Raw genomic sequence first — 288,358 nt, forward strand, 5'->3', positions numbered from 1 at the left:
TTTTAGAAAGGTTGTGGGTTGGGGTACAGATGTCCTAATTCCCTTTATTATTATTTCCCTTAGGTCTTGCATATTTTCCTGGTGAGCTGGGTTATTATTGCCCCACCAGGGCTCTCGGCCGGGAAACTTTTGATCCGCGGTAGGAACATCTTGACCGGGAGCTTGTTCATGCTCTCAGATTGCCATAGCAGCCCCATGGATCATCCCTCTCTCTTCCCCAGAGAAGAGAATGCCCAGAATGGACACTAACTCGACCCAGGTGTATAACTGAAGTCCCAGGAATTGATTAACTTGATCTGCTACCCCATAAGGGTCATATAATAATGGCTTGAGTTCCTTCCTTAAATGCTGGACTTCTGAACTAGTTAAGGGAGCACTTACAAAGTCAATGGCCCCCACTCCCTGTGGTACTTCTTTCAAGGGGAAGAGAGTCAGAGCTGCCTCCTTAGATGTGCAGGGAAATGGGAAATTTTGGATATCTCTTTTACATTGTTCTACTTCATGTTGGAGTCCCTTTAGGGAGGGGCACTTAGGCTGAGAGCGAACAGGTTCATGGGTGATGATTCCCAGGAATCAGGATTGTAAGGAGGAGAAATAACGTGGACAGGGGAAGAATCTGGGGCAGGATCTGGGGCGGCAGCTGCCCAAGGGGAAGTATTGAGGGCACTGAGTGGGGGAAGGCGGTATAGGGGATCTCATGCACTGGAGTCCTTTGGCATGGGAACTAGCTTTTCTGAGTCTTCATTGTGGGGTGCTAGATTGGGTGTTTCCCTAGTTTTTTTAAGGGATAGAGGAGGACAGGTCCCTCTCTCCAACAAAGAGCATAGTCTAGTTTCTCTTGAGACACTGGACTTTTTTCATTTACATGTCAAATTAGGAGTTGACACATCACAACCTCATTCGACCCAAAATTTGGCCAGAAGATTGAGGGTTTAAGGAGGGAACTCTGGGTCCAAACAAAACAGCAATATTTTATCATTTGTTGTTTGTTCTTATGTTTAGTTCTCTTGTTTTTCCAATATTTTAACATGAGACCTAGGGGACAATTTGGGGAAATATCTTTATTGCTCTTTTATCCTTTTTACTTCCCATTGTGCTTGGAGTATTTCCCATGTTGGGTCCTAGTTAGGCTCAGTTTTTCGTATTAGAAATCTCTTGCCTGTCCTTCCCTGGAGGCTTATTAAGGCTCATTTCCCTTGTACGAGGAATTCCTTGTCTATCCTTCCATGGAGGCTTATTAAGGCTCAATTCCTTTGCATGAGGTATCTCTTGCCTATCCTTTAGCCCCACCTGCTGGAAGTTCCTGGCACCTTTCTTTTGCTTCGTCTGCTCTGGCCGCTTCCCTTGCAGGAATATTTCAGGTCCCTCTTAGCATTGATGGCAGGTCAGTATAAACCCCTGATGGGACCTCCCAAGGGCCGCCCTAAGCCATATGAGGTGACCACAGAACTGCAGATTGGACTCACTCACTCCGCACAACAGTAGTGCTTGCTACCATTCACACACTTTTAACCTCCAGAATCCGGAACACCAAGGAAGTACTTTGTCGCCCCTGAGACTTTTCTTAACTTGGTCTTTGCAGAGTTTACCTAGTCGCTGCGGTACTTGAGCCCGCGTTTCCCAAGCTGCCAGTTTGTTTTTTTTCTGCTTTGCTGAGAGTCTGAGTTTATTCGTCAAACTGGGTGGGTCTCGATTCCTCACCTTGAGGCCACCGCAACAAGGTGACGGGGCGCGCCTCCCCACGGTAAAGTACTGGAGACCCCTCCCCAGAGGAGAATGGGCTCCCTGTATGGGCCACCAAAATTGTTACAAATGAATTTCCGTTGCCGCAAAAGAAATAGCACTCAAACATAAATTTAGTTTCCTCAGCAAGGCAATTTACTTTTGCAAAAGGATGCTGCTCGTGTCAATTAAGATAGCAAGTGCACAACAAACAAAGGAGACCAGGGAGTTTTTATATCCTTAAAGCGATCCCCATGTCTGTGTCCTTCCCCATGGGCTGGGGTCAGACCACACAATCTGAGCTGACCCAATTGGCTACTTGTAAGTATATTTCTACATATGGAAGGGAGGGGGATGTGAGGTACAGTGGTGGAGTGCGTGAGACGTGCAGTTTCAGGGGAAAAATGGGTTCAGGTAAACAAGGGAACAGATGTGAGTTACTGATTAGAACTCAGGGGAGGTTGCGGCCCACATCATGCACACAGTTACTGTTTACAGTAACTAGGGGCAAGGAGAAACAAGAAAGTTGAGTTTGAGAACAAAGGGTAAGGAAGTTAACAGTCTAAACCTTTTGAAGAGAAACTCAGAAAGATTCATTGTATTTTACATGTATTTGAGTACCTGCTTTCAATTCTTGTGAGAGTATACTTGAGGTTATATGGTATTTTTATGTCTAACTTTTTGAAGAATAGCCACACTTTCCACAGTGGCTAAACCATTTTTCAATCCTAACAGCAATATATGAGGATTCCAATCTTGGCAGTATTTGTTTCTTCTTTTCTTTCTTTAATATAGCCATTCAAGTAGATGTGAAGTGATATCTAACTGTAGTTTTGATTTGCATTTCCCCAGTGACTATGATATTGAGTGTGTTCTCATGTGCTTATTTGGTAGTTTGTATATCTTTGGAAAATTACCTGTTAAAGTCTTTGGACACTTTTTAATTGGGTTCTTTTTTTGCTGTTCAGTGATAAGACTTAGTTATATATCCTGGATTCTAGATCCCTTATGTATATATAAATAATATATATTTTATTAATATCTAAATATGGTATTATCTTCCATTCTATAGGTATTATTTCACTTTCCTGATAATGTCCTTCAATACACAAATATCCATGAAAACAGGATATTTATTTAGTTTTTCTTAAATTCATTGAGCAACATTTTATAGTTTTCAGTGTACATAAAAATCACTTACTCCTTGGTAAAATTTATTCTTTCTTCCAATCCTGATGGCTTTTTTTTTTTTTTTTTTCATTTTGCTCTGGCTGGAACTTTCAGTATAATGTTAAATAGCAGTAGTAAAAGTGAGCATTTGTTCCTCGATCAAAATTGTGAACACCAAGTATCTGAGACAGGTCTCAATCAATTTAGTCATATATCTTGAGTGTGTGGAGCTTAGCACTTGCATACAGCTTCCCAACCTCAAAGGAACAATAATGAAGGATAAAGTAAGAGATTTCTAGATAAACAAAAACTGGGAAAGTGTTTTATTACCATTGCCCTGCCAAAGATACTTTGGAAATCTTTCCAAATAAAGGAAAGGACACTAGACAGTAATTCAAAGCTGTATGTAGAAATATAGAACACTGGTAAAATTAATTACATAAATAGATACAGAGGATGACATTATTTTTAATTTTTGGTTTATAACTTCTCTTTTTCTTTACTACCTGATTTAAAAGACAAATGTATAAAATAATTACAAATCTATGTTGTTAAGCACATAATGCTTAAAATGTAATTTGCAACAATAACCAAAACACAAGGATGGGAGGTAGTTAGAGCTATGTAGGAACAGAGTTTTTAAATACTGTAGGGGCTAAGTTGGTTCTAATTCAAAATAGATTATTGTATATTTTAGATTGTGAATTATAATCCTCAGGGTAATTACTAAGAAGATAACAAACTGTGCCATATAAAGAAACGTACACAAACAGAAAAAAGAAGGCAAAGTAATACCCTAGAAATTCAAACACAACAGAACACAGCAATAAAAGAAATACTAAAACAAATACTAAATAGTAAATAATAATAAATACTAAAAAAAATTATTGTAGATTTATATAGAAAGGCAGGAGTCCTTTTTTAACAGTAACTATTTTAAATGAAAATGGATTCAACTCTTCAATTTAAAGGAAGAGATTAGCAGAAGGATAAAATAACAAACAAACAAAATGACCAAATTATTTATTGTTTAAAAGAAACCCATTTTAGATCTAAAGACACAAACAGGTAAAAAGTGAAAAGATGTAAAGATATTCCATGAACATAGGAATCAAAAGAGAGCTCTGGTGACTATCAGACAAAAGAGACTTTAAGTAAAAATTGTTACTAGTGACAAGTGCAGTTTACATGGATGAAATAGTTTTCTCATCTAGAAGATATAATAATTATAAACAAATACTACCTAACAACAGAACCTAAAAGTACATAAAATGAAATCTAAAGGGAAAAATATACAGTTCTACAATAATAGTGGACAATTTCAATACCTGACCTTCAATAACGAATAGAACAATGAGACAAATTACCAATAAGAAAATAGAGGACTTGACAACACTATACCCTAACTGAATCTAATAACACATACAGAACACTGCACTCAACAATAGCAGAGTGTCAATTCTTCTAAAGTACACTTGGGACATTCTCCAGCATAGACCATATGTTTGGTTGCAAAACAAGTCTCAATAAATTTAAAAATATAGAAATTATACAAAATATTTTCTCTGACCACAACAGAATAAAAACTAAAAATCAAGAAGAGAAGGAAAACAACAACTCACAATATGTGGAAAGTAAACATCACTCTTACCTAAAATGCCAAAGAAGAAATCCCAGGGGAAACTGGAAAATACTTAGAGATAAATATAAATGAAAATGCAATTACCAAAACTTATGAGATGCAGCGAAAGCAGTGCTCAGACAGAAATTCATGGCTGTAAATGCCTAGATTAAAAAGGGTAAAGATCTCTGATAAATCACCTAAATTTACACCTTCAGGATCTGAAAAAAGAAGAACAAAATAAATTCAAGACTAGCAAGAGAAAGGCACTAGAGGTTAGTATAAAGGTTAGAGCAGAGATAAATGAGATAGAGAACAGAGAAACAATAGAGAGTATCAAAGGTTGGTTATTTGAAAATATATTTGAAAAATATCGATTAACCAAGGGAAAAGAAAAAGAAATCTTGAATTACTTACACCAGTGATAAGGACAAGACAGAACATTTTTGCACTTAAGGCCTGATTGGTTATGTTTAAATGTAACCTCTACATGAGAGGACCAAAAGAACACCTTATTTAGCAATTTAAAAAAGCAGAATAAAAACACATACAATGATCTGGAAACAGTAAAGAATGCCCACTTTAATAATAATAATAATAATTTTTTATTAATTTTACATTTGCAAAATATATTTATGTCACTTTTCTTCCTCTTTGGTTCATTTTATACAACTCAGATGGCTCTGCTTTTGTTCATCAAGTGTCACACTAAAGTAAATAAATATGTTAAATTATGTAGGTTTTCTGTAATAAACCCAAACCAGTAGAGCTAGATTTAGTTGCTCCAGCAGTCTTATTTGCAACTCATTCCAATGGTTGAAACAATTATTTATTTTTATAATTTTTAAAAACTTTAGCCAGATAAGCTATTGTGTGTGTGTGTGTGTGTGTGTGTGTGTGTGTGTGTGTGTATACATAGAAGTTTGCTAGAGCAGTGTGAGAGACTGAGTACCACCTCCCAGAGAGAGGTGAGACAAACAAGCTTACATAATGGTCCAGCCAACCCTTAAAAGACTTAAGCGGTCAAAGACTCAGTTACCCCCAAAATAAACCAGAGGCTGAGCAATGGGGGAATTAGGGGATCTATCACCACAATGAAGGGTCAGTGACTGACAAACGTTTAGAAAGCAAAGACTAAACGCATTCCCGTTACACTGGAGGACACAGAGCAACAGGAGCCACTTTTCAGGCAGAGATCAGGGAATGCAATCCATCTTGCATCTGCAGCTGAGGGTCCCTGGCACCTCCTCAGAGGACACTGGTAGCATGTCAGTGGTCCTCCACTTCACCGAGTGACAATGTCTTAAGGGTCCCAGAGTGTGAACCTGGGCATCCCTCTTACTGGTCCCAAGGGTTCCTCCCAAAACGGATACTATTCCTTCCGGAGGCTTGGCCAAATCTATTACTAGCCTTCCACATTCAACTCAGCCCCAGAAAGGGAGTCTCTTTTTGTCCCGTGGGGTCTCTGAGTTTGAGGTAATGCCAATGTACTGGAGGTTGTAGAAAATAACCTATGTAGTGGGGCAGTCACTTTAAAACTTAAGCAATCTACATGCAATATTAGCTAGTGTTTTAATCTCAGTAACACTTTTTACCAAAATAGTTTCTCCACACAACTTATAATGTATAGGGCAAATTTTAAAATACTGCTGGAAATGGCTGGGCACGGTGGCTCACACCTGTAATGCTAGTACTTTGGAAAGCTGAGGCAGGTGGATCACTTGAGGTCAGGAGGTCCAAACCACCATGGTGAAACCCCGTCTCTACTAAAAATGCAAAAAATATTAGCTGGGTGTGGTGGCGGATGCCTGTAATCTCAGCCACTTGGGAGGCTGAGGCAGGAGAATTGCTTGAACGGGGAAGATGGAGGTTGCAGTAAGCTGAGATCACCTACTACACTCCAGTCTGGGAGACAGAGCGAAACTCTCTCAAAAAATAAAAATAAAAATAGATAAATAAATTGCTGGAATATAATATGTTTTAAATTTCAGTGTTGAAATTCCTATGGGAAATAAAAGGTGACACACTGCTTTTCCACTTTCTATTTCATGTCTGTGGCTTCAAGTGCAAAAAAAGTTCTCTCTTGCTGCTTGTCACTGGTATAATGATTATTTTGTTTTCCTGGCTTTGCTCTTAGGAACATGAACCTTTTTGTGGCTTTATGGTAATGGAATATTTCTAGTTGTTTAATCTCAAGAAAATATTTTTACACTGTGTAAGTGATGATTGTTTTCAGTTTAAATGATTGGTATTAGTGTATATAAAGTAAAATTATCTCAAAATTTATTATTTTTCCTGTTATTTTTAAACACTGAAAAATAAATGGAAATCTATAAACCTTTAGTCATACTCAGCCAGTTAAGAGTTTTTCTTTCAGATTTTATCATCAAGAGTTGCTTATAAATATTTATGACATCAAACTCTTCCAAGATTAGTCATCTTAAAAAAATGGGACATGAGTCACAAACTGGTTTGGTTTTTCGATAATTCTTGATGTGAATTCCACCTTCACTTGACCATGTATTCACATGAACATACTCTCTCTCTTATTCCTTGTTACCAAACTAATCTGAGAGAACGTGGACTCGTCACATCATCATTATCATGCTTAAAATACTTAAAATACTTTAAATGATTCCTTTGCTCAACAGACTTTGTTTTGGTACAGTGGAGTCATAACTGGTAAGATGGGTAGGTTTTAAAGACTGTGCCTAAAGACAAAATTGAGCATGCTCAAAATGATCCTTGAACATCTCCTAAATTACCAATAAAGTTCCCTTTACTGCAGTAAAAAAATAAAGATCAACCTGGTGGTCTTCCTGCCTGCTCTGTGTCGTAAAATTTGGTGCCTTATTACATTATCAAAGGGAAGGCAAGACTGGGTTGTCTAGTCCACAGGAAGACCTGCACCACTGCTGCCTTCACAGGGGTTAACTCAGGAGACAAAGGAGCTTTGGTTAAGCTGGCAGAAGCTATCACGACAGATATGATGAGCTCTGCCGTCAGTAGGGAGGCAATGTCCTGGGTCCCAAGTCTGTGGCTCACATTGCCAAGCTCAAAAAGGCAAAGGCTAAAGAACTTGCCAGTAAACTGGGTTAAATGTACACTGTTGAGTTTTCTGTACATAAAAACAATTAAAATAATACAAATTTTCCTTCCAAAAAAAAAAAAAGGAATCTAGAAAGAGAACCACAAAATAACCTCAAAAAGTACAGGAAAGTAAATAACAAACTGAAAACAGAAATGAATGAATAAAAAAATAAAATATACAAGAGAACATTTTTAAAAGCTGGAATTACAGGCATGCACCCCCACGCCCAGCTAAATTTTGTATTTTTAGTAGAGATGGGATTTTCACTATGTTCACCATGCTGATCTTGAACTCCTAGCCTCAAGTGATCTACCCACCTTTAGCTTCCCAAAGTACTGGGATTATAGGCGTGAGCTACCGCTCCTGGCCGCAGTTAAGTACTTCTAATTCTGCTGAAGCATCAGACAAATCAGCTTTTACTGTTGTGGCTGAGGTAATGGTCCTTGTTATAGGGTAAAGTAAGGCTGTCCTGACATGCTGAAACAAGAGTTAATAACATCGAAAACTAAGCCATTACAACAATTAGACTACACTAACTACACCTGAATTAAGACTATTTGAGAAAACATGAGCTGGATTATTCCACCAGAAAACGAAAATGATCCTTCACTAGCTGAGGTTCTGGATGGCATGAAAGAAACAAAACAAAATGTATAGCAGAAACAGTGTCTCTGTCAGCTCAGACTGCTTTTTAAAAATATATCATAGACTGGGTGACTTAAAAAACAGAATTATTTTCTCTTGCAATTCTAGAGATGATTTGGTTCTTGGTGAAAGCTCTCTTCCCGGCTTGCAAGTGACCTCTTTCTTGGCGCATCTTGGCATGGTAGAAAGAGGAAGGTCTGGTGTCTCTTACTTTCCTTAAAAGGGCGCTGATCCCATCACCAGAGTTCAACCTGCATGACCTAGTCACTGCCCGAGGGCCCTACTTCCAGACACTTTCACTTTGGGAGTCGGGGTTTTAACACATGAACTTTAAAAAGACACAAACATTCAGCCCATAACAAAAGAGGAAGCTAAAAACATCAACTGTTGCCTAGTTACCCATTTCAGAAAAGACTTTTAACAGCTATGTGTAAGTCTCCTCTTATTTCCTTTCTCATTATACATGAAGATTGACATTTGTCAAACTTACGGTTCATTCTTTAATTAGAGAACATGCAGGCCAGTTAACTCCCAGAGATGAGGGCAGTGACTGAGGAAGCTTTGTGTGTCCCTTTCTGAGAAGATGAATGTGTCCTCATTTGCATGAGCAATGATGCCTTTTAGGAAGTCAGTTACGTGTAAACAGTATGTTGCATGAAAGTTTAAACACAGCCGGGTGTGGTGGCTCACGCCTGTAATCCCAGCACTTTGAGAGGCCAAGGTGGGCTGATTGCCTGAGGTCAGAAGTTTGACACCAACCTGGCCAACATGGCAAAACCCCATTTCTACTAAAAATACAAAAATTAGGGTGTTATGCCCAGACCGTTTATTCCCCGAAGAAGACCACCAGAGTCTAGAGTCAAAGCTAAGCAGCAAGGATCTTTATTACAGGTTCGAACCTGGAACTCTCCCTCGCTCGTGAAACGAGACGGGCAGGAGAGCTCCCCCACTCAGCTCCGAACAATGTTATATAGTCTAAGAAAAGTGGGCATAGAGTTATTATACAAATCAGATATATGATTGGCTAGTGTTTGAACAAGGCGATTTGGCTAACTATGATTGGTTCCTGCCATTTCTGATATTTTGGTTCAAACTTTGAGGCGGGAGAGCAGGTTTATGGCAGCAAGAGTTTATCTTACTTAAACACGTCTTGTGACCTTGCCTCAGAACTTACAAAATCTCTGGTATGTGCAAAACAAAATCTCTGGTACGTGCAGAAAACCAGGTACTCACAGAACTTATGAAATCTCTGGTATGTGCAAAGATTAGAGAGCAGAACAAGGGTGTAGCGGGTGGGGGGCGGGTACACATCTATCTTTGTGTCCTTTCAAGGGCCGGGAGCGGTGGCTCATGCCTGTAATCCCAGCACTTTGGGAGGCTGAGGCAGGCGGATCACCTGAGGTCGGGAGCTGGAGAACAGCCTGATCAACATGGAGAAACCCCATCTCTACTAAAAGTACAAAATTAGCTGGGCATGGTGGTGCACCTGTAATCCCAGCTACTCAGGAGGCTGAGGCAAGAGAATCACTTGAACCCAGGAGGCGGAAGTTGCGGTGAGCCGAGATCGCGCCACTGCACTCCAGCCTGGGCGACAGAGCGAGACTCCGTCTCAAAAAAAAAAAAAAAAAAAAAAAAAAAAATATATATATATATATATATATTAGCTGGGCGTGGTGGCACACGCCGGTAATCCCAGCTACTCAGGAGACTAGATCAGAGAATCACTTGAACCTGGCAGCTGGAGGTTGCAGTTAGCTGAGATTGCACCACTGCACTCCAGCCTGGGTGACATAGCAAGACTCATCTCAATAACAGCAACAACAACAACAACAAAAATGTAAACACAAATAAAAGGGTATGTTTATGATTATTTGCCAAAAAAGAGAATGCACCAAATAGTATCTGTCATATCTCAGCTTCAGTTTCCTATCGAAACCCTGCTTGTCCTCACGGCTGTATTCCCCAAAATCCTTTGCCAGTTCACTTTTTTTTTTGTGGGGATGGGTGGGGGGGTTCTGCCAATGGGAAACAATCACAGGAAATATGATAATGGCAAGAGGAAAAAAAATTTTTTCTAATATTTGACAGTGGCAGATACAGTGGTAAAAGGAGAGGCAGTGAAATGGAAGGAATGACGAGAGTGAGCAGAGAGCGTAGACTCAGGATACATAGTGTGGTTCTGACTGCAATGGCATCTTGTGAAGCAGTTGCAAGCTCTGAATAATATTCTTACTTTTGTTCTATTTCTGGGGACCGTAGTAGCTTCCTGCAGTTGTCACTGATTATGTAATTTTTATTTTCCTCCAGAGCCTCCAAAACTCTATATAACCAATAATTTATAAAATTCTGGAAGATCTATCAAGAAAGTTTTAAAGTGTAACCTAAAGCTTACAAAACTCACTGCCTCACCCCCGACTCCTCCCTCTCACAGTTTTTAGGCACAGATGACTTCGACTATGTATATACTAAAAATCAAAGGAAAAGATATTTGAACCTTAAACAAATCCTTCAAGACATTAGAAAAGCAGGAGGTGGTCCATAAATACCTTTTATAAGTCAGCATAACCTTTATATTAAACCTGACAAGACATTTAGGGAAAGGAAAAAGTACAGGTTAACATTATTCACAGAGTAGGCCGGGCACAGTGGCTCACGCCTGTAATCCCAGCACTTTGTGGGGCTGAGGTGGGAGGATCATCTGAGGTCAGGAGTTCAAGAGCAGCCTGGCCAACATGGCGAAACCCTGTCTCTACTAAATACACAAAAATTAGCTGGGCTTAATGGTGGACACCTGTAATCCCAACTACTTGGGAAGCTGAGACAGGAGAATTGCTTGAACCCGGGAGGTGGAGATCGCAGTGAGCTGAGATTGCGCCACTGAACTCCAGCCTGGGAGTCAGAGAAAGACTCCTTTTCAAAAACAAACAAACAAACAAACAAACAACATTATTCACAGAGAAACTATAATCTTAAGAAAATCTTAGCACCCAGGATTTAGTGTTATTTAAATAATATAATGTATCATTAATAAGTTGGATTTTCTCAGTAATTCAAAACTGGCTTAACATTTAAAAATAAATAAATGTGACTTCCAGCTTCTACTTTGGGATGTTGAGAAATAAAAGAAGTGTCACTCTCAGTCTTACCATACAAAAAGGGCCAGATCAATTTTAAATTTATGACTTTTTGGAACTCATCGGAGGGCTGGTATCATGGAGAAATTAAAACTGTTCCAAAATCTAAGGAGAGGCAGTGTCTGTTTTCAGACACAAACAAGTTGTCACATTAGGCAGGCAGAACTAAACACGCTTAAACTTTTTTAAACTTAACACTTTTCAACATTTCTAAGCTAAAATAGCTGAACAATTGCTGATGACTGAGTGAGGGCTGGAAAATAGTTTGAAACACCTGGGACATGTAGAAAGTGAAGGAATCTGTATTTCCTTTTGGTGTCTGTCCTTATGAACAGTGCGGGCTCTAACAGCAAAATGTGCAAAGAGCTCTAAGAAGTATTTATTGTGATACAGATGAGGAGGAGGAGCCCAGCAGCCATGAAAAAGGAGCAAGAGATCGTTCTCTTTTACATCCACTATAAAACAAGTCGGGCCAGACTTAGTGCATTAATGAACACTAATTACGGCTGGGGGGAAAATGGTGGCAAAAAGAAAAAAAAAAAAAAATCCTATTCTTGAAAAAGAGCCAGGATTAAACACTTAGCACAAGAACCATATTCAGAGAGATGCAAGAGAATGGAGAAGGCCACATCCCCAAGACTCAGGAACAAAATGCATGCTCCAGACCGACAATGAAAACAAGAGACCCCACCACTCCAACCACCAAACTAAGTTAGCTTTAAATAACAAGTGACATCCATCTCTAAAATAGACATATTAGAAAAAAAAATTCAAAATAACATGTGACAACAGAATACTTCTGAGAGACAGGCAGGAAAGTGTTAACCTAAAGAAATAAACTGAGGCAAAAATTAATAGACAATTAATTTGGGCCACGGTTGAAGGCAGCTACCCAGGACACACTTCCTGTTTGCCTTGAGGAATGCTCTGCTCAGCCTTTGTTATAGCAGGGTCTTAAGGCAAAAGGGAACAAGGAGTGGACTGACACAAAGCTGCTTGATAGGAATTCCCATTGGTTTACAGAAATAATACTGATTAGTAGCTGGCTATATACTGTTGATCTCTAGAGTATCAGTTATGGCGTTCAGCAGATGTAATTTTATGGCTACTTCACATCTGTATGTCTAGATCCCACACAAGAAGTGGCTTCAAGAGGTAATTATTTAGTTCAAGGAGGTAGCAGAACATAACTGCTGTCACACACTGTCACATTTCAGTGCCTCTGTGGGCCTGATAATTAAAGGAGCTCATGTTCCTCAGATAAATTTCTTTTCTTTCTTAAAAGGAATAGAGGATAGAAAGAGACCCTCTCTGATACACAGCACAAAAAGAAAAACTAAAACTCAGAATCAGACATGGATTTGCTTAACTAATGCCCCACCCAAGGTATAAGCAAGCTCTAGAGGAATTTGAAGCCCGTGGTGCACTGAAAATAACCATGTGACGACAACCAAGTGACTCCTAAAAAGATTAGCAGGATGGGTACAGTGGCTCACACCTGTAATCCTGAGGTCAGGAGTTTGAAACCAGCCTGGCCAACATGCTGAGACCGCATCTCTACTAAAAATACAAAAAAAAAAAATTTAGCTGGGAGCGGTGGCATTCACCTATAATCCCAGCTACTCGGGAGGCTAAGGCAGGAGAATGGCATGAGGATTAAGAGATTAAAGTAAAAGACAGGCATAAGAAATGATAAAAGTATTATTTGGGAACTGATGAATGTCCATATTTGGTGTACATTTAATAAAATGACATACATAAGCACATACAAATCATTTTACATAATCTGCTGTGAAATACATTGACTCCTTTTCCACCTTACCTCTGAAGTGTTTCCTCTTCCTTCCTCCCTATCACTTTCATCATCTTCTGTCTCTGCTGCTGCATTATTTTTAGGGCTACCTCCTCCAAGCAGCAAGTTAATTGTTTTGTTCCAAACATTTGTGCTAGTTGATGTTCCTCCTCCTCCTCCTCCACCTCCTCCTCTTCTTTTTGTTCTTCTTTTCTTCGTCCTCCCTCCTCCTCTCCCCTCTTCCTTCTCCTCCCGCTCCTCCCCCCCTTCTCCTTCTCCTTCTCCTTCTCCTTCTCCTTCTCCTTCTTCTTCTTTCTTCTTCTGGGTCCAGATGTTCCATGAGAAGTTTGAATTCTAGATACTCTTTTACTATACTCCCATGCTGGATAGTTTGTAAAGAAAGAGGTTTATCTCAGGGTTCTGCAGGCCGTAAAAGAAGCATGGCTCTGGCATCTGTGTATGGTGAGGGCTTCAAACTGCTTCCACTCATGGCAGAAGGTGAAGGGGAGGTGATGGGGAGCTAGTGTGCTGGGCTTTTTAAACAATCAACTCCCATGGGAACTAATAAAGGGAGGCCTCACTCATTACCGTGAGGACAGCACCAAACCATTCATGAAGGATCTGCTCTTATGAACCAAACACCTCCCATTAGGATCAAAATTCAACATGAAATTTGGAGGAGACAGATATCTAAACGATGTCATTTGTGTAAAAATACAAAATAAAATTAAAAACCTGGCAAATCAAACCAGGAAAAGCCATGAAGGGAGGGTTCTCATGCATGAATCCCTGATAACACAAATGGCCAGGCACAGTGGTTCATGACTGTAATCCCAGCACTTTGGGAGAATGAGGTGGGCAGATCACTTGAGGTCAGGAGTTCGAGACCAGCCTGGCCAACAAGGTGAAACCCCCATCTCTACTGAAAATACCAAAAAAATTAGTCAGGCATGATGGCACACACCTGTAGTCCCAGCTAATGGGGAGGCTGAGGCATAAGGATTGCTTAAGCCTAAGAGGCAGAGGTTGCAATGAGCCAAGATTATACCACTGCACTCCACCTGGGTGACAGAGTGAGACTTCATCTCAAAAAAAAAAAAAAAAAAAAAAAACTATCACAAAACACTCTACATAAACCACAACCTTGCATGAAGTCATCTTATACAAGGCTTGGCAGTTCCCTGTTAGAATACACCCCCTAGATCAACAGCGAAATATTATAGCTACATTTGAGCCTTTTTCTTTTAAAATACTCACAGAATTTAAACAAGTTATTAATCAGTATGGACCAGGTTCTCCTTTTGTAAGGAAACTGTTAAAGAATACTGCTGTTTCCAGTCAGATGATTCCTGTTGACTGGGATGCTCTTACTTGAGCTTGTCTAACTCCTGCTCAGTTTTTACAATTTAAAAATTAGTGGACAGATGAAACTTCCATTCAGGCTGCTTGCAATGCCCAGGCCCAACTTCAAATTAATATAACTGCAGAGGAACTTTTGGGGGTCGGTGGCTGAAGTGGTTTAGATGTACAAGTGGTCATGCAGGATGATGCCATAGAACAGCTTACAGGAGTGTGCATTAGAGCTTGGGAAAAAATCACTTCAGGTGCAGAACAATACCCTTGCTTTAGTGTTGTAAAACAGGTACCAAAAGAACCATACGTGGATTTTATAGCTTGATTACAGGAGTCTCTTAAAAAGTTGATTACAGATTCGGCTCCATAGGATATAGTGTTGTGGTTATTAGCTTTCGACAATACTAATCCTGATTGCCAGGTTGCTCTGCAAGCTATTAGAGGAAAAGCACATTTAATTGATTATATCAAGGCCTGTGACGGTATCGGAGATAATCTGCATAACGCTACTTTTTTGGCATAGGCAATGGCAGGACTGAGAGTGGATAAAGGAAATACTCTGTTTCCTGGAGCTTGTTTTAACTGTGGGAAGCATGGTCATACTAAAAAAGAATGTAGAAAAAATCAGCAAGTCAGGCTGCCATATAGGGAAAAAAGAAAACTGTTGAGTCTGAAATACGTCCAAAATGTAAAAAAGGAAAACATTAGGCTAATCAGTGTCACTACAAGTTTGATAAAGATGGGAATGCGATTTCTGGAAATGCCATGAGGTGCCTGTCCCAGGCCCCATTCCCAACTGGGGCATTTCCAGCTCAGGCCATTCCCTCACCCCTGTACAATGTCTGTCCCCCGCCACAGCCGATAGTGCCCCAGTAGATTTATGCTGCACAAAAGCTGTGAGCCTTCTGCCTGGGGAACCCCTGCAAAAGGTCCCAACAGGAGTCTGTGGACCGTTGCCAGCGGGGATGATAGGATTACTTCTAGGCAGGTGTAGTTTAAATTTAAAAGGGGTACAAATACGTACAGGAGTCATTGATTCAGATTACAATGGGGAAAGTGAAATTGTTATACCTACTTCTGTTCCCTAGAAAGCAGAGCCAGGAGAGTGTATAGCACAGCTCCTGATTGTGCCATATGTGGAAATGAGGAAAAGTGAAATTAAATGAACAGGAGGATTTGGAAGCACAAGTAAACAAGGCAAAGCAGCTTATTGGGTGAATCAAATTACTGATAAATGTCCTACCTGTGAAATAACTATTCAAGGAAAGACATGTAAAGGTTTGGTAGATACAGGAGGACATTTCAATCATTTCTCTACAACACCGGCCATCCGTGTGGCCAATTCAACCTGCTCAATTTAACATAGTTGGGGTTGGTAAAGCCCCTGAAGTATATCAAAATAGTTATATTTTGCATTGTGAATGGCCTGATGGACAACCTAGGACTATTCAATCAATTATAACTTCTGTACCTATAAATTTTTGCAGGAGAGATTTGTTACTACAATGGGGAGAACAAGTTCTAATTCCAGAACAATTATATAACCCTCAAAGTCAACATATGATGCATGAAATGGGGTATGTCCCTGGTATGGGAACTAGGAAAAAAATTGCGAGGTTTAAAGGAACTTCTTCAAGGGGAAAGACAAAGTTCCCGCCAAGGTTTAGGATATCATTTTTGACTGTGCCATTTTTAAGCCTCCAGAACCTATACCTTTAAAATGGTTAATGGATAAGCCAATTTGGATAGAACAAAGGCTGCTGAGTAAAGAGAAACTGGAGGCTTTAGAGGACTTAACATTGGCCTTTAATAGTCTTAGATTTAAAAGACTGTTTCTTTACTATCCCCTTAGCTGAGCAAGACTGTGAATGGTTTGCATTTACAATTCCTTTGGTAAGCAACCTGCAGCCTGCTAAGCATTTTCATTGTTTTACAGATAGGTCTAGTAATGGTATAGCTTCTTATTCTGGCTCAAAAAGTAAAGTTTTCCAGACACCCTATACTTCAGTTCAAAAAGTGAAACGTGTAGCTTTAATTGAGGTATTGACTGCTTTTAACATGACTATTAATGTTATTTCTGATCCTTCATATGTGGTTCATTCGACATATGTTCCTTCATATGTGGTTCATTCAGTTAATTGAAAATGCTCAGTTATGATTTCGTACAGAAAAACAACTGATGATAAAAACAAAAAAGGGGGAGAAACAGGGATTATGGGACAGCTCATACACAATTGAATCTAGCATTATTAACTTTAAATTTTTTGAGCTTGCCCAAAGGCCAGATGTTATCAGCAGGTGAACAGCATCTACAGAAACCAGCTGCAAAGACAGAAGCAAAGCAATTGATTTGGTGGAGAGATCAGATAACAAAAATTTGGGAAATAGGTAAAATAATAACTTGAAGTAGAGGTTATGCTTGTGTTTCTCCAGGCCAAAATCAACAGCCAATTTGGATACCATCAAGACACCTGAAACCTTATCATGAGCCAGATGCTGAGGAAGAGATTTTGGGAGGATCCCGAGGACCCCCTGGTTGCAGGCATGTCAAGGCTGACAGTGAGGAGGACCCTAACTGTCATATGCAACACCCATCAAACACAGCCATCCACCTGGTGACAGATCAAGAAACTGTCACAGATGGCAGAAGAAAACCTGAGGAAAGCAGGACAACCAGTCACAATGAGTAATTTAATGGTAGCTATGATAGCAGATATCCACCACTGCCATGAGTATTCCTTCAATAAGGGCTGACACAGAGAACAATTATACTTATTGGGCATATTTATCAATCTTGGCTGGCAATAATGCCTGGATGTAATCACTCTATGACACAGTTACACATGCTTGCTGGTCTCAGTATTTACCATAATAAATCTGCTCCTATAATTGAGGCATTCTGCCCTCAAAAACCTATTTGTAAACAAAATAGAACCTGGCCAGAAATAATGAACGTACCTGTTTAGGAAGATTGCATTGCAGAATAGGCAGAGGTGCTGAGCAACAATTCCTATGGAATCATCATTGATTGGTCTCCTAAGGGGATGTTTAGCTTAAATTGCACCTCTCAGTCTGCGTGTCATGGCCACACTATGTTCAACTGGTCTGAACAAAATGGCCAGATGGTAGAAATGCAAGAAGTACAGCAAGAATTCTATTATCTGGAACCATGGTGGTATAGTGGCACCTCAACCTCAAATGATATGGCCAGCTCTAGGAGCTTAACATAAGGATTGGTGGAAGCTATTAATAGCTCTTAATAAGATCAACATTTGGGAAAGAATAAAAAAGCATGTAGAAGGACACTCTACAAACTTGTCTTTGGATATTACAAAATTAAAGAACAAATATTTAAAACATCCCAGGCACACCTGACCCTAATGCCAGGAACTGGAGTGCTTAAAGGAGCTGCAGACAGATTAGCAGCTAGTAATCCATTAAAATGGATAAAACCACTTGGAAGCTCTGTGATTTCAATATTGATTGTGCCTTTAATCTGTGTGGTTTCTCTTTGTATAGTCTGCAGATGCGGATCCTGACTCCTGCAAGAAGTAGCTCACTGTGACAAAGCTGCCTTTGCTTTTATCACTTTGCAAATCAAAGAAGGGGGACATGTTGGGAGCAGGCCCTCAAAAATCTGGCCATAAACTGGCCCCAAAACTGGCAATAAACAAAATCTCTGCAGCACTGTGACATGTTCGTGATGGCCATAAGGTCCACATGGGAAGGTTGTGGGTTTACTGGAATAAGGGCAAGGAACACCTGGCCCAACCAGGGCGGAAAACCACTTACAGGTGTTCTTAAACCACAAACAATAGCATGAGTGATCTGTACCTTAAGGACTTGCTCCTGCTGCAGATAACCAGCCAAACCCATCCCTTTATTTCAGTCATCCCTTTGTTTCCCATAAGGAATACTTTTAGTTTGTCTATAATCTATAGAAACAATGCTTATCACTGGCTTGCTGTCAATAAATACATGGGTAAATCTCTGTTCAAGGCACTCAGCTCTGAAGGCTGTGAGACCCCTGATTTCCCACTCCACAGCTCTGTATTTCTGTATGTGTGTCTTTAATTCCTCTAGCACCACTGGGTTAGGGTCTCCCTGACTGAGCTGGTTTCGGCATATTACAGCTCTTAACAGTGGCGCATCTGGAGTTGTTTGTTCCTCCCAGTGGGTTTGAAGCCACAGTCCTTCTCAGTGAGTGTTACAGCTCTTAAACGTGGCATGTCTGGAGTTGTTTGTTCCTCCTGGTTGGTTTGTGCTCTCGCTGACTTCAGGAGTGAAGCCACAGACCTTCGCAGTGAGTATTACAGCTCATAATGGTATTGTGAACCCAAAGAGTGAGGAGCAGCAAGATTTATTGTGAAGAGTGAAAGAACAAAGCTTCCACAGCATGGGAGGGGACCCGAGAGGGTTGCCACTGCTGGTTTGGGTGGCCAGCTTTTATTCCCTTATTTGGCCCCACCCATGTCCTGCTGATTGGTCCATTTTACAGAGTGCTGATTGGTGCTTTTACAAACCTTTAGCTAGACACAGAGGGCTTATTGGTGTGTTTTTACAGACTGCCTATTGGTGCATTTACAAACATTTAGCTAGACACAGAGCACTGATTGGTGTTTTTGCAATCCTTTAGCTAGACAGAAAAGTTCTCCAAGTCCCCACCCAACCCAGAAGCCCAGCCAGTTTCACCTCTCAATCCCCCCTCTAAACAGGACACCCCAACTGCTGTTGGGAATTGGACGATGACCACTCTAGCTACTTCCTGCTGGATGGGGGCAAAGAAGGGGCCCTGCAGTTGTAGTGTCCTCCAGAGGGGAACTCTTTAGGCCAGTGAAAGGGCCAGTGGGTCACTCCAGGAGTCCTTGGTAGAAGTTGTTAGTTGAGCTCATTTGGGCTTCCATTTGTCAGACCATCTGTAGCTTGATGACATCGATCCTAGAGAAAACAAATTTGACAAAGAAGTTAAAAATACAGGGCCCAAAGGTGAGTAATAGCAAGATGGCTGCCACAGGACCTAGAAAGGGGAGAAGCCATGTTGCCAACTCCAGAGGTTGGTATAAGAGTTTGAAAGGCGTTGTCTGATTTCAGAAGCCTTTTCCTGTAAATGCCAGGTGACATCTCTTACTATCCCTGACTGGTTAGTGTAAAAACAACACTCTTCACCTAAGAAGGTGCAGAGTCCTCCTTTCTCAGCAGTAAGGAGGTCTAGGCCTAGGTGGTTCTGGAGAGTCACTGCTGCCAAAGAGTCTATTTGGGATTGTAGAGTAAGAATAGATTTCGTTATTTCTTGCAAACTGTCTGAGAAATCCTTTGAGAGTGTGTGGTAGTAGGATAATGAAGTAGATAAACTGGCTATTCTGGTTCCTGTAGCAGTAGCCATTCCTAACCCTATAAATAGGGGTATTAGTTGTATGGCTCTGTGCTGATGGACTTGAGCTTTGAGGGGTACTGATAGGGTCTGATTTCCTGGGGCAATGTTAATGTTGAGACTTAGAAAGACTAAGGTGCAGGTGCCTGTCCAGTTAGTGGAGAGGCAGGTATAGGTTGATGTTCCACATAAGAAGAATATACCTTGGCTGGGTAGACAGAACTTGTTGTGTATGTTAAAAAGATGTGTAAGTTTGTTGTTTTCATTTTCCCATACTCCTAGAGTACTTGCCAAGGTAGCTCCAGTGAGCAGCTGGAAAGGGGTGTTGGGAGCAAACTGAGTGGCTCCCTGTGTTCTATTTTCCCATTGGATAAAAAAATGTTTTGTATCTACTAGGAACCATTCAAGAGAGTGATTGAAAGGGGATGAGAAGGCATTCACTAGTGGTGGGGGGCGCTGCTGCAGGGGGTCCAGGAGTGAATGGTCATGCAGGGAGTATGTTTGCCATTACAAAACCCGGACTCTTTGTTAAGCAGGGAGGAGACGATGATTTTTGGGGGCCCTGAGAAGCAGACAAGCCATCTGAATGGAGCTGTTTGGGTGACTCGGGAGTTACTATGATCAGTTGGGGCTTGAAGTTGTAGGGTGTAATTACACTGATGGGTAGTAGGTGCCCCAGGGGCAGGCCTGATAACAGGTTGCATTGGATGCATAAAGGGGCTTGGAAAGTTAAGATGGTATTCATAGTTACAGGGCCGTGTATGGGCTTTTAATTTCTTGTGTAATAGGTGACGTTGGAAATGTAAGAATGTAAAAGTTGGATTACACATCCTGTTAGGGTATTCTCAGTCCTATCAGAGATGGGGAAGTTGGCTAATGATTGTATATTTAGAAGTCAGAAATGATCTTTTCCTTCATAATGAGGGTGGTAGGTTAAGTTGGTAAAGACCCATTTTTTTGCAGGAATGGGAGTGGCAAGGTAAGCAGGGGTTGATAGAGAGATACAAAGCCAACAATCGTTTGCCAGGGAAGGATTGGACTGGTTTAACAGAGAGTGGGTTAAGTTGAGAGTCTTGTAGAGGCAATTAGGAGCTAGTGGAAGGGGAGGGGTGGCTGTATGAGGTATCCAAGGAAGCAGGAGGGATAGGTAGGCAAAAAGTAAATAGGAAGGTAAAGAGGGTGCTCTGGAAGACGAGATCATTTTATCCAGGCTGAGTTAAAGGTAAGAGTAAATTGCTGTCAGAAGGAAGGAAGATAGAAATAAGGTTGATGTGATTAAGATTTTCCTCCCAGCAGGAACTACAGTATATAGCCCTATCGCAAAGAGTATGGTTAGTATGCTGCTTAATAATATGATGAAATAGTAAAAGGATTCCATTAAAGGGGTAAGGAAGCGTGTTAAAGAGAAAGATTATGTAGGTTTTCACTTATCTTTTTTAAGGAGGATGGGGTTTTTCTTCAGGATCACTGGTAGGAGCCTCTTTAGTCTGGGATGTTTCCTTCCAAAATAGGAGATGCAAGTCCTCCAATGGTTCACAGGTGTATCGAGGCTGGTCTGACTGATCTTGGGACTCCTGAGCTGATGGTCCTGCAGGTTTCTCAGGGGGTGTCCAAAATTTAACTCGGATGTGGTGAATCCAAAATTCCACTCCTGCCACCTTAACTGCAGTGGGGGTAGAGAGGATTACCAAGTATGGTCCTTCCCACAAAGAATCCATAGATGGGGAGGTAGAGGGGAGAGATTTGACCAACACTAGATCTCCTGGTTGAAACAACTCTGTTCTCTTTCCTCTGTGACATCCTTTGGGTAGGTTTTTAAGGTTTTGTTGACACTTTGCCAAAGAAGTTACATCTTTGACCAAGTTGGCCATTTTCTGATCAAGTAGGAGGTCATTTGTGAGAAAAGGTCCATACAGCATTTCATATGGACTGAGCCCCATTTTGTGAGGAGAATTTCAGATTCTCAACAAGGCCATGGGCAAAACAGTAGGCCATGGGAGATGAGTGTCTTGTGTTAGTTTCCTTAAGTGCCTCTCGAGTGTTTCATTTGCCTTCTCAGCCTTCCCTGAGGATTGTGGCCTCCAACTGCAGTGAAGATGATACTGTATTCCTTGCGCCCTGGAAATTTCCTGAGTTATTGTGGCTTTAAAATCCAGACCACTGTTGCTCTGTAAGCTTTGGGGAAGCCAAAATTTAGGAATTGTTTCATGAATTAGGACTTTAATCACTTCCTGAGCCTTCACTGTCTTGCAGGGGAAAGCGCCTATCCAATTTGTAAAGGTATCAACACAGATCAACATGTATTGAAATCCCTTTGACTTAGGCATATGGATGAAGTCTAACTGCCAGTCCTCTCCAGGATAGTGACCTATTCTTTGCTCCCCAAAAGGGGCCTTATGATGGACCAAGGGATTATCCTTTTGGGACACCTCACAGGCTTTGACTACCTGTCAGATGGTCCAGAGGAGATTTGGCTCTGTAAATAGGGATTTGGCTATTTGATGAGTGTTTTCAATACCCATATGAAAAGTTTGGTGGAGGGTTTTAAGTATTTTCCACTGGCTGTCTTCGGGCATAAGCACCTTTCCTTCTTCTGTCATTAACCACCCGAGGGGAGAAAACTATGCCCCATGAAAATCCCCATTTTGTTTCAGTCGGGGAATACGGGGGCTTAATCTCTTGGAGGGGGTTGTTCCATACCAAAGGTCCTTCCGTAGGTATTTCTAATGGGAGGTTCTGCCTGGTGGCAAATTTGGCCTCAGCATCTGCCTGACAGTTTCCTTCTGCCTTTTCTCCTTCACCTTTCTGATAGCTTTGGCAGTGTAAGACTGCCACCTCCTTGGGTTTTTGCACTGCATGCAATAACTCCATAATTTCCTTGTGGTATTTAATAGGGGTTCCCCCAGAGGTTAGGAACTCCCTTTCTTTCCATATTGCAGCATGGGCATGTAGGATTAGATAAGCATACTTTCTATCTGTATATACATTTATTCTTTTTCCCTTTCCCAGTTCTAAGGCTCGGGTAAGTGCCACTACTTCTGCTAACTCGGCACTGGTCCCTGGGGAAAGAGGCTTACTTTCAAGTACAGTTACATCACTAACTATGGCATAACCTGCCCTTCATATCCCATCCTTCACAAATGAACTTCCATCGCTATATAGGTTAAGATCAGGTTAGCTAAGGGGACTTCTAAAATATCATCTTGGGCTGCATAAATCTGAACTATAATTTGTTGGCAGTCATGCTCGATTTGTTCCCCATCCTCCGGGAGGAAAGTGGCAGGGTTGAGGGCCTCACAAGTACATATTTGAAGCACTGGTCCCTCAAAGAGTAGTGCCTGGTATCTAAGTAGGTGGTTGTCTGATAGTCGTACACTTCCTTTGGCACCTAGGAAGCCTCTGACGCTAAGACGGTCGCCGCCACAACTACCCATAAACAGTGAGGCCAGCCTTTTGCTACTGCATCAATTTCCTTACTTAGGTATGCCACTGGTCATGGGGTTCCCCCATGAGTCTGAGTGAGGACTCCATGAGCTATCCCTGCTCTCTCTGTGACATATAAAGAGAAGTTTTGTCCTGCTGGAAGGCTTAAAGCTGGAGCTTGTACTAGGGCCTGCTTTAAAGTTTTGAAGGCTGCTTCTGCCCCTGGTTCCTATGCAACTAGATGAGTATTTGCCCTCTGGGTCTCCTTGATTAGAGTATAGAGGGGCCTGGCTATCTCACTGTATCCGGGGATCCATAGTCGGCAAAAGCCCAGTGATTCCAAGGAACCCCCACAGCTGTTTTAATATATTGGGATGAGGATAAGCCAGCATAGGCTGTATTCATTCCTTGCTGAGGGCCCTGGTCCCTCTGGCCAAGATTAGGCCTAGATATTTGACTTACTGTAGGCAAAGCTGGGCCTTCTACCTAGATGCCTTGTACCCTTGATTAGCTAGAAAGTTCAAGAGATCTAGAGTAGCCTGCTGGTACGAGCCTTCCAAACTGGTAGCCAAAAGTAAATCATCCACATACTGAAAGACCAGAGTGCCTGGACTTGAGAAGTGGCCTAGATCTTGGGCCAGTGCCTGACCAAGCAGATGAGGGCTATTCCTAAACCCGTGGGGCAAGACCATCCACGTAAGTTGGGACGTGTGGCCTGTGGGATCCTCAAAGGCAAAGAGAAACAGGGAGTCAGAGTGCAGGGGAATACAAAAGAAGGCATCCTTGAGGTCCAGAACAGTGAACCATTTTGCTTCCTCTGGTATTTGAGAGAGCAGGGATAAGGGTTGGGTACAACTGGATATAGAGGAATTACTGCCTCATTGATGAGTCTAAGATCTTGCACTAGTCTCCACTGACTGTTCAGTTTTTGTACTCTAGAATTGGGGTGTTGCAGGGACTGCTGCATTTCCTTACGAAGACTTGAGCTTTTAAATGTTTAACAATATCCTGTAATCCTTTAAGGGCTTCAGGCCTTAAGGGATATTGCATTTGATAAGGAAAAGTGGTGGGGTCTTTTAGCTTGATTTGGACTGGGCGGGCATTTTTTGCCTTTCCAAATTGCCCTTCCAATGCCCAGACCTCAGGGTTGATTCCCTTCTGAAGTAGAGACAACAAATGAGTAACTTTTTCCCCATATTCATGTAGAGAACAGCTCCAGCCTTGGCTAATATATCCCTCCCTAATAAGGGTGTGGGACTTTCAGGCATGACAAGAAAGGCATATGAAAAGAGCAAAGTTTCCCAATTACAACTGAGGAGGTGGGAGAAATACTTGGTTACAGGCTGTCCCAGGATTCCTCGGATAGTAACGGACCTTGAGGACAGTTGTCCAGGACAGGAGATTAACACTGAGAAGGCCGTGCCAGTATCCAGGAGGAAGTCAATTTCCTGGCCCTCAATGGTTAAATGTACCCGGGGCTCAATGAGGGTGAAGATATGAGCTGGCACTTGCCCTGGGCACCCTCAGTCCTGTTGTTGGATCATCTTGTTGGGGGATTCTGGCCCAGAGAACCTTTGTCCTCTGGGGCAGTGTGCCTTCAAGTGATTGCCTTGGCATACTGGACATGGGCGAGGGGGTAGCTTGTTTCTCTTTGAACAATCATTTTTAAGGTGTCTTTGTAAACCATACTCAGAACAAGCCCTCCTGGGTGATTGGCCTGCTCCATTTTCTGTCCCTTCTGAACCACCAAGGTTTGTTTGTCTGAGGGCTGTCACTAAGGTTGCAGCCTTTTTCTGATCTTGCTTTTCCTTTTGGGCCTGTTGCTGTTGGTCCCTATTATAGAACACCAAGGTTGTCTGGTTTAATAATGCCTCCAGATTTTGTTCAGGGCCCTGGGCTTGCTTTTGGAGCCTTCTTCTGATATCTGCAGGTGATTGGGCAATAAACTTATCTTTTAGAAGCAACTGACCCTCGAGTGAGTTGGGTGACGGGGAGTATATTTTCTTAAGGCCTCCTGTAGCTGCTCAAGGAAGGTAGAAGGATTTTCTTCCTTTCCCTGAGTTATGGTGGACATGATTGAATAATTCACGGGCTTTTTCCTAATTCTCCTTAGTCCTTCTAGACCACAGGTCAACAGACGTTTGCGACTCCAGTCCCCATGGTCTGAGTTGAGGTCCCAATGGCGATGCATACTGGGGATGGCTTGCTGACTGGTAGGGAATTTGTCCTTTTCTTTGGCTGTCATTCTATCATTTACTTGACTAAGATACCAGGTATCTCCAAACTCTCGGACTGCATCTAAAGCCACATTCTTTTCATTAAAGGCCAGAGTTTGACCTAAGAATAGCATGACATCTCTCCAAATGAGATCAAAGGTTTGCCCTAGACCCTGTAAGACATCTATATACCTATCAGGATCATCTGAAAACTTCCCCAGGTCTGCCTTGATCTGCTTTAAATCAGAGAGGGAGAAGGGGACATATACCCAGGTTGGGTGAAATTTCCCTCCCCCTACAGCTTGAAGGGGACGTAACTGATAACCCAGGGGTTTTTGTGGTCCTTTGGAGATTTATTTGCTTACTTCCTTCTGGGTAGGGAAGATTAGAGGAGGCTTATCATTAATAGGAAGGGGAGCTATAGGGAGGCTAGGATATGGGGGTAAGCTGAGAGGTCCTCCTGCGGGATGTAGATTGCAAGTTTTTCATAGTTGTGTTCAAATTATAATTTCTCCAAGTCCCCACCCAACCCAGAAGCCCAGCCAGCTTCACCTCTCATCATTAAATATCATTAAATAGGAGGCATTATGTAGAATCCTTGGAAAAGTCTTACCAGACCAATCATAGAACCTGAAACCACCTTAGTGAACTTAAAAGTAAGTCTTGAAAAAAATAGAAGTTAGCCATTAGGAGCTTAACTTCATGCAGGAAAAACAGTCCAACACCTTTCAAAGGAATACGTTAATATTCAGCAGTCAACAACATAAATTTGCAACATCCAGCATTCAATGTAATGCTACATCTAACAGAGAAGCAAAAAAGTATGACTCATACACAAAAAATAGAATATTTTCATAAATGACAAAAATGGTAGAATTGATAGATGAAGACTTCCAAATAACTATCATAAATATTATACATATGCTCAATATTTTAAAAATATGAACATGGACCAGGCACACCTGTAATCCCAGCACTTTGAGAGGCCAAGGCAGGTGGATCACCTGAGGTTGGGAGTTCAAGACCAGCCTGACCAACATGGAGAAGACCTATCTCTATTAAAAATACAAAATTAGCCAGGTGTGGTGATGCTTGTCTGTATTCCCAGCTACTTAGGAGGCTGAGGCAGGAGAATTCCTTGGACCTGGGAGGTGGAGGTTGCATGAGCCGAGATCATGCCATTGTACACCAGCCTGGGCAAGAAGAGCAAAACTCCATCTCAAAAAAATAAAAAATAAAATAAAAATAAAAAAAACTATACATACATATATATGAACACGATCATGAGATAAATGGAAAAAAATCCATCAAATTGAACTTCTAGTGATTAGAAAATAAAACACTTAAAATAACTAAGGAAGATTAACAACAGATTAGAAACTGTAGGAAAAAATATGTGGGAACTTGAAGACATGGCCATAAAAGTGACCCAAATGAAACACACAAAGAGGAAAAGAAACAGCAAAAGAATGACCTAATGTTGTGTCTTAGTCTGTTTTGTGCTACAACAGAATACTAATCACTGGTAATTTATGAAGGAAAAAAAGTATTTTTCACAATTTTGGAGGCTGGGAAGTCCAAGATGGTGGTACCTGCATCTTGCTAGGGCCGTCATGCTGTCATAACATGGTGTAAAGCATCTCATGGCAAGAGAAAGAGCAAGAGAGAGCCAAACTTACTTATATTACAAAACCACTCTCACAATAACAAACCCACTCACATGAGACAATGCTATTAATTTATTCGTGAGGGCAGATCCCTCATGACCTAATTACCTATTAAACTCAACACTGTTGCATAAGTTTTCAACATGTGAACTTTGGGGAACAAGTTCAAATCATCGCAGTCATTAACCTCTAGGATAATATCAAGTAATCAAACGTGAGTAATTGGAGTCCTTGAGGCAGAGGAGGGGAAACAGGAAACATATTTGGTGCAATACTGGTTGAAAATTTCCCCATATTTGAACTGCAAACTCCACATTCAAGAACCTCAGTGAATTCCAAGAAGAATAACCACAGAGAAAAATTTTCACCACAGCCTAGCATAATCCAATTGCTGAAAACAAGTGATAGGAAAATGTTAAAATAAGTCAAAAACGAAAATTCACCTTGCCTCCAAAATTGCAAATATAAGAATGACAGCAAATTTCTGTTTAGAAACCATGAATGCCAGAGATGGGAAAAGACAACTATATGAAATCTTAATGACTAAAAGGAAAATGACTGCCAATCTAAAATTTCATGTTGCAGCCAAAGGTATTTCTTTTAAAAAGTGCACCAAAACATTTACTTTTAGGCTTATGGGCCATATAATCTCTATTGCAACTATTCAACTCTTTCATCATAATTTTTAAAAAGCCACAGACAATACAGAAATAAATACCTGTGGCTGTGTTAAAAGAAAAATACAAATAGCAGCCAAGATTTGGTTGGTGAGATGCAGTTCCCAAACTTTTCAATTATAAAACAGATATTATCAAATTGAATTAAGAAAAGCAAGACAAAATTGCATGTTGTCTGCAAAAAAAAAAAAAAAAAAAAAAAAAAAACACACACACACACACACAAAAAACAACCCTTATTTTAAATATAAAGACAGAGAAAGAGTAAAAGTAAAAAGATGGAAAAATTACACCATGCAAACAAGAATAATGAGCAGCGGTGGCTATATTCATGGCACACTGAGTGAACTTAAAGACAAGAATATTTCAAGAAATACTTCCATAATAATTAAGGGATAAATTAATCAACTGGCCTAATAATGCAAAATGTGTATGCAACTAATAACAAAGCTCCAACATGCATGAAATGAAAACAAACAGAACTGAAAAGAGAAATAGACAAATTCACAATTATACTTAGATATTAATTCCCACATTCTCTCCCAGGAATTAATAGAAAAAATAGAAAAAAAAAAACCCCAAATATGTAGAACATTTGAAAAACATTATCGGCCAGGTAGAGTGGCTCATGCCTGTAAGCCCAGCATTTTGGGAGGCTAAGGTGGGTGGATCACTTGAGGTCAGGAGTTTGAGACTAGCCTGGCCAACATGGTGAAACCCTGTCTTCACTAAAAATACAAAAATTAGCCAGGCGTGGTGGCAGGGGTCTATAATCCCAGCTACTCAGGAGGTTGAGGTAGGAGGATCGCTTGAACCTGGGAGGCAGAGGTGGCAGTGAGCCAAGATCACACCACTGCACCCCTGCCTGGGTGACAGAGCAAGATTCCGTCTCAAAGAAAAAGGAAAACATTACCAACCAACTTAAACTAAGTGGCATGGAATGAATTAACAATAAGACATTGCATGAATTTAAAAATAAACTTATTTCTTAGTGAATAACAGAATGTATACCATGAAAGACCATATTATGAGCCATAAAGAATGATTCAATATGTTTAAAAGGATTCAAATCATATTAAGTATGTTTTCTGACTGCACTATATGAAAAAAAACTCAAAATATTTTAAAGAAAATCACACAATTCTAAATAAACTGCAGCTCAAAATAGAAATCACCAGGAAATCTGGCAAGCATTTTAACTGAATAAGACTGAATATACAAGATAGCAAAATTTGAGGCATTTAGGTAAAATAGTCCTTGAAAGAAATTTAGTTTTAAATATTTGCATTAGGAAAAAAAATGCCTCAAATAAATGATCAAGATGTAATCTTAAAAATATAGAAAAAGAAGAGCAAAATAAATTGAAGTGAGCAGAAGAAAGAAAATAGTGATTAATACAAATTAATAAACTACAATGTGCTCAACAGAAAACAATTAGTGAAACCAAAAGGTGGTTCTTCATCATGGACTTGGTAAATGTTTAGCCAAATTCATTGGGGAAAAAAAACAAGAAGATACAGATTGCCAATATCAGAAAATGGAGAAGTGACATTATTTCATATCTTATAGATAGTAAAAAAAAATAAATATCATAAAATGTTATGCTAATAAATGTGACAATGTAAATGTGACACCAAAAGCCACAAACTAACAAAGCCAATTCAGAAGAAAAAGATTATTTGAATAGCCACTTGCTTAATAAATGAATTAAAATCAATTCAAAATTCCAGATAGAAAACTCCAGACCCAGCTGGCTTTATGGATGAATTCCAACATTTATGGAAGAGATAATACCAATTCTACAAAAAATCCCACCAGAAAATTATGTTAAATGGAAAATAATGGTGTGTTTTTTGTTCACTTTGACAAATTTTGAATAATGTAAATGATGTTGAGGTTAAGGTATGACTATTTCTGGTCCATGTGAAACTTAGCGAGAATAGGAAAAGGCACCCACTGCAAAGAACAACCATATATGACTTCAGAATAAACAACCTTGGAGAAAGCTTTTTTTTTTTTTTTTGAAACAGACTCTCTATGGCCCAGACTGGAGTGCAGTGGTGCAATCAGCTCACTGCAACCTCCGCCTCCCCAGTTCAAGAGATTCTCCTGCCTCAGCCTTCTGAGTAGCCAGGATTACAGGTGCCTGCCACCATGCCCAGCTAATTTTTTGTAATTTTAGTAGAGATGATGTTTCACATTAGCCAGGCTGGTCTGGAAATCCTGACTTCAGGTGATCCACCCACCTAGGCCTTCCAAAGTGCTGGGATTGCAGGCGTGAGCCACTGCGTCTGGCCAAAAGCATTTTTTAAATGGATAATTTGTTCTATGAACTTTCCACAAATTCCATGTTCACACTATTGGTAGGAACAAGGTTATTTTTATTGAATGTTGCAGTGAAGCTTCTCACAAATTCTTTCTGAGACTCTGTACAAAGTTCTAACAGTACTGTACAGTTGTACAGTTGTAAAGTTGCAACAGAGTTGTGCAGTCCTATAGTGTTTTAAAGTCTGTACAGGAAGCTCCAACAGATGTAGCACTAGCATTTTCTCTGAAACTTATGATAATATGTTATCTGCACTTTTAAAAAATTTTTTGTAACAATTTTTTTGTAATAGGTTATTCCATAATTTCATAATTTAGCCAGTATTCATCAAATGATGTGTCAAGATCAACTACAGAACTCAAAAATCAGAAAGAAGTGTTTGAAGCATCAGTACAATGGAACGAAATAGAAAACCTTAATAACGTATGTAAACTAAGGTTTACAATCACCACAGTGGTAAAGCAAATGTTAAACATTTTTGTCTATGAACATCAACTTTTCCATGCTGGGTCAAAATCTTGGGATCATTTTCAATTTGTCTTCTGGTAAGGTGCTCATCATATGATTTTGAAATACAGACAAGTAATGCTAATCCCTGAATCTCATGAGTTAAGAATTGTTATTAATTTTTGTCAGTAATTCATACTTTCAAAATTCTTGCCATAACTTCTTTTGAGACATTCATTGAATTGCTGGGTAGATTCAAATCATACATAGTATAAAATTTTGTGGTTTCAGAATCTCCATTACAAAACAAAACTGCCCGTCATCTTTTAAGAGGTCCTTACTACCCATCCTCTTTTAAAAGAGGTCCTTACAGACTGCATAATGAAAACATTTACATTTGTATACTTGCTGAAAATAAGTTAAAACACTGTCCATAATATATCATTTCTTTTTAGTAAGCTTCTCACTATCAGTGTTTGCTCTTAAACATGCTTTCGTTTATTTATTTTTATTTTATTTTATGTTATTTTTTGAGACAGAATCTCAGGGTCGCCCAGGCTGGAGGGCAGTGGCACGCTGTTGGCTCACTGCAACTTCTGCCTCCCAGGTTCAAGTGATTCTCCTGCCTCAGCCTCCCCAGTAGCTGGGATTATAGGTGCCCACCACCACAGCTGGCTAATTTTTGTATTTTTAGTAGAAATGGGGTTTCCTCTAGTTGGCCAGGCTGGTGTCGAACTCCTGACCACAAATGATCCACCCACCTTGACCTCCCAACATGCTGGGATTACAGGTGTGAGTCACCGTGCCCAGCCTTAAAAATGCTTTCGAACTGCATGAGTGGTTAAGCACTCGTCTTACCATGCTCTAAGAGATACAGTAAAGATACACTGATTTGGTGACTAAATCCAAAGTAGGCCAGCCATGGTAGCAGGCACCTGTAATCCCAGCTACTTGGGAGACTGAAGCAGGAGAATCACTTGAACCCAGGAGGCAGAGTTTTCAGTGAGCAGAGATCATGCCATTGCACTCCAGCCTGGGCAACAAGAGCAAAACTCCATCTCAAAAAAAACAAATCTCACCGTTAACAAATAAAATCTACTGGGGTGTGGGAGCCTGTAATCTTAACACTTTGGGAGGCCAAGGTGGGAGGATAGCTTGAGGCCAGGAATTCAAGATCAGCCTGTTCAACGTGGTAAGACCCTATCTTTAAAACTAAACAAGCCGGGTGCGGTGGCTCATGCCTGTAATCCCAGCACTTTGGGAGGCCAAGGCGGGTGGATCACCTGAGGTCAGGAGTTCGAGAGCAGCCTGACCAACATGGAGAAACCCTGTCTCTATTCAAAATACAAAATTAGCCAGACATGGAGGTGCAGGACTGTTATCCCAGTTACCGGGGAGGCTGAGGCAGTGTTGGGAACAGGTCCCCCAAAATGTGTCCATGAACTGGCCCCAAAACTGGCCATAAACAAAATCTCTGCAGCACTGTGACATGTTCATGATGGCCTTAACGTCCACACTGGAAGGTTGTGGGTTTACCGGAATGAGGACAAGGAACACCTGGCCCACCCAGGGTGGAAGATGGCTTAAAGGCATTCTTAAACCACAAACAATAGCATGAGCGATCTGTGCCTTAAGGACATGCTCCTGCTGCAGATACCTAGTCCAACCCATCCCTTTATTTCGGCCCATCCCTTCGTTTCCCATAAGGGATACTTTTAGTTAATCTAATATCTATAGAAACAATGCTAATGACTGGCTTGCCATTAATACGTTCGTGGGTAAATCTCCGTTCAAGGCTCTCAGCTCTGAAGGCTGTGAGATCCCTGATTTCCACTTCACACCTCTATATTTCTGTGTGTGTGTCAGGCCTCTGAGCCCAAGCTAACCCATCATATCCCCTGTGACCCACACGTATACATCCAGATGGCCTGAAACAACTGAAGATGCACAAAAGAAGTGAAAATAGCCTTAACTGATGACATTCCACCATTGTGATTTGTTTCTGCTGCACCCTAACTGATCAATGTACTTTGTAATCTCCCCCACCCTTGAGAAGGTTCTTTGTAATTCTCCCCACCCTTTAGAATGTACTTTGTGAGATCCACCCCCTGCCCACCAAATGTTGCTCCTACCTCCACCGTCTATTCCAAAACTTATTAAGAACTAATGATAACCCACCACCCTTTCCTGACTCCTGTTTCGGACTCAGCCCACCTGGACCCAGGTGAAATAAACAGCTTTGTTGTTCACACAAAGCCTGTTTGGTGGTCTCTTCACATGGACACGTGAGACAGTGTGTGTCTTTAATTCCTCTAGCACTACTGGGTTAGGGTCTCCCCAACCAAGCTGGTCTCAGCAAAGAAGGAGAATTGCTTGAACCCGGGAGGTGGAGCTTGCAGTGAGCCGAGATCACACCACTGCACTCCAACCTGGGTGACAGAGCGAGACTCCGTCTCAAAAAATAAAATAAAATAAAATAAAATAAAAAACAAATAAGCACAGATAACTATACAATGTTCATATTTGTAGTACCAAAATAAGAATACTCATGCATAACCATGAAAACATTTGGGTTCATTGCTCTGTTACAAATTGTTCCCCCACTCAATGGGTGTGGCTACAATAAAATAATACCACGCTGTATTCCTCAAACAAAACTACTTTGCTGAATCTTTTTCTGAATGGTAAAATCCCATGACCTCTGAAGATCAAATCCAGCCAGACATCAGGTATAATGGGGTTTTATTCTGCTCTAAGAAAAAAATGCGGCTACTAAGGAGCATGTAAGCATCAATATAGTCAGAATCCACAAGATGGCGCTTGCGTCTAAAGAACAGGTCTTAGTGTCCTTGTGTCCTTCAAACCAGGCCTCCAAAAATCTTTCCTACTGGCACAGTGCATTTTTAGCAATTCATCACTATTAAGCTCTATTTATCTCAATTAAATTAGAAAAAAAAATCTGGATATTTTGCAGCATCTATCTTGGGATAGATTCCCACCAAATTTATGAGAGATTTTTAGGTTTATAAAGAAAAAAAAAAAAACCATGATGATATTCATCATCAGGGATTTTGGAAATGCTTAACATAAGTCCTTACTCTTTCATGATACACCTTCCTATCAGTACTTTTGTTCCTCAACTCTTAAATCAGCTCATTCCAAACCTTAAAGGATCCTTCACTGTTCTCAGAGTTCTCACCCAAAGAACTGCTTTCAAGTATTTTTGCCACTGTAGATACGTGCTTCAGAGTGACCAAAACTACTCATTGTACATTAGGAAGACTGGGGTGATCAGGGTAGTTCTGTGATACATTTTCCAAGGAAGGAAGGGAGGAGCAGGCATGGGTTTCTTTTACAGGGTCTCAGGGGTCAGAGACAGTGATCAGGTAGCAGTAGATCTTCAAAAACATTGAGGATGGTGGCTACATTAACCATTTCTGGAAGCTCTACTTAATTAACCACGGGGTTCACTTGACACCATTATGTTGAATATTATCCTCCCTATCATAAAGGATATTACAGTCTGACTTCACTTTGAGTCTATAAGCAGCTAAATGTTTTTACCTCAAGCCTTAAGGAGCCTGACGATTTCAATCTGTAGTCTTTTATTGGCTTTCTATGTATTGCTATCACAACTGCAATTTAAAAGATATATTTTTTACATATATTTATAGATATGGCTAAGGATATAGGCATAGATATATGTATAATAAATAAATTCATATGATCCACTTCAAATTTGAAACCATCTAATTTTCCTTCTGATCAAGGCTCATTCAGACAAGTGGGACAAGATGCATTTGCCATTGGCAGCTATGTTTCTGTGACCCATTTCACCAGGTAAGGTTTGTGTCTGTAAGCCACTCCATGTTATGTGCTCTCTCAAATTCACAGAGAGGATTTGGGAGCATTATCGGGTTCTTAGAATTTTTAGTTTTTTGAAAAGGAAAGATTTAAGGGGCAAGTTTTATTTGGTCTGTGGTTTCCATCAAGACTTGGATTGTCCAAGCTCATGCAAAATCTCTTTAGCTGATAAAATTCTTTAGCCTCAGGATCAAACTATTTTCCTAACAAGTCCTGGGTAAAATTGTTTTACTCTCCTCTGAACTGATAACTGGTAAGGGATTATGACATGTTAGTGAGGTTACCGAGTGCCCCAACACTTAATGGTCACTGGTATAACAAATATTCTACAAAAAATAAATAGGGTTTTGTTTTGAAACTCACTCCTCTAAATTAATAGGAATGATAGACTAGGTAAGATTTCCATGCTTTCCTACTTCCTGGTGGTTCAAAAACTGCTGAATTAGTCATGTGGCAAAACTAAAGATTATTATGCCCTACTTGCCATCTGGCATGTTAAACTTACATAAGTTCTCTAAGTTATTAATATTTATAAAAATATTTTGCATAATTTGACCTGATAAACAATAGGAGACTCTTCCCCAGACAATACCAGCAATAATGTATTCCCTCATTTAGAAAAGTGTATATATGCAAATGACTGTGGCTATTATTAATTGTCATTTAACAAGGTTTGTACAGGTAAGTTACTTATTTGCACAGCTAATTATTTTCATAGTTACTTATTGACACAAGTAACTTACCTATTTGCACAGGTAAGTTTATAAAAATGAATTGAGATCTACATTATACTAGGTGTACTTTTCTGTATGCATATTTTACTCTAAGAAAAAAACATAGAGTGGAGATGTGGAAATGTTTAAAAAATGTTGGGGAGAATCATTGTATATAATCAATTTGAAAGGTGATTCTGAAACATCTGGAATAGCTTAAGGTATTCACACCAAAACCCAGGAATTCCCCTTTTTTGGAAGTAAACCATAGGAGTTTTATTCAAACATTTTGACCACAGCCATCATAAGTAAAAATATTTTACGTGAGCCCCAATACATGCCCATAGCCATTTGCACATTAGTAGAACAAAAGCTCTATTAAATTATAATTACCTTTGTATATCTGGTCCACCTTGAAATTTTATATTGTATTCTATTCCATTTAGCTCTTTAAGAAAATGTTTGTCTCAATATACTGTAGGAATTTTTATTATTTATTAAGGGGTCTCAACCATCTGTAATCACCCAGTGGGTTCACCTTGTCCACTGCCTAGACACAGCAGATTTCTCAAGACAGTGGAATTACAATAGACAAAGAGTAATTCATGCAGAGCCGGCAGTGCAGGAGACCAGAATTTTGTTACTACTCAAATCAGCCTCCCAGAGCATTCTGGGAGCAGAGGTTTTAAGGACAACTTGGTGGGTGAGGGAAAGCCAAGAAGACAGGAGTGCTGATTGGTCAGGGATGAAATCATAGGGCATGGGCGCTGTCTTCTTGCCCTGATTCAGTTCCTGGGAGAGGGCCCCAAGATCTGGGTGGTGACAGCTGATCCATCAAGTGCAGGGTCTGCAAAATATCTCAAGCACTGATCTTAGGAGCAGTTTATGGAGGGTCAGAATCTTGTAGCCTCCAGTTGCAGGACTCCTAAACCATAATTTCTAATCTTATGGCTAATGTTAGCCCTACAAAGGCAATCTAGTTCTCAAGCAAGCAGGAGGTCTGCCTTAGGAAAGAGCCTTTATCGTCTTTGCATTTATTGCGTTTTTGTTTTTGCTTTTTTGCTTTTTATTTTGTTTTGTTTGTTTATTTGTTTTGAGACGGAGTCGCACTCTGTCACCCAGGCTGGAGTGCAGTGGTGCAATCTTGGCTCACTGCAATCTCCGCCTCCCAGGTTCAAGTGATTCTCCTATCTCAGCTTCCTGAGTAGCTGAGATTACAGGTATGCACCACCATGCCTGGCTAATTTTTGTATTTTTAGTAGAGACAGGGTTTCACTATATTGGCAGGCTGGCCTCAAATTCCTGACCTCAAGTGATCCACCCCCCTTGGCCTCCCAAAGCGCTGAGATTACAGGCGTGAGCAACCACACCTGGCCTCGTCTTTGTTTTAAACTATAAAGTATAAACTAAATTTCTCCCAAAGTTAGTTCATCCTACTCCCAGGAATGAACAAGGACAACTTGGAGGTTAGAAGCAAGATGGAGTCAGTTAAGTTAGATGTCTTTCACTGTGTCAGTCATAATTTTGCAAAGGTGGTTCACCTCTAGTTGGACAAAATTCATAGTTTAGAAAACATTGCTGTAAACATGTATATATTTACTGCAGCATTATTAATAGGAACAAAAAAGTAGAACCACATAAATGTTTGACTATAGATACAAATTATAATATATTCATGCAATGAAATAAATTCAAAAATAAAAATGAATGCTTTGGAGTTACATTCATTAACTTGTATTATTATTTGAAACATAATACTGAGTGAAAAATATATCCAGAGAATATATATTTGAAATCTGTGAAACAATACTGTATAGTTTTTATAGATTCATATCTGCAGTAGCAAGAGGATAAAATTATGTTCAGGAATAAGACATGGAAATCACAATAATGCTTTTATGGAGCAAGGGAGATGCATGGGGCTTCAGTTGTGATTGTAATGATTTGTATCTAATAGGTCTGCAGTGTTCTGAAAGCGTGTAATGTTTCATGTCTTAAAAATATATCTGAAACCATATGACATTCTATTTTTGCTATTCTATATTGTTCTTTCGTCTAATTTGAAACTATTCATAATTTGGAAAAGAATAATAAAATGTGGCCAGGCACAGTGGCTCACGCCTGTAATCCCAGCACTTGGGGAGGCCAAGGTGGGTGGATTGCTTGAGCCCAGGAGTTGGAGACCACTCTGGGCAACATGGCGAAGGCCCATCTCTACAAGAAATAGAAAAATTAGTCAGGCGTGGTGGCGCGTGCCTGTAGTCCCAGCTACTGGGGAGGCTGAGGCAGAAAGAATAGCTTGAGCCCAGGAGGCCGAGGTGGCAGTGAGCTGAGATTGCACCACTGTACTTCAGCCTGGGCTACAGGAGTGAAACCCTCTCTGAAAATAAAATAAAATATTAAAATGTCCTGATTAAATGGGTACCAGAAATATCAAGAGCATTAAGAATTACCATAAAGCTTCAGAACTTGGTTCTAGACAAGTTTTGTTTGTTTGTTTTGACACAGAGTCTCCCTCTGTTGCCCAGGCTGGAGTGCAGTGGTGCGATCTCGGCTCACCGCAAGTTCGGCCTGCTGGGTTCAAGTGATTCTCCTGCTTCAGCCTCCCGAGTACCTAGGATTACAGGCACTCACCACCACATCCCACTAATTTTGTTTTTTTATTAGAGACTGGGTTTCTCCATGTTGATCAGGCTGGTCTCAAACTCCCAACCTCAGGTGATCTGCCCGCTTCGGCCTCCCAACATTCTGGGATTACAGGCGTGAGCCACTGCGCCAAGCTGAAAACAACATTTTGTTGGTTTGGTAATATCCATCCTATCTGCTGTCGGCCCATTCCAGGAGGGATTTATTTGTTCTCATTTGTGGGAATTAGTGCAAGCATGGACTCATACAGTAAAAAGTGCTAAGGAATCATAACCCACAACCATGACTCTCACTCAGCTTGTTCTTCAAAGAGGCAACGATCAAGAAGAGAAGGGAATTTGCCAGCATTCGTGGGATGAGAATGGGGAGGAATTATTTGTTCTAGCAACACGGTCTCATTTGGCCTTACTTAAGTTTTATCTCAAGAAGTTTCTTATTACTAGATCCTCTTTTACACGTAAGGATAAAAGGATTATAATGTCTCAGTCCCAGGAAAATGTAAGGGAAAAAACATTTGGAACTTTTAACTTGGCTGGGTGTGGTGGCTCATGCCTGTAATCCCAGCACTTTGGGAGGCTGAGGCAGGTGGATCACCCGAGGTCAGGAGTTCGAGATCAGCCTAGTCAACATGGTGAAACCCCTTTATTACTAAGAATACAAAAATTAGCCAGGTGTGGTGTGGGGGCCCTACTAAAAATAAAAATAAATTAGATGGGTGTGGTGGTGGGCACCTGTAATCCCAGCTACTCGGGAGGCTGAGGCAGGAAAATTGCTTGAACCGGGTAGGCAGAGGTTGCAGTGAGTGGAGATCATGCCATTGCACTCAGCCTGGGCAACAAGAGCGAAACTTTGTCTCAAAAAAAAAAAAAAAAGTTCTAGCCGGCCACGGTGGCTCAAGCCTGTAATCCCAGCACTTTGGGAGGCCGAGACGGGCGGATCACGAGGTCAGGGGATCGAGACCATCCTGGTTAATACGGTGAAACCCCGTCTCCACTAAAAAATACAAAAAAAAAAACACTAGCCGGGCGAGGTGGCGGGCGCCTGTAGTTCCAGCTACTCGGGAGGCTGAGGCAGGAGAATGACATAAACCCGGGAGGCGGAGCTTGCAGGGAGCTGAGATCGCGCCACTGCACTCCAGCCTGGGTGACAGAACGAGACTCCGTTTCAAAAAAAAAAAAAGTTTTAACTTTATTAACACTGCTGGTGGAGAAACCCTGGTAAACACTTTCTTAATTAAAATAGATAGATAGATAGATAGATAGATAGATAGATAGATAGATAGATAATATTTGTACATATTTGTGGGGCACCTGTGATATTTCGATACAAGCATATAATGTGTAATGATCACAACTGGCTAATCGGGATATCTGTCACCTCAAACATTGATCATTTCTGAGTTTTCAGAGTGAACATCACAAATCTCCTCTTCCAGTTATTTTGAAATACATAATAAATTATTGTTAACTATAATTGTCCTACTGTGCTACCAAACCCTAGATCTCATTTCTTATCTTTTCTTTTTTTCTTTTTTTTTTGAGACAGAGTCTTACTCTGTCACCCAGGCTGGAGTGCAGTGGTGCGATCTTGGCTCTCTATAACCTCTGTCTCCTGGGTTCAAGTGATTCTCCTGTCTCAGCCTCCTGAGTAGCTGGGACTACAGGGGTCTGCCACCATGCCCCCCTAATATTTTTGTATTTTTAGTAGAGGCAGGACTTTACCATGTTGGCCAGACTAGCCTCGAACTCTAAATCTTGTTTCTTATATCTAATTGTATTTTGGGGCCCATTAACCATCCCCTTTGTCCCCAATGCCCACTATCCTTCCCAGCTTCTGGGAATCATTATTCTATTCACTACCTCCATCATAGAAATTTTTCTCAGTCCCATATATGAGTGAGAACAGGTGACATTTGTCTTTTTTTTTTTCTGGGCTTATTTCACTCAACATTATGCCATCCAGTTACATCCACGTTGTTACCAAAGACAAGATTTTATTCTTCTTATGAGGGAATAATAGTCCGTTGTGTATATACACATTTTCTTTTTTAATTTTTCTTTACACCACATTTTCTTTATCCACTCATCTATTGATGGATACTTAGATTGATTCCATATCTTAGCTATTGTAAACAGTTGCTGCAATCAATATAAAAGTGCAGATGTTTCTTCAATACGCTGATGTTTTTTCTTTTGAATATATATCCAGTAGTGGAATTGCTAGATCATACAGTAGTTCTAATGTTAGTATCTTGAGGAACCCCCATATTGCTTTGCACAGTTGCTGTACTAATTTACATCCGCACCAACAGCGCAGGAACACTCCCGTCTCCACATTCTCTCCAGTATTTATTATTTCCTATCTTTTTTATAATAGCCATTTTAACTGTGGTGAGATAGCTCACTGTGGTTTTGATTTGTATTTTCCTGATGATTAGTGATACTGAACATTTTTTCATTTACCTGTTGGCTCTGTGTATATCTTCTTTCGTGGTGTGTCTATTCTGATCTTTTGCCCATTTTCAATGATTGTTTGCTTTTTACTATTGTCTTGTTTGAGCTCCTTATACATTCTAGTTATTAATCCCTTGTCAAGTTTGTATAGTTTGCAAGTATTTTCTCCCATTCTGTAAGTTGTCTCTTCACTTTATTGATTGTTTCCTTTGCTGTGTAGAAGTGGTGATTTTTTTTTGACACCCAGGCTGGAGTGCAGTGTTATGATCTTGGCTCACTGCAACCTCTGTCTCCCGGGTTCAAGCAAGTCTCCTGCATCAGTGTAACTGGGATTACAGGGGTATGCTATCATGCCTGGCTAATTTTTGTATTTTTAGTAGAGACGGGGTTTCAGCATGTCGGCCAGACTGGTCTCAAACTCCTGGCCTCAGGTGATCCGCTCGTCTCGGCCTCCCAAAGTGCTGGGATTACAGGCATGAGCCACCACACCCAGCCTTGATTTTCCTTTTAAAATTAATTTTTCTCTTTAATGTTAGATTGGATAATTTCTACTGATTTGTATTCAAGTATACTGTCTCCTCTGTCATCTTCATTCTGATACTAAGCCAATGAAGTACATTTTCAATTTCAAGTATTTACTTTGTACTCTATATTGCAATTTTGCATTTGGTTTAATTTCTTTGATGTTAATGTCTTTTATTACTTTTAAAGCATATTCCCATTTACCTAATGGAAGATGGTTATAACATGTATAATATTCTCACGACTGATGCCTATTGACTGCATTTTTCCTTGAATTTAGGTCAGATTTTCATTGTTCTCTAAATGCCATGTTAATATTGGATTACATCTTTAGGGTTTTTTTTATTTTTTATTATTTTTTATTTTTGAGGCAGAGTTTCACTCTTGTTGCCCAGGCTAGAGTGCAATGGTGCGACCTCAGCTCACCGCAACCCCCGCCTCCCGGGTTCAAGTGATTCTCTAGCCTCAGCCTCCCGAGCAGCTAGGATTACAGCCATGAGCCACCACGTCCAGCTAATTTTATATTTTTAGTAGAGATGAGGTTTCTCCATATTGGTCAGACCTGTCTTGAGTTCCCGACCTCAGGTGATCCACCTGCCTTGGCCTCACAAAGTGCTGGGATTACAGGCGTGAGCCACGGCACCGAGCCTATCTTTAGCATTTTTTTTTTTTTGAGACGGAGTCTTGCTCTGTCGCCCAGGCTGGAGTGCAGTGGCCGGATCTCAGCTCACTGCAAGCTCTGACGCCCGGGTTTATGCCATTCTCCTGCCTCAGCCTCCCGAGTAGCTGGGACTACAGGCGCCTGCCACCTCGCCCGGCTAGTTTTTTGTATTTTTTAGTAGAGACGGGGTTTCACCATATTAGCCAGGATGGTCTCGATCTCCTGACCTGGTGATCCGCCCGTCTCGGCCTCCCAAAGTGCTGGGATTACAGGCTTGAGCCACCGCGCCCGGCCTCTTTAGCATTTAGAATACTACTGTCCTTCTAAAATTTTCTGGTGAATGCTGATTTTTAGAATTTGTTTTAGCAGGCAATCAGGCTATTTAGGTTCAGACCACAGTTATTAGCCAAAAGCCTGAGAAGCAATCAGACCACAGTTCTGTCTCGTCCTCTATGGACAGTAATTTACAGCGAGTTCAGCTTTCAAAGCTTTTTCTGTGCTATTTGGGCCACGGACCAGGTAGACCCAAATAGCACAGAAGCACTCAAGGTTTAGTCTGAGACTTGAGCAGTCATTTATGTCATAGTTCAGTTCTTGAAATATAGACTACTCTTCTTTGAGTCTGTTCTGTTTACACACAATTTAGAATAAAGCCCAGAACTTATATTAGTTCATAGTAGAGTTATGGGATGCCATGTTTTAGTGCTCTCCTGTTTTATTATTTCTCCCACATGCTCGAATGCCCTGGGGCCCTTTTTCCAGTTTCTTTGTTCACAAAGTTGTGATAATTCAGAGCTTTAGCCTTCTGTACTGATGTGCGATCATGCACAACCGGAGTCAGCTTTCAAGTGAAGCGTTGATAGAAGACAGAGGGAAATAGTGGGCATCCTTCCCACATTCTTCAGACATTTGTCCTAGTTTCTTCTCCTAGTCCCTCCAGTCAAGAGTCCTTCTTTCGGGGCCTTACGGACCTGTACCCCCACCTGTGTGGCAGAGCAGTGCTACAGCTATGAACTGGCTTCAGACTGGAGCCAGGAGAGAAAGGAGGGGAAAAAGAAAAATAGAGATCTCCTCCCATTTCTAATGTGCAAGAATAACTTTTTCCAGTCGTTTGACTAGAAAGAAGCGTTTTTACTTAGTGACTATTGTACTCTTCTAAGATTTAGACCAGTTTGTGGTCATCATCAGGAAAGAAGGGAGAAAAAAAAATTGCAAACCTCAACCTCCTATGTGTCACTATTCAAATTTTGACTTTAATCCTTAAATCCACCTGATATTGTTTACTTTAAGATTTACCAGTAGTTTATCTCTGTATTTTGTCCAGAGGATCTAAGTGTGATCAATGGGAAAATAGACTACAGTCAGTTAACTCCATCTTTGCTGCAACATGCAAATATTAAATAAAAAATAAATGAAAAGCAAAAAGCAAAGAATTGCCAATGTATTGTGGAAGTCATTTTTTAAAGTCATATGAACTACTCTGTTTTAGAATAGTCTCTTACAAAGATCTGTACAGAAGTGTTGAGCCTGAGAAATCAATTCCCCAAACTATAGCACCCTCATATGATGACTATTTTATTTTATTTTAGTGAGACAGAGTTTTGTTCTTGTCTCCCAGGCTGGAGTGCAGTGGTGCGATCTTGGCTCACTGCAACCTCTGCCTCCCGGGTTCAAGCAATTCTCCTGCCTCAGCCTCTTTAGTAGCTGGGTTACAGGTGCGCACCACCACACCTGGCTAATTTTTGTATTTTTAGTAGAGACAGGGTTTCAGCATGTTGGCCAGGCTGGTCTCAAACTCCTGGCCTCAGGTGATTTGCTCGTCTCGGCCTCCCAAAGTGCGGGGATTACAGGCATGAGCCACCACACCCAGCCTTGATTTTCCTTTTAAAATTAATTTTTCTCTTCAGTATTAGATTGGATAATTTCTACTGATTTGTATTCAAGTATACTGTCTCGTCTGTCATCTTTATTCTGATACTGAGCCAATGAAGTACATTTTCAATTTCAAGTATTTACTTTGTACTCTATATTGCAATTTTGCATTTGGTTTAATTTCTTTGATGTTAATGTCTTTTATTACTTTTAAAGCATATTCCCATTTACCTAATGGAAGATGGTTATAACATGTATAATATTCTCACGACTGATGCTTATTGACTGCATTTTTCCTTGAATTTAGGTCAGATTTTCATTGTTCTCTAAATGCCATGTTAATATTGGATTACATCTTTAGGGTTTTTTTTATTTTTTATTATTTTTTATTTTTGAGGCAGAGTTTCACTCTTGTTGCCCAGGCTGGAGTGCAATGGTGCAACCTCAGCTCACCGCAACCCCCGCCTCCCGGGTTCAAGTGATTCTCTAGCCTCAGCCTCCCGAGCAGCTAGGATTACAGCCATGAGCCACCACGTCCAGCTAATTTTATATTTTTAGTAGAGATGAGGTTTCTCCATATTGGTCAGACCTGTCTTGAGTTCCCGACCTCAGGTGATCCGCCTGCCTTGGCCTCACAAAGTGCTGGGATTACAGGCGTGAGCCACGGCACCGAGCCTATCTTTAGCATTTAGAATACTACTGTCCTTCTAAAATTTTCTGGTGAATGCTGATTTTTAGAATTTGTTTTAGCAGGCAATCAGGCTATTTAGGTTCAGACCACAGTTATTAGCCAAAAGCCTGAGAAGCAATCAGACCACAGTTCTGTCTCGTCCTCTATGGACAGTAATTTACAGCGAGTTCAGCTTTCAAAGCTTTTTCTGTGCTATTTGGGCCACGGACCAGGTAGACCCAAATAGCACAGAAGCACTCAAGGTTTAGTCTGAGACTTGAGCAGTCATTTATGTCATAGTTCAGTTCTTGAAATATAGACTACTCTTCTTTGAGTCTGTTCTGTTTACACACAATTTAGAATAAAGCCCAAAACTTATATTAGTTCATAGTAGAGTTATGGGATGCCATGTTTTAGTGCTCTCCTGTTTTATTATTTCTCCCACATGCTCGAATGCCCTGGGGCCCTTTTTCCAGTTTCTTTGTTCACAAAGTTGTGATAATTCAGAGCTTTAGCCTTCTGTACTGATGTGCGATCATGCACAACCCGAGTCAGCTTTCAAGTGAAGTGTTGATAGAAGACAGAGGAAAATAGTGGGCATCCTTCCCACATTCTTCAGACATTTGTCCTAGTTTCTTCTCCTAGTCCCTCCGGCCAAGAGTCCTTCTTTCGGGGCCTTAGGGACCTGTACCCCCACCTGTGTGGCAGAGCAGTGCTACAGCTATGAACTGGCTTCAGACTGGAGCCAGGAGAGAAAGGAGGGGAAAAAGAAAAATAGAGATCTCCTCCCATTTCTAATGTGCAAGAATAACTTTTTCTAGTCGTTTGACTAGAAAGAAGACGTTTTTACTTAGGGACTATTGCACTCTTCTAGGATTTAGACCAGTTTGTGGTCATCATCAGGAAAGAAGGGATAAAAAAAGTTGTAAACCTCAACCTCCTATGTGTCACTATTCAAATTTTGACTTTAATCCTTAAATCCACCTGATATTGTTTACTTTAAGATTTACCAGTAGTTTATCTTTGTATTTTGTCCAGAGGATCTAAGTGTGATCAATGGGAAAATAGACTACAGTCAGTTAACTCCATCTTTGCTGCAACATGCAAATATTAAATAAAAAATAAATGAAAAGCAAAAAGCAAAGAATTGCCAATCCATTGTGGAAGTCATTTTTTAAAAAGTCATATGAACTACTCTGTTTTAGAATAATCTCTTACAAAGATCTGTACAGAAGTGTTGAGCCTGAGAAATCAATTCCCCAAACTATAGTACCCTCATATGATGACTATTTTATTTTATTTTAGTGAGACAGAGTTTTGTTCTTGTCTCCCAGGCTGGAGTGCAGTGGTGCGATCTTGGCTCACTGCAACCTCTGCCTCCCGGGTTCAGGTTCAAGTGTTTCTCCTGCCTCAGCCTCCTGAGTAGCTAGGATTACAAGTGCGCACCACCACACCTGGCTAATTTTTGTATTTTTAGTAGAGACAGGGTTTCACCATGTTGGCTAGGCTGGTCTCGAACTCCTGACCTCAGGTGATCCACCTACTGCAACCTCCTCCTCCCTGGTTCAAGTGATTCTCCTGCCTCAGCTTCCTGAGTAGCTAAGATTACAGGCGCCCGCCACCATGTCAGGCTAACTTTTGTAGTTTAAGTAGAGACAAGAGTTTTGTCATGTTGGCCAGGCCGATCTCAAACTGCTGACCCAGGTGATCCACCCGCCTCAGCCTTCCAAAGTGCTGGGATTACAGGCGTGAGCCACCATGCCCGGCTGTACTTTGTTTTATTTTTTACAAAGACTTTTCCCTTTTGGCTCTTCTTTCTACCCTGTGTTGGTTTTTGTTTTGGTTTGGTTTGGTTTGGTTTTTTTGTTTGTTTGTTTTTGTTTTTCCAGTCAACTGAAGCTCTTTTTAAAAATTACACATTTAGTCCTTCTTTTTGCTTCGTTTCTTATTAGAATTATTATTATTATTATTTTTTGAGACTGAGTCTTGCTCTGTCGCCCAGGCTGGAGTGCAGTGGCCGGATCTCAGCTCACTGCAAGCTCTGACTCCCAGGTTTACGCCATTCTCCTGCCTCAGCCTCCCGAGTAGCTGGGACCACAGGCGCCCGCCACTTCACCCAGCAAGTTTTTTGTATTTTTTAGTAGAGATGGGGTTTCACCGTGTTAGCCAGGATGGTCTCGATCTCCTGACCTCGTGATCCACCCGTCTCGGCCTCCCAAAGTGCTGGGATTACAGGCTTGAGCCACCGCGCCCGGCCTAGAATTATTTTTACTAAGAGAAAAAAGTAAAATTTCATTGATCTTTTTGGGAAAGCTTAAAATATTCCCAATGGGCTTCTCTAAGAGTTGTTTTTCCATTTACTTCTACTTCACCTTTCTTTTGCCACCTTTAATATTACATTAAGGGATCTAACCAGGACTTTGACTCTCACAAGGGTACCCTGTGACTCTTTGAAGAACACAAAAAAGGTGCCACTGGCCTCTTGTGGGGGGCGGGCGAGGTGTTCCCTATCTCCATTACAGAGCCCCAAGAGGTATGGGCATGTTCCTCTCAGGTCTAAAGCTTTGCTCTCTGCTGTGTTAAGCCCCCGACGTCTGGCTTTTGGATGCATACCCATGCGTTCTGTATTTTATGTCTACATACATTTATATTTATATACATATGCTTGTATATTGTCTAATGGTAACACATTGACTTGAAAATAAAAACACATATAAATTAAGTAAATAGGTTCAATGCTTTTCAAATTCATATGACCTTAAGAATCTTTGCTAAATAAAACTGTTTAAAAATTATTGATAAAATAAAATAAAAATGTCTTCAGAATTTAATTTATACATTTTTGCCTGGGGCTACAGGTCAGGCAGGTTTGGGCTGTCTCTGCTAAATGTAGTAAGTTCATAAAACTATCTCTTCTATGATATTTTTGGTACTTCTTTGATTTGTCTGTGAGCTAAAGCTACTACAGCTGGTGGCTGGGCTCCCCCAAAGCCTTGCACACATCTTACTGTGAGTCTATGTTTTTGGTTTTGAGTTTCTAGGTCTTGGGGCCTAGAAAGATTGCCATGATGAAACCTGAGGATATACATGTGTCCACAGCACCTGGGCTACCAGCTGCAGGGCAGAGTCAAGCTCAGCAGGGCCCTATCCTCCCAGATCCAACTCTTCCTCTTGGTCATGCTGGGAGGGGTCAGATCCTCCAGACATCATCTTCGTAGTTCTATCCTCTGTCCCTTGCTTTACACTTGGTGTGTAAATCCAGGACCCCGATGGACCCTCCTTTTCATAACCATTCTGGGTGCCCATGGGCATTTGGATCCAGGACAACCTGGGGGATACAGTATTGGGGAGGATACCTGTGCCCAATATCTTAAAGGCCTTGCTGAAGATGAAATTGGCTGATTTAGGGTTGACCTGGTTTTGCTGAAAAAAACAAAAACAAAAAAATACGCCAGGCGCGGTGGCTCACGCTTATAATCCCAGCACTTTGGGAGGTCAAGGTGGGTGGATCACAAGGTCAGGAGTTCGAGACCAGCCTGGCCAATATGATGAAACCCTGTCTCTACTAAAAATACAAAAATTAGCTAGGCACAGTGGCAGGTACCTGTAGTCCCAGCTACTCGGGAGGCTGAGGCAGGAGAATGGTGTGAACCCAGGAGGCGGAGCTTGCAATGAGCCAAGACAGCGCCACTGCACTCCAGCCTGGGCGACAGAGCAAGACTCCATCTTAAAAAAAAAAAAAAAAAAAAAAAAAAAAACCCAAACAAACCAAAAGCTTCAGCTTAAATGACTACTATTGTTTTTCATGAACAATTCAGACATAATTGTTAAAAATTAGTAAATTAGGTAAGTACAAATGGAGTAAAGGTTTACTAAAAAATTTATTATAGTTTCAAAAATTTTTTTGGTAATTGTCACTCTTAAAGTCTTAAAGTCATATTATGTTAAATTAAGTAATAGTTAATCATGAAATATCTGAGTTATTTCTAAGTTAAAATACTGACACATCAATTATTAAGCATAAGTTTAAGTTTGAATACTCTGATACCTTATTTTGATGTGATATAGAAAAGATAAATATATTTGAATCTCTTGATAAACGTGAAAAATTGAGGAAATATTTTTAAGAATTATAAAATAGTTTTCATTTACAAATACTGATATGAAAGAGTTCCTTCCTAGATTTTCACTAAAAATTAAGATACTAAGAGTTAAATTATAATTAATATATGTAATTAAAACCACTAAAAATAAGGTAAACCATTTTGTATGAAAAGTGTATACAAAAAAAGGCAACATACGTTTTCGGTGAGAACATTTACAAGGAAGCCATGAGCATGTGGTTTGTCAAAGGAAAAGTAATTTTGTCTAGTTTAGAAGTTACTTAAAAGTTGTTTCAGACCAAGCACAATGGCTCATATCTATAATTCCAAAACTTCGAGAGGCCGAAGTGGGAGGATTTCTTGAGGCCAGCCTGGGCAACAGAGAGAGACCCTGTCTCTACAAAAAAAAAAACCCATTTTTTTTTTTAATTAGCTAGGGTGGTGGTACACACCTGTGGTCTCAGCTACTGTGGAGGCTGAGGGCTGAGATCGGAGGATCACTTGAGCCTGGGAGGTCAAGGCTGCTGTGAGCCACGATCAGGCCATTGCACTCCAGCCTGAGTAACAAGACCCTGTCTCCAAAAAAATAAAAATAAATAAAGGTTGTTTCAGACTAAGTGAATGGAGAAAAAAATGATATAGGTAAAACTAAATGGATATAAAGAATTTTTAAGAAGTAGAAGAGTAGGAAAAAATTATAATAGGTTATAGAAGGTTTATGAAAATTTTATCTTGTGTGCAAAGCTGACTGATATCAGAGAAATTTGTTTATACGTTTTCATTAAAACTAGCTTTAGTATTTAAAGTACACAAAGATAAAGCTAGTGGTTGATTTTCTCTTTTAAATAATATTTTTGCATAGGATTAATAAAAAGAAAAGATTTTTGTACATGTTCCGAGAAAATGCAAAAAAAAAAAAAAAAAAGCAAGAGAGAGAAACAGATTTTGTGGGCCTCATGTCTTGTCATGCTTCTTCAGAAGGTGTTTTGATTATTTGATTATTTGGAAAACTGAGTCTCCTGTCAATCAAACAGCAAAGGTTTTTGCTTGTTGAAATCTTCTAATTATCACTTTGGCTAAATGAATGACTATTATCTTTTCATCGGACCTATGATCCTATTTTGATCGAGTATTTGAAACCTTTAACATATTTGAGAGGCTTCTCACAATTATATTTCAACATCTAAAATTAAGTATTTTTGACCTCAAACTAACTTTGAGATATTCCAAAAAGCTGCTGAAGCTTCCAAAAGAAATAATAAACCAGCTTATTTGATATGTTCAATTATGTATAAAGATTTTCAAATAAGAAATAACATTTAACCTTTTCTAAATTATATATGTATTGTCATGTTATTAGTATTTGCTCCAAAATTATATGAGATTCCTAAAAATTGTGTTTGTCTTGTTATATATTATTAGTCATAATTATGAGTATTATGTTAAATTGTTGTAGGACATAAAAAATGACGTAGTTTTCTTGTTAATTCCATCTTTAACCATGGCCATTTTTAGTCTTGCTCACAATTAATTTTTTTATGCTGATCCTTTTACTCTGAAAGCTCTTCGCAAATCCTAAAGTGTTGTGTCTTCAAGAAAGTTCGCGGAAAGGACTGCAACAAGTACTCTTGGCTGGACACCGTGGCTCATGTCTGTAATCCCAGCACTTTGGGAGGCAGAGGTGGATGGATTACCTGAGGTCAGGTGTTCGAGACCAGCCTGGCCAACATGGTGAAACCCTGTCTCTGCTAAAATAAAAAAAATTAGCTGGGCATGGTGGCATGCACATGTAATCTCAGCTACTTGGGAGGCTGAGGCAGGAGAATCACTTCAACCCAGGAGGTGGAGGTTGCAGTGAGCCGAGATCGTGCCATTGCACTCCAGCCTGGCCAAGAGCAAAATTCCGTGTCAAAAACAAACAAAAAAACCAAAAGCAAACAGAACAAAAACACAAGTACTCTTGAACGCAAATTTCTTAGAATTTTAAGATTGTATTATAGGACTGAGTAAACAATTTCGGAACTCTTAATTTTTAAAAAGTCATAAAATTGTTAATATCAAGCAAAACAAGAATTAATTACATTGGACTAATGTAATTTTAATAATTTTTTTGTTTAAAATATTGCTGATTCTTTTTATGTTCTGCTTTACAGAGTTAAGGAAAATGTTTGCTCTCTTAAGCTTTACAGAAATAGGTAAGTATACTTTTTTGAACAAAATTGAAACATTCACTTTTTTCTCTATCTGCTCAATCCTGAATTTGGAAACTATTTATGAGTATTTCTATTTTATGGCAAAATAGTTATTTGAATAAGTTCAATAAGAATCTGTTCCCTTTTGCCACAGAACACAGCTGGAGATTCTTGTTATTTTACCAAGGCTTTGACTGAAATGCCATATTTTCAGATATGACCAGACAGCTTTGAGAAACTGAGGTTGATATTATGAAGCCCATAGGAGCTTTTGGAAAAACTGATCTAATATCTTAAATACACGGTTCACACGGTGGGCTTGTGGTAAGTAAGCATGTCACTTTCTGACATCCCAGGAACCTCAAATTATTTTGGGGACCTTGAGAAAAGAGAAATTCACTAATGTGTACAGGTATTACTGACACAGTCTAAGAGCAAATCCAATCCTCAGCTTGGCTTCCTAGCCTGAAGAGGTTTCTAAAAGTTTAATCTGAGATTCCTTATGAAAACTTCCAGCAAAGTAAACTTAAAAAGAGCCTGTGTTACAAATCGATATGCTTACTGCACTTTATGCAAATAATTAGGCCAAGTACAATAAGACTAAAACTTAATATGCAAATAAAATGGCTTTACTTTTATTTATCCTTGGTAGAAATGGGGGACTGAAGAGAGAAAAATCATGTTTCAGGAAAGAAAAAAACAAAAAAAAACTATAATTAGATTCCAGTTTACTGTTTGTTCTTTCTCAGTTTTTTTATTTGCCTGTAATCTAAACTAAATCCTAAATTGTTAGTCCTATCAAAATCTGTCTTTGAACCTCCATACAAGCATTTTCAATTTTCCTCCTACATTTCTGACTTGGAATCACTAAATGTTAAAATTCCCTTTTTCCTAAGACTCTGCAAGCTGATACTAGCCAACTTGGCTTTGAAGAAAAATCACTGCAATGTTTTATAAATGGACAAACTTTACACACAAGCTACAATCCAGGAAAATCTGTCAGATTGCTACTGATATTCTCAGCTGTCCTCCAGACTTTAGAAGAAACTAGTTTGTGAACTACTCCAAGCATTAACCTTTGTTTTTCTTCCAATTCTGTAACAATGGCTCTTACTATAGATCTTTTTGTCTGCATCATATATAGAGTACTAGCTTTAAGATCCCATCTACAAAGCCATCTCCTGAAATAAAACAAAACTGGTCTTTTCCCAGAAGTGAGCAGACTAATTAGACTGGCCTTTTCCCAGAAGTGAGAAGACTGGTTTAATGAGATCCTTTGCCATTCAGCTACTAACTCAGTTTTTCTCTCCACAACTACCAACTCAACTTTTTGTGTATGAAACATTAGGAAAGTTTCAAACAGGGATACTGGGGCTCAGAAACGGACACCCAAAAATATGGCAATTGGATATGCCGGTTACTTCAAATTAAAGGCTCCTGGAGGCCAGTAGACACTGGAAGAAGTCCTTCCCTCAAGTTCTCTTCCCTGCCTTAAGTCCAGATCTGCCAAAGAAGAAAACAATTACCTCGGTTCCCTTTTCTGTGTTTTCATTAACTTAACTCATGTTATGGAAAGAATGACTAAAGTCTGTCAACACACCTGGACAGACTTTTGTCACAAATCATTGTCTTCTATTTCAGTCCAATTCAGTTTTATTTTATTATTTTATTTTTGAGACGGAGTTGCGCTCTGTCGCTCAGGCTGGAGTGCAGTGGCACAATCTCGGCTCACTGCAACCTCCACCTCCCCGGTTCAAGTGATCCTCCTGCCTCAGCCTCCCGGGTAGCTGTGATTACAGGAGCATGCCACCATGCCCAGCTAATTTGTTTGTATTTTTAGTAGAGACGGAGTTTCACCTTGGCCACACTGGTCTCAGGCTTCTGACCTCAGGCAGTCCACCCGCCTCAGCGTCCCAAAATGCTAGGATTACAGGCGTGAGCCACTGCGCCCAGCGCCTGGTTATTTTTTAGGGATTTTTAGATATCTATAAAAACAATATCAGTACTTTGAGGCCTAAGATGATGTTTTCTTCCTTAAGGGAGTACTTAATTTTGTTTTGTTCCGGCAACTAAGGGCCTTAATTAGCAAAACCTGAATCACCTTAATTCCCTTTCAGAGATATCATGAAAGTTTCCTCATAAGCCGATTATAAAAGTAAAATTAGTTACAACAAGCAAAGTTTTTAGAAAATCCCTGACTCTAGTAAGTGCCCAGAAAAATTTGAATGTAATTGATTTGCATGAAAAAATGCTGTAAAACATAATCACATAAATGTTAATGGTGAATTCTGTGATATTGGTATTTCCATGAGTTTTTTCGTTCTCCTTGCAGGCTGTAAATTATTTTTTAAATGAAAATTCTTTTATTAAAAACAGCTACATTTTATAAATTAGTATAACATAATGGTAAAGAGAAATGTGAATGTATTAGAAAAGATGCTCTATTGAGAGGAGACACATTTGGGTTTCTCATGGCCTTGAATGAAGGTCCCTCTGCCGATCCTATCGTAATAGTCCTCGTGTCAGTGAAGTCCCCTGTGAAACTGGATAACAGGATTTTAAGGTAGAGATGTTCATCAGCAGATGGAAATGAAGTCTATAGCTGTGAAGATAAGTCAGGCAATGCAATAATTATAGAGAAAAAATAATGTAAGCTATCAAAGAAAGATGTATACAAGGGAGACAGAGTCACATGAAGTCTCAGATGTAAGAGACCATAGAGCAAAAGGCTGAGTTCTGGCTTTCAGGAGTTTTCTAACATAAGTACCTGATCACCAGTTAAAAGCTAAGGAGGAATATGAAGAATTAGTATGAGATCATAAAATTAACATGCTTTTCTAAAAATATGTGAAATGAGATTTTTAGGGAGGTATAGTTATGGCTGAAGAAAATCAAGGTGAATGAAGACAAGATCGATTGAGAATGTAGTGTCAGAAATAGCAAAGAAGCCAAAGTTTGAGGAAGTTAAGTGGCTAGGGATAAAATTGAAGCACGAACGCATTATTGGTTCTGCAGTCAAGGATAAGACAGATTTTTTTTTTTTTTTTTTTTTTTTTTTTGAGACAGAGTCTCACTTTGTTGCCCACGCTGGAGTGCAATGGCACAATCTTGGCTCACTGCAACCTCCGCCTCTCGGGCTCAAGCAATTCTCCTGCCTCAGCCTCCCTGGTAGCTGGGATTACAGGCACATGCCACCATGTCCAGCTAATTTTTGTATTTTCAGTAGAGACTGGGTTTCACCATGTTGCCCAGGCTGGTCTTCAACTCCTGACCTCAAGCGATCCGCCCTCCTCAGCTTTCCAAAGTGCTGGGATTACAGGTGTCAGCCACCGTGCCTGGCCCAAGGGTGGGATAGATTTAGTGAGATGACTGGATAAACAGAATCAAGAAAAAGCTTTATCAAAAACTTATGCTTCTTAAAAACTTAATCCCGGGACAGAATCATCTAAAACTTTGTTCCACGTCTTCACTTTGACTCACCCATAAAAACTTCAAGAACGAAGAATGAAAAATCTTAGGAATAACCACATATTTTCTAATGCTCAATATTTTATTTGTATTGTTGTCTTCTAAACAGATATGATAGGTCTTCATGATTTTTTGTTTTCCTTAAACTGATTCCCAAAGTATTAGTCTCATGAATCATGCATTCAAAAGAAACACAATCATTGTATTCTCTTTGCTGTATAATTTTGGTTTCAGTTTTGCTTACATTTCCTATTCAAGGAACATTTTCCTCCAAAACGACATTTGAAAAAAACAGCCAAAATGTAGTAGAGAATAGCGCGAGAGCTATTCTAGACTGTAACGAAAGCCATCTGCTATCACAATTTAATTTATTTCAAGTACTAATAAGCTGATGACAAAACAGCATTGTCTTTTAGTTTACTCACGCGAACTATTTCTCTTTTCTCCTTTTGATCATCTGGAGGAACAGGCGACCTTGGTTTCTGCTTTAGCTTCCTTGTTCTCATTAGATCGAACAATGCCTCTAAAGTGACCACAGATTTGCATTCAAACTGAAAACCTTTACCAAATGCAGTCTTGATTTGTACTTTGAAAAAAACATTTGCAAGGTATTTTATCCTTTTCTCCAACTTTTGACATATTACAAAGTACCCAAATGTGCCAGACTGTTGCCTCATCAGCCCCTGGCAGTCAGGTACAGTTAGATGCAAGGCAATCTTCCTAAAAGTTACTTATTAGAAATGTGAGAAGGGCAAATGCTATCATTGGAAAAACTGACAAAATTCTCAATAGGAAAATTAAGGAAGTGGAGAGTTACTATGTTTCTAATTTTTCATGTGCTTCTGTTTTTTTCCTACTTCAGAGCCATTGACTAATAGTTCAGTGTATCACAGGATGTGTTTTGGTCTGCTGAAACATGACACATATTTTCAAAGAACCATGGAAGTCTAAAAGAAAACCAATGAGAAATAACTAAATGAGAGTTTAGGACTGTAGCTTTCATTTTCATTCAAAGATTTAAAAGTCTCCATAAAGTAAAACGTTCTTCTCCGGCCACTTGTTTTCATAGTTCTGTGTTTTCCTTCAGGCCTTTCCGGCTTCCCATACGGCAGTAAGAAAATGATGTGCTTAATGATTACAAATTTGATATAGAATACGAACTTTCAGTTTCTGCATATGATGCACAGAGATGCTTTTGTGGTTTTATTGTTTTTCATATTACAGATAAAGAAACTAGAAAATGAAACCATTCCAAAAGTGGAAGTAATTTCTCACTGCCCCTGTGATAAACTCTGGTCATTGGCTGTGGCAGCAACTAGTATAAGATGCTCTGAAAACTCTTCAAACACTGAGGGGCACCAGAGGAGCAGACTACAAGAATGGCACATGCTATGGAAAACTCCTGGACAATCAGTGAAGAGTACCATATTGATGAAGAAGTGGGCTTCGCTCTGCCAAATCCACAGGTAAGAGAAGGCACTAAAATGTGGGAAAATGCATATTCTTCTCATTTCTTACCTGGCCAAGTTAACTTATATTTAACAACTGTGGTTCAGTAACTTCTAGTAAACAAACATATAAAGCAGTGTAAAAATTAGAGAGAGACCTGTGATAACTGCATCTCACTTAATTTGTCTTAAATTTTCTCCCTAGAAATGGAGTCATCTATGTATTTCTTACTTACCTAACATGGATATGGAGAATGGTGGGAAAGGAAACTATAGAAAGTATATCAGCTTTACATAAGAATTATACAGTAAAATACAAACAAAGAGGTTATTACAGTTGTATTTTGAGAAGGTGTTTTGAAAAAGCCAGAGTTTTAAATGAGCCATGAGTCAAAGAGAAATCCCTTTCTCTTAGGGATATACCTTAAATTATAAAAAACATGTGTTTCTAATTTGATGGGGTTTATGAGATTGCACATCAAGCACCTTCCATGTTATATGACCATTGCTTGCTATTTACTGAGCATAAGATTCAAGCGAGAGTCTGAACTACCTTTTCCTTGTTTGCAAGTTTTACCTATAAAGTGCAAGCTATGTGGAAAAAACGTTTGCCTTAAAAACTGTATTTGCTAATGTGTCTTCTAATGAATACTATGTAAACCAATTTATCATCAATATTTTAATTATCAAATACAGCATTTTTCTAAGCAATTTACAAATTAACCCTTTCCATTCTCATAGCCATCCCAAAAGGTATGTATGTTATTTATTTATTTTTATTATTTATTATTATTATTGTTTTAGATGGAGTCTTGCTCTATCACCTGGGCTGGAGTGCAGTGGCACAATCTCAGCTCACTGTAACCTCTGCCTCCCAGATTCAAGCAATTCTCCTGCCTCAGCCTCCCAAGTAGCTGGGATTATAGGCACCTGCCACCACACCCGGCTAATTTTTGTATTTTTAGTAGAGACGGGGTTTCACCATGTTGGCCAGGCTGGTCTCGAACTCCTGACCTCAGGTTATCCACCAGCCTTGACCTCCCAAAGTGCGGGATTACAGGCGCGAGCCACTGCACCCGGCTAGGTATGTATGTCATTATCCTCATGTTCCTAATGAGAAGTATAAGGCATGAAGAATGTAATTATAAAACTATGTAGCTAGCAAGTGCCAGGGGTCAGTTTGAGCCTAAGCAGCCTGTCTCCAGAGTCTATGATCTTAAAACCATTATTCCACACTGCCTCTCTTAAGAAGGGACAATAAGACATTGCTTTTCTCCTTTCTTTCAATCTTCGGTTTAACAAGGTACATGGGATTCCAGGAGAAGATTTCTATGAACATATTATGATAATTCTGTAGATGAGTATATTTTTGTTTGTAGCTCAAACAGTTACAGTCCGCATACTGGAGAGCACCTTTAAACACAGCAAATGTTTAGTCAGAGATTCCAACCTAACTGTGCTTAGAAATGAAATCCTGCAAACACTTTGGTGATACCGGGAAATTTAAAGCATCTACCTCCTTCCAGTCTAATTTTCCTCTTTGGATTGTTAATTAAAGAAAATGAAGAGTGTGCTTTAATTTTATTGCCAAAAGCACTAGTTTGCTTTATTCATGCAAATCAGTAATACTCAAACTTGCTATTTGCCTGCATACCCACAAAAATGCCAGGACTGGATGGTTTCAAAGATGTACTTATCAATGGTACAATAAAACCATCTTTTTCAGAAACTACTAAACTTTATATCATGGGTGTTTTTTTCTCAGAGGTTCGGTTCTACTTAAAAATGCAACAATTTTGATAATTATGAATACCTGTAGAACAGATTCCAAGGGGTAAAGCAAAACCACAAAAGAAAGCAAACAAAACTCTTCCTTGGCTACTTAAAAAAAAGATTCTCGGCCGGGGGCGGGTGACTCACGCCTGTAATCCCAGCATTTTGGGAGACCTAGGTGGGCGGATCATGAGGTCAGGAGTTCGAGACCAGCCTGGCCAACATGATGAAACCCCGTCTCTACTAAAAAAATACAAAAATTCGCCAGGCATGATGGCATACACATGTAATCCTCACTACTCAGGAGTCTGAGGCAGGAGAATTGCTTGAACCTGGGAGTCGGAGGCTGCAGTGAGCTGAGATCGTGCCACTGCACTCTAGCCTGGGCGACAGAGAGAGACTATCTCCAAAAAAAAATAATAATAATAATAATAATAGTAATAGTAATTCTGACAAGGTGTGGTGGCTTACACCTGTAATCCCAGCAGTTTGGGAGGCTAAGGTGGGTGGATCCCTTGAGGTCAGGAGTTTGAGACCAGCCTGGCCAAAATGGTGAAACCCCATCTCTACTAAAAATGCAAAAAAAAAAAAAAAAAAAAAAAAAAAATTACCCAGCGTGTTGGCGTGCCCGTAGTCCCAGCTACTTGAGAGGCTGAGGCAGGAGAATTGTTTGAACCTGGGAGGTGAAGGTTACAGTGAACTGAGATCACGCCAATGCACTCCAGCCTGGGTGACAGAGTGAGGCCCTACCTGAGAACAATAATAATAATAGTAATTCTGCTAGCTGAGATGCTGAAGAAGCTAGATTTACTGTACCAGAAACATGAAAAAAAACTATTGATTACTTTTATTTCTTCACTGAAGATCTTTCCTAGAAATTATGAACCAAAAAATATTCTTATTTTATCTCTCGTAATCTATCTGCTTCTTAGTCCAAAGGAAAATAATATGTTTTCTGATTCCATATAGACACAATGCACAATCTCTAATCTAGCAGAATTTGAATGATCCTCAGTATGATTCATTATTAACTTATATTATACCATTTAGGGATCCTCTGAACCAGAGCATATTACTTATTAAATTTTATACTTGCTGAAAATGCTATCAAATAAAATGCTAATCACGGTACAGAACAAAAAAGTATGTCTGTTATTTGGGGAAAAATCACAACAACCAAAAAAGTAAGATGTGCTAGACTGTGAAATACAGAATAAAAACAACAAAAATACATTTGTTACATTTCTTTCTTTTTTTTTTTTTTTTTTTTTGAGACGGAGTTTCAATCTCATTGCCCAGGCTAGAGTGCAATGGCATGATCTCCACTCACCGCAATCTCAGCCTCCCGAGTTCAAGTGATTCTCCTGTCTCAGCGTCAGTAGCTGGGATTCCAGGTATGCGCCATCACACCAAGTTAATTTTGCTTTTTTAGTAGAGACAGGGTTTCTCCATGTTGGTCAGGCTGGTCTTGAACCTCCGACCTCAGGTGATCCACCTGCCTCGGCCTCCCAAAGTGCTGGGATTATAGGCATGAGCCACCTGGCCTGGCCTACATTTACTTCTAAAAGTACTACAGCACAGTTGGGGTGAAAAGTTCAGAGCAAGAAGGGTGGCTAAGTAGTGAAGTACACTGCCTAGATTTTCATTGCTAAAAATCTGCCCCAATTGATTAAGGCTGGACAATTACATGCAGATGTTGAAAATGTTAGGATTTTATATTATATTTATCTTTTTGTTTCATAGCTTACTTATAATATTAACTTTATTTTGAAGCTCAAAACTTCACCCATGTTGATTTCAGTTAATCTTTCCATTTGCACTTAATCCCCATGGTTCAGCATTGATTACCTTAAGGGTGTACCTTGAAACTACCTGGTGGAGTAGGCATAGAAACAGGGTATGGGGGAGTTGCTCAGGGATCTGTATCTCATTTTAGGAAGGTTCCTATGTCTTTTTATTTGTGTACTTCCGCTTGAGATGAGATTACAAATATGACAAGCTCCAAAGAGAAACTTTTATTTGAGTTTCATTTCTACTTAATGGGCAAAAACAAGCCGATAGTGGAACCAAAGTAGGTAATCAACATGAATACATACAGCACCCGCTATATGCCCAGCACTATGCCAGGGCTTATAACAGATATAAATTAAATGCACAATACAAACCTTGCCATCATGTAGCAAGGTATAAAAAGAGAATGTATGTAAACTGTATAAGCCTGGGTTTCCTTATTTATGATAGAGATAACTTCTTGGGCCGTTACAATAATTAAATATATATACTATATCTATATGAAATTATTGAACAGAGTGCCTAGTCCACTACTGACATTTAACACATCTCATTTTTCTTCCATTCAAAGAACTTAAAATCTAGCCAAAATAAGCCAAAGTAGGCCAGGCACAGTGGCTCATGCCTGTAATCCCAGCACTTTGGGAGGCCGAGGCAGGCAGATCACCTGAGGACAGGAGGTCGAGACCAACTTGGCCAACATGGCAAAACCCAATCTCTACTAAAAATACAAAAATTAGCCGGGCACGGTGGCTCATGCCTGTAATCCCAGCTACTTGGGAGGCTGAAGCAGGAGAATTGCTTGAACCCAGGAGGCGGAGATTGTAGCGAGCCAAGATCGCGCCACTGCACTCCAGCCGAAGCAACAGAGCGAGACTCCAATTCAAAAAAGAAAAGAAAAGAAAAAAAAAAAAAAAAAAAAAACGAAAGTAGCAGATAATAATTGTTTAACAATATGAAAAGGCATAATCCGTAGAGTTTACAATGGAGATTAGTTTCAAATAGAGTAGTCAGGAGGATTTTAGTGAAACCTTTGAGGTGAACTTTGAAAAGCTGCAAATGGCAGTGTTTGAAGAGAGAGGAAGAGGTGGAACACAGAAAGGGCCTTCAGCCCCATGTGTGCAGAAGACAAGACAGAGGCTGGTGTTTCCAGACAGGTAAGCCATGTGCCAGGGCAACACTGCACAAAATGGATGTGGGGGCAAGGCATCCTATCAGTGGGAAGCCAAAGCTACAGTAACTGCTACTAGTAAATAAAGATCTTTTTTTGTTTCTTTTTTCAAGGAAAATCTACCTGATTTTTATAATGACTGGATGTTCATTGCCAAACATCTGCCTGATCTCATAGAGTCTGGCCAACTTCGAGAAAGAGTTGAGAAGGTTTGACATATGTATTACATTTTTCTTCTTGTATAGCCTCTTAACATTGTTAACTTGGTTTTGAAGCATAAAACATCACCGAGATTGATTTGAGTCAATTGCTCCATTTGTTTTCAGTTAGACATGCTCAGCATTGATCATCTCACAGACCACAAGTCACAGCGCCTTGCACATCTAGTTCTGGGATGCATCACCATGGCATATGTGTGGGATAAAGGTCATGGAGACGTCCGTAAGGTTTGGAGATTTTCTCAGATTTCTTATGCTATGTGACAGATTTTCATCTAATTTACATTTAACTTTCCAAAAATTTTCTGAAAGCGTTTTAACTGCATTGGTCAAAGTTTCGATAACAGGACAAAATGAAAAAGAAAATATGCCCTGGCTTGACATGTCAACTGTTATCATTATTATATTTTTAAGTCTTTTACTTTATTTTTCATCCTGTATTTTATCTGGCAACCCTAATTACATAAAACTAATACAGACTGCAATATCTAACCTTTAAAACACATATGGGCCTCCCGGCACTTTGGGAGGCCATGGCGGGAGGATCACCTGAGTTCAAGAGTTCAAGACCAACCTGGCTAACATGGCGAAACCCCATCTCTACGAAAAATACAAAAAAATAGCCAGGCATGGTGGCAGGTGCCTGTAATCCCATCTACTCGGGAGGCTGAGGTGGGAGAATCACTTGAACCTAGGGGGCGGAGGTTGCAGTGAGCCGCGATCCTGCCACTGCACTCCAGCCTGGGCGACAGGAGCGAGACTCTATCTCAAAAAATCAAAACAAAACAAAAAACAAACCTAACTACTGTATTTTAATCAGGTCTTGCCAAGAAATATTGCTGTTCCTTACTGCCAACTCTCCAAGAAACTGGGCCTGCCTCCTATTCTGGTTTATGCAGACTGTGTCTTGGCAAACTGGAAGAAAAAGGATCCTAATAAGTATGTAAAGAGTGAGAACAACAGGAATTTTTGGAGTGTGTGCCAATTAAATAAAACAGGAGTTGTTCATTGGCTTAATTTTGGGCAGCACAGTTTTCCTCTCAGTTGGATATGGTCCCTCTCAGTTCTTCAGTTGGGTACGGTTTCTTGGACTGCTGTGTCTACCACTACAAATGTACACACATGTGACAGGTGTATAGTTAACACAGTAAAATGCACAGATCTTAAGTGTTCAGCTTGAATTTAACTATTACATAATTACATACACCCACCATTCTCAGTAAGATACAGAATATTTTTATCACCTCAGAAAATTTCTTTGTGCTTCTTTCAATTCCCTTTCCTGCGACAGACAAATATATTCTTATTTGCCTTGTCAAAAAGTAGATGATTTTTGGGGCCGGGCGCGGTGGCTCAAGCCTGTAATTCCAGCACTTTGGGAGGCCGAGACGGGCGGATCACGAGGTCAGGAGATCGAGACCATCCTGGCTAATATGGTGAAACCCCGTCTCTACTAAAAATACAAAAAACTAGCCGGGCGAGGTGGTGGGCGCCTGTAGTCCCAGCTACTTGGGAGGCTGAGGCAGGAGAATGGCGTAAACCCGGGAGGCGGAGCTTGCAGTGAGCTGAGATCCGGCCACTGCACTCCAGCCTGGGCGACAGAGCGAGACTCCGTCTCAAAAAAAAAAAAAAAAAAAAAGGAGATGATTTTTGTTATTGGGTTTCACATCAATGAAACCACAAAGTATAGACTCTTGTGTCTGGCTTCTTTTGATTAGCATGTTTTTGAGATTCTATTAATTTAATTTTTTAGCAGCCAATTGTAGTTAAGAGTCAACACATCTTTAATTACACGCAGCAATGACTGGTTTTTCAGAGCAGTCTGCTCAGGATGTAGGTGATTTTTACCCTTCAGGCACGAGATCTGCTACAATAAAGGAAAGGGAGAACCAAAGCACATGTCTCTGGGTGTGTGCCTGTAGAAGAATACCCTGCAAATGGGAATACCACAAAATGAAAGGATTTGATCTAGAAAGTTTCTTCTTATTGAAAATTAGTCTTTTTAAAAAAAATTAACCGGGAATGGTGGCATATGTCTGTGGTCTCAGCTACACAGGGGGTTAAGGCAGAAAGATCACTTGAGCCCTGGAAGTTGAGGCTGCAGCGAGCTATGTTCGTGCCACTGCACACCAGCCTGGGCGACAGAGTGAGACGCTGTCTCAAAAAAAAAATAAAATAAAATAAAATAAAACAATTAGTTTTGACTGTCCATGTGTGTTCCTTGCATATTTGAGCATTTAATTCATTTGTGAGTTATTAAGTTAAATGTTTGTAATGCCTACTGAAGAAATATTTTTAAAACTTTTTCTTTTACCTGACTATGTCTTACCTCTGATAGTAGTATTCAATCAAATAGCAACAACTCATCATTATTTGCTGTTAAATTGATTTTCTTTCTCTCTTCCAATTGGCCCATTGCTTCATGGCTGCGTTCATAAGGCCCCTGACTTATGAGTAAGTATCTGATTCTTGTTTTAGTCTAAGAATTTGCTATTTATAGTCGAATGTAGGTTTATCGATAGACTCCAAATGCATTTTTAAATAATTAAATTCAGCCAAAAAAATAATTTCAGTGATTATTTAGAGAACAAATAATCTCTGTCTTTAACTGTATCTATGATTGTGTTACAACTATGTCTATTTGATATTATAGCTATAGATATACACAAGAATACTACTCAGATACGTCTATAGGAAATTAATATGCAAACATACAAAATGCACATACATCTGTGTATCTATGACTTAATAACTCCTATGTCCATAACTAGTTACCATTGTCAATAAGTAACCTTATACCAACTTGTTCTTTTTGACCCAATCCTTACTACTTTTGACCTATAATATATACTAAACATAGGCTAAGAGGTGGAAAAACTGGGCTGGGTGCGTGGCTCACACCTGTAATCCCTGTACTTTGGGAGGTCAAGGCAGGTGGGTCACCTGAGGTCAGGAGTTCAAGACCAGCCTGGCCAACATGGTGAAACCTCATCTCTACTAAATATACAAAAAAATTAGCCGGGCATGGTGGCAGGTGCCTGTAATCTCAGCTACTCAGGAGGCTGAGGCAGGAGAATCAGTTGAACCCAGGAGGTGGAGGTTGCAGTGAGTGGAGATCACCCCACTGCATTCCAGCCTGGGTGACAGAGCAAGACTCCATCTCAAAAAAAAAAAAAAGAGAGATGGAAAAACTAAGGTAAGTATCATTAATATAAACCCACCTTGGTGAAGCTAGACTAACGAAGAGGAAAGGCAGTATATGAAAATTATGCAAACTGCCATATGATTAAGAGAAGGCTTAAGAAGATAAAGTATTGGGATCCCTAACCAAATAAAAGGAGTGATGCGGGAGCCCTTGAAGCAAGTTATTTGAGCAATTAGCTAGAGGAAAAAGGTAAGAGTATTCATAGCAGAAGAAACAGCAAAAGTGAGGCCTTGAAGTGACAAATATCTTGGTGCATTATCAAAACTGAATGATGGCTAATATGACTGATAGTAAATGATAAAAATAACAGTGTGAGAAAAAGATTATTATTATTTTTTTTAAAGATGGCTGGGCAAAGCAGGTGGATCACCTGAAGTCAGGCATTCGAGACCAGTCTGGCCAACATAGCGAAAACCCTCCTCTTCTAAAAATACAAAAATTAGTGGGGCGTGGTGGCACATGCCTGTAATCTCAGCTACTCAGGAGACTGAAGCAGGAGAATAGCTTGAACCCAGGAGGCAGATGTGGCAGTGAGACAAGATTGTGCCATTGCACTCCAGCCTGGGTGACACATCTCAAATAATAATAATAATAATAAAAGATTATGTAGGATATTTTTAGTTATGATAAGGAGTTAAAACAGTATCTTAAGGGAGAAACTGGAAGGTTTTTAAAAAGGAGGATGACATCAACAGTCAGTCCCACTTTACAGATGAGAACACCAAGGCAGACGATGTCATATCTTGCTCTAGGTCACACAGCAAGTAAGTTACAGAGATGGTCTGGCTTCAGACACCATGAATTTAACCACCACAAAACTCGTAGATACATAGATAGACTATGTTTGCACCAGTGCCCAAACTTCAATTAAAAAGAAAAACAGGGTCTAATCAGTTATTTGAATTCCGCAGTCAATTCCTTTGTAAAGCAGATAAACCACTGAGAAATTGAATTAGGCTCACAAATTAAAATATGAATAGGAATATAATTATTTAAACAAAAGACTACCTTTTAAAACTCTACCTCACAGATACCTCTGTAAACATTGAGTATATACGTATGGTAATATAAATGCCTGTGACAAGTCAATGGGATAATAGAAACAGAACTAGTTGAGGAATTTCTAGTTCTGTTTTTTTTTGTTGTTGTTTTGTTTTGTTTTGTTTATTTGTTTTCTGAGACGAGACTTGCTCTTGTCACCCAGGCTGGAGTGCAATGGAGCAATCTTGGCTCACTGCAAGCTCCGCCTCCTGTGTTCAAGTGATTCTCCTGCCTTAGCCTCCTGAGTAGCTGGGATTACAGGCGCCGACCACCACACCCACCTAATTTTTGTATTCTTAGTAGAGACGGGGTTTCACCACATTGGCCAGGCTGGTCTCGAACTCCTGACCTCAGGTGACCAACCCGCCTTGGCCTCCTAAAGTGCTGGGATTACATGTATGAGCCACCATGCCCGGCCCTAGTTTTGAGTTTCAACATGAAACTTTAGGTCTCAATTTAGTCTACTTACTGTTAATTATGTGATCTTAGACAACGGGCCTAACAACTGAGTCTTAATATTCCCAACTACATAATGGAGATAGTAAGGCCTGCCACACCTCTCTCATAAAATTATGTTGAAACTAAAATAGGATAAATAAAAAAGTCAAAAAAATCCCATAATTTTTGCTAAACTTCTTGCCTTCCTTATCCAATTTCCTCAGGAACATGGACGTTTTGTTCTCCTTTCGTGATGGAGACTGCAGTAAAGGATTCTTCCTGGTTTCTCTATTGGTGGAAATAGCAGCTGCTTCTGCTATCAAAGTATGTCTATCCTCACTTCAAAATTTGTATGTCGATTTACGTAAGCAGAGCAATCATTTCGGAGCCTAAACTATACTAAGCATGAGTTAACTTTATCCTTAACAAATACAACATGGGATCATTTAATTGGGAGTAAAGGATCAATTATTTATTTTTGTGTATTACCTAAAATATAAAATCTCAGAGCCATATACTTAAAATCCAACTTGAAACCTCTGTAGGAAATAAAATTTTTCAATAAAATGTGGCTTTGGAACTATGATACAGTGTCATAAATTCAATAGTTTTGATTATCAAAAATAGAAATGAAACATATATGACTATATAAATATCTCTAAATTAAATGCTATGTGAATAAAAACAAATCCAAGCTTCTATAAATATAAAGAAATTAGTCAAATAGGGTGTCCAGCCCAGGAAAGAATTGTAAAAATCCCAAATTTAATTTATGGATTAAGACGGGGGAATTTGTCCAGGCACAGTGGCTCACGCCTGTAATCCCAGCACTTTGGGAGGCTTAAGTGGGCAGATCACTTGAAGTCAGGAGTTTGGGACCAGCCTGGCCCCCATGGCGAAACCCCATCTCTACTAAAAATATAAAAATTAGCCGGGCGCTGTGGTGGGTGCCTGTAGTCCCAGCTACTCAGGAGGCTGAGGCAGGAGAATGCTGTGAACCATTGAGGTGGAGCTTGCAGTGAGCCGAGATCGCGCCACTGTACTCCAGCCTGGGCAACAGAGCGAGACTCCGTCTCAAAAAAAAAAAAGAAAAAAAAGAAAGAAAACCTTAAATGTTTGGTTTTTTTGTTTTGTTTTGTTTTAGGAAATTCCTACTGTATTCAGGGCAATGCAATTGCAAGAACGGGACACTCTGCTAAAGGCACTGTTGGAAATAGCTTCTTGCCTGGAGAAAGCCCGTCAAGTGTTTCAGCAAATGCACGGCAAGTATTGTGTGCAGCGCAATAGTCTAGGCTGACAAGTCAAATGTTCCAGATGTAGAATGGTTGAAAAAAGGGAAGCAAAAAGCAACTACCACTTAGTATGTTTTCACTTTAGGTATTTTATCTTACTAAACCATTACACTTTCTATGTGGTAGGTTTCATTATCTCCATTTTACAAGTAAGGTCATCTAAATTCAGAAAGACAGGGTAAATGACTTCAGATTCCACAGGCAGTAAATAGTGAAGCCAGAGTTCCAAGCTGGCTCTATTTAATGCTAAGGAACTTCCTTGCCTCCTACTAAAAACCTTTGAGAAACTTTCTACATGGGAGGGTGGTTTTAAGTTCTGGAAAAAAAAAAAAATAACTTCTGCTTAATAAGAACTCTTTCCTAATTCTGTTTTTTCACAAATTAAGAAATAACACAGAAACGTCATTGAGCTCAAAGGTTGTTGCGAAATTAACAGTTAAAAAACTACCCCCAAAAAAACACACAAAAAGGTATATAAGCAGTAACTTGCAATAGGAAATCTGCCCTACTGAACAGAGTCAACAAATACCTAATTGTTTATCTCTGGGTTTTGAGTTATTGCTATTTAGTCCTTGGCAAGAAGTTACATTTTCAAATCAAGTAGGGTAGGAGGCTGAGTGCGGTGGCTCATACGTGTAGTTTCCAGCTACCTGGGAGGCTGAGGTGGGAAGATTGCTTGAACCCAGGAGTTGAGGCTGCAGTGACCTATGATCACTACATTCCAGCCTGAGCGATGAAGTGAGACCCTGTCACCAAACGATTTTTTAAAATTTTGAAAATAGAGAGGGAGATCTAGTTTCTGGGCTTTTGGTTTGTTTTGTTTTTGTCTTTGGTTTGTTTCTTTATGTAAACAGTTTATCTGTTACGTCAGTAAGCACTAAGTTTACAGTTTAACGGGCCTCCTGGAAGAGGGCAGGAGAGTGAACGTTTATAACCACAGGGGCTTTGTTTAGCACAGACTGACCTAATGCCTTTTCCTGCAGCCTGTGCCGAAATCTGTTATCAGTTGTACACGACACCTTGATTTCCCTGTATACCTCTGATGCTGCTTAATTAAACACATTCCATCTTTTTACAGATCACGTAAACCCAAATGCCTTTTACAGTGTTCTTCGCATATATTTGGCTGGGTATGTAGTCTTATGTTTGAATTTGTTTGCTCTCACTTAACAAAGAACACCAACAAATTCTCTTGGATGGTCCCTAATATCCATTGGGTTTGACTAACAATTTATATCCAAAAATTCATATGGTAGAAAAAGACTAGACGGTTCTGTTATCACTTGGCCAGCAATGTATTGGAGGGTGAGACAGGAAAGCTAGTTATTTTAAAAAGAGTGGTCTGTGCTAGTGCAAAGGTAAAATTTCATTCCTAGAATATTTATGCCAAATCTGCGCAGGATTATATTAATTATTCTCATGCATGAAAATGAGTAGGGGCAAGGGGGCATGAAAGAAGGATCATGAAATACATCTCTTGTCACCTTCTATTCACTACTAGTGCAAGATTTGATACCTGAAAATTAGCAATTAATCTAAAGAATGATTTTTCTTTTTTTCTTTCTTTCCTCCGATAGCTGGAAAGGCAACCCCCAGCTATCAGACGGTCTGGTGTATGAGGGGTTCTGGGAAGGCCCAAAGAAGTTTGCAGGGGGCAGTGCAGCACAAAGCAGCATCTTTCAGTGCTTTGACGTCCTGCTGGGCATCCAACAGAATGCTGGTGGAGGTGAGTGGAAAATAGCAAGAAATAATCATCTCTTATGTGAACACAATAGTATTTGGATATCTAGAAAGCACCTTCCCATCAGCAGCTCATCTGAGCTTATCTGATGGTTTTAGTAGAATCAGGCAAGTAGGGATTTGGTTGCCATGATCCCACTTTAAAAATGAAGATGCAGAAACTTAATAAGAGTCAGTGACTGGTTCCTCTGCTAGAAAGTGGCAGAGCTGGCCGGGTGCGGTGGCTCAAGCCTGTAATCCTAGCACTTTGGGAGACCTAGGCAGGTGGATCACCTGAGGTCAGGAGTTCGAGACCAGCCTGACCAACATGGTGAAACCCCATCTCTACTAAAAATACAAAAACTAGCCGAGCATGATGGTGGGTGCCTCTAATCCCAGCTACTCAGGAGGCTCAGGCAGGAGAATTGCTTGAACTCGGCGGGCAGAGGTTGCAGTGAGCCAAGATTGCACCACTGTACTCCAGCCTGGGCAAAAGGGTGAAACTCCGTGTCAAAATAAAAATAAAAAATAAAAGGCCAGGCGCGGTGGCTCATGCCTGTAATCCCAGCACTTTGGGAGGCCGAGGCGAGCGGATCACAGGATCAGGAGATGGAGACTATCCTGGCTAACACGGTGAAACCCCGTCTTTACTAAAAATACAAAAAATTAACTGGGTGTGGTGGTGGGTACCTGTAATCCCAGCTACTTGGGAGGCTTAGGCAGGAGAATGGCGTGAACCCGGGAGGTGGAGCTTGCAGTGAACTGAGATGGCGCCACTGCACTCCAGCCTGGGCAAGAGTGTGAGACTCCATCTCAAAATAAATAAATAAATAAAAATAAAATAAAATAAAATAAATAACATAAAAGTGGCAGAGCTTTCCTCACACCCAAGTTCCATCTTGAAATCTGAACATGTCTATAAAGAGTGGTTGACTCTAGTGAAGTCATGTTCTGAAAATGTATGATCAGACTTAGAAAGAGACAGTCACCTGCAAATGAAGCAGGGCTGTTAGTGGGGAGATAAAGACCTCAGTGACAAGCAGAGTCTGGGTCCTGGTCTTGTTCAGCTGTCCCGTGGCCCCAGCCACCCAGAGCAATGCCTGCACCAAAGTTTAAAGATGAGCCACATTCATTGTATGCCTTCTAGGGGCTGAGCTGGAGGAGAGGAATAAGCTCCAAGAAGAATTTTTTAATTTTCTCTGTTTCGTTAAACTTCTGTTTAATAGTCAAAGGGGAAAGCATCGGGCTGGGTAAAAACATGAGTTTTTCTTAATTTGAGCACTTATTTTTTAAATTTTTTAATCATATTTAATTTTTTTATTTTAGATTCAGGGGATACATGTGCAGGCTTATTACACAGGTATACTGAGTGATGCTGATGTTTGGGCTTCTAATGATCCCCTCACCCAAGTATAGAACATAGTGCCCAATAGGTAGTTTTTCAGCCTTTGCTTTCCTCCCTCCCTCCCTCCCCTCTTTGAAATGCTCCCTGTCTATTGTTCCCATCTTTGTGTCCATGTGTACTCAATATTTAGCTCCCACTTATTGGTGAGAACATGTGGTATTTGGTTTTCTGTTTCTGCATTAATTCACTTAGGCTAACTTAAGCTAATGGCCTCCAGCTGCTGCCTCCTTGTTGCTGTGAAGCACTTGATTTCATTCTTTTTCGTGGCTGTGTAGTATTCCATTGGTGTACATGTGCCACATTTTCTTTGTCCCATCCATCATTGATGGGTACCTGGGTTCATTCCATGTCTTTGCTATTGTCGAACACTCATTTAAACACACTCTTAAACTCTCTTAAGAATCAGTCATAATCTGTCAAATGCAGATTATATATGCCCTTGTCTATACCATCAGCTTCTTACAGTAGAAAAGAGAGAAAGAAAGTGCAAAAAAAGGCCAGGCGCGGTGGCTCAGGCCTGTAATCCCAGCACTTTGGGAGGCTGAGGAAAGTGGATCATCTGAGGTCAGGAATTTGAGACCAGCCTGACCAACATGGAGAAACCCTGTCTCTACTAAAAATACAAAATTAGCCAGGCATGGTGGCACGTGCCTGTAATCCCAGCTACTCAGGAGACTGAGGCAGGAGAATTGTTTGAGCCTGAGAGGCAGAGGTTGCAGGGAGCTGAGATTGTGCCACTCTACTCCAGCCTGGCCGACAGAGTGAGACTCTGTCTCAAAAACAAAAAAAAGAAAAGAAAAAAAAGTGCAAACAAAAATACTTATTGTGAGAAAATGAGTTTAGCTCATTCAGTTTTCAAAATTAATAGTATTTTACAATAATAACAATTGCTAGTAGCAAGACTAATAGCCAAACATTAGCCTTCAAATAGAATGACCTTGACTTCACTGAATGCTATATTGGTGATCTCCTGCCCACTCTGCCCTCACTCTGCCTTTCTCTCCTGGATTGGGGAATGCTGTGACCTCCGTGTTTCCTCTTTCTCTTGTTCCTGTAGGACATGCTGCTCAGTTCCTCCAGGACATGAGAACATATATGCCACCAGCTCACAGGAACTTCCTGTACTCATTAGAGTCAAGTCCCTCAGTCCGTGAGTTTGTCCTTTCAAAAGGTGATGCTGGCCTGCGGGAAGCTTATGATGCCTGTGTGAAAGCTCTGGTCTCCCTGAGGAGCTACCATCTGCAAATCGTGACTAAGTACATCCTGATTCCTGCAAGCCAGCAGCCAAAGGAAAACAAGACCTCTGAAGACCCTTCAAAACTGGATGCCAAAGGAACTGGAGGCACTGATTTAATGGAATTCCTAAAGACTGTGAGAAGTACAACCGAGAAATACCGTTTGAAGGAAGGTTAACGTAACCCAACAAGAGCACATTTTATCATAGCAGAGACATCTGCATATATTCCTGTCATTACCCATTGTAACAGAGCCACAAACTAATACTATGCAGTGCTTTGCCAATAATGCAATACAAAAGACCTCAAAATACCTGTGCATTTCTTGTAGGAAAACAACAAAAGGTAATTATGCGTAATTATAGTAGAAGTTTTATAATCTGTATCTTAATGATTAAATCAAATAAATAAAAATGCATAAGATATAAATATTCTTTCATAATAAATAAAAATGCATAAGATATAACAAATCTTGCTTCATTTATAACTATAATCAAGTATTTCTTTAGATGAGACCTACTCTAAACTGCTTTCAGCAGGGCTAATAGACTCCTATACTTTCCCTTTGTTAATGCGAGACTTTTTCATAATTACCTGTTTACTTGTCTATATTCTCATTACATGATAAGCTTCTTGATGCAAGGGACACTCTGTATTGTTTACCAGATTTACGCATCGCAGTTTTTTTTTTTTTTTTTTTTTTTTTGAGACAGGGTCTCACTCTGTCACCCAGGTTGGAGTGCAGTGGCATGATCTCAGCTCACAGCAGCCCTGACCTCCCAGACCTAAGTGATCCTCCTACCTCAGCCCCCTAAGTAGCTGAGACTACAGTTGTGCGCCAACATGCTCAGCCAATTTTTATATTTTTTGTAGAGACAGGGTCTTGCTATGTTGCCCAGGCTGGTCTTGAACTCCTGAGCTCAAGTTATGTCTGTATCTTATCTTTGGAATACATGATAATCCCAGCACTTTGGAAAGCCAAAGTGCTGGCATGAATATATTTAATAATAGAATCCTAAGAAGCTAGAGCCTGAGAGGAACTTAAGAATTATCAAAGCCAAGCTCTTCATTTTAAAGATGGCAACACTGAGGCACAGAAGGGTGAAATCACTTAACGATGATCACACAATTAGTTGGTTAACAATGGGAGAAAAAATTTTTGATGACTCATCTTTGTTCTTTTTGCTCTACTTGGAGTAGACTAGGTGGGAGGAAAAAATAATTTTGGAAGGAAAAGGGGAGGAAATGAAATGACTGGGGAGGAACTCGTGATATTGTAAACGGTCAGCCAGCAATCAAGTACGTTATAGAAGATGAGAGGAAGGGTCTGGGCGTGGTGGCTAACTCCTGTAATCCCAGCACTTTGGGAGACCAAGGTGGGTGGATCATGAGGTCAGCATATCGATACCATCCTTGCTAACACAGTGAAACCCCGTCTCTACTTAAAATACAAAAAAATTAGCCAGGCGTGGTGGCGGGCGCTTGTGGTCCCAGCTACTCGGGAGGCTGAGGCAGGAGAATGGAGTGAACCCAGGAGGTGGAGCTTGCAGTGAGCTGAGATCACTGAGTAGCTGAGACTACAGGCGCCCACCACCACGGCCAGCTAATTTTTTGTATTTTTAGTAGAGACGGGGTTTCACCATGTTGGCCAGGCTGGTCTCGATCTCCTGACCTCAGGTGATCCACCCACCTCGGCCTCCCGAAGTGCTGTGATTACAGGAGTGGGACACCGTGCCTGGCCTGCTAAGGATCTTGTATTGGCTCCAGGTCAAGATGCTCTCTATCTTGTGTCCCACCTGCAGCACTGATGGCCCACAACCCTGGAAAGGCTACACTTCAGGCACATCAGGCATTTCTCTCTTCCAGAGTTGGTTTCACCTAATTAGTACTGACATGCAGAGAGTCTCTGGTTGCTAAAGAAAGACCCTGCAGTCATGCCTTCTCCTTTAGAACATCACCTTTATTCTGATAATAAGGGAGAGAGGGAAAGAGGGAAAGTGAGGGGCATCATCATAGAAATTGCACCCACTGCTGCCTTGTAGGTGAGAGAGGGACTGACACTGGACTCCATGTGCTCCTACAGAGGGTGTGAACGCTAGCTCCAGAGTCCCTTCTGTATTTCCACATAATAGAAACCAAGGGACTGGTACAGCGGCTCACACCTGTAATCGCAGCACTATGAGAGTCTGAAGTGGGTGGATCATGAGGTCAGGAGTTCAAGAACAGCCTGACAAATATGGTGAAACCCCGTCTCCACTAAAATACAAAATTTAGCCATCCATGGTGGCATGTGCCCATAATCCCAGCTACTTGGGAGGCTAAGGGAGGAGAATGATTTGAACTTGGGAGGCAGAGGTTACAGTGAGCCAAGATCACGCCACTGCACTCCAGCCTAGGTGACAGAGACTCTGTCTCAAAAAAAAAAAAAAAGAGAAACCAAGATTCCTGAATTACTGTAATTAAATCATCTCTGGAGTGGGAAAGGCACCACAAAATGCTTGGTATGTTTCATGAGAAGCCCTGCTGCTTTGTCCGCCCCTGCCCCGCCCCCATCCCATGCATTTTCTACATATTGCAGTGAGTGCTCCTCCAGGGGTAGGATGAGATCACCAGATGGTGAAGGTGGTAACCTATCACAGTACATGGTTTTAACGAGATGTAATATGTTTTAAGTAACATGGTTCCTATGTGAGTGAAATTAAAGATAATTCTATCCCAATCTGTGTCATGAGAAAACCAGAAATTCATAGCGGTAGTGGGGCATGCTGGCTCATGCCTATAATCCCTGCACTTTGGGAGGCCGGGTGGGGGGCAGATAACTTGAGGTCAGGAGTTCAAGACCAGTCTGGCAGGGCCGGGCGCGGTGGCTCAAGCCTGTTCCCAGCACTTTGGGAGGCCGAGACGGGTGGATCACAAGGTCAGGAGATCGAGACCATCCTGGCTAACACAGTGAAACCCCGTCTCTACTAAAAAATACAAAAAACTAGCCGGGCGAGCTGGCGGGCGCCTGTGGTCCCAGCTACTCGGGAGGCTGAGGCAGGAGAATGGCGTGAACCCGGGAGGCGGAGCTTGCAGTGAGCTGAGATCAGGCCACTGCACTCCAGCCTGGGCGACAGAGCGAGACTCCGTCTCAAAAAAAAAAAAAAAAAAAAAGACCAGTCTGGCCAACATGGTGAAACCCTGTCTCTACCAAAAATACAAAAAGTAGCAGGGAATGGTGGCAGGTGCCTGTAATCCCAGCTACTCAGGAGGCTGGGGCAGGAGAATCGCTTGAATCCAGGAGGCGGAGGTTGCAGTGAGTCGAGATCATACCACTGCACTCCAGCCTGGGAGACAGAGCGAGCCTCCTTCTCAAAAAAAAAAAAAAAAAAAAAAAAAGGAATGAAAGAAAGAAATTCATAGTTGTGACTTCCGTCCAGACCGGAACCCAAGATGGCTGCGCTCTTGCTGAGACATGTTGGTCGTCATTGCCTCCGAGCCCACTTTAGCCCTCAGCTCTGTATCAGAAATGCTGTTCCTTTGGGAACCACAGCCAAAGAAGAGATGGAGCGGTTCTGGAATAAGAATATAAGTTCAAACCGTCCTGTATCTCCCCACATCACTATCTACAGTTGGTCTCTTCCCATGGCGATGTCCATCTGCCACCGTGGCACTGGTATTGCTTTGAGTGCAGGGGTCTCTCTTTTTGGCATGTCGGCCCTGTTACTCCCTGGGAACTTTGAGTCTTATTTGGAACTCGTGAAGTCCCTGTGTCTGGGGCCAGCACTGATCCACACAGCTAAGTTTGCACTCGTCTTCCCTCTCATGTATCATACCTGGAATGGGATCCGACACTTGATGTGGGACCTAGGAAAAGGCCTGAAGATTCCCCAGCTATACCAGTCTGGAGTGGTTGTCCTGGTTCTTACTGTGTTGTCCTCTATGGGGCTGGCAGCCATGTGAAGAACGGAGGTTCCCAGCATCATCTTCCTACACCTTATTACATTCATCCATCTTTCTGTTTTTCATTCTTATCTCCAGCCCGGGAAAAGTTCTCCTTATTTGTTTAGGTCCTTTTGTACTTTCAGATCCCGTTGGAGCAGTAGAGTACCTTGTAGACCATAATAGTGGAAAAGGGTCTAGTTTTCCCCTTGTTTCTAAAGATGGGGTGGCTGCAAAAACTCCCCTTTTTTGCCCACAGCTTGCCAACTCTAGAAGCAGTTATTCTGTCTGCATATTGGGCTTTGATTTGTGCTGAGGGTCAGCTTTTGGCTCCTTCTTCCTGAGACAGTGGAAACAATGCCAGCTCTGTGGCTTCTGCCCTGGGGACTGGGGGTGAGGCTTTGGGTGCCACTGCCTGTGGGTTGCTGGCTTAAAGGACAATTCTGTTCATTGGTGAGAGCCCAGGCCATTAACACCTACGCAGTGTTATTGAAAGAAGAGAGGTGGGGGTGGAGGGGAATTAGTCTGTCCCAGTTAGAGGGAGATAAAGAGGGCTAGTTAGTTCTTGGAGCAGCTGCTTTTGAGGAGAAAATATATAGCTTTTGACACAAGAAGATCCAGAAAATTGTTGAACATATTAATGGTTATTTCTTTTTCTTTTTCTTGGATTTCCAGAAAAGCCTCTTAGTTTTATGCTTTCTCATCAAAGTCATGTACCCTTTTTTTCTGAAACTGAATTAAAATACTCATTTAAAAAAAAAAAAGAAGAAAGAAATTCATAGTTGTGTATTTCTTCAAGGTTGTTTTCCATAAGTAAGGGTAATTTAGCTTAAAATATGTATCATTTTCATAACAAGGTTCAACAAAGTATTCTTTAGCCCTTATCTTGTATAATTCAGCTTTGCATATTAAATGTTGAAATTATTTATGTATTATTTAGTCCTATTTTTCACTCTACTATATTAAATATAATCTCACAAGGAAATAAGAAATATTTTTCTCAGTTCACACCACTCTGAACTTCTCATGCCCTTTAAACAAGAGCTAGTGCAGTCAAGCAGTTGTAATGGTCAGCCATGAAATGGAAATTAAAATTTGCTCATTTCCACATAATTGTTTTATGTCAATAAACAATAAACAATTAAAAGGTCAGAAGTTCACACAAGTCAAAAATTTTTCATATAAGCATACACTTAATGGTTTCTAAGATTCTTGCCAAATATGAGACAAAATGACCCACACAGGCAGAAATTCCATCTCCAGACCCTCTGGGAAATAGCAAACTTGTATTTAGAACTCACACCATCTGCTCCTAATGGTCTTTATATATAGTTATTTAATCTTTAAAGCAATTCTATATATTATTACTCTCCTGATTTTACATATGAGGAAATTGAGATGCCAGAGGCCAAGAAATTTGTTCAAGAATATAACAAGGAACAGACAATGCTAGAGTATAAATTTGCATAGTCAGGCTCTAAAGATGAGCTCTTAATTACTATAATGTATAGGAGTCAATGTATCCAGCTTCTGGGGGAATACCTCTAGAGAAGGGGATGTCAATAACACATATACGACTCAACTCACTTTTGCACAGACACTCTTTTAGTTGCTTGACATTTAAATATCAATAAAGCACTTTTTCTAATCTCAATTGGCTTACAGAGACAAGACATCATATTGTGTTTCTTTGCGGGTGATTACCTCTGTAATCGTTAGACTAACAAGAAAATAGTGTGTGATAGAGGCACAAAATAGAAAATGATTCTTTCTGTTTGAAAAGTTGAGGAATGTTGTTTACAGGAGGTAAGTTTGATACTTAACTTTAAAGTTGAATTGATTGGTGTACCTTTATTGAAAATTTTCTCCTGAATGCCCAGCATTAAATAAACAAGCAAACATTTAACTTTGCTTGTTGACCTAGCCTCATATATAATGCAAGAAGTAAACATAAAAATATCAGTGTTGTAAATGAGCATCAGAATCATCTAATATATGGAATCTTCTGGGAGAGCTACTTTTTTAAACTATAAACTAATAATGATAGCTAACAATGACTTAATTCTTTCATATGCCTCTTACTGTCCTAAAATATACACTAATCACTTGATCAAAACAATGAATCTAGAGACAGGTACTATTACTAGTACTCCTTTTTCCTATATGGGAATTGATACTCAATGTAGTTCAGTAGTTTTCAAGAGCCACACGGCTATGACAAAGTAAAAGATTGAACCCAGGCAATCTGACTACAGAATATTTCAAACCACTACACAGTACAATCTCCTCTCTAGGAAAATTTTCTTTTACAAGGGAGCTAGATTTCTTTTGAACTTTGCTATCACAGTATAGGATAATTGACTGCACAAGTCTCTCCTCAAATTCCCAACTCATGCATGACTTTTTATTATGTTGTAGCAATAAGAGAGCAGTGGAGGTAGAGTGGAAGAAGACTTATTTTTGTCCTCATTACTGCTATGTGGAGCAAGGGCCCAAGTTTTTGAAAACAAGAGCTCAGAGGCATAGCCCTGGCCTTGGAAGATGCCCTGGAGACGCTGAGGTGGTTGCACTTTTGCCATAGGAGTGGCAGCCAGAGAGCTGAGCCCAATGAATGTAGAGGCTGGTGCCTGGAAATATTGTGACTTGCACAGAAAGAAGATGGAAAATTTTAAAGTTGGAAATCTGCCTGGTAAGGGATCATTTGCTGGTGTCTGCAAAACTAAGTCCATACACACTAGTTTGGAAATTTCGGTCCAGATGATAGTTAAGAAAGCAATGAGAATACAGAGAGTCCACAATGAGATGAAAATGCACTGCCAGTTGAAACATCTCCTACACTGGAGCTTTATAAATATTTTAAAGACAAGGATTGGATTAGACTTGATATTAGAAATGTACCATAATACAGAAGGCAACACACACGTAAAGAACAGAATGAAAACCTTCTTAGGGAATGAAGCTTAATACTTCACCCACCAGGTCATCGCAAGAATGTTGCATTTTCATTATTATGGTAAGTACACTGGTAACTTCTTTTCTAACCTTGTATGCATAATGTAACATCAAGACTGACAATTTGGGGCTGGCAACTCAATTGGAAAATCACTGTTCTCTATTGTAAAATTCCTAATTATGTTTCCCTAGAAATTGCAAAGTGCACATGTACTTGCTTTTAATGTTTGGTCCATGGACTGAACGCTTTGTGCATTACTTTTTTTTTTTTTTAAGACAGAGTCTCACTCTGTTGCCCAGGCTGGAGTGCAGTGGCATGATCTTGGCTCACTGCAACCTCTGCCTCCCAGGTTCAAGCGATTCTTCTGCTACAGCCTCCCAAGTAACTGGGATTACAGTTGCTCACCACCACACCCAGTTAATTTTTGTACTTTTAGTAGAGACGGGGTTTCACCATGTTGGCCGGGCTGGCCTCAAACTCCTGACTTCAAGTGATCCACCTGCTTTGGCCTCCCAAAATGCTGGGATTACAGGAGTAAGCCACCGTGCCCAGCCTGTGCATTACTTTTGAGGCCACATTTGACAATGGCACAGTCAAGAACACTAAATGAAGTAGTATTGGAAGATTATGAAATGGCAATTGTTTTGGAAGACAGCAAACCTCAAGTATGAAACCACCATCAAGTTTTCAGACATGTACATTATGAAGTATTGTACCTTCTTTAACTATGTGCAAGTTAAAATCAGTCATAACTGAAAATCAAAAGGGCGATAGTGAACATACTTCATTCAGAAGAAGTATCCACAAAACTTCTAAAAGAGGTCTTAGTATATCCAGGGATGAAGATATGATTACAATGTATTATCCACATGATGGAAGTTTTCTCTTGCTGATAGAATGCATCCAGCTACTAACATCAGTAAGTACAAGTTTAACAGTATACCAGAAACATACTGGAGGAAATATGAATATGCTTCCAGATTTATTCTACCTATAGGATCTGTCTCTATTTTATAAGGCCATCTATTTTACAAGGTACTGTAAATGCATTTTGATGAAAAAAATTACCCTGCTATTGATTTTGAGGTCTGGTATTATGATAGAGCAAATACTATCCAAAAGAGATTTAATTCAAGTCGTTGCAAAATCTTGGAAAATTTGTGAGAAATCTTACACATTGAAAGGAGGAAGAAAAGTTGGTAGCTTGAAAATGTGTTCCACTGTGAACAATTCTCTGCAAATCTACCCCCAAAAGTCAAGGATGCTGACAGGCTGAAGAAAGAGGCTAGCAAATCTAGTTTCTCAGAAAAAGAAAAATTAATAGGGACTTATGAACTGAAGCCGTTTGAGATGAGATGCCCTGAGATGAGTTGGTGGATCCTCACACTATTATCCCCAGACCCAGGGCTTATATACCATAGGGAAAGACAATTGCAGTAATTTGTTTAACCGCAGGATTTACAGCAAGTACATGCTCTTAAGAGTAGATTAAGTAATAACCTTAGAGGCATTCCTAGAACTGGAGTTAATCAGAAGTCAACATGGTGGATTAGCATCCAAGATGGAGTTGCTTTAGCCTCCACAAAGAGAAAATGAAAATATATTTGGTCAATGCTAATTAGGCGTGTTCCATTTGTTTGAAACTGAAATCTATAATTTCCAAAGAAGAAAATAAAAGTGGGCCGGGCGCGGTGGCTCAAGCCTGTAATCCCAGCACTTTGGGAGGCCGAGACGGGCGGATCACGAGGTCAGGAGATCGAGACCATCCTGGCGAACACGGTGAAACCCTGTCTCTACTAAAAAATACAAAAAACTAGCCGGGCGAGGTGGCGGGCGCCTGTAGTCCCAGCTACTCGGGAGGCTGAGGCAGGAGAATGGCGTAAACCCGGGAGGCGGAGCTTGCAGTGAGCTGAGATCCTGCCACTGCACTCCAGCCTGGGCGACAGAGCCAGACTCCATCTCAAAAAAAAAAAAAAAGAAAGAAAAGTGGAAGTCGTCCTTCCTTTTTGGTATTCATAGACAATCTGGCAGTGTTAGGCCCCTAAGGGCTTATCACCTTCTCCTTCTGTGGGTCAAACTTTGCAGTGAGAGGAATGACATCTTTTAAAAGAATAATCATGACTAGTTTAATCATGACTAGTTCATCTTCTCTGCAATAGATACTCATATTTAACATATCTATTGGCATATTACAAAGAATATGATTTCACAGCTACAACTTTGGGACAAACTCCTTTTCTGGCACTCTCAATGATCGCCTTCCAAAATCATAACAGCTTTTGAATTCTATTTTGTGGAAAATGTTGTTTGAGCGACACAGTAAACTCTGTGGATCTCTGTAGATACAGTTGAATGATGGCTCCCAATTTATCACGCAGGCAGGATTATATTCCAACAGTTATATTTCACAGAAAGGCAAAATAACTAAGTATAGAGAAAATGAAAAATTTCCATTTTTCATTTTTACATCAAACAGAAATTACAGTGTCTTTCATCTCTTTAAAGTTTTCTTATCAAAATACTAGTTTTCATCAATTAAAACTTTATTTAGGTAGATATATTTCATAAATAACCTTTTATTGGCTTAAAGGGAATGATTTTTCTGTAATATAACTTTCTATTTCAGGAAGCTTTTCTATGAGAACTTAAAACTATACCAAATTATCTTTTTCTTTTGTTTTTGAGACAAACTGTCACTTTGTCACTCAGACTGGAGTACTGTGGTGTGTTCCTAGCTCACTGTAGCCTTGAATTCCTGGGCTCAACTGATCCTGCTACCTCAGGCTCCCATGGAGCTAGGACTACAGGCATGCACCACTACATCTGGCTAATTTTTTATATTTTTGTAGAGACATGGTCTGGCTACGTTGCCCAGGCTGGTCCCAAACTCCTGGCCTCAGGGAATCTCCTGCATCAACCTCCCAAAGTGTTGGGATTACAGGTGTGAGCAACCATGTCATCTCAAAACATGTGTATTTTAATGAGACAACAAAGATCAAGGGAACTTTAGTCCTTACAATGTAATGATCAAAAAGTGAAATAGATAATCAACATAACATTGCTTATAGACCATGCAAACAAACTTACTGCATTTGTATATTTGTAATGAACTGTTTTATAAAAACAAAATGTAAAATGTGTGTATTTTACTTGCGCTTTTATTGTTTCCCTACTTCTTAGACATGTTAAGAACTATGGAAAAAAGATATGGGAGTTTGTGAAAATTTAAATAATTTGTATTTATATTACAAGAAACAGATATTAGAATATGTTTGTTTTATATTTCTTTTGTAGCAGAATTTTCTAGCCAGGCATGGTGGCTTACACCTGTAATTCCAGCACTTTGGGAGGCTGAGGTGGGACAATCACTTGAGCCCAAGAGTTTGAAATCAGTGAGGGCAACATAGTGAAACTCTTATCTCTACAAAAACTTCTCTGTCTGTATCTATATCTATATAAAGGAATTTTGTGAGGAAAACTATATATTTTTTATATATATGAATTTTCTCGGGAAATATATCTGCAAATGAATTTTATAAAATATAACATCACTTTATCTTTGATTTATTTCATTTAACAATTATTTTAAAGTAACATACTAATAAACTCATTTTAAAAACTGCTATGACCATAAAACTATTAGAGATAACATAAGAGAAAATCTAGGTAACCTTGGGTTTGTAGATAACATTTTATATACAACACCAAAGGCACAATCAAAGAAAAAAAATGACAAGCGCTGTATCACACATCAACATTAAAATGTGATCTGGGAAAGACATCATTAAGAGAACAAAAAGACAAGCCACAGACTGGGAGAAAATATTTGCAAAAGACATGTGTGATAAAAGACAATTATCAAAATATACAAATAATTCTTAAAACTCAAAAATAAGAAAATGAACAACTCAGTTAAATAATGGACAAAAGATCTGAACAGAAACCGCATCAAAGAAGAAATAAAAGTGGCAAGCATATGAAAATATGATCTACATCATATGCCATTAGGAAATTGCAAATTAAAACAATGAGATACCACTACATTTCTACTACATTAGTGAAAATCCCCAACACTGACAGAACTCAGTGCTGGTGAGGATATGACGCAGTAGAAATCCACACTCATGCCAGTCACAGTGGCTCACGCCTGTAATCCCAGCACTTTGGGAGGCTGAGGGGGCGGATCACGAGGTCAGGAGTTTGAGATCAGCCTGACCAACATGGTGAAACCCTGGTTCTACTAAAAATGCAAAAATTAGCCGGGCGTGGTGGCACACGCCTGCTACTTGGGAGGATGAGGCGGGAGAATTGCTTGAACCCGGGAGGTGGAGGTTGCAGTGAGCCGACAGTGCGCCACTGCGCTCCAGCCTGGGTGACAGAGCAAGACTCCAACTCAAAAAAAAAAAAAAAGAGGCTGGGAATGGTGTCTCACACCTGTAATCTCAGCACTTTGGGAGGCCAAGGTAGGGCGGATCACTTGAGGTCAGGAGTTGGAGACCAGCCTTTCCAGCACGACAAAACCCTGTCTCTACTAAAAATACAAAAATTAGCCAGGAGTATTGGCGCATGACTGTAGTCCCAGTTACTCGGGAGGCTGAGACAGGAGAATTCCTTGAACCCGGGAGGTGGAGGCTGCAGTGAGGGGAGATCGCACCACTGCACTCCAGTCTGAATGACAGGGCGAGACTGTCTCAGAAAAAAAAAAAAAAAAAAGAAAGAAAGAAAGAAAGAAAGAAAGGAAGAAAAAAAGAGAAAATTCCATGATGCAGTCTTTAGGTATGTATGTATGTATTTATTTATTTATTATTAAGTATAGTAAAATAAGGAGGGATAGATGTCATGGAAAATGTCAAGAAAGTAAAAGGATTTAAAAAAAAAAAGTAGGCTGCAATGTCAGATGTTTGAAAAGTTAATCAAGGAAAGGACTTAAATGTCCCCATTGAATTTAGGAAGAAAGAAGTAATTAATGAACTGGACAAAAACACTCAGTGTACCAGTGTTATCGATTTAGAAACTGAAACTAAGTATATCTGATATTGCTTTTAGGAAACAAGTAAATGATGCCCTAAAAAGTTCAACTGTGACCATATATTTTTTTTCTTTTTCTAATTTCTCCTTGGCCCATTTCCAAAAACCCTAATACCCCGACTGATAGAAATGGATCCCTTGCTGTGCACTGGTACTACCGTGACTCATGGAAAGCTGATCACGGAACACAAGACACCAAAATTCCCAGCCTTACTGTTAGGAAAGAAAGTTTCTGAGCACAATTGTGTCTAGTCAACTTCCTCTTAGTAAGAAAGAGGCCAGGCAGGGCTTCATGTAGGGTATGGCCCTGTGTTCCTTACTGGAGGGTAAGTTTCTGGGGCTGGGAGTAAAGCAGTGTGACCGAAAGCAGTACAAAGTTCTACCTGACAGGCAGACCCCGGTCCTACAAATATGAGGTCCATAATGAGACTGAGAGATCATCTATCCAACAAATATTTATTGAGCGCCAGATATTGGGCTCGTGGCTAAAGGAAAATACAAAGTTGGGTTGGATATGGGTTCTGTTTTCAAGGAGCTTATAATCTAATAGGAAAGATGAGGTTACTACATTAGTAACAATCAGACCGGATAGAACTGGAAGTGTGATGCAAATGAGGTACAGATTGACTGTAGAATTTTGCAGAAAGAAAACAATTTTGAAGAAGTGTTCATGGAAGTATTAGCTTTTGAGATGTGTCTTAAAAGATAAGTGGGGTTTCTGTTGAAAACATTCAAAACTCTCTCTTCTAGCTATTTTAAAATATACAATATATTATTAACTATAGTCACCCTACTGTGCTATAAAACACTAGAACTTATTCCTGCTACCTAACTATAATTTTGTACCCACTAACCAACCTCTCCCTGTCCCTCCTTCCCCTATTCATCCCACCCTCTGGTAATCACTGTTCTACTCTCCCCTTCCCAAAACAAAGAAACGATCACTGTTTAGGTGATGGAGATGTCAATTACCCTGATTTGATCATTACACATTGCATACATGTATAGAAATATCACATGCAACTCTTAAGTATATACCATTCTTATGTACCAAATACAAATAAAATTGAAAAAAAAACTTTGGCTGGGTGCAGTAGCTCATGCCAGCACTTTGGGAGGCTGAGGCAGGCGGATCACCTGAGGTCAAGAGTTCCAGACCAGCCTGACCAACCCGGTGAAACCCTATGTCTTCTAAAAATACAAAAATAAGCCTGGTGTGATGACAGGGGCCTGTAATCCCAGCTACTCAGGAGGCTGAGGCAGGAGAATTGCTTGAACCTGGAAGGCAGAGGCTACAGTGAGCTGAGATCGCTTCACTGCACTTCAGCCTGAGTGACAAAGCAAGACTCCATCTCAAAAAAAAAAAAAAGAAAAAACTTTAAAAGAGAGAAGTAGAAGTAGAGATTCGTTGTGGTGACTGTCAAGAAAGTATTTTGCAAAGACAGTGTGAATAGCTAGACCAAAGAACAAAATACTAGTTATTTCAGGAGCAGTAAATCATTTTTGAGGGCTTGAGCAAAGGTCTTCCTAGAAAGGTGCTTAGAGGTCAAATTTTGGACATAATGCCAGGCAAGGTGGCTCATGCCTATAATCCCAGCACTTTGGGAGGCCAAGGCGGGTGGGTCTCCTGAGGTCAGGAGTTCGAGACCAGCCTGGTCAACATGGTGAAACCCCATCTCTACTAAAAATACAAAAAATTGGCGTGGCGGTGGGTGCCTGTAATCCCAATTACTTGGGAGACTGAGGCAGGATAATCGCTTGAACCTGTTGAACCTGGGAGGCAGAGGTTGCATTGAGCAGAGATCACATCACTGCACTCAAGTCTGAGAAACAGGAGCAAAACTCTAGGACTAGAGCCGAGGTATGCAAAAAAAAAAAAAAAAAAAAAAAAGTCGAGTATTTAGTTAAATAATTTGTTCATGCTGTAAAAAGTAAAGTAGAGGTTCCTCTTCAAAGACTTTCCTCCCCGTCTCATTAGGAGTAAATAGTAACTTCTCTTAGAAACAAAATTTATTCAAAGACCTGTGCTAACATTCTTAAATATCTGCTAGCCGTAATAAGGAAATCAATGTATACTATGTTCTTAGCTCCCATAATTTAGCCTAAATATTTGCCCTGGCATGGTTATACTGGTCCAAGCAAGCATTAGGTCATAGCCTGTTCGTCTTCCTTATTTAAAAGTGTTTTTATCTTTCTCAGCATTCCACAAGTTACTTCCTCCTTCCTTTGTTCTCCTCTACCTTTGCCTCTCTTAAAAAGTTCTAAATTGCTAAGCAATTGGGACAAATACAGAATGTGAGGTCCTGTTTCAGCCAATGGAAACCAGACATAGCAGTAGGGTGGACATATCAGGTTATAAATGGCCCTGTCTCCTTTGTTCGGTGTACTCTTGTGGCAAAATTGCTGGTGAGTGTACCTTTTCTGCAGGAAGTAAAAATGGCCTTACTAAATAAATGTATGTTCAAGTGCTATTTCTTTACGTCACGGAGGAACAAACATTTCAAACAATGCTATTATCAAGTTTGTTAGTATTTATTATCTCATTTGCTAAACTCAAAAAAAAAAATCTGTCTTTAACATGTTCAAATATTTCAAAAAGTTACTGTGCTGTTTCTTAAAATAAATCCATTGTAATCCTAGACTATCTTGCTCAAACTACATACAACACCCTCTGAGCTTCTGGCAGGCCCTTCCTCCCCTCCCTGCTCACCAGAGATCACTGAAATAATTGTCTGCATGTAACTTCTAATTTTGATAGTTTACTCCACTTGGAGTAACTCTGACCCATTTGTCAAAGTTCGCAATGGAGCAGGTTCCTGTTAGGGGACAGGTTTGATGAACCACGACCACAGGTCTATTTCATTTCTCCTTTTCCAATGGGGAACAAATTTGTCTCTGGGATTAAAACCACTTTTCTCATGTTGGTCTGTGAGAGAAAATGAGGGAATTTCTTTGAGTTTGTTTGATTTGTCTGTTTGTTTAATCAGCATTTTTAAAATTATTTACTCAGCCCTGTCTCAGAGATAGTCCATGACGATCTGGAATTCAACCTCAGGGCAAAGTTCTCCCCTGTGCTTGAGACACTGCGCAACTAACTGGAACCAAAGGTGTTTAATATATTAGGCACAGTAGATTCTTCAGTGACATTTTCCATGCAGATACTTCAAGCAAAATAATGGAGCCCCGAAGACTGAATGTGAAGACAGCAGTTCCATTGTCTTTGGAAAGATATCACATATCTGAAGAGTATGGCTTTCTTCTTCCAGATTCTCTGGTAAGGATAGAGCCTTGGTAAGAATAGGTCAGAATATGTTTCTTGAGATGTTGGTTGGTTTGTTTTTAAAAAATGTATGTGATTATTAAGAGACGTGCAATATAAATATCAAGTTGTTTAGCTGAGAAAGAGGCTACAAAGAGCATAGATGATCATTACCATCAAAAGAGAAGTGACAGATGCCATAGAGAACAGGTCAAATGGAATATTTTTTGTTTCAATTTCTTTTGACTAGATTGTCAGGCAAGAGAAATTGTAAGCAAACCTGTAGTTATCAAGAAAAAGAATGAACTTAAATAGAGATAAATTATAAGAACAAATATAGAGCCTCAGCACCTGGGATATGGCACTTCCAAGTACATGAGCTAAGGTCACAGCAAGACTCAAGCCCCTTCAACAGAATACCTGGAATTTCTCTGTTAAATATTTTCTCCTTTGCATGACTACTTGTTTATAATGCAGATCCCTCCAGGAGCATTTACTTATAAACTGTCCTGGATCACTACCATGATATTTTGATGTAAATTAGTTTATCTTGACTTGCTAGTGGGAGAAAAAAGATAACATGAGGAAACTTGGGTGCTTTCAGGGTTGATAGGAAGGATTAAATCTTTGCAACAATTTCTGAGAAGGGGAAGGAAACCTTGCTAACAAACAATACCTCTTTCTTAATTGGGCAACAAGAGTGAAACTCCATCTCAACAAAACAAAACTAAACTAAACTAAACAAAACAGCTCTCTACTCACGGAAGCAGCAGAATTCTTTTCTTTATTTATATCACTCCGGTAACACTCAGAAGTAGACAAGCCTCAGTGTAGGTATTCAGTAAAAGCCCATTGAATTCTACACTATTCTTTAATCATAGTTAAATGGCAAATTGGGCTGGAGGGTGGAAGTGGAACTTCTAAATTACTGCAATGACTGCAACATCGAACCGCTCTCTCTCTCTCTCTCTCTCTCTCTCTCTCTCTCTCTCTCTCTCTCTATATATATATATATATATATATATATTTTTTTTTTTTTTCCCGAGATGGAATCTCTTTCTGTTGCCCAGGCTGGAGTGCAGTGGCACTGTGGGAAATGGGAAAGTTCTTCTTCAAAGATTATAAAAAGTCACTATTTCTTACTATAACATTGCTAGCCACTATTAGTGGCTGTCCAAATCAGCTGTCGTAGCTTGCTCTGACATGCCTGGACAGAACTAGAAAAGCCCCAGCCCACAGTGCATGTCATTCCTTATTTGAGATGCTTCCTTAACTATCCCTGGGCAACTTGCTTTTCTTTCTTTGCTCTGTTCCTTTACCCAATTAAAAACGTTTTAAACTAATAGCCAATTGGGTAAAGTGTAAAATGTGAGGTCCTATTCCAGCCAATGGAAGCTGGACACAGCAGTAGGGTGATGTGTCAGGTTATAAATAACTCTGCCTCCTTTGTTTGGTGTGCTCTCGTGGCTGGACAGCTATTGAGTAGCACCCTTTCTGCAGAAAGTAAAGCTCCCGTTGCTGAGAGATCATTTGTTCCCACGTTCATTCTTTTACTGTGACACCAAAAACTTCATTCCTAACAGCATGATCTCCGCTCATTGCAACCTCCACTTCCTGGGTTCAAGGATTCTCCTGCCTCAGCCTCCCAAATAGCTGGAACTACAGGCATGCACCACCATGCCCGGTTAATTTTTGTATTTTTAGTAGAGAGGGGGTTTCACCATGTTGACCAACCCAGTCTCGAACTCCTGACCCTCAAGTGATCTGCCTCCCTTGGCCTCCCAAAGTGCTGGGATTATAGGCATGAGCCACCGCACTTGGCCTGGACCCCAAAGTTTTTAACTGAGTGGTCTTGGCCCTCACTTAGGATGTAATAACAATAATAATAATAATAATAATTAAAAGTCAAGAGTTATAAGCAGAACCAGTTCTGCTTTTGCTACTCATGACTTTGAGGAAGTCATTTCCTCTGGATTTCAGCTAGCTCAAATGTAGAAAGAGGAGGTTGACACCTGATGGTCTGTAAAAACTTTGATAGTTTTAATGCTCTAGGCTTTGGACCACAACAGATGAGAAAAACAGTGTTGATAAGGGCTAAATGATGAAACGGATTTGCATTACAATTTGAGTCCTAAGTAGAATTAAGAAAGAGGTATTGTTTGTTAGTAAGATTTCCTTCCCCTTCTTAGAAATTTCTAATGGCAGAGTCTCTGCTCACCACAACCTCCACCTCCCGGGTTCAAGAGATTCGCCTGCCTCAGCCTTGGCAAGTAGCTGGGAGTTACAGGCCTGTGGCACCACGCCCAGCTAATTTTGTATTTTTAGTAAGATACAGAGTTTCTCTATGTTGGTCAGGCTGGTCTCCAACTCCCGACCTCAGGTGATCCACCTGCCTTGGCCTCCCAAAGTGCTGGGATTACAGGCATGAGCCACCGCTCCCGGCCCAGCTGTTAGTTTTGAAATCAAATTATAAATCTCCAAGTAACTCCAGCATCAGTAGTAATGACAGCGGGGATGCTGATGAAAGGCTCCGTTTTCTGGGGTATATATCCTGGTTCTTTGTCTCCACCGAGAAAAGAATTCACGACACGGATACACACGAGTGGATTTAGGAGCTGAAAGTTTAATAGACATAAAAGAAGAGAGAGAGAAAACGCTTCTTTATGCTGAGAAAGTGGGTCGCCCAAGAGGGTCTGCTTTGCGGTGGAAGGCAATGGATTTTGTACAAAGGCTTGACGAGGCGGTGATTGATTTACATAGGGCCCAGGGGATTGGTTTGATCAGGTACGTCATTTACATAGCCGGGGAAAAGACTGGCCCTCCCACCCTAGTCTTTTATTATGCAAATACAGCCTCCACCTGGCGGCCGCGGGGATACCTTTACACGTGGTTTTACCTGGAGGCTGTCATGATGCCGACACACCTGGTGACAAGGAAAAGAGTGAGGGCCGGGCGCAGTGGTTCATGCCTGTAATCTCAGCACTTTGGGAGGCCAAGGGGGACGGATCACCTGAGGCCAGGAGTTCGAGACCTGCCGGTCCAACATGGTGAAACCCCGTCTCTACAGGGGGTTTACGATACGAAAATTAGCTGGGTGTGGTGGTGAGCACCTGTAATCCCAGCTACTCAGGAGGCTGAGGCAGGAGAATCGCTTGAACCCAAGAGGTGGAGGTTGCAGTCAGCGGAGATCATACCACTGCACTCCTGACTGGGTGATGGAGTGAGATTTTGTCTCAAAAAAAGAAAAACAGAAGAGAGCATAATCTCCATATTGAATGTTCCTGGCTTCCAGGTACAGCTGCTGTCGTTTACATATGAAAGCTCCTAGTTTACAATCTATCAGGCTGCTTTCAGTTAGAGAAGAAGTGGTTTCAGGCTGCTTTTTATTAAAGGAAAAATCCAGTGAGACCTCTTTCACCCTTTCTAGCTGCCTACAAATAATTTCTTAATAACTCCTGTATTACTATGCACAGTTGGGTTGTGGTCCAGAGGACCAGACTGTTTCCTCTGACACTGCCACTAGGTTGACCAAGTGTCCCTATTTGTTAGGTACCGGATGGACTCCTGACATGCAAGACTCTCAGTACTAAACCAGGAAAGTGCTGGGACAATTTGGGTGAGTTAGTCACCCTAAGTTGCACTTAGTAGCTCTTGTGACTTTGAGTGAATCACAAACATCCCCTAACCCTCAATTTTCACATTTACTGAATGGAGATCTGATGCCACCTCCACCAGATTCCTATGGAGAATGAATGTGAAAACACTTTCATAAATCCAGTGTAAGGACCAGAAGCCAGTCTTCTGACCTTGAGCCAGTGCTTGTTAAAACTCCACTCTATACGTCTAACCCAATTCAGGAATATCCTGCCTAGTTCCAAAGGAAGAAAAGACCAAGTTGCTCTTATTGGGATTAAAAGTGTACACTGAGCTGAGGAAAAATAATATTACAAATGAGCTAAACGTGACGTAGATCCACAGTTGTAGAGTTCCTTTCTTTGTTCTTTCCTCTTTGTAACTACGGAAACAGGAGAAACAGATGAGAATCAAGTTCTCGTGACACTCCCTGCCTGATATACTATGGTTTCGTTGATGGAATTTCCATTCCTGAGATTATGTGGAAAAAAAGTCCCTTGAGAAACTGGTTTTACTCCGTTATGATCATTTTCCCCAGATTTCTCAAAATGTACTTCCCTGTTTCAGTTTTGATTTTCTTTCATTGGTTTGACCTTTTTCAACAACTCCCTTTCTGGGAAGAGGTAGCAGAAGGACATTTTCATCAAAATCTGCCCCAGGTTGCTTCACAGATGAGGAGGGACCCAGTCACTAAAATCACCAGGCAGAGTTTTGCAAGAGCAGATGGAGAATCACAATTGGCTGTCCTGCTCAAGGGGACACCAGATCTTACTTTCCTTTAGTTGAAAGGCAAGCGTCAGAGTCAGGAGGCTGTACTTTCATGTCCACTATAGATAGTTCTCACTATAGATAGTTGCTTGAACGTGTGTGAAGAAAACATGGTCAAGACAGTGACTTAAAAAAATTCTGTTTTTGGGGAAGGAGTCTGACTTGGTTTCAAATATTGTATCCCATTGTTTCTGTCAACGTTCAAACCTTTCCAAGTTCCAACATTTATTGTGGAAAATGTGTGCCTCACCAACTCATACAAATAAATGGTTCATGTGCCCTACATGTGTACGGGGGCATGGATGTGTGTTTCTGGAGGGAGGGCTAATTTCTCTTTAGACATGGAGAATACAAAGAAATTAGCTTGGCATCAAGAAGGTTAGAGCAGGCGACAAGAGTGAGGAGAACTGAGAGAGCTTAGATGTGAGGCTCCGGAGTTCAGATTTTTTTTTTTTTTTTTTTTTTTTTGAGATGGCGTCTTGTACCCCAGGTTGGAGGGCAATGGCGAGATCTCAGCTCACTGCAACCTCTGCCTCTGGTGTTCAAGCGATTCTCCTACCTCAGCCTCCTGAGTGGCTGGGATTACAGGCATGAGCCACCACGCCTGTCTAATTTTGTAGTTTTAATAGAGATGGGGTTTCTCCATGTTGGTCAGGCTGGTCTCGAACTCCCGACCTCAGGTGATCCACCCTCCTTGGCCTCCCAAAATTCTAGGATGACAGCCATGAACCACTGTGCCCGGCCTACTTTTTGTATTTTTAGTAGAGACAGGGTTTCACCATGTTGGTCAGGCTGGTCTTGAACTCCTGACTTCGTGATCTGCCCACCTCAGCCTCACAAAGTGCTGGGATTACAGGCGTGAGCCACCGGGCCCAGCCTGGAGTTCAGACTTAACACATCCTATAAATGACATGATGCATCTGATATTTGAAGAGTTTTCCTCAAAGAATGTTACATGCAAGGTGGTTTAGAGTTGTTGTTCCTGGCTGTATAGCAAAATACTTGTGGAGTTTTAAAAAATACTGATGCCGAAGCTCCACCTAGAATAGTTCATTCAGAATCTCTAGCATAACTAACCTCAGTACTTGAAATATGATTATTATAAATGTTAGTCAACTGCTTTTTTAGGCTCTATGACTGATAGGAATCTTTCACTTTTATATCATCTCCAGTTAATGAGTTCCATAAATTGAAAGTCTAGTGTTTAAATTTTTACCTCACTTTATTTTTACTGATTGTATTATTATTATTATTATTATTATTATTATTATTTTCGAGATAGAGTCTCACTTTGTCACCCAGGCTGGAGTGCAGTGACGCCATCTCAGCTCCCTGCAACTTCTGCCTCCTGGGTTCAAAGGATTCTCCTGCCTCAGCCTTCCGAGTAGCTGGGATTACAGGAGCCCACCACCACACCCAGCTAATTTTTGTATTTTTAGTAGACGGAGTTTCACCATATTGGCCAGGCTGATCTCGAACCCCTGACCTCAAGTGATCCACCCGCCTCAGCCCTCCATCTCAAAACAAAAACAAAAATAATAACAAAACTTTTGTCTTCTACCTGAGATGTTTAAATTTAAATCACACCATTTCTACAAAAATTCCCTATCTTGTCCTTAAAAATAATTTGCAATCACTAGCTAGTTTTGAGAACAATTGCCATCTTAACTGAATACCATTTGTTCTGTCTCTCTAGTTTCAACTTAATAACCCTTTCTGAATTTTCTATTCGTTCAAAATTTTTCTGGCCATTTTATTGTTTTCATTTAGTGAAAACTTATTCACCAGTTTCTATGCCTAAGCGCATTTAGGAAGTTGCTTAGGATACAGACGTGATAAAAAGACCAGTGTGAAAACTCTCCACTCCTACACATTACATTCTAGTCCTCATCTCCTGGCATTTAAGTCCTCAGTGATTCCATGCACTTTTGCTTTTGGTTTGGGCAGATGCTCTGAGTTCAATGTTTCTTTGAGATGAGGACCCCTTATTCAACTCACAAATCCCATAAGGAGGCATCTGTGCCTTTGCTGGTGCCCCAGACAGGGTGCTGATCCTTACTTACCTTCAAGATTGTGAAGTCAGATTTAATAGTATAGTGGTTTATGAGAGCTACTGTAACAGCAGTCACAAACAGTTGGGCTTAAAATATCACAAACGGGGGCTTAAATCACAGAAATTGATTTTCTCACAGTTGTTGAGGCAGGAAGTCCAAGATCAAGGTGTCGTGGAGTTGGTTTCTTCTGAGGTCTCGCTCCTTGGCTTTTAGGCGACCTCCTTATTATTGTGTCCTCACATGGTCTTTTCTCTGCCATGCACAAATTCTCCATGTCCCCATGTCTCTCTCTCTCTTTTTTTTTTTTTTTCAAAACAGGGTTGCACTCTGTCACCCAGGTTGGAGTGCAGTGGTGCAATCTCAGCTCACTGCAACCTCTGCCTCCTGGGTTCAAACGATTCTCCTGCCTCAGCCTCCTGAGTAGCTTGGATTACAGGTGCACTCCACAAAGCCCAGCTAATTTTTTGTATTTTTAGTAGAGATGGGGCTTCGCTATGTTGGTCAGGTTGGTCTCGAACTCCTGACCTCAAGTGATCTGCTCACCTTGGCCTCCCAGAGTGAGGATTACAGGCGTGAGCTACTGTACCCGCTCTCCCCCGTCTCTTTGTGTCCAAATTTCCTCTTCTTTATGGACACCAATCAGATTAAATTGGACCCACCCTAAAGGCCTCATTTCAATGTACCTTCTTCAAGGGCCTATCTCCAAATACAGTTATATTTTTAGGTACTAGGGCTAGGGCTTCAGCATAGGAATTTGGGGGAGACACAATTTAACACATACCAGAAAGTATAAGGCCAGGAAAAAATATTCTGGCATGCTAGATGGACTCATTAACCAATATTAACCAATATTAACCAATTAACAAATATTTCTTTAATATTTGCCTGACTTTTTTTTTTTTTTTTTTTGAGACAGTTTCACTCTTGTTGCCCAGGCTGGAATGCAGTGGCACAATCTTGACTCACTGCAACCTCTGCTTCCTGGGTTCAAGTGATTCTCCTGCCTCAGCCTCCCAAGTAGCTGAGATTACAGGCGCATGCCACCACACCCAGCTTAATTTTTGTATTTTTAGTAGAGTTGGGGTTTCTCTGTGTTGGTCAGGCTGGTCTCAAACTCCTGACCTCAGGTGATCCACCAGCCTCGCCTCTGAAAATGCTGGGATTACAGGTTGCCTGGTGATTTGTGAGAGGAATGACTGAGCTCTCATGCCGGGTCAGGGGAGGGAACAGAGAAAGTTGAATACTCTGACAATAGCCATGATTCAAAGCTCTTAAGCTTAGGCTCAAATCTACCCACGCCTCAAGGAAGAAAACAAATAAATAAAAAAGAAGAAAAGAAATGTCCCAATGTCAGGTCCCACACTTTTTAGAAATAATTTCAGCAAAACTTTGTTGCTATTTTGGCATGTCCTCTACTGTAGTAGTTTATCAAAATACTGTCCCCAGACTTTTTCTATATTTCTAGATTTTACTGTTTAATGTATAATAATAATGTTCTAACATTAAAACATAACCATAGCAATGCTCAGATTCACTTTATCTTTAAATATATTGTTGAACTCAATTTTATAACATCTTCAGGATTGTCTTTTTGTATTCATAAATAGCAACAGTGGATAGTGGCCTTGGTTAGTGTTATTTCAAGGATTAATCTTTAGGTTACATTTTCTTCATAAGATGCATTAGATGCCTTTTTTTTTTTTTTTTTTTTGAGACAGAGTCTCGCTCTGTTGTTCAGGCTGGAGTGCAGTGGCACAGTCTCGGCTCACTCCAATCACCACCTCCTGGGTTCAAGAGGTTCTCTTGACTCAGCCTTCTGAGTAACTGGGATTACAGTCACGCACCACCATGCCCGGCTAATTTTTGTATCCTTTATAGTAAACATGGGATTTCCCTATATTGGCCTGGCTGATCTCCAACTCCTGACCTTAAGTGATCTGTCTGGCTTGGCCTCCCAAAGTGCTGGGATTACAGGCATGAGCCACCACACTCAGCAAATTAGATGCCTTCTCATGCTTTTCTGCGTTCTGAAACAGATCATCTATCTGTTGATATAGCATAGCTCTTCAGACTACAGACATTTTAAGCTGTACGTTTTGAATTACATTTTCTATTCCCTTTATGCTTATTGTTCTAGTTAGGTTTTTTATTTCTAAATAAAAATTTGAATTTTTGCAATTTCACAAATGGTAACTCAGTTGAAATTTTCAAGTGTATTAGCAAAATTTATTCATAGCAGCCTGTTACATTTCATTAAGAATTGATTTTTTTCTTATTCCCTGTTGAAGTTTGTTTATAAACTATAGTAATAGTAACTATACAGAAAGTGTTCACTTTGTAGTAGGCCCTGTGTTAACTTTAACTACACTTTTAAAATCTAAACCTCACAGTAGTCTTGGCTGGGCACGGTGACTCACTCCTGTTATCCCAGCACTTTGGGAGGCTGACGTGGGTGGATCACAATGTCAGGAGTTCGAGACTAGCCTGGCCAACATGGTGACACTGTCTCTACTAAAAAGACAAAAATCAGCCGGGTATGGTGGTGCATGCCTGTAGTGCCAGCTCTTCGGGAGGCTGAGGCAGGAGAATTGCCTGAACCCAGGTAGCGGAGGTTGCAATGAACCGAGATTGCACAAGTGCACTCTAGCCTGGATGACAGAGTGAGACTCCGTCTCAAAAAAAAATAATAATAATAAATAGATCAATGAATAAAATAAAGAAATAATCCTCACAATAGTCTTCACCATTTGCAAATGATCCATTTGACAATAAATGAATTCAGGGCTCTCTCTGAAATATACTTCCAAGGTGACCAGTTTTCTCCATTTCCACCCCAGTTTAATCCACCTTCATGTAGCCCCAGGACTATTGTCTCCTCCCCTTGTTTCCTTATTTCCATTCTTGTTCAGCTGTAACACATTCTGTGCATAGCAGTCAAGTGATGCTTAAAAATGAGAATCAGGCTAGAGGTGGTAGTTCACACCTATAATCCCAGCACTTCGGGAGGCTGACACAGGAGGATCACATGAGGCCAGGGGTTTGAGATCAGCCTGGGCAAGATAGCGAGACCCCATCTCTACAAAAATAAAAAAGAATTAACTGTGCATGATCCTACGTGCCTGTATTCCCAGCTACTTGGGAGGCTGAGGTGGGAGGACTGCTTGACCCAGGGAGTTTGAGGCTGCAATAAGCTATATTTGTACCACTACACTCCAGTGTGGGTGACAGAGTGAGATCCTGTCTCCAAAAACCGTAAAATGAAAACAAAACCTTGATAATCTGCTCTTTAAAGCTCTTCCTACAGGGCCCCTGTGATGCTCGCCTATCTCTAGAAGGGCATGTAATAGCTCTTTCTCCTTCACTTTATTTGATGCAATGTCAGAACAGCTTCTTTCCATCAAAACTTAAACCTTTTATTTCATTTAAAATAATCTGCTTCAAAATCTAATCTTTCCAATAGTTTAAGTTCTAATTTTTCTGATGTTAATATTGTCACCCAAGTTTCCTGCTCATGTTTACCTGGTTTATTTTATTTTATTTTAAAATTTATATATTTATTTATTTATTTAAGGTGGAGTCTCCCTCTGTCGCCCAGGCTGGAGTGCAGTGGTGCGATCTCAGCTCACTGCAAGCTCTGCCTGCCGGGTTCACGCCATTCTCCTGCCTCAGCCTTCTGAGTAGCTGGGACTACAGGTGCCCACCATCACTTCTGGCTAATTTTTTGTATTTTTTTTTAGGAGAGATGGGGTTTCACCGTGTTAGCCAGGATGGTCTCGATCTCCTGACCTTGTGATGCGCCCGCGTCTGCCTCCCAAAGTGCTGGGATTACTGGCGTGAGCCACCACGTCCAGCCTTTATTTTATTTTTTGCGACGGAGTCTTGCTCTCTTCCCCAGGCTGGAGTGCAGTGGCTTGATCTTGGCTCACTGCAACCTCTGCCTCCCAGATTGAGGCGATTCTCCTGCCTCAGCCTCCTGAACAGCTGGGATTATAGGCACCTGCTACCACGCCCAGCTAATTTTTTCTTTTTTTGGAAACAGAGTCTCACTAGGTCGCCCAGGCTGGAGTGCAGTCGCATGATCTCAGCTTACTGCAACCTCCTCCCCCTGGGTTCAAGCGATTCTCCTGCCTCAACCTCCTAAGTAGCTGGGATTACAGACGTCTGCCACCACACCCAACTAATTTTTGTATTTTTAGTAGCTGAGTAGCTGGGATTATAGGCGCGTGTCACCACGCCTGGCTAATTTTTGTATTTTTAGTAGAGACAGGGTTTCACCATGTTGGCCAGGCTCCTCTCAAACTCCTGATCTCAAGTGATTCGCCCATCTCAGCCTCCCAAAGTGCTGAGATTACAGGTGTGAGCCACCGGGCTCGGCACCTGGTTTATTTTTGTGCATGCTTTTATTTTTAATTTTCCTATGCTACTTTCTTAGCCAAAATTTATACTTAATCTAATCAAGCATTAAGCTAACGAAGAGTTTAGTGTTCATATAAAAAATACAGTTTTACAAATCTATTTTTCTTTAAATTATAAATGTGTTAAGAATATCATCCAATGAAATGATCCAGAAGCAAAAGGATGGCTGTGTATCTTTTCAATATCATCCTGGAGCATTGTCTCAACCATCTCACTTTATGGTGATTTAATCATCTAGAGGTTTTCCCTTTGTTTTCTGTGTTACTTAGTATTGATTAATACTGTTGCACTACTTCAGTCTGAAATTACACGGTAATTTGTAGATTTTTTTTTTTTTTTTGAGACAGAATCTGGCTTTGTTGCCCAGGCTGGAGTGCAGTGGTGCGATCTTGGCTCACTACAAGCTCTGCCTCCCGAGTTCAGGCCATTATCCTGCCTCAGCCTCCCGAGTAGCTGGGACGACAGGTGCCCACCACCATGCCCAGCTAAATTTTTGTATTTTTTTTAGGAGAGACGGGGTTTCACCCTGTTAGCCAGGATGGTCTCAGTCTCCTGACCTCGTGATCCACCTGCCTCGGCCTCCCAAAGTGCTGGGATTGCAGGCGTGAGCCACCGTGCCTGGCCGTTAATTTGTAGATTTTTATACAGAAGAGCAGCAAAATATTTCTGTTGAGTAGAAAATATAACTCCAATGCTTATGACTGCACTCTCTATAGGACACTAACTCATGGTGCGTCTAACCCAGCAATTTTACGTCAACACTCTTTTCTCAAACCTCTATAAACTTTGGCTGGACACAGTGGCTCACACCTGTAATCCCAACACTTTGAGAGGCTGAGGCAGGTGGATCACCTTAGGTCAGGAGTTCGAGACAAGGCTGGTCAACATGGCAAAATCCCATCTCTACTAAAAATACAAAAAATTAGCCAGGCATGGTGACACACACCTGTAATCCCAGCTACTCAGGAGGCTGAGGCAGGAGAATCTCTTGAACGCAGGAGGTGGAGCCAAGATCGCGCCACTGCACTTCAGCCTGAGCGATAGAATGAAACTGTGTCTCAAAATAAATAAATAAAATAAATAAATCAGAGATTGTGAATAGGATGTTGGATGTACCCAAGTTATGAATTAATTAAGAGCTTGAACCCAGGAGGCAGAGGTTGCAGTGAGCCGAGATCACACCACTGCACTTTAGCCTGAGCGATAGAATGAAACTGTGTCTCAATCAATCAATCAATCAATCAATCAGAGACTGTGAATAGGATGTTGGATGTACCTAACTTATGAATTAATTGGGAGCTTGAACCCAGGTTTGTCTCAGATCCTCAGGGACCGAAGACTTCCAAGTGATTTGTGGGTAATGTATAGGTCTATACTACTCCAAATGCACAGTTTTCAGACTTCCCTGGGTTCTCACGGACCTTCCATGTCATTTGTATGTTTAGGTTGAGGTCCCTGGTCTTTTCCCCTCTGTAATTAATTTCACACCCACCCCTATCTCAACTCACACAACTTGATTTTCACTCTCATCTTCTGAGAAATTGAGTCCATAAAAAGTGAACTCCTTTAAACTCCAGATCTTCTCCTACTGCTGCTGCAAGGACAGACATTCCATTCTTGTTCTCTCTCTCCTCCTTCACTTCTAGTCCTTTGCTCCTTCTGCATTCGATTACTCTCCTCTCTCCTCTGTCTTCAATCTCTCCTTCTTGCAATAGCCAACTATAAATTGCTCAAGCTTCTCATTCTTAAAAGATCACTCTTAAATGCAAATTCCCTGCTGCCTTATGGCTCTCCTTCAAAAGTAATCTACATTTTCTCTATTTTCTACTTCCTCAACACACTAACATTTGAATCCTGCTTCTATGACCCTGACCTAAATTTCTATTAAATGTACATAGATAAACTAATACGTATTTGCGACTTCTTAATATTGTTTTGATTTTTAAAGAGGTCAATTTTACTTTAACTCTGTAATGATGCGTTCGACCTTCTGATGATTCTCTACTTCTGTGAAATTCTCTACTGTCTTGACTTCTACAGGGTCATTCTATTCAAGCTCATTGAACGTCTGTCACTATGTTTTTGATCTGTATTGCAATTAGTTCCTCTATCTGCCTTGTGAATGTTCTGCATTGTGTTAATCTAGGGTTTCTTCTCCTTTCGCTTTTCATATTACCTCAAATGGTTTTATATACTCTTGTGGTTTTAACCACAATGTAGGGTTTTTGCTGTAGTTATGCTTTCAAATTGCATACTTCTTTTTCTTTTCTTTCTTTCTTTCTTTTTTTTTTTTTTTTGAAATGGCGTCTTGCTCTGTTACTCCAGTCTGGAGTGCAGTGGTACGATCTTGGCTCACTGCAACTTCCGCCTCCCAGGTTCAAGTGATTCTCCTATATCAGCCTCCCGAGAAGCTGGGATTACAGGCATGTGCCACTATGCCTGCTTAATTTTTTATTTTTAGTAGAGACAGGATTTCACCATGTTGGTCAGGCTGATCACAAACTCCTGACCTCAGGTGATCCGCCCTCCTCGGTCTCCCCAAGTGCTGAAATTACAGGCATGAGCCACCATGCCTAGCCTCAATTGTATATTTCTAATATGACTTTTCTCCTGAACTTTAAACTGTGTATCCAACTTTTCACCATAGTCATATCTTTTGATTGCACAGGTAATTTAATGTCAATATATTTAAAAATGAATTTACCACGTTTATCCCCACTCTTTGACTTTCACTTACATTTCTGTCTCAATTCCTGTTTCCATCCATTCATTTGCTCACCTAATTCTTAAACATGGAAATCATCCTCACTTCCTCTTCTTAACCCAAAAATTCAGTTGTACAGGTTATACACTGAGAAAGGAGCCTCAGATCAGTGTGATAAATCAGAGATTAGTGAACTTTTTCTGAAGGGCCAAATACTAAGTGCTTTAAACTTGCCTACCATATGGTTTCTGTTGTAACTACCAATTCTACTGCTATAATGTAAAAGCAACCATAGATAGTACATAAACAAATGAGACAGGCTGGGTGCCAATGAAAATTCACAAAAATTAATGTAGTTTATTGTCCCTTGGGTGAGAGTTGGGGGTCACTGAAATTCAGACTATATCTTACTTGGCTAAACCATGGGCCTAGAGTGGGCATATAAATGGAGCTATTGGGCTAGTGATTTTCTTACCTTAAGCCCCCAGACCCAAATTTAATCATCATATCCTTTCAATTTCATTTTCCGGATATATCTTGAATATATGGCTTCTCCTTTCCAAATTCATTGTCATTGCCTAAGTTTAGTCTTTGAACAATATTTTAAAGACTTCCTTATCTGACTTTACATCTTAAAGTCCTACAAATTTATCTTCCTAAAATTCAAATCAAACCATGTCACCAACTTACATAAAGGGAAAATTCATATATTCTACACACAGCACATTTCATGTAACTTTCTAGGCTCGTCTTTCATCATCCTTTTGATGCGGGATTTTTGGCTCCTTAGTTCAGCAGAATTCAGGATCTCATCTCATGACCAGGAAGAATTAGGCAGGTAGACATAATGAAGGGTGAGGATGATGCAATTTATTACGCGAAAGGGGAGCTCTCTGCAAAGAGAGGGTTTTCTCCAGCAGGCTCCCACCTCACAATGGAGTACCAGGACTTTCACAGGCACGCTGAAAAGGCCAGGCTCCTCCCTAGCATAAGGCACGAATTCCTGGTGGTTCCACCAGTTTTCCTAGTATGCATGTGGGCGTGCCCAAGCAAACCAGAGGTAGCATCAGAAAAGGCAACATTTGATTACTTAAAAGGCATTATTCAGAAAGAATCAATTGGGAAAGGGTGGGCCACCAGGGAAAGTTTTCCCTCTGTGTCACAGGTTTCATCTGGGATCAGGAGTCCGGTCTTTCAGCCTTTGGACTGTTTTGGGCTTGAAGGTGGGGTTTCACAGGGACCCTTCCCTATCTGCCTCGGCATCTGTCTGCCTCTTGCCTCTATCACTTTCTCTTGAGTTTTATATTTTAGCAACACTGAGTCATCTGTGTCCCAGGAAGCACCCATATCTGTTTATCTGCTGTCCCCTCTACCTTTACTACCTTCCCTTCTTCACATTTCAACCCAAAAAAGTCACTTCCCCTCCAAAAATTGGATCAACTGTCATATTTTTATGAATATTTCCCTTTAATTCCTCACAACAGCTGACAGAATTAACTACTTCCTCTTCTTTGCAAGTTCTTTGGCTTACACAGATATCACTAATTAAACATATTTACCGCATTGGCATATATCTGACTAGTGTGTTTTTCTCCTGTACTAGAGCATATGCTCCTTAGTCATCTGTGTATCTGAGGTAAGCACAGGGCCTACGTAGCATATGGTGCATTCTCAATGTTCGTTCAACACGCAGAGAAAAGTAATCTACATTTTCTCTATTTTCTACTTCCTCAACACACTAACATTTGAATCCTGCTTCTATGACCCTGACCTAAATTTCTATTAAATGTACATAGATAAACTAATAGGTATTTGCGACTTCCTAATATTTTTTTGATTTTTAAAGAGGTCAATCTTACTTTAACTCTGTAGTGATGCATTCGACCTTCTGATGATTCTCTACTTCTGTGAAATCTTCTACTGTCTTGACTTCTATAGGGTCATTCTATTCAAGCTCATTGAACGTCTGTCACTATGTTTTTGATCTGTATTGCTGCAATTAGTTCCTCTATCTGCCTTGTGAATATTCTCCATTGTGCTAATCTAGGCTTTCTTCTCCTTTCACTTTTCTTTTTTTTTTGGAGACGGAGTCTCGCTCTGTCACCCACGCTGGAGTGCAGTGGCCGGATCTCAGCTCACTGCAAGCTCCGCCTCCCGGGTTCACGCCATTCTCCTGCCTCAGCCTCCCGAGTAGCTGGGACTACAGGCGCCTGCCACCTTGCCCGGCTAAGTTTTTGTATTTTTAGTAGAGACGGGGTTTCACTGTGTTACCCAGGATGGTCTCGATCTCCTGACCTCGTGATCCGCCCGTCTCGGCCTCCCAAAGTGCTGGGATTACAGGCTTGAGCCACCGCGCCCGGCCCTCCTTTCACTTTTCATGTTACCTCATTGACTTGAATTCCCCTGAAGACTGAAATGTGAAAATAGCTATTCCCGGAAGCCCCTTTCCAGAGAGTTCTAAAATATTTACATGTTTCTATTTTAAATGCAGAAAGAACTTCCAGATCATTATAGGCCTTGGATGGAAATTGCCAACAAACTTCCTCAATTGATTGATGCTCACCAGCTTCGAGCTCATGTGGACAAGGTATTCTTCACTTCACCCCCTTATCACATTCTGTTTCATCATCACACCACTTTTATTAGCCTTGCGGAAGTGTGTCAATTGATCATTACCATTGAACTTATCAGCTAAGCTATCTCTACCTTCCCGGAAAACAGAATGACCCCCTCTGATACATGTGTTTTTCTAAGGTTTCCGGAGTCAGCACAAAACAATGCCTGTCACATACCAATCACTCACCAAATGTTTGTTTAAAGAAGAATCTGGGTGAGAATGATAAACTAATGGATAAGCTATGGCCTAGGAAGGCCAGCTTGGAAATTCTTAGGTTCCTCATTCCATGTACGTGTTCAGGGCTCTGTTGTTGCTGAGGGGGTCTACCTTGATTTTGTCCTGGGTGTTACAGAATAGTTAAATGGAGGGAATTTCTGAATTATAAAATTGGCCATGGGTTCTACAGAAACATCCAATAAGCCTGTAAATTCCACAAAAGTTTTTATTAGGCTGGTACAAAAGTAATTGCAGTTTTTGCCATTACTTTTAATGACAAAAACCACAAATGCTTTTGTACCAACCTAATAGCTATGTAACCCTGAAAAAGTTACTGAACACTGTAATCCCATTTCCTTATTTATAAAATGCGAGAAACTCTGGTCTCACAGTATTGTTATGGGAACTAAATCACTTTCAAAGTGGCCCCTTTGTAGTTCTTGTCCTATTATAGCATTCAGTGTACATTCATTACTTCCCTGTAGTCTCTTCTCCATCTGTCTTAATCTTACCAATTTGGAGTACCACATAATTGCAGAAGTCCACGAAAAGTTTTCTACTCTCCAAAATTCCCCTTTGCTGATGGATAATATTTAATGTCTAGAATTACAAATTCTTTTTAAAATACTCATTGAATGCCTGCTCTGTGCAAAGCACTAGAACCCTGTAGAAGATGAATAAGGGACTGGCTTCAACGTCTATAAAGATAGCAAGCTAAGCAGAGTAATTTCTTTGCCTGATAGATAAAAGGTTGTGTTGACAAGACCAAAGAAATCCAAAAATAAGAAAAAAATTAAGAAAATAATTGTAAGCACAGAAAAATAGAGAAAAGTTCCAATGATGGAATAAAAAAGGATTTTTTTTGACCGTATTAAGCAAATCATGTATAAAATCCAGAAATAAGTTTACAGGACCCATGTCAAGTATTTAACCAAAGCAGAGGGAGATCCCCATGAGTCTCCCTTTCCCATCTCAGAATAGCAGAGAAGAGAAGCAAGGGAAGCCTGGAACAGTTGACAGGAGGGCAGGTTAGAATTCAGTTTGTGAACTATGAGGTCCTCTGCCGCAGGCATTCACCAGGCTTTATTTGATTAAACTGCCATAAAAGAAGAAAAGGACTTGTCAAATTGGGGCTCCTCCTAGCACAGCATTGAAACCAGTCCCTATTACTTCTTGGCCTTTTGGCTAAAATCGAGTGTGAAATCCATCACCTAACATTTGTACTGGGTTTAGGCTGGGTGCAGTGGCTCACGCCTATAATCCTAGCACTTTGGGAGGCCAAGGCTGGCGGATTGCCTGAGCTCAGGAGTTCGAGACCAGCCTGAGCAACATGGTGAAAACCATGCCTCTACTAAAAATACAAAAAATTAGGCTGGTGTGGTGGCACATGCCTGTAGTCCCAGCTATTTGGGAGGCTGAAGCAAAAGAATCGCTTGAACCTGGGAGACAGAGGTTGTAGTTAGCTGACATCACACCACTGAACTGCCTCTGGGCCACAGAGTGAGACTCTGTCTCAAAAAACAAAACAAAACAAACAAGCTATATATATAAATTTTTCCTGGGTTTAGTAGTGTCTTCCTAGAAGTCATGTTCATGTATAATCTGTGAAAGTGGTCTTATTTGGAAATAGGATGTGTACAGATATATTCAAGTTAAGGTGAGGTGATACTGGATTAAATTCTATATGATGAGTGTCCTTACAAGAAGAGGAAAAGTCAAACACAGGGACACAGACACAAGGGAAAACATCACGTAAAGATGGAGGTAGAATTGGAATGATGCATTGACAAGCCAAGATGTGCCAAGGATTGCTGGCAACCACCAAGAGTTAGGAGAGAGGCATGGAACAGAATGGAACAAATTCTCCCTCAGAGGCTCCAGAAGAAACCAACCCTACTGATACCTTAATTTGGGACTTCTATCTTCCATAACTGTGGCAGAGTACATTTCTGCTGTTTTAAGTCATGCCGTTTGTGGTCATTAGTTATGGCAGCCCATAAAACTAACACAACACTCTTGGTCTCTATCACTCCTTTTTTTTTTTTTTTTTTTTTTTTTTTTTTTTTTTTGAGACAGAGTCTCACTGTGTCTCCCAGGCTGGAGTGCAGTGGTACGATCTTGGCTCACTGCAACCTCCACCTCCCAGGTTCAAGCAATTTTCCTGCCTCAGCCTCCTGAGTAGCTGGGACTACAGGCACCAGCCACCACGCCCATCTAATTTTTGTATTTGTAGTAGAGACGGGGTTTCACCATATTGGCCAGGCTGGTCTCGAACTCCTAACCTTGTGATCCACCAGCCTTAGCCTCCCAAAGTGCTGGGATTACAGGCGTGAGCCACTCTGCATAGCCTCTATCTCTACTTTTAATTGCCTAGAAAATATCGAACAAATTAAGGCCAGTTTTTAGATTTTACCACCAAAGGCTGAGACTGAAACAGGAATTGTTTGTGAGAAGCAAATACAATAGTTTCCAGAGACTGAATCAGGAATTTTCTGTGAGAGGCAAATATGATAGTTTCCAGAACCACAGGTGGAGCTATAGACAAAAACATGTTTTCTGGATCCTTTACTTGCTACAGACAACAGAATAAGTGAATTTACAGCATTGATGTTACAGTGAATCTAAGACAACCACCTTGTCTTAGAATGTCTCAACATACCTATCCGTATCTTGAAACAAAATATATTAATTGGCTTAGACCCATCCACTCACATTTCCCAGGAAGACATGATCAGAAGGAGCTATGCAAAAAGAAATCCAGCGGAATTCTGGAAATACAATAAGAAAATCCATATTAGACACTAATCTTAATAAAACTAACCTTTGTTCATGAATTTGAATACACAGAATTGTCAAATAATATGGAAAAAATGGGCAACTCAAAAAGAAGAGGGTAGCCCACTCGGCATTGCGGACCAATGGCCTCCAATAAATAATTAAGAGGATATTGTGCTTTAAATATTCTATTTTGTGTATCCAGTATATTGCCTTCATAAATTAAGTGAAAGCTGATATATAAAAAGAACTATTAGAAATAAAAAACCACACACATCCAAAAACTCCTCAATATAAACTCAACAAATTCAGTGAAACATTGATTGTAAAAAATATATATAGTGATTTAGGTACTTCTTTGAGAAATTTCATAAAGCATAAAGCAAAAATCAAAGAGTGCAAACTATCAGAAAAATAAAAATATATAAAAAAGAGAAATACAGGCGATCCAAATTCATCATCATGGATTCCTATAAGCAGATGGGTGGAGGAAAAGTAAAACTTCCAACATATAAGCACAAATTTTTTAGACCTTAAGAAATATTTGAGTTTTTTATATCAGAAAGAAATGGGGTGAGGGTTGGGGGGCACATGTAGATACTCAGATGAAATTGTGAATTTTCTAGCATAAAGAAATCTGAATGTTCATAGAAAACAAAAATGAAAAACAGTTTATTTACAGAGTAAATACATAGGACTGTTTACCTGTAACACTAAATATTAAAAGACAGTTTCTTTTCTTTTTTTTTGAGACAGAGTTTCACTCATCGCCCAGGTTGGAGTGCAATGGTGCGATCTGGGCTCACTGCAACCTCTGCCTCTGGGTTCAAGCAATTCTCCTGCCTCAGCTTCCCAAGTAGTTGGGATTACAGGCGCGTACCACCACGCCCAGCTAATTTTTGTATTTCTAGTAGAGACGGTGTTTCACCATGTTGGCCAGGCTGGGCTCAAACTCCCGACTTCAGGTAATCCACCCGCCTCGGCCTCCCAGAGTGCTGGGATTACAGGCATGAGCCACCATGCCAGCCTAAAAGACAATTTCATACCTATTTGGATGGCTAAATTTCTTTTTTTAATCTGATCATATCAAATGCTGAAGAGGATGTATAGCAATAGAGACTTTCATTCATTGCTAGTTGAAATGCAAAATGGTACAGCCAATTTGAAAACTAGCTTGGCAGATTCTTATAAAATGAAACATAGATTTACCACACAACTCAGCAATAGCATTCCTAAGTATTTATCCAAGTAAGTGGGAAATTTATGTTCCCAGAAAAGAAAATCCATATGTGAATGTTTATAACACCTTTATTCATAATCACCAAAAAAAAAAAAAAAAAAAAGAACCTTGAAGAAAACAGGATATCCCTCAACAGGGGAATGAATAAACCAAGTTATAGTAATTGTAAATTGTGGAATAGATAGTGGAATAGTATTCAGTGATACAAATGATTGAGCAATTAATTTGTGCAATGACAGGGATGAACCTTAAATACATTTACCTAAATGAAAGATGTCAGGCCTATATTTTATGATTCTTTTCAAATGACTTTCCAGAAAAGGCAAAACTAGAAGGATTAAATATACCTTTATGGTTACCAGAGACAGGCAAGGAGTGGGTAGCTGACTGCAAAGGTAATATAGAGGCGAATGTTTAGCATGATCGAACTGTTTTATATGGCACTCAGGTGATAGATATATGGCTCTAGGCACTGAAAAACCCATAGAATTGTATGTCACAAAGAATGGACTTTCATGTATGCAAATTTTAAAAAATAAACCAGAATATTGGGAGAATACTAGGATGGAATGCAGATGTGACAATAAAACTAACTGGACTCTCAGCAAACTAACACAGGAGCAGAACCAAACACCGCATGCTCTTACTTATATGTGGGAGTTGAACAATGAAAACACAGGACACAGGGAGGGGAACATCACACACTGGGGCCTGTTGGGGGTTGGGGGGCTAGGGGAGGGAGAGCATTAGGACAAATACCTAATGCATGTGGGGCTTAAAACCTAGATGATGGGTTGAAAGGTGCAGCAAACCACCATGGCACATGTGTACCTATGTAACAAACCTGCACAGTCTGCACATGTATCCCAGAACTTAAAGTAAAATTTTTAAAAAGTGAAAAAAAAAAAAAAACAAAACCTAACTGGACCACAAATGCACTATATAACCTCGATGAGGAGAGTGCGGATCAGGGAAAGGAACAGACTTAAATTACTCCAGAAAATACTGTTGTGCTGTGACTAGAATCTATAAGGCTTATGGTAAATGAAACTTTATGTGATCACTATACTCTAATTGGTAAATCAGTTTTTCACGGGGTGCAGGTGAACAGCAGTTTGCTTTACATGTAGTCATAACTGCGTTTTGCAGATATTTCAATTTTTACAAATTGAAGATTCGTGGCAACTTTGCATCAGGCAAGTCTGTCAACCCCATTTTTCCAATAGTGTGTGCGCATTTGGTGTCTGTGTGTCATATTTTAATAATTCTCACAATATTTAAAACTTTTTCTTTACTATTACATCTGTTACAGTGATCTGTGATCAATGATCTTTAATGTTACTATCATAATTGTTTTGAAGGTGCCATAAACTGTGCCACTATAAGTACTGAAACTTAATTGGTAAATGTATGTGTTCTGACTGCTCCACTGACCAGTCATTACCCCATCTCTCTCCCCCTCCTCAGGCCTCCTGGTTTCCTGAGACATAATAATATTGAAATTAGGCCAATTAGTAATCCTACACTGGCCTCTAAGTGTTCAAGTGAAAGGAGTTGCATGTCTCTCACTTTAAAAAATCTAAAACTAGAGCCTGGTCATGCTGGCTCACGCCTGTAATCCCAGCACTTTGGGAAGCCAATGCGGGGGGATCACTTGAGGTCAGGAGTTCGAGACCAGCCTGGCCAACATGGCGAAACCCCGTCTCTACTAAAAATACAAAAATTAGCCAGGGGTGGTGGTGCACACCTGTAATCCCAGCTACTCAGGAGGCTGAGGCAAAAGAATCATTTGAACCCGGGAGATGGAGGTTGCAGTGAGCCGAGATCACGCGATTGCACTCCAGCCTGGGAAACAAGAGTAAAACTCCGTCTCAGGGGGAAAAAAAAAAAAAAAATCTAAAGCTAGAAATGGTTAAGCTTGGTGAGAAAGTCATGTCAAAACCAGATAGGCTTAAAGCTGGGCCTCTTTTGCCAAACAGCCAAGCTGGGAGTGCAAAGGAAAAGTTTTTGAGGAAAACTAAAAGTGCTACTCCAGTGAACACAGGAATGACAAGAAAACAAAAGAGCCTTATTGCTGATATAGAGAAAGTTTGAGTGTTTTGGATAGAAGATCAAACCAGCCACAACTTCCCTTAAACCAAAGCCTAATTCAAAGAAAGGCCCTAACTCTCTTCAATTTTACGAAGTCTGAGAGGGGTGAAGAAGCTGCAGAAAAAAAAGTTTTAAGGTAGCAGAGTTTGGTTCATGAAGTATGAGGCAAAAAGCCATCTCCACGACATAAAAGCGCAAGGTGAAGCAGCAAGTGCTGATGGAGAAGCTGCAGCAAATTATCCAGAAGATCCAGCTGAAATCATTGATAAAGGTGGCTACATTTATTTTTTATTTTTATTATTCATTAATTTATTTATTTTGAGACAAAATCTTGTTCTGTCCCCCAGACTGGAGTGCAGTAGCGTGATGTTGGCTCACTGCAACCTCCACCTCCCAGGTTCAAGCAATTCTCCTGCCTCAGCCTCCCCAGTAGCTGGGATTACAGGCATCTGCCACAACACCTGACTAATTTTTGTATTTTTAGTAGAGACAGGGTTTCATCACATTGGCCAGGCTGGTCTTGAACTCCTGACCTGAGGTGATCCACCCACCTTGGCCTCCCAAAGTGCTGGGATTACAGGCATGAGCCACCAGGCCCGACCGGTGGCTACATTTAAAAATAGGTGTTCAGTGTAGACAAAACCATCTTTTAGTGGAAGAAGATTCCATCCAGGATTTACTTTTTTTTTTTTTTCTTTTGAGACAGAGTCTCACTCTGTTGCCAGACTGGAGTGCAGTGGCGCGATCTCAGCTCACTACCACCTCTGCCTCCCGGGTTCAAGTGATTCTCCTGCCTCAACCTCCCAAGTAGCTGGGACTACAGGCGTGTGTCTCCATGCCCAGCTAATTTTTGCAGTTTTAGCAGAGACAGTGTTTCACCACGTTGGCCAGGATGGTCTCTATCTCTGACCTCGTGATCCACCCACCTTGGCCTCCCAAAGTGCTGGGATTACTGGCGTAAGCCACTACGCCTGGCCCAGGACTTTCATAGTTAGAAAACAGTCAATGCCTGGCTTGAAAGGACAGGCGGACTATCTTGTTAGGGGCTAGTGCAGCTGTTGATTTTAAGTTGAAGCCAATGCCCATTTACCATTCCCAAAATCTTAGGGCCCTTACCAGTCATGCTAAATCTACTCTGCCTGTGCTCTATAAATGGACAGTAAAGCCTGGCATATCTATTTACAGCATGCTTTCCTGAATATTTTAAGTTCACTGTTGTGACCTACTGTTCAGAAAAAAAAAATTCCTTTCAAAATATTACTGCTTTTGAACAATGGCTCTGGTCACCCACGAGCTCTAATGGAGATGTACAAGGAAATAAATGTTGTTTTCATGCCTGCTAACACATTTGTTCTGCAACCTATGGATCAAGGAGTCATTTTGGCTTTCAAGTCTTATTATTTAAGAATTATATTTTGTGGCCAGGTGTGGTGGCTCACGCCTGTAATCCCAGCACTTTGGGAGGCTGAGGCAGGCAGATCACGAGGTCAGGAGATCGAGACCATTCTGGCTAACATGGTGAAACCCGGTCTCTACTAAAAATACAAAAAATTAGCCAGGCGTGGTGGCGGGTGTCTGTAGTCGAAGCTGCTGGGGAGGCTGAGGCAGGAGAGTGGCGTGAACCCGGGAGGCGGAGGTTGCAGTGAGCCGAGATCGCGCCAGTGCACTCCAGCCTGGGCGACAGAACAAGTCCATCTCAAATAAATAAATAAATAATAAAAAAATAAAAACTGTACTTTGTAAGGCTATTCCTGACACAGATAGTGATTTCTCCCAAGAATCTGGGCAAAGCCAAATGGAAACCGGGAAAGGATTCACTATTCTAAATACTATTAAAAGCATTCATGATTTATGGAGGATGTCAAAATAAAACATTAATAGGAGTCTGCAAGAAGTCAACCCTCATGGATGACTTTGAGGGGTTCAAGACTTGAGCAGAGGAACTCACTGCAGATGTGGCAGAAATAGTATGAGAACTAAAATTAGAAGTGGAATCTGATTTTGTAACTGAGTTGCTGCAATCTCATGATTGAACTTTCCTTTTCTTTCTTTCTTTTTTTTTTTTTTTTGAGACAGTTTCGTTCTGGTTGTCCAGACTGGAGTGCAGTGGTGCAGTCTTGGCTCACTGCAGGCTCTGCCTCCCGGGTTCAAGCAATTCTCCTGCCTCAGCCCCCTGAGTACCTAGGATTATAGGCACCTGCCACCATGCCCAGCTAATTTTTTGTATTTTTAGTAGAGATGGGGTTTTGCCATGTTTGGCAAGGCTGGTCTCAAACTCCTGGCCTCAGGTGATCCCCCCACCTCTGCCTCCCAAAGTGCTGGGATTACAGGAGTGAGCCAACATGCCGGCCACATGATTGCACTTTAAGAGATAAGTTGCTTCTTGTGGAGCAAAGAAAGTAGTTGCACAACACAGAATTTACTCGTGGTGAAAATATTGTGATTGAACTGCTGTTCAAATGTTGTTGAACGTTGTTGAAATGATTAAAAAAGAAAAATTAGAATGTTCCATAAACATAGTTGATAAAGCATTGGCAGGGTTTGAGAGGATTAACTGCAATTTTAAAAGAAATTCTACTGGGGGCTGAGTGCAGTGGCTCATGACAGCACTTTGGGAGGCCAAGGCAGGCGGATCACTTGAGGTTGAGTTTGAGACCAGCCTGGCCAACATGATGAAACACCACTACCTCTACTAAAAATACAAAAATTAGCTGGGCATGGTGGCAGGTTCCTGTGATCCCAGCTACTTGGGAGGCTGAAGCAGGAGAATGCTTGAACCCGGGAGGCAGAGGTTGCAGTGAATCAAGATCTCGCCACTGCATTCCAGCCTGGGTAACACAGCAAGACTCCATCTCAAAAAAAAAAAAAAAAAAAAAAAAAAAAAAAAAAAAAAAAAGTTCTACTGGGGAAAAAATGCTAACAAACAGATTGCATGCGTGCAACGGAGAAATCTTTTGTGAAAGGAAGAGTCAATTGATGTGGCAAACTGCCTTGTTATCGTAAGCCACCCCAACCTTCAACAACCAACATCCTGAACAGTAAGTAGCCATCAGCATCGAAGCAGGGCTCTCCACCAGCAAAGAGATTATGACTCCCTGAAGGCTCAGATGATCATTAGCATATTTTAGCAATAAAGTACTTTATAATTAAGGCACAAAGTACTTTATAATGTACATTGTTTTTCTAGACATAATGCTATTGCACACTTTATGTTGTGAACATAACTTTTACATGCACTGGGAAGCCAAGAAATGTATGTGATTTGTTTTATTGGGATAGTCACTTTATTGTGGTGGTCTGGAATTGAGCCCTGAATATCTCCAAGGCATGCCTGTATATACTTGGGTTGAACAATAAGTAAATAGATGGTGGATGATGTTTCACTGTGAGTGAGGGAAGTTACAGATTAGCAAGGGGTAGGAGGGAAAGCTAGAATTAATAGGTGTTACTGCATTAGAGTTGGAGACATCAGTATTGTGTCCAGAATTGATGAGTTCTTGGTCTCGCTGACTTCAAGCATGAAGCCACTGACCCTCGCGGTGAGTGTTACAATTCTTAAAGATGGTGTGTCCAGAGTTTGTTCCTTCAGATGTTCAGATGTGTCTGCAGTTTCTTCCTTCTGGTGGGTTCGTGGTCTCGCTGACTTCAGCAGTGAAGCTGCAGACTCTGGCGGTGAGTGTTACAGCTCTTAAAGGCCGCGTCTGGAGCTGTGGGTTCTTCCCGGTGGGTTCCTGGTCTCGCTGGCTTCAGGAGTGAAGTTGCAGACCTTCGCAGTGAGTTTTACAGCTCATAAAGGCGGCGTGGACCCAAAGAGTGAGCAGCAGCAAGATTTATTGTAAAGAGCGAAAAAACAAAGCTTTCACAGTGTGGATGGGGACCCAGGCAGGTTGGCGCTGCTGGGCAGCCTGCTTTTATTCCCTTACCTGGCCCCACCTACATCCTGCTGATTGGTCCATTTTACAGAAAGCTGATTGGTCCGTTTGACAGAGTCCTGACTGTTGCCTTTACAATCCTTTAGCTAGACACAGAGTGCTAAACTGTAACTCTCAAGGCGACCGTCCACAGCTTCATTCTTGAAGTCAGCGAAACCAAAACCCACCAATTCCGGACACAGTATGAAGTCATGTTTTGTTTAATATTTATAAATATATATGAATGTATAATACTACTTACATATGCCTATATAATGAGTTATATGTATGTATAAACACACACACACGTTTCCTAGATCTATCCACTGCAAGGATCTGGAATTAGTGACATCCTAGTAGCAATGAGTAAACCAACTGCCCAGATAAATACCCTTTTCCAATAACAGTAGCCTGGTCTTCTTGAAGAAATAGCTGATAATAGACGATGCATGGTGGCTCTTGCCTGTAATCCCAGCACTATGGGAGGCCAAGGCGGGTGGATCCCGAGGTCACGAGTTCAAGACCAGCATGGCTAAGATGGTGAAGCCCCATCTCTACTAAAAATACAAAAATTAGCCGGGCGTGGTGGTAGGTGCCTGTGATCCCAGCTACTTGGGAGGCTGAGGCAGGGAATTGCTTGAACCCAGGAGGTGGAGGTTGCAGTGGCTGAGATCGTGCCACTGCACTCCAGCCTGGGTAACAGAGTGAGACTCTATCTCAAAAAAAAAGAAAAAAAAGAAAAGAAAAGAAAAGAAAAAAAAAAAAGAAAAGAAATAGCTGATAATAAACCTCAGGTAGGGAAAATACAAAATGACCCCAGAACATCTTGTCCCACTAGAAAGTGGGGGAGTGCTCAGGAAGGTTGAGTAGATGTCACATGGAACACAGCAGCCAGCTGAAAGAGTTATCAATGGCCAGGCTGGAGCAATATGAGCAAGAAAATACATCAAGTAGCACTGGAGTGTGATTGAAAGTAAAAATTTAATATACACCTGTTCATAATGTTATTTTATTTAAAAAGACAATTTAGAAATATTTGTAAAGTTTTAGCAAAAAAAAAAAAAAAAAAAATTAAGAACCCAGAATTGTATTGTTCATCTGTGAGTACAAAAAGACATGATATCCATCAAACCAAGAAGTAAGAAAATATAACATTCAAGCATTTTGTCTCAGTTGCTCAGGAATTATTCCAATAAAGTGAATACAATTTAGAATCAAGGACTCAGGAAAGGAAAATATGAGTATGTAAGAAACACGGTGAAACAATGAAACCAGTAAATTTTATGGTCATTATAATAATTGATAATGTGACTGTGAAATAAGAAAATAATTTCTAAAATAATTTGTGAGTGCATTGTGTGTAGGTGCATATTCTTGTGACCAAGTCATGATAGAATGATATAGTTAAACTCCTTATTTCTCTTTAACAAAACTTGGGATATAGTGGAATGACAGTTGTAAAACTAAAATCATGGATTTTCTTTTTTTTTTAATTTCCTGAGATGGAGTCTTGCTGTGTCTCCCAGGCTGGAGTGTAGTGGGACAATCTTGACTCACTGCAACCTCTGCCTCCCGGGTTCAAGCTATTCTCCTGCCTCAGCCTCGTGAGTAGTTGGGATTACAGGCTCCTGCCACCACATCCAGCTAATTTTTTACATTTTTGGTAGAGACTGGGTTTCACCAAAATCCTACTGGTCTTGAACTCCTGACCTCAAGTGATCCACCTGCCTTGGCCTCTCAAAGTGCTGGGATTACAGGCGTGAGCCACTGCGCCCAGCCAAAATAATGTTTGTATTGGTGTGCTATGCTGGATTATAAAAGAAATGAACCAGAAAAATATTACATAGTTAACAGCGAAGTAAGATTTGTGCTATCAGTTATCACGACATGTTATAAAACCATAGAAATTCTGACCAATAACCAAGGGAACCAAAACTTAATAGAGGACCTACATACAGACCCATGTGTGTATGGAATACACACTAAACACGGGACAGGGGTGAAATGTTGGGAACACGATGGTAATAACATGACTGGTAATCCATACATAGAGTTTGCACATAGCAAAATGATTAACTGGCTCTGCTCTTTTGACCACAAACAAAAATAAATTCATTCAAGATGGATACAAACTTAAATGTCAAAATCAAAAATATTTCATCTGTTGGAAGAATATGTTGGAGAGTATCTTTATGTATTGGCATGAAGGAAGAATTTTCTAGGGTTGGGCACAGTGGCTCACGCCTGTAATCCCAGCACTTTGGGAGGCCGAGATGGGTGGATCACCTGAGGTCAGGAGTTTGAGACCATCCTGGCCAACATGGTGAAACCCCATCTCTACTGAAAAGACACAAAATTGACTGGGCGCCGTGGCTCACTCCTGTAATCCCAGTACTTTGGGAGGCACAGGTGGGTGGATCACAAAGTCAAGAGATTGAGACCATCCTGGCCAATATGGTGAAAACTCATCTCTACTAAAAATACAAAAATTAGCTGGGCGTGGTGGTGCGCACCTGTAGTCCCATCTACTTGGGAGGCTGAGGCAGGAGAATAGCTTGAACCCAGGAGGAAGAGGTTGCAGTGAACCGAGATTGCACGACTGCACACCAGCCTGGCGAAAGAGCGAGACTCCGTCTAAAAAAAAAAAAAAAAATACACAAAATTAGCTGGGTGTAGTGGCATGCACCTGTAATCTCAGCTATTTGGGAGACTGAGGCAGGAGAATCACTTGAACCCAGGAGGCGGAGGTTGCAGTGAGCCAAGATTGTGCCATCGTGCCACTGCACTCTAGCCTGGGCAACAGTGAGAGACTCTATCTCAAAAAAAAAAAAAAAAAAAAAAAAAAAGATTTTTCTAATAAGGCATAACATTGGAGTATTTTTTTTTCTTTTTTCTTCTTCTTTTTTTTTTTTTTTTTGAGACGGATTCTCGCTCTGTTGCCCAGGCTGGAGTGCATTGGCGCGATCTTGGCTCATTGCAAACTCCGCCTCCTGGGTTCACGCCATTCAGCATTGGAGTATTTTTCTGATATACTTGATATCCTTAAAACAGGACCTCTATTCATCAAAATAGGCTGAAAGACAACGAAAGCCAAGCCACAAACTGAGAGAAGATATTGTCATACATACACATGAAAAGAAGATTTGTATCCTGAATATATAAAATCCTGTAAATTGGTCAGAAAAACAACCAAATAGAAAACAATGTTCAACAGACATTTTGTGGAATAGAAAACATAAGTTCCCAATATATCATCTGAAAAATGCAAACTACCATTAATAGTCAAGAAAATGAAAGTCAAAACCATAATGGGATAACATTTTATAACCATACAACTGAAAAATGCTTAAAGTTTGGCATGAACAGGTATTGGCAGGAATATAAAACACCTGAATCTTTTATTCACTGTGAGTGGGTACAATCTCTCTCAAAAACTGCTTGTGATTATCTGGCAATGTTGAAGATATACATCCTATTAATGAAGAACTCCCTTTTTGTGTATATAAATACCTTAGAGCTTCCTAGGGCTGCGTACTGATAACTGCGTACTCTGAAAGGTATGAAAGTATTGTTTATCATAGCAAAAATACATGAAATAACTGTGAAAATAAATAAACTGCAGATGCATCCAGTAATGATGAATGTCAAAGCCATAACATTGATGAGAAAAGAAAATCATAGAATATCCTGTATTCAGTATAATTCTATTATGTTAAGTTCAAAAGCATTCAAACTAAATAATCAATATATTTTGAGATGGAGTCTCGCTTTGTCCCCCAGGATAGAGTGCAGTGGGAACATCCTGGCTCACTGCAACCTCCACCTCCCAGGTTCAGGTTATTTCCCAACCTTAGCCTCTCAAGTAGCTGGGACTACAGGTGAGCACCACCACGCCTGGCTAATTTTTGTATTTTTGTAGAGATGAGGTTTCACCATGTTGGTCAGGCTGGTCTCTCAAGTGATCTGCCTGTCTCAGCCTCCCAAAATGCTGGGATTACAGGTGTGAGTCACTGTGCCTGGCCAATAATATATTGTTCAGTGACGTACATATATGAATTTTGAAGGATATATAAATAGCGAGGAAATAACAAATACAAAATTCAACAAATAGATACTCTTGAGGAGCAAGCAGAATATTACAATCAATACAAGGCACACAGAGGGTTACAAAAATTTTGGTCAAGTTCTATTTCTTAAGCTGAGTGATGAGTGAATATGTGTTTGCTTATGTCTACTCTTTTGGTTGTAAATAGATATTGCATGTGTTTCATTTGTATTCATGGTATATAAATTCGTGAAATGCTTCTAATAAATAGGAAGTTATAAGATGCATTTCAAAATGTTCAGCAGAAAATAGTGCGAACATGTTGTCCTGAATCATGTTGGAGATTCTAAAGAAATGTTCACAATGGTTCCGAGAAGCTCCTCAAACTTCATTTTTGCTTTTAGAGGGAAAATCACATATTTAGCCCTCCCAAACTGAGGCCAGAGACTGTCAAAATGTTAGTTGAGTAGCATTAAGAAAAGCATTGAAGGTAGAATACCTTTCCATTGTGATGGAAACCCACAAATTAGTATTTCTGTTTTTAGTCCAATATTATTTCTACTAATTAACAGATTTTTAATACACTTGTCATCACGGACAAATAATTTTGTGCTCATGTCCTCAAAGTCATTTACAATTCAGAACAAATTGACTTAGAAATAAAATGTGATTAATATTTTTTATTTATTTTTGAGAAAAGTATTAATAATTTTCTAATGGTATATCTTTCAAATGTGTCTAGCCATAATAAAAATAATTATATAACACTCAAAATAAATTAGGCATGGAGGGCGGAGGTGGAGGGGGTGTGAAAAGCCCCAGGCAGCGTCAGGGTTGTGTTTCTGCTCCTGTTAGATAGAGAGAGGAACACCCACCGCACGGGGCTGTTGCAGGGTCAGCCATAGCAAGCGGGCCACAGTGTTTGGATAAGACAGGCTTGTAAAAGTTGCCATGCAAGACCCCTAGGAAATAAGCCCGCTCAGTCCTTGGAGTTAAGTATCCTACAACATTCCAGCCAAGCAGTGACTTTGGGGATGGAGACGGGAGGCTGCCACAGCCATGGGGACCAACTGTGGGCTCGGGTGGGCAGTTAGGTTCTTCCTGTGCAAAGTCGTGTGGACCACCTCCCATACTGCAGGGTCCTGGGTCTGGAGATAAATGGGTGTGTGTGCGGGCTCTTTGTTCCTTCATTAAAATACAACCCATTGCCTTGCACTCAAAGGTCCCTTCACATCCCAGGTCCCCAGGCCCCGTTCCCTCCCCTGTCCCCATTCCCATCCCTCCTCTGACAGTATTTGGATTTTCATGAACAGATGCCCTTGCTGAGCTGCCAGTTCCTGAAAGGTCACCGAGAGCAGCGCCTGGCCCACCTGGTCCTGAGCTTCCTCACCATGGGTTATGTCTGGCAGGAAGGAGAGGCGCAGCCAGCAGAGGTGAGGGCCAGAAAGTTGCTTCTCCTGTTACCGGCGGGTTGACTGCGCCTGGAGTAATGTGCTCCCTGCTTGGTGCTACGCTGTTTTCCGGGAAAATGGGTGCTTTCTTCTTCTCAATGGGCATTAGTTTAAGCAAGGATGAAGGGTTCATTTATTATTATTTATTATTTATTTTATTTTGAGACAGTCTTACTCTGTCACTCAGGCTGGAGAGCAGTGGGATGATCTTGGTTCACTGCAACCTCCCCTTCCAGGTTCAAGTAATTCTCCTGCCTCAGCCTTTTGAGTGGCTGGGACTACAGGCACCCACCACCACGCCTGGCTAATTTTTGTATTTTTAGTAGAGATGGGTTTCACCATTTTTAGTAGAGATGGGTTTCACCATGGTGCCCAGGCTGGTCTCAAACTCTCGACCTCAGGTAATCTGCCTGCCTCGGCCTCCCAGAGTGCTGGGATTATAGGCGTGAGTCACTGCGCCCAACCTGAAGGGCCATTTAAATGAAGGAATTTTTTATTTTTTTTTCTGACTAAGAAGCTAATTTGTTTTTTAAACTGATAGCTATTTCTTCCTTTTATAAGCTTTTGAATTTGTTTTTGTTTGTTTGTTTTTTGGCACCCTTTTCCAAGAATGTTTGAAGAGCTGCATGTGAAGGCAGATTGCTTTTTTGCTTTTAAACAGGGTCGCACTATGTTGCCCAGGCTGGAGTGCAATGGTGCAATCATAGCTCACTGCAGCCTCAACTCCTCCTGGGCTCAAGCGACCCTCACACCTCAGCCTCCCGAGAAGCTGGGGCTAGCAGCACATACCACCACACCCAGCTAATCGTTAAAAATTTTTTGTAGAGATGAGGGTCTTGCTCTTTTGCCCAGGTTGCTCTTAAACTCCTGGCCTCAAGTGATCCTCCTGCCTTTGCCTCCCGTCCTGGGATTATAGGCGTGAGCCACAATGCTGGACCTGAAGACAGACTCTGAGAATTCATAAAAACCTCACAGCATTTTGTACTCTTACGTATATAAATTATCCAGGTTGCTCTTCATAATCCTGTAAAGTAACGAGAGCCATACCAGGCCCATTTTACAACTGAAAAGCACAGACACTTATTTCCTAAATCAAGGTCAGACAGCATGTTAGTGGAAAAGCCAAGGCCAGAACCCAGATCTTTTGATTTTACTAGTGCGGCCTTCTTTCTCCAGGGGACATATTGACATTTACAGCGCTCATCTTCTTAATTTTTTTTTTAATACTGCTTTCTATCCAGTCAATTATTAGTCTGTCTTTTAATACTTCATCCAAATCTCTTCTGAATCATTGTATAACTTTGTACAGTTTCCATCCACGGTGTCAGTTACTATTCCTTGTCAGTTTTAAAAGTGTGCCTTTCCCAGAAATCAGGGAATTACCCATGTCCTAGAACTCCACGGAGAAGAGAACAGCCTGTGCCCACTGTGTTTGCCTGATTGATCTTACCTCTTCTCTCTCAGAGAAACAAAGGAGACTCAAGGAAGAGGAACAGTGTAGAGCCACGTCAGCCTTGTTATTTGTCAGTGCATATCTTCTTTTTTTTGATACAGAGTTTCACTCTTGTCCCCCAGGCTAGACTGCAGTGGCATGATCTCGGCTCACTGCAACCTTGGCTTCTGGGTCCAAGGGATTCTCCGGCCTCAGCCTCCTGAGTAGCTGGGATTACAGGCACCTGCCATCATGGCCAGCTATTTTTTTTTTTTTTTGTATTTTTAGTAGAGACAGGGTTTCACCATGTTGGCCAGGCTGATCTCGAACTCCTGACCTCAGGTGATCCACCCACCTGGGTCTCCCAGAGTGCTGCGATTACAGGCATGGGCCCCAGCACCCAGCCAGTGCATTACATTTTCAAAACTGTGTGTCTGATGCTGAAAAGTTTGAAGTCTAGGCACGTCCCAGTGGGTCCTCTTTAGACCATCCCCTCTGCAAATCATTATCCTAAATTGGGGTTTGGGGGAGAGAAGAGCGATATGGGAAGGAAGTCTTCTCCTCCCAGCTGTGCCCTGGTAGTTCCAGGGAACCAGGAGGCTCCCCATACCCACCATCTCGCCTCAGATCACCTTTCACTTTCTTTGTTTCTCCTCCCTTGACTTTTCAGCTCAGAAAGTACCTAGCTTTCCAGTGCATTCTGAGGAAAGTGTACCCGAGGTTCACACTGCAAAACCTTTTAAAGCTCTTCATTGTTTTCCACCCAAGAAAAAATTCAAGGGAAAAATGAAGGCAAAAGCAGGGCATTCTTAATGGATATTTTATCTTACGGAGAAATGAAAATGGAAAAGGAAGAGGGGGCACAAGGATGGGGTTTGAATCTAGACTCGTTCAGCCTTTACCTCCGATAGAGAACCCCATGCAGCTTTTCTGGACTTGTGACTGAGAAAGCGCTGTGGAGGGCTCCTTGGATAAAAAAGGGTAAAGGGATCTGTCCTGCGGTGGCTTACTTGAAGGTGTTACTGGGTTTGACTAATGAATGAGAGACAGAGTCAGTTTCCCCACAGGCTGAGGTGGTCTATCCTCATGCTTTTCTAGGGCGCTGGGGTCTCCCTGGCTCATACCCTGGTGCACACACAAGTTTCTGCATCTAGCTGTATATCTCTATCAGTCAATCAGTCAATAAATCTATCATCTATCTATCGCTCTATCATCATCTTTCTATCATCTATGTATCTGTCATCCCTCTCTCTCTCTCTCTCTCTATATATATATATATATTTCTATCCATCTACCTACTTACCCATCTATCAAAACTTTTTTCTATTGGTAATCTCCTCGGGCCCCAGTTTATGTTTAATTGTTTTGGTAGTGCCTTTCTTTGCACAGTCAGTTTGCAGAGGTTATTTTATATTCTATATGTACGTGTATGGTCCAATGTTGTAATTTTCACGTATATTGTACCGTGTACTCATAAGCAGTATTTCCACTGGGTCATTAACAGAAAGATATGTGTGAGGCATATGAATATGCATCACTCAGGTAATTCAAACTTGGTTCCCAGGTCATTTGTGTACCACAGGATTGCTGGAATAAAAGGCAACCATGATTATTTCCTCTGCTGCAAGCTTTCTAGAATACGCTATTTGTCTTGATTTATTTCTGAAAGGTACTGCCAAGGAATCTTGCCCTTCCATTTGTCGAAGTCTCCAGGAACTTGGGGCTCCCTCCTATCCTGGTCCACTCAGACTTGGTGCTGACAAACTGGACCAAAAAAGATCCAGACGGGTAAGGAAGGAAGAGAATGTTTTGAATTTCCACAGACTGAAACTCTGCCAGAGGCAGTCTTGTGACTTTTTTCCCACAGGAAATGCCCAGGCTTTTTTTATAATTAGGGATGGTCATATTTATGGTCTGCTTTATGGTTCCAAAGAAAGGGTGAGCTTGACCAAAAATTCAAAAATCACAGGCCCCAGAAGTTTCCTCTCAGTCCGCTCTGAACACAATGGCTCAGGCCATTTTGTCTTGTTTGTTTCCACATCATGTGTGAATTTTTCAACCTGACCATCAAGCTCCTGCAAAATCAGCTTTTATTTGTTCTTTCTCTTCAAACTGTTTATTCCCTAAGATGCTCTCCATTCATATCAGGTTAGAACCAGTTGGCTTTGATAAGTAATCATTATATAGTGATCAGAAGAGAATGATTATGGATGAATTCAGAGCAGATGCTCCAGGTGGGTTGGATTGAGAATTTGATTAATAATTCCATCTATTCCACCAAAGTCACATCATTCCTTTGACAGTTGGGCTGCGAATAAGGACATTTGTCTATAGAAGGAATAGCATGAGTTTTTAACAAACAAGAAATTCAACAAATAGAATTGGACGCATCATCTAAAATGTTAAATTTTCCTTTCACCTTAATTTTCGCAGCCAAATTTATTTCAGCTCCAGATAAAAGAGACAGCAGTTTCTTTTGTGGCTAATTACAACAGCTGAAGATTCACCGAAGTTTGATGTGAGGAAGAACTTCCTCAGCCATGAGATTGCCAGAGGCAATGATGGGAATCTACTTAAAAGGGTTATGTATTTAGTAGACAGCTTAGATTTTAAGACTAATTTATGTGCCCCGACCGGGCGCGGTGGTTCATGCCTGTAATCCCAGCACTTTGGGAGGCTGAGGCAAGTGGATCACCTGAGGTCAGGAGTTCAAGACCAGCCTGTCCAACATGGTGAAACCCTGTCTCTACTAAAAATACAAAAAAATTAGCCGGGCATGGTGGCGCATGCCTGTAATGCCAGCTACTTGGGAGGCTGAGGCAGGAGAATCGCTTGAACCAAGGAAGTGGAGGTTGCAGTGAGCAAGATCATGCCATTGCACTCCAGCCTGGGTGACAAACTCTGCCTCAAAAAAAAAAAAAAAAAAATTATGTGTCCCATTGGAAGAAGTGAGATTGGGCCATCTCATGTCTCTCAGGAGCTCTGAGCCCTGGAGGTTTATGTTTTCTGCAATTATGAATTGTGATCCTTGATTAATTATGCTTTAATAATAAAATGGGTGACTACTGAAAACTGCTGAATCTGGGTAAGAATTTGGATAAAAAATAATAAATATATATGCATAATTTATTCTGTTCAAGGTACTGAATAGTGAATTAGCTGGATTTGTTACTCAAAGAGAAAGATAGAATAAGAGAAGGTTGAAGGGAAAAATGACTGTACTAGAATGGTAGTCAAAAATGCAACAACAGACAGGTACAGAGGCTCACACCTGTAATCCCAGCACTTTGGGAGGCCCAGGTGGGCAGGTCACCTGAGGTCAGGAGTTCTAGACCAGCCTGGCCAACATGGTGAAACCCTGTCGCTACTAAAAATACAAAAATTAGCCAGGTGTGGCAGTGGGTGCCTGCAATTCCAGCTACTCGGGAGGCTGAGGCAGGAGAATCACTTGAACCCAGGAGGCAGAGGTTGCAGTGAGCCAAGATTCCACCACTGCACTCCAGCCTGGGCGACAGAGTGAGATCCTGTCTCAAAAACAAACACTATAAAACAACAACAAAAAAGCTATTAATAGTTTCTTAGGAAGGAAGAGTGAAGGGCTAGTTTAATTCCAGAGATGTGGACACAGTCCTGGGTCTCACCAGTTATTCTGTTTGGTAATTATCTTTTGAAACCTTTTAATATGCCTAGCACAGAGCTAAGTGCTATGAAGAAATGAAAGAAATAGAAGCAAAGTACTCCCCATGTGGTTAAATAACAAGACACTATATGACAAATGTCAAAGAGTGACTCAAACAATATGTCCTTTAGAATTTCAGAGAAATGGCATCAATGCAGGCTTTACAAATCAGCAAAAATCTTGGTGAGGGGGCAGAACTTGATGTAAGGCAAAGTCTAAAAGTTGAGTAGGAATCAACTAGCTAGAACAAAATGTGGGGTTGTGGTAAATACAAAAATGTAAGAGGAGTGAAATAACTCATTTATTTATTTATTTATTTATTTTCAGAGACAGAGTCTCACTCTGTCTCCCAGGCTGGAGTGCAGTGGCATGTATCTCGGCTTATTGCAACCTCTGCCTCCTGGGTTCAAGCACTTCTCCTGCTTCAGCCTCCTGAGTAGCTGGGATTGCAGGCACCCATTACCACACCCAACTAATTTTTTTTATTGCTTTTTCTTGAGGCAGAGTCTCACTCTGTTGCCCAGGCTGGAGTGCAGTGGCGCCATCTCAGCTCACTGCAAGCTCTGCTTCCTGGGTTCACGCCATTCTCCTGCCTCAGCCTCCCGAGTAGCTGGGACTACAGGTGCCCACCACCATGCCCAGCTAATTTTTTGTATTTTTAGTAGAGATGGGGTTTCACCATGTTAGCCAGGATGGTCTTGATCTCCTGACCTCGTGATCCGCACACTTCGGCCTCCCAAAGTGCTGGGATTACAGGCGTGAGCCACCGAGCCTTGCCTAATTTTTGCATTTTTAGTAGAGACAGGGTTTCCCCACATTGGCCAGGCTGGTCTCAAACTCCTGACCTCATGATCCGCCCGCCTTGGCCTCCCAAAGTGCTAGGATAACAGGCATGAGCCACTGTGCGCAGCCTAATAATTTATTAAGATGGCCATAGGCCAAATATTCTGGGGCTGGAACGTGAGTGGAGATGTCACTCACCCTTTATCACACAGCATTCCATGGTTCAGCCACAACCTGCCGAATTCAAAGCAAGTGTGGATGTGTGTGTGTCTGCAGTGCCTTGCAAACAAGTGGGCATGCCTGTGGACATGTGACCCTAGAAGTTATTAATACATCTGGTTTACAAACTTAATTGTTCTTTTCTTTTATTTTTTTCTCTTGGTGGTCATCAATAACTGAAATTGGGCTAGATTCCTGGAAATTGGGTAAGTTCTCAGAAATCATTTATGCACTTTAGAATCTATGCCAAATTTAAAATCTTACAATAAAACAAAGAACAAAGCATGCTAAATTAGATGTATAGTATAATATCAACCATATAAAATGCATAAAAAGTATACTAGAAGGAAATGTGCCTGAAGTTCACAATCTAAAAATTAACAATGATTGCCTCTTCCTTGTATAGATTAGGGAATTTTTTTTATTGTATTTTCCAGTCTGTACATAATAAAACAAGTAACATGCAATGCAAAGAAAACAAAATTAAACTTTACCAAATTTCAGTAACTCTTTGAAGTTTTTTTGTTTGTTTGTTTGTTTGTTTTTTGAGACTTAGTCTTATTCTGTTGCAGTGGCATGATCTCGGCTCACTGCAACCCCTGCCTCTGGGTTCAAGGGATTCTCCTGCCTCAGCCTCCTGAGTACCTGAGATTACAGGCACCCCCCACCACACCTGGCTAATTTTTGTATTTTTAGTAGAGACAGGGTTTCACTATGTTGGCCAGGCTGGTCTTGAACTCCTGACCTCAGGTGATCCACTCACCTCGCCTCCCAAAGTGCTGGGATTGCAGGCGTGAGCCACCGCGCCCAGCTGAAGTTTAACGGTTTGAAAAAAAATATTTCTCATCTCACTCTATCTTCTATGGGAGGCCAGATTGCAGATTGGCTACAGAAAAATCCCTTCAAAAGACGCTGTTATTACGTAGACTGGAGGTCACGGGGCAGGTCTGATCCACACATCCTTAGGCTCTGCTTCTCCTGGAAAACAAAAATAGCCTCTGATCCAGTGTTGCTTCTCCCATCACCAAACCTCAGCTTCTATTGCCAAACCCATCAAATAAGAGTGTCCAGTAGAAAAACTGGGCAGATGGGGGCACAGAAGGTGAAGACACCATTTCCCAAGCTAATGTTGCTGCTGGAACAATGTAAGTCTTGACTTTGACTTGGTTTGGTTTGGTTTGACATTGGTTTTGTTTTTCATCTTTGTCTCATGCTTAAAATGTGAAGGGCAAATATGATCCATAGAGTTAAGGTTTTAGGTTTTGTAGATGTTTTACTCTGTTTAAATGACAGCAGGTCATTTCGAAATGATCCCTCTGTAACAGCCTTCCAGATCCCATTTGATTGCACAGCATTGAGATAGATAGATTAGATAGATAGATAGATAGGATAGATAGATAGATAGATAGATAGATAGACAGACAGATAGATAGATAGTTAGATAGATAGAGTTTGGCTCTGTGTTTCCACCCATATCTCATGTCAAACTGTCATCCCCACATGTCAGGAGAGGGACCCAGTGGGAGGTGACAGGATCATGGGGGTGGATTTGCCCAGTGCTATTCTCATGATAGTGAGTGAGTTCTCACAAGATCTCATTATTATTATTATTATTATTGCAACAGAGTCTCACTCTGTCACCCCAGCTGGAGTGCAGTGGCATGATCTCGGCTCATTGCAACCTCTGCCTCCCAGGTTCAAGCGATTCTCTTGCCTCAGCCTCCTGCGTAGCTTGGATTACAGGCATGTCCCACCACGCCCGGCTAATTTTTGTATTTTTAGTAGAGACAGGGTTTCACCGTGTTGGCCAGGCTGATCTCGCACTCCTGACCTCAGGTAATCCGCCTACCTTGGTCTCCCAAAGTGCTGGAATTATAGGATTGAGCCACTGTGCCCAGCCAGTTCTCACAAGATCTGATAGTTTAAAAGTGTGGCACTTCCCCCCACCTCCTGCCACCATGTAAGATGCATGCTTCCCCTTCCACCATGATTGAAAAGTTTCGTGAGGCCTCGTAGCCACACTTGCTGGTAAGCCTAAGGATCTCTGAGTCAATTACACCTCGTTTCTTTATAAATTACCCAGTCTCAGGTAGTTCTTTATAGCAGTGTGAGAACAAACTAATACACGTATAAATGGATTAGAGGCAGCACTGGCCTGAGTTGTGAAACTCTTCCCAGCCTGGTCCTGTGATTAGCTGGCTATATGACCTTGGACAAGCTGCTTTGCTTCTGTGGGCCATGGCTTCATATCTGTAGAAAAAAGAGCATGGACTTAGCTGTTGCCTGGGTCTCTCTAGCTCCAAGACTCTGGCTTTTGTTAGGAATGATGTTGATGGGCCATAGAACTGGTCCTGTGGAGAATCAGCTACATCTCTTACTAGGAACTTCTCATTCAGCCAGTTATTCCACTGCGGAGATAGTCCAGGACCATCAGGGCCATGCTAGACATTGGGAGGCTGCCTGTCAGGTGAACATGAGATTAAACTTATCTGTTCTCTTTCCTCCCTGAACATTGCTGAAGGTATATGCCCATCTTCAGGACTGTCTTGTGGAGAGGAAAAAGTTGTGCAGTGATTCCACCCTGCAGTTACCTAACTTGGCAGGGATCTCTGGGCAGTGAGTACTCACAGTACAGTCTCCACATCCCTAACCATGTGGTCCTCTCCTTCCCAAGGAACCTGGAGACCATCATCTCATTTCCTGGGGGAGAGAGCCTGCATGGCTTTATACTGGTGACTGCTTTGGTGGAGAAAGCAGCAGTGCCCGGGATAAAGGTACCTTCTCACCTTATAGCACCTTTTCTTTTTAAATGAGCTTGAGCTTCCCATTCTGCCTTTCCTGCAGTGGATTTCTCAATACGAATGAACATAGACCTTGTCCTGCTTAGTTCAAGTCTGAGAGAAGAGATCTAAGCTCTAGGCCACCGTATTTGCTCCCTTTTCTCAATTCCCATAAAATTTGGAAAGGACCTTTTCTCCATTCAACAAACAGGCATTGTTTTGGGCAATGGGAAATTGGATCTAACAAGACAGACATTTTCCCAGCCCTGACAGAAGCTCATGATGGATACAGTGGTTGAAGATGGATTAACGTGGATTACGGGTGTGAGCCACTGCACTGGGCCTCAAACTGGAAATTCTTCAGGAGTCAGACAGGTACCAGGAAGGCTGGATAGAAGACAAAAGACAGTGATGCAGCCTGTGATCAGCTACAGCGTTAATGCCTTGCCTAAAAATATTTCAGTTAGATTTTTGCCTTCCCTCGCTACCTCCCCCAACTGCTTTTTTTGTTTGTTTGTTTTTTGAGATGGAGTCTTGCTCTGTCCTCAGGCCAGAGTGCAATGGCATGGTCTCAGCTCACTGCAACCTCCGCCTGCCAGGTTCAAGCGAATCTCCTCCCTCAGCCTCCTAAGTAGGGCATGCCACCACGCCTGGCTAATTTTTGTATTTTTAATAGAGACAGGGTTTCACCATGTTGATCAGGCTGGCCTCAAACTCCTGACCTTGTGATCCACTTGCCTCGACCTCCCAAAGTACTGGGATTACAGGTGTGAGCCACCGTGCCCAGCCAACACTACCTCCCTTGATAAGCATATGTTGAGCACCTACTGTGTCCTCAATGGGGTGACCCATTGCTGGTATATTATAGCACTTTCTTTCTCTCTCAATAGTTAAACTCCATGGTTACTTTAGTTTTCATCCATGTGTTTAGTGCATTGGAAGACACAGAATCAAATATCGGCCTTCTAAGTATAGTTCAGATGAAGTAGAGACTCAAGGAAGACAAGGAAGTCTTCCCAGCAGAGGGGGTTCTAGAGCTGGGGGCTCTGTAGAATCTGTCTGTGTATTAGTCCATTTTCACGCTGCTATAAACATACTACCTGAGACTGGGTAATTTATAAAGGAAAGAGGTTTAATTCACTCATAGTTCTGCATGGATGGGGAGGCCTCAGGAAACTTACAACCGTGGAGGAAAGTGAAGGGGAAGCAAGAACTTCTTTACAAGGCAGCAGGAGAGAGAGAGAGCAAAGGGGGGAGCTGCCAAACACTTTTTTACCATCAGATTTTGGGAAAACTCTCCCTCGTATCATGAAAAGAGTATGGGAGAACCCGCCCCCATAATTCAATCACCTCCCACCAGGTCCCTCCATTAGCATGTGGGGATTACAATCCAAGATGAGATTTGGGTGGGGACACAGAGTCAAACCATTTAAATCTGACTTTATATGAGACTTTTTCGGAGCAAGGATGCCCCAGTTGGAAATGCAGAAGTAGAACTGATCATAATATGTGACAAATCTGAGAGACGAAAGGAGTAAAATAATAGTACTCAGGCCCTTGGGAGGTGCAAGAAGTAACTGTCAGCTGAAATTCCTGAAACACAAAACTAGGGGTCTGTCTGGGAGGTCCCCAGGGAGCTTCTGGCTGTCAGGCTGACACCACAGTGGATCTAGCTTAGGATGTTCCCAGGAAGTTCTGACAAACTGTCCAGTCCTCCTCTGGGTTCCCACAGTATGAAGCTTACTCTGCCCGCATGGACTTTAAGGAAGTGCTAATAAGTTGTATACATGAATCTCATTCCCAGGCTCTTGTTCAGGCCGTGAATGCTATCTTGCAGCCCAACCAGGAGGCCCTGCTCCAAGCCCTGCAGCGACTGAGACTGTCTATTCAGGACATCACCAAAACCTTAGGACAGATGCACAGTAAGATGCCTCCCATGCTCCTGCACAATCCCCCAGGGGTCCTGGGCTCTGCTTGGGGAAAGGGGACCTGGAGACCAGGCATGTCCTGAAGGGGTGACGATACATTCATCCACCAGATGACGCTGATGGACGATCTTTCTTTTAGGTTAAGCGCATGTTATCTTGGAGAGCTATTGTCACAGCTTTGTATTCTCCCTCTCCTTTATATTCTCCCGTGATTAAGATGGTTTCCCTTCTGCAGTGGCCAGACATTTCTTAGGCATGTTGAGGTCTTGCCTGAAGCTTGAGAGGAGGGGATGGGATGCACAGCAATGTTGGTTGCGCATGCCCCATCCCGCAGTGTTAGGTACGGCAGAGAATTTGTCTACACTCTCTAATGCCCCTTTTATTCTAACCTCCTCTGTTGGTTCCTGAGATGTCTGACCTTGGTTTTAAGCCTTGTCTAATGGAAGGCCTGTGCTCCCTTTCTGTAGCTAGGGCAGGCTGAGTTGTCAAAAGTAAGAAAGTTGTCAGAATCAAAATGGAGTCACTTGTGTTGAAGAAAAAATTTTAAACCTTGACAAATAGAGCTGGGGAAGGCTATAAAGAGAGAGCTCCCATGCGTAAATGCTTGATAACAAAATCTTTTCCAAAGGACTGAAAAAGTCACCACCTTGCACAAAGGCCATCACACCTTACACACACCCAAAAATACTTACACAATGGCATCTGCCCAGCAACTGCCTTTCCAACGTTGGCCTTGTGCCACCCTTTTATTGATGCCCATAGCCAAGGATAATGATCTCAAAACATTTATGTAATTGTCCTCATTTTTCCTTTAAAAACATGTGTCTTCCTTTATCTCTCTGAATACCCACATGGTTTATTGCGGCACACGTATTCCCATTGTAATGCCCTACACCAGAATAAATATCCTGTTCCATTAGGGAGCCTCTCCCTGTTACTCTGGTTAACACAGGCATGGTCAGTTACGGGGCCCAAACTTCCTGGACCGGTTGCAAATCTTATTCTGGTTATTGCATTCAGTTTCCAAAATCTGGGAGGCTCTTCAAATTCTTCTCTCAGAGCAATCTGAAGAACGTATTAGGAGGGTGTGAGAGAGGAGTGCGATTTCCTAACAAGAGAAAACCAGAGTCTAAGTATCCTTTTCCCTGAATCCTGCTGAAATCCCTGAAAGAAAGATTCTGGGAAAAGAGAGTGTTTATAGGAAGCAGGACAGCAGGGAGGAAGAAAGACGCTAGGTGGTGCCGAGTTTTATTATCCTGTATTTAAAAAGTAAATATAATTTGTCATCCCAGCCTCTCAGTACTAGCAGAAATCTATGTGAAGTCATAGGATTAGGTATTATTTCCATTCCACTTCCTGGTTTTATATTTTATATTTTTATTTTCTCTATTTCCTTGAATTTTAATTTTAAAGCCCTCATGATCACATCAGTAGGCCTTCCGCCAAACCAGTCCCCTAAGTTGTATGGTGGCTTTGCCAAGCTGAAATGAGATGAGATGTGTTTTAGCTTTGCCAAGAAAGCCTAATATCCATCACTCAGGATATCAAGGCTATTAGGGAGATAGTGCAGGTGTCTTCAGATCACGTGGATGAGCACAAGGAAGTAATTTTGGAAGATTATGAGAAACCTTCCACCAGGTCCCAGTACATGTAGCAGTAAGACGGTGCACTCAGTGTCTGACTGTCACAGGCTTTCCTAGGGCTCACTTTCAGACTCACTTTTGTGTGTATATGTGTGTGAGATGGAGTCTCACTCAGTCACCCAGGCTGGAGTGCAGTGGCGCAATCTCGGCTCACTGCAACCTCTACCTCCTGGGTTCAAGCGATTCTCTTGCCTCAGTCTCCCTAGTAGCTGGGATTATAGGCAGGCACCACCATGCCCAGCTAATTTTTGTATTTTTAGTAAAGATGGGGTTTCGCCATGTTGGCCAGGCTGGTCTGGAACTCCTAACCTGAGGTGATCTGCCCACCTCGGCCTCCCAAAGTGCTGGGATTACAGCTGTGAGCCACTGTGCCCAGCCCAGACTCACTTCTTAGGCCCAGGCCAACCCGCTGTGCTCTCCTGCTCAGCCTCTGCAGGAGGTCTCATTGTCTGAGGAGGTCCCAGGGCTACTGCCCTTGTTTTCCCAAAAGGCACATTTTCCCAAGCAGATGTAATTTCGTTTCAATGTTTTACTCCTAGTCACATTCATCTATATGGAGAAACAGCTGAATGGATTGGACTGCATTTTCTAAGGATGGCCCCATGCCATCCTGCACACTCCTCCACAGTGTGGCCTGGGCATTCCTTTCATCCAGGGGTGGACTCTGTGCTCCTGCTTGTGATATGCGTGTCGCCAATATAATGTAGTAGAGGGAATAGCACCGACTTCTGAGGCAAGACTAGAAAAGGTGATGCAGGTTCTACCTTGTGTCCTGAGCCGCTAGGTAAAAAGTCCACCTACCCTGACACCACTATGCTGTGCAAATGACACAGGCAAACCACATCAAAGAGCCATGTGTGGGTTCTCCAGTTGGCTTCAGCCCAGGAGTCAAGGTGCCTTCAGATGGTTCTAGGCTCCCACCCCAACTTATGTCCCATCTTGAAGTCTTCCCAACTGAGGCACCAGCCCTGTGGAGCAGAGACAAGCCATTGCCAACTTGTCTGGTCCAGACTCCCCATCAGCAGAACACAGTGGTTGCTTCACGCCCCTATGTTTGGAGTGGTTTCTTTTTTTTTTTGAGACAGAGTCTCGCTCTGTCCCCCAGGCTGGAGTGCAGTGGCCGGATCTCAGCTCACTGCAAGCTCCACCTCCCGGGTTCACGCCATTCTCCTGCCTCAGCCTCCCGAGTAGCTGGGACTACAGGCGCCCGCCACCGCTCCCGGCTAATTTTTGTATTTTTTTAGTAGAGATGGGGTTTCACGTGTTAGCCAGGATGATCTCGATCTCCTGAACTCGTGATCCGCCCGTCTTGGCCTCCCAAAGTGCTGGGATTACAGGCTTGAGCCACCGCGCCTGGCGTTTGGAGTGGTTTCTATGCAGCAATAGTAACCGCAAGAAATGAAGTTATAAAAATAGTAACAAACACTAGAAATTGCAAGATTTAAGGAATCACATGAATGCTCCAGGCATTGCCTCTGGTTTGTAATTATTAACTTTCTTCTGCATGATAAATAGAGCTTGGCTAGACTTTTTCCCTCTGCTTCCATTCCCCAAAATGGAGCATACCAAACAATAGCTTCTTTTCGAGCCCAACTTTAGCAAGAGTCATGAGCTCGAATCCCTTCATCCATAACTACTTCCGTCCAGGCATGTAGACCCCTTCACACTCAGGGCTGAGTAGAAAACGCCTGTTGCAGACTGCAGTGGCATTTTGGAGAGCCACCCTCCCGGTACCTGAATCCCAAGTCCTTTTCCAGCTTTTCTCAGTTTTGTACCGTGCTCACTTCTGAGTGGAAGACAGAACCAGCCCGGTCTATTTTCATAAACTGCCCCCATAAGGCAGAAGTCCATACGGTACTAGAAACAACCAAATCTATGTCAGCCTGCCACCACCTGCTGCCTGTCAACCGTGTGTGTCTGCAGGAGCTGCGTCCAGTCCTTCTTTGGAACTGGTTTCCAGGGACTCAGCCAGTTCTGAGTTTTCTGACTCATTGGAAGATTAAACTATTTTCAGACTTTCAAGTGCTCAGATTATTAAGAGATGTGGTTTTTTTTATTTGTTTGTTTGTTTTTTCTTTTTCTTTTTTTTTTTTTTTTTGGCATGCTTACTGATAGACCCTGTTCTCTAGAAAGTAATGTTCTTCTCGGAAAAGGTGAAGGATACTTTTCTCCCCCAAAAGTCATGGAAATGTTTGCCTTTATTTACTTCCAAATTAACAGAATCTCCAGCTTTTGCTTGACCCATTGGCACATTGGCAGTGTTAAGAATTTTTTCTTTTAGCAGTAATGAGGAGTTGAGGGTTTCTTTCTAACAATTTAGTGTATGCATTTAAATCAGATTTCTTATTGAGTAAATTGGGGCTAAAGTTTAGTGTGAAATTCTGCTACTGTTCCCTTCTCATTAGTTCACTTGATATCATGGAAAGATTTTCCATCTTAGTCTGGGAACTTATTTTGTCTAAACTCAATTGGAAAGTAATCAACACTGAGATTCTTCTTTAATACATTCTATATGATAATAAAATCATACAAACATTTCTTTCTTTTTCTTTTTGACCTAGAAAAGATGTTCACAGCCCAGACATGGTGGCTCAAGCCTGTAATCCCAGCACACTGAGAGGCCAAGGTGGGTGGATCACATGAGGTCAGGAGTTCGAGGGCAGGGTAACCAACATGGTGAGACCCCATCTCTAGTAAAAACATAAAAATTAGCTAGGCATGGTGGCGCATGCCTGTAATCCCAGCTACTCAGGAGGCTGAGGCAGGAGAATCACTTGAACCTGGGAGGTGGAGGTTGCAGTGAGCCGTGATCCTGCCACTGCACTCCAGCCTGGGCGACAGAGTGAGACTCTGTCTCAAAATAAATAAATAAATAAGAGATGTTCACAATATATTGTTAAGTGAAAAAAGCAGGTTACAGAACTTGCATAATATGAGCACATTTTGATAAAAATATACATATTTAGCAAAAAAGGATAAATGATGTTTATTAAAATATTTACATTGATTATTTCAACACAGAGGATGGTAGTTGATTTTACTTAACTTCTTCCCTCCTTTTTTTCAATTTGAACTTTCTATAATGAAGATTGTTTCTTTTTTTGTTTTTCTGGGATGGAGTTTTGCTCTTGTTGCCCAGGCTGGGGTGCAGTGGCGGGATCTTGGCTCACTGCAACCTCCGCCTCCCTGGTTTAAGTGATTCTTCTGCCTCAGCCTCCCGAGTAGCTGGGAATACAGGCATGCGCCACCACACCCAGCTAATTTTTTGTATTTTTAGTAGAGACAGGGTTTCTCCATGTTGGTCAGGCTGGTCCTGAACTCCTGACTTTAGGTAATCTGCCTGCCTCAGCCTCCCAAAGTGCTGGGATTACAGGCGTGAGCCACCATGCCTGGCCTGATTATTTTTTAAATAGGGTTAGAAAGTGAGGAAGTTATTAAACTCCAATTAGCCCAAATATGCCCCAGAGGGTCCTTCTGGCAGAGTAAATGTCTCTGTTCAGCCTGAATCTGGGAAATTGTTCCTACCTTACAAACTGGAGTATCCTTCAGAAATGTCATTCACTCAAACTTCCTTTTAGGCAGACTGCATAATAGCAGTTTTTGATATTAACTATTTAAAAAAAAGTTCAGATTAATTAACACCAAAAGAATAATTGAGAAAATACAAATCCTCACTTTAAAAAAGAAACAACAAAAGTAAATACTAAAAAATTATACCATGTTATATTATCTAAGCTTAGTTTACTGCAAAGATCAAGAACACACTAGTAGTTGACGGCTTCTACTCACACTGTTCATAGCCACTGTTCCAGCCATTCCCTCACCCATGCAAAAGGTCTGTACACACAATGATGCCTGATGGTACACTAGGAACCTTCATATTTCAATTAAAAGATAAAATGAGAAGATTTACCATCAGCCTATAAAATTCTTTTTCTTCTTCTTCTTCTTCTTCTTCTTCTTCTTCTTCTTCTTCTTCTTCTTCTTCTTCTTCTTCTTCTTCTTTTTTTTTTTTGAGATGGAGTCTCGCTCTGTTGCCCAGGCTGAAGTGCAGTGGCGTGATCTTGGCTCACTGCAACGTCTGCCTCCCAGGTTCAAGTGATTCTCCTGCCTCAGCCTCCCAAGTAACTGGGATTACAGTTGCGCACCATCACACCTGGCTAATTTTTTGTATTTTTACTAGGGACAGGGTTTCACCATGTTGGCCAGGCTGGTCTCGAACTCCTGACCTCAAGTGATCCATCTGCCTCGGCCTCTCAAAGTACTGGGAATTACAGGCATGAGCCACTGCATCCAGCCTAAAATTCTTCTGAAGGGTAATAGTACTTGAAGATATGGTTTGAAGAAAAAGTTATATACTTACCGAGAGGGCACCATTTTACAAGCACTAGAACTACATTAAACTTAAATGAATTCCAACACTCTTAATAATGTAACTCAATAACAAGTCTAGAGTTAACAAAAGCTCCAATAACTAAAACTACATTAACAGGCACAATGAACATTGTAAACACCGTTAATCGGCAATAAGTTTAATAGGCCAGACAATATTTGCTTCTGCATTCACACTTACTCAGTTATACTGTTGAAAAATGGTGCTGCTCGAGCTATGAATGCTTTACAAAGGAAATCATTTTAATAAATACAGTATATGCTAAAACTCTAACTAAACTATCGTGCAAGATATATAACCAGGACAAATACAAATTCGCAATACAAACAACTTGTATTCAAAATGAACCCTACCTTTATATTTTATTAAAAGGGCAGACTTTATGAATTAACCCAGCTGCTTCCTGAATTACAAAAGTGGCACGACTCAATATGAAAGTAAGAGACTGTCTACAAATTTCTGACGTAATAAATTGTAATACACAATGCATGCAGGAGTCTTATAGAAGAATAAACTCTCCTAGGAAATAAAAATATTTTATACTTTTAAAATCCAAAGTTAAAAAAAAAAATCATTGCCAGATGCGTTGACTCACGCCTGTAATCCTAGCACTTTGGGAGGCCGAGGCAGGATCACTTGAGCCCAGGAGTTTGAGACCTGCCTGGGCAACATAGCAAACCCCATCTCTACAAAAAAATACAAAAATTAGATGGGAATGGTGGTGAGTGCCTGTGGTTCCAGCTACTCAGGAGGCTGAGGTGGGAGGATGCACCTCAAGGCTGCAATGAGCCAAAGTCACACCATTGCACTGAAGCCTGGGGACAGAGTGAGACCTTGTCTCAATCAATCAATAAATAAATATCATTTATGAAAAAGATTCTCTAGTCAGAATTAACACCTCAACTAGTCAAGCATCAGGAAGTTACATTACAGCTACTTAATATACAAAGGGATACCTTTTTCACCAGTCATTGTCTTCTGGTATTTCTATTCCAGAATCACACACTCTCACTTCCCTAAATTCCTCACCCCATCATTTCTTCAGAGCCTGGAAACAGAATTTGTCGAACACCAGAAATCTCTTGCTATGGTGGTATATAAACCATAACATTTGTTGTTGCCCAGCGGCAGGTATGAAGCCGGCTGGTGACTGGCTAGCAAATGCCTATTCTGTAAGCTCCTCACTTAGCCCATCTGTAGCTCTGACTTCTCTACCAATTCCCTTCTCTCTTTTCATAGCCTCTCTGAGTTTCTGAAGGGATAATTTCAGAGGTTCCACATAACTGTCGAAGCCTACGGCAGACACGGCAAAGAGAAGATCCTCTCCACTGGTCATTTCCGTTTCTCTTGGGGGCGTCTTTCGGTTACCTCAGGTGTTATAAAGCTGATGAACGCACGTACACATTCTTGAACACTTTCTTGGGCATTTCCCATTTGAGATATGGCATGTTTCATTATCCCAGTGACATGTGCAATCAAAAAATGTATATTTTGTTCTCTGCAACTTTCTTTTGAACCATTTGTATCTTCATGACCATTCATGCTGTCCTCACTGTCATCATGAGGCTGTATAACATAATGACTCCTCCAGTGCAGTCTTCGGAAATTCCCGGTGCAGAAGCACATGTCATACAGCGGTCCCCATTCATCTCCAGTGCAGCTCTGGCTGGCTCCCATGTCTGATCAGCTGTTCGGTTGGACAGAAAATGACTGCAAGGGAACCAGTTCCAGTGTGGAGCTCTGCTTCCAGGACTCAGACTCCCCTCCCTCCCATGTTAATGCTTTTTTACTTCTTCTTCTTAATTTTTTTTTTTTTTTTTTTTTTTTGACAGAGTCTTGTTCTGTCACCCAGGCAGGGCAATGGTATGATCTCAGCTCACTGCAACCTCTGCCTCCTGGGTTCAAGCATTTCTTGTGCCTCAACCTCCCGAGTAGCTGAGATTACAGGTGTGCACCACCACACCCAGCTAAGTTTTTTTGTATTTTTAGTAGAGATGGAGTTTTGCCATGTTGCCAAGACTGGTCTCAAACTCCTGAGCTCAGGAAATCTGCCTGCCTCAGCCTCCCAAAGTGCTAGGATTACAGGCGGGAGCCACCATGCCCAGCCCCATGTTAATGCTTCTAAAGTTTGTCCTCACTCCTTTAGAAATTCCTTCAGTACATCCTTTAAGACTTCCTCTAGTGAGTGTCTGCTGTTGGTAAACTCTCCCCTCTAAAAGTTGCCTTATTTCTCCTCAATTCCTGAAGGATATTTTTGCTAGCAGCTATATTCTTTTAAATGTTGAATATATCAGTACAATAGCTTCTGGTTTCCATGGTTGCTATTGAGATGTTAACTGTCAGTTTATCTTTCTCCCCTGACTACATGTACAAGTTTCTCTGTATCTGTCTACTTTTTGAGTTGTTCAATTTGTTGGCCTTAGGCTTCGTTCTCCTTCTTCTTCTTCTTAATTTTTTCTTCTTCTTCTTAATTTTTTGAGATGGAGTCTTGCTGTGTTGCCCAGGCTGGAGTACACTGGTGCGATCTTGGCTCGATGCAACCTCTGCCTCTTTGTTCAAGTGATTCTCCTGCCTCAGCCTACCGAGTAGCTGGGATTACCAGCACCCGCCAACACGCCAGGCTAATTTTTGTATTTTTAGTAGAAACAGGATTTCACCATGTTAGCCAGGTTGGTCTCAAACTCTTGACCTCAGGTGATACACCGCCTTGGTCTCCCAAAGTGCTAGGATTACAGGCGTGAGCCACCACACACGGCCAAAATTGTTAAACTTTTTATTTTCTTCCTCAAGAGGATGAGAAGAAAGGTCAATTGTAAGCTTTAGAAGTGTTGCCCAATAGCCAATCTGAGAATATTCTCCATAAACATTCACTAGAAGCAGCCAGTGACCAAGGGTTGCTTTTGGTAAGAAGAATTGATTGTTGGGGTCAGGAATGGGAGGAAAGCATACTTCTCCTTAGATACTTTGTTGAACTTTGTAAATTGTGTGCCAAATGCACGTCGTATCTAGACTTCATAAATTAATTTCTTTAAAAATAATCAAAGATAATTTTTTAAAGACTTATTTAATTTAAGGTGATTATAAAACATCCAGTAGAAATATGAGGCTTTAAAGTAGGAACTGGCCAGGTGTGGTGGCTCATGCCTGTAGTCCCAACACTTTGAGAGTCTGAGGCAGGAAGATTGCTTGAGCCTAGCTGTTTGAGACCAGCCAGGACAATATGGCGAGACACTATATCTACCAAAAAAAATAAAAGGCTGGGGATGGTGATTCATGCCTGTAATCCCAGCACTTTGGGAGGCCGAGGTGGGTAGATCACCTGAGGCCAGGAGTTTGAGACCAGCCTAATCAATATGGTGAAACCCCGTCTCTACTAAAATTACAAAAATTAGCTGGGCTAAGTAGTCCCAGGTACTTTGGATACTGGGGCAGGAGAATCACTCAAACCTGGGAGGTGGAGGTTGCCGTGAGTCAAGATTGCACCACTGCACTCCAGCCTGGGGGACAGAGCCAGACTCCGTCTCAAACAATGACAACAACAATAACAAAAAAGAGAAAGAAAAAGAAAAATTAGCTGGGTGTGGTGGTGCATGTGCCTGTAGTCCCAGCTACTTGTGTAGCTCATGTGCGAAGATCACTTGAACAAAGGAGGTTGAGGCTGCAGTGAGGAATGATGGCGCTACTGCACTCCAGCCTGGGTGACAGAGCCTGTCTCAAAATCAGTCAATTAATAAAAGTGAGAATGGCACAAAAGAGATACCGTTTGGTGGTCATGACCATGGCTTGTCTAGTTCAATCTGCTGGAGTGGGTTGTGCATCTGCAATGCCTTGCCCTGTGTGTCAGTAATGAAGCATTGGCCACGTGACTTTTTGAGTGGGTTGGTAGTTAGTGAACGTTAAGAATGTCATGTAAAAAGACTGGAGTCATTCTGAGTGTGAGGTTTTACAGCACTGACTCAAAGCAATGATTTTCTGAGTTTTGCATTGTTTAAAAGCTACTTCCCAGTGTAAAACCTAAATTTCTGCTCCTGAAAAGTTTAAAAAGCAAGTTTCCTGCAGTTTCCTCAATAAAATAATAATAATACTAATGGCACAAAATTTTTAGGAGATGAAGGTAAATTAATCAAGAGCAGACATTATATTTTCCTTGAGATTCATGTGGGTTTAAAAGGGAAAGCTACCTGACCAATATGTTTTGTGTTTTGCTGGACAATGAGAACAGGGACATTGGAAGACATCTGGCCAGGCACTAAATGGAGCTGCCATTTGGGCAGAAGTTTAATCCTTGGTATCATTTTTCTACTTCACTAGAAAGTCCCATGGAAGGAAAAGCCACATGGGGAGGCTTCATCACGTTTATGTGTAGATCTTCTGGGTTCCCTGCAGGATAATGTCATTGGCTTTTAGGAACCACCCTTCTTAGCCAAAATGCACACATTACATGTGAAAGCAAGGGTTCTCCTCCTTCACCAGCTCCGTGCTGGTAGAGGAGGAAGTTCTCTACTTCATATTCTCTCAACAGTCTTCAGCGTCAGCTCTCACAATACACTGATATTCTTCAAGATAAATCAGCTGGGAGTATGAGAAGAATATCAGATTCAGAAGCAGAATATCTAGCTCTAACTCCATTAATAGCTGTATAACCATTATAACTATGCTGTATGCTATTCTGGGTCCTATTTTCTTGTGTGTTGTTGTTGTTGTTGTTGTTTGTTTGTTTTTTATTTGTTGTTTTGTTTTTGAGACAAGGTCTTGCTTTGTTGCCCAGCCTGGAGTACAGTGGCACAATCATGATCATAGCTCATTGCAGCCGCAGCTTCCAGTTCCTGGGCTCCCACAATCTTTCCACCTCAACCTCCCAAAGTGCTGGGATTACAGGGAGGAGCCACCATGCCCAACTTCTATTCTTTTTAAAAATCAAATATTTAATTATATAGAATATGGAATATATAAGTTGAATATATAGAATAATTGGAAAATAAACACCCTCATATCCAACTTTTACCTTAAGAAACAGATTATTACCAAAAACTGTTGCAACCTTTTGTGTTGTTTTGAACTTCATTCTCCCAAAACATTTCTTCCAGGTGTCATCATCTTGATTATTATATTAATCATCCTCCTTCACTTTTGTATGCTTTTGCTATTACAATAGTATTCCTAAACAGCATATTTTCATATTATTTTGTTTTGTATGGTTTTGAAGCTTGTCTAAAAAAATTAAAATGTATGAGTTTCTTCCTACAATTCTCCTATTTCACTAAGGGTCATCCACATTAGTCGAATAGACATAGCACATTTTCACCACTATACAGCATCATTTTGTACAAGTAGACTACAGTTTACTTATTCTCCATTTATTTCTGTTTGTTTGTTTGTTTTGCTATGAAAAGCGATATCGTTACATATACTCATGCCCATAGCTACAAGTTTACATATTCAGGTTTTCTGTAGAGTGGACACCGGGGAGTAGAATTGTTTGGCAGGACTGTATGTGCATCTTTAATTTTACTGGCCAACACCAAATTGTTCTTCACAATGTTTGAACTAAGTTGAAATTCCACCTCCCCATCACATTTAGTGTTGTCAACTTCATTTCTTCATTCACTAATTCATTAATTCAGTCTTTTATTTATTTGTTTATTGCTAGTCTGGTAGGTGTATAATGGTGCTTCATCATGGTTTTACTTTGCATTTCTCTGATTTTCCTTTTAAATTTTTTAAAAATTATTTTTATATAGAAACAGGGTCTCACTATATTGCCCAGGCTGGTCTTGAACTCCTGGCTTCAAATGATCCTCCCACCTTGGTCTTTCAAAGTACCCAGATTGATTATAGGCGTGTGCCACTGTGTCCAGGTGATCCGCCTGCCTCGGCCTCCCAAAGTGCTGGGGTTACAGGCGTGAGCCACCGTGGCTGGACGTCTTTCCTCATTTGTATGTTAAATAGGCTTTTATCTTACCTGTTGGTTTTAGTAAGACTTTTGGACACTCTGGAGGCCGATTTTTGTTAATTATATGTGTTGCAAATGTTATGGTTCGTCTTATGCCTTTTGAAAGTAAAAGTTCTTAATTTAAATATAGTCAACCTATCAATCATTTGTAAAAGTTTGTGGTTTAAGAGGTCTTGCATAAGGTATTATTCCATCATCATCAGTCAGAAATACATTTTTTTTTTTTTTTTTGAGACAGAGTCTCACTCTGTTGCCCAGGCTGGAGTGCAGTGGCTCAATCTGGGCTCACTGCAACCTCTGCCTCCTGGGTCCAATGATTCTCCTGCCTCAGTCTCCCAAGTAGCTGGGATTATAAGCATGCGCCACCACACCTGGCTAATTTTTGTATTTTTAGTAGAGACCGGGTTTCACCATTTTGCCCAGGCTGGTCTTGAACTCCTAAACTCAAGTGATCCACCCACCTCAGCCTCCTAAAGTGCTGGGATTATAGGTGTGAACCACCAGGCCTGGCTCATAAATACATGTTTATGTATTTTCTTCTAAAGTTGTTTTGTCTTTCATTTTTAAGTTTTTAATTCACATATAATTACCACTTACTACTTATAATTATCTGTAAGTAGTATAAGAAATAAATTATAATTCCCTCCTAGGAATAAGCACAAACCTGCAATATTAGCACAGTCTTATGTCATTTTTTCTAAAATGAATGGATGTATTTTCTAGGCTCTCTGTTCTGTTTCATTGTCTGTCTTTCCCTGCAACAATATCATCTGCCTTAAACACTCTAGTTTTATGGTATTCCTCGTTTTCAAGTAGAGCAAACCGTCACCTGGCTTTTCTCCTCCAGCATCGCTTGTGCTATCCTGGACTAGGACCTTCATAGAGACTGTTAGAATCATCTAGCCAAGTTCCAGTTTAAAAATCTATGTCGGAGCTGGATGCAGTGGCTCACACCTGTAATCCCAGCACTTTGGGAGGCCAAGGCGGGTGGATCACTTGAGGTCAAGAGTTTGAGACCGGCCTGGCAAACATGACAAAATCCCTTCTCTACTAAAAATACAAAAATTAGCTGGGTGTTAGGCGCCTGAATTCCAGCTACTTGAGAGGCTGAGGCAGGAGAATTGCTTGAACCCTACAGGTGGAGGTTGCTGTAGCCGAGATTGTGCCACTGCACTCCAGTCTGGGTGACAGAGTGAGACTCCATTTCAAACTAAACTAAACTAAACTAAAATAAAAATCTATTTCGGAAATTTTGCTCAAATTTTATTAAATGTCTACATTAATTTAGAGAAAAATGACATGATTTTGATATTCTATTTAATATTTCTGTATTATGAATAAGGCAAATAGAGAGGCAGAGAATAGCATAAAATAGTAACTAAAATTCCTGGGTGAACCACCTCAAATCATTTCTTCATATTGCTGAATATTCTTCTTTTGTCCCATGCCCTGAAATATATCCAGACAGAGAACTCTTCTCTTCAATACATTTCTTCTTTTAGATATTCGTATTGAGTTTTCCTGCCCATGAATATGGTATAAGAGAATATATACCTTTGGGAGGCCGAGGTGGATGGATCACCTGAGGTCAGGAGTTTGAGACCAGCCTGGCCAACATGGCAAAATCCCATCTCTACTAAAAACACAATAATTAGCCAGGCGTGGTGACATATGCCTGTAGTCCCAGCTACTCAGGAGGCTGAGGCAGGAGAATTGCTTGAACCTAGGAGGCGGAGGTTGCAGTGAACTGAGATCATCATGCCACTGCATTGCAGCCTGGGCGACAGAGCGAGACTCCGTCTCAAAAAAAAATTAAAAAAAGAAAATATATCCTTTCATTTACTAGTTTTTTCTTCAATTTCTTTCAAGCTAAGGGGCTTACCTATCTTCTGCTTTATTCATAGTTACTTGATATTTTTATTTCTAATAAATATGGTATCTTTCGATTTTACTGCCTCTTACCTGTTCATTGCCAGTTTCAAAAATGATATTGATATTTGAATATTAACCTTAAATCTAGCACCTTGGTAAATACTATTATTCATTCTAATAATTATTAGTAGATCCTATGTATTTTCTATTTATAAATTATATTGTTTGAGTGGAATGCTTTGCTTCTTCATTTATAAAATTTACAACTTTTATCTCTTTTTAGTATTTTTTTCTTATTCTCCTGGCTAGGACCTCTAACACAGTATTGAGTGGAAGTGCTGCTCTTTGTTTAGTTTCACATTTAAAGAAAAGGTTGTTTTTAATATCTCACTGTTAAGCATAATATGCACTGTAGGCTTTCTGTGGATTCCTTTTATCCATTTAAGAACATCTCCTCTTATTCCTAATTAGCTGAAGTTTTCTGCGTGTTTGTTTTAATCGTAAATGGATTTCTTACATCTACTGAAACCATTTTACATAAAAGATATTTCACACCTATTGAAATGGTCATTTCGTTTTTCCTCCTTTAATATGTTAAGTTGGACAAAATATTAAAGTATTGCCCGTCATTCTGCTTCAGCAAAAAGTAGTAGTGTTTTTAGCAGTTTTGGTGAAAAGAGAGCATCAAATAAGAAAGACATAGAAGTAGGACCCAGTAAAAACCTAGCGCACGGGGCATTGCCATATGTGAGCAGACAGAATGTGGTACCACCAAGGAGCATCTGGAGGGCTGGAGGCTGAAGGAAGATGAGTCACCCAGGCTCGTGGACACTTCAGAGAAATTAGGGAGCAGGAAGAAGAAATAGGATCAAAGACTATGTATGATGGTTGGAAAAGGAAGTTGATGGTATGGAGATGTTATCATTTGGGTCTCACATAAAGATGTAGATAGATAGATGATAGATAGATAGATAGATAGATAGATAGATAATAAGTAGATGTTATTATTTAGTCCTCACATAACAGATGTAGATAGATAGATTAGATAGATGATAGATAGATAGATAGATAGATTAGATAGATGATAGATTGATAGATAGATAGATAGATAGATTAGATAGATAGATAGATAGATGATTAGATAGATAGATATCTCAGAAACAAAGACACAGACAGAGATCTCAGTAAGATAGGCATATGCCAGGTGACAGAATTCAGAGGTGTCCCGCTACGTGAAAACAATAGAACCACCTTCAAAAGTTGATGAAAAGAAATTTAGTACAAATACGAGGGCAGGCTTCCTTACATACAAGTTAATAAACTGGAAGAATCAGTGATCCCCAAACACTGGAATAGATCAGAAACAGTTGTTTATATTAATGAAGGCAGCTAAACATGAAGCTGAGCAAACCTGTCTCTGACCTAGTGTGGCAATCCCTGGGCAAAGGACACTTGCTCCGCTCCTGTGTCCTTTGCTGAATATTCAGACCTTCAGTTCAGCATCGGTGAATTTAGTTTTCATCTCTTGTGAAAGCCTTGAGAGTGGTGATTCTCTCTGCTTTTCTTCTCCTCCCTTCCCTCATTTTCTCAAACATCGCCTTTTTAAAATATGAAATTTTAAAAGATGGCCTTGATCTCTTTTTTGTTGTTATTAAGTACAGAGAAAGGAAGAACCACAAATAGAAAAGGGCAGCATGTGGAATAGTTTGGAAGTTCTGGGAGCACCCATGAGGGCAACTGCAGAAGAGAACATTCTATCCCCCATTGTTGCAGCTGTCATTCCAGGTCTCTGTGCATATCAGATAGGGAAGGAGCTCCTGGAGAGCAGCAGGGTCCATGCACATGTAACCAACTGCTTTATTTGCCTGTAGCAAAGTTCACATTTTGATTGCTTTTCCAGATCATGTAGATCCAGACATATTTTATTCAGTCATCCGGATCTTTCTCTCTGGGTAAGTATAGTTCACTTGTTTTCCTGTGTGACGTCTCTGTAGCATTGACTGAATGTGTAAGGGGAGAAAGAGACAGAAGCTTCCTAGCATAAGAAACATACCAAGTGACCCTTGCTAGGGATCCACTCTCAGGTAAAAGAAGTGGGATACTATCTGCACGACAAATAACACTGAGGGCTAAATAGTTCCGTTCAAACTTTTTGCTCCTAGGCAATCTAGATCCATTTATATTCACTTTTCTTAGAATTATAGCTCAATGACAGAAGGAGAAGAAAAACACAGTATGTCACTCACACAGTTCTATCACTTACATCTACTTTTTCCTCTTGTTATTAAGGCAGGTAGAGGGGTGGGGAGTGTAGTATAGGGCTGGATAGCATTGAAGCTTTCTTCTAAAGTTCCTGGAAGAGCTACGCTATGGTTTGAATGAATGTGTCCCTCCAAAATTAATATGTTAAAAACTAATTATGATGATGAGGTATTCGAAGGTGCGGCCTCTGGGAGGTGATTATGTCTCCTCTGAGAGGAGAAAACAATCCCCATGCGTGGAACTAACACCCTTATAAAGGGGCTGGATGGAGCTTATTTGGCCCTTTTTGCTCCTTTTTTTTTTTTCAATTCCCTGTCCCTTCCACTATGTGAGGACACAGGACTTGAGGCATTACCTTGGAAGTGGAGACCAGGCCCTCACCAGACACTGAACTTGCCGGCACCTTGGTCTTGGACTTCCCAGCCTCCAGAACTGTGAGAAATACATTTCTGTTATGGGTAGTCTCCAACTCAATATGGTTTGACTTACCATTTTTTGACTTTATGTTGGTGCAAAAGCATACATATTCCGTAGAAACTACTTTGAGTACCCATATGACCATTCTGTTTTTCACATTCGGTACAGTATTTAATAAATTCCATAACATATTCAACATGTTGACATACATAAGCTTTGTGTTAGGTGACTTTACCCAACTGTGGGCTAATGTAAGTGTTCTGAGTGCATTTAAAGGCAGCTAAGGTGTTTGGTTGGTCAGATGTATTAAACGCATTTTTGCCTTATGATATTTTCAACTTACAATGGGTTTATCAGGATGTAACCTACTGTGAGTTAAGGAACATCTATATTTACAAATTACCCAGTCTAATGTATTTTGTTGTAGCAACAGGAACAGACTAAGACACTACCCCAAACCATTTGTTTCATATTTTCTGAGTACTCTTCTTTTGTCACATGGCTTAAGATTTCTCCACAGAGAGAACTCTACTATTATTTTATTTTATTTTATTTTATTTTATTTTTGAGACAGAGTCTTGCTCTTTTCACCCAGGCTGGAGTGCAGTGGCACCATCTTGGCTCGTGGCAACCTCTGCCTCCTGGGTTCAAACAACTCTCCTGCCTCAGCCTCCCAAGTAGCTGGGATTACAGGTGGCTGTCACCAAGCCTGGCTAATTTTTGTATTTTTAGTAGAGATGGGGTTTTGTCATGTTAGTCAGGCTGGTCTCGAACTCCTGACCTCAGGTGATCTGCTTGCCTTGGCCTCCCAAAGTGTTGGGATTACAGGCGTAAGCCACCACGCCTGGTTGATAACTCTACTTTTAGATACTTGCTTTGCTTAAACAAATTAGCCATTCCTTCCTTGACATGTTTTAATCAGATTGCTTTCCTATTAACTTTGGAAATTAAGAGTTTTGGTTTGTTTTTGTTTAATTTTTAAACAGTGAAAAATGAAAGGTGGAGGCAATCGCTGGATGAGGTGAATATGTCAAATAGATATCATCTAGTGGGCCATCTTATTAACTAGGAGATACCTGAAATGCTATCAATGGAAATAATCTGAAGCTGTGTCTGGATATAGCAAGAGACATGCAAATGCTAAAAATCTACTGTATTACATTGGTGAAAGGACAGAGTAGCAACACATACTAAGTATTTTCTCCAGATTGGATGGGTCTGACGTGTGAAGCACTTCAAACAGAGTCCAGCCTGAGAGAGAGTGGGGGTGGAATCCTCCTTGTAGAGGGTACAGAGTGGAAGCAAAAAGATTTCCAAGATTGAGAGTAATGGGTGCATGGTTTATGGGGAAAAGGGAAAACAAAAAGAAGGGTGCAGAAATGGAGCTGAGAGTGTACTTAGTATTTGGACTTTTTCTGTATACCTTTGAAGGATTAGAAAAAGAAAAATGGACCATTTTTAAAAATTTCCTGCTACCACATAGTGGCCTTATACTATAGATGCAGAAACAGACTGGCACTTAGGGAGCACCTAATTCTGGAAAATCCCTTTGTGCTTCACATTGCTCTCTAAATCTATATGTTTTTCCTTGTTACATGACAATTTACCACAAAGTTAGTAGCTTAAAACAATACGCCTTCATCGTTCCACAATTCTGTAAGTCAGAATCACAGGCAAGCTCAACTGACTTTTCCATTTAGGGTCTCAAAAGGCCAAAGTCAATTTATCTGTTGGGCTGGGCTCTTAACTGAAGATCAGGGGAAGAATTCCCTTCAAAACTCATTTAGGTTGTTTTCAGAATTCAGTGTTTTATGGTTCCAGAACTGAGATCTGTTTCTTTGCTGGCTGTCAGACAGGAGCTGCTCTCAGCTTCTTGAGGCATCCAGTATTCCTTGTCATGTGGTTTCTTCCATCTCTGTATTGGCACTTTTTTTTTTTTTTTTGAAGACAGAGTCGTGCAGTGGCATGATCTCGGCTCACCACAACTCCGCCTCCCGGGTTCAAGTGATTCTCCTGCCTCAGCCTCCCGAGTAGCTGGGATTACAGACACCCACCACCAGCCCGGCTGTATTTTTTGTAGAGACGGGGTCTCACCATGTAGGCTAGGCTAGTCTCAAACTCCTGACCTCAGGTGATCTGCCCACCTTGGCCTCCCAAAGTGCTGGGATTACAGGCATGAGCCACCAGACCCGGCCTTTTTGCTTGCCTTTTAAAAAACATTTTTATTTAGGAGAATGGAGATATTTCATGTGTAGATGACACATATTCATTCCTTTTAGTTTTAGTTTCCACTCACATTAAATTTCTCGAGGAAGTTATTAGCCCTTGCAAAAAAACCATCTCATTTTTTTCCTACCAAAACTTCCCGTTTTCTTGGGGTTGCTACAAGAAAGGTTAAAAATAATCATGCCTACAGATATTTGAAAGGAAAATAGTTCCTCTTTTTTCACAGTAGCAGCTTGTACCTGAGAATGTATGGGAGCAATATTTGGATTGCTCAAAGAAACACCCTTTCCCTTCCTCAGACTAGAATTGTAAGCTAGAGAACATGAGTTTTGAAAGTAGATGTGCTTCTTTTATCTTTTTGGACTTTCATGCTGATATTTGCTCTGTCACCTTCAATGTGACATCTCTTCAGGGCAAGGCACTGAAAACAGATTGATTAATGTCCCTTGACCATTTGAGACACTGGATGGCTCTTTTAAGCTGGCCATGTTCTTTCAAGAACTATGCTTGGGTCTACATATTCTGGCTATATAATACATACTTATAGGATGCTATTTTTAAATCATTCATTTATCACATATTTAGTGAGTGCCTACCCCATGTCAGTTCTAGGTGCTGGGAATAAAGCAGTAAAACCAACCCTCAACTTGGCCCCTCTGGAGCTTACATTTCCATGGTGAGGGATGGACAATTAATACACAAGTAAATCTAATAGGAGCATCATACAATATACATTACAACGATAAGCACAATGAAGAAATGGAAAGCAGGATAGAGTGTATTAGGGACTGTTGAATACAGTGGCCAAATTTTCTTGTTTATTGTGGTCCAAGAGTGCCACAACCCTCTATGACATTTGAGCAGATACCTGGAGGAAGTGAGGGAGTGAGTCGCAAGAAGGAATGGCAAGTGCAATGTCCCTGAGGTGGGAGCGTGTTGGTCATGGTGGAAGAGCTGCAGGAAGCCAGCAGGACTGCAAAACTCAGGGGAGAATGAGAAAGAGTGAGGTGACAGTAGAGACCAGATCGTGTAGAGCTTTGTCAGCTTCTCTTCAACATTGACATGTTTTGAAAAGAATAACAACGTGATCTGCCTTCAGTTGCAAATCATCTCTGTATTGACTGAGTAGGAAACAGACTCCAAGAATTAAGATAGAAACAGGGAAAATACTTAAGAAGCTATCACTACAATCCAGGGTGGTGGCTTGTACTAGGGTACAAGGGCTAAAAGTGTTGAGAAATGATCAGATCGTGGATATGTACTGAAATCAAAGTTAATGGAAAGATGTGAGTCAAAGATAATTTGCAGGTTTTGGGGGCCTGGTTCACTGAAAGAACAGAGACATCATTTACTCCCATGAGGAAGACTATAGGAGAAGCAGGTTTAGCAAAGAAGAAAGGAAATCAGGAGATCAGTTTAGGGACACATTCATATAAAGTAGGCAGTTGGATATATGGGTCCGGAATATAGGGGAGAGGTCCAGCTATAGGTGTAAATAGCTTTTTACATTTCTAAATAGTCAGGATATAGGCTTTGTTTTTTCTTTTTTTAAGACAGAGTCTCGCTCTGTCACCCAGGCTGGAGTGCAGTGGCACAATCTTGGCTCACTGCAACCTCTGCCTCTAGGTTCGAGCGATTCTCCTGCTTCAGCCTCCCAAGTAGCTGGGACTACAGGTGTGCACCACCATGCCAGGCTAATTTTTATATTTTTAATGGAAATGCGGTTTCACCATGTTGACCAGTCTGGTGTCAAACTCCTGACCTCGAGTGATCTCCCCACCTGGGTCTCCCAAAGTGCTGGGATTACAGGCGTGAGCCACCCCATCCAGCTGGGATATAGTTGTTTTCTAAATCTATGAGGCTAGATAAAACCATTTGGAAATTGAGAGTAGTGAGCAGTCCATGGACTAACCCTTTGAGAGTGCAACATTTAGCAGTACTCAAGATGGGAAGGAGCTAGTGAAAGAGCCCCGAATAACTACATAAGACCATCAACTGGATTACAAAGAAAAACCCGAACAAGTGTGCCCATATATCACCCAATAGCAGTTATGTCTTTCATATTTCTTCCCCATAAAATGTTCATCAACTTTATTGGACCAGGGTCTTAACGGACAAGTCACAAAACCTCTCTGGAGCCTATTTTGTTTTTCAACAGCTGTAGGAAGCAAATATAAATTGGGAAAACAAAGGCTCAGAAAGATTTGTACAAAGTTAAACAGTAATGAAAAGGGAGCCGGGATTCCCATTCACTCTAAAAATTATGATAAAATAGCTAGTATTCATTGAATGCTTAACATGTTCCAGGCCCTGGGCAGGTATTATTTTAATTAGTTCTCACAATAATCCAATAAGGTAGATACTAATTTTCTCAGATGAGAAAGCTGAGGCTCAGAGAGGTTAATTAACTAAGCCAAGGCTCACTATTAATAAATAGCAAAGCTAAAATTAAATTCCATATCTGATAGAGGTAGAGGCCTTACTCCTAATAGCTGCAGCCTGTCAGGACCTGGCAGTGGTAACCTCTCCTTTCCTCTTCCCGCCATTCCCCTGCACTCTTTCTGTACCACATCTCTTTTCAGACTGATGGTGCCCGAGTTACGAAGGCCACTGTGCTATTTACCCAGTGAAAGCCGTAGCACAGCCAACCCAAGGAGCCCCCAGTGACAACAACCTGGCTCCCTACAGCACTTCCAGCCTCAGAGCAGTATTTGGAAAATATCACGAACAGCACACATGGCAGTCTGTCTGTGGCTTTTGTATGTGTATATGGTGTGTGCGTGTGTCCCTTCTCTTGAGCAAAATGACGTTCAGAATTACAGAAAAATGGTGCCACATCAATGTAAATCTGTTATTTAAACTCGTAACAAAGAAAGTAACTTGTTTCTGGCTATAGGAGGAAAAGACGATATTCCTTAGTAAAAATGGAAATCCACATATGAGGTTCTTGTAGAAAAGAAGATGGAAAATTGCAAGTTTGGGGATCAAGTTCTGTTTCTATCATCCTTTAACAGTATGATCCTGGAACCTTAATTGCTTTAAGTCTTTGTTAGTTATCTATGAAATGAAGTATTAAAAAAAAACCCCCAAAACCTGTCCTGATCTACACACAAGAAGTCAAATGAGAAAATGAATGCGAAGATGCTTTATAAACTATACAGCATGGTAGGTGCAAATGTGACATGAGCTTGTTCTTGTTTTGGACTCATTATAAAGTCATGCCCACACACTCTGTGATTGTTCAAGACTATGCAAAGTCAGACACAGGAAAATGAGTAAAACAGATGGAGGCATAAAGAGGGGGAACTCAGAGAAAACAGTGAAGAAGAGGAATCAGAGAGACAAAGAAGGAGAGGAAAGGTGGGGAGGAGAAGAGAGGGAAGGGAAGGGAGGAGAGAACAGCTGCTTCGTGGAGCATGGCCGGCAGCCCAGTCCCAGCCTTTCTGCGTGTCCCTGACTTCAGCCTCTGGTAAGGCACAGGCTTGCTCTGTGCTTCCTGCTGTTACTCTTCTCATCCATCCTTATTATCAATACCTGTGGTCAATAAAGTATTTGATAAAGGCATCCTCAAAGTCAGGTAACATCTGTACATTACAGATTACAAAGTTAGGTAATATCCAGCATTGATAGTTTATTGTGATGACTTGTTAACAATTATCACTGTTTCAGGGAAGGGCAAAGGGGTGTGTGTGTGTGTGTGTGTGTGTTTTCATTTGTGTGTATCCGTGTATGCAATTGTGGGTTTTTGTGTATATTTGTGAGGCTCTTTACTTGGCAGAGTTATAAGTATCTGGTCATCAAGGTTGAGATTAGCGAAGGAAGTGAAGAAGATTTTTCCAGAGCCCCTGAAATGTTCCTGTTGAGCAGCACTGAGGACATCTTTATAACCGAGTATTTGCAATAAATATGTCATGGGACCAGTGCTACAAACTCCTCTCTAAATAGCCTTTACTTCTCTGGAATAACCCTTTAGATGAGGAAGAACAGGGCTATGAATTTATAGCTTGTTATGAAGCTGGAGTGAAGATGATGCTTTAGTACTTATCCTACAAAGATACCCCCAATCCCTCACCCTAAAATTACCGTTGAAATCATTTTCCCTTTCTCCTTCACTCTCAGTTTCCATGTCAGAAAATGTACCATTACCTCCCTGCACCCTTTTCTTCTCTCTCACTTTTACTCTTGCTTAGATGGAAAGATAACCCAGCAATGCCTGCAGGGCTGATGTATGAAGGAGTTTCCAAAGAGCCCCTGAAATACTCGGGCGGGAGTGCAGCTCAGAGCACAGTGCTTCATGCCTTTGATGAGTTCTTAGGCATTCGTCATAGCAAGGAAAGTGGTAAGTCAGACATTTTGTTTTCCCTTAAGAGGAGAGGGGGGAAGAGAAGAGGGATTTTTGTTTTTTTTTTTTAACCAATTGATAAAACCAAATATAAATTAAAATGTCATGAAGTTTATACTTCTCTAAGTCAGCCAAGAAACCACATGACTGCCAATGTTTTTGTGTCAAGTCAATTAATATTGGAATATCAGATCTCAGCTTGATCTTGGGTTTTACTTCCAAATCTTAAAATGTTGCTCTGTTTCCAACTGTTCACTATCACTTTGGTTTGGATCTTTAGAAACTAGCTTCCTTTTTCTGAAATGGGGGAGAGATGTAGAGTTTGAAGGCTATGAGCCTGGGCCAGCTGGAAACAGGTCTGGGCTCTTCCGAGAAAGTCCTTCCCCACAAAATGGTGCAACCTCTAGCCAAATCTACTTATACTAGCAGAGGGATCTATCACCCTGGAAGCTTGAAATTGCTCATTTTCTTTTTTTTTTTTTTTTTTTTTTTTGAGACGGAGTCTCGCTCTGTCGCCCAGGCTGGAGTGCAGTGGCGCTATCTCGGCTCACTGCAAGCTCCGCCTCGCGGGTTTACGCCATTCTCCTGCCTCAGCCTCCCGAGTAGCTGGGACTACAGGCGCCCGCCACCTCGCCTGGCTAATTTTTTTGTATTTTTAGTAGAGACGGGGTTTCATTGTGTTAGCCAGGATGGTCTCGATCTCCTGACCTCGTGATCCGCCCGTCTCGGCCTCCCAAAGTGCTGGGATTACAGGCTTGAGCCACCGCACCTGGCCGAAATTGCTCATTTTCTTACCTGCCAGGATCAAGTTAAGTTTTTAACAGTTGCAAACAAGACACTTCATACTATGGAGTTTTCAAGTTGGATTAGAAGAAAAAGAATCACCAGAACTTAGTGTCATAGATTCAAGTTGGTTCTTTAGAACTGTGATAATTTTTCATGGATTTTGGCATTTGGTGATGTCAGTGGTTGATTTACTTACCATGCATACTATTAAACCCATAATGAATTTCCTATAAATATCTATTGATTTGATTTTTAAACCATTTGGCGTCAAGAGGCTGTTACTAAAACAGTGACTCATTCTTTATCTTTTTTGCCTTCACAGTTCTCTATAACTTTCTCCTTTTCTTATGCTCCCTCCAAAACAAAGCACTGAGGAAAACAAAATTCACCAGAGTATTCAGCTAGTCAGTTCAAGGGTTTGTGTCCTACATTTGAAGATACTCCTCATAGCAGCTACCAACTGGATACTTCATTTACATTTGTTATGTAGTAAATATTTATACATTGGCAAATAAATCTAGTGCCAACTCTGTCATCTGAGATGTGCTTACTTTGTTTCCTCTTCTCCATCTCCTGTCAACAGTTAGAAATATGCATTTGAGTATGTGAAGTCTGCAAACGAAAGGGCCAAGGTAGATTTGAATTAGAACACCAGCAACAGTTTCTGGTGCATTCCTGTCTGAAAAAGCAGACAAGATTGGGTACCAGCGTGGCTCACACCTGTAATCCCAACACTTTGGAAGCCTGAGGTGGGGGGATCGCTTGCACCCAGGAATTCAAGACAAGCCTGGGCAACATAGCAAGGGCCCATCTTTACTAAAACAAATACAAAAAATATTAACTGGGTGTGGTGGCGCACACCTGTAGTTTCAGCTACTCAGAAGACTGAGGTGGGAGGATCACTTGAACTCAGGGGCAGAGGTGGCAGTAAGCTGAGATCACACCACTGCACTCCAGTCTGGGTGACAGAGCAAGACCCTATCTTGAGAAAAAAAAAAAAAAGCAGCAGCAGCAGATGAGCTCTGCTATATTTCCATGTGGAGCTATGACATTATGTTGTATTGTTTCTTTCAGCTGACTTTCTGTACCGAATGAGGGATTACATGCCTCCTTCCCATAAGGCCTTCATAGAAGACATCCACTCGGCACCTTCCCTGAGGGACTACGTCCTGTCCTCTGGACAGGACCACTTGCTGACAGCCTATAACCAGTGTGTGCAGGCCCTGGTAGACCTGCGGAGCTATCACATCACCATGGTCACCAGATACCTCATCACAGCTGCGGCCAAGGCAAAGCGTGGGAAGCCAAACCATCTCCCAGGGCCTCCTCAGGCTTTAGAAGACAGGGGCACAGGTGGAACTGCAGTTATGAGCTTCCTTAAGAGTGTCAGGGATAAGACCTTGGAGTCAATCCTTCACCCACGTGGTTAGGAGAATGCGCTCTCCCCAGCAATGCAGAGCCCCCATGGAGGGCAGGTGGGCCTGGAGAATGAGGGTCAGGGTTCTGCCTGGGATCATCCAGGAAGGATCTCAGCCCTATTCATGTTCCTGCTCTACAGAGCACCATAATCTCCTTGTCGAGAACTGTTGACCTCACAAAGGGGAGTTGATGTGGCCAAGACTTTCCTTCTCTACCTGATCACTGCTTAACAGCAAGTATCATGGATACTTCCTCATGCAGAACCCCCCAAGAGGAGTGACTGTACCCCATTCTCTTCGCCAAGTAATAGAAAACCAATCTGAATTTCAAAAATCAGATAAAATTGCCCGGGGATACATTACCTGCTGATTTTCTTAAAAAACAAATTCACAAGCCTGTAATCCCAGCACTTTGGGAGGCCGAGACGGGCGGATCACGAGGTCAGGAGATCGAGACCATCCTGGCTAACATGGTGAAACCCCGTCTCTGCTAAAAAATACAAAAAACTAGCCGGGCGAGGTGGCGGGCGCCTGTAGTCCCAGCTACTCGGGAGGCTGAGGCAGGAGAATGGCGTAAACCCGGGAGGCGGAGCTTGCAGTGAGCTGAGATCCGGCCACTGCACTCCAGCCTGGGCGACAGAGCGAGACTCCGTCTCAAAAAACAAACAAACAAACAAAAAAAACCAAATTCACTTAACAATTCATTAAGTTCCTACTGAGCACTGCCTCCAAGATTAGAACAAGGATTTCTGTGGTCCCAGACCAGCCCTCTTCTCCCTGAATGTGTTGAGTTTGGTGGTAGGAGGTTGGTAATGCTCCAGTGGAGATGTGGAAGAAAGAGGATGCTGACAATAAGGACTTGGATGTCACCAGTGTGAAAATGAGCAGTTAATGATACAGGAACATTGAGAACGGATGAGACTTTCCACGTGGTACCTAGATTTGCAAATTGTATTGTAATGCCATTCTTTATTTTTAGAAGAATTATTCTCTCTTCTTACTCTGAAAATCTGTATTTGTAAAATGAAAGAATGGATCTTATATAAGTAAATAAGAAAACTGGGAATAAGTAGTAAATCGATGTGGTTAGTGTGCAAATAAATGTAAATGCTTTTATTGACTTGGTTTCTATCTCAAGAGCTCATTCCACCTGGCAGTAGAAAATGAGAAAATTTTAATCAGGCCAATTTATTTATTTATTTATTTTTGAGACGGAGTCTCGCTCTATCATCCAGGCTGAAGTGCAGTGGCGTGACCTCTGTTCACTGCAACCTCTGCCTCCTGGGTTCAAGTGATTCTCCAGCCTCAGTCTCCTGAGTAGCTGGGATTACAGGTGCCCACCACCGTGCCTAAGTAAAGTTTTTGGGTTTTTTTGTCTTTTTAGTAGAGACGGGTTTCACTATGTTGGCCAGGCTGATCTTGAACTCCCAACCTCAAGTGATCCACCTACCATGGTCTCCCAAAGTGCTGGGATTACAGGCCTGAGCCATTACACCCAGTCAATCAGACCAATTTAGAATAAAATAAATTCTGTTAATTGAAGGTTGCCCCTCACCCTCCATGCTGTGCACACATATATACCTGGAATAGCTTCTGAATTCCAGGGAGCCTATCTAGTATCTTGATCACTGAGCAGCCTCTGCCAAGTTCATATATGCTAAGAAGTCCCTCTCCTCACGTGGACACTGGTCAAGTGCAACCTGTGGCCTGTGTCATCATGTCTCAAAGCCCTTCACATTCTCCAGCCCTCAAGGTCCTATCACAATACCTGGAAAAATATCTGACTACTTCCCACCTGCCCTAGGAATATTTGGAGACTGTTATAACCACAGCAACCATCTCCTCTTTCCAGTGTCATGAGGGAAAGATAATTTTGCAGGCTTGTGAACTCTCGGGGCCCTTGGTAGGACGCCATGAACCAGTGTCTTCCACCTGGGGCATGGGGAGGGCCCTTCCTGTCCTATCTCCACAGGGCTTGGTCTGGCAAAGATGAGGTGGACAGGAAAGACCAAGAGCTTCTTCTCAGAGACACTTTCAGATGCTCTTCCCTGCTGCTGACATTGCCCTCTCTTCTCTAACCCATAAGGAATAATCCTTTTCTAGTCTGGATGGGCCAAGGAAAATGCCTGGCTCTGACGGTATCCTCTCTGCCTGTTGTTCAGGTCAGAGTCTCAGCTCAAAGACTTAGGCTACCATGACTCAGAACGCCTTTTCTCTATGCATGCTGTTCTTGTGTTTGAAAAGTCTATTTTGAACCTCAAAAAGTGAGCATGAATATATTTGTTGTTCTTTGATTTGCTCTGGGATCAGTAAACTCAGCCAGTCTTAACTACCTGGGCTGAGCGTGTGCCGTGGTCCAAGGATGTGGACAGGTGGCAGAAGAGGACAGAAGCACATTGGTGAATAATCCAAACCATTATTCCTCCCCACTGTCACTCTCAGGTATAAAGCTCATGACCTTTAGAATAAGATTTGTTTGATTTCTGACTTTCCTGTTTTTAAAACAATGTTTTTTGACCAATTTCAGAAAGTCACTAATTCTCAGATTCCTATTTCTTATAAAATCGAGATGATCAGATGGGTCTCAAGGTAGATACAAATAACAGAAGTGATAGTGCCTGGCACAAAGGGAAAATGTCAACAAAAGTTTATTTGGTTATGAGGTGGGGCTCAGAGCATAGATTGCATATATATAGTCAAAACAGAACATTATATTCCTCCAGCTTCTTGAATCCAAAGCAATAAAATGATCGTTTCTTATTTGGATATGCGGGGAGGTAGAAACTGACAAAACTATGGGCTTCAAGAGCTGAAAAACCAGGCCAGGAGTGGTGGCTCACACCTGTTATTCCAGCATTTTGGGAGGCCGAAGTGGGTGGATCATCTAAGGTTGGGAGTTCGAGACCAGCCTGACCGACATGGAGAAACCCCATGTCTACTAAAAATACAAAATTAGCCAGGCACACCTCTAATCCCAGCCACCCAGGAGGCTGAGGCAGGAGAATCGCTTGAACCTGGGAGGTGGAGGTGGAGGTGAGCCAAGATCGCGCCATTACACTCCAGCCTGGGCAACAAGAGTGAAACTCGTCTCAAGAAAAAAAAAAAAAAAAAAGCTGAAAAATCTGGGTTTGTATTCCAGCTTTGTCACTGACAGACATGTTGTCTAAACTTTCATAGCCACAGTTTGCTTATTTATAAAAGAGGTGATTTCATAATTACTGTATGGAGCTAAATGGTGGTTATCACATTACCATTCTCCCTGTTTGGTCTTTGAACCGGAGAGAATCATGTCTAGGGGTTCCTAAGAACCAGAACACAGCTTGGAACTGCTGTCTACCTCCTTGTAGTTGGTGAATAAAAGGGATATGACACCCAATCAAGCAAGAAAAGTGAGATAGAATCTGGATTTGTCTTGAAATCATGTAGACATGTAGTGAGTGATGCAAGGACCTTTGAGTATTGAAGAAAGGATGCCACAGTCGCTTCAGCTTTTAAACCTAGACCTGTACTAAATGGGGACCTATTTTGTGACTTAGTGTTACAGGCTTAACAAGTAATCATCTTAATTGGTTTACTTTTAAAGGATTCAAGTGCATTCAAAAAGGCCACAAAACTTGACACAGAATTTTCAATAAATATTGAATAAATGGAAAACTGGATAAATTAAATGAGGTAGGAAGAGAAGTGTACAAAATTTTATCTTTCAAAGCCTTCAGAATATGTTGTGTTTGCTTGTTGTCATTAAGCCTTATACACGAGGATGAAATAAAAGCAAATGTTTTTATTTTGTTTGCTAATGAGCAACAATGAACCAATTAACCTAGTTCATCTGTCGGGTATGATTTTCTGGAGCAAGGAATTCCATTTTCAGCTTGATGTATAATGGTCAAGGTAAAGCTTCCACTACAGAACAGAACAAGGTTTTCTCAAGTATCCTAGGGATGAAGGGTATGCACACCAGTGAAAAAATGGCTATCTAATGTAGAAATATTATTAGGACAGTGTAGGGGTGTGACTGTTGAGCTTGAAGAAATGGCAGAGCTGGTGTTCAAACCTGAGTGTCTAATGTAGACATTTACTTATAACACAAGATGTACAAGCGGTTTACCTTGCTTAACTTTTTCTTTTTCTTTTTTTTTTTTTTTTGAGACAGAGTTGCTCTTGTTGCCCAGGCTGGAGTACAATGGCGCAGTCTCAGTTCACCGGAACCTCCACCTCCCGGGTTCAAGCGATTCTCCTGCCTCAGCCTCCACAGTAGCTGGGACTACAGGCATGAGCCACCATGCCTGGCTAATTTTGTATTTTTAGTAAAGATGGGGTTTCTCCATGTTGGTCAGGCTGGTCTGGGACCCCCAATCTCAGGTGATCCACCTGCCTCAGTCTCCCAAAGTGCTGGGATTACCGTGAGCCAATGTGCCTGGCCTGCTTAACATTTTTGAGTCATAATAGTCACATTTTACATGAAGATAATAGCTACTTTGCAGTGTTTTTGCGAAAAGTCAAGCTCATATATATTGTTAGATAATTGGCACTGAGTGAATGGTTGTACTGTGATGATGCTGCTTATTCCCTGAAGATCCTCATGGTCTGGATAAGAAGAAATGTCTAGGGAAGAAAAAGCATTAGGAGTAGGAAGTGTGTGCTCTCTCACGCTGTGAGTTCTGAGGCAAGTGGAGAAGAGGGAGGAAGACATGCAGTCGAGAAATGCTGCAGAGGCTGAGCACGGTGGCTCACACCTGTAAACCCAGCTGCTTGGGAGGCTGAGGAATGAGAATCACTTGAACCGGTGAGGTGGAGGTTTGCAATGAGTCGAGATCGTGGCACTACACTCCAGCCTGGGTGACAGAGTGAGACTCTGTCTCAAAAAAACAAAACAAAAAAAAAAAAAGAAAGAAAAAGAAAAGAAGAGGAATAAGTGTTGCAGAAACCCTTGGAGCATGTGTGGAGTCATGTGTGTATGTGCATGGAGGGAAGAGCAGAATTATGACTGAGGATAAACAGACTGAAAAACTGGCCCAGATTCAGATCCCAGGATAGACACACTCTGGTCTGGGACTTATGTTTTTTGGTTTTTTGTTTATGTTGTGTTTTGTTTGAGATGGAGTTTCACTCTTGTTGCCCGGGCTGGAGTGCAGTGGTGCATTTTTGGCTCATTGCAACCTCCGCCCCTCAGGTTCAAGTGATTCTTCTGCCTCAGCCTCCGGAGTAGCTGGAATTACAGGCATGCACCACTACACCTGGCACCCAGCTAATGTTTTTGTGTCTTTAGTAGAGATGGAGTTTCAGCATGTTGGCCAGGCTGGTCTCGAACTCCTGACCTCAAGTAATCTGCCCGCCTCGACCATCCAAAGTGCTGGAATTACAGGCGTAAGCCATCATGCCCGGCCTGTAAGTTTTGTTTCACAATAAGAACAAGAAGGTGCCATGAGATTATACTTTAGGTTCACCCAGATAAAATCAAAATGAATGGTAGTGTCTAACACACCATGGTTTCTCAACAATTGCAGAATAAATCCATACCCAGATTGAATGGAGGGGAGGTCTACAAGCTCTTGCCCTCAAAGATGGTTTTCTTCAGGATACTCACCCTTATTGCCAGGGGCCCAGTGGAGGTCAGGAAAATGCTTGTTTTCTTTCTATCTTAAGGAGGCTGCATCTTCAATTATTGTAAGTCAGTCCTGCAAATGGATGGAGTAGGTACCATTCATGTGTTCAGTGGGAAGCTTCACCAAATTTATGCTGACATATAGATCTCTCCTTTCAGTAACTTGATAAATATTTGAGATTCCTTAATTAAAACCTTACATCAGGCTTCTCCAGAGAAACAGAACACTATTTTTTATATATGTATATATATGTGTGTGTTTTTGTGTGTGTGTGTGTGTGTGTGTGTGTGTGTGTGTGTGGTCCTTTGGTATCAGTAGAAGATTGGTTCCAGGACCCCTGCAGATACCAAAATCAGGGGATGATCAAGTCCTTTATATATAAAATTGTAATATTTGCATGTAACCTATACACATCCTTCTGCATACTTTAAATCACCTCCAGATTCCTAATAATACCTATGTAAGTAGTTACTAATAATCCCATGTAAATAGTTAAGGTGTGTTTTTCAATTTGTATCATTTCTATTGTCATATTATTATTTTTTACTGTTTCATTTTTCTGAAAAGTGTTCATCTGTGGTTGGTTAAATCTACAGATGTCAGACATGAAACCTACAGATATTTGGGGGTCCAACTCTGTGTGTGTGTGTGTGTGTGCGTGTGTGTATGTAGATAGAGAGAGAGAGTGAGAGAGATAATGGAGGCTAGAAATTCCAAAAGCTACAGGATTGGCTAACAATCTGGAGACCCAGGGAATAGCTTTGTTGCCGGTTATGTCTGAAGACCATCTGTAAGCACAATTCATAATTCTTTGTCTTAATTTTTTATTTTTAATTTTTGTGGGCACATAGTAGGTATATATATTTAGGAGGTACATGAAATGTTTTGATACAGGCATGAGATGTGAAAATAGCACATAATGGAGAATAGGGTAGCCATCTCCTCAAGCATTGATCCTTTGAGTTACGAACAATCCAATTACACTCTTTATTTTAAAATTTAAAATTTACAGGCCAAGCGCGGTGGTTCACGCCTGTCATCTCAGCACTTTGGGAGGCTGAGGCGGGCAGATCACGAGGTCAGGAGATTGAGAAAATCCTGGCCAACATGGTGAAACCCCGTCTCTACTAAAATACAAAAAATTAGTTGGGCGTGGTGGCATGCTTGTGTAGTCCCAGCTATTTGGGAGGCAGGGGAATCGCTTGAACCCAGGAGGCGCAGGTTGCAGTGAGCAAAGACCATACCACTGCACTCCAGCCTGGTGACAGAGCAAGACTCCATATCAAAAAAAAAAAAAAAAATACAATTAAATTATTATCGACTGTAGTCACCCTGTTGTGCTATCAAATAGTAGATGTTATTCATTCTTTCTATTTTTTTGTGCCCATTAACCATCTCCACCTGCCCCCAGCCCGCAACCACCCTTCCTAGCCTCTGGTAACCATCATCCTACTCTCTGTGTCATGAGTTTAATTTTTAGATCTCACAAATAAGTGAGAACATGCAGTGTTTGTCTTTCTCTGCCTGGCTTATTTCACTTAACATAATGATCTCCAGTTCCATCCAAGTTGTTGCAAATGACAAGATCTCATTCTTTTTATGACTGAATAGTACTCCATTCTAGATATATAACACATTTTCATTATCCATTCATATGCTAATGGAAACTTAGGTTGCTCCCAAATCTTAGCTTTCATAACCAGTGCCGCAAGAAACATAGAAGTGCAGAAATTTCTTTGATAGACTAATTTTCTTTCTTTCTTTCTTTTGGGTGTATACCCAGCAGTGGGATTGCTGAATAATATGGTAACTTAATTTTTAGTTTTAGATTTTTAAGGAATCTCCAAACTGTTCGCCACAGTGGTTTTGGACTAGTATACATTCCCATCAAGAGTGTAGAAGTGTTCCCTTTTTTCCACATCCTTGCTAGCATTTGTTGTTGCCTATCTTTTGAATAAAAGCCATTTTAACTGGGATGCAGTGATATCTCATTGTAGTTTTGATTAACATTTCTCTGATGATCAATGATGTTGAGCACCTTTTCATGTGCCTGTTTGCCATCTGTGTATCTTCTTTTGAAAAATCTCTATTCAGGGCCGGGCGCGGTGGCTCAAGCCTGTAGTCCCAGCACTTTGGGAGGCCGAGACGGGCGGATCGCGAGGTCAGGAGATCGAGACCATCCTGGCGAACACGGTGAAACCCCGTCTCTACTAAAAAAATACAAAAAACTAGCCGGGCGAGGCGGCGGGCGCCTGTAGTCCCAGCTAGTCGGGAGGCTGAGGCAGGAGAATGGCGTAAACCCGGGGGGCGGAGCTTGCAGTGAGCTGAGATCCGGCCACTGCACTCCAGCCCGGGCGACAGAGCCAGACTCCGTCTCAAAAAAAAAAAAAAAAGAAAAAAAGAAAAATCTCTATTCAGATCTTTTACCCATTTACCCGGATTCAATTATTTTTTCCTGTTGAGTTGTCTGAGCTCCTTATATATTCTGGTTATTCATCTTCTGTGAATGGGTAGTTTCCAAATATTATCTCCCATTCTGTGGGTTGTTTCTTCACTTTGTTGATTGTTTTCTTTGCTGTGCAGAAGCTTTTAAACTTGATGGGATCCCATTTATCTATTTTCGCTTTGGTTGCCTATGCTTGTAGGATATTACTCAAAAAGATTTTGCCCAGACTAATGTTCTGAAGATTTTCCCCCAATGTTTTCTTGTAGTAGTTTCATCATTTGAGGTCTTAGATTTAAGTATGTAATTCATTTTGATTTGATTTTTGTATTTGTTGATAGATAGGAGTGTAGTTTCATTTTTCTGCATATGGATATTCAGTTTTCTCAGCAGCATTTATTGAAGAGTTTGTGTTTTCCTCAGTGTACCTTTGGCACCTTTGTCAAAAATGAGTTCACAGTAGGTGTGTGGATTTGTTTTCAGGTTCTTTATTCTGTTCCATTGATCTGTGTGTCTGTTTTTATGCCAATACCATGCTGTTTTGGTTACTGTAGCTCTGTAGTATAACATTTATGGTATAATTTGAAGCCAGGTAATGTGATTCCTCCAGTTTTGTTCTTTTTGTGCAGCATTTATTTGGCCATTCGGGGTCTCTTGTGGTTCCATATACATTTTGTGATTGTTTTTCTATTTCTGTGAAGACTGTCATTGGTATTTTGATAGGGATTGCATTGAATCTGTAGGTTACTTTGGGTAATAGGGACATCTTAACCATATTGATTATTCCAATCCATGACCATGAAATATTTTTCCATTTTTTGGTGTCTTCATAATTTCTTTCATCAGTGTCTTATAACTTTTATTATAGAGATCTTTTACTTCTTTGCTTAAGTTGATTCCTAAGTATTTTTAGGTATGGCTATTGTAAATGGGATTACTTTTTAAAATTTCTTTTTCACATTATTCACTGTTGGCATATAGAAAACAATTGCTAATTCCTTCTTGCTCAGGGGAGGCCAGTTGTTGGTCTATCAGGCCTTCAACTGATTAGAAGAGGTCCATCCACATTATGGAGAGCTATTTGCTTTACTCAAAGTCCATCAGTTTAAAAGTTAATCTCCTTTAAGAAAAATATCCCCACAGCAACATCCTGAATAATGTTTGACCAAATACCTGGGCACCGTGACTCAGCCAAGTTGACACAAAATTAATCATCCCTGGGGTCCTTAAAAAGAACCTGAATTAGGATAAGCTATGGTATCTGACACACACTCTCCCTACAGCCTCTCCCAAAGAAAGAGTCCTCCTTTCACAATGATGGAGAGGAGGTAAAAAATGGCGAAGAGTGTAGCCGTCCCCTAAGAGATGTCCAGAAGGTAGGCAGCAATGGATTGGATAGAAGCTTCTGAGAGAGAAGTGGGGAACTCCACCCTGACAAACCTTACTTAGTTTACAACTAAATACTTTCTAAGCTGGGTAATCCCTGTGGAACAAAACCATTGCCTCTCGTAATAAAAACTAAAACTCAGGTCAAGCACAGTGGCTCATGCCTGTAATCCCAGCACTTTGGGAGGCCAAGTCGGGTGGATCACAAGGTCCAGAGTTCAAGACCAGCCTGGACAATATGGTGAAACCCCATTTCTACTAAAAATACAAAAATTAGCAGGGCATGGGGCAGGTGCCTGTAATCCCAGCTACTCAGGAGGCTGAGGGAGGTAAGTGCTTGAACTCGGAAGGCAGAGGTTGCAGTGAGCCGAGATCGCACCACTACACTTCAGCCTAGGCAACAGAGCGAGATTCCGTCTCAAAAAAATAACCACCAGCACTCTGGGAGGCTGAGGTGGGTGGATCATGAGGTCAAGAGATTGAGACCATCCTGACCTACATGGTGAAACCCTGTCTCTACTAAAAATACAAAAATTAGCAGGATGTAGTGGCATGTGCCTGTAGTCTCAGCTACTCGGGAGGCTGAGGCAGGAGAACTGCTTGAACCCAGGAGGCGGAGGTTGCAATGAGCCAAGATTGTGCGGCTGCACTCCAGCCTGGGTGACTGAGCAAGACTCCATTTCAAAAAAAAAAAAAAAAAAAGAAAACTAAAACTCAATGCTCTGAGGTACGGAATGTAGGGTGACTCTCTACCCGGGAAGAAGTGACCAGGCCTTATATTCCTAAAGCTAGTACACAAGACACCTTCACCTTGGCTGCTGCCACCACTCACCACTGCTGGGGACAAGAGGACAAGGGGACAATGATTCTCTTTAATGTTATGCCTGAGTCCAGCTAGGATCCCTATAGAAATTTTTTTTTTTTTTTTTTTTTTTTTTTGAGACCGAGTCTTGCTCTGTTGTCCAGGCTGGAGTGCAGTGGCACAATCTCAGTTCACTGCAACCTCTGTCTCCCGGGTTCAAGTAATTCTCCTGCCTCAGCCTCCCGAGTAGCTGGGATTACAGGCATGTGCCACCACGGCTGGCTAATTTTTGTATTTTTAGTAGAGACAGGATTTCACCATGTTGGACAGGCTGGTCTCAAACTCTTGAGCTCAAGTGATCTGCCCGCCTTGGCCTCTCAAAGTGCTGGGAAGACAAGGATGAGCCAACATGCTGGGCTGATTTCTGTAGTAATTCTAAGGAGAATTTAATAAAAAATCAGGGTGATTTTAAAGGCAAGCAAACAAAAAACACTACAGAAGTAACAGCTTGATAACATGTAATGCTCACTCTGTGGTGCTCTCAGGCCCGATACTGTCTGATCCCTGGGCTGACTTTAGGTGATGGGACCTCTCAAACTGGAACCCAAAGATCTCACAGCTTTCAGAGCAGAAAGTCAGGACAGTGAGGCTCATAGACCGAGTTCTTCTTCCCTTACTGTTACTTTGAAATTCATTCTTTGTTTTTGCATTTTGTTGTCTCTAAAACAGGGTTAATTGAAATAAAATTAATCAAAAAGGATAAAGGAAGGAGGAAAATGGAAGAGAGAGGAAGGAAGAAAGGAAAGAAAGGAGGAAGGAAGGAAGAAAAGAAGGAAGGGGAGGGAGGCAGGGAGGAAAAGGAGAAGGAAAGATGAAAGAAAGAGAAAGAAAGAAAAAAAGGAAAAATAAAAAAAGAAATAAAAGGAAGGAAGTAGAAGTACAAAGAATAAAAAAGAGAAGGAAAGAAATTCTTAAAAACGGTGAGATCCTATTCAATTTAAAATCTGGAATACAAAACTTTTTGTACCTACAAGTCATTCATTGCTTCCACAGCAGTGAATTTCACCCACCAAATTTTGTCTGGTGCACAGATGTCCTATTTGCTTTGCTAATGGAAGAAATACTCTTCTCTTTCTTTGTTCACTTAACAGTAAACTTAATAAAGGAGTTGGATATTATTGCTTTCTAAAATGCAATTGCTAGTTAATTTTTGCAGTTTAGCAACTGCTTCACAGTAACATTAAAAAACTGAGTTCTTGAGTGTAAGCATCATCAAAAATAAATGCTTTTGTTTTGCAAAGTAATTTCCTTTGTAAACTCACAAATCTTTTGGACCACATGCTTCTGCAACAGCTGTACAGGTATCAGACCAGACTCTATTACACATTTGCCTTTAATTGTCCGTAAGCAGCTTTCTTCCTTCCTAACAGCATCATTAAGAGATTTTATCTATATTGTGTGTCAGAAATCATTTGCAGTGGGCCGTGGGACCCTGTTCTGGCCATTCAAAGGCCGTATCTCTCTTCACAGAGCGAAGAGTCCTGGGGCTAACGGGACTTGCCCTTAGAATGACCAGGCTTTTCAAGAACGAGCTGAGCACACAGCCATGCCAGACAAATGACAATAATATAATAATACAATAATTATGCACATGTTCATGTACTTTATATGTGTGTGTGTGTTTATATATATATATATTTTTTTTTTTTTTTTGAGATGGAGTCTCGCTCTGTCTCCCAGACTGGAGTGCAGTGGCGCGACCTCAGCTTACTGCAAGCTCTGCCTCCCGGGTTCACGCCATTCTCCTGCCTCAGCCTCCTGAGTAGCTGGGACTACAGGTGCCTGTCACTACACCCGGCTAATTTTGTTTTCGTATTTTTTGAGATGGAGTCTCATTCTGTTGCCTAGGCTGGAGTGCAGTGGTGCAATTTTGGCTCACTGCAGCCTCTACCTCCCGGGTTCAAGTGATTCTCCCACCTCTGCCTCCCGAGTATCTGGAATTACAGCCACACGCCCAGGTAATTTTTGTAACTTAGTAGAGACGGGGGTTTCACCATGTTGGCCAGGCTGGTCTCAAACTTCTGACCTCAAGTGATTCACCCACCTCGGCCTCCCAAAATGCTGTTGATTACAGGTGTGAGTCACTGTGCCCAGCCATATTATTAAAATACAAATATAACTATACATTTGAAATTATACTCTGCAGTACTTAATTTCTGTTATATAAATGGTTTTATTTAAAAATAGCAGCCGAGGTGGGAGGATCACTTGAGGCCAGGAGTTCAGAACCAACTTGAACAACATAGTAAGAACCCATCTCTACAAAAAATTAACAAATCAAACATTTAACCTATGGGCATGTGTCTGTAGTCCTAGCTACTTGGGAGGCTGAGGCAGGAGGATCGCTTGAGCCCAGGAGTTCCAGGCTGCAGCGAGCTCAGTGGATTTGCTCTTGACTGTGCTGTCGGTATTCCTTCGCCAGTGAGTGTGTGGGGAGGAGGGGGCTCTTTGGAGGTGTGGAGATGGATCTCGGCCAGGTGGACTGGGATGTCTACATGCAGGATGGAGCGGCCCCTGGACGTGTGAAACAGACCGGGCTTGGGAAGAGTAAAGCTGGACCTGAGACCCACTAGCTCCATGTCTTCTTGTTTGACATGGAATTCCAAGGAGTCTGCGAATTTTAATCTGAATATGGGCTTCCAGGTCATTATGAAGGTAAGATGATATGGCATCTTTTTTTAAATAATTTGCTAAATTGATTTATAATCTTTGAATATGTGTAAAGATGCTATGCTGATGTCCATTTTACCCCAGACCCTGGCAAACATTACGGCTGGGGAATGGATGGTTACGAGTCTTTTGAAAAGTTTAATCTTTGCTTGTAGATCCAGTCATTTACCACGAGGGGGCAATAGCAACCCGCACAATGAATGCCAAGCTCCAAGCAAGGTGTGGATTCTCCACTGATTTCCCGGGCCAAAGAATTTTCGTTTTAGAAATATTGTGATGAAGTTTCATTTTTATGTGATGAAAATGTTTTAAAATTGATTGTCATGATGGTTGCACAACTCTGTGAATGTACTAGGAGCCATTTGATTGTACAATTTAAATAGAGAATTGTATAATATGTAAATTTTATCTCAATAAAGCTGTTTTATATATATAAATATATATACATCTGTGTGTGTGTGCATATAGTTATTTCACCCAAAATCCTGCCTCCAGAAAGACCCACATTAAATAGATCATGATGGATCCCTCTTGTTTCAAAAATAAATGGTATTTTGTTTATTTCTAAAAGTTAATACAAGTACTGTAAATGGTAGAACTATGGATATTTTTCTTTTTATATATATTTTTTATTTAAAAAGAGAAATGCTCATAAATGTTACTTTCTTTTAAAGTTGGAGAAGAATTCTTTATCCTACTCTGTGATCAGGGTTATCTGAGGATCTTTGCTGTCAGAGAAACTGAAATGGAGTCAAATTGTGAAAAGAAGATTAGTGACAGGACTAAGAACTGCAAAGGAAGATCACATAAATACTCAAACAGGAAAAGCCAAATCACTGCCTTGGGCTTTGAAAGAGATTCGTTGGGTTTTTGTCTACAAGAAAAGATAAATATTGTTGGAATTAAATCTCTCTCTCCTCACTGCCCCCAACCCACTCCCACTGCACCACACTTGGCCACGTGTGACTCCTGAGGAATACCTGCAATTGTAAGACCAGGAGTATATCAGGTTCTTGCCAATAGACAGTCCACTGGAACATGTCCTAGTTAGGCAATCACTGAAATTATATTGCAACTCTGGAGGGGAAATATGGATGGAACTGAGGTGCCACAATATGATAACTACGTAATCTGCTCATCTTCACCTTGTCCGACCTTTTAAAATGCAAATCAAGCATAAAAGAAATTAAACTTCAACAGTTATTTATCATTTCTCTTATCCATTCATATCCAATGATTAATAGGGATGCTGAAGCTGGGTGTGGTGGCTCACACCTGTAATCCCAGCACTTTGGGAGGCCGAGGCCAGTGGATCACCTGAGGTCAGGAGTTGGAGACCAGCCTGACCAACATGGTGAAACCCTGTCTCTACTAATAATACAAAAAAAAAAATAATAATAATAAAACTCATGGTAGAGCACGCCTGTAATCTCAGCTACTCAGGAGGCTGAGGCAGGAGAATCGCTTGCACTTGGGAGGCGCAGGTTGCAGTGAGCCGAGATGGTGCCATTGCACTCCAGCCTGTGCTACAAGAGCTAAACTCTGTCTCCCCAAAAAAAAATAAAATAAATAAAATAAATTAAATAATAAAAAATAAGGATGCTGATCAGAGCATTAAAAGTTCTCATTTGAAACAAATGAAAACAATAAATCTAGACTATACATTGCTCAATCCCCTATAGACCTCATAATAAACATGCATTTGGATTAGTGATTGAAGTACAGAATATTTTCCACACAAATCTGCTCACAACAGCCTTCCTTTCCATGACACTTGCTGGGTACAAATTCCAGTTCCTCCAATAGACACATTTGTAATATCTCTGTGTGTACATTTTAGTGTAATAACAATATCCACACAATAGGGTATGAATATGAGTTGATGAATGTAAAGCATTTAGAATAGTGTCTGTATATAAAGCAAAAATGTAACAGGTTGCTGCCATTGTTGTTGCTATGATTAATTGCTAGGAATTGTTAGACACACTGTCAAACAGTGTGGAAGAAAACTTGCTTTCTTAAATCCAAGATACAGAGTCATTGAAACATTCACTCATTTTTATCCTCTCAGGCTTCACCTGGAAGGGAAGTTTATGATCCAAGAACCTCAAAGGAAGGCCTTTGGAAAAAGTAAGAAATGGTATTGCATCTTATCTTTTCAAGGAAACATTCTTCTTTTCTTTTCTTTTCCTTTCTTTTTTTCTTTTTTGAGACCGAGTTTCACTCTTGTCACCCAGGCTGGATTGCAATGGTATAATCTCTGTTCACTGCAACCTCCACCTCCTTGGTTCAAGTGATTCTCCTGTCTCAGCCTCTCCAGTAGTTGGGATTATAGGCGCCGGCCACCACGCCCAGCTAATTTTTGTATTTTTTGTAGAGATAGGGTTTACCATGTTGGCCAGATTGGTCTCAAACTCCTGATCTCAGATGATCTGACTGCTTCAGCCTCCCAAAGTGCTGGGGTTACAGGCATGAGCCAATGTGCCAGGCCTCAAGGAAGTGTTTTTCTACCATTGTTTAATTACTATCATGTTCCCTACAGAAGAGCTTTTCCAATCCCACTCCTAAATTCCAAATGATATAAAATATCTGTTTTTCAAATAAAGCTAAAATGAATTCTGCTTTGTTGTGGGACATTGCAACACTGATTGAGAGAACTGGAGATACTACAGAATTTGGACAAATTAGAACTGAAATTTACAGAGCTAAAAGTTCATGAGACTCTTGGCAGGGTGGAGCTGGTTTTCTGGGTGAGGAAATGTGATACCCCACCACCTGATGGGATTGGCTAACCTGTAAAGTACAAGGAGTTTGGCTCTCAGACTTCTAAACTCCTCTTGCTGTGTTGCCAACTCCACAACTTGGCTACGTCTCTTCTATTAAAGCAATGTTGTATTTTATAGAATCAAAATGTTACAAATCCCAAAGATAGAAGTTTGTTTCTCTCCAGTGTTTTAAAATATCTGTGAGTGAGCTTGGGTGTGTTGGCTCATGCCTGTAATCCCAGCATTTTGGGAGGCTGAGGCGGGTGGATCACCTGAGGTCAGGAGTTCGAGACTAGCCTGGTCAATATGGTTTAATCACCTCTCTACTAAAAATACACAAATTGGCCGGGGGGACGTGGCTCACGCCTGTAATCCTAGCACTTTGGGAGGCCAAGGCAGGTGAATTCCCTTAGCTCAGGAGTTCGAGACCAGCCTGGGCAACACGATGAAACCCCATCTCTCCTAAAGTACAAAAAATTAGCCAGGTATGGTGACATGTGCCTGTAGTCCCAGCTATTCAGGAGGCTGAGGCAGGAGAATCGCTTGAACCCAGGAAGTGGAGGTTGCAGTGAGCTGAGATCGCACCACTGCACTCCAGCCTGGGTGACAGAGTGAGGTTCCATCTCTAAAAACAAACAAACAAAAACAAAAAAATTTAGCTGAGTGTGGTGGCACACGCCTGTAATCCCAGTTACTCAGGAGGCCAAGGCAGGATAATCACTTGAACCTGGGAGGCAGAGGTTGCAGTGAGTCGAGATCCTGCTACTGCACTTCAGCCTGGGTGACAGAGCGAGACTCTGTCCCAAACAACAACAACAACCACCACAACAACAATAAATATCCAGGAGTGGAATCGTGGCTCCATAGTGTCATTAATGACTCAAGTTGCTGTCTCTTTGCTCTGATATCCTCAGGAGGGTTCTTCTATCCCATGGCTTAACATGGCTACTGAAGCTCCAGCCTTTACATCTGCCTTCCAGGTCACGGGAAAGAATAGGGGAAAGAAAGCAACCTTCTCCCTTTGAAGAGACTTCCAGGAAGCCCCCTGAATATTGTTTTCTTTCAGTTGGCTGTAACTTAGTCTCATAGTCTTTCTAGCTACAATGGATACTGGCAAATTCAGTTCCTTAACAGTATAGTCAGGAACCCAGCAAAAATTGGGATTTTGTTCAAAAGAGTAGAGAAGGGGATGAATGCATGTTGAAGTAGGCAGTACAATCCATTCATCTTTCTTAAATAGTCCAGTTTTCTCAGTGCCCTTCCTGTTCCTCAACACTTTTTCTCAGAAAGGAATCTAAAACTCACTCCATTGTGTAAGAGATTGATAAAGGATAAAAGTATTAGCACTACCTAAGGAATTTGCATCTTAATGGGCTTAAAGACTGAATACAGTTATTGCATTTTACTAGTAAAATTTCAAGGGAGAGTAAAGGAAGTGAAGGGAGTAAAGGTAGCATTTGATAGGAACAGTATAAAATCGCAGCACAGACACAACTCGGCTTTTGCCATAGGCCAGTCAGTTTGCATTAAAAGTTGTAATGCTACCTTCAACTTCAGCTCCACTGATACAAAGAGAGTCCTGCTTATGTGAAATAGCTGCTCTCAGATTGGAAGAAATTCTATGTGTTCTCAGAGTCACGAGTCAATTCTCTAAACGGATTGCGGTCTCTAAGTTTACAGCAGTGGCTCTCAAACTTTCGTCGTACATCAGAATTGCCTGGACAACTGGATAAAACACAGACTGAGAGTTTCTTATGCTGTAAATTTTGAGTTCAACCTAAGAATTTGCTTTTCTAACAAGTTCCCAGGTGATGTCATTACAAGCTCAAGTTTGAGAACCACTGGTTTATGATACGTTCATCTTTTCCTTGTTAATAAGGGCACCATGAGTCATTACCCATCATTCATCTCACATTTAATGAAAGAGAATTTTACCTTCTGAAAAGAAAAAGCTTAAGTTCTTTATAACCATCTGAATATGAAACATCACGTGCCTAGCGTGTTCTGATGGCCCACATACCTGTCTCCCTCCAAAAACATATAGAAAAGTGTTATAAATGCATATATTATATTGAAATGTTCCATTTTGATCATTCTCTTGCACCATTACATTTCAATATTATATTTCAGACACAGAGAACAAATTGGAATTTCGAGAAACTGCCAGTAAATGAAGGGCATAGTAAAAATTCAAGACAGCTTGGGTCAGATGATACAGGAGAGAAGATGAATGACTTTCTCAAAATGGAAACATCCTGCCTCCACTGCTGAATCACTATGATCTTATCATAAGGAAGAATGATCCTGGGACCTAAATCGAAAGTAGTTTGGTGTATTTATGAAGTGATGCTAAAATTAATGGATACAATATCCCCTTCAAAACCGAGTGAGAATAGAGCTGGAAAATGCTTAATACAAATCTGGATTCTTCTGCAAATAAATACAAATTGTATGGTTAAATGACTGTATTACTCCTCCCTGCCTATCCATCTTAGGCACGCTGCCCCACCTCAGTGAGCCTCAGTCTTTTCATCTGTGAAATGAGTGTTCTCAACTGGACAAGCTCTAATGACTGTCCCTTTTCTAACATTTGTTGCTTCACTAAAGAGTGTGCAAGGGACGTTCTTGTGTGAGTGCACAGGGGGCTTATTCTATTTGTAACATCAACCGGCGGCGCTTCTAAGTCCTAGTCAGTTCACTGCCATTTAGGGTTAACGATGCCTTTTTCTTTGAAACACGGAGAGTGTTCAGGACAAATAGAATGATAAAAATAGAACAATTAATCATGTTTTAACAGAAATTTACACAAGAAACATGCCTCTCTTACTTGAAACCTTCATCCCACGACCACCAGCTCCACTGAACAAGCCCTCATTGTAGATGATCTTCTGCCTTTTCCAAACAATATCACAGAATATTTGAAGTGGCAATTGTTATTTGTAATCATGTTATAATAATTTCTTTCTTCTTTTTTTTTTGAGACCGAGTCTCGCTCTGTTGCCCAGGCTGGAGTGCAGTGGTGCCATGTTGGCTCACTGCAACCTCTGCGTCCTGGGTTCTAGCGATTCTCCTGCTTCAGCCTCTGAAGTAACTGGGACTACAGGCGCCCGCCACCACACACCCGGCTAATTGTTGTATTTTTATTAGAGACGGGGTTTCACCATGTTGTCCAGGCTGGTCTCAAACTCCTGATCTCGAGTGCGCTATAATTTCTTACAATTTGTGATAATTAACTAAATCAATCCATTACATATGGGGAGAGTCCGAAATGCCCTCGGCACTCTTTCTTCTGTTGTTTCTTGGTGAGCTCCTCCAAATCCCGGAAGACTCAACTCAGCCGTCAGCTCTGGGAAACCCTCTCCACTGCCACCCCCGGCCACCCCAGCCTATGTGTTGCCTAACCCTTGGGCTGGCCTCTGTCGCTGTATTTAGCTTACAGAATTATAATAATCTGTTTATATAACTGCTTCCTCCACTTAACTGTAAGTTCCGCGAAGTCGCCTTGAAATCTCCTATATCTCACACAGGCCACACTTACTAAGTATTCTTGGAACAACGGGAGGAATGAATAAGCTGAGAGGAGTAAGCGTGGAGATTGTCCCTTCGAGGCAGAGCATAAGAGTGTAAACACAGTTAAAACTTCTACTGTGGGGAAAAGAACCGCTTTATCAGGAAACAGGAGTCTACTTAGCTCTAAAGAATCTGCATCCTGGGCCAAATGACTTTGTAGGTCTTTCCATCAACACATTTTGATACTAGCAAAATGTTATTATATTTATATCAAGAAAAGTTTTGGACACTGAGACCTAGATCACAAGCATCAGGAATGGCTTAAAGGTGTTCAGAGTATATAATAATAAGAGCAAGGGTAGATAATGAATGAAACGTGTTCGCATATCATTGTTTTATCATTTTTACCCCAGCCTGGTAACATGGGTGTTACTATGTCAGTTTGGCTGGTGGAGAAAGGGCAGCTCAAGGAATGTAGGGGACCTGCCCAAGCTCAGGTGCACAGTAAGTGGTGGACTAGAAGTCTACTTGGATTTTTTTGTTCCAGATGCAATGTTCTCTATTCTTTCAGACATAATTTTCAAAGGAGAAGTAGCTTCAAAAACTGGACGCATATCTGGTGGGAAAAGAGAGGGAGTATGTTGCATGTCAGCCTTTCTCAGTCCTTCCAAGTGGCTTCATAGAGAACTTGGTTCTACAACCCCACGTCATGGTTTCTTTACTCCTGTCCCCATATTTCATCTCTGAGTTTCTGTGTGGCTCTGGGAGCAAGAACCCAGAGACACAGGATCCTAAACTGATGTCCCTAACTGCCAACTCTACACTAATGGCTTTGGACAGAGACTTCTCTATGGTGAATCACCCTCCAATTGCCAGTGAGTCAAACCACTAAACTCTAATCTTTAATTCATATTTTATAAACAGTTTCATTCACTCAGACGTCTTTAATTTAAAAGCCAGGGGGCAATGGCCACAGCACCTGCAAGAAGTTCCCTCACAGAGAGAAAGGAGAATGGAAAAACAAAGCTTATGTCCCTTTTCCTTCTCCTTCTCAGGAAAAATCACTATGAATGTACCACCCTCTCCTCCTTCCCTGCCCAGGCTGTCACCTCTAGGGCTCCTCAAAGACTAGAGGTGGGTACCGCAAAGGGCATTTGCAATCTGTCCTGTTATCTCTTAGATTAGCCTGGAGACAGGACTTATCATAAACCTTTATTATAGCAGTGGTAAAGAAATTCCACAGGTATGGAACTGGAAAGATCCTGCCTGGCTTTCAACAGGACCTCCCTGGGTAGAGAAGGAAGAAAAGGATTTGATTTTATGCTTCTTCAGAGCCCATGTCTGAGACCCTAACGAAACTTTCTATTGATACATCTGGATTGTTCTTTTGTCTAAAGAGGGAGAAGGGCTTGATTTACTGTCCAAGGCACAGAGGAACAGAAGAGCAGCGTGGTCTGTATTTCCTGCTCTGACCTTTGGTGTAACTATCCTTATTTGCTCTCTGTATGTCAAAATTGTTCCTGGTGGGGCCTCCCTGCACACAGCTTTTATGACAACATGCTGAAATGGGGTTGTCTATAGCACTCCCCACCTTGTGTTTCCTTTTATCACTTCTCTCAAACATTCTCGTGTGTTTACACTCAACTTCCAACTGTCCACCTGCCGGGGTCTGTCTCATCTGCGAAAGCAACCTCCACTCCTGTCTGCACGCTAAAATCAATGTGAGAATGGCTTTGTTCCATTTTACGTATGACCAGTGAGACCAGTTCCGATTCTCCTGCTCTCAGATGTGGACATCTGACCTTATCACCTTTGAACACCCATGCCACAGTGAGCTTTGCAGCGCTAGCGTGTGACTTGAGCAGGGCCAGCGTGTGACCTGAACAAGGCCATTATACTCTTCTCTGATTTTGCATATCTGGGTGCTGAAAGAGGTTCAGGAAAATGTAGATTTGAAACTGATTATAGAAAGAACATGTGATTGAAGCCAGCTCTATTCAACTGGGCATTTCAGCTGCCTAAACCAATAGATTAAATTTTATATATATATATATATATACACACACATATATATATGTGTGTGTATATATATATATATATATATGTGTGTATATATAAATATATATATGTGTGTGTGTATATATATATTTTTTTAAAGAATAACCTAGACACAATGAACCACTATCCACAATGATTTGCCTTCGGTATGTACCTCTCTTGCATCGTCCTTATTTAACTCTGCCAGATGTGACCTCAAAGTTATTTACAGACTTCCATGCTCATAGATTCCTGGATGAGGTTTTATATTCCCCCTAGTTTTAAGTAGTTTTCTCATGTTGCTCATCCCTCTGGTTCTGCTTTTGCTTTATAAATATGTTAGAGAGGCCGGGCACAGTGGGTCCCGCCTGTAATCCCAGCACTTTGGAAGGCTGAGGTGGGGGGATCTCCTGAGCCCAGGAGTTTGAGACAGCCTGGGCAACATAGTGAAACCCTGTCTCTACCAAGAAATGCAAAAATTAGCAGATGTGGTGGCACATGTCTATAGTCCCAACTACATGGGAGACTGAGGCAGGAGGATTACTTCAGCCCAGGAGGAGGAGGCTGATGTGAGCTATGATGGCACCATTGCATTCCAGCCTGGGTGACAGAGTGAAACCCCATCTCAGAAACAAAAGCAAACAAACCAACAACAACAACAAAATCTCACAAAACAAAGCAAAAAGCAAATATGTTTGAAAGCCCCGCTTCTGATTTTCCAGTTATTCCAGGCCATTGAAGCCCACCACCCTATTTTCATTCTGTCACATCCAACTCCTGGTTTTCTTTCTTTTTTTGAGACAGAGTTTCGTTCTTGTCACCTAGGCTAGACTGCAATGGCGTGATCTCGGCTCACTGCAACTTCTGCCTTCTGGGTTCAAGTGTTTCTTCTGCCTCAGCCTCCTGTGTAGCTGGGATTATAGGCACTTGCCACCATGTCCAGTTAATTTTTTGTATTTTTAGTAGAGATGGGGTTTAACTATGTTGGCCAGGCTGGTCTCAAACTCCTGACCTCAGGCGATCCACGTGCCTCAGCCTCCCAAAGTGCTGAGATTACAGGCACGAGCCACACGTGCCCAGCCAAACTCCTGGTTTTCTTTGCTGGTCCCCACTTGGCCTGAAAGCACACAGCAACTCTACCTACATACACAGCTGAGATCGAATACCCATTCACAATAGAAAGTAGCTCTTGAAAAGAAAATACCTTCACCGAAGGAGTATATCCTTTTTAGTACTTCAGCTTTTTCTCTGCATTTTGAAACTAAAGACATGTTAACTGACAGGAATACAGATGATATTTCAAGCAGTGTGATGGGTCATAGGGCTTGGAAGCCTTCTTAGCATTTTTAAAGCAAGGCCACATCGATCATTTCCTGCCCTGCTCACATTCCTTTCTAAGAAAATCTGCTCTATCTATAGTCTCGCTGCCGAATGGGCCATGTTTTGAACTGCATGACCCAGTCCTCTTGGGATACAGGGTCAACCAGATGAAAGCAGAAAAGACAGACAGAAGCACCTGCATTGTTCAATATTTGACTCACACTGAAGGAGGAACAAGACAAGACTACAAAGAAAGTCCATGAATAACCACATGGAAGATTTTGAAGATTTGAAATTTTTGAAGATTTGATTTTGAATATCCATGCAAAGCCCACGTCCTAAAGCAATCTAACATCAAAGAAATAAAGTATTTCCCAACTCTGATCCCAGTGTTTGACCTAGCTAAGTGGCTCTCTGACTCTGACAACCAACCAAATAGAATCACCTGGTATGTGACATTTGGAGATTGGCTTTTGTTACTCAGCATAATGCCCTTGAGATTCATCAAAGCTATTGAAGTATTGATAGTAAATTTGTTTTGATTGCTGAGTATATTCCATGATCTTGATGTAGCACAATTTGTTTAATAGCCCAGCTATTGTGGGGCATGTTACCTGTTCCCAGTTTTGGGCTATTACAGATAAAGCCGCTAGGAAAAGTCATAGGCAGGTAAGAAGCAAAAGGGGTGAATTCTGCCATTCTCTACCTTTTGCTTCATTCAAGACCTCAGTGGACTGAATGACGTCCACCCACATCAGGGAAGACCAATCTACTTTATGAAATCTACCAATTCAAATGCTAACCTTGCCCCGAAACACCCACATGGGCATACCCAGAAATAAGGTTAAATCCAGGCACCTCCTGGCCAGTCAAGTTGATGCATGAATTTAACCATCACAACCTTTCACCATTAGATATAATGTTTGATATAGGTTTTGTCAATATTTTTTATAAAGTCGAGAATTTTCCTATTATTCCTGCCTTTCTGAGAGCTGTAATGATGAACAGGTGTTGAATTTTGTCAAATCTTCCTGTGCAACAAATTACATAGCTTTGTAATTTTTCGTCTTTCACCTATTAATATGGTGAATTACATAGATTTTCAAATATTGAACCAACCTTGCATCACTGTGTGGTCAAGGTATATAATTCTTTCTATATATTGATAATTTCTTTTTGTTAATATTTTGTTAAGGATTTTTGCATCTATATCTATAAAGGATATTGGTCTGTAGTTTTGGGGCTTTGTATTTGTTCTCTTTTTTGGTACTGTCTTGTCTGCTTTTGGTTTCAGATTAATATAAGGTTTATAAAATAATTAAGTAATTGAGTAATGTTTTCTCTTCTATTTTCTGGAACAGGTTGTATAGAATTTGGGTTAATTATTCTGTAAATATTTGGTAGAACATTTTAGTAATACCATCTGAGCCTAGGGATTTCTATTTGGGAGGTTTTTCTTTTTTTGTATAACTTTTAGGGCTCAGAAAATAGCACCCCAAAATATGGCAGCTGGACATGATGAACTGTGGGAAAAGCCTCAAGGTTTTGGTGACCTTTCCCCCGACCTCCTATCTTTCAATCCTCTGTCTTCCTGCAAGCACAGGATGAGGCTGTTCTTTAAAGTTCCCTTATCTTCCTAGGAACTGGGCCTGCCAGAGAGAAATAAACTGCGTTGAGTCCATTTCCTGAAATTTTCTTAACCAGAGAAGATGAAAACTCAAATTACAGAGAAAGAAACTGAAAATTAAACACCATACTTAGAGCTCCGATCAACTTGGTCACACATTATCATCTGTTCTTAAGTCCCATTCAGTTTTCAAAGACAATTGTTTACTAACCACTGTCTGAACATTGGGCCTATTTATTCCCCCTGAAAATATAATCTACTAACCTCTCAAGATGGCCACATTTCTCCCATGTCTCCTTCCCCTGTCAAGATGGATATATAAGTATCTGTACCTCATTGGGTTATTGGATAATTGTTCTGAAATTCTGCAGTGCTTATGTACATTAAATATATTTGTATGCCTTTTTCTATTAATCTTCCTTATTATAGGTTCATTTCTAGTAAATCTTTAGAGAAGAGAGGAAAGATTCCCCTTGGCCCCTAGATAACAATTCAATTTCCTAAATAGTTATAAGAATATTCAGCTATCTTTTTAATATTAAGTGAGTTGTGGTAGTTTATGCTTTTCAAGAAATGGTTCCATTTCAGCCGGGCACAGTGGCTTACACCTGTAATCCCAACACTTGGGGGCCGAGGCAGGCACCTGAGGTCAGAAGTTCAAGACCAGCCTGGCCAATATGGTGAAACCCTGTCTCTACTAAAAATACAAAAATTAGCCGGACACGGTGGTGGGCAACTGTAATCCCAACTACTTGGGTGACTGAGGCAGGAGAATTACTTGAGCCCAGGAGGCAGAGGTTGCAGTGAGCAGAGATTATGCCACTGCACTCCAGCCTGGGTGGCAGAGAGAGACACCATCTCTTAAAAAAAAAAAAAAAAAAGTCTAAGATGGCGTTTCATTCTTATCTCCCAGGCTGGAGTGCAATGGCATGATCTTGGCTCACTGCAAACTCTGCCTCCTGGGTTCAAGCAATTCTCACGGATGAGTAGAATCAACATTGTGCAAATGATTATACTGCCAGAAGTAATCTACAAATTCAATGCAATCCCCATCAAAATACATACTACCATCATTCTTCACAGAATTAGAGAAAACAATTCTAAAATTCATATGAAACCATAAAAGAGCCTGCATAGCCAAAGCAAGACTAAGCAAAAAGAACAAATCTAGAAGCATCACACTATAGTATACTATACTATAAAGCTATAGTCACCAAAACAGCATGGTACTATTATAAAAATAGACACATAGACCAATGGAACAGAATAGAGAACTCAGAAATAAACCTAAATACTTATAGCCAACTAATCTTTGACAAAGCAAACAAAAACATAAAGTGGGGAAAGGACACCATTTCAATAAATGCTGCTGACATAATTGGCTAACCACATGTATGGGAATGAAACTGGATTCTCATCTCTCACCTTACACAAAAATCAACTCAAGATGGATTAAGGACTTCAACCTAAGACCTGAAACTATAAAAATTCTAGAAGATAACATTGGAAAAACATTGGCTTAGGCAAGGATTTCATGGCCAAGAAGCCAGAAGAAAATGCAACAAAAACAAAGATAAATAGCTGGGACCTAATTAAACTAAAGAGCTTTTGCATAGCAAAAGGAGCAGTCAGCAGAGTAAACAGACAGCCCCACAGAGTGGGAGAAAATCTTCACAATCTGTGCATCTGACAAAGGACTAATATCCAGAATCTACCAGGTACTCAATCAAATCAGTAAGAAAAAAACAATCCCATCAATAAGTGGACTAAGGACATGAACAATTTTCAAAAGAAGATATACAAATGGTCAACAAACATGAAAAAATGCTCAACATCATTAATTATTAGCAAAATGCAAATCAAAACCATGATTCAACACCACCTTACTCCTGCAAGAATGGCCATAATAAAAAAGTAAAAAAACAGTAGATGTTGGTGTGCATGTGGTGAACAGAGAACATGTCTACACTGCTGGTAGGAATGCAAACTAGTATAGGCACTATGGAAAACAGTGTGGAGATTCCTTAAAGAACTGAAAGTTGAACTGCCATTTGATCCAGCAATCCCACTACTGGGTATCCACCCAGAGGAAAAGAAGTCATTATTTGAAAAAGATACAATTCACAATTGGAAAATCATGGAAATAACCCAAGCACCCATCAATCAATGAGTGGATAAAGAAACTGTAGTATACATATATCTGATGGAATACTATGCAGCCATGAAAAGGAATGAATTAACAGCATTTGCAGTGATCTGGGTGAGACTGGAGACTATTATTCTAAGTGAAGTTACTCAGAAATGGAAAAACAAACATCGTATGTTCTCACTGATGTAGGATCTAAGCTATGAGAACACAAAGACATAAGAATGATACTACGGACTTCGGGGACTTAGGTCAAGAGTAGGAGCAAGGAGGGGGAAAAAAGTCCACAAATACGGTGCAGTGTATACTGCTCAGGTGATGGGTGCACCAAAATCTCACAAATCACCACTAAAGAACTTATTCATGTAACCAAATACCACTTGTTCCCCAATAACCTATAGAAAAAAAACAACAAATGTCTGATTCTATATAGCGAATCCTAGTTTGATTAATATTTTCATGGTGCATCTTTTGTATCCTTTCACTTTTAGCCTATTTATATTGTTATATTTGAAGTGTGTTTCTTGAAGAGACGATATAGTTAGGTCATGTTTGCTTTTCTCTTTTTTTGAGATGGAGTTTCGCTCTTGTTGACCAGGCTGGAGTGCAATGTCGTCATCTCAGCTCACTTCAACTTCCGCCTCCTGGGTTCAAATGATTCTCTTGCCTCAGTCTCTCAAGTAGCCAGAATTATAGGCATGCTCCACCATGCCCGGCTAATTTTTACACATTTAGAGATGGGGTCTCACCGTGTTGGTCAGTCTGGTCTTGAATTTCTGAATTCTAAGCAATCCACCTGTTCAGTCTCCCAAAGTGCTGGGATTACAAGGCATGAGCCACTGCGCCAAGCCTCATGTTTGGTCTTCTAATCAACTTTGTTCATTTCTGTTTTTTTAATTTTTATATTTAGAACATTTAGGTTCAACGTAATTATTGATAGGTTGGGGTTAATGTCTGTATTTAATTTTTGTTTCCTCTCTTTTTTTTCTCTGTTTCTGTTTGTTTGGGTTTTGTTGTTGTTGTTGTTGTTTTGAGACAGCGTCTTACTCTGTCATCCAGACTGAAATGCAGTGGCACTATCACAGCTCACCACAGCCTCAACTTCCAGGGCTCAAGTGATCCTCCCACCTCAGCCTCCCAAGTAGCTGGGCTGGGACTATGGGCACATGTCACCACACCTAGCTAATTTTTATGATTTTTGTAGAGATACGGTTTCACCACGTTGCCCAAACTGGTCTCAAACTCCTGGGCTCAAGCCATCTGCCACCTTAGCCTCCAAAAATGCTGGTATTCAGGCATATATCACAGCACCCGGCCTTCTTCTCCATTTTATTTTTCTGTCTCTCTGTGGGTTATGTGAACATTTTTATTTATACATAGTGTTTGTAAGTGTACATCTTTCTATAATATTTTCATTGGTTTCTCTTAGTGCCATATTCTATATATGCAGCTTTGCACGGACTACTGGCACACATATTCTATCAGTTCAAGTGAAGTGTGGAAACCTTACCTTATTTTACATGCCTTAAACTTCCTGCATTTACAATATAATTTTTAAACTATTTCTTCTACATATTTTGAGAACCACATCTGACAGTGTTAACATTTTTGTTACAAATGTCACACACAATTTGGAAAACTCAAGAGTAGTTGGAAAGTCTCTTGTATTTACTTACATTTTGCTGCATACCTCAATATACATTTTTCAAGGCTCTTTCTCTCTTCCTGGTTGATGTAGTTTGTATATTTGTCCCCATCCAAATCTCATGTTGAATTGTAATCCCCAGTATTGGGGGTGTGGCGTGGTGGGAGGTGATTAGATCATGGGAGAAGATCCCTCTTGAGTGACTTGGGCCATCCCCTTAGTGATAAGTGGGCACTCACTCTGAGTTCAAAGGAAATCTGGACATTTAAAAGTGTGTGGCACCTCCCACTCTGCACTCCCTTGCTCCAGCTTTTGCCTTGTGAAGTGCCGGCTCTGCTTTACCTTCTGCCATGAGTAAAAGCTCCCTGAGGCCTCCCCCAAAGCAGACCCTGGCCACTATGATTCCTGTGAAACCTGCAGAACTGTGAGCTAGTTAAACATTTTTCTAATAAATTAGCCAGTCTTAGGCATTTCTTTATAGCAATACAAGAATGGCCTAACACACTGATGTTCCAAGATCTAATTTTATCTTTTCTCTTTTGTTTAATAAATTTTCATTAGCCATTCTTGTAGTGTCAGTCAGCTGCTGATAAATTTTCTTAGCTTTCCTTCATCTCAGAAGGTCTTAATTTCCTTTCCATTTCTGAAGAATGTTTGATGTTTCCTTTTTTTCAGCATTTGAAAAATGGTGTGCCACTTCCTTCTGGCCTTTGTAGATTCTATTAATAAATCTGCTGTCTTTATTTATTTTTTATCTTTTTCTTTTTGAGACAAAGTCTTGCTCTGTTGCCCAGGTTGGAGTGCATTGGCATGATCCCAGCTCACGGCGACTTCTGCCTCCCATGTTCAAGAAATTCTTGTGCCTCAGCTTCCTGAGTAGGTGAGATTACAGGCGCCCACCACCATGCCTGGCTGATTTTTGTATTTTTTGTGGAGAAGGGGTTTCACCATACTGGCCAGGCGGGTCTCGAACTCCTGACCTCAAGTGATCTGCCTTCTTTGGTCTCGAAAAGTACCGGGATTACAGGTGTGAGCCACTGCGCCTGGCCATAAAGCTGCCATCTTTAAAACTGTTTTTCTCTTACGTGTAAATGTCAATTTTTGCTGTGTACAATAATTTTCTCTGTCTTTAACTTTCAGGATTTTGATTATGATTTGCCTTGATGTGGACTTTTGTATCCTGGTTGGGGATGGCTCAGTTTATTGAATGTGTAAATTTTTGTCTTTGCACAAATTTGGAACATTTTCAGCCATTATTTCTTTGAGTACCTTCTCTGCCTCAAACTTTTTCTCCTCTCTGTCCATAATGCTAATAATACAAATATTAAATTTTTTTTAAAACATCTCACAGATCTCTAAAGTTCTGTTTCTTTATTTTTTTTTCAGTCTATTTCCTCTCTGTTTTATTGAAATGGGGAAATTTCTATTATCCTGTCATCAATTCCACTTAGTTTTTTTCTCTTTCCTGCTAATGAGGCTATCAATTGAGTTCTTTTATTTGGTTCTTTTAGTGTTCTTTTCTATTTTTCAAGTTTAAACTTTCTAATTGGTTCTTCTTTACATTTTCTATTTCTTTATTGACACTTTTTAATTTTATTTGTTTCAAGTGTGTTTATACTTTATGTTAAAGCTTTTTTTTTTTTTTTTTTTTTGACAGAGTCTTACTCTGTCACCCAGGCTGGAATGCAGTGGCACCATCTCTGTTCACTGCAAGCTCTGCCTCCTGGGTTCACACCATTCTCCTGCCTCAGCCTCCTGAGTAGCGGGGACTACAGGTGCCCACCACCACGCCCGGCTAATTTTTTGTATTTTTAATAGAGACGAGGTTTCCCCGTGTTAGCGAGGATGGTCTCAATCTCCTGACCTTGTGATCCGTCTGCCTCGGCCTCCCAAAGTGCTGGGATTATAGGCGTGAGCCACCGCGCCCGGCCTAAAGCATCCTTTTTATGAAGACTGCTTTAAAATCTTTGTCAGATAATTCTAGTATATTTGTCATCTTCTTGTTTGTGTCTGTTGATTACCGTTCAGTATTCAAATTGTGGTTTTTTTTGGTTCTCATATGACAAGTAAATTGAGATTGAAACTTGGACCTTTTGAATATCATAGTAAGATATTCCAGATTTCATTTAAAGCTTCTAGTGTAGCAGGACTTCCTTGACACCATGTCAGCAAGAGAAGAGCAGTATCTCCTCATTCCTGCCAGGTGGGCTAGAAGTCCAAGATCCCTATCAGGCCTTGGCTGAGATCCAAGAGGGGTGGTGTTACTCTTTATTACTGGGATGGTAGTTTAGTATCAATAGTAGACCGCTGCTGATGCTGTCCTTGTTGAGAGGAGCATGGTGAGGGGGCCTCATCACTACAGAGTGATACTATAGATCTAATTTCTATAACTGATCACAAGACCATCACCTTTTTTTTTCTCTTATCTTTCTTTTTTTTTGTTTTTTGTTTTTTTGAGACAGAGTCTCACTCTGTTGCACAGGCTGCCGTGCAGTGGTATGATCCCAGCTCACTGCAACCTCTGCCCCATGGGCTTGCAAACAATTCTCCTGCCTCAGCCTACCAAGTAGCTGGGATTACAGGCATCCGCCACCACACCTGGATAATTTCTGTATTTTTAGTAGAAATGGGGTTTCACCATGTTGTTCAGGCTGGTCTTGAACTCCTGACCTCGCGACCCACCCTCCTCGGCCTCCCAAAGAGCTGGGATTACAGGCATGAATCGCGGCGCCCGGCCCACTAATCTTTTTTCTGCCTTCCTTCCCACGTGCTCTGTTTCTCTTGACATCTTCCAACAACCAGTTTGTCAAAGGATTCTTAATATGGTGACAAAAACCTTTGCCATCCTCACAGATCTGAGACCTTAGCAGTTTTTCTACTAAGGACTTCCATTAACATTTACTACCATGCCTAGTTTTACAAAGAAACCATAAAGGAATAAGTTAGGTTTTATTCATATATCTCCTGCTCTAATGTATACGAATAATCCAACTTCTCCCATAGTTAAAATCATAACATCTTTTTTGACCTATTCATCTAATAGAATAGGAAACCCCAAGTTCCCCAGTAAATTAGTATTAAAATTCTCAGCTCTCCAAGACGTGAGAAGAACTGGCAACAGATGGCAAGCAGGTGTGTAACCTAGCAAAGCACCAAATCGATTACCATCTTCCAACTCTGTGAACCACAGATTTTAGCTGTGAGTAAAACACCATCATATGTTGGATCAGTACTTCATAACACTCACTGTACTCCTTATGGTGGCTGCACAAGCTAGCAAGGCTTTGTTTCCAGCTGTGGCACAGTTGTTGCTTCAGAATAACGGGCTACAGAATCAGACCAGTGAATGCCCTCAGCATAGCATCATAGCCGTACTCCCTTGACAGTGAGGGAGAGTCCCTGATCATGAGTGTGAGATGTCATGACGGTGTGTATGGAGTTCTAGAAGCTCGTGGATTATAGTTCTGCCGAAACCAAGACAGACAGAAAAAGAAAATACAAATCTGGAAAAAGTATCTCTGCCAGTAAAGTCAAATCTGTGCCCTCATCATAATAGGAGTGGCCTAATGTGGGGGAAAAAAAAAAAGACACTGTTATCATCACTACTATTATCACTATCATTATTATTAAATATAAGAAATGTTGACCCAAGATATATTATTTTTATAAATATGTTTATACATTTTTATAAAAATGTTATACATTCCAGAAATATTCAATATGATATGAGAGTAAAAAAACAAAATACCTCAAATCTACAATATTATTTTAAAATGAAGAAAGGAAACTTCTTCATTTTAAGGTATTTGATATGTCACTCTGAAACAGCTTTAAATGGACAAAGATAACAATGAATGATTGTATCTATTACTCTGTTACGGCTTTATTGAACGTATGGCATGCCCACAGTGTACTATAGATAATACAGCTAGTACCTCCCCTTAGGGACTAGTTACCTACACTTAAGACCGCAGGCAGATTCTTACTCATTTAAGGGATCTATCTGGAAATAACTTATAGCACTGATCCTTCCCCACTGTCTAGCCCTGCCTAAATGCCTCAAAAACAACAACATCAACAACAACAACAAAAACGAATACAAAACAGGATGTGAAGAAAGGGCATATGCAGAAATGGAAAGCCCATCTAAAATGATTTCTTACCAATCTCAGCAGTGCCGACTATCACAAGAATCAGTTATATGAGACTCTAATCAGTCAGGGGGTATGTCACACAATTCCACCAATGACAAAGTGGGGGCACACCTACAGTTCTTCCTAGTGATTGTTCCTCCGCAAACCCCGTTCAGGCACATTATTGATCCATTAATTCATATTTACTGGGCACCCGCTATGCACAGAGCTAATTACTCAGGTAATATATTTATAGCATAAATCTCAACCCTTCAAGCTGGGAAGAATTATGCATACATTCATTAATTCATTCACGCATGCATCCAAGGATTTAACAAATATTTAATGAACATCTGCTAAGTGCCAGACACTCTACTTACGAATGGGATGTGAAAATAAATAAGACAGAATTCACGGAGGTGTCTAGAGTTTGATCCTACTGCCAACACAACACATTCACTCCTCCGCACCTGTGAGTCCTTCCTGGTAGGGTGGCGCATGTGATGGAGCAGGCAGCAGGTCAAAGTAGTTGGGGGTGAAAGAAACAGTACCTTGGTGCTCAGGTGGTGCCCATAAGATGGTGGCCCTTGTCCCCAGGGAGAGGTGAAAGGAGGACACAGGTTAGAAGGTCGCTCTTTGCGGTACAGGTGGCACAGACATCAGTCAATGAAATTGACCTTTGGATTTTAGAGACTTACTCCTTGAATAAACAAACACTTCATCAACTCTGGGAAAACTGGTTTCAGAAGCCTGTTGAGCAACAGTTAACAAAGGGCATCCGGCGTGCTGCTCCTTTGCATTTTGCTGCATGGATACAGTTTCTGCCTTGCTACCCCCACCCTTCTTGTGGACTGTCTGAAACTAAATGTGCATGTCTGGAAGTTAATGCCTTATTGTGCTGCTGGCTCTGTCTGCCTCAGCTAATGGAGTGTAGACAGCTATGGTTGTTTGCAACTTCTGTCCTCCCTTTAGGGCTTCCAGTCAGTAATTCCAGCCAGTTCTGATAAACAAAGGACAAAAAGAACTGGCACAGAGGTTGGAAATTGCCTGCTCGGTGCCAGTTCCAGCCTGCCACAGGCCAGTGCCCAGAGAGTGACAGTGCAGCTGTAGGTAGACCACGTTGGGGTGAGCCGTCATCGTCAAGCATGGCGTTAGATGAACAAGTGTACCCTGGAGTAGAATGAGGGACTCTCAGAGAGGAAAGGGGCCTCAAGAAGTCACCTGGTGAGGAGCTGGATGAGCCACATGGCTGAGAGTGTTCTCCAAGGACACTTATCAGCTGTGGGGAGGAAACTCCGTTCTTTGCTTCTGTCCTTCTTACTTATTACGGATTGGTTAGTTTGTTTATTTTCTAAAACAAGACCTCAGGATAAGGCTTGCATGCAGGTAGTTTATTTGTGAAACAGTCCCTGAAAGCATAAATAAGACAGTGATGGCAACAATTCAGGGAAGGAGAAAAGCCATGAAAAGGAATATGACTGTGTGAGTTGAGCTTTGCAGGCCCCTGGGTTTCAATCCCAGTGTAGACTCCCAGGAAACCTGAAGGAAGAAGCACACCTCTGAATTGTCCCACCAGATGGTGTGGAGGCTGCTTTATTTAACCTAGCGACTCTCATCCCCATTAGTTGGGGATTTCTCCCAAGGGCATTAGTGCCCTCCCTATACACTTTTGGGCTGTACCATCAGGTAGAAAGCGAGTTCCTGAAGAAAATGGTACCAAAGAAAACCTCAGACAGAGGGGGAAAAGAAATGTAGGTGCTTGGGGTGAGAAGTTCTCAACCTTCTGGAAACTGCCTACACAGTCACAGGTGAACGTGGAGGTGGGCTGTGGAATATGGAGGTGGGGTGCCAATAGGGTCTACCACTGCCCACAGAAGAAAACTGTAGCACACACACAATTTTCACTTAGAGAGTGAAATAGGAGCTTTAAGATCTATTCAATCTCCCTCACAGAGTTTTCAAAAGGACAAGTGAGAAAATGCTGCATAGATATTTGCAAAAAACTAAAAATTCTTATACACTGATTTATTTATTCAACCCATATTACTGAATGCCTGCGTACTGTGTGTGAGGCATTGTCCTAAGAGGACAGTCACTGAGAACAACAAAGTCCTTGTTCTCACTGAGCTTGTAGTCTTTTGCGGGATATAGACAAACAAACAAACAGATAGCACACAAACAGGCAAGTTTAATAAACTGTAATAAGTGCTAGAATGAAGGAAATACATGGTACTTAGGAACATGAATAGGAACACAGTATCTAGATGAGCAGGAGCTTGAGAATAGCTTCCTGGAGGGGACCTTGTCTAAGGTGAGATATAAAGGATTCACTTAAGAAAAAAAAAGAAAAGTGTCGTAAAATGCATGTAACATACAGTTGACCTTGATCTTTTTTTTTGAGACGGAGTTTTGCTCTTGTTGTCCAAGCTGGAGTGCAATGGCGCAGTCTCGGCTCACTGCAACCTCCACCTTCCAGGTTCAAGCAATTCTCCTGCCGCAGTCTCCCAAATAGCTGGGATCACAGGCATGCACCACCATGCCCAGTGAATTTTATATCTTCAGTAGAGATGGGGTTTCCCCGTGTTGGTCAGGCTGTTCTCAAACTCCTGACCTCAGGTGATCCTCCCACCTAGTCCTCCCAAAGTACTGGGATTAAAGGCGCGAGTCACTGTGCCTGGCCGACCTTGATCGTTTTAAAGTAGACAGTTCTGTTGTATTGAGTACACTTACACTGTCATGCAACCATCACCACCACCCAGCCATAGAACTTTTCTCATTTTGCAAACGTGAAATTCTGTACCCATTGAACTCTAATTCCCATTCCCCCACCTCCCATTCCTTGGAAACCACCTGTCTTCTTTCTATCCCTACAATATTTGACTACATTAGTTATCTCATATAAGTAGAATAATACAGTACTTAGTCTTTTGTGATTGTTAGATTCCAATTCTAACACTTCTATTTATTAACTGTGTAAAATGAAGCAAGTCATTTTACCACTTTAAAGCTCAACTCACTCTTTTCTAAAATGGGATGAATAGAACTCACCTTGCAGATGATTATGCACAGTAAATCCTTCTATAATGTGTTGCGTAACCAAAGTGTTGAACTCAAAATGTAAAAAGTTATCTTTAAAAAATGGTGAGTGTGGGCCAGGTGTAGTGGCTCACACTTGTAATCCCAGCACTTTGGGAGGCCGAGGCAGGTGGATCACCTGAAGTCAGGAGTTTGAGATCAGCCTGGCCAACACGGTGAAATCCCATCTCTACTGACAATACAGAATTAGCTGGGCATCACAGGGCACACCTGTAATCCCAGCTACTTGGGAGGCTGAGGCAGGAGAATCACTTGAACCCAGGAGGCGGAGGTTGCAGTGAGCCGAGATCGCACCATTGCACTCCAACCTGAGTGAAAAGAGCGAAACTCCATTTCACAAAAAAAAAAAAAAAAGGTGAGTGTGAACCTTACAGGCCATTACTAAGCACTCTGAATTCACAATTGTATGAGCAAGTGAGGGCATAAATGGAGTTGCTGGAAGAAGCAGCCAGTTGAAGGCATCTCGACTGCTGTGTTCCCTGGACCCAAGGGAGAGAAAACACTGCTGGATGCCATCTCCCACCCACTGTGCTGCAGCCTCACCCCAGGATGGCTCAGGATGCCATCGTGCCTTTCCACACGGGCCACCAGAATCTTCATTAGATCTGGGCATAGAACTGGGGCAGAGAGAAAGAGTTACAAAAGGTAAAGCTTTCCCATTGTCCCGACACAGGCAGCAGAACCTGGGGAGGGTGTTTCCCCTGTCTGGAGTTGTCTTGCTTCTGTTCAGTCCAGGTTTTTCTCAGCCAAGACATGGGCCCTACCCCCATCATGCACCAGCTGTTTTCTAAAGCCCCCCACAGTCTCCAGCTTATATTCCAATCAAACATTTTTCTTACAATTCAAGCTGCCTCAAGTCTTGTGCAGAATAAGGCACAAAATAAACACTAGAACTTACCATCAGATGCACTTGGCAAAATATAAAATATATTATGTGACTGGAGAAGTGCACCCTGCAAACCCAGTGCTACTATGAACAACTGGTAGGTGATGAAATTTCTTGTGAAGCTATCAACCCTCAGTCTCTAAGGCAACGAACAAGTTGAGGGGTGTCATGGCACCACTCATCAGAAATCACTTCACAGGACAGAAACATTTTGACCACGTTATCACTTAGATTTTCACATTAAGGAAGAAATCAGAATCACTGATTCTGGTATGTGGTACCAGTGATTCTGGTACGTGGAATCACTGATTCTGATTTCTCCAGAAGTGAGTCTACCAGGAACTGTAACAGGTCATTAGAGAGTGTTTAGTCCCGGGCGTATTTTTTTCAAAGTTTCTGCGGCAAACAGTCTCCAAAACAAACACCAACGGATCCTGCGTCTAAAGGCACTTGTCTACCAAACACTTCCTTTTAGAAAGTACTAATCAGTGACTCAGCCTGGTGACTCCTCACCCTGAAGTCCCTTTGGCTTCAGGAAGGGCCAGTTCTATGACATCTGTTCAGAGACTTGTCATTTTTATTCCCAGACATCAGTACAGGCACTTAAAAGGAGAAAATAAATATCAGGTATTTTCCTCAGTACTTCCAGATAGACAAACGTCCATTCTGTCGAGATTCCCTTTTTTGAGAACACATCAGTGTGTTGCTTTAAGAGGTGTAGCTGCAGTAAAGTAATGTATTTTCAGCTGAGAAAGGGAAAAGTGAAGAAGAGTAAAGGATGTTAGATTATCCTTCCCTCCCCACAATTCCAGATGGTACTGCTTTTGGCAGCAGATGTGGCAAATCACGTGACATGGAGCTCATTCCTTCTTTTTCTGCATTAGCCTTTGTAAGCTACTCTGTGTGTGTGCATTGTGTGGAGATGTGGGCTTCGAGAGCAGGGCTGGGAAACAGAACAGCAAAGAACGCCCTAAGGTCAAGAGTTATGAGTTTTTGAGACAGATTACTCTGGGTTTAGATCTCACCATGCTTTAATACTCAGTTATCTTATCTAGAGACAGAATATGATTCTACTAACTTTTCAGATATTGACATTGAGAACAATATATATCTACTATAGTGCTTAACTCATAGAGAAAATAAATGAAACAAAATGAAAGAAATGATATGTAAAATGACTAACATATAGCATGTAATCAATACATGAAAACACCACTACTATTATTGTTATTATCTCGATCAGTTGATCAGTAGCATAGTAGTGGCAGCACAGCTTATGTGGAGTGGCTGAGCCAAAGTATGGTTCAGGAGATGGCTCTAGATGGGCCATCTAGATGCAGGCAGCGTGTGCCTTCTCCATGAAAAGAAACCACAGTAATAAGTAGATACTGACATTTCTAACAGATCATGTAAGTGCTCCCTAAGAGCAAGCATTAAGGCTCATCAGCCAAGTGACAAGAAGCACCAAAAGTAAGTAAGGAGAGGGTTCGAGGCAGCGTGCCCAGCTGGGGATTGGTTGGGAGCTGGAGAGGCTCCTGGACAGGGAAAGAAAGACAGAGACTCATAAAGGAGTCCGTGCTACAAAATGAGATTTTACCATCCTGGCTACTGGAGAACCCCTTGACCCATGTGGGCCTTGGGCCTAACATAGGGAGTTGCCCAGAGATAGCACAAAGATTTTGCTTCAGAAAGGGAACCCACAGAATCTCACAGACTCTGAGCCTAGAGCAGCTTCAACTTGGCGCCATTCTGAGAGCCTAGTTACTGGGGATCTGCAGGCACGCCGACTGCTGCTGCACTCGTCCAGGGAGGGAAAGGGGAGACCACCTGCTCCTACGCCCCCCTGTGGAGGTCCCCACCCATCGCCCTACTACAGGCCAGTGTGAGACTGAGATGTGGGTGGGCCACACTCCCCATCGATTCTTGCCCATGCTGCTCACCTGAGAGGGGCTCCACCCTTTCTGGGCACAAGCCCAGGGCCAGCACCATTTTGAGAGTTTATCAGTGGGTTGCACCCTGCTCTTGGACTGAATTCATGCTGATGCTACTGTAGCTGTGGCTCAGCTGAGGAGGGAGAGGAATGCCAGGCTCTCCCACACACACACATAGGACAATGCCCACCGTCCTGCTATGGGCCGCTGTGAGAGTTGTGAGTGGACCATGCTCCGCACAGCTTCTTTCCCAGACAGCTCACCTGAGAGGGACCTCGCGTGCTCTGGTCATGGGCACAGCCAGTGCCATTCTGAGAAGTGAACACTGGACTATACCCTGCCCTTGGGCTGAGCTCAGACTGACGTTACTGCAAACACAGCCCAGCCCAGGAGGGAGGGAGAGGCCGGATACTCCTTCACACCCTGGGACAATTCCTCCTGCCCTGCTGCAGGTTGCTGAGAGACCAAAACTCAAGCAGACCACACTCCCCACAGCGTTTGGTCCAAGCTGGTTGCTGGAGAGGTGCCCCACCCTCTCTGGTTGTGGGCCCACAGCTGGTGCTGTTTCGAGGGCAATGCTAGGCTATACCCCACCCTCAGGCCAGGCATGGGCTAACATTGCTGCAACTGTCTCCATGCTATGGAGGGAGAATGTAGATCAGGCACTCCATGTACCCTTAAGACAATTCCCATCACGCTGCTATCCCTGCCACGGGACTGAGGCATGAGCAGTCTGCACTTCTCACAGCTTCATACCCATACTGCTCCATCTGAGAGGGTCCCACCCTCCCGGTGGCAGGCCCACAGCACAGCCACCACAGCTCACACCTGAGCATTCTGCTACTGGCCTGCGGACCACTCTGCCTCTACCTGTCATAGCCAGCACCTGAAAGCCCTACCAGGAGGCCTGAAGACAAGTCTTCTGACCCACAACCATTTACCCAGTACTTGTGCACGTCACCCAGGGCCCAGAAAATCCCCAGCCCAGTCCACCACTGTTGGCACCTGATCACCCCTGCCAGGGCTGAAGTTGTGCTGACTTAATCTACCGACACCACCGCAGTTGACACCCGCCCAACCCATTGCAGCATGGACTGCGTGGGGTGCAACTCCACAGCTACTGCCATCTTTCACCCCAGACCAGCTGAGAACCCGGGATGCATGCCAGCCCACCACTCCCACAACCAGCATCTTAACAATCCACCTGGAGGCCCAAGAATTGGCCTCCTAAGACCTGCCAACACTGGTGCCAGGGTAAGCTGCCATGAGACCTAAGAACAGGCACATTCAGTTTACTGCTGCCACTACCAGGGCCTGAAGACCAGCTTACCTGGCATCCTAGTCCCCAGCAAAACTGCACCACAGCCTCAACTAATAACTCTACCCTAAGCCACCAAAAACATCATACATATCACTGACCCTGGGTACTGCCAAAGAAATCATACAGGGATTACACTACAACAGGCACTCAAAATCAAAGCCAAAGCATCCTACTGAACCTACAACATGCATATATAGGCCGAGGCAGGCACCTGAGATCAGTAGTTCAAGACCAGCCTCGCCAACATGGTGAAAGCTCCTCTTTACTAAAAATACAAGAATTAGCTGGGCATGGTGGCATGTGATTGTATTCCCAGATACTCGGGAGGCTGAGAATCGCTTGAACTCAGGAGGCAGAGGTTGCAGTAAGCTGAGATCGCACCACAGCACTCCAGCCTGGGCAACACAGAGTGAGACTGTCTCAAAACAAAACAAAACAAAATTGAAAGAAGTAACTGCTACACCATATGCACATATATCCATGGACGGACACAGAAAACGTGGAAAAGCAAGGAAATGTGACACTGCCAGAGGATCACAACAACCATGCAGCAACAGATCCTAATCAAAAGGAGTTCCTCAAGATGCCAAAGAATTCAAAATACTGATTTTAAACAAGTTTAATGAGATGCAAGAGAAATCTGAAAACCAATACAAATAAGTCAGAGAATTAATTCAGGATATGAATGAGAAATTTACCAAAGATATAAATATCTTTTAAAAACCCAGAAATTCTAAACTGAAAATTTGATTGACAGACATATAAAATACATTCAAAACTTAAGAAATACAAAATACATTCAAAGCTTTAATAACAGAGTAAACCAAGCAAAAGAAAGAATCTAGTAACTTGAAGACAGGTCTTTTGAAATAATCCAGTCAGATAAAAACAAAAAAGAATAAAAGAGAATGAATAACGACTTCAAGGGCGAGCATGGTGGCTCACGCCTGTAATCCCAGCACTTTGAGAGACCGAGGCAGGCAGATCAATTGAGATCAGGAGTTGGAGACCAGCCTGGCCAATATGTTGAAACACCATCTCTACTAAAAATACAAAAAATTAGCCAGATGTGGTGTTGCAGCCTGTAGTCCCAGCTACTTGGGAGGCTGAGGTGGGAGAATTCGCTTGAATCCAGGAGGCAGAGGTTGCAGTGAGCCTAGATCGTGCCACAGCACTCCAGCCTGGGCAACAGCAAGACTCTGTCTCAAAAAAAAAAAAAAAAAAAGACTTCAAGATATTTAGGTCTACATAAAGTGACCAAACTTATGAATTATAATATTCCTGAAGGGAAAGAGAAGTCAAAAACTTTAGAAAACTTATTTAAGGAAATAATCAGTGAAAATCTCTCAAATCTTGAAGGAAGTTGGATGTTCAGATACAGAGGGCACAGGACTCCCTAGGTAAATATGCTTTGCAAAAAGGACTTCACCATAGCATAATTGGAACAGCTAAAGTTAAAGTGAAAAAAAAAGAATTTTAAAATTAGCAAGAGAAATTTCTTATTTTTTTTTTTTTTTTTTGTGAGACAGGTTCTCACTCTGTCACCTAGGCTGGACTACAGTGGCACAATCTCAGCTTACTGCTACCTCCGCCTCCCGGGTTCAGGGGATTTTCCTGCCTCAGCCTCCTGAGTAGCTGGGACTACAGGCATACACCACTACATCTGGCTAGTTTTTTTTTTGTATTTTTAGTAGAGACGGGATTTCACCGTGTCGGCCAAGTGGATCTCGAACTCCTGGTCTCAAGTGATTCGCCCGCCTCAGCCTCCCAAAGTGCTAGGGCCCTGCCACAAGAGAAAAACATCTGATATTGTTTGGCTGTGTGTTCCCACCCAAATCTCACGGGAATTGTAATCTCCATGTGTTGAAGAAGGGGCCTGGTGAAAGGTGATTGAATCATGATGACTGGGGACTTCCCCCTTACTGTTCTCATGCTAGAGTTCTCACAAGATCTGGCTGTTTTGAAAGTGTGTGGCGCTTTCCCCTTCTTTCTCTCTCTCCTGCTCTACCATGGTGGGATGTGTTTGCTTCCCCTTCACCTTCTGCCATGATTATAAGTTTCTGAGGCTTCCCAGTCATGCTTCCTGTATAGCCTGTGGAACCGTGAGTCAATTAAACTTCTTTTCTTCATAAATTACTCAGTCTCAGGCAGTTCTTTACAACAGTGTGAGAACACAGTAATATAGCATCTAATCATCTATAAAGGAAACCCCGTCAGAATAACAGTAGACTTCTCAGCAGAAATCTTATGGGCAAGAAGAGAATGTAATAGTATTTTCAAAGTGCTTAAGGAAAAAAAAAACTGTCAGTCAAGTTTTTTTATTATTCTTATACTTTAAGTTCTGGGATACATAGCAGAAAGTTCAGGTTTCTTACATAGGTGTACATGTGCCATGGTGGTTTGCTGCACCCATCAACCCGTCACCTACATTAGGTATTTCTCCTAATGTTATCCCTCCCCTTGTCCCCACCCCCCAACAGGCCCCGGTGTGTGATGTTCCCCTCCCTGGGCCCATATGTTCTCATTGTTCAACTCCCACTTATGAGTAAGAACATGCAGTGTTTCATTTCCTGTTCCTGTGTTAGTTTGCTGAGAATGATAGATTCCAGCTTCATCCATGTCCCTGCAAAGGACATGAACTCATTCTTTTTTATGGCTGCATAGTATTCCATGGTGTATATGTGTCACATTTTCTTTATCCAGTCTAACATTGGTGGGCATTTGGGTTGGTTCCAAGTCTTTGCTATCGTGAATAGTGCTGCAATAAACATATGTGTGCATGTGTCCTTATAGTAGAATGATTTATAATCCTTTGAGTATATACCCAGTAATGAGATTTCTGGGTCAAATGGTATTTCCAGTTCTAGATCCTTGAGGAATCGCCACACTGTCTTCCACAATAGTTGAATTAATTTACACCCCCACCAAGTGTAAAAACATTCCTATTTCTCCACATCCTCTCCAGCATCTGTTGTTTCCTGACTTTTTAATGATCCCCATTCTAACTGGCGTGAGATGGTATCTCATTGTGGTTTTGATTTGCATTTCTCTAATGACCAGTGATGATGGCTTTCTTTTCATATGTTTGTTGGCTGCATAAATGTCTTCTTTTGGAAAGTGTCTGTTCATATCCTTCACTCACATTTCGATGGGGTTGTTTGTTTGTATCTTGTAAATTTGTTAAAGTTTCTTGTAGATTCTGGATATTAGCCCTTTATCAGATGGATAGATTGCAAGAATTTTCTCCCATTCTGTGGGTTGCCTCTTCACTCTGATGATAGTTTCTTTCGCTGTGCAGAAGCTCTTTAGTTTAATTAGATCCCATTGGTGAAGTTTGACTTTTGTTAACATTGCTTTTGGTGTTTTAGTCATGAAGTCTTTGCCCATGCCTATATCCTGAATGGTATTGCCTAGGTTTTCTTCTAGGGTTTTTATGGTTTTAGGTCTTATGTTTAAATCTTTAATCCATTTTAAGTTAACTTTTGTGTAAGGTGTAAAGAAGGGGTCCAGTTTTAGTTTTCTGCATATGGCTAGCCAGTTTTCCCAACATCATTTATCAAATAGGGAATCCTTTCCCCATTGCTTGTTTTTGTCTGGTTTGTCAAAGATCAGATGGTTGCAGATTTGTGGCGTTACTTCTGAGGCCTCTGTTCTGTTCCATTGGTCTATATATCTGTTTTGATAGCAGTACCATGCTCTTTCGGTTACTGCAGCCTTGTAGTATAGTTTGATGTCAGGTAGCATGATGCCTCCAGCTTTGTTCTTTTTGCTTAGGATTGTCTTGGCTATACAGGCTCTTTTTTGGTTCCATATGAAATTTAAAGTAGTTTTTTTTTCTAATTATATGAAGAAAGCCAATGGTAGCTTGATGGGAATAGCATTGAATCTACAAATTACTTTGGGCAGTATGGCCATTTTCACAATATTGATTCTTCCTATCCATGACCATGGAATATTTTTCCATTTGTTTGTGTCCTCTCTTATCTCCTTGAGCAGTGCTTTGTAGTTCTCCTTGAAGAGCTTCATCACATCCCTTGTAAGTTGGATTCCTAGGTATTTTATTCTCTTTATAACAACTGTGAATGGGAGTTCACTCATGATTTGGCTCTCTGTTTGTCTGTTATTGGTGTATAGGAAAGCTTGTGATTTTTGCACATTGATTTTGTATGCTGAGACTTTGCTGAAGTTGCTTATCAGCTTAAGGAGATTTTGGACTGAGACAATGGGGTTTTCTAAATATACAATCATGTCATCCACAAATAGAGACAATTTGACTTCCTCTTTTCCTAATTGAATACACTTTATTTCTTTCTCTTGCCTGCTTGCCCTGGCCAGAACTTCCAATTCTATGTTGAGTAGGAGTGGTGAGAGAGGGCATCCTTGTCTTGCGCCAGTTTCAAAGGGAATGATTCCAGCTTTTGCTGGAAGTATGATATCAGTGGTGGGTTTGTCATAAATAGCTCTTATTATTTTGAGATATGTTCCATCAATACCTAGTTTATTGAGTGTTTTTAGCATGCAGGGGTGTTGAATTTTATCGAAGGCTTTTTCTGCATCTGTTGAGATAATCATATGGTTTTTGTCATTGGTGCTGTTTCTGTCATGGATGATGTTTATTGATTTGTGTATATTGAACCAGCCTTGCATCTCAGGGATGAAGCCGACTTGATCTTGGTGGATAAGCTTTTTAATGTGCTACTGGATTCAGTTTGCCAATATTTTATTGAGGATTTTTGCGTTGATGTTCATCAGTGATATTGGCCTGAAATTTTCTTTTTTTGTTGTGTCTCTGCCAGGTTTTGGTATCAGCATGATGGTGGCCTCATAAAATGAGTTAGGGAGGACTCCCTCTTTTTCTATTGTTTGGAATAGTTTCAGAAGGAATGGTATCAGCTCCTCCTTGTACCTCTGGTAGAATTCGGCTGTGAATTCATCTGGTCCTGGGATTTTTTTTGGTTGGTAAGCTATTCATTACTGCCTCAATTTCAGAACTTGTTATTGCTCTTATTCAGAGATTCAACTTCTTCCTGGTTTAGTCTTGGGAGGGTGTATGTGTCCAGAAATTTATCCATTTCTTCTAGATTTTCTAGGTTATTTGTATAGAGGTGTTTATGGTATTTTCTGATGGTAGTTTGTATTTCTGTGGGATCAGTGGTGATCTCCCCTTTACCATTTTTTATTGCGTCTATTTGATTCTTCTCCCTTTTCTTCTTTAGTAGTCTGGCTAGCAGTCTGTGTATTTTGTTAATCTTTTCATAAAATCAGCTCCTGGATTCATTGATTTTTTGAAGGGTTTTTCATGTCTCTATCTCCTTCAGTTCTGCTCTGATCGTAATTATTTCTGTCTTCTGCTAGCTTTCAAATTTGTTTGCTTTTGCTTCTTCAGTTCTTTTAATTGTGATGTTAGGGTGTCAATTTCAGATCTTTCTCACTTTCTCCTGTGGGCATTCAGTGCTATAAATTTCCCTCTAAACACTGCTTTAGCTGTGTCCCAGAGATTCTGGTATGTTGTGTCTTTGCTCTCGACACCCTAGCATTGCAATTAAAAGAACTAGAGAAGCAAGAGCAAACACATTCAAAAGCTAGCAGAAGGCAAGAAATAACTAAGATCAGAGCAGAACTGAAGGAGATAGAGACACAAAAAACCCTCCAAAAAATCAATGAATCCAGGAGCTGGTTTTTTGAAAAGATCAACAAAATTGATAGACTGCTAGCAAGACTAATAAAGAAGAAAAGAGAGAAGAATCAAATAGACGCAATAAAAAATGATAAAGGGGATATCACCACCGACCCCACAGAAATACAAACTACCATCAGAGAATACTATAAACACCTCTATGCAGATAAACTAGAAAACCTAGAGGAAATGGATAATTTCCTGGACACTTACACTCTTCCAAGACTAAACCAGGAAGAAGTTGAATCCCTGAATAGACCAATAGCAGGCTCTGAAATTGAGGCAATAATTAATAGCCAACCAACCAAAAAAGTCCAGGACCAGATGGATTCACAGCCGAATTCTACCAGAGGTACAAGGAGGAGTTGGTACCATTCCTTCTGAAACTATTCCAATCAATAGAAAAAGAGGGAATCCTCCCTAATTCATTTTATGAGGCCAGCATCATCCTGATACCAAAGCCTGACAGAGATGTAACAAAAAAAGAAAATTTTAGCCCAATATCCCTGATGAACATCGATGCAAAAATCCTCAATAAAATACAGGCAAACCGAATCCAGCAGCACAACAAAAAGCTTATCCACCATGATCAAGGGGGCTTCATCCCTGGGAAGCAAGGCTGGTTCAACATACACAAACCAATAAATGTAATCCAGCATATAAACAGAACCAAAGACAAAAACCACATGATTATCTCAATAGATGCAGAAAAGGCCTTTGACAAAATTCAACAGCCTTCATGCTAAAAACTCTCAATAAATTCGGTATTGATGGAACATATCTCCAAATAATAAGAGCTATTTAAGACAAATCCACAGCCAATATCATACTGAATGGGCAAAAACTGGAAGCATTCCCTTTGAAAACTGGCACAAGACAGGGATGCCCTCTCTCACCACTCCTATTCAACATAGTGTTGGAAGTTCTGGCTAGGGTAATTGGGCAAGAGAAAGAAATCAAGGGTATTCAGTTAGGAAAAGAAGAAGTCAAATTGTCCCTGTTTGCAGATGACATGATTGTACATTTAGAAAACCCCATCATCTCAGCCCAAAATCTCCTTAAGCTGATAAGAAACTTCAGCAAAGTCTCAGGATACAAAATCAGTGTGCAAAAATCACAAGCGTTCTTATACACCAGTAAGAGACAAACAGAGAGCCAAATCATGAATGAACTCCCATTCAAAATAGCTTCAAAGAGAATAAAATACCTAGGAATCCAACTTACAAGGGATGTAAAGGACCTCTTCAAGGAGAACTACAAACCACTGCTCAGTGAAATAAAAGAGGACACAAACAAATGGAAGAACATACCATGCTCATGGATAGGAAGAATCAATATTGTGAAAATGGCCATACTGCCCAAGGTAATTTATAGATTCAATGCCATCCCCATTAAGCTACTAATGAGTTTCTTCACAGAATTGGAAAAAACTGCTTTAAAGTTCATATGGAACCAAAAAAGAGCCTGTGTAGCCAAGACAATCCTAAACCAAAAGAAAGAAGCTGGAGGCATCATGCTACCTGACTTCAAACTATACTACAAGGCTACAGTAACCAAAACAGCATGGTACTGGTACCAAAACAGAGATATAGACCAATGGAACAGAACAGAGTCCTCAGAAATAATACCACACATCTACAGCCATCTGATCTTTGACAAACCTGACAAAAACAAGAAATGGAGAAAGGATTCCCTATTAAATAAATGGTGCTAAGAAAATTGGCTAGCCATAAGTAGAAAGCTGAAACTGGATCCTTTCCTTACTCCTTATACAAAAATTAATTCAAGATGGATTAGAGACTTAAATGTTAGACCTAAAACCATAAAAACCCTAGAAGAAAACCTAGGCAATACCATTAAGGACATAGGCATGGGCAAGGACTTCATGTCTAAAACACCAAAAGCAATGGCAACAAGCCAAAACTGACAAATGGCGTCTAATTAAGCTAAAGTGCTTCTGCACAGCAAAAGAAACTACCATCAGAGTGAACAGGCAACCTACAGAATGGGAGAAAATTCTTGCAATCTACTCATCTGACAAAGGGCTAATATCCAGAACCTATAAAGAACTCAATCAAATTTACAAGAAAAAAACAAACAACCCCACCAAAAAGTGGGCAAAGGATATGAACAAACACTTCTCAAAAGAAGACATTCATACAGCTAACAGACACATGAAAAAATGTTCATCATCACTCGCCATCAGAGAAATTAAAATCAAAACCACAATGAGATAACATCTCACACCAGTTAGAATGGTAATCATGAAAAAATCAGGAAACAACAGGTGCTGGAGAGGAGAAATAGGAACACTTTTACACTGTTGGTGGGACTGTAAACTAATTCAACCATTGTGGAAAACAGTGTGGCGATTCTTCAAAGATCTAGAACTAGAAATACCATTTGACCCAGTCATCCCATTACTGGGGATATACCCAAAGGATTATAAATCATGCTGCTATAAAGACACATGCACATGTATGTTTATTGCAGCACTATTCACAATAGCAAAGACTTGGAATCAACCCAAATGTCCATCAGTGACAGACTGGATTAAGAAAATGTGGCACATATACACCATGGAATACTATGCAGCCATAAAAAAGGATGAGTTCGTGTCCTTTGTACGGACATGGATGCAGCTGGAAACCATCATTCTCAGCAAACTATTGCAAGAACAGAAAACCAAATGCCGCATGTTCTCACTCATAGGTAAGAATTGAACAATGAGACCAGTTGGACACAGGAAGGGGAACATCACACACTGGGTCCTATTGTGGGGAGGGGGTGGGGGGAGAGATAGCATTAGGAGATATACCTAATGTAAATGATGAGTTACTGGGTGCAGCACACCAACATGGCACAAGTATACATATGTAACAAACCTGCACGTTGTGCACATGTACCCTAGAACTTAAAGTATATAAAAAAAGAAACCTCAACAAACTTAAGCAGAGAAGAAATATACCTCAAAATAATAAATACTAAATCTATTATTATTTATTGTAAAGATAAATATGATAAAAGCCATATATGACAAACTCACAGCACCATCATACTGAAGAGTTTTCTCTGGGTTTTCTTCTAGAGAAAAGGGAAAAGTAGAAAGTATTTCCCTTAAGAACTGGAACAAAACAAGGATGACCAGTTTCACTGCTTCTCTTCATCATAATACTGGAAGTCCTAGCCAGAGCAATAAGCAAGAGAAAGAAATAAAAGGCATACAAAAAACAGGAAGTCAACTTATCTCTATGAGCTGATGATGTGATCTTATACCTGGAAAACTCTAAACACACCTAGATTTAATAAATGGTTTCAGTAAAGTTTCAAAATACAAATCAACATACAAAAATTGACAGCATTTTTATACACCAATAATAATCAAGAGGAAAACAAAACTAAGAACACAATCACATTTACAATAGCCATGCACACAAAATAAAACACCTAAGAATACATCTAACCAAGGGTATTAAAGATCTCTGCATGAAGAGCTACAATACACTGATGAAAGAAATCATAGTTGACACAAACAAATAAAACATCCCATGCTCAAAGATTCGAGGAATCAATGTCATTGAAATGACCACATTGTCCAAACAAACCGTTCAACCAGCACTCCCATTACTGGATATCTACTCAGAGGAAAATAAATGATTGCATCAAAAGAAACCTGCACTCTTATGTTTATCACAGCGCTATTCATGATAGCAAAGATATGAAATCAACTTAAGTTTATATCTGCAGCTAATTAGGAAAAAAATGTTATGTATATAATGGAATACTATTCACCCGTAAATAAGAGTAAAATCATGTCTTTTGCAGCAACATGGATTTAACTGGAGGCCATCATCTTAAGTGAAATAACTCAGAACCAGAAATTCAATACTACATGTTCTCACTTAAAAGTGGGAGCTAAATAATGTGTACACATGGACAAACAGACCGGAATAATAGACACTGGAGACCCCAAAAAGTGGAAGACTGGGAGGAGCTTGAGGGATAAGAAATTCCTTAATGAATACAATGTGTATTATTTGGGTGATTGTTGCACTAAAGGTTTAGACATTATGCAATATATCTATGTAATATAATATATATCATTAAAATATATTATATATATATGTAAAATATAATATATCATTTTCCTTCCCCTTCTCCTCTTCCTTTTCTTTCCCTTTCTGTTCTTCATTTTCCTTCCCCTTCTTTTCTCCTTCCTTTTCTTTCCCCTTCTCTTCTCCCTCCTTTAGGTTTTTCCCGTTCCCTTCCGCACCCCTTTCCTTCCAGTTAGTTTCCTTCTCTTTCTTTTATTTATATCCCTCCCCTTTTTAGTCTTTCACATCAATTTTCTTCCCTTCTGGAACAATTAAAAAATCCACAAGTTATTAGGTGGGTCAAACAAGGTAAGTGTCTGAGCCAGAGTGGAAAGGCCCTGGTAGTTCAGAGCATTGTGTTAGAGCCCCCACTGGGTAAAGACAGTGTGCATGACAAGAAAATGGGACTGGAAGAACAAAAGGTTTGCATCCCAAGGGGAGTAAGGAGGGCCTCCATGCAGGAAGTCAGCCTGGCTTGAGAGGTCAAAGACAAGCAGGGTAAAGAAGGGGTGCACATCAGTTGGTCTTGGCACCCAACTTGAAGGGGGTTCCATTGGCCAAATCATGGATTGGGCCTCAAAAGAAATAATGATAGTAACAGATTATAAACCACTGACTAAAACTGAAAGCCATGAGTTTAATCATGATATAAATAAATAAGTTGAATGTTTGATTTGAAATGGGATATTTACATAATATCAAAGTAACTCAAACACTTATCTACTTCAAACAGGAGAAGTGTAAATTCATGACGGAAAAGGGTAAATTCATGGTGGAAAATGCTGGCAGACACCACCACAAATGTGTATTTATATTCATAGTCTCAGCTTTCTCTATTTCCTTTTTCTTTTGAAATTACTCAATATATATTCTCATCTTCACCATTAACTTTGAAACCATTGTAATCAAGGTCAACAATGACTTCTACATGATCAAGCCTAATAGTCAATTCTCTTACCTGCCTTTTTAAGAGTTTATTTCACCAATGACCTCCTACACATTCCTAAGAGATGTTATTTTTACATGACTTCCATACACTTCTGGCTCTCCTTCTCCCACACTGACTTTCTTTTCCTTTTCATTTGCTGTGTTTCTTTCTTTTCCCAATAAATACGTGTTGGAATGTCCCAAGGCTCTTCCATGGAATTCCTTTTCTTCTGAATATTTACTCACTCCTTAGGTAAGCTCAAGTGGTACAATGTTGGTTCCCAAATTCACGTCAATTAACTGTTTCTTCCTGCTACAGACTCTTCTGTTTTTCAACTTGCTACTCAACATTCAACATCTTCACTTAGATGCCTAATAGAAATCACAAATTCACTAAGTCAAAAGCTGAATTCTTGATTCCATCCTCTCCACCAAAACCCACACTTCTCCCAGTGTTTCTCACCTCGTTAAATTGTGCTATTGTAGCAAAGACTTGGAACCAACCCAAATGTTCATCAATGATAGACTGGGTTAAGAAAATGTGGCACATATACATCATGGACTACTATGCAGCCATAAAAAAGGATGCATTCATGTCCTTTGCAGGGACATAGATGAAGCTGGAAACCATCATTCTCAGCAAACTATCACAAGAACAGAAAACCAAACACCACATGTTCTCATTCATAGGTGGGAATTGAACAATGAGATCACATGGACACAGGGTGGGGAACATCACACACCAGGGCCTGTCGGGGACTGGGGCGCTGGGAAAGGGATAGCATTAGGATAAATACCTGATGTAAATGACAAGTTGATGGGAGCAGCAAACCAATATGGCACATGTATACCTATGTATCAAACCTGCACGTTGTGCACATGTACCCTAGAACTTAAAGTATAATAAAAAAATTGTGCTATTGTGTTGGTCCTCTTGCCTGAACTAAAATCATTAAGATCACCCTCAATTCCTTTCCCATGCCACACTCACCAATAATGCTTAACCCTGAGATAGTACTTACTGAGTGCTAGGCAGAGTTGCAAGTGCTTTGCGTAACTTGCTTAATATTTACAAAATATGAATGAACTAGGTGATCTTTGCCTTCATTTCACTAATAAGGAGGTGAAAGTACAGAGGTTGTCATTTTCGTAGTATCATAGAGATAGCATGTACCCAAGAAGTGATCTCAAACTTTAGAAGCCTGGTTCTAGAAGCTATGATTGTAACCAGCACTCTACACTGCCTAGATTGCCCTAAGAATCTCCTAATTTAGTCTCTTGCATTTATTCTTTTCCCTCTACAGGAAATTTTCTATCAAAAAGATATGAGACAACAAATATTGGTGAGACTGTGGAGAGAAGGGAACCTCAACCCTTGTACACTGTTGCTGGGAATATAAATTGGTACAGCTATCATGAAACACAGTATGAAGGTTCATCAAAAAAATAAAAATAGAACTACCATATGATCCAGCGACCCTACTCTGGGAATATATCCAAAAGAAATGAAATTAGTATTTCAATAAGATATCTATATCTTCATGTTCATTGCAGTATTTTTCATAATGGTTAACATATGAAATCAACCTAAGCACCCATCTGCAGATGAATGGTTAAAGAAATTGTGGTACATATACAAAAGGAATATTACTCAGTCATAGAATAGAATAAAATTCTGCCATTTGCAACAACATGGATAAACCTGGAGAACGTTATGCTAAGCGAAATAAGCCATACATACAAAGACAAACCCTATATGGTTGCACTTATGTAGAACCTGAAAATGCCAAACTCTTAGAAGCTGAGAGTAAAGTAAAATGGTGATTGCTAGAGGCTGGTGAATAGGGGAAATGGGAAGGTGCTGGTCAAAGGGTATGAACTATGAGTTATAAGCTGAACGAACTCTTGGGATCTAACATAAAGCATGGGTGGTGATGAATGTGTTAATTAATTTGACTGTGATAATCATTGAACAACATGTACATATATCTAGCCATCATGTCATGCATCTTGGATGTATCCAATCTTTATTCAATAATTAGATATTTCAAAGTAAAAAGAAGGTCCACACAATGTTGGGAATCATTCCTTTAAATTCAAATTCAGCTGACATCACTCTTCAACTTTAACATGCTCTAATGGTTTCTTACCACATAAATATGAAAACAAACCTGTGCTACCATGACTACAAGGTCCTGTGGCTCTAACTCATGAAGTCTCCTGCCTCTAATATTTGTAGGGCCCAGGCCAAGAGTATAAAAGGAGGCCCATGTGCCATATGCCTAAATATTAAAGTTTATAAATGCAAATTACTTAAATAAAATTGAAAATGTAATGCTTTCTTTCAAATGCAAGTAAACCTATTAAATAATTTTGTGAAATTAAAATTATTCGGAATTCTAGCATTTGCTATTCATCTCATTGCAAGGGTAAATAATGGGTATCACTCTTCATGCATTTTACATCCAACATGTATTTAAATTCAAGAGTAAAATGAATTGTTTAGCATTCAGAATGTTCCTCAGACACTATTTGGAGTTCTTGCTAGTATCCTATTTCTTGTTAGTTTGTACAAATCTCCAGAACCACAACTGAAATGAAAGAAAATCCAACAACTGAGCACTAGACATTTCTGAGAAATATAAACATCTATTTTATTCGTGTGAAGAGGTAGGATTTGACAGGTTATAATGCTTCTTTCCTCTTAGCTAAGCACTTAGTCCACTCAAACCCACCCTGCAATTCAACACAGTGATGTCAGCAGTGGCACAGCTTTCAAATCTTTATGGACTCTGAATAGAATTGCCTTTCCTTTCTAAAGTATCTGGCAAGACACGCCGAAGTGTTTCCTTCAGTGGCATTCATCAAAGAGCAGATGTCAGCAATTTCAAGTGCTGTTATGGGGCTGTACTGAGCGTGAGATCCCAGAGAGGTGTCCAGAGAGAGGTGTTAACAAATGTAGCATTGTTGCTATTACCACTGGTGTTGGATTTGTGTTATGGGGGGTACTCTGAAGCATGAGTTTCAGGGTAGAAATCTTTCCTGCTCAGGTCTAAGAACCATACTGGTACCATGAATAAGTGATTCTCAGATGGCATCTTTTGTGCTTGATTCTACACTCAAAATCCTTTTATAGAAAATTGACTTGGTTACCCTCATATTCTGCTTAAGTCTCTGGATTCCAGTTTTCCTCCAGAACTTGTTCAGGAAATTTGCACTATCTGGTATTCCTTAATACATTTACAAAAGATTTTGAAAATACTTTATTCTAGATTGTACCTTCTTTTATTGTGAGCACTCATCTCAGTAACATTTTTTTTCACTATCTAATTTAAATTCTGTCTAATTTGACTTCTCTATCTGCACCCTCCAATCCCTTACCAACTCAGTTAAGATGTTTATTGCAAAAATCACTAAAGCCTTGCAAGTTGCCCAGGCACGTGGGTCAAATCTGTAATCCCAGCACTTTAGGAGGCAAGGCAGGAGGATCACCTGAGATCAGGAGTTTGAGACCAGCCTGGCCAACATGGTGAAACCCCGTCTCTACTAAAAATACAAAAATTAGGTGGGCCTGCTGGTGAGTGTCTGTAATCCAGCTACTCGGGAGGCTGAGGCAAGAGAATTGCTTGAACCTGGGAGGTGGAGGTTGTTGTAAGGTTGCATGCCAGCTTGGGCAACACAGTGAGACTCCATCTCAAACAACAAACAAGTGAACAAGCAAAAAAACACCAAAAACCTTCATGTGGCCAACCAGTAGATACTTTATTAATTGCTCAACTCTCTGGTATTTCTTGTAAAATACTCATTCTCAGTATTGTTTGCCAGCTCCCTCTATTTTACAAAACCCTGAAATTTCCTCAGGGCTTGGTTTTTGACTTTTTCTCCTCTGCCTCTGCACTCTTCCATTTATGAGCTTATGAATTCCTTTGACTTTAAGAATAATTTACATACTAATGCATACTAAACTTTTAGGCCCAAATTCGACCTTATTCACAGTATCAGCAAATTCAAAAAGAAACCTTATATGATTTTCTCAAGACATTGAACATTTTTTTAAATGAAATCCAACCTTCATTCACGATAGAATTCTTAAACTAGAAGTAAAACTCCTTCATCTCAGAGAAATTGACATGAAACCAATAACAACATCATAAGCTGAAACAAAGAAAGTATATGTGTTGTCATTATTTCTAGTCAGTATTATATTGAGAGAAGAAGATAATGAATTAAACATGAGGATTGTTGGGAAAGAAAGTGAAGAGCAATTGCACAGAAATAAAATATGATTTCATATGTATAATATCTAAAAAATCATACATAAATTATTAGAATTAATAAGGGGGTTTGTTTGTAACAGATAGTTAACCATTGAAGCAATATAGAACAACAATTGTATTTATTATATCAACAAACACAAATTTAGAAATTAAGAGCAGCAACATTTATACAATGTAAATTTTAGGCCGGGCATGGTGGCTATTTCTCTGAGATGAAGGAGTTTTACTTCTAGTTTAAGAATTCTATCGTGAATGAAGGTTGGATTACATTATACAATGTAAATTTTTAAAGATACTATTTACATGTAACATCAAATGATATGATCAAGTAGGAAAAACCTTTTCAAATGTGTGCAAGACTTCTATGGAAAAATTATGAGTCATTAAATGTTTCTGAGAAATATCAAGGAGGCAAATCTAAATAGAGGAAGGAATATAACCTATTGATGGCTTGGAAAACCCAGTAGCTATTGTTATTGTTGCTTTATTTTAGGACATCATGAGTTTACTATAAGAATAATATGGAAATGCAATTGCCAAGTAAAGTGAAGGCATGCTTAAAGAAGAGAATCTATTCAGGATAACTTGCTCTACTTGATTTCAAGTCTTATTATAAAACTACAATAACAAAAACTGCTTTTCATTTGCACTGGGAGGGTACAATGGAACTGAATAGAGAACCTCGGTACTTGGCCATAAATATGTGACTGTTCAATATATGACAGAATTATACTTTTTAAGTTTCGAATCTTAGAACAGTTGGATTTCCATTTGGACAAAAGAAATTTCCTTCTTGCTACAAATCATGCACAAAACATCAGCTCTAAGTGGGTCAACTATCTAAATATAAAAGACAAAGTAGAAACATCTTATTCATATAAAACAATGTCACTTAGTAATAGGGAAATATTTATTAAATGAGAGTCAAAAAAGAAGGGATTGGTTGAAATGCACACATGAACAAGGAACACAATCAAAACTAAGGGATCTGCTTGTTTAACTTATGAAGTAGGAGAAGAGTCAGAGGGTAAAATCCAAGAAAGGAAAGGGAAATAGAGGAGAAAGACAAGAGCAAGAAAAACAAAGAGGATCAACAAAACTCAAAGCTGATTCTTTGAAAAGATAAAAAGTGTAGGTAAATCCCAGTGAGAGAGGCAGACAGACAGACAGAGACAAACAGGCAGAAAGAGAATAGAAAGACAGATGATGGAGTAAATAGTTTTAGAAAAAAAACACGAGTGATTATTAAGAAAAACTTATGCCAATACGTTTGAAAACTTGGAAACATGGATCATTTTTAGGAAAATATAAATAAACAAAACTGATAAGGAGAAATAGGGAACTTGATTAGAAATTACATCATTAAAGTTGTTCAATTGATTGTCAAATATCTACTTATTTCTTCTCTCCCACCCTCTTAAAAAGATATTCTAACTAGAAGGTGAATAAAGACAATCTTAACACAATGTATTTCAGGAAATGGGCCAAGAGAAGAAACTCCCAAACTCACTCTATGAAGTTAGTGTAATCTCGATTCTAAAATTTGACCAAGAACGTATCAAAAGAAAAAAAAGTGTAGGCAATCCTATAAAGGCACACAAATAAAACAATTCTAAACAAAAATTAGTAAACTCTATTGGAATACAGAATTTTTTTTTCAGTGAACAAGTAGGGTATATCCCAGTAATTTATAAATAGTTTAACATTAGAAAATCTGCTACTACAATTCAGCACTTAAAATTTAATGATTAAAGGAGATAAAATGTAATAACCTTTAAAAATATAAAAAGGTATGTTAAAATGTAATATTTATGACTTAAAAAAGCTCTTAAACTAGCCATAAAATGTTAGTAAAGCTTATTAAGCAATATCCTAAATTGAATATTGAATATTATACTTGATGGTCAATTAGCAAAGTTTCCCTCTAAGGTAGAGAAAAAGATAAGGTTGTCTGCTATCAGCACTTTCTTCACAGTTGTACCTACAGTCTTAACAAGCCCAATAAGATCAGAAAATGAAAAGATGTGCAATTTGGAAGAAACAAAATGAACATCATTCAGAGATGACATGGCTATCTTCATCGAAAAGAAAGAAAATGCACAAACTATTACAATTAGTAAAAGTGCATCAACATTACTGGATATAACAATAACATTTTATGACTGTAAAAATTTGAAAATATTTTAAAAATATGATTTAGCAAATCTTTTCCATGATAGCAAAAAGAGCATATGGAAATATATTTTATTTATTTATTTATTTATTTATTTATTTATTCTTGAGACAGAGTTTCTCTCTTGTTGTCCAGGCTGGAGTGCAATGGTGCGATCTTGGCTCACTGCAACCTCCACCTCGTGGGTTCAAGCAATTCTCCCGCCTCAGCCTCCTGAGTAGCTGGGATTACAGGCACCTACCACCATGCCCAGCTAATTTTTGTATTTTTAGCAGAGGTGGGGTTTCACCATGTTTGCCAGGCTGGTTTTCAACTCCTGACCTCAGGTGATCTGCTGCCTCCGCCTCCCAAAGTGCTGGGATTACAGGCATGACCCACTGCGCCTGGCCAGGGAATATAATTTAGAATAGTAGAGAATAAACTTTTTGGAAAAATATGAAAGAACCTTTTTAAAAGGATAAAATATAAAATGTAAAAGTGATATAATACATGTACATACATACAATACATGTTCAAAAAGTCATATAATACATGAGAAGTTGAAATATCTTCAATATAATTCTAACCACTACCTCACAGCGGATTGTTTGTTATTTTGAAAGGAATTTAACAAATGCATACTAAAATTAGGATGAAAGAATACAGGGCCAAGAATTGCCAAAACTACTCTAAGGAGGGAACAGAGAAGGTGGACTAACCACTCCAGATACAGCATTTATTATACGGCTATTAATTAGGATAATAGTGTGTTAAGGATGCAGAGAGAGACCAGAACAGACATTTGAATATGTAGAGGTTTGTTATATGAGGTGGCTTATGGCTGCATCATACATCTTGTTGGAGTAATTATCCATTTATAATAAATTAAATTAAGTTTGGACCTCACATGATAATAATGCCAGCAATAGCAATACTAATAACAACTAACATTTACTGAGTACTCATGACACGTCAAGAATTGGTCAAGTGAATAAATGCTTTATGTGTTCAATCATTTAATCCTCTTTACCTGTCAATGGAATATTTTACAGATGAATAAATTGAGTCTTGAAAGAGGCAGAACTTGCTCACGGTCACATAACAAGTAAGTAGAAGAACCGTGCTTTGTATATGGGCAGTGTGGCGGTAGAGCGCTGGCTGTGAAACACACACTACAGCATTGCACTGCAAACGAAATGCAGGATCATCACAGTGAAAAACAACTCTGAAAAGTCCAGGAAATAATTTCAGGACATTTTAAGTTAGGAAAAGAAAATTCTACACAGACATTTAGTAAAATTATAAACATAAGCAAGAAATGTCATATGACAGCCTGAAAATGATGGTGCTGTCTTAGAAGGAAGAGGGATGAATGGGATAGGGAGGGAGATTTAAGTCTTCTTTTTGATATTTTCTTCTTTGAATTGATCTGTGACAAGTATAGAAAAGATGCTATTTGTTTTATCTGATTGATGGATACTTGTGTGCCTCTTTCTTTTTTTATATATTTAACATTTCTTAAATGTTTGTATTTTTATAAAGCAGATGCAAAGTATGTAGTCTTAAGGAAGAAGTTGGAGAAAAGGAAGGCAGAATAGAACGCTTTTAAGACTTATGTTTCTGTGTATTTTAATGAAGCTGCAGGAGTTTGAGAACTAGATAAAGTCACTTGCAACTTCTGGTTTCTTGGTTTTCTTCTTCCAAATAAACACTAATGTGATAAAATGACCTGAAACAATCCATTCTGAGACATTTATATCAAACTCTGGTTATCTTCTGGGGCATCTATTGCTTTGTACATTGCAGGTCCTCAGTCAATAGCTGCAGGTTGAGCCATTTACAATCTGGTATTAAACCATAATAAACCAAATTAAGCCATATTAATTCAGAAAATGCCTAACAGGTGTTCCTTTGATGCAAAATTGATTTCCTGGGTATAATGTGAGGAAAAGAAGGCTGGGGGCTTCAATTTCACTCTTTTTTTTTTTTGTAGCAAAACAGATGAGAAAGTTCGTGCAAACTGGCTTTAGAACAGCTTCCTAGGAACGGCTTGGGTATTTGTTTACTCTGTAAGCATTTCACTCTCTATTCACACGCTTTGCTAATGTCTCTCCTCTGCTAGCTTTGGCTAACCTTGGATGCCCTTTCCCTCTGTTTAGAATTCCACAAAGATAAATTTCCATTTCAAGCACAGCCTCCTGCTTCTGTCTAAAATTGTTCCCATCACTCGCAGCCATTTTCCTCCTAATGGGGCTTCCATTTGCTCTCCTCAGGGCATTCTCTAGTCCCTGAAGCCAGATTGCAGAAAACACAGCCTGCTTCTCTTCTTTTGCTTTTATATTCATGATTATTTGAAATGGAACTGGGTTGAGACACTTGGAATCTAGATTCAAGAAAGTTCCCAATTTTTCTACCATCTTTGGCTCATTTCCTAGAATCAGGTTCTGTGGATGCGCCAGGTGATTCAGGCTGTATTGTCGACGTTGCTGTTGTTTTTCAATAAATTACGTAGAAGGCATTTCTGCCCTAGCTCTCAAAATCAGGTTTGCTTTGGTACTTTTCTGCTCTTCTATGACGTCAATTAATATTAATCAATATCTTATTTGGCTTAATTCCTAGATGTTTGAGAGTCTTTTTCAGTTATGAAAATATCGCTTAGTCAACATTCTAAAATGTCTGAGAGGCATCTAGTACATCCTAAACTTTGAATTGCCCTCTTGATCAATATTCTTATCCAAACGATCTTTGTGAATGCCAATATGTTATCATTTCCCGCTGCAAGTTCTTAATTTGAATTTAACTTTATTTGGCTCATTGAATGGGCAATCTCTTTGCTTAAACGTATTTTGTATATGTTTTTTATTTGCATAAATGTAAAGGATATAAATGCAATCTTGTTACATCAACATGTTGTGTAGTGGTGAAGTTTGGGCTTTTTGTGTAGCCATCACCTGAATAGTGAGCTTTATACCCATTAAGTAACTTTTCATTACTCACCCTCCCACCTTCCAAGCCTTCAAGGACTATTATTCCATTATTTAGCTCCCACTTATTTGTGATATTTAACTTTTTGCTTCTGAGTTATTTAACTTAAGATAATGACTCACGGTTTCATCCATGTTGCTGTAAAAGACATGATTTCATTATTTTTTATGGCTGAATAGTATTTCATTGTGTATGTATACCATATTTTCTTGATCTAATCATTTGTTGATGGACACTTAGGCTGGTTCCACATTTTTGCTATTGTGAATAGTGCTGTGATAAACAAATGAATACAGGGCCACCTAGACCACCGCTCTACCTTTACAGTGGCAACCCTGATGTCTATGATATTTGCAGAGATCTATTTATAAAAACAAATCAAGTAGGGCCGGGCACAGTGGCTCATGCCTGTAATCCCAGCACTTTGGGAGGCCGAGGAGGGCTGATCACCTGAGATCAGGAGTTCAAGACCAGCCTGGTCAACACGGTGAAACCTCGTCTCTACTAAAAAATAGAAAAATTAGCTGGGCGTGGTGGCACATGCCTGCAATCCCAGCTACTTGGGAGACTGAGGCAGGAGAATCACTTGAACCCAGGGGGCAGAAGTTTGGTGCCATTGCACTCCAGCCTGGGTGACAGAGCAAGACTCTGTCTCAAAAAACAAAAAACAAAAAAATCAAGTTAAAAAGCTGCCCAATTATTTCTGTCCTCATCAACTCTATAACTTCCTGCCTTGTAGTCACTTTTAATATAAATCAAGTTTTCTTCCATCCTTTGAGAATACAGAGTATCCGTAAAAAACATTATCTTCACACTAATAGAATGTTACGGTACTTACTCATTTTTGTTTTGAGATTGTCCATAGTCCCCCCCTCTCTCCACTGAAAATACAGGCCTTTTGCTCTCACACCATCCCCACCTGTGTTTTCCCGAACATTTAAGTTTTCTTGTCTAACCACTGTGCTCAACACTGATGTCCAAAAGGAAAATTCCAAGTTGAATAAGATATGTTTTCTAACATACAAGAACTCAGTCTACTGAAAGAGAGAGATGTGTCACAAATAGCTACAGTATATTAAGCTCTGTATGAGAATTTTGGACAAAACTGTTGGATCCTAACTTTGCCTCCAGGTGCCAGGAAGGGCACTCGAGAGGGACAGTTGAATTTGGTCCAAAGCCATAGCAAAGTTAATGAATTTTGGAATCAGATAGGTCCACTTGAGCTGTCAAGTTTATTAACTGTCTGAACGTATGTGAGTTTGTTTTTATTTCTAAACCTCAGTTTCCTCACTACCCTAATCACACTTGTCTCAGAAGATTGTAAGAATTAAGTACAAGAATACATATAGCATATGGCACAGTGCCTGGAACATGGTAGACACTTGATAAATCTTAGTAGTTAAGTGACATTATGTTCTGTTATATGTTAAGTCTTTTTTAGGCAGATAGGTAGGTCTTTGCTTTAGCAATTGGATATCCAGTGAAACAGTTCATTCTCATTTATGTCATGTTGAGGACACAACAATAAACCAAGTGCTACAGGTAACTTAGTGCTTAGCAAAGAATGAGTTAAAATTTCACTGGGCTCAAGTTTACTCAGGTGAGGGTTCCTTTTGCTTGCTAAGGAATTGAATTTCGTTCTAACTGAAGCTTAACATTTCTTTTTTTAAAACGGAAAAGTAGCATAATCTACGTTACAGTCAGAGGCCTATGTGGAGATGGATTGCAGTGTAAAGATGAAGAAGATTTGTAGTCCAGTTAGCAAGCTATGGCAATAGTCCAAGCAAGAGATAATGAGCTTAAAAATTAAGCCACTGGACTTGGAGAATAGGTCCAGTTACGGCATTTTTAAGTGATGGGATCAATAGATGGGAAAGAACTAATTGTTTATGTGCACATGTGCATAAAAGGTGGTACCTTTGTTATGTTATAACCTCCTCTACTTGGCTACCAAAAAATGTTATATGGGCCAAAACTGGGATGTCATCAGCTCAAACCAATGATACAGATTTCATTCAATTGTTAATTAATTGTCCAGAAATATTTATTTTACAGGAGGTTTTATAGCCATTTCATTCTGAGAACTCAAGTCTTGGGTTGGAACTGAGGATATATAATGAAACCTCAAATAAATATAAATGTAAATTTCTGTATGTATATATTTATGTGCACATATACACGCATGCTTGCGCACACAGGCACACACACACACGCACACACACACACTTTTCTTTACTCTGTCCAGTGAGAGTTTCTAGGAACACTGACATTGTTTTATTATTATTATTATTATTATTATACTTTAAGTTCTAGGGTACATGTGCATAACGTGCAGGTTTGTTACATATGTATACTTGTGCCATGTTGGTGTGCTGCACCCATCAACTCATCAGCACCCATCAACTCGTCATTTACATCAGGTATAACTCCCAATGCAATCCCTTCCCCCTCCCCCCTCCCCATGATAGGCCCCGGTGTGTGATGTTCCCTTTCCCGAGTCCAAGTGATCTCATTGTTCAGTTCCCACCTATGAGTGAGAACATGCGGTGTTTGGTTTTCTGTTCTTGTGATAGTTTGCTAAGAATGATGGTTTCCAGCTGCATCCATGTCCCTACAAAGGACACAAACTCATTCTTTTTTATGGCTGCATAGTATTCCATGGTGTATATGTGCCACATTTTCTTAATCCAGTCTGTCACTGATGGACATTTGGGTTGATTCCAAGTCTTTGCTATTGTGAATAGTGCCGCAATAAACATACATGTGCATGTGTCTTTATAGCAGCATGATTTATAATCCTTCGGGTATACACCCAGTAATGGGATGGCTGGGTCATATGGTACATCTAGTTCTAGATCCTTGAGGAATCGCCATACTGTTTTCCATAATGGTTGAACTAGTTTACAATCCCAACAACAGTGTAAAAGTGTTCCTATTTCTCCACATCCTCTCCAGCACCTGTTGTTTCCTGACTTTTTAATGATTGCCATTCTAACTGGTGTGAGCTGATATCTCATTGTGGTTTTGATTTGCATTTCTCTGATGGCCAGTGATGATGAGCATTTTTTCATGTGTCTGTTGGCTGTATGAATGTCTTCTTTTGAGAAATGGGAACACTGACATTGTTAATAGGAACTGGTACACCTAGTGCCAGATCTTGGATTCAAAGCACTACTTTCCAATAAAAGGAATTAAGACCTTTTGTAGAAATCAACTACCAGTTCCAAAGCTGGGGCTGGAGATGTATGAGATAATCCTAGAATATATTTTCATGTCAGAAATCAAGAAAGCTCTCAAAGAATGAAGGGACATGCCAAGGGGATGTACTAGCCAAATGTGAAGTAATTTGGACATCATAATAAATAATAATTGTTTGTAACCCATAAAGTAAAATCCACAAATCCACATTGAACATGAATGTGGAATAATAAATAAATAAATAAATAAATAAATAAACAAGTAAAAGGGGAAAGTTTTTCTTTGCAGTAGGAAGGCAGTAATAAATACAGATGGCATAGTATCTTCAGAAAATCACCATTTGACAATCGCTGTAGTAATAATTGTTTTAGGCAAGAATCATCGATGGGTAAAACTTTGATGGGAAATGTTAATGAAGTGAACAAAGTTAACATCATCATTAATGAGACAAATAGACACTATGTCCCTGCATCAACATGGCTTCTGTGGTGTTCCTGCCAAAAATGCATTGTGTGAATCTAAATATAAAGAGGCTTCAGACAGTCCCAAACTGAGTGCTATTCTGTCAAAGACACATGGCCACTACTCTTCAAAAAAATGAGTCATGGAAGACAAAGAAAGAAAGAGTTATTTTTAATTAATGGAGAATAATGAGACAAGAAAACTGAGGGCAATATGAATACCAGATTGATCCTGGGCCAGTAAAAAATTCCAAAACTTGACTAAAGTCTATGTATTAGATAATAGAACTACATTTACATAAATGTCCTGATTTTGAAAATTGTACTCTGGTTTTGTAAGAAAATACCCTTGTTTTTAGAAATTGTACACTAAGGTAATGGGGCATTTTCTTTGCTACTTTACTCTCAAATGGTTCAAAGCTGTTTACATACAGAGACAGAGAGAGAACATGATGAGACAAATATTGTGAGCATAAAATTATCTCAAAACAAAGAGTTAAGACAGATTCTTTAAAATACACATTTTTGACAAAGTATCATACAACATCTGGATACAGTAAGCAAAAGTTTGCGGGCTATAAAATCACTGTCACAATCAGATTACCAGAGACAGAATTACAAGCTGTCCCCTTCCCCACATGACAGAGTCAGCAGTAGCAAGGGCCAGTTTCAGTGATGTTATCTCCACAATGTATTGGCAGAACAAGAAGGTCGTTTGAAATTCATCAGCTGAAGACAGGCAAATACATGCCATGAAGACTGGCTATTAATCTTGGCTCATTTTATAACAAAAGTGATCTCTAAAGGGTACCCACTAAGACCACCCTGCTTCAGAAAACAAAAACCAATACAAATCCAGGGATCACTCGAACAGATCCCATGCTGGATTTAAAGTATGCTTTTCCAAACTGTGGAACACAGTGGGCATGGAACAAAGTGAAGTATTAGGCAAGAGACATTTCCCTCCCTATAGAATGAAAAGACACAAAAAACATGAGGTTTGCCTCAATACAGTCTTTTGGTAGTCAGTCATGTTGTGTCCGAATTGGTGGGTTCTTGGTCTCACTGACTTTAAGAATGAAGCCGCAGACCCTCACGGTGAGTGTTACAGTTCTTAAAGATGGTGTGTCTGGAGTTTGTTCCTTCAGACGTTCAGATGTGTCTGGAGCTTCTTCCTTCTGGTGGGTTCGTGGTCTCGCTGTCAGGAGTGACGCTGCAGACGTTTGGGGTGAGCGTTACAGCTCTTAAAGGCAGCGCATCTGGAGTTACAGGAGTTAGTAAGAAATAATTTTACGCAAATAGAGAGGTCCTTGGAAAGTTGTTTCTTTTAAAGCAGCTCCAGAAACTTTTCTCGTCTATTCAGGAAAGCCCCAGCTCTTAGAGGCAGGCAGGCAACCTTCGATATGCAAATGCAGACCATTAGAAACGGGTCCACCTAAACATGGCAATTCTGCCCTCTTCTTCTTGCCTTTGCTCCCACATGTGCCTGGCAACATGGCCGCCCCCACATCTCCCCTCCTGTGTAGAACATCCATGGCACCTTACATTTGCATATTAAAACACTAGAGTGGGAAGGCCAGTTTTTTCAAGGGCTATGTGAATGACATGCCTGGTCAAACTAATCCCCTGAGCCCTATGCAAATCAGACATGACCTCCTCCAGCCTCCTCATATAACTGACTGGCATCAGCCGCACTGGGGGTTCCCTCTCTCGACTTTGGAGACCCCGCCCCACTCTGCCTCTGTACAGGGGAGCTTCTTCCTTCTTTCTTTTCCCTTCTTTCTTGCCTATTAAACTCTCCACTCCTTAAAACCACTCCACGTGTGTCTGTATCATTTTATACAATTCGACGTGAGACAAGAGCCCTGGTGTTCCTCCACTCATCGGAGCTGTATCACCAAGAAAGGCCAGCGAGAGAAAACGTGGGAAAATTGTATCTTGTAATCTCCACAATGATAGGCTCTATCTTGGCCATATGAAGAGTTCAACACAAAATCCTCCCCTCTCTTCTTCCCTTTCTCTCTCGCTCTCTCCTTCCCTTTCCTTCTTCCTTCCAATACATTGCTGGGTAGAGCACAATGATATTATTCAGGACTTTATATTATTATTCTGAATATGTCAGAATTTAGCCTACAGAATGTAAGGGTAATGTTGCCCCAGATCACTAGCATACCCTCCATTTACTAGTTCCTCTATGATTTTATAACGGAAAGATTACAATATTCTTTTCAAGAGGTTCCTGGTGTCAGAAGGGGGTCATCTGAAGCAAGATAGCAGACCTGTCTATTGGTAAGTTGATGTCATTCAGAAGTTAGAAAAAGCAAGGAGCTCCTCTCTCCTGCCTTCTCTTTCTCTTCTCCCCTAAATAGACAGAACATTTAAACTCAAGCAGTCCTGGGCTGTGACTCAAGACACACAGGAAACTGGTAGGGAAAATGAGAGATAGGATCATGTGCACGGCTATTTAAAAGTTTATTGCCCAATTAATTTGTTACGTATTCTTGGTAAAGCCCGGAACAATCTAACTTGGCCTCACGAGAAGAGAGTATGGTAATATCAAAAGAGAAACAGGTCAGTTTGCAAAAGGCTCTTTTGCTAATAGATCAATTTTAAAGTGAATTCCATTTGTCAAATTACTGATAATTTCTCAGTTTTAATTTTGTTTCAGCCTCTATCCAGCACTTGTATCTTATACCCACTCCTATTCCTATCATTGCTGTTTTAAATGTAAATGGAGAGCATTTCCATTTTTGCTTTTTAGTCTCTATTGTCATGGGTGTGAGTCCTACCACTGCCCTGCACTGTGTACCTGCTTTAGCCCCAAAGGTTATCACAAATGTGACACTTTTTTTGGTTGTTGTTATTGACATAAAGTCTCCCTGTGAGGCCCAGGCTGGAGTGCAACGGTCTTGGCTCACTGCAAACTCCGCTTCCAGGATTCAAGGAATACTTTATTTTATTTTGAGACACAGTCTCACTCTGTTTCCCAGGCAGCAGTGCAGTGGTATAATATGGGCTCACTACAACCTCCGCCTCCCAGGTTCAAGTGATTCTCCTGTCTCAGCCTCCCGAGTAGATGGGATTACAGGTGCCTGCCACCATGCCTGGCTAATTCTTGTATTTTTAGTAGAGATGGGGTTTCACCATGTTGGCCAGGCTGGTCTTGAACTCCTGACCTCAGGTGATCTGTCCTCCTCAGCCTCCCAAAGTGCTGGGATTACAGGTGTGAGCCACCACACCCGGCACAAATGTTACACTTACACAGTGTCTAACACCACATATCTCAGCTCTTTCTATGGTAGCCTTTATAGGAAAGCCCAACTATTTTCATTTAAAAATAATGTAAGCTGTGGTAGAAACAAACGTAGGAGCAGAACTGCTGCAAGAGTGGGAGGAGGAGGGGGCAAGAGTTATACATGAAAAAAGAGTTTGAGAAGCACTTCAACCATTTAATAATTGATTAAATGTATTACATTCAATAATGGAATAAATTGATTATTCAGTTGGATTAATTTGCAGGTTCCTCGTTTTAAAGCAAACCAGTTGGGAACAAGTGAAAAGCCTTAAAGCTCCATGGTTAAAATTCTTCTCCACTTGGGATGATGGCCTTAACCTCTCTGTGGTCAGTTACAAGGTCTTGACTTATTTTGTTCCTCTATCCTTTAAGATAGACATGTCACCCAAGTGACACAGAGGTCATTTTCTAAGTCTCTTCAAGAAGGGTTGTATGGAGTTTTTTCATCAGTACTACACTTTACAGGGTTTGTTTGTTTGTTTGTTTGGAGTCTTGCTGCATTGCCAGGCTGTAGTGCAGTGGCACAATCTTGGCTTACTGCAACCTCCACCTCCCAGGTTCAAGTGATTCTCCTGCCTCAGCCTCCCATGTAGCTGGGATTACAGGTGTGCACCACCAGGCCCGGCTAAATTTTTGTATTTTAGTAGAGACGGGGTTTCACCGTGTTGGCCAGGATGGTCTTGATCTCCTGACCTCATGATCTGCTCGCCTCGGCCTCCCAAAGTGCCGGGATTGCAGACGTGAGCCAACGCCCCCTGGCCAGGGTTTGTTTTAAATATAAAAAGTAAAAAATCAATTTCTAGAAATACATGAATAAGATTGAGATGTATTTCTTCTTTAACTTTTTTTTCTTTGAAACTATGCTTTTAATTGCTTCAGAAAGTTTAAGACTGACTTGGCATAGTGGCTCACGCCTGTAATTCCAGCACTGTGGGAGGCTGAGGAGGGTGAATCGCCTGAGGTCAGGAGATCGAGACCAGCCTGGCCAACATGGCGAAACCCCGTCTCCACTAAAAACACAAAAAAACTGCTGGGCATGGAGGCATGCACCTGTAATCCCAGCTATTCAGGAGGCTGAGGCAGGAGAATTGCTTGAACCTGGGAGGTGAGGCTTGCGGTGAACCGAGATGGCACCATTGCACTCCAGCCTGGGGGACAGAGTGAGACTCCATCTTAAAAATAAAAAAAGAAAGTTTAAGACAACATTTCTCATAATCATGAATTCTTTGGACTCTTTGGGACTGGGGTAAATGGGAAGGGCTGGGGACAAAGTTCAAGGTAGTAATTGTGTTCTAGGACCCTCCTAACAACATGATGCCATTCTTCTCTTCCAATAATTGTATCTCCCCTTTGTTTCTGAGAATTGTGGGCCTCAGCCTCCATGACGCCTCATGTCGAAGGAATAATTTGCTGTTGTTTACAAGAGTTTACTACACTGAAATCCATAGTCCATAAATCACATTTAATGGGGAGAGTGGGCAGATGATTAAAATGCTTTTTCTAAATTCTCGGAACAGCCTTACTATGGAAGCATACTATTAATCACCAAACTCAGCCGGATTGTAATCTTTGCCTTTTAGGAGGAGTCAAAAGTATAACAGGTCTGAGCTGTATTTGTGAGGCTGGTCATTGAGACTGCAGCATCCACAGGACATTTGTGCACACAGCGGGGCGTCTTTGTCGACTTTTGGCAACAGAGGCATGTGTGAACATTTAAAAAAAAATAAACCTGTTTACAACAGTTTTAGATTTACAGAATTATTATGAAGTTAGTAAAAATTTCCACATACTCTAACCCCGTTTCTTTGATGATTAAGATTTTATGTTAGTATGACACATTTGCCCTGATTAATGAACCAATATTAATACATCATTATTAATTAAAATCGATACTTAAATCAGACTTTCTCAATTTCCCCCTTGTGTCTTTTTACCTTTCCAGGATCCCATCCAGGAAACCACATTCTATTTAGTAGCCATGTCGCCATAGGCTCCTTTTGGTTATGACAGTGTCTGTGATTTTCCTTGTTTTATATTATCTGGACAGGTTTGAGGAGTTCTGGCCAGATATTCTCTAGACTGTCCTTCAGTTGGAATTTATCGGGTGTCTTTTTCATGATTAGGCTGTGTGAATCCCGAAAATTTGAGACAGGTATCAGTTAATTTAGAAAGTTGATTTTGCCAAGGTTGAGGACGCCTGCCCGTGACACAGCCTCACGGGGTCCTGACGACACGTGCCCAAGGGGGTCGGGGCACAGCTTGGTTTATACATTTTAGGGAGACATGAGACATCAATCAATATATGTAAGAAGTACATTGGTTTGGTCTGGAAAGGCGGGACATCTCGAAGCAAAGGCAAGAAGACTCTAAGCCGGGGAGAGGGCTTCCAGATCACAGATAAGAGAAAGACAAGAGGTTGCATCCTTTTAATTTTTTTTTTTCCTTTTTTTTTGAGACGGAGTCTAGCTCTGTCACCTAGGCTGGAGTGCAATGGTGCAATCTCACCTCACTGCAACTTCCATCCCCTAAGTTCAAGTGATTCTCCTGCCTCAGCCTCCTGAGTAGCTGGGATTACGGGCACCCACCACCAAGCCCAGCTAATTTTGTGTTTTTTAGTAGAGATGGGGTTTCACCATGTTGGTCAGGCTGATCTCGAGCTCCCGGTCTCAAGTGATCCGCCCACCCCAGCCTCCCAAAGTGCTGGGATTACAGGTTTGAGACACCGCCCAGCCTCTTTTGAGTTTCTGATTAGCCTGTCCAAAGGAGGCAATCAGATATGCATTTATCTCGGTGAGCAGGGGGATAACTTTGAACAGAATGGGAAGCAAGCCTGGGATAATGTATTTTGGAAAGAAAGACAACAGAGGTAAGCAAGCCCACAGAATTCCCTCTCGTCATGTGTCATCGAGGGTGCTTACTGTCGCATGACTTCTGACTTCGGTGCTTATCTTGATCACTGGTATTGAGGTAGTGTTTGTCAGTTTCTCTCCTGTAAAGCAGTTCTTTCAACCCCCTCCCTGCTGTAAAACCAAAGGAAATGACTGAGAGTCTCCATCAATTAGAGGCTTATTTTTGCCAAGGTTGAGGATGCGCCCAGGAAAAAGAGACACAGGCTGCAGTCGAATCTGCGGCCCATACTTTTTCCAAAGATGATTTTGAGGGCTTCAGTACTTAAAAGAGGAAAAAGTGGGTAGCAGAGGAAAGGAGGAACCAAAAGGAGAACAGTGTAGACAAAAGAAGCAAGTGGTTGCATTCTCTTGAGGTTTTCGTCAGCATTCACTGAATCCACCTTGTACGTGTGAAAGGAGCGGGTAAAGGCCGGGTGCGGTGGTTCACACCTGTAATCCCAGCACTTTGGGAGGCCGAGGTGGGCAGATCACGAGGTCAGGAGTTCAAGACCAACCTGACCAACACGGTGAAACCCCGTCTCTACTAAAAATGCAAAAGTTAGCTGGGCTTGGTAGCGGGCGCCTGTAATCCCAGCTACTCAGGAGGCTGAGGCAGGAAAATTGCTTGAACCCGGGAGATGGAGCTTAGCGTGAGCCGAGATCTTGCCACTGCACTGCAGCCTGGGCGACAGAGTGAGAGTTCATCTCAAAAACAAAACAAAACAAAAACAAAAAACAAAAAAAGCAAAAAAACAAAAAGAAAGGAGCAGGCAGAGGCACTGGTCTGCTCAGCGAATCTGCATTTTTGCATGAGAAAAAGTAAACATAGAGTAGAGGAAGAAGCGGTCAAGTATGCTTTAGTCTCCGATGAGCAGAGGGATGACTTCTGGTCCGGTCTCTGTCCTGTCTTTTACCTGTGAGAAGAAGCTGTTAATTTACATTGTCGGGATGAAATTCAATGGAACTCTGTTTTAGGGTAAAGATCTTGGGACCCAGAAAGAACGTCCTTGTGAGGACATTGTGAGGGAAGCCTCCTTGGGGAGGTATGTGGCGTCTGTCTGCAGTTACGTATTTAGGAAAGAAAATGGGAGGCAGTTTTGCCTGACTCAGCAAGCTTAACTTCTCCCTTGGCATAGTGAGTTTGGGGCCTGGAGACTGTATTTTCCTTTCTCTACTGTACTCACTCCTCGGAAAGAGGTCACTATGTGGTGATCACAGTGGAGAGTTACCGTTCACCTTCGTAAGAGCGGAGTACCTACATATGTTATTTTGAATTCTTCCACGTGGGAAATTTATCTATTCTCCCCATTTATCTATGTATTCAATCATTTATTTATGTAAGTGTGGATTCAAGGATATTTGGTTTGTATTTTGGGCTATAATCCAATACTATTTATTTGTTTATTTTTTGCTCACATTGGTCTAGCTTTGGCCATTGGGAGTTCTTTCGTTTGGCTTCCATATTCTTTTGGCAAGCCTTCATCAACGTGGGCATTTTTTTTTTTCTTTTTTGAGACAGAGTGTTGCTCTGTTGCCCAGGCTGGAGTGCGGTGGCACGATTTTGGCTCACTGCAAGCTCCGCCTCCCAGGTTCACGCCATTCTCCTGCCTCGGCCTCCCAAACTGGGACTACAGGCACCCACCACCACACCCAGCTAGTTTTGTTTTTATATTTTTAGTGGAGATGGGGTTTCACTGTGTTGACCAGGATGGTTTTGATCTCCTGACCTTGTGAGCCACCAGCCTTGGCCTCCCAAAGTGCTGGGATTGTAGGCGTGAGTCACCACGTCCGGCCCAATGTGGGCTTTTCATTGTTTGAGAACTTTCTTACTTTGTGGCCTACAAGATGATCCAAGCACATCTTGTATATTTCCTGCCCTAATCCAAGGATCTACCATTTTTTCAAGGAACCCTGGTTCTTTTGATTGAAGAATGGTAATAGAAACCAAGATTGGTGTGCTTGTTGCTACCGTGATATTCATGTAAACCTTTAAAATCTGAGTTTCCTCTGGAATTCCTATGCAGAATTCCTATGCTGATTTATTAAAAATGCCAACTTGTTTATTAATCACTGTCCACAAGCCTACCAATTCTGGGATTATGAGATAGTCTGAGTACTTCGTCAACATCATTTCTTAGAATTCTTACGATAGCATGAAGAAAATCTAATCTCTGGAAGTGGATGAGAATAAAACGTAATTTGAAGTGGCAGTAGGAGAAATGTGAAAATTACTGTTTTATGTCAATATTGTGTCAACAAGCAGACTCTTCAATTATAAGGTAAAAGCAATCTTCGTCTTTAGAGAAAGGGAAATAAAACTACTTTGTATAGGAAGACTTATTTTCTGAACTGTCTCTGGATTGTTTCTGCATACTTAGTCCAACTTGATGTAAATTTAGAGAGCAAATAGATTTACCTTTCGTAGACCACCACCACCTTCCCCCACCTAGTTTCTCCGCATTTTTTTTTATATAGTAAATATGATTTGAGGACCTAGTATGAGGACAAGTCAAAGAGGTCCATGATTCTGGCTCCTATTACTGCATGAGAAGTTGCCTGGAAGTTTCGTGGTACAAAACGACAGCCATTTTACTTTGCTCACTGTTTGGTGGTTTGGAAATTCAGGGAGGGTTCAGCTGAGGCAGGTGAGGAAAGAGCTGAGAGAACCTGTAAGCTAGAACCATCTGTGTGTCTATGCTGGAGAAATGCTGGGCGATGCAAAACAGGATGGCTTGCCTTCCTCCTTCCTCCTTCCTGCCTCCCGGTACCTCCCCTTGCCAGGCACCAATCAGAAGCAAAATGGCAAGGGAGTCTCCAGCCCCAGCATCACACAGCAGGCAACAGAGGGTGGACTTGCAGATGAGAGAAAGTAGAACATCACTAGCACAGTCAAACTTTATGAATAGCCAAAGGCTTCTTTAAACACAAAACTCATTTTTCTATTCTATTCTATTCTATTCTATTCTATTCTATTCTATTCTATTCTATTCTGTTCTGTTCTGTTCTGTATTTATGTTAGAGACATAACTGTTGCCTAGTCAGGAGTGCAGTGGTGCAATCTCGGCTTACTGAAACCTCTGCCTCCTAGGTTGAAGCGATTCTCCTGCCTCAGCCTCCCGAATAGCTGGGATTACAGGTGTATGCCACCATGCCCAGCTATTTTTTTGTATTTTTAGTAGAGATGGGATTGGCCAGGCTGGTCTTGAAATCCTGACCTCAGGTGATCCGCCTGCCTCAGTCTTCCAAAGTGCTGGGATTACAGGTGTGAGCCACTATCCCCGGCCACAAAACTCGTATACATTTTAAATGGAAAATTTGAACTCTTGTTCACAGAATATTCTAAATTTAATTATTTTGGTGTCTTACCAAGGATCAGCTGGTGTTTTTTTTTGTTTTTGTTTTTGTTTTTTTTCTCTCTGTTTATAATACATTATTTCCTTAAGGCCTATTTTGTTGTGTAAGATTCCTCACTCCTCTCTCAAAATCAAATGTTTTGTGTTCTTTGAGATATTTCTGATTTGTTTAGTTTTTCTTTCTTTTGCCAAACAGGTTCAAATGCTTTGTATCAGTGCAGAAAGTAAGGTCTGCCTGTTTCTATATTCTAATTCCTATATTTTAAATTGATGTTGGCTTAGCTATCAACTATGAAAACCTATTGAAAATAGAATAAAATAACTGTAAATCGGCTTGAATAAATACCTAAAGAGTTTGTCTGCAGGTCAGGTGGCTCAGTCTCACCACAGGCACCAACTTCGTAGTCACTTGGAGACTTTGCTTTTAAGTTTTGGATATTTAAGCCTGCTGGACAACTGATACATGATATAAGGCAATGTTTGCATACAAAATATTTTCAGTATTTCTCTCTTTTTTTTCTTTCTGTATTTAGGGGAAAAAAAAGTTAAAATTTAACTCGGAAGACAATTGTTTTCCTAACATGTGGCCATGTTATAACTGTTAGATGCTAGTGTTTAGAAGATCTGTGCAGAAACTGATATTTTTTCTCAACTAGTCTCCAGGTATCTAAGCAGCAACTGATTTTAGAGATGACATGAGAAAATTGTCATGCAAAAGTATCTTGAAGAGTAAGCCTTGATGGCCAGTTGTACCTTCCACAATTATGGACTGATTGGTTTTTATATGTCTTGTATTCTTGGGCTACAGAGTAACCTAAAAACATATTTCTGCATAATCTGTGGATCACTCTTAAAAGCTCTTAATATGATTCTCAAAATGTAGTTAATAAATTTTATCAAAGAAAATACCATGACTTAGCAGAGTCTATTTAAACACAAAGAAAAATTATTTCTCTTTGATGAATGGCGGTTTTCATTGGATCCTTATCAGTCAAATTTTTGTCCTCCCTCTTAAGGAAGATTATGCCATTTTAGATTGTTTTATTCAGTGCGGAGATGCCTTTGTCAGCACAGAAATATGTCTGGATGACATACTTTGTACCCCAATATCTACACTTTCTTTTGGAGTTATTTTTAGTGTGCAGATTTCCCTCTCTATGGATATCATTTTTCTGAATCTCTAATTGCAGAATACTGTATTTAAATTCAGAGTCCTGTGAATGGACTAGAAGGAATCTCTGATCTCTGAGGTCGTTCAGTGAAACATAAGATGTTCTTGCAACAGGAGGTATATGCAGTTGTGTATTATAGATTGCACACTCACAGAACAAGTTCATATATATATATGTGTGTGTGTGTGTGTGTGTATATATATATATATATATTTCCTTAGAGACAGGATCTCGTTCTGTCACCCAGGCTGGAATGCAATGGCACAATCATAGCTCACTGCAGCCTTGAACTCCTGGGCTAAGTGATCCTCCCACCTTAGCTTCCTGAGTAGCTGGGATTATAGGTGCCTGCCATTGCACTCAGATGATTTTTAATATTTTTGTAGAGATGGGATCTCACTATGTTGCCCAGGCTGGTCTTGAAGTCCTGGTCTTAAATGATCCTCCCTCCTAAGCCTCCCAAAGTGCTTGGGATTACAGAGGTGAAATATTAAAGAGATAGCTGGAAAAAAACATGTCTGGACTGTTGACATCATGAGAGGAAATAAGAGCCATATTTTTTTAAAAGTGTGCAACAATGAGGAAAAGATAGAGAATAGTACTCTGGGGACAAAGGGAAGAAAAACTGAGGAAATGTTCAGAGGGTTAGAAAGAGAATCATAAGAAAGTGGTACCACAAAGTGAAGGGAACACTTTCAAGTAAAAGTGAGTGTTCAGTTGAAAGATCAAAGAAGATGAGAACTGAACATTAGTAACTGACAGCTCTTTCATCTGACTCTAGACAAATAAAATGTGACAACCCCATTTAAACTCGCGTGGGTCTAAATCTACAACCTGCGATCTTTCTGTCTTACCATACTACTTGCTATTAAAACAAACAAACATACAAACTTGAGGTGCTGAAAAAACCAGTCAAATACCTACTAATAAATACACGCGCTAATTAAATGAATACTGGTTTCATGACTGCTTTGATCCAGCACTATTCTAGACACTAAATGTAGAGTGCAAATAAAGAGGATGTGATGTCGGCACCTTAGAGAGCTTCCAGTCTTCGGAAGTGGATAGATATCAATTAGTCATATTTAATAAGTATTATGAAGAAAAACTAACATGAGGATATAATAAATAAAAATAATAAAAGGATCAATCAGGACCCAACCTGGTGTGAACTTCAATTATGGCATCATATCTGAACTCAGGTCTTGCAAATGGTAGAAGTCAATGAGGTGGGATGGGCAGGGGTGGGAATTTGCATGACAAAAAGAGAATGACTATGAAGTGCTGAGAAGCTGGGCTAGAGAGTTCAGCATGGCCAGATTATGCAAAGCTTGGTAAGCCATGTTTGAAGGTCTCTATTTAAGTTTAAGGAGAAGCCTTTATAGGGTTTTGATATTTAATTTCCACACTGCATTCTGATTCACATCATCCTATTTTGAAAAGAATCGTTATGACATTTCCTGGTAGTAAAGTGCAGCTACAGATGACTTTTTTCTTTTTCTTTGTGAAGCTAACTTATCACTCCGTGGATTTACCTTTATATCCGCACCATAGTAGCTACGATTTTGGACAAATTCTAGAGTTAGGAGAACACTACTGGTAACATCTACCCTGTGGATGCAACCACACCAATGTACTATTAGAGTAGAGAGGAAAGTGGGAATGAAGAGACAGTGAGCTGCCTTTGTCTAAAATATAGTAAATTCAGTTGTGAGTATACATTTCTTGTTGGAGACTGCAATGCCAAACTTGGCCTAGCAAGAATTAGGGGGCTGGGCACAGTGGTTCACGCCTATAATCCCAGCACTTTGGGAGGCCTAAGCGGGTGGATCACTTGAGGTCAGGAGTTTGAAACCAGCCTGACCAATGTGGTGAGACCCCATCTCTACTAAAAATACAGAAAAAATTAGCCAGGCTTGGTGGCATGCGCCTGTAATCCCACCTACTTGGGGGGCTGAGGCACGAGAATCGTTTGAACCAGCGAGGCGGAGGTTGCAGTGAACCGAGATTGCGCCACTGCACTCCAGCCTGGGCAATAAGAGTGAAACTCTGTTTCAAAAAAAAAAAAAAAAAAAGAATTAGGGTGACAATCACAAACCTAAAATGTCTCTTGTAGTCTGGAGACTCACCAAATCAGTTTACCGCATGAGTGTTTGCCTGGGACACAAAATGATGTGGCTCAGTTGAGCAATTGCCCTAAACCCCACTCAGTGGGGAAGGGAGCTGGGAGCGCCTCTAGATGAGCACTGTTGGAATTGTGATTGTAGTCATGACTTAGCTCTATTCTTTTTATTATTTCCTGGTCCCACCTAGATTTAGTCACTCCCCAGTTCTTATCTGAGAAACTCCCATATTTGTTCTTTTTATTTTTTTCTATTCAGAACAAGTTGCTATGCAAAACACAGTATGTCTCATGACCACATCATCTACACTAAATTCTTCAAGTCCCTCTCATCAGCTTGGGCCTGTTTTCCATGCTATAATCCTACATTTCCAGTTGCTTACAGGATATGCATGTGGATACCATCTGTTACGGGTGGAACTGTGTCTCTCCAAAATTCATATGTTGAAGTCCTATGCACCTATACCTCAGAATCTATTTGGAGATGTGGTCTTTTAAGTGGTCCTTGAGGTAAAATGAGGTTGTATGGGTGAGACCTAATCCAGTATAATGCTTATCCTTATAAAAATAGATTAGGACATAGACACACACAGAGGGAAGGTTAAGTGAGGACAAAGGGAGAAGATGGCCACCTGCAAGCTGAGGAGAGAGAGAGCAGAAGAAATCAACCCTGGCCCCACGTTGGTCTTGAACTACAATCCACAATTGTGAGAACATGAGTTGATGTTTACACTCCACAATTGTGAGAACGTGAGTTGATGTTTACACTCCACAATTGTGAGAACATGAGTTGATGCTGTTTAAACCATCCAAACTATGGTAGTTCATTGTGGCAGCCCAGCAAGTGAATACAGCATCCTGGATTCAAAGCCATTTTATAAAACTGAGTCAGCCCATCACCTTCCTCTAAGAGTAATTCCTCTTTCCCAAGACTAAAATCGCAAGTTCTTACTCAGCATCTGTTGTGGATTTATTAGGTGTCAAGCACTGGGGGTAGTCCCTGCCCTCATAAATCTCCCATTCCACTACAGCCCCCCTCAGCTCATACCTCTCACTGACACTTCCATTATCTCTACCTCCCTGTCTGCAAACTGTGCAGTCATTTGCTATTTGTCCATCTTTCACCTTTCCTTTCTACTCAGTCATAGATTTCCAATGACTGTTTCATGGCATGCTTACTGCATTTAGTCAGACTGCCACGCTTTCCCTGAATTACTGGTGTAGTCTCCTTACGGGTTTCTTCTTTTCCCGGTCTTTGCCTTCACTTATCTCCTATCCATTATATACCAAATATTCTGCAAATATAACTTTCACCACATTACTCACCCTCCTTTCTCAAGAACCTCTCTTACAGGAAAGGTAAAGATAAATGTGTGTCAGCCTGAGTCACTTAGGAGTAAATTTTATGTTTGATGTTTCAACATAGGCGGGGCTTCAGCTGTAGATGAGTATCTGAGGTCTCTCATTGACGAATGTCATATCCTTCCACACAGTCTTCATCACATTGGCTTCTTGGGCTAGCAAGGAGTATTCACATTTTGAGTTAGGTAAACATTTGAATGGTTCATTGTTTTGACAACTGCACTTTTTCTCTATAAGTTCTAAAGTTGCATATATACACATGATCAATCCAGATCCTACAAATAATTTAAGTTAGAATGGGGTATGAGTACACCATTTTAAATTTCACTGCCTTAGACTTCTTTTATATATTAAAATTATTTCTGAATTAATTTTATTTCTAAATTAAATGTCTCTCTTGAGAGGCATTGTAGTGTAGTAGATGAAAACACAGACCCTGAATCTGGAATTTCTGTTTTCAAATACTAGTACTGACACCTAGTAGGCTGGGTTACTTGGCTGAGCTGCAAACTTTCTGCCCCCAGTTTCTGATTATAAGATACTTATCACCTAGGGTTGCTATGAGAATAAAATTAGTTAATAAATATAAGGTGCATATATCAATGCATATAATAATATAAGTGTATGCTCTTATTTTAAGAGAATGAGCAATAAATACAGAAGTCCTATCTCACCTGCCCTCTCAAATTATGCACTAGGAACCACAAGTCTCATTTGTTAGCTCCATCATTTGCATTTTTTTTTCAAAGCTCACCCTTCACCAGCCCCTCCAATGACATCACAGTAAAGACAGGAGGCTTGGCACACTCAAACACACCAATTCAGCGGTGATGTAAAAATGGTGAAAAAGAGTGTAAATAACTTTTCAGAAGGTTGGCATGGGGTTTATGGTGTTGCATGTGAATGGGTGAATGCTAAAATAAACCCATGCTAACATGAAGACGAAGCTAGTGCTTGGTGTGGATGAGGAAGATCACAAAAATGCTGTTTCTCCTGCTTCGGGAAATGCTGACCTCCTTCAGATCAACACAAAAAGATCAGGGGCCAGAATGAAACAGTCCTTTCCATCAGACAGATTTCCTTATTTCTGACCTAATCTGTGTGCTACAGGCTAGAGTGAAAATCTCTCTTTCTCTCTTTCCCTGGCTCTCATTCTCTCTTAATTTCCCAAGACCTGTATGTAAACTGATCTCCACAAAAGTAAAAAGGAGAATGACCCAACGTAACTCACTGTTTTGTCATTTCCTCCAGGTTTTCTTTCTTTTTTCCTATCTGTTTTTCCACTGATCAATTTCTCTATCCACGAAATTAGAAATCAAAATTCCATTACCTCTAAAATGCTGTCCCCATATTGTAATCTGTTGCCCTGAGCTTGACACCAGTAGTTACAAAGAATGTTAAAATTCCCCCTTTCTGGGAATATTCAGTCTAAGTTGGAAAGATAAACAATACAATTAAAACAATACATTGCATTTTTTTTAAAAAAAACCAAGGAATGTATTTTGCTATGAATGGCAAATAGCATAACAGAAACTGTGAATGTGGTAGAGAGGAAAAAATGATCACTAAGGTATTTGGGGATTCTGAAAGGGTTTGCCTGAGCTGAACTTTGGAAATCAGAAGTGAGGGAGAGGGAGAAGGAGAGGAAGGAACATTCTAGGAGAGAAAACTGAACGAGGCGTTTTGTGGGACACATGGAAGATCACAAGGTTGAGGACATGCCAGGGGGAATTCAGATTTCAGATAAGAGGCTTGTGGAAAAAGTTCAAAGAGGAATATTGAGACCATATTACGAAGGATTTTAAATACCAGGCTGGGAGTCTGTGCTCTGCTTTTAGGTTAATGCTTCTCAAAAATTTCCCTAAGGGTGATAGGAATATTGTCTCATTTGACCGCAAAAATTTTGAAGTTTTATCTGACAATATATAATGGATTATTTTTAAAGCTAAAATGATGTCCACGAATGTTGCATTCTACTGCATCTTATTTATTTTCTGTGTTCTATAACAATTATGATTTTCTTTTATCGAAACTTCTAGAAAAATCCAAGCTGCAGGATATGTCTTTTCTTAGAACTTTAATTAGAGCTTTAAGTACTCCCCATACTTCTAAGAATCCTTGAGGTAAGAGCATTCCAGATACAAAGCACCAGGCTTAGGCTACAGAAAACCCAGAAAAATATTTTGAAAAGTGGCTTGTACATTAGCTGAAGGTAAGACATCTTTTTTTTTTTTTTTTTTTTTTTTTTTTTGAGGCTGAAGTGCAGTGGTGCGATCTTGACTTACTGCAACCTCCACCTCCCAGGCTTAAGCAGTCTTCCCATCTTAGCCTCCCAAGTAGCTGGAACTAGTAGGGGCATGCCACCGTGCTGGGCTAATTTTTGTATATATATATATATATATTTTTGGAAATACTGGGTTTCACCATGTTGGCCAGGCTGGTCTCTAACTCCTAGGCTTAAGCAATCTGCCCACCTTGGCCTCCCAAATTGCTGGGATTACAAGTGTGAGCCACTGCACCAGGTCTGGCACACTTTGAAAAGGAAACAAGAGCTGCAGGCAAATGCCAACCTGTTCTGTTCTTGGGGATCTTTCCCTTAAGCTTTCCCTACACAGGACAGAGGTGAAGATCACCATAATCATTGCTAAACATGGACAATCTTTACCTCTTCCAATCATTGGCACATACAATAATCATTGCTAAACATGGACAATCTTTATCTCTTCCAATCATTGGCACATACAATAATCATTGCTAAATATGGACAATCTTTACCTCTTCAAATCATTGACACATACATTCTTTCATTTTTATTTCAGCATATTCTTCCAAGAATGGATCAGAGGCCAATAGAGGGGTACATTGGGGAATGTATTTCCCCACCGGGAAAAATATATGCATTTTGTTCCTTATTTGAGACCACTGTTTCTTTATTAAAAAGTCAAAAGTTTATTTGAGAATGATTGAATCTTGTTAAATGATAAATTTTCGGGTACAGATCTTCACTCTGCAATAACGAGGCCTTTCGTATTTGGTGAGATAATACTACTTTCCCTTAATTTACTTGTACGAACCTGACTAAGGACATTGCAATTGAGACTTTTCCTGCGTGTTGGATGGACCCAGCTTCTGGGAGCGGGACAGGGATGGTTCCTTGGAAGGGTGGATGTTCTTAAGTCTGTTGGGAGAAATTAACTCTCAAAACAGGGTGTCTATGTTGCCTGTGCTTGTGATTGACAACCTTGATTTACACTGCTTTGATGTCTAGCATATCATATCTTTTTATAATTTACAACTGGGGATATAAGGCACTACTGGGATGTTCATGTTTCTTCTTATTGCTATTTCTTTTTCATCCATGCAGTTACCCCAAACCTAGCGAATGGTATAGGTTGAAACTCTGGATGTGGGCAAGAGAAGGTGGTAGGGGGAGTTGTATTATTTGAGACCCATGACCTTTGAGTTGGAAACTTCTCTTATAAATAGATATTATAAAAGTTGTGATTTAAATGGGGGCCTTGAAAGGCTCTCTGACCCCAAATATCTCCCTCTGCCTACCTGCCAAGAATCTGCCAAAATTAAGTCTTTCGTAAGTCTCTTATTAAAGCATAAATACTTTGGGGCATTTGTGAAGGACTTGGGGAGGTGATGTTGAGGTTAAAACCCAAGTCGATTTTCGTCCCATCATGGAATCTTAGAAACTTTTAGAAGCCTGATAAATAAGAGGTCAATCTGTTCAAAGTTCCACCTAGGACCAAGATGCTTTGTAATTGCTAAAAATTATTCACCCAGCTTCAGACAAGCAGAGTCAAGACCTAGATATTCACCAAGTGATGAAGCAATTTCTTCCATAATTACACCATAATAATGGTATTTGTTTAACAATTATTATACCATGCAACTCACTCTCAGCACACTTTTTCGTCTACATTACTTATTTACTTCTGTGTGTTGAGCCCAAATCTGCCAACATGTGACTTCCATCCTTTGATCTCATTTTCTGGGAGCAGCACAAAAAAAGGGGGGCTTCCTTGAAAGCTCTTCATATATTTAAAGATCACTCTCACGCCCGCAGTCAACCTGGAGTAGGCAGATGAAGCAACTGGGGAAAAGACCTCTTGACCTACCAACAAACAGTAAGCACTTAGGGGAACAAATGGAAAACTACATGTGCATAAGGTTACTTATAGAAGTTTGAAATAGAAACAAAACAAAACAAAACAATCAAAATAACTTAGATGACTATCACCGGGAGATTAGTTAAGAAAATTGCCACGTATGTTTGTAATGTGATGTGATGCAACTACAGTCACGTGTTGCCCAACAATAGGGCTATGTTCTGAGAAATGTATTTTTGGGTGATTTCATCCTTGTGCAAACATCAGAGTGTACTTATGCAAACCTGCATAGTATGGCCTACTACACACCTTGGTTATAAGGTATAGCCTATTATTCCCAAGCTACAAACCTGCACAGCATGTTTCTTTACTTAATACTATAGGTAATTGTAGCACAATGGTATTTGTGTATCTAAAGTACACAAATTGTCTATGTATAGGACACTTACTATGAATGGCACTTGCAGGACTGGAAGTTGCTCTGGGTGAGCGAGTGAATGAGTGAGTGGTGAGTGAATGTGAAGGTCTAGGACATTCCAGTACCCTACTACACATGTTACAAACACTGTACGCTTCAGCTAAGCTAAATTTATTTTTAAAACTTTATTTCCTCAATGATAAGTTAACTATAGGCACATATTCTCAGGGCCTCCTGGGGGTGTGTAATGGGTAAAAAAAAAAAAATTTTAAGTAATGAAAATAATAAATTAACCTTAGCTTACTATAACATTTTTACTTCATGAACTTTTAAATTTCATTTAAGTTTTTTGTAATAACACTTAACTTAAAACATAAACTCATTGCAGAGCTGTACAAAAATGTTTTCTTTCTTTATATCCTTATTTTATAAGCTTTTTTCTATTTTAATTTTTTATTTTGATTTTTTACTGTTAAACATTTTTGTTAAAAACTAAGACACAAACACACACATTACCCTAGGCCTGCACAAGCTCAGGATCATCCATATCACTGTCTTCCACCTCCACACCTTGTCCCACGGGAAGGTCTTTAGGGCAATAACACACATGAAGCTGTCATCTCCTGTGATAGCAATGCCTTTTTCTGAAATCCCTTTTGAAGGACTTGCCTCAGGTTGTTTTACAGTGAACTTTTTGGCTCATTGAAGGAGTATGCTCTAACATAACAATAAAATGTATAGAACAGTAAATACATGAGCCAGTACATAGTCATCTATTATCATTACCAAGCATTACGCAGTGTACATGATTGTATATACTGGAGTTTTATACGACTGGCAGTACCAGCATCACCACAGACACATGAGTAATGCATTGCTCTACAAGCTTATAACAGCTACATGGTCAGTAGGAGACAGAAATGTTTACAACTCTTCCATAATCTTATGGGACCACCTTCATAAATATAATCTGTCATTGACCACAACATCATTACGTGGTGGATGACTGTATTAGAAATGAGGATGTAATGATACATTTTTGACCAGAAAAAATTTCATGGCATATTGAGTAAAAGAAGCTGTTCATAAAACAGGTGTATGATTCTATTTGGAAAAATTATAAACATATATGTATACACGTTTTTATAAATATGCAAGAAGGGATAATGAATAACTAACATATGGTTAATATTGAATGGTATTTGGATGGTGGGATTGGAAATATTTTCTCAAATTTTTCTTCTTTATCTATGTCAACAGAAACTCTTTATGATTTTTTTTCCCAAAAGCAATATAGCTATTTCCAAAATAAAATGAGAACAAGTGACTGCTTAGAGCACAGTTGATATTCAGTGCACATTTGCTGAACTGAAACTTGAAGGTGAAAATAAAGCATTACCTAATTCCTCTAAGAACAAAGAGAGAGAAAAAAGAGAGTTGTGTGTTTGTGTGTGTGTGTGTGTGAGAGAGAGACAGAGAGAGCTTGAAAAATAAAAGAAAAATTTGTTCAGGGTGGCCTAAAAGGAGCAACGGAAACAAATTAAGTAAAATGTCAAAGCTGAATTAAAAAGATAAAATTCCCAATGAGAGATAATCTGGATGGCGGAACTGAACGGCATGGGAAGTATGCAAGAATCTATTGCTTGAGTCATTTTGGAAAAACAAAAACAAAACTAAAACTTTTTCAGTTTCTAAAAGTTGACCTTTTGGAAACCCATCTTCGTTTCTTCCATTCGTTATAAGGATACTGAAAAGGGTCAAAATTATGTGTCGGATTTCTCCTACGTGGCTTAAGCCTAAAGTGAAGCATCTCCGTGTAGAAGAGTGGACACTCAGGGACTAATCTGGGTACCGCACAGCCTTTCCTCCCAGTGGAATGTGTTCTTTGTCAGATTCCAGCCTCGGGCCTTTGCAACTGGCTATGCCCCAGTCTGCTGGGTACATCATGGAAAATGAGGTCCTGTGTTAGCCACACGTGGGCTGTATTTGGACAGTATGTTATGGCCTCCTGACTGGGTGTAGGTTTTGAGAAGGTCAAGACACATCTGGTTCTAGGCTATCCTCTCAGTTGGATCAGGAAGAAAGTGGGTTCTGAAGATGCTGGTTTCTGACCACTAAGGAACGGGTGAGGTTGTCTTTTATAGATTGAGTACATAAAAGCATTTTAGCATTTCTTCTTTCTCCTTTTTATTAATGAAAGCTGGTCTTTGAAACTCAAATTTCAAGCCACACATATAAAACCCCAAACCAGCCTTTGGTATTGAACTCATTATCCAGGCTCATCATAGCACCTTAAGACATGATAGAACTCTGTTGGGATGTATGTAGCCTCCTGACCTCAGGCTCAAAAGTCTTCGCATGCCCCAACACTCCCAAGCTCCCCCCGCAAATAAATAAATGAACAAAAACAAAAAAACCCACCTTTTAGTTGACACTGCCATCTCTATAACTGTAATCATATTTTTACACCCCCAGTTTCTCCTTGCCTCTGCTCATTTCTTACTGTGATCTGCATTCAACATCTTCATTTAGCTGCCTGTCTTTAATCTACCTTCAATTGCTATGCTCTGACTTTCACCCTGACCACCCCATTAAATTCAGCTGCTCCATCCAAGGGGGCTTATTCTCAAATTCCACATGCATCTTTGACATTGGTGAAATGTTTGACCCTGGTATCCATTAACTTCTTGAAACTCTTCGACCTGTTTCCATAACATTGCATCATCCCATTTCTCCTTCTATTTCTCTTCCTTTTCCTTCACTCTGCCTTCAGGACACGTTTTCTCTTTCACTACATACAGGTCTTCACAATCCCCTCTGCTCTTCTTTCTCATTCTAATTCCCTTGGAGAATTAGCCACTATCAATATATCAATATTTTTACATAGATTGTACCATTCCACTCATATACCCACCAAATACATCTAGCCGAATGTTGCATGTCATCACAAACTTAACATGCCTAAATCAAGCTGGCCTTCCTCACCCAAATCCATATACAGATTACAAACTCATTCCCAGTGGTCTTGCTCTGACTACCATCTTCTCAATCTTGAAGGACAGAACCTTTATGATTATATTTTATTTTTCCAACTCCTTCTTTGATATGTCTTTATTTCCCCCAATATCGTCCTCTTTCTTTGAAATTACCATTCAAGTGATCTCCCTGTCCATCTCTCTTTTCAGGTGCACAGGTCTGTAATTTTGAAATACAGCATGTGCACAAAAGAGAGCATAGAATTCATGTGTCTCATTACAAGAGTAAACAACAAAATGAACACCAGTGGATTGGCTGCCAGATTAAGGTATTGAACATTTTCAGAACAGTGCTGCAGTTGTGAGTTACTCCAAGTTTGTCCTCTCTGCATCCAATTCAACTGGTACACTGCAGTCAGACTAATTTTCTTGTAATACTACCTGTATTGAATTATTCTATATTTCTCAAGAACATATAATGATTTACTATTGGTAAGCGAAAACTGCTAAGTTTTCAGTGTAGTTTTCAAGGCCGTCAAATATCCAACCCTGTTCAATCGCTTCTACTTTTTAACTTAGTAGCTGGCCTTAGAAATCAAGTCAGACTATATACTATGTGTGTTTTCATAGAGTCATCTTGGCTAGTTTCTTATACCTTTGCCACTGAGACTCTAGAATCTTTTGCCTAAGCATCTTTAATAATAGGATGGGACTTAGTCCAAGTAGAGAACACCTGTCTCATGATTTTTTCAGGGCTTGGGATGGCTTTAAACTCATCAACCAGTGAGAAGGAATTTTACTTAAAAACTGTAGAAAATAATTCTAAATAGGGAGTAAACTGATTTCATCTAACTTTTTGCCTGAAGCTTTCATGTATAAATCACTGCAAAAATTTCATATGAATAAAGCATTTCCTTCCTTGCATCTGAATTTATGTTGACTTTAAAATGAAACTAACCACAATAAATGTGAGTTGTTGGAGGAAAAAAAAATCTAATTCAAAAGCGTTTTAATAGTAATGTCTTTACTCATTTATTTTCTCAGTAGGGAATGAGTATCACAAACACTTTTCTGTTTTTATCCCTGAAACTAATCTCCATTGCTAGGTCAACCTCAAGGGGACTCTATGCACATATGTACTGGGGAAGTTTCTGTTTAGAAAACAGATATAACGCCAAACTTCATCCTGCTTCGGTTTTTATAAGCATCCCACGTTGTTGTGATAACTGAGATAAACTGAATTTTTTCTTCGCTTTTGAAAGCCAGAATGATAAAAATATGGTAAATATTTTAAAGCTAGATTTTAAGGTTGTTTCCCAAGCTGGCAAGAGTTTTGATGTTGCATCAACCGCACGTTAACATTTTCTGTAAGTGATTAAGGACTCTTTTTAGAAGATAATAATTGCTTACTAAAACCACTCTTGGTTCACAAATTGATTTGAGATGGCAAGCCAGGATTTTTTCTTTGCAAAATGAGGTTCAATAATCTGGGCAGTCTTTCACAATTTTTGTTCTGATTAAATTGTCCCATAAAATATTGACAGGTAGCATGTACCACTTTCCTATATCCCTGGGAATATTTGAAACAAAAGATGATGAGTTCTACCTCGCAATCCTAATACAAAATTAAATAACAGATGAAATAGTATGTAAAACGTATTGAACACCGTATTGACGGAATCCCGTGTGACGTTGTTCACCATATCCACCATTATTCACTCTTCCCCTTCTCCATTCATTTTATTTTGAAATACGTCTTGAGTACAGAAGGGTGTATAAAATCTATGTGTATAATCACAAAAGTGAACAATAAAATGAACACCTGTACCTTGACTGCCAGATTAAGGTATTGACCATTTCCAGAACTTTAGAAATCCCCTGAGTGTACTTCCCTTTCATTGTTCTCTTCTTGGGCTGGGATGTGAAACCTCAGGATGCACTTGCTTCCTCAGGCCCCTTCTGCGTAAGGTTATTTCTGGAAACGGCCTGATAAACCTCTTATTGGCATTCCCACCTAATCTCTACCTCTCTTCGTGTGCTGGCTTTTTCTCCAAGTGCTCAGACCACAGTTGTGCCACATTCCGCCTTCTAGACATCCAGTCCCACCTATTTTGCATCTATGTCAGCCAGGGTTCCAGCAAGAAATAGACAACACATTCACATTTTGAGGAGAATTTTTAATAGAAATCTTTTGTTTGCTTGTTTTACAGAGGTCTGAACAGAATTTAGGGAAATCAATAGAAAAATCATATATTATCCCTGGGTTAGCAGTGGAGGAGAAGCCATACCATCCTGCTATGAAGGGAGTAAAGAATAGAGTGGCTTCTGGTTGGGCCCAGTGGCTCACACTTGTAATCCCAGTACTTTGGGAGGCCAAGGCGGGCAGATCATGAGGTCAGGAGATCGAGACCATCCTGGCTAACACAGTGAAATCCCGTCTCTATTAAAAATACAAAAAATTTAGCCAGGCGTGGTGGCGGGCTACTTGGGAGGCTGAGGCAGGAGAATGGCGGAACCTGGGAGGCGGAGCTTGCTGTGAGCCGAGATCCCGCCACTGCACTCCAGCCTGGGTGACAGAGCGAGACTTTGTCTCAAAAAAAAAGAAAAAAAAAAAAGAAAACATAGAGTAGCTTCTGCAGCCCAGAACTGAGGAGCACAGCAGAGCCTGAAATGGCTCGTAGTCTTTTGCGGAGACACAGTCTTGCTGTCAGGGAAGGACTCATAGGGTGCCTTGATCTCTTGATGCCTACTCCTCACCCCAATGAGAGTCCAAATGAAAGACAGAGGGCAAGGGAAGCCTTGCATGCAGCCATAGACCAGCCTCCTGAATCATTAAGCAGGTGGTTATGAGTGGGGAATAAATCTGGAGGAGTCCATGGAAACCATCCATCACAGCTTCTAAGGCATCAGTAACAGAGGAGCTTCAGAAACCATCCCTAGCCCTAGTGTCTTCAAAATGAAGGGAGACTTGCTGATCCATCTCACTTATTTTCCTATGTTGTTTGTTTTAATTTAATATCTGATTCCCACCTCTCTTGGGATCCTCCAAAGACCCCTCTGCCCCTTGTCCTGCAACCTGATCCTCTGAATACAAAACTGCTACATGACATCTTTTAACATATGTCAGACAGCACCCATCTTTTAAGGCCCATATCAGATCATATTATTTTCTGGGGAACTTTGTTAATGACATATCCCCAGAAACACCTTTTGCTCTCAACTCTTCTTGTACCTATAATGCAAATCCATGTTCTCCAAACTTTTTGATCACAGAGCCTCTGAAGAAAAAAAAATTAAGCATAGTTTTCTGGTCTACATTTAGTCATATGTTCATAAATTATATGCATGTGCAGTTCTAATATAGACATTATTTAAAAGGACACATAATTAGACAGTGAAATAATAAATTAATGTGAATAAAAGTTCAAGCTCTTTTTTTCACTCACCTCAATAAGTTTTCCCCACTTTGGTGACTTGATCTTCCTTCATCTCTAGTGCTTATTTCTATTCTTTAGTGTGTACGATTTTTTGAGCTTCCTTCACAATGAAAAGTTCTAGACTGTTACAATAACCTTTTTATAAATATGAAGTGGCATATAGAAGTATCAATATGTGGTAAGGGTAGTAAGTTTATGTGTGTGTGTTTGAAACTTTTGTGTCACTCGCATGGGGGAATGTGTGTGTGTGCCTGTGTTCACCTGTCCTTTTTGTCCTTTTGTGGGGGGTGTGTGTGCCTGTGTTCACCTGTCCTTGTGTGGGGTGTGTGTGTGTGCCTGCGTTCACCTGTCCTTGTGTGTGGGGTATGTGTGTGTGTGCCTGCATTCACCTGTCCTTGTGTGGGGTGTGTGTGTGTGCCTGCGTTCACCTGTCCTTGTGTGGGGGGTATGTGTGTGTGTGCCTGCGTTCACCTGTCCTTGTGTGGGGGGTATGTGTGTGTGTGCCTGCATTCACCTGTCCTTGTGTGGGGTGTGTGTGTGTGCCTGTGTTCACCTGTACTTGTGTGTGTATGTGTGTGTGTTTAGCGTGTGCATGTGTGCCTGCTGTCACCTGTACTTGTGCACTGGGTTGCTAAAAAAAAAGGGCTTATTTCTGTGAGTATTGTTTTAAAATCCGGAGAAATACTGCCCTGGACAATGTCTGTGAAAACTCTGCACTCAAAGTTTAGAAAGAACAATGGAAAAGGTGTCTTTTCTGCTACTACAGAGTCAGCTTCAGGCTAGTACTGAGAGTCCATGTTCTTCTTTAGTAAGGATCCAAGGCCTCCTAAAATTTTGGACTCCATTTTATTGCAATTGAAATGTTTATTTCCTCACGTCTATTTAGTTTAGAGGCATGCCACGTGGGACTAAGATGATATGCAAAATAAATCCCCATTAACTGACTAAAGTGTGACTATGTGTGAACATACTTTCTTTCCAAAAAAAGAATCTCAAAATGTTGATGATGAAAGGCTATTAATTTCCTTCTTAGATTAAAGATCTTTCTATCCACCCTGCCTCTCATTTCTTTTGGGAAAATAACATTTGTTGCCTTCTCTGACTCTAAAGGTTATTCGCGTTTCACATAAGAAATAGAAAAATAAAAGAATAAAGAAAAAACAAAGAAATTAAATGTATTTCCATACCTACAGATACCTGTTATTAAAATTTTAGCTTATGCTTCTAGTATTTTTTTAATGTGTTACATATTTTATACCTACTAGGAATCATACTTCATTTTTGAAATCTTCCTTTTGTTCTTAATATATCATGAACATATTTCCATAGGCTAATTATACTTGGAGAACATGATGTTGATCACTGTATAATAAATATTTCATCATAAAGGTGTCTTATAATTTAAGAATTTTCCTACAGTTAGATGGTTACACTGGTTCCAATTTTCACTGCAATGAACACTCATTTTCGACAGCATCTTTGCATATCTCTTATGTAATATAAATTCTTCAAAGTACAATTTCTGTTTCAAAAATATAAAACTTAAAATAATTACTCAAGTTTATTATCATATTGCTGTCCAATTGTTACTATAAGGAAAAAAGGAGCTAAAGAATAGAGTGGTTTCTGTAGCCCAGAACTGAAGAGCGTGCTACAGCTTGAAATGGCTCGTGCCTTTTGCAGAGACACAGTCTTGCTGGCGGGGAGAAACTCATGGGGTATCTTGATCTCTTGATGCCTACTTCTCCCGGCAATGAGAGTCCAAATGAAAGAGAGAGGGCAACGGAAGCCTTTCATGCAGTCATGGACCAGCCTCCTGGCCATTAAATGGAGATTGCATCATTTTTATATACTTGTCAATTGGGTAAATAAAAATTGCTAAATATTTTACTAACCACGTTTATTTGATTGCTAATGATGTTGAACACTTTTCCAAAATTTTTATTGGCTATTTGCATTTCTCCTTTTTTAAGTTGCTGATACAGGGTTAAGAAATCACATAGGCAATAGTAAGGGTATGGGAGTCCTACACAAGGGTTTTTTTTTTGTTTTTTGTGTTTTTTTTTTTTTTTTAGATGGAGTCTCGCTCTGTTGCCCAGGCTGGAGTGCAGTGGAGAGATCTCCACTCACTGCAAGCTCCGCCTCCTGGGTTCATGCCATTCTCCTGCCTCAGCCTCCCGAGTAGCTGGGACTATAGGCGTCCGGCACTGCGCCCGGCTAATTTTTGTATTTTTAGTAGAGACGGGGTTTCACCGTGTTAGCCAGGATGGTCTTGATCTGCTGACCTCGTGATCCGCCCATCTCGGCCTCCCAAAGTGCTGGGATTACAGGCGTGAGCCACTGCGCCCTGCCAAGGCTTTTCTTTTTAATGAAAAGCAGCCCCAAATCATTGTCTAACAAAGAGCAGCCTGTAAAGTCAATCTGCAGACATAGACAAGCAAGCTGACAGCTTGCATGGTGAATGCCAGCAGGAACTAAGGACTAGATATGTTGTAGATGGCAGCTCCATCTTCCCTTCCCTTTGTCAGTCACTTGTACTGTAAGGAGCAGACAAGATGGCCCGGATCAACTGGAAAGTCCATTTGCATAATAAGATTAGGGTGGGGAGACCAGCCTTCCTCGCATGCTATGTAAACGTCATACCTGATGGAGACAATCTGTCAGCCCTATGTAAATCAGACACCACCTCCTCATGCTCGACTATAAAATCTGGTGCATCTGCCACTATCTGGTCCTTTCCACTTGGAGATCCCTTTCTCTATCTCCTTCTCTTCTCTTCTGCCTATTAAACCTCCACTCCTAAACTCTTCCTGTGTGTCCGTGTCCTAAATTTTCCTGGCAGGCAACAATGATCCCAGGGCATATACCCCAGACAACATAGCCGCTTCAATGCCATTCACCCCTTTTTCTGTTAGATGTTCATCTTTTTATTTAACAGTTCTTTATACATTACAAATATCAATCACTTGCCCATCTCATTTGTTCCCAATATGAAATCTTGGGCTTTACAGACAAGGACCTGGGTCACAAACAGGACTCACAAACTGTTCATGGTGAAATAACCAACGCTGGGAGAGAACTCTACAGAAACCAGATCTTACTGAATGAAGGTCCCTTTGAGGACTCCATATTTATACCATAAAGACAACTGATTACATTGCTCATTGTTGGAATTTATTTTACCTTTTCCTTTACCCAGAAATGGAAGAGTTCTGGTGCCTGTGCATTGGTTTGCATCTGTCTCTGTCCTTAGGATCAAGCCCTCTCTGCAGTCTTTTCTGCGAGAAACAACAGAAGAAAACAATGTCCCTGGAGTTGCGTAGTAACCAAACAGTCCCCGCTGATGGTTTATGATCCTGACACATTATATTAACAGAGAGTTTCCAACACCACAGAGGGACCAATTTCTCTTAAAACTTTAAGATAATCATCCCATTAAATCATGCCAATCCGACATAAGCAATCCGACAAGCAAAGTGTCCACTTAAATGTGATACAAAATAGATAACTCTGTCTTTTTTTTTTTTTTTTTTTTTTTTCCTTTTTGTGGAGAACGGGGTCTCGCTATATTACCCAGGCAGGTCTCGAACTCCTGGGCTCAAGCTATCCTCCCGCCTCTGCCTCCCTGAGAGCTGGGATTACAGGTGTGAGCCACCGCGCCCGGCAATAACTCTGAATGCTAAAATAACTACTTCTTTTTGGGTAAAGCCACAGTTTTCTTCTAAATAATTTCTTAACAACCTCTATCATTTATACCTTCATCTAAAGTAGGTGGATTGCTGAGAAATGTTGTTAACTCATTGGCTTTGGGGTTTCGTTTTTGTAGTATTCTTATTTACACAGGATCTACCATCAAGCCTTGATCAAATGACTTCATTTTTGGCCATAGATGTCTCATATGTAAAGCGTTACTGAATTGTTGAACTGTCTGAAGGAAGATCAGAAAAGAGGCTTGCCTTCCTTCCTTCTGTCCTTCCCTCCCTTCTTCCATCCTTCTTTTTTTTTTTCTTTTTTTGAGACAGAGTCTTCACTCTGTTCCCAGGCTGGAGTGCAGTGGCAAGATCTGGACTCACTGCAACCCCCGCCTCCTGGGTTCAAGCAATTCTCCCATCTCAACCTCCCGAGTAGCTGGGATTACAGGCGCGTGCCACACCCAACTGATTTTGTATTTTTAGTGGAGAAGGGGTTTCATCATGTTGGCCAGGCTGGTCTCGAACTCCTGACCTCAAGTGATCTGCCCACCCCAGGCCTCCTAAAGTGTTGGGATTACAGGTGTGAACCACCTCACCTGGCAAGAGAGGCTTTCTTAATTTCCCTTCTCAACGACCTAATTAATCTTCCTCTTCAAACCCTGCTATTGGTGAAGCCAGTCAGGTTTCTTACTTTGCTCTTTTGCTGAGTCAGGAGCCAACTGGAATGGATAAGCAAACCATGAGACTCCTACATTTCATAACTGTAGCAGAACACTTTAAATATGTTTGTTTTTGTTTAAAAAGATGCAAAACCATCACCTACCCCACTGCTATCAAGGTATAAAAATGCTAATGTAATCTTTTTAAATCTGTTATTGCTTCTCCGGGAGGAATATGAAGTAAATCAAACCTACATTGATGCAGCAAAATTCAAAGCATTTGACAGAAGTTCATTTTCCTTAGTCGCACCAGGCAATGATAATGGTTGTAAACAGCATATGCCAGACATCTGTATCTTGTCTTTCTGAGGGTTCCAGCTTACCTTCCATCTATCTGTTCCAAAAATGAAAGTTAATCTGCTTTTTCACAGAAGTCATTTTTTTGATAGTTGTTATACATAATTTGAACAGAATTTAAGTATGTATTCTTATTTGACTTAGAGAAATATGTTACAGTTAGCCCTTTTACTCTTTTGCTTACAAGCCTGAAAGTTGAAAATGTGTGAAGCACTTGATGTTCTTCTTTACTGTCTTAAAGTATTTAATTTCTCTAAGTGTCAGAAATTTTATCTTCAATGGAACATATGCTCCCATCTGCACTTTTTTCTCATCACTAAAAAACACAGTGTGTGAACATTTATAGGAAAAACTCTGCCTCACAAAGTTATCTCTCTCCACCTCACAAAGTTATTATGATACTCGATGGTATAATAACATTAATAAAACTAGCTACATTTATTAAACTCCGTTGTATAATAAATAATTTGACTCATCTTTGTCCCTGGTTCCTGGAAGGGAGACTCTAAATTCTTGGAATTTTCTAAATGATAAGAGTGCCTTTGTTATTCACAATGGATCTCTGGGACCACATTTATATGTCAGCGCAATCTCCCAACCTTGGTGGAAGAGAGGGGACTGGAGACTGAGTCCAAAGACGTGGCCAGTGATTCAACCAATTGTGCCTGTGTAATGAAACCTTAGTAATTGTGGACCCTGAAGTTTGGTGGAACTTCCTGGTTGGTAAACATATCAAAACACATTGTGAAATACAACAGAAAAATTACTTCTCAAATTCAAGGAAATATAAGGTATATTAAAAGTTTGAAAGAAAACAAGCTGTATTTTTTTTCTCAGGAATGGAGAAGTAATTCTTGTCTGTGTTTCCCAGGTCCTCTTTCCAGAACTGAGGCCTACCCTGTTATAGCATTGGCAATTCAAATCATGTCAGTGAGAGACACTTAATGACTATGAAATCTTTTCATCTTAAAACTTTGATGTGACAACAAGACCCTGAAATATGTAAATTATATGCAAATGATAAAGAGAACATGGAAATTGAAAACTTGGAAACTAAAAGCTCACACATAGCCCAAACATTCCCTAAATGAAGAATGAAATTTCCCTTCTAGACTGAGAGATGCTATATCCAAAGATTTGACCTGCTTATTACTCAGATGACTGTGTTTTCCAGTTAAAACCCTTGGATAAAGCTATTTCATATAGCAAGAAAATGAAAATTATCAAAGTTGAACCTCCTGGCTGTCTCTTTGCATGCCAGAATTCTGACAGACATCCCTGAGTAGCATCCACAAGACCCAACAGATGAATATTGGAAGATTCTTTAATATTAGATTCGTCCCAAAATGACAGATGAGAGTCAGATCTCACCCAGGAGAAGCATCATGGGAAATAACCAAGGTGCCAAATAAGAAAGATTAAATCCATCCAATTTTACATGAGCTAAAGGAGAGCTCATTGAGCCTGAAGAAATAGGCAATAATATGACAAAGAAAAATAAAGAGGGCAGGAAAAATAGAGGACAAGAAAAATAACTAGAATAAACTGATTTTAAATCTATCAAAAACCTGTACTTTCAACAAAAATAACTTCCAAGTTCAAATTGTTGTTCAGAGGAGCTGAATTGGAAAGTAAATTATATGCAATGGACATGAGCAACAATCTCTGTTTATTACAATAGCTCTTTTAATGCCATCTCTATCTGCACAGGTTTGCCAACTCACTACAACCTTGAACATCACACCAGTTTGTTTACTCCGACTGTTAAAACCCTCACTAATTTGGAGCAATTAGCAGAAACCTAGCTCCGTTATAAATGATGGACTTTTTTTTTTTTTTTTTTTTTTTTTTTTGAGACAGAGTCTCACTCTGTCGCCCAGGCTGGAGTGCAGTGGTGCGATCTCAGCTCACTGCAACCTCTGCCTCCCAGGTTCAAGTGATTCTCCTACCTCAGCCTCCCAAGTAACTGGGATTACAGGTGTGTGCCACCATGCCTGGTTAATTTTTGGTATTTTTAGTAGAGATGGGTTTCACCATGTTAGCCAGGATGGTCTCAATCTCCTGACCTCATGATCCACCCACCTCAGCCTCCCAAAGTGCTGGGATTACTGGCACGAGCCACCGCCTCTGGCGTTTTTTTGTTTGTTTGTTTGTTTGTTTGTTTGTTTTTTGTGGCAGTTTCACTCTTACTGCCCAAGCTAGAGTGCAATGGCACAATCCTGGCTCACCACAACCTCTGCCTCCTGGTTCAAGCGATTCTCCTGCCTCAGCCTCCTGAGTAGCTGGAATTACAGGCATGCGCCACCACACCCGGCTAATTTTGTATTTTTAGTAGAGACAAGGTTTCTCCATGTTGGTCAGGCTGGTCTCAAACTCCCGATCTCAGGTGATCCACCCACCTCGGCCTTCCAAAGTGCTGGGATTACAAGCATGAACCACAGTGCCCGGCCAACGACGGAGTGTTTTAAAGTCATGTGACCTGCATCAGGCTGTCTATGCCAGTGTTCATTAGTTAAGATAATAGATCACATACTGTAGTCAACATCCTAGAGGAAATTCGCCATTAGAAATGTTAGAAAATTGAATGAAATTATTTCTTTTTTCTTACCAGTTTTCTTATTCTGTAATTTGGAAAAAGCAACATAATTGTCCATTAATGGAATCTTTAATGTAAGTAAACAGTTTTTCCTTTCAAGTAATTTTAAACATCCCTACATTAAATTTTAATTTTATTATTCATTTGCTTTGTAAGTATTTTTTCAATAGTCATGAACACTTGCCAAAGCTTTTCTTCTCAAACATTGTTTTCACTGCATCCCTGAGTATATCTGAAGATCTTCTGTTTCCCCGGGGATCACGCTCAAACACTTTCCATCATGTTGCCTCACTTAATTCTTAAAATGCTAACAGTTCTCTTAAAAAATCTCTTAATATTTACAAATCCCTTTACAGCTCTTAAAATGCAACAAATTCTCTTTTTTTAAGACAAGATTTTTAATTTACTGTTCTCTGCCAACATGTATGATTCCAAGGTTTTACACATGCTGTTTCTTGCTAGAATTGACGTTTTCCCTTTTCTAATTTAAAGTCTACATAAACATTAACCCCCGCTCCCAAGTCACTCATCCCCTTCTTGGTGAATACTTTTCTTTCTTTCTTTCTCTCCTTCTTTCTTTTGTTCTCTCCTTTCTTTCTTCCTTCCTTCCTTCCTTCCTTCCTTCCTTTCTTTCTTTCTTTCTTTCTTTCTTTCTTTCTTTCTTTCTTTCTTTCTTTCTTTCTTTCTTTCTTTCTTTCTTTCTTTCTTTCTTTCTTTCTTTCTTTCCCTTCCTTCCTTCCTTCCTTCCTTCCTTCCTTCCTTCCTTCCTTCCTTCCTTCCTTCCTTTCTTTCTTTCTTTCTTTCTCTCTTTCTCTCTTTCTCTCTTTCTCTCTTTCTTTCTTTCTCCTTCCTTCCTTCCTTCCTTCCTTCCTTCCTTCCTTCCTTCCTTCCTTCCTTCCTTCCTTCCTTCCTTCCTCTTTCTTTCTTTCTTTTTTTTTTTGACAGTCTCACTCTGCCTCCAGGCTGGAGTGCAGTGGTGCAATCTTGGCTCACTGCAACCTCTGCCTCCCAGGTTCAAGTGATTCTCCTGCCTCAGCCTCCCGAGTCGCTGGGACTGCAGGCATGCACCAACCATGCCCAGCTAGTTTTTGTACTTTTAGTGGAGACAGGGTTTCACCATGTTGACCAGGATGGTCTCAATCTCTTAACCTCGTGATCCACCTGCCTTGGCCTCCCAAAGTGCTGGGAGTGCAGGCATGAGCCACCGCACCCAGTCAATACTTTCTTAACTATAGTCTACGTGGCTTACAGTCTAAATCCTTCATGGTCTTCAGTTTCATTTATATGAATCAGAAATTATGTAATTCCTAGGCCATATAGTTCTCAAGTTGGTTATCTTATTGTTGTCATTTATTTAAGACAGATATCATATTTTAAATGTTTTTTTCCTCCCTGTAAATGGATGAGAATACTGTTGAGTGCATGATATTGTAAATCGTGGATGACTTATATTTTCCTAATTTGATGACATAAGCACTTAGCAATGACATGGAGTTTATCTAATATGATGAAAAGGCTGGGATTCACTTTCCTTGAAAATGACAAGTGGACATAGTAGGATGCTCCCATGAAGACCTGGCCCCATAGTTCAGGTGAGTGGGAAGATACATACACATACCACGCTGGTACGTCCAAACAACAGAAGAGGAAAAAGTCACCTCCCTAGCTTCCAATGACATGATTTATAGAAGCCACCTGAAACTTGACACGAGTATGTCTGGAATACCAAGCACCAAGGCTCCAGCAAAACAATAAAGCGCTTGCCTCTCTTAAGCAAGCTGGACCCAAAAGTCCCAGAGAGGGAAATACAGGATTTCCCCTGGCGGTCAGCACAGTGAGTCAGCGTCTCCTGAACTAAACAATGGATGAATACACAGCCACTTAGAGGCCTTTCATCTTTATCCTTTTTTAGCAAAGCATGTGCCTTCTTTTCATAGGTAGGATCACTGACGCCTCATGCTCTGCCCCTCTTCACCATCATCTGTTAAACAGGAAATCTGCAACATTCTTTTCAGTAAACGGGAGGGGTCTGCTGTCAACCAAAATGAAGGCAAAAGGTTTTACCTCAGGCCAGTCTTTCTGAAGCTGGGTAAAATGATAAGGATATGGAAAGTAACACCTGGAAGAACTGGAGCTCCTCTCCAAAGACAGACATAATTCGTTATTAGTGAACTAAATTTTATCTGGAAGCCATGCCCTAGATTGCTTAAATGCCTGTTTACATAGGACATCTTAGACATGGTTATTCAAATAAAATATAAACCTAAAACCTGGAAATTCACTTCTTTAAAAGAAATGCATGGGCCATAGTTTTCACGTGAATTCTTCTATTTTTAAACCCAGCATAGAAAACAGGAGAAAACTATATTTTAGAATTCATACTTCTATGGACTCAATGCCATCATTCATTACCACTCAACAATGGCCATGAAAACCTACCAATCCGAGCAATGTCAGCCCAATGTCGTGTACTCTACACTATTCTTATCAAGGTACAGAGAGGAGGAGAATAAGTTTAAGTCAGGGTATCTGCCTCACTTTCTTTTCTTTTTTTCTTTTTCCACACAGAGTCTTGCTCCGTCACTCAGGCTGGATGCAATGCCACGATCTCAGCTAACTACAACCTCCACCTCTCGGGTTCCAGTGATTCTCCTGCCTCAGCCTCTTGAGTAGCTGGGATTACAGGTGCATGCCACCATGCCCTGCTAATTTTTGTATTTTTAGTAGAGACGGTGTTTCACCATGTTGGTGAGTCTGGTCTCTAACTCCTGACCTCATAATCCATCTGCCTCAGCCTCCCAAAGTGCTGGGATTACAGGCGTGAGCCTCCATGTGTATGTCTCACTTTCTATGTTACAACATGGCACTCTTCTTTTCTGGGAAAGCTGAAAATCTTGAGTATAATCCACACAGGGACCTAATAAATGCTCCTGAACACCAGTCAAGGGCATCATCCCTAGGTCTGTTGGTTAGGAATTGTATTTGTCTGCTAGTGTCAAAAATCCCAAACTCAATGACTTAAGCAATTAAGGGTTTGTTTGTTTTTCTCATGAGAGATGAGTAGTCAAGTGCTGGTATGGAGGCGCCACAATTTCGTCAGGAAGTGAGTATTGCTTTAGTTTTGTGCTTCTCCCTCCTTGGAGTATGACCTTTATCCTCACTCTCAAAAGGACCTCAAGAGCCATCATGCAGGGAAAAAAGGGACAGAAAACAGTATGTCAGCTGCATTCATCCTATTTATTTATTTATTTGAGACAGGGTCCTGCTCTGTTGCCCAGGCTAGAGTGCAATGGCATGATCATGGCTCCCTGCAGCCTTGAGTTCCCAAGTTCAAGTGATCCTCCCACCTCAATCTCCCCAATAGCTGGGCCTTCAGGAGGGGCGGGGCGGAGTGCGATGAGTATCTTTTAAAGAGCTTTTTTGGAAATCCTACTCAGTGGTTTCCTCTTATACCTAAATGGCCAGAAAACAGTCACCTGGACACATCTCACTACAAGCAAGGCTTGGAGAATATGATGTTAGGCCTTTTTAGAAATGAAAGGGAGGAAATAGATAATTTGCAGGCTACAGTTTCTGCTATGATAGAGAAGTGCACTGCAATGCCCATTCCTGCTGAAAAGCCTGTCTAGACAAAGTAGTATCAAAAGCTCCTCTGTTTCCCCATGAAATACTACTTAGTTAGCAGCTGGTTTCCAAATAATAATAGCTGCCATGCATGGAGCATCACTTCAACTTTATGTGTCCTATTTCTCATTTTCGCAATAATTATTAATTTATACAATACTTTTAACAATCATTAAGAAAATAAAATTCTCCTAGTGTTAAATGTGCATAAAAATATCTAGATCATGAAGTGTTTCTATGTTGCCTTATGTTCATTTTTCTCTCCTGCATTATTTAGGATTTCTTTTTTTTTTTTTTTTTTTTCGAGATAGAGTCTTGCTCTTTCACCCAGGCTAGGATGCCGTGGCATGATCCTGGCTCACTGCAACCTCAGCCTCCCAGGTTCAAGCAGTTCTCCTGCCTCAGCCTCCCAGGTAGCTGGGATTACAGGCGTCTGCCACAGGGCCTGGATTATTTTTGTATTTTTAGTAGAGACAGGGTCTCATCATCTTGACCAGGCTGGTCTCAAACTGCTAACCTCATGATCCACCTGCCTCGGCCTCCCAAAGTGCTGGGATTACAGGCATGACGATTTTCAGCAATGTTGAGTTACAAACTGCTTGGACTGGCCATAATTCACTCTTTCAAATAAAGTTCTACATTGAAACTTTCTAGGACTCTTCAATCTGTTAATCTAGGGACAGTTCCATTTCTTTGGATTTTTTGCCTATATCTTAAAAAAAAAAAAAAAAAATCCCAATAGCTCTGCCCAGTTAGATGTTAATTATTTCTCTTTCAGCAATAGTGTCTAATGGCTTGCGTCAATCCAAGGACATTTCACATATCACAAAAATAGCATTGGGCCTCACTTTTCTCAAGAGACTTCATTTCTGTTTTCACTTGTCAAGTCACCATTTTGTATTCTTCATTTTTGCCTTTAGGTCTTAAATGATATAGGCATTTTCTTCAGAATTTTCATTGTGTCGTAAAGTAGTTAAGCCTTTCTTCCATCACACATTAAATGGAAAAACACATTTACTAGGAAGCATGTTGTAGGAATCATTTATTTTTGCCTCCACTTGAACCCATGTTGATGCATAATACTTAGGGTTAGAAATGTACAACAGTCAGTTGCATTTAATTTCAGGAATCTCAACTTGCCCACTAATGTATATAAAGTTAATCCTCATTATTCAGATCTCATATTTGTGAATTTCCCTACTAGCTAGAATGTATCTGTAACTCCAATCAATACCTGTAGTGCCATTTGGTCATTTGCAGACATGCACAAGTGGGGAAAAATTGAGGTCTAACAAAGTGATATTCTGCTCTCATGTTCTGTACTCTCTATTAACAAGTGTCCTTTTTCCAGTCTGTTTAGAGGCACCTTTTCTGCAGTTTTGTTGTTTTTGCTGGTAATTTTTCTGTTACCCTCACCCCCACAGGGTAGTGCTGTTCCGTCGTCTTAAGTGCAAGAAAGCTGACATCTCTTACAGAGAAAACATGTTGATAGGCAACTTTGTTCAAGAATGAATTATGTAGTGCTGTTGGCCATGAGTTCAATGTTAATCATTCAACAATATGTGTTAAATAATGTGTCTTTAAACGGAGGCACATGTAAAATAAGGTATGTATTGACTTGTTGATGAAAATGTTGTGAGCAGAGGCTCGTGGGACCCCCACCCTGCATTTCCCCTAGGAGCAGTGATTCAGTATTCACTAACTCAGTGTTCCTGGTGACTTGATAGAACATAACTACTACAGATAACAAGAATGAATTGTTTTCTGATTTAGGTGGCCCCTACATTAGACTTTTCACAATCAAACCAGAAGATGCAGAACTTTATTTTTCTTGATTTCATGCCTCTGCGGTCTAACTACCTATGTTACGAAACTCAGGAGGTCATTATTCTCAGCTATAGAAAAAGAGCCCACAGAAAAAGGTGATTTTCCAACAATCCTTTTTTGAATACTAAGATTGGCAGAATGTAATTTTGTGCTCTTTTAGTGGGTTTTGGAGTCCAAATCTTTTTCATCATTTTAGTTTTCCAATTATTATCTACATGGAGTTGCTTTTCATAGAAAAACAGTCTCTTTCTAATAGCATGCATAGGTAACTCTGGTAGCCAAGGGTTTCCAGTAATTCTAGCTGGTGGTATCACTAGAAGCCTGCCACCATACCGCATTCTCTCTCTCTCTTTCTTTTCTTTTCTTTTTTCTTTTTTTGATATGGTCTTGCTCTGTCACTTAGGCTAGAGTGCAGTGGCATGGTTATGGCTCACTGCAGCCTCGATCTCCTAGGCTCAAGCAGTCCTCCTGCCTCAACATCCCATGTAACTGGGACGACAGGTTCATGCCATCATGCCAAGCTAATTTTTTTACTTTTTGTAGAGATGAGGTCTCTTTTTGTTGCCCAGGCTGATCTTGAACTCATGGCCTCAAACAATTCCCCCGACTCAGCCTCCAGAAGTTCTAGGATTACAGGTATGAGCCACCGTGCCTGCTACATTCTCTACCTTCTCTTCTTTATCTCTCTATCTCTCTTTCTTTTATACACACACATAACATACACAGAAACCTACCCAAGGCTCTGCTCATTTAAGACCATTCAGCACCACTAATTTATATAATGAACATTGACCTAGTATTCATTGTGGACTGTGTAAATAATTCCGGCAGATAAAAAATGTGACTGATTTCTCAGGGGATGTAGGGTCTGATGGAGCAGTAACCAAGAGCAATCAAGAAATATTTTTTAAGAAGAAAGAGAAAGGAAGAGAGAAAGAGAGAAGAAAAGGAAGGAGGAAAAGAAGGAAGGAAGGAAGGAAGGAAGGAAGGAGGAAAGAAAAGCAAGCAAGAAGAAAGAAAGATGAAAGAAAGAAAGAAAGAAAGAAAGAAAGAAAGAAAGAAAGAAAGAAAGAAAGAAAGAGAAACAAAGAAAGAAGGAGAGAGGAAGGAAGAAAAGGAAAGAAGGAAGGAAGGAAGGAAGGAAAAGGGAAAGGGAGGAAGGGAGGAAAAGAAGAAGGGAGGGAGAGAGAAAGGGAGGGAGGGAGGGAGGGGCTGGGCAGGGTGTACACCTGTAATCCCAGCAGTTTGGGAGGCCAAGGCAGAAGAAAGGAAGGAAGGAAGGAAAAGAAGAAGGGAGAGAGGGAGGGAGGAAGGAATGAAGGAAGGGAGGGAGGGGCCGGCACGGTGGCTCACACCTGTAATCACAGCAGTTTGGGAGGTCGAGGGAGGTGGATTGCTAGAGACCAGGAGTTCAAGACCAGCCTACCCAACATAGCGAAACCATGTCTCTACTAAAATACAAAAATTAGCCAGGCGTGGTGGTGGGTGCCTGTAACCCCAGTTACTCAGGAGGCTGAGGCAGGAGAATCACTTGAACCGGGAGGCAGAGGTTGCAGTGAGCCAGGATCACACCACTGCCCTCCAGCTTCGGCAACAGAGTGAGACCCCATCAAAAAAAGAAGGAAAGGAAGAGAGAAAGAGAGAGAGACAGAGAGAGAGAGAGAGAGAGAGATAGGAAAAAAGAAAGAGAAAGAGTACACTTATCTTTGAGCCCTTTTGCCATTTGCTGCTTAGCTAGATAAAGCTGCAAGCCTGTGAGCAGCGCTGCCTGCAAAATGATATAAGGGAGGGGTGCGTGCTTGCAACTGTGTGTATTTGCATGTGTTTGTGTGTGAGAGCCTGTATCCTCAGCTTTCAGTTTCTTGGCCCTGTACAAAAACATTCTAGACAAGGAAGTTGTTTTTAAAAACATATGAAACAAGGCCTTCTGTGTGAGTTCATGGTTGCTGATTTCTTCCACCTTAATTGAGAGTTGTTTCTTGTTGCCTGGTGAACATTTTGCAAATGTCACAAGTTTCAGCTTTGTGTCTAAGATTGGTAAATCTCTGTAATTTACCTAAAGTCACTGGTAATTTATCTTGTCTTGTACTGCGCTACTAGGAACTCAGGAGATGGCACTGAATTTATGGGAAGTATCAGATGATTAATTCTCAATGAGAATCTCAAATTCATCATATTCTTTTTTTCCTGGTTGTGCATAATGAGATGAACTTACTGATGTATAAGATAAGGAGAAGCTAAAGACTGGTGTGCAAAACTCTAGCTTAGAGTGTTCAGGGGAGGAGCCATGCTTCTTCTGAGGATTTTCCTTTACATTGTCTGTAGTATTCTGTTGCATGAAAAGGAGCCCTTAGACATTGCTCTCTTGAAAAATCATAAAATAGCCTTGAATTTAATCCAACATCTCTTTCCTAATTCTAAGAGCTTAGATTTGCACAAAAGAGAAAAGACAAAAGCAAAGCAAAAACAAAAATACAAGCAAAAAAAAAAAAAAAAAAAGACAAAGGGAAACAGAAATGAGTCAACCAGATGTAGAAAAAGAGAGAAAACCTTGGCAACAGCTGTAAAACTACTTCAAAAACACATTATATTTCTATTCAACCTACTTCCAGCAGTTATTTGAGATATCTAAATTACCCTATCTAATCTCTAAGTTGGTGCCTGACCTACAAAATTAAATGTTAAATAATTAAAATAATGAACAGAAAATGTAAAAAGTCATAACGAAAGGGAAACAGTTATTAAGCCAGGAAACGTTGACTAAAGATATTTGCAAAAATTGAACATCACAATTTAACTGTGAGTTTCTTGCAGCTGAAGCAAAAATTGAAACTCCGTAACATACAAATTCCTTAGTATCCCATGAATTCTGAGGAAATCATTACATCAAGAGATTCCATATCTTCTTAGAGTTTGGTCTCATAATAAAAGGTCCATTGTGTGAATTTTGACTACAGACATCAGATTTTAATCAATGTGTGCCCTTCTCCTGCCTTTAACTATATAAACAGAGCACAACCACCTTTTGTTTGAGCATTATTATTGGAAAGTGATAGTGATGCAGTCGCCATTGCAGTCCAGAGATGCAGGGCGCCCGGTCCCTTGGCAGATCTCTGATCGGCTGACTGTATTAGCATGGGGCAGTGCTTGGTCTCAGCTCACTCAGCTTTTCCAGCTTCCACTGGATCTGGTCCTTTTGCTTCTTTCGGCCATAAATTAGGTGTATGTATGCAAATCTGCAGCAAAGTACCCTTATTTCTGTGGCAGGTCGCTGACACTGTCAAGGTCAGAGGTGGTGAGAGACAGATTGCAGGTATCTTTGTAAGTTCCAATGTGTCCCCCACACAAGGTTCAGCTTGCCTTCACTCTCCCCTGAGTCACTTTGAGTTTGGTTCTACTGACCTACAGGAAGTTTATTCCCACCACTGAATTCAAGGAACAGTCTTCCCATATGTCTTTACCAGCTCTCACAAATGAGTAAGGTCTAATTCCTATAAAAAATTTCTTATTACATGTCATTCTTAGTAGTTTTGTTTGCCTGATTTGATACCTGAATTGCCCCATTCGATGCCTAAGTTGGTGCCTGGAATTATGGTACTGCCATAATGTAAAACTAAACCACAGAGCATTCTCTTTGGGCCTGTCTAGTGGGCAAAGACTGGAATGTCTTTGATAGCTGCCTTAAAGGATAGTAAGAGAATCGTCATTGAACACTGAATATAAAGAAATTTGTGTTATGTAATGGCAGAAATTTTGCCGAAACTATGGTCTGTAGTAACATGGAAAATAGAAAATATAACTAATGAAATAGAAATGCCAATTAATTTGTTTTAGCTACATATGACAAGGTATCAATAGACAAAGATAAGCTAAAATAAAGTACTATGTCTGTTTTCAAGTAGAAGTTTGAAGCAATGTTCAGGAGTCAGGCCTTGATGGACCTGAAACTAAAACTATTTTTTTTTATTTCTAAATTCTCTACATGGAAATGACTCTCAAAGTAAGAAATAACCTCAGGGTAAAGAAAAAAATCAAGAGTGTGGCTATAGGACCCTTTATTAAAACTTCAAAATGATTTAAGAATATGCCTCATAAACCCTTTCAACTAAACCAAAAGGTGTCTAAGAAATATAAGGGTTTTGTCTCACAGCATCCAGATTCTCAGCCTAAGCCAGAAATGTGGAGGAATGGATTTTATTTAATGGAATGAACCCTAATAAGATTTACAGAAAACCTATAAGATGTTTTACTATAATTATACTAGCAGAAGCATTCGATGCTTGGATTAAAAAGGATAGAGACAAAAGTATCTTTGAACTCCTAACTTCTTGAAGGAAACAATTAGAGAAAGTTACTCATCTGCAAAAAATAAGCCATTTCTTTTTCTTTTTCTTTTCTTTTTCTGTTCTTTTTTTTTTTGAGACAGAGTCTCGCTCTGTTGCCCAGGCTGGAGTGCATTGGCACCATCTTGGTTCACTGTAACCTCCACCTCCCGGGTTCAAGCGATTCTCTTGCCTCAACCTCCTGAGTGGCTGGGATTACAGGTATGAGCCACTGCGCCCGGCTAAGTTTTGTATTTTTAGTAGAGATGGGGTTTCACCGTGTTGACCGGGTTGGACTCGAACTCCCGACCTCAGATGATCTGCCAGCCTCGGCCCCCCAAAGTGCTAAGATTACAGGCGTGAGCCACCGTGTCTGGCCTAACATAAGCCATAAGCCATTTCTTATAAGAAAGAAGAGATATTTCAGAGTGTAGAGCTTAGAGTCCTGAGAGCAGAACCAAGATCAACAAAAAACTAGATCCAAGGAGCATCTAATTAAGATATTAGTGATACATTTCTGATGAAATTTTGGAATTGCTGTGGACTAATGGCTGCTATATGTCCCCTGTTTCTTTTCTTTTTCAATGAGAGCGTCTATTTTAATTAGTTTTATTTTTATTTTTATTTTTATATTTTAGAGACAGAGTCTTTCCATGTTGTTCAGGCTGGCCTCAAACTCCAGGGCTCAAGAAGGGCTCCTGCCTCAACTTCCCCAGTAGCTGGGATTTCAGGTATATGCTTAGCTTCAGTTATTTCTGTATTAGTTTGCCAGGGCTGTTATAACAAAGTGCCAGCAACTAGGTGGCTTAGACAGCAGACATTTATTGCTTCACAGTTCTGGAGGCTGGAAGTTCAAAATCAAGGTGTTGGCAGAATTGATTCCTTCTGAGGACTGTGAGGAAGGAATCTGTTGCAAGCCTCTCTCCTTGGAGAAGATGAATGACCATCTTCTCCCTGTTCCTCTTCAGATTGTCTTTCTTCTATGTATATCTAAATTTCTCCTTTTTATAAGAATGCCAGGCGTTTTGGATTAAAAGCCCACCCTACTATAGTATGACCTCATCCTATTTACATATGCAATGACTCTACTTCCAAATAACTTCACATTCTGAGGTACTGGGGATTACAACTTCAACATATGAATTTTGAGGGGCACAATTTAACCAATAACAATTCTTTTCCTGATCACCCTTGTATGCTGGGTGTGCACGCAGGAGCAGCTAACTTGTTTACCGGTTTTCAGACAGGAAGAAAATGTTCTTGAGGAATTGTACCCATAAACTTCATCTACATCTGCATTTGATTTGTCTGAAGAGATCCTAGATTTCAAGATCATTGCATTGGGATAAAATTACAGGGAACTTAGAGGATCAGTCAGTGTATTTTGCAGGTGGGAGGGATGTGAATTGTTGTGGACTGAGGAGGTGGATTCTGGCAGACTGTAACCAAGGAGAGCCACCGTATCTCCCATCCTGCATGATCTTCTGGAAAGGACCTTGACACTTCTCCATCCAAAGTTGGGATCTCATTATCCTTCCCTTGAATCCTTGCTGACCTTAACAAACTCATTTGGCCAATAGAACGTGGGAGATGTGACAGTCTATTATCGATGACTCAAACTCATATAAGCATCGTTACAGCCTCTGTCCGGATATCTTGGAGCATTTGTTCTCGGAGGATTCCTTTTTGGAATCCATTTGCCTTAGTGTGAAAAGTCCACGGAAAGACCATATTCACAAGCTCCACCTACATTTCCAGCCAATGCTAGCATGATCATCCAGCCACTTGAATGAGTTCATCTTAGGATATGCAACCCATTTGAGCTTTTAGATGACTGCAGCCCCTAACAATGCCTGCCTTCAAGCATTCAAAAAATTAGAATAGAAAACCATGTAGTTGAGCCCAGTTCCTCTCAGAACCAGAACATTTACAAATAGTTTTAATGCATTACCATTCAAAATCTCACAGACGTGTGTGTGTGTGTCTGGTGTGTCTGTGTGTGAGAGTGTGTGCGTATTGGTTAAAGAGGAGATTGAGGAAATGTTCAAGGATCATCTAAAAAAAAGAAGAAAATGTATTAGCAAAGAAAATTTTGAAAACAAATGTAACTATGGAAGATTTACTAGAACTGAAACATTTTAAAGCTACAATAGTCAAAATGCTGACACAGGCACAGAAAGAGAGACATTATAGCAAGAGAGAGAGAGAAAGAGAGAGGAGAACTCCATAGTTTACTTCAAGATGGAGTTAAAGTTAACTATAATAAATAAGTTATTTTCAGATAACTATAAATTTAACTATAATTAGTGAAACTGAAAAATAGAGTCTGTGGCTATAACCCTAGACACATCTACCATATTCTCTCCACCAGGTTCTAATAATAGCTTCCTATCTTTTTTTTTTGAGACAGGGTCTCACTCTGTCACCCAGGCTGGAGTGCTGTGGCACAATCACGGCTTACTGCAGCCTCAACCTCCAGGGTTCAGGAGATCCTCCCTCTTTAGCTTCCCAAGTAGCTGGGACTACAGGCACACACCATCACACCCAGCTAATTTTTGTATTTTTGTAGAGACAGAGTTTCGCCATGTTGCCCAGGTTGTTATTGAACTCCTGGACTCAAAGTGATCCTCCCACCTTGGCGTCTCAAAATGCTGAGATTATAGGCATGAGCTACTGTGCTTGGACATAATAACTTTTAAAAAGGAAACAAACGATATGAAAAACAATTAAATGTTATGCTCAGAAAATTAGGGTTATTTATGCATGATTATGTAATACATTGTGATGGAAATTGGAGGGTTTTGATTCTGGAAGTCTGAGTTTTGCCCACTGGAACAAACTTGATTTTTCTACACAAGCACCCTCGATAATACTCAACACATCTGAGAGGCTGTATAGTTAGGAAACCAAAAGTAATATCGGTTCAAACTTAATTAAGCAGATGACATGATAAATTAGAGCATAAACTGCCACACTCATTTTAGCAGAACCTAAACTCAGATTCGAAAATGAAGTTATTTTCCAAGTCGCAGGAAAAATCACAGTTGTTTGGGAATTGCCTATCTCATTCTTTAAGCAATGGAGACAGCGAAAAGTAAATGAATGGGATCTTTTCACCTGATATATTTGGTTTAGTACCTTCTCAGTTCTTCTTGGATAAATTAGTTATTGTTATCATTTCAGATATAGACCTTTGCTATAAGAATCACACAAACATATTACATATTCCTTAAACGTGGTACAAAATCAATTTTATAAGGCTTTTGTTCAGAGATTATCTGAGTTTAGTTATACTACTAAATTCATCAAGTTCATGTGTTCATTGAACAGATATTTTATATATCCAGGCTATCTTCTAAGTGTTGGGTGAACCAGGTAGATAAACTTTGCACTTTCAGATATTTATATATTGTATAAGGATAAAAAGATACACATATGATAAGTATGCATATATGAACATTATAAATGTATGTATTTACTATATATGTAATGACTTAAAACTGTTTCAGAGTGTGATAAACAGTATGAATAAAAGAAAATAAAACTGAATTATGCAATAAAGAGTTGGTTGTGGGAGAACCAGCCACAAATCATTTGAAAAATATTTAAAATATATATTATTTGTCTCTCTAAGTCCCGTTAGACTTTTTATCTAATTTATGATTCTCCTTCCTAGACTGAATTTGTATGTCTTCTCTCTCTTTTATAGAGCTCTTCTCTCTCTGTTCTCTTCGGTCTAACACAGCTGGAAAATTCTGAGTGAATGCTAAATTAATTTCCTGGGGCTGCCATATGAGTTACCACAAAGCAGGTTGCATGAAACAACAGAAATTTGTTTGTTTTTTGAGATGGAGTCTCACCCTGTCACCCAGGCTGGAGTGCAGTGGCACCATCTCAGCTCACTGAGACCTCCATATCCTGGGTTAAAATGATTCTCCTGCCTCAACTTCCCAAGTAGCTGGAACTACAGACACACCACCACGCCCAACTAATTTTTGTATTTTTAGTAGAGACGAGGTTTCACCATGTTGGCCAGGCTGGTCTTGAACTCCTGACCTCAAGTAATCTGCCACCTTGGTCTCCCAAAGTGCTGAGATTACAGGCGTGAGCCACGGTGCCCAGCAAGAAATTTATTTTTTCACGTAAATGCATTCTGTCTATTCTGGAAGCTGGAAGTTAGACATCAAGATAGCAGCAGGATGTGTTCTCTCTGAAGGCTCTTGGGGAGAAATTCTCCTTTGCTTCTGCTAGTTGCTGGTGGTGGCTGGAAATTCCTGAAATTTCTTGGCTTATAGATGCATCACTCCAATACATGCCTTCACCTTCACACGGCCTTCTTCCTGATGTGTCTGTGTCTAAAATTTCCCTCTTCTTGTGAGGATACCATTAACTCATTAGGGCCCATCCTAATCCAGTATGCCTTTAACTTGATTTGATTATATTTGCAAAGACTATTTCCAAATAAGGTCATATTCACAGACTTTGGAGGTTAGGATGCCAACTTATCTTTTTGGGATACAATAATGGCCTCTATGGAAAGGGATCATTAGAATGAGGATCTGACAAATGAGAAAAAGAAAGCCCAAGGCGGCCCTAGGGGAAAAATACTTCCATGTAAAGAACAGTATAAAAATCCTAAAGAGGTTAAGGTTAAGAGGCAGAAACACCAATGTGACTAAAGGGGGTTGTCGGGGGACAGGGCGGAGGTGCAGGCGGTGGAGAGAGAGAGAGAGAGAGACAAAGTAAGTCAGGCCATATAAGTGGGCAAGAACCAAATTGCAGTGAACTTTGTAAGCTGACGTAAGAAGTTCTGATTTTATTCTATTCAACGTGAAGCTGAATAATTTTATTTGGAGAAAAGTTATTATCTGTATTTAAAGGAAATCATCATGTTTGTTGGCTGGGTGCAGTGGTTCATGCTTGTAATACCAGCACTTTGGGAGGCTGAGGGTGGTGGATCCCTTGAGGCCAGGAGTTCAAGACCAGCCTGGTCAACACAGCGAAATCCCCTTTCCACTAAAATTACAAAAGTCAGCCAGGCTTGGTGGCATGACCCTGTAATCCCAGCTACTGGGGAGGCTGAGGCAGGAGAAGTGCTTGAACCCGGGAGGCAGAGGTTGCAGTGAGCCGAGATCATGCCACTGCACTCCAGCCTGGGACGCAGAGTGAGACTCTGTCTCAAATAAATAAATAAATAAAAATAAGACACATTTGTGGTAGTTCACACGAAAAACAGTGGAGCTAGAATATGGTGATAGCAGAAGAGTCAGTGGAGAAGAAAAACTTGGGGAAACCGGTCCATCATTCAGAATTCGTGAAATGGAATGTGAGGTGGGAGGAAGAGGGGAAATGAGATGAGGGAAAGATGCCCAGGTGGGTATTGTTGCCATTAACTAAGACAAGATGGGCTGGGAGGGAAAGAAGATTGTCGACTATGAGGTGGAGCAGAGACTGAGTTGTAGTTTTTTGGCTGTTTCTGTTTTTCCTATGTCTATCTCCTCCATTAGTATAAAGTCTTGAGTGGAGAAAGTATACTGCTATGGTATAGAGCAAGCACTTGAAAAATACATGAAAAAGTATGTTATCCATCTCTCCAAACCCTGTTAGACTCTTCATTTAATTTATGACTTCCCTTCCTTCTTGACCCCATTTAAATGTTTTCTGTCTCTTTCATAGAGCTCTTCCGTCTTGGTTCTCTTGGGTATAACACAGCTGGAAAATTATTCGCATGCATAAGTCCACTTCCAAATGTCTCACACAAAGGTGATGGCTCTGTAGAAAAAGTAGGCACGTGCAGTCACAGGAACTGGGATAGCCATTCCATCTTAACTATCTAATGTCCTGTGCGATACTTAACTGCCCTACAGCTTAGTTATTTCTAGAGTTTAACACATTGCTGTGATAATTGCTTTAGATAATATCTGGAGTATAATATTGTGGCTAAAGCACACCATGAATCAGATATGGGAGAAAAGAGGAGGGAGAGGCAGAAGCCCCGACTCGGACGATGATTAGCGATGCAGCCACTTGGTGAAAAACCATCGGGCTTTGCATTCAGAGAGACCCAAACAAAGACCAAGGCCCCGTGTATTCATTTAACTGAGCCTCAGTTTCCGCAAATGTCTGACTACTACCCACCTTGTGGGACTGCAGTGATGATTTGAAAAGTGTATGAAAGGTGCCTAGGGCAGGGGAAACATGAAATATTACTTTCCCCACCCTCTTTCCTCGCCCACACGTGGATCCCTGCTTGACAGGATGCTGGGTATTTACAGTAATCATCGATCTAGTGTTCAATTTCAGACAGTAACTTGTCACACAAACTTCTTCTCCAGTGTTTCTAAAAAAGAAATGAATTCTGCCTCTCTCACGATCGCCAAAATAAAGATAATTGATAACTGAGGGGAATGCCAGGGGTATAAGAGCAAAGTTAGGAAAACATCTTAACTGTTTCCTAAAATGATGAATGTGTGGTCTGATCCAGAGGCGGGAGTTGAAAAGTCAGATGTCCTCTTGCTTCCTGTAGTTCTCAGGAGGTTGGAGGGGGTCTCTAAAAAACTAAGTCTCGAGTTGTGCTGCAGTCACTCAAGTCTCAGAGAAACAATAGCAAACTTCTGAGAGGGGGATTGGAGCTCTGCAACTCGTCACTCCGATCCTTCTTCCACATCTCTTCTAAAAGACGGCAGCCCTCTCAGCTCTAAAATGATCGGATGCCATGCTCATGGGATTTGGTTATATGTAAAGGACCCAGCAACAAGGTCATTTGCAAAATACCTGCTAAATAGATGCTGCCATCTGATGTGGTCTTTAATGGTTTTAGTGGCTTCTACGCAAGTAGAATATGATGAACTAAGCCTGAGATTTAGGCAGCGTTCTGTTATTTCTTTTCTTTTCTTTCTTTTTTTTTTTTTTTTTAAGTATCTTTTGATATCAGTGACTTCCTGCCAGGAGTACAAAGAGGAAGGAAGGTGAGGGAGCCAGAACAGCCGATTCCGTTTTGACACAGCCTGGGCCTTTTGTGTAACCCTAGGGATTTGGGCCTCTGAAGCATGAAGGGCCAGTGGGCGCGTAACCTCGCAGCTGCTCACGGTACAGCCTCTGGCTGGGCTCCCTACTTCCCTCTGGACGAAGAGCTGGGGATGAACTGCAGCACACTCTGTGAACACAGAACCTGATTGGACAAGGAGAACGTCCGGGAACTCGGTGTTCTGAAATGTCTTTAAGGTTAGAAAAACAGAATGTTGGAAATGAACTGGGAATTGAAAAGAGAGAATCAGCCACAGTTCAAGTGAGCAGAATCTGCCAGAATGCTGTGCATATTTCTTTGGAAAGTCAACATAAGTGAGCTTCAGACTAGACACTTAGCAGACCCTTAACATATACTTTGTGATTAATGAATAAATGCTCTTTATTCATAAATAGTATGGTTGGTTGTGAAGTCCAGTAAGGATTAATGGTTAAGCAGCTGAGTGGAAATTGTCACCACGAAGGAGAGTTGACTGTACTTTTGTTGACTGCATGAAGCTGAAGCTCTGCAGTGTGTTAGGAGAGAAATAAGGCTTGAATGCAAATACCTGCTCTAAAAAGCACCACTCTCTATCCTGTTGCAAAGTAGGTTTAGCAGAAGGGAAGGCATTTGTCATCCAGAGAGAAGCAGGCAGGAGGCTGGAGCACTAAAGACATACTTTGTCCACTATCCAGATTTGTAGGAGCTCAGCCTTTGGTTTGTTGAATCTAGGCTGGGGCACCAAAAATCAGCTTATGCCCCTCAGAAAAGTTCCTCAACTGTGGAGTCTAATCTGTTAAAAAAGTTTATGATAGTCAGTGGCTCATGCCTGTAATCCCAGCACTTTGGGAGGCTGAGCCAGGGGGATCGCTTGAGCTCAGGAGTTCAAAACTAGCTTGGTCAACATAGCAAGGCCCTATCTTTATAATTTTTTTTAAAGATTATGGTTCCAAGTCTTTGCTATTGTAAACAGTGCTGCAATAAACATACGTGCGTGTGTGTCTTTATAGTAGAATGATTTATAATCCTTTGGGTATATACCCATTATTGGGATTGCTGGGTCAAATGGTATTTCTGGTTCTAGATCCTTGAAGAATCGCCATATAGTTTTCCACAATAGTTGAACTTATTTACACTTCCACCAACAGTGTAAAAGCATTCCTATTTATCCACATCCTCTCCAGCATCTGTTGTTTCCTGACTTTTTAATAAATGCCCATCAATGATAGACTGGATGAAGAAAATGTGGCACATATACACCGTGGAACACTGTGCAGCCATAAAAAGAATGAGTCCATGTCCTTTGCAGGGAGGGACATGCGTGAAGCTGGAAGCCATCATTCTCAGCAAACTAACACAGGAACAGAAAACTAAGCATCGCATGTCCTCACTCATAAGTGAGAGTTGAACAATGAGTACACATGGACACCGGGAGGGGAACGTCACATACTGGGGCCTGTCAGGGGGTGGGGGACAAGGAGAGGGAGAGCATTAGGATAAATACCTAATGCATGTGGAGTTTAAAACCTAGATGACGGGTTGATGCAGCAAACCACCCGTCATATGTATACCTATGTAATAAACTGCACATGTATCCCAGAAGTTAACGTAAAATAAATAAAATTTTTAAGAAGGTTATGGTGGTTTCATTCTGTTTACAAAATCTACGTGGTAGGACATATGGCATAGTTCAGTCAACATTTCAGCTGAACCCATTTTAATCCCTAGAGGGATTATTTAATGCGGGTAGTTTCTAAATAGTTCTAAAGTAAAACTTAGAATGCAGTTAACTAGAAATAACACTTAATAAGATTTGTGAGCATATGTAGAATATTATACCTTGAGAAGAAAAACGACAAAAGATAACACAGTAAGTTAATGTCAGGGACTTTGAAAAATTACGGGAAAATAAATGAAAGTCAGTACATGCTAACAGTAAACAGTTATTTGATATTGTTCAGTGATCAATATCAAACACTTATTTGATATCAAACAGTTATTTGACTCAACTTTGGAGCTCCATTTACCCTTCCCCCATCCAAATCACTTACCTGTATCCAAATCACTAGACCCTATTGCATTTACTTTCAACATTAATCAATGTTCAAAACAACTACAAAGTTCAGAGACTGTGATCCATTTCCTCTGCATCTGAGACTTAAAATCCATAATATATCCTTTTGAGTGCTAATCTATGAGTGATCCTGAAACACATTACTATACTAAATGCTACTTTCTCTCCCTTCCCAGAGCAGCCTTAACCCCTTTACGCTGTCTAAAAACTTAGGTTTGACATACTCGAGTAGAAAACTAAGTTTCTCTCTAGAGGTACATGCTTAGATTTTATGCAGTTATATGAACTTGCCTGGCATTTTAGGCAGTCTTAATTGATGTATCAACAAATAGTAAATTAGCTGCGGGTCAGTTTTTCATGCCATGCGTTCTAAAACAGGTGGCTGTTGAGTAGGGAGTGTGGTTAGGTCTTGAGAGTGTATTTATCAACTTTTGCCCAGAGCTATGCAGGACCTCACCCCATACCCAACAGCACCGCTAGTGTCCTTTGTCATTGTCCTCTTCTCACTACCTTGGTTCTCCAGCTTCCATTTCGTTATCCCTCTATAAATGGAAGAAGGGACACTTTGGGATGTTTGAAGGAGTGACTCACAGGACTAATAAACATATATAGTATTCGTTTCTCTAGGAGACAGCAAAGTGGATGGAAGGCACTAGAAATAAAATTAAAACTTTATTTTATTAAGTAAAAGGACAAATACACAAAGAAAGACATGAATGAGTGTTCATATGTTCTAAATTATTGAGACATTTTATATGTTCCTACAATTTAATTAAAGAGATATTTTTAAAACAACTCCAAAAATGATAGTAGTGTAGTACGGGATTATCTGTCAGTGCAGGGTAGTTATGTTGAAGGTCTTACACAAAACTGCCCAAAACAGCAGCAGCAGCAACTCATTATGCAAAAGTTTATTGAAGAAAATGATGACTATCTCCCCTGCACAGCAGTGGAAAGGTCATTAAAATTATCCAGTTGAGAGGTTTTCAAACTGTACGTTATGGCCCACTAGTGAGTTCTGAGATCGGTTCCATGGGCTGGGAGCAGTTTTTTGTTAAATATGATAGAATAGAATAGAATAGAATAGAATAGAATAGAATAGAATAGAATAGAATAGAATAGAATAGAATAGAATGAAAAACAATATAGGGCATAAGGCTAGTAAAGTTACTTCTTTAAAATTTGTGTTTCAGTTGTAATACTTATCAATTATATTTGTGCCCTACACACACACACACCCCAAACACACCCACAAACATCCTTTTTAAAACTTTTTAAATTTTTTAAAATCAGAGTCTCATTCTGTCACCCAGGCTGGAGTGCAGTGGCATGATTCCAGCTCACTGCAACCTCCACCTCCCAGATTCAAGCGATTCAGCCTCCGAAGTAGCTGGGACTAGAGGCGCACACCACCACGCCCAGCTAATTTTTTTGTATTTTTAGTTGAGATGCGGTTTCTCTATGTTGACCAGGCTGGTCTCGACCTCCTAACCTCAAGTGATCCACCCACTGAGGCCTCCCAAAGTGCTGAGATTACAGATACGAGCCACCGTGCTTGGCCTGTTCTTTTATTATAATAACTGAAACAAAACTATTACACTATTATATGTGTGTGTAACTTGGTGACATAGGCTACAGTTCATAGGCCAAAAATAAGATAAATAAAAATAAACACTAATCTATTCCCACTAATGACATGCCTCTGCTCTACACCTGCTTGGTAGTCATCCAAGTGACTCTGTGTGAATGCCGTCACTGCTTATTCTTTCATGAACTCTCTCTTTAATTTTGCTGAGTCAGAATATGTCTTCCTGGAGCTTACCGATTAGCCTGATTTCTATCTATCCCTAGGTGCCTTTCAGACAAGCTTAGTTTTTCTTCCACACAATAACCCTTCAAACATTTGAACTGAGACATGTTGTCCCTGCTGAGGTTTCGCTTCACCTCACAAAGCATTCCAGGACTTCCACTCAGTTGATGTTATGAACCTTTGCTGATTAAATTTCTGTATATACCCTCACCAGTTTGGGCTGCGTATAGCTCTTAGAAAGATAGAATTAGGTTGTCCTGCAAAGAGAAGAGCCAGCTGTGGCTGCACCCTGATCAGGAAAAGAAAAGAAATAGACGATGAGCTTCAGGAATGGCCCTGGGTATCGTTTACAATACTACTTATAACATCTGAGAAGCTCATGTAAGAAGTTCTATTTCCCTTCTGGATCCCTCCTGGAGAATGACTGAAGTGTGGCAATGTCACAAAACACAGCCAGAAGCACGCATTGAGCGAGTTGGAATGAGGAGTGGGAAGAGATAGTTCATAAAGACTTATTTTGGCTTTAGTTGTAGATTTTAGAAACACACACACTAGTATAAATACATATAAATATCTCATGCTCACTTCCTGAGAAAAACATGCTAGTTTATATTCACAACCGTTTTCTTTTTAAAGAAGCTATAAATACCAGGGGCTCAATATCGGAATCTGAACACAGCTAATTAAAATTTTTAAAAAAGAACAGCTTATCTTCCGTTCCTTTTTTAGGAAACATTTCAAATATAGACTGATGGTTTAACAAAAGACAGCTGTTTCATTTCACATGCAAAAACATCATATGAAAAGAGGCACTTCTAAAAAATTGTTTTGGCTGTAATTCTTTTCAATAAAGTAGCAGATTTTTCACCATGTTTTGACAGAAAGCCTTTGAAAATGCATTTCATCAGATTTATTTTTTGAAATCTGTATTGCTTCAGAATTCTTCCTATTTCCTCTTTATGATCCAAAATAAATGTTAGAACTGAAATTTCTAAATTGAACTACTACTCTTTCTTATCAGCAATAATTAAAGATTGAAAATGTATTTAACAAAGTTTGTTAAAAGGAAAATGTTAACTGATTAATTTTAAAAAGAGATCAACCACAACTACGAAAGAATAGAAACCTAGAATAGACCTTATGTGAAAATGACCCCAAACAACTAACTACTTAGGAGAATGATTGTCACTTCAGTTGTTAAGTATAGAAAAATGAAAGACACTCAACATCAGAAAAATAGACACAACACAGCCACTAAGCAGCGGTTTCATCTTTGTGTGTTGCATATCCCTCTCTGGACTAAATACTAAATTTTTTTTATGTGAAAGAATTCTAAAACTCCTTAAAATTTACTTCATGCCAGGCATCATTCTGGGTTCTGGATTTATACATAACTTGAGTGAAGAAACTTGATGATTTTTACTGAAAAATAATAAAGAATTAAACGTATATTTCAGATTTCTCCTCTGAGCTCTAGTTTCCTATATTCAGCAGGCTCCTTGGCTGTGCTGCAGGCATTTCAGGTTTACTGTTTTGCATGTCTGAACTCTTGATCTTTCTCTTATGCTCTCTCCACCTTCACCTGCCCTACCTCAGCCTTCCTGACCAACCTGCTCAAGACTCAACCTGGGAGCTCCGTTAACCCTTATCCCACCCTCTAGCCAAATCGCCAGATCCCATTGCGTTTACTTCCAAAATGCTTTTCAAATAATCTGCTTGCTCTCTGAAACCATGATTGTTCTTTTTTGGTTGTTGTCTTTAATGGCCCAACAGTCAAAGTGCAAAGGGTCTTTATGGGAATTAAATAAAATTGCGTACGTTGTCATTTAATACTACTCTAAAAACAATCCTTTTATTAAGCAATCTAGGGACTTTGAACATAGCCAGAAATGTAGATCTAATCCCTGCTTTTGATAGAGGTAGCCTTTAAATGAGTAATCCCCAAAATAAATGTATGTTTGCAAACTCTAATAAGTGCTACTAAAGAAGAGTAATGGGTATATTGGCAGGAATTAGGAAAGCCTCACTGAGCAAAGTGACTTCAGAAGAAAACAAAATCTAAAAACTTGAGCAGTTTTCCTTCCACGCTTGTAACCTTTTAAAGACTGCCAGTTGCACTTGGGATAACATTTTAAATCTCTAACATGGCCTTCAGCGCCCTGCAGCATTTGGCTTCCGCCTGCCAATCTAGCCTTGTCTTCCTCTCCTCTCCTCGTTGGTTTCTGTTCCCCATGTACGTTGTCTTTATGTCTGTTTTTCTGCTTCTAACTCATTCCTACCACAGGGCCTTTGCACGGGATTTTCCTTCCATCTTCAAAGCTCCTTGCTGTGCTCTTCCACAGGCTTTCCAGGACCCCACCAATTTAAATGAACCCTCACCTTGTTTTCTCCTTTGTATCTTTGGATGATTTTCATTCTCTAGCATGTATAAACATTTTATTCATATAATTACATGTTTACTTATTTGTTTAAGGTCTCTTTTCTTCTTTAGACCTCGTGTTCCACAAATACAAGGGCCATGTCTATTTCCCTCTCAATGTATGCCTGACACAGAGTAGGCATTCAACAAGTATTTGTGAATAAATCTATAAATCACTGAATAAGTTCATGAAAAGGCAAATGGAAGAAAGCTGCAGTAGAATCTTTTAACTGTAGGAGATGAATAAATAATGAGTATAATAAAGAAGCTATGCTATGGTAGAAAAAAAACACAGAATTTGAAATTAGAAAATAAAAGTTCCAGGGTTAGCTCTTCATTTAATTAGCTCTAAGATTTTGGAAATCTCATTTAACTTCTGTAATCTTATATTTTATTCATCTGTAAAATGAAGATAATATCAGTGATGTAGTGAAAGTCAAATGAGATAATATATGTGAAAGTGCTTTGTAAATTCAAACACAGCATGAACTTTTTTGTGTTAAAGCAAAAATGTCCAGGGACAATTCAGCTGATGTTTAAAGTACAAATTTCAGATTGCTGGCCTCTACACTCCAGTCACCTTCAGGAAATTGCCACAGAGGTAAGCTAGTGCACAAAGACAGCATCAAAGTAAAATCTGTGCACTTAATTTCTTTTATCTATTAATGTAATAATTAAATAACCGTGCATTGGATGTACACTATGTACCAGCTGCTATGCCATGCACTAAAGCTATAAGTAAGAATGCACCATCATTTTTAATTTAAACAGACAAACCTAAGGCACAGTGCATGGCAAAAGGAGGAGCAACAAATAATCAGGGAACTCTTGGCAGAAGAGATTTTGGAGATATAAAAAAAATTGGAAATGATTCAGGTTTTACACTTACCATGGACAGATTGTTTAGCCTCAATGGGTCCAATTCTTTGCTTGTGTGAAAATTAAGGTCAATAATACCTACCTCTAATATGGTTGTAAAGAGTAATTTAGTTATTATATGTAGGAAACCAGGTATACGAGTCACTTAATGAATTTTTGTTTTCTTCTTTATGTTTTTTTCTCAAATCTCTTCATTGGACACAAAACTAATGAGGCTCATTTATTGCTCACAAATAGATACTAAATCTCTTGGTATAATGAACAAAAACAGGAAAACTGATGCCTGGAAGAAAATAGGCTAGACCAGAAGCTGCTTCTTTTAAGCAGCCTTCATTATCTTCTGTCTTTACTGCAGAAAGCACAATTCTATAAGGTGTCCACATGCAATTTGTGAATCTTGCGAATATCTTTTTAGATCCTGTTATCCACATCATTCACTGAAAATACTTATACAAAGAAGGGAAAGAACAGGATGGCAACAGGAAACACCCTTCCAAGCATACATAGAGTTAGCATACATAGAGTCCACTTTGGCAAAAAACATCAGCAAATCGTAACCTTAGGGCATGTGTCACATTTCTGGGAAACAAACTGACATTGTTTTCCTGCAGACGGTCTTGTCCTCTAAACAATTTTGAAACTCCTTAATCTCTCAAATTCATCTGAATGCTTGTAGGCAGTACTCAAGGAGAGCTGTTCAATGTCATGTAAAAATATAATCCAGACTTTCTGAAGACAGAGCTTGCAGCTAATTTGAAAGCAATGCAGGATAGAGTTTAAGATCATGGACTTTGGAGTCAAGTAGCCCTGGCTTCAGGTTGTCTTATAGCTGAAGGGAGAGGGGAGTATATTATTTTCCCATGGCTGCCGTAAAAAACTGACATGAATTTAGTGAGTTCAAACAACACAAATTTATTATCTTATAGTTTAGAATGCCAGATGTCTCAAATGGGTCTGCAGGAATCTGTTCTTTCTGGAGGATCTAGGGGAGAATCTGTTTCCTTGTCTGTTCCAGTTTCTAACTGCCGTCCACATTCCTGTGCCACAGCTCCTTCCTCCATCTTCAAAGACAATAACCCAGCATCTTCTCTCCTTTCTGACCTTCTGACTCCCTCTTGTAAGAACTCATGATTACATGGGCTGCCCGGATAATCCCAGCTAAATCTGCACATCTGAAGATGTTGAACTTGTTCATACCTGCAAGATCTCTTTTGCTGTTTACAGTTCCCATTTGCTGATATTCATAAATTTCAGGGATTAACACATGGACATCTTATGGAGCCATCCTTCCATTTATTACAGGGAATAGATTGTTTATCGCCTCAGTTCTCTTATTTTTGACTTCAGAACTGCAATAGTTCCTATTGCAAAGGGTCGTTAGGAGAATTAAATATAATTGCGTATGCTGTCATTTAACATTACTATAAAAACAATCCTTTTATTAAGTTATCTTGGAACTTTGAACATGGTGAGAAAGGTAGATCCAATCCCTGCTCTTGACAGAGCCTTTGAATGAGTAATCCCCCAAATAGATGTATGTTTGCAAACTCTAATAAAAAGTGCTACTAAGGAAGAGTAATGGGTATGTTGGCAAGAATTAGGAAAGTCTCTCTGAGCAAGTAGCTTTTAGTTGAGATTATATGAGCAACCAGGAATTACCTACCTGAGACAAAAAGTTATTGTATATATATAAAATAAAGCATAAAATAAAAAATACATAAATATATATACTTTATATATATATTTATACATACTTATATAATTCCATACCTGAGATAAAAAGTATTTAAAAATAACATTCTAGAAAAGGAGAAAGATATGCAAATCCTTACAGCAGGAATGAATATGATGTATCCAAGGAATTTGAAAACATAAAGACACAGCAGGTCATGTTCAAAGAGGTCATGCAAAGTTTACGGCAAGAGTGATTTAATCAGAGCGCTTATTAGGAAATATGGCTCTGGGTGCTGTGCAGGGAACTTGGGGCAAGAGGGAAATCAGGAATGCCAGGAAAGCTAGTTATTTGGTTTTAGTCTAGCGAGAGATGATAGAATATTTTAGGCTGGGGTCCCGAGGAAACAGACTCTGAGATGCGGATCAGCGGCAGGTGACTGGTTGTGGAGTGCCGTCAGCATCAATGCCTGAAGATGGGAAAGATGCAAGATTGGACAGAGGGAGATCTCAGCCTACCCTGAAAGGTGTTCTGAAGGTGAGATGACCCCTTAGAGTTGACATGGACAAGGAGAGCAGGATTTTACACCACCATGTGGATCAGTCACTGGATATAGCTGCCCCTGGAAGGGAAAAAGGGTAACCTTAGGTGATGTAAGCTTCTTCAGTAGTGGCAGTCCCTAAAGCGGGCTGATAGCTGAGCACCTGGGAAAATCTTAAAGGGAGTTCTGGATCATGCATCACAGCATCCACCATATGAAGGGTTGGCATAAATGGCAATGAAAATGGAGAAAGTAGATGGCTTTGGGAAACATTTTCTAGATAGAACTGACAGAACTTGGCCATAGATTATGTATAGGGAGAGAAAGAAAGGGAGTTATTAAGGATCATAGCAAGGTTTATTTTATAACAGAATGAATATGTATACCATATTTTTATATATTTGTATTGATTAGTTAGATAAATAAATGAGTCTACACTTCAGGGGCCAGGGCTAGGCAGGAATCAAAATTTAGGAGTAATCAATAAATAGGGTATCAGAAAAAGCATGAGCCCACATAAGAATCACCTCAAGAAAGAACATAATATAAGAAGATTGAGGCCGGGCACAGTGGCTCACACTTGTAATCTCAACACTTTGGGAGGTCGAGGCAGGTAGATCACCTGCAGTCAGGAGTTCGAAACCAGCCTGACCAACATGGTGAAAACCCGTCTCTACTAAAAAGAAAATACAAAATTAGCTGGGCATGGTGGTGCGTGCCTGTAATCCCAGCTACCTGGGAGGCTGAGGCAGGAGAGTCACTTGAACAAGGAGGCAGAGGTTGCGGTGAGCCAAGATTGTGCCATTGCACTCCAGCCTGGGCAACAAGCGTGAAACTCTGTCTCAAAAAAAAAAAAAAAAAAAAGATTGATAAGTCCTTGAGTTATGACAATAATTAAGAGGGGTTTTGCGAATCCCTTGTCCTCTGCTTGGCACATAATAAAAGTTCAGTAAATCCTTGTTGCCATAATAATAATTTTTTCTAATTTAGCGGGGGAAATGATGCTGCCACAAAAGTGTGCTATATAGGCCTATAAAATCCATAGCCATAGACAGCAGAACAAAGGGTTCTTCTGGAGCCCTTGGAAAAACTGGAACACACATCAGTTGCATGGTTGGAGAGTTGAACACTGGCACACCTAGAAATGTCTTTCAAGAAGGCATCCTTCAGAAGAAATCAGCCTGGGCTGATTTGTCATTCATTCCTCGCATCTAAATTTTCAGCAATCCTCTCAGCTTTACCTTCACAATATGCCAGAATTGGATCAGTTCTCACTACTTCCACATTCTCCCTAGTGGAAACTTTCATCCTCTCTTTCTTGGATTATTTGAACATCTTCTGACTAGTCTTCCTGCTCCCCACTCCCTGCTTGCTTCCCCGAAATCTATTCTCTCCTAAGACGTGTCAGTGATCTTTTAAAATTATAAGGAAAATCATGCCATTTCTCTGCTCCAAATTCTCCAAAGCCTACCTGTCTCCTACAGCCTACGAGCTAAATCCACAATCAAAGACTGTGAGGTTGCACACAGCCTGCTCCTGCCCTCTTTCCACTGCCTACCACTCGCCGTTACCTCATCTCCTCCCACTCTGCCCTGGTCACTCTGCTCTGACAACACTGGTCCCTGGCTGTTCTCCATACTCCTTGCACACTCTTTTCTTCAACCCTCTGCACTTACTCCTCTGCCCACAGCACCCTTCCTGCAGATATCCACACAGCTGACTGCCTCTCTCACCTCCATCAAGTCTTTGCACAATGTCTCATTACAAGAAGCTGTGCCTGAATATGTATGTTTCTATTGTCTATTTCCCAGTAGAACATACACTTCATTAAGGTGAAAAAGGGATTCTTTGCATGGTTTGGTTTGGTTGGTTTTGTTTGGTTTACTGTTTCATTTCCAATGCCTCGAAAAGTTCTGGCTAATAACACACTTTTAATAAATATCGATTAAATAAACGAGTGGATAAGTGAGTGAGTGAATGAATGAAGAAAATATAAGGAGAGTCTCTAACTCAATTTCCTAGTGAGGTACCTTCCCCACTGTGTCTCCCTTTGTGCATTTTCTAGATCTTACTTGACTAGATAAAAAGAAAAATAAAAAGACCTGTTTTTCTTTCTTAAAGGACTTTTCTTTCTTAAAGGACTTTCTTAAATGACTAGAAAGTGGACCAGGCACAAGATCCACAAAGAGACTCTCCAGGACCCTTTGAAGCTCACATTTAGCATATGACAACTCCAGAGGTCAGTGGGGACACTGGCTGGCTTGAATATTGTGAAAGGCAGGAAGAACACATTTATATTCTTCCAAAGAAGTTATTGCTCTATGTCTGGGTAATGCCAAAATCAATTTGAAAACAAAAGATCACCTCATTCATTTCGGGCATGGTGCACGTAAAACACTCGATTAACTTTTCCTGCTGGCTTTTTTGATAGCTATTGTTGTGGATGTATACACAAGCCTAAGGAGATAGCCTCTACTCTTCATATGATTACTACATTTCAAATTACAACTGTCTTCAGCGACACTTAGCGCTTATACACAATCTCCAAAAAGTCAGCATTTCAAGCTGTGTCATGTCAGCGTTTTGTATGTAAACTCCTGTCCTGGAATTGATCACATGCCAAATTATTATCCTTGATTACTCAACTTTCTCTCAGTAGCTCTGGAGTTGCCCCTGATATGGACGTCCAAAGGGCACTGATGTGGACTGCCAAGTGTTTGCAGTACACTTTAATTACTTCTCTGGGAATGAAAGCTTTCCTGTGGTTAGCAGAACCCCTTGTTCTAACTGTCGTTTGGGAAGATTTGAGAGTCTAAGCAACCTTGTTTACGTCTTATCTTTGTATTTTCCTGTCTTCAGCTATTTTCTTAAAGGAAGGCCCAGGTCTATATTATCCTACTGCCACATAAGAAGTAAAACGAATACTCACAGCCCTGCCCCTACTAAAAGCTGAACACAGCTTTTAGTAACGTTTTACACAAGGACAGGATATTGGCAACTCAACTGTTAAGCCTTTCTGTGATTATTCTTCCTTGAGATCACTCTGATGTCACCAGTGTAATTTGAGCCTGGAGCTTTTGTTCACACTTTAAATAGCAGTCCCAGAATGATTTCACTACAGACTCTCTGGAAAGCCTGGGAGCTGAATTCCGGAAGATCCCCACATCGATGAAAGCAAAGCGAAGCCACCAAGCCATCATCATGTCCACGTCGCTACGAGTCAGCCCGTCCATCCACGGCTACCACTTCGACACAGCCTCTCGTAAGAAAGCCGTGGGCAACATCTTTGAAAACATAGACCAAGAATCACTACAAAGGCTCTTCAGAAACTCTGGAGACAAGAAAGCAGAGGAGAGAGCCAAGATCATTTTTGCCATAGATCAAGATGTGGAGGAGAAAACACGTGCCCTGATGGCCTTGAAGAAGAGGACAAAAGACAAGCTTTTCCAGTTTCTGAATCTGCGGAAATATTCCATCAAAGTTCACTGAGGAGAAGAGAATGGATAAAGATGTTATCCAAGAACGGACATTCAAAGACCAAGTGAGTTTGTGAGATTCTAACAGATGCAGCATTTTGCTGCTACCTTGCAAGCTTCTCTTCTGTCAGGACTCCAGAGGCTGGAAAGGGACCGGGACTGGAAGGAGACCAGGACTGAACAGACTGGTTACAAAGACTCCAAACAATGTCACGCCCCATGCTGTTACAGTGGAGAACAAAATGCTTTCAGCAAGGATATGAAAACTCTTCTGTCCCTGCAGGAAAGGATTGATGCTGATAGAAGAGCCTGGACAGATGTAATGAGAACTAAAGGAAACAGATGGCTGGAGATGACATATATCCGGGGTCACTTTGTCAGGCCCTAGGACTTAAATTTAAGCTGAACTTCTTTTATTTTATTTTATTTTTTTTTAAACCAAATAGATAGGGGAAGGGAGGAGGGAGAGGGAGGACAGGGAGAGAAAATACCGTGCATAAATTGTTTACGGAATTTTTATATCTGAATGCTCAAAACCAAGCCTGAATGTTGTCTATTGGTATAGATTTTTAGAAATCAATAATTGATTACTTATTTGCACTTATTACAATGCCTGAAAAAGTGCACCACATGGATGTTAAGCACAAATTCAAGAACGTAAGATGCCTTCAGCAGCTCTGTAAAACCATACGCCACCTTTTGGTTTGTAAAAGGTTTTTTTATACACTTCAAACAGGTTGCACAAAAGTTAAAATAATGGGGTCTTTTATAAATCCAAAGTACTGTGAAAACATTTTATATAGTTTTTAAATCTTCTGACTAATGCTAAAATGTAATCTAATTAAATTTCATACAGTTACTGCAGTAAGCATTAGAAAGTGAATATGAGATACCAAATAGTTTATAAAGACGCTATAGTTTCTATAATTTATTTTACTGGCAAATGTCATGCAACAATAATAAATTATTATCAACTTTGTGGCTTTTGGTCTGTGATGTTTGGTCTCAAAGGAAAAAATAAGATGGTAAGTGTTGATAGTTACAAACTTTTCTAAAGATGTGTCTCTAACAATAAAAGTTAATTTTAGAGTAGCTTTATATTAATTACCAAACTTTTTCAAAACAAATTCTTACATCAAATACCTGGGAAATTTCTCTGTCTCAATCTTAAAATATAAAATATAGATATAGAAATTGATAGATTGACTCCTTGGCATTGCTATTTATGTATCCATTAAGGATGAGTTTTAAAAGACTTCTTTCTCTTCATACTTTTGAAAAATGTCTTCTATGATTACAGTAGCTATGTACATGTGTACATCCATTTCTCCCAAGCAATATGTTTTGGGCTTAGAGTCTGAATGATGACCAAGATTCTGTGTGTTAATAGCAACAAATATAGAAATAATATTATCTCTTTGCTTATTTCCCATTAAAATTATAACCAAATATTTCTAGGACAGCATACATAAATGCTTGCTATGCTTTCCTAACAAAAAGAAATAAAATTTTTCCAGAAGTTAAGCATTTTAGAAACACCTAAAGTGTTTGTCAAAATGCTGATCACAATAAGTCAAAAGAAGTGAACTACCTCAGATCTGCTGGGAGGGTTACAAGTCAGGATTATAAATACTATGTTTCTAAAAAGAAAATCAAATGGCAAATTCTATGTTCAAATAGATTTTTGAAATTCTGTGTTCAAAATAATTTACTCATTCACTGAAGATAATGCAAACCACTTTATTAAAAAGGAGCTCTTTCCAAGAGATCATTCAGGAAGATGATGCATTAATTTGCAAAATTGTGTGTGTGTGTGTGTGTGTGTGCATTTTACTAGGAGGAATATTGATAATTTTCATGAGATTTATAGAGACAGCCATAACTCCAAAAAAAGTTATAAACAAAAGAAGGGTTTGGGGAGTAGCAGGAGAATTGGAGGAAGCCTAGCCCAGCCTGGGGACGTCCTAGACAATTCCACAGAAATTTCCCTGTGCTGCGTTCCGGGAGGATGAAAGAGAAGGCTGTAAAGAGGCCCCCTGCTCCACGACCCTACTTTCCCATCCTTGTGAACTGAGCTTTCTTAATGTTCGCTGCATATGCGAGAAATCACTTCCTTCTCCTGATAGGGCCCATCAGTGAAATTTTTTATTTTCAATTCCAAAATGGAAGCACCTCTTGGATGCTAAATGTAGTTCAAGGGTTAAGTGTATTACACATACTCAGAACTATTTACTCTGCCACTGTTGTTTTCAACAGGGTACAAAGTATATCTTCTTCTCTTCACATTAGCATGTATTAAATTGTTTTCTTATGGTATATTACATTATTTTCTGATTTCAAGGCTGTAACATGGGAGACAAATTAAAAAGCAATTTAGATGCACTCCAAATGGTATGGAGAATAAAAACACATCCACTGGATTATCACAAACATGTTGTCTTTTCCATTCGTGGAGAACAAAAGTTGGAATCAATTTAATTGCATAAGGATGATTTTTAGCTTCATAATACATTTATTATTTAATGTGAGGTGAAAATAAACATCATTAGAACAGGGAGGATTAGTTCAATTTAGAAATTTATGGCACGAGGATAAGCAAATATATCTCAGGACATCTCACTATAATTGAAGAAATAAAAGCAGCAAAGATTAAATGGCTCATTAATCATGTTTGTATCTTTAGATCATAATAATAACTTTCACTGAGTGTTTACTATCAGTCAGACAATTTTCTAAGTGTTTTTTGTGTGTGTGTATTATTAATACATCACTTAATTAGTGCCATGATGTAAATACTAAGGGCATGTGTGTGTGTAATCTAGTAATAAAACTGAAGCACAGAGAGGTGCAGTAACCTGGTCAATGACACACAGCTAATAACTCCAGAAATCAAATCCAGGAACTCTGGCCTTCATTCCTAGCCACTAGGCTATACTGGTTCTTTAGGAGAAATGAAGCTTCTCTTTTTCTTTTAAGTAATGATTACTTCTATGTTAGACAGTCATGAAGACAGGAAAGCCTGGCCTCTGAAGAATCACTTTTATCTGATCTGGGTATGTTTGTCTATTTATTTGTTACATGTGCTACCTGAGGAGAGTGTCTTAGTTTAATAGTTTTAATTGTATCAAGGATGTGCTTAGATGTAGGCTTTCAAGGCTGCGGTTAAAATAACACTTGTATTAGCACCCTGGAACACAAGGTCACATGTAAGCTCTCTTCTAGGCAGTCAAGGCGTTGAGTCTTAGTTCGTTCGTTGAGGGAACTCAGAAACCATGGGTTCAATATTTTATTCATTCAGTTCATCCCTTGGCCCACAGCAAAGGAGGGCTTGTCCAGCAGAGAGGGTTTTCTGAGAAAGGGGTCCAGGGTGTATGATTGACTATGTTTTTCTCATCATCAGAGGGCAACCAGGGCATGCAATTGACATTCCCTTGGAAAAGTTTCATCTGCTAGTAAACTGATAATGAAGCCATGGTCTGGGGATTGTATGTTTTTTCAGAGTATTTCATTGACCTTTCTATACTCCACGTGAGGGTTTCTCAGCAGAGCCTGTATGAATTCCCAGCGGAACAGATTATTTAGTGAACTCCTGGTCTCACCTTGGGGATGTGGGGGGCGGGGCAGCATTTGTATCTTACCCATTCATGAAACAAAAATATAGTAAGCACCCATATGTGGGAGCCTCCATGGCCAGGATGGATCCTGGTTCTCCATATCAGAAGAACAGAGGTGGTTTTTAAAAGGGTATCACACAGTGAGAAGTGTGATGGGAGTTTAGACAGAACGCTCTGGAAGCAGAAGGCAGGAATTGTGTGTGTGTGCATGCGTGTGTGTGTTTGTATTGTGTGTGCGTGTGTGCTTGTGCATGTGTGTGTGTGTGCGTGTCTATATGTCTGAATGTGTGTTTGGGGAGTAGCAGGAGAATTGGAGTAGGCCTAACCCAGTTGGAGGAGACCCTAGCAAATTCCACAGAGAATTTTCCCTGTTTGAAAGTAGGAGCTGGGGGAGTTGAGAGGAAAAAATTTATTTCAGTCTATGCCTATAGCGTTTGCAAAGACAAGGAGGCAGGAAAAAGTCTTTGAAAATCTGCAGGCGGTTCAGTCTGACTAGAGGCCTAAGCATTCCCAACTAATAATTAGAAAGGCAGCCAGGGCCAGGTACGGTGGCTCATGCCTGTAATCCCAGCACTTTGGGAGGATGAGGCAGGCAGAACACTTGTGGTCAGGAGTTCGAGACCAGCCTTGCCAACATGATGAAACCCCGTCTCTACTAAACTACTAAAAAACACCAAAATTAGCAGGGTGTGGTGGTGCGTGCCTGTAATCCTAGCTACTTGAGAGGCTGAGGCATGAGAATCACTTGAGCCTGGGAGGCGGAAGTTGCAGTGAGCCAAGATTGCACCACTGTACTCCAGCCTGGGCTACAGAGTGAGACTCCATCTTGAAAAAAAGAAAGGCAGCTGGGCCTTAAATGACAAGTGTAAGTATTAATTTTATTCTGGAGGTAATAGAGAAACATTAAGAGCTTTAAATAGATAAGTAACATTTACTGTCTAGCTACTGTGTATTGGGTCCTAAGAAAAGATACAGTTAATAGCTTGAAAAGTAATACACCATCTAGCAGTTGGACTTAGATTCTGCAGAACTCTGTAGCCTCACACTGAATGAAAAGCTATAGAGGTTGCAGTTCAATAACAATGGGCAGCAATGTGGCAGCTGAAGACAAAACAGAAGTAAAAGATTATGAAGAAAAGCATCGTGAGGCCAGGTTGTGGAAACAGCAACTAATATATTGCCTAATTAAATATTTAAGAAATTATGACTACACCTGATCCTTATAATGAGTCTTATTATTTAACAAGTATTATAAATAAATGGTTATAAGCTCTTTTTCTCTTGAAAAACTCTTCTGCAAACAGTTTCCAGATATTTTAAGTGATTATCATGGGTAACGCAAATGTGTTCTATTTCAATGTCTATACACACTGACAGTGGATATGGTTCAGCAAAGTATTGGCAAAACTATGTTACAGAGCTTTGGAAATAAGCATCCTGTCCCAATAAGGTTTAGCAGTGTTGTTGTTGTTGTTGTTTCAATTAAAAGTGGATGAGTAATCAGAAGACTTTTAGTGTAGCTGCTTTCTCCCCTCTGTACTCCCGACACACACAAAAGCAAGAACACACACACACACACATACACATGCACATACTCATGCACATACTCATGCACACATACGCACACACACGCACACAGTCATGCGTTCGCGCACACACACACACACACACACACACACACTAGAGATACATAGTCCTACCAGGAGCATATCAGCTTTTTTCCCTGAGCTTTTTTTTCCTCATATGTGGACAATAGCATCGTGTTGAGCAAACAACCCCAGACTGAGCCTGGAATTCTGGGGTTTTTCCCGACTCTGACTTAGACAAATTCCTTTTTTATCTCTGGGTTTCATCTGTAAGGAAAAAAAAAAAAACATCTAGACCAGATGGATGATGTCTGTGACCTTTATCAGCTCTTATATTCTACATCAATGGGAAATAGCAACTGTGCCATTTTACGTGATAGGATTTTTTTTCTGGACCAGTTGGTATTCCATATATGATAGGAATTTCTCTTAAGTATGATAAAGGCCTAATTTAAAAGTTTTCATATTTAGCCAGTGGTTGCTGAAGGCACAATGTGAGGAAAATTACTTTTTGTACATATACTTGTGCTTTTTAATAGCCTGCCTCCATTCTGGGTGGTTGGTGCCTGTGCCAGGGCTGGCTGGCTGTCAAGATTTTGATTATCTCTTCCATAGCCAAGCAATGACAGAGTCAATGAGACAGTCTCCACTGTTGGTGAGAATTGTATTCATCTGTAAAGTTTTAAAAATAGAAATTCTTGATCCCAAACTCTCCAGGCATTGTTTTTAGGACTAGGTATTTGTACAAAGCTCTACAGTCAACTACAAAGAACATGAGATATATGGAACCATTTCTTATGTTACATTGGCTCTTCTGTTGGTAGCACTTCACAATATAAAGACCAAGAAAGACGGTTTGATTTCATGGCATTAGTTAGAATTTGTCTTACCATATTAATTCTGTCATTAATTGAAAATGATACTGATAGGGTTTGGCTCTGTGTCCCCACCCAAATCTCCTCTTAAATTGTAACCCCACATGTTGAGGGAGGGACCTGTGAAAGGTGATTGGATCATGGAGAGGGTTTCCCCAATGCTGTTCTTGTGATAGCGAGAGAGTTTTCATGAGAGCTGATGGTTTAAAAGTGGCAGTTTCCCTGACCTCTCTCTCTCCTGCCACCATGTAAGACGTGCCTTGCTTCCCTTTCACCTTCTGCCATGATTGTAAGTTTCCTGAGGCCTCCCCAGCCATGTGGAACTGTTAGTCAATTAAACCTCTTTTGTTTATAAATTACTCAGTCTCAGGTAGTATCTTTATAGTAGTGTAAAAACAGACTAATACAGATACCCTCCAAAAATAAATATATTTTGAGGAGAATAATTACAGTATGTATTTTTGTTTATTAGTTCATTCTGGGATTTTTCTGTCTTGAATTTCGATCTGATATTTATCTACCCTGATACATGTATGTTTGACCAGAAAGAAAGCTTCTGTTTCTTACCACTACCTTTCCTTTTAATTTTTTTGCAATTTGTCTGTGTTCATTATTTATGCCCAGGTTTTATCATCTGAAAGATTCCAGAGAAGCCCAGGGATCCTGAAGTGTACTGGCAGCCACAGTGTCTGAAATGCTGTGTGTGAGGACCATCTTCCCCTGACATTGCAGAGTACCTAGGGCAGTGCAACTGTTTCCAGGCCTACTCTTATCACAGTCTCCTTGGGGACTTTTAAAAATCCAGGCCTTTGGACTTAGTGATTCAGAGTTTCTGGGGCTGGATACCTGCTAGCTCCATGCTTCAGTCGCTCCCCAGGTGATTTTGCTGCTCAGTCATATTGAGAAGCACTGACCCAGATTAAAATCACAAACTGTGCACGGCGTGAGGACATGGCTCATTTCAGTTCATCCACGTGTCCCCAGGCATATTGCAGGCCTCGATACCTTTCGGACTGAACAATTGCAGCAAAATGTGACTAGGACTTTATTGTGGAATACCTTATTCCTATTATCTCTAATTCAAATAATACCATTATTTTTATTTTACTCTAAATTGTATTTGTTTTAAGAAATCTTACCAACTCAGAATGATCATATCATTATCTAACTCCCATTAGGCTCCCATAAAGCATACAGTTGCATCAATGAAAACACATTTTCCCAAAGAATGTAAGGGCTATCTCCCCCTAAATATATTTACCACTTGCCTGCTATTATGGAGATTCATTTCTTAGTCCAGAGAAATTTGCCTTTTAAAAAGTAAGAATTAGGCTGGGCATGATGACTCATGCTTGTAATCCCAGCACTTTGGGAGGCCAAGGCAGGAGGATCACTCAAGCTCACGAGTTCAAGACCAGCCAGGGCAACATGACAAAACCCTGTCTACAAAAAAATACAAGCATGGTGAGGCTGAGGTGGGAGGATTCCTTGATCCTGGGAGGTCAACACTGCAGTGAGCTGTGATTGCACCACTGAACTCCAGCCTGGGCAACAGCGTGAGACTCTGTCAAAAAAAAAAAAAAAAGAATGGGTAGCACTTATCACTAGCAGTCACTTCTATAAACTAGAATACCAGCATTTAACAAAACACTTTCTTCCTAACAGCAAATATCTTCCACTGAGATCATGTGGTTTTAATCATAAAGGGAGAGTGGCAGAAGAACAGAAAGATTGAAACCAAGGATAGAGAACATCTGAAATTGATAAGGAAGAAAACAAGCAAAGGTGGTAGTTCACTGAAGAAAAACATCTTAATTTTTCCTAGCCCTGGTCTTGGCTGTTAGATAGTGGGATAGTTCGATGTGCGTACAGCGTGGTAGGCAGTAGAAAGATCCGTAGAGGAGTTTATAGGGTTTATGAAGACCTGGATTCTAATCCTGCCTCAGTCATTTATGAGGTATGTGCAAATTTTGAGTAAATTACTTAATGTCTTATAACCTCACTTTAACAGGTATAAAATAGGGATAATAATACCTTCTGAATTAGTTTACTAAGATTTCTGTAACAAGGTACCACCGCTTGGGTGGCTTAAACAACAGAAACTTACCTCTTCACAGTTCTGGAGGGGGAAAGTCTGAGATCAAGCTGTCAGCTGAGCTGGTTTCTTCTTGGCTTGTACATGGCCATCTTCTCCCTGCGTCTTCACATGGTCTTCCCTCTGTGTGTGTCTGTATCCTAATCTCCTCTTCTTATAAGGGCACTAGTTCCATTGAATTTGGGCCCACTTTAAATACTCTAGTCTAACTTACGTACCTCTTTCAAGGCCCTGTCTCTAAATGCAGTTGCATTCTGAAGTACTGGGGATTAAGACCGCAACATGTAAATTTTGGTTGGGGGAACAGAGTTCAGCTCATAACACCTTTGCATTTCTTTCTCTTGCTTGTTGTAAGCATAACGTAAGGCAACATATGTGAAAACACCCACAAGTTAAGTATGATATCTGTGAGGGTAAGGTCCTTGGGGACCAGGAGAGCACTTTACTCGTGGTTGAATGCTACAAACTTCTTGCACAGACTCTGGTATGGGGAAAGTTCCTGATAAGTGTTTTTTGAACATGAACACAAAAATATCCCTTAAAAAAAAGGTATTTGTTTATTAACCTCTGAAGTCAGCATCTATACTCTTTTTGTCTCTTCAGCGTCTCTAAGGAGGGCTAAGTCAACAGTGTTGCATTAGTATTAAATAGCTGAACCCGGGGATGAACCACAGTTCATGCTGAAAGAGCCATGTCGAAATGGCATTGTGCAATGGTGCATTTCTGCCTCTAAAAACTTTGTTTGCTTTTCATTATACAGGAATGGCTTCAAATGTTCAGTGGAAGTGAACAAGTTCTCGTATTGTTTTCTCCTATTCTCCTTCCAGCTTCAGGGTCATATGTCACAGTGCCGGGCATTTCATTTGGGTGAGTGAAAGGAGGGAAGGGAGCAATTCTCTGAAGGTTTAAAATCTCCAAGTGATATCCGAGGAAAAAGGCTGTGCTGGTCACGAAAATAATTCTATCTATCTTACCTTATATAGTAAGAATTTCAGCATGAATAGAATGGGTTTAGAAGGCTTCATAATCTGCATTCAAGAAGTGTGGGAATCTTGGTGGAACAGAGAGAGCCCTGCACTATGTTGTTGGAGATCAAATGCCATTGACTATTATCTAATTTCAATTTGAAAAAAAAATTACTAAATATATATCATATCAACTCCGAAGAC

At 40.5% G+C, this 288,358-nt stretch overlaps 4 protein-coding genes, 2 long non-coding RNA genes and 1 pseudogene across 35 annotated transcripts; 4 read left to right on the forward strand and 3 right to left on the reverse strand.

The window, feature by feature from the left end:
• Positions 1-18,872: 18,872 nt before the first annotated feature.
• LOC135964721 (uncharacterized) lies at positions 18,873-54,335 on the reverse strand. The gene is made up of 2 exons (XR_010577260.1): positions 54,245-54,335; positions 18,873-21,562 (listed from the first exon to the last, which is right to left on the reverse strand). It is a non-coding gene; the product is annotated as an uncharacterized lncRNA (long non-coding RNA).
• Positions 54,336-55,169: 834 nt separating this feature from the next.
• On the forward strand, positions 55,170-71,025 carry IDO1 (indoleamine 2,3-dioxygenase 1). 2 transcript variants are annotated; one of them, XM_005563146.4, is made up of 10 exons: positions 55,170-55,285; positions 60,116-60,211; positions 60,329-60,448; positions 61,041-61,159; positions 62,660-62,674; positions 65,129-65,228; positions 66,049-66,166; positions 67,275-67,326; positions 67,774-67,922; positions 70,378-71,025. In XM_005563146.4, the coding sequence occupies exons 1-10, from the start codon at positions 55,199-55,201 to the stop codon at positions 70,731-70,733; spliced, it is 1,212 nt and encodes a 403-aa protein (XP_005563203.3). In that variant the 5' UTR covers positions 55,170-55,198; the 3' UTR covers positions 70,734-71,025. The 2 variants fall into 2 exon arrangements, with proteins under 2 accessions (XP_005563203.3, XP_073854806.1); XM_073998705.1 differs by lacking the exon at positions 55,170-55,285 and adding an exon at positions 59,677-59,988.
• Positions 71,026-73,959: 2,934 nt separating this feature from the next.
• LOC102127185 (succinate dehydrogenase cytochrome b560 subunit, mitochondrial) lies at positions 73,960-75,251 on the forward strand. 2 transcript variants are annotated; one of them, XM_005563148.5, is made up of 2 exons: positions 73,960-74,226; positions 74,391-74,746. In XM_005563148.5, exons 1-2 carry the CDS (start codon positions 73,988-73,990, stop codon positions 74,602-74,604), a joined length of 453 nt encoding a protein of 150 aa, XP_005563205.2. In that variant the 5' UTR covers positions 73,960-73,987; the 3' UTR covers positions 74,605-74,746. The 2 variants fall into 2 exon arrangements, with proteins under 2 accessions (XP_005563205.2, XP_005563204.1); XM_005563147.4 differs by having other exon boundaries at positions 73,960-75,251.
• A 10,348-nt stretch (positions 75,252-85,599) lies between these two features.
• On the forward strand, positions 85,600-154,890 carry IDO2 (indoleamine 2,3-dioxygenase 2). 26 transcript variants are annotated; one of them, XR_012416381.1, is made up of 12 exons: positions 85,600-85,731; positions 101,783-101,878; positions 105,656-105,864; positions 117,500-117,619; positions 120,739-120,857; positions 123,942-123,956; positions 126,425-126,524; positions 128,335-128,452; positions 132,663-132,727; positions 144,220-144,271; positions 149,807-149,983; positions 151,415-151,549. XR_012416381.1 is itself a non-coding variant. In XM_065519122.2 (12 exons), the coding sequence occupies exons 2-12, from the start codon at positions 101,847-101,849 to the stop codon at positions 153,780-153,782; spliced, it is 1,335 nt and encodes a 444-aa protein (XP_065375194.1). In that variant the 5' UTR covers positions 85,600-85,731; positions 101,783-101,846; the 3' UTR covers positions 153,783-154,890. The 26 variants fall into 26 exon arrangements, 19 of the variants coding, with proteins under 19 accessions (XP_065375194.1, XP_065375200.1, XP_065375195.1 ...); XR_012416382.1 differs by lacking the exon at positions 149,807-149,983 and adding an exon at positions 144,907-145,015 and having other exon boundaries at positions 151,415-151,543; XR_012416383.1 differs by lacking the exon at positions 149,807-149,983 and adding an exon at positions 144,922-145,015 and having other exon boundaries at positions 151,415-151,543.
• On the reverse strand, positions 124,433-186,585 carry LOC123575183 (uncharacterized). Of its 3 annotated transcripts, none has more exons than XR_012416390.1 (3): positions 186,301-186,413; positions 159,358-159,448; positions 124,433-124,728 (listed from the first exon to the last, which is right to left on the reverse strand). It is a non-coding gene; the product is annotated as an uncharacterized lncRNA (long non-coding RNA). The 3 variants fall into 3 exon arrangements; XR_010577259.2 differs by lacking the exon at positions 186,301-186,413 and adding an exon at positions 186,472-186,585 and having other exon boundaries at positions 124,589-124,728; XR_006700341.3 differs by having other exon boundaries at positions 124,589-124,728; positions 186,391-186,585.
• Positions 135,536-136,274, reverse strand: LOC135964720 (nuclear transcription factor Y subunit beta pseudogene; annotated as a pseudogene).
• Positions 186,586-278,660: 92,075 nt separating the features above from the next.
• Positions 278,661-279,998, forward strand: TCIM (transcriptional and immune response regulator). The gene has a single exon (XM_005563153.4). The coding sequence runs from the start codon at positions 278,712-278,714 to the stop codon at positions 279,030-279,032; it is 321 nt and encodes a 106-aa protein (XP_005563210.1). The 5' UTR covers positions 278,661-278,711; the 3' UTR covers positions 279,033-279,998.
• Positions 279,999-288,358: the final 8,360 nt, after the last annotated feature.

The sequence above is a fragment of the Macaca fascicularis genome, chromosome 8 (genome assembly GCF_037993035.2).
Source record: "Macaca fascicularis isolate 582-1 chromosome 8, T2T-MFA8v1.1".
NCBI classification, from domain to species: Eukaryota; Metazoa; Chordata; class Mammalia; order Primates; family Cercopithecidae; genus Macaca; species Macaca fascicularis.

Coding starts and splice junctions, on each gene's coding strand:
- TCIM (XM_005563153.4), top strand. CDS start 278,712: ATGAAAGCAAAGCGAAGCCACCAAGCCATCATCATGTCCACGTCGCTA.
- IDO2 (XM_065519122.2), top strand. CDS start 101,847: ATGCTCACCAGCTTCGAGCTCATGTGGACAAG. Junction 126,525..128,334: donor CAGCAGTGCCCGGGATAAAG/GTACCTTCTCAC, acceptor TCTCATTCCCAG/GCTCTTGTTCAGGCCGTGAA. Junction 132,728..144,219: donor CAGCACACTGAGAGGCCAAG/GTGGGTGGATCA, acceptor TTGCTTTTCCAG/ATCATGTAGATCCAGACATA.
- IDO1 (XM_005563146.4), top strand. CDS start 55,199: ATGGCACATGCTATGGAAAACTCCTGGACAATCAGTGAAGAGTACCAT. Junction 60,212..60,328: donor TTCGAGAAAGAGTTGAGAAG/GTTTGACATATG, acceptor ATTTGTTTTCAG/TTAGACATGCTCAGCATTGA. Junction 65,229..66,048: donor CAGCTGCTTCTGCTATCAAA/GTATGTCTATCC, acceptor GTTTTGTTTTAG/GAAATTCCTACTGTATTCAG.
- LOC102127185 (XM_005563147.4), top strand. CDS start 73,988: ATGGCTGCGCTCTTGCTGAGACATGTTGGTCGTCATTGCCTCCGAGCC.